The sequence below is a fragment of the Chaetodon trifascialis genome, chromosome 4 (assembly GCF_039877785.1).
Source record: "Chaetodon trifascialis isolate fChaTrf1 chromosome 4, fChaTrf1.hap1, whole genome shotgun sequence".
Taxonomy (NCBI): domain Eukaryota; kingdom Metazoa; phylum Chordata; class Actinopteri; order Chaetodontiformes; family Chaetodontidae; genus Chaetodon; species Chaetodon trifascialis.
The window spans coordinates 14,013,912-14,302,269 of NC_092059.1; the positions used below are offsets into that span (position 1 = coordinate 14,013,912).

Below are 288,358 nucleotides of genomic sequence, written 5' to 3' on the forward strand. Positions count from 1 at the left end.
TTAAAAGCACATTAATCTGGGGACAGGATCACTGTGAATGATCTGCAGCTACACTGTATATTCAAAGTCAATAGAAAATGTATGTTATTTTTATGAGCCAATGTCTCCACATAACATGTGAAATCCATCATGAAAACCAGAGACTGAACTAGAGAATGCTCTCACACCTCCACAAAGGAGGCAATCAGTGCTCAATACAAAACCCACAGTTCGACAATCAATGACTGAGTCCTTATCTCAATGAAAATTCCTCTCCAGGATCCCAGGAAGCAAACAAAAATACTGAGATTGAGACACAACAACAAAAGCAAACCCAAGTGACGCCTCTTGCGTCTAAGAGACGAGCTTAATGATTCTCCCACCTCTCCAGAGTCATCTCCTGCAGCCCGGCCAGTGCGGCGCTGTCGGCTCCAGGGAATGGTCAGCCTGGGAGCCGAGTGGTTTGATGGTGGGTTAATGGAGTAGAGTGGATAGAGTTGGAGAATAATCAGATTCTATAGAATGGATAAACTATGAATTATGGACTTTGTGGCTCATTGCCAGGGGTTGGAAAGCTAATCGATGATCAGCCAGTGTTTTGTTTGTCCTTTCTGGGCTACTGTAGAAATATGCTGATGCAACATGTCGACCTCTGTGGAAGAGGACCAGCTCCCTCTGTAGATATGAAGAGGAGAGAAGAGAAGTAAACAAAATCCCAACCAGTCTTATTTTCAAGTGGTTATGCACTAATGAAAACATATATTCCATTCACTGTCAATAGATCCCCCTAATTGCTATCATATGAAAATACTCCACTACAAGTAAAAGTCGCGCATTCAAAACCTTGATTAAGTAAAAGTATGTACGTATTATCAGCAAAATGAACATCAAAAGTGAAAGGACTCATTGTGCAGTAAAATGTACCCTGATAGTGTTTTACTATCACGTGATGTTTTTGGATTAATATTACTGCTGCATTAAAATGTTATTAGCATTTTACTGCCGTCAATGTTTAAGGTTGAGCTAATATTAACTGTTTTATAGCTTTGTTATGATGCATTTTCCAGCCAATCCAAAAATTTTAAATAGTTTATTTATTTTAAGAAGTAGGAGAACTTTCTCAATGCATAAAGGAACACTCAGTCCTTCAATTTATCAGAAACATTCAAATTCAAAATCACCAGATCTGGAGGTACATGCTCTTCATTGGACAGGACGGGAAGGAAAAAGTGTAATCTTAAAAGCAACTACGAACTAAAGCTGTCAGACAAATGTAGTGGAGTAAAACATGCAAGATTAGCCTTGAGAAATATCTCAAATATGGACTACAGCACAGTATTTGAATAAATGCTACATCACACCACTGGAGGTGAGAGTCATTCATGGGTTAACAGTTTAATAATTATTACCTTCGATAAACACTTCAAAATGCAAATTGGTAGAGTAGACATAATACAATGTGTTTGCCATTCATCCATAATGACAAGCCAGACTCAGTATTGTGATGCGATGATGCTACAAATGTGCTCTACCAGTCAACTTCATTTGACACACTGTTGATGAGAAGTAGCATAATAAATTATTGTGTCACCATGTAAAATAAATGAGACAATTTCAATTTTGCAACTACCAAACATTTTTAGACACCCTGAACGATGTGCCTAATTTGCACTGTGCTGGCACTTTAGTATAGGTCTGCTGCCATGTCTTTACTGAAGCAGAATGATTATAGAGCAACGTAACACTTAGCAACTTGACAAGTTGTTCGTGGCTGCACTGCCTCAGACATAAATAGGTATAATCTGAAAAGCATACACTGGGATATCTGCCGAAACACAGGATGCGCACACACAAGCACTCCATCACAGATATAAATACCATAATCTGCCACAATTACCTTGACAAACTTTACAAGATGCAGGTAAAATGTGCCAATATCAGGTGCCAGAGACAATTTAGCACGGTACAGCGGGCACTTGTTCACTGGTTCCTGCTGACAGGCTACTTTTCTCACTTTACACATATTACACTCAGGCTGTCCATTCCTCGAGTGACAAAGCCCAGCAGACTGCATCAGTGTGTTGAATAACTGTTTTAGATGACTGATTCAGAGAGTACCAATCATGTAACAGCAACACCTGTTATTGAAAAGACAGAATTTAGAGAATAATCTGTGTATTGCTGCATTAATTACTGGAAATCTGGCCAGTTGAAGCATTTTTAAGCATGCTAGTGGGTTTATGGATGGTAATGTCACCACTTTGGTCCAGACTGAAATATTGAATGGATCGCAATCAATCTTTATTTTACAGACATTCATGGTGCCCAGAGGACAAATCCTGCTGGTGATCCGCTGATGTTTCCTCTCGTATCACTATCAGAGCTTTCATTTATGTGGCGATCTCAAAAACAGGTTGATATATTAACACAATTTGTTTACAAACATTCATGGTTACCAGATGACGTATCCCTGTGACATTGGTGACTCAGCAACTACTGGATGGATTGTTTCCCCCCACAGGATTAACTGTATTAACTTAACCAACAAAACCAATACATTCCCACCAGTCTCAGCTGTAGTTCCTTTTGTGCTAACATATGTTAGCATAATGGCTAACCTAAGAGGATGATTAAGGTAAGCATTATACCTGCTACACATCAGCATTTTACCAATGTGATTTTTAGCGTGATTGCAGTCTCACATTAACATTTAGCTCAACGCTGTGCAGCCTCAGAGAGACGGTAGCATGGCTGCATTTAAAACAGGCCTCTTTGTTTTGTTTTGTTTTTTCATCGCTGTGCAAAAGTTGTCACAAATTCAGAGAAAGTGACTGCTGAAAGTAGCATTGGAAATGCAAAATGTCGAGTCACAGGTTTCAGAAAACACTTTGCCAGACAAGCAAACATACAAACAAAGACATTTGGTTGGATTTCAGTGGATTCATTTGTTGGCAGGGGACAGAGAGAGACCAACAGTGAACAAACCAAACAGCAGTAATGGGACTAACTCGCTGAACCCCTTTCAAAAGTCTCACCTGACTGGTCTTAAGCCTCCAGACACCAAAAGCAGTTGAACCCTACAGTATGGCATGTCATATAAAAAGTACCCTGGAAAAAGATATAAAAGTCACAAAATGGCTGTAATTATGTTGTGCATTCATGTTCAGAATTATGGACTCGTTACTAATAAACTTGCCAGACAAGCCCCTTCTCTCCTGTCTTCATTCTTAATGCCTTACGGCAAGCATAGTGTAGCACTGAAAGCGTGCATACTGTATGCACGCACTGAATCCTGTAAGATCTTACAAGTAATGTTTTTTTATGAATAATTGAATCTTTACTGTTACAGGTATGTTTAGGACCCAAACGCATGTCTGAGAGCAGCTTAAGTACTGCACTAATTGCAGTGAGTCTCAGGTGGTCGCTCAGGTGAGTGGGCAGGTGGGCGTGGCTGAGTATAGGAAAAGTGCTGGCTGGACAGGTGAGGAGATGACAGAGAAAATGGCAGCAGGCAAGGAGCTGGCAGACTGTGACAGTTTATCTTGTAATCCCTTTTTCTAATCCAAACATTTCATGAACTACATCTATCGTGTGTTCGGTTTCAAGCTTTTAGCAGCTGTGTCACTACATGTACCAAAATAATTTAAGACAAATGCTCTTGAGGTGGAATGTAGATGGATTTGTTGCATTTTTTTCAGTTACAAGATGAAAAAATGTACTTGTGCAAAATGAAATGAGAGCTACAAAACATCCTGTTTTCAGTTGCTGTGCTTTAGTGTTTGGTTCAGCAGCTTTTGGCCTGCTGGCTGTACGGGTCTAGGGATGGCAATGCTAATCAGCTGATCAATGAGTTCACCATTTGGTCCAAGCAAAACATCTCACTTATTATGCATACGCAAAGGGGAGGAGGAGGATGCTCAGGAGGGGCAGCAATTGTATCAGGGTGGCCTTGGACCCCCACTGGTAACAGCCCTGGCCATATTGGGCACATACATCACACAAACTTCTTCAATGACTTGAGCTGCTTCTCTTTGGCGATGATGTCAGATGGTAGTGATGAAGATGATGCCACTCACTGCTGTTTGCAAGAGTTTTGAAAAGAGCTGCTCACAGTAGCACGTTGTTGCTTTGCAGCTCAATGATTTCATGTTGTTGGTTGTCAGCTGGTTCTACGTTTAACAGCAAATATGTTCAGTTCCTTCAGTTCACTTTTCATGTTAGCCTCTCACCAAATGCCTGAGGCAGTTTTCCCTCAGCAGCATAGTCAGATGTCAGCAGGGTTTTGTTCTTGCAGTGTGCACAGTGTTACCACTGTTACTTTCCAGTTGCACTTGCCAGAGCTTTAATTTCACTTCAAATGATTTCACACACCTGATTCCACTGATCTCCTTTTCCTCGAGTGGCATCAAAAGGTTCATCTTTGATGTTTTGAGCGAAATGTCTCAAAAATTGCTATTGAATTGAAAAACTGCCATAACTTCCTTGACCCTCTGAGGAAACAGCTTCGCCAATTTTAGGATGAATTCACTGCTACATTCAGTACAGCAGTTTCTGTTGAATCGAATCAAAAGGTGAAATCAGACGATCTATGAATCCCTGCAGATGCAAAGGACTGGGAATGATCTTATTACCCATTAGCAGCAAAATACACATAATACAGGGTATAAAAATTTTCTTCATGTAAAGTCCGTATGAATTTGCAACAATTTGTCAAAAGCATACATACATACATACATACATACATACATACATACATACATACATACATACATACATACATACAGAAAGCAGCATCTGCACTCACAATATTATAAGAACCAAGTCTTTCTCAAATACTTTTCCAAAAATTTCCTCAGTTTCTTTTTTTAAGTTGTCTCAGGTCTCCAGCACTTTTCCTTTGAAGAAAATATAAGTATATTCTTCATAACCAAATTTTGGTTGCTGTCAGACATTTTGCAATTTGGTCTAATGTTAAATAACATTCATAATTGAACTGCATCTGGCTCGACATACAGAGAAACACTAACATGCAATATAAGACCCACGCATGTGCAAGTTCTACGAATATGTTGCATCTGTATGTTGTTATAATCTAGGGCAGCACCTACGCCATCATGTCAGGAGTCAGGTAGACTGGCATTCACTGAATTCAGAGGTAATTTCTGCTGCCTTTTTATAGATCTTTCAGGGCTTTTAATTCTGTTGATCACACTGTTCTCTGTCAGAGATTACTTGGCACTGAGTTCTCAGCCCAGGCTGTGGTTTGTAAAAGATGACAGAATCAGTTTGATGCTTTTGCTTCACAGATTTCTATCTGTCATCAAAGAAGGCTCTTGGATCTCTTCCTCTAACCACTTATATCGTTGATCTGTGTCAAAATGTGTCAAATGTTAGACTGTGACAATAAAATGATAATGTAGTTATTTGGTCTTATTAATTATGTTGATGCCTTTAGAACTGTCTAACCAGCTTTTAATACTCTATATGATGCCGTAATTTAGTTCAAACTTGTTTTTGGGGATGAGAAAATCTCTTTTCAAATACATATTATCATATATATATAAATCTATATACACACACACACATATAGACATATACAGTCGCTAGTCAATAAAATCAATCAACTTTTCAAGATGATTGATTAACATAACATGTTCAATCGGTCAAAGAGGACAAGAATTTTGACCTTATTATCCTCTGAATTTCGTCTGAGGTCTGTGATTATTTCAGTAAGAGCAGTTTCTGTGCTGTGCTGTGTTCAGAAGTCTGACTGATTTTCCTCCAGGATGTCATTTTCTTTAAGAATTTTAATTGTATTTTTTTTTTAATTTTGCACTGAAACTATATTTTCCAATATCTTAGTGAGGAATAGGTTGGCTAGCGCATCAAGGTTGGTTTTCTTTAGTAAAGGTTTTATAACAGCTGTTTTGAAGGTTGAATATGTCTGTTTGAAGAGATGAATTTACATTTTTCAGGACATGACTTGAAACACAAACAGATAGATAGATAGATAGATAGATAGATAGATAGATAGATAGATAGATAGATAGATAGATAGATAGATAGATAGATAGATAGATAGATAGATAGATAGATAGATAGATAGATTTCTCATTTCTTAAGAAGAAGAAGAAGACGAAGAAGAAATCCTTTATTAGTCACAATTACATACACAATGTGCGGAGTTGGGGGGGGGGGGGGGGACTGTACACGCCATGCATTTGTGAAATTATTTCTCCGCTTTTAACCCATCCTGGTCGTCCTTCCTCCGCGGCAGACCAGGAGTGGTGGGCTGCCAGCCGGCCGGCGCCAGAGGACCAGTTCTTTCGTTGTCACCTTAACTGTCCTTTATAAAATATATGCAGTATTAAGGTACTCTCTATAAATGCTCTCATACAATATGTTTTTCACAAAGCTTATCTCTAATCTCAGAGGAACATGATAAGAACTGATCCTTGATAAAAAAAAAAAGACAATTCAATATGTTTTCATATTCAGGTAAACTTCTTCATGAGGCAATAAAAAGATAAACCTTGAGTTGAAAGAGAAATTCCATTAAGTCAAGTTGTCTGTTTAGTAAAATATTCACCCCCATGGGCATTTCTTGTTTACTGCCTTAGCCTTTGCACTCTTGGCCTCTATCGGCCAGAGGTCACTTTCCTTCAAGGGATGATAACACTGATCAAGGCTAAGTGCTGAATCACATTTGATTCTTTCCTAACAGTTGCTGAAAAACAAAATAATTTCAATTTATTTTCCCTCTGTATGTTCCTGGGTTACTTTGCGGCACGCCTTTCCTTCTGCAAGCTTAATTCTGTGTCTTGTATATGCTCGTACTGCACACCCCCTTTTGTTCTAATTAATGCTCACTGTTACAACGCTAATCGATAGAGACAGATTTTAAAGGGTTCCTTCCTTTGATCTAATGTTTTCATTATGATGCAACATGGAAATTTCAGCGCAACCTCTGAGATCTGAACAGATTTTGTAAGGGGAATTGCCCGGAGGGGGAAAAAAAATGTGATTATTTCGACCAATTTCTGGGTCTCTCTGTGATGGCATGTAGAACTGCTCATGGGTACAAAAAATGAGCATGGTGTGCTCTAACTGTGGGCAGCAAACTTGATTTCCACATTTCAACCGCATGACAGTTAATGCAACAAAAGGTTGAAGCCTTGTCGAAGACTGATGCATAAGACTACATCCATCAAATACACCCAATATTCAAATACTCTCTAAGAAGATTATCCGTTCCAGTCTTTTGGAATCTTTTATGCATTACAGTGCTACTTGATTGATACATGAAGAACATTTGCATAAAATTGAGGCATGCATTAAAATGTTTGGATGTCTCTCAGTTTATTCAACTAGAACGTTACTACCATGACCTCCATTTAACATGGCTCTATGCAGTTACCACACTTTACCTTCCAGCCCTTACACAACCTCACTCCCCCGCCACCATCACCACTTCAGGAGAGTTAAAAAAGAAGAGAGAGAGACTGAAATGAAATTTGGTGTACTTGTGTCCTTCAGTGAACACTCTTCCCGTGAGGCTCAATATTTGGAGGAAAAAAAGGGGGTGAAAATGGATTAATTACCGCGGTCACTTTCCACTTTCAGCCCAGGGGACTCACTGTAGGACTGAAAGATTCACCTAGTCTCCCACTGCTCCTTCCATCTGCCATGTCACACCTACGGTTCACAGCCAGCACACTGCAGCTCCTCCTGCCCACAGGGCACAGGGGCAAATTAGTAATACCTGGCTTAGCACAGGATGCTCAGGAACTCTGAGAGCAAAACAAAGGTGAGGGTTAAGGGTTACGTGCGGAGAAGGTGAGGTTAAAGTGGCTTGACAAGAGCTTTGCAGCCCCACCAATGTGTGTGTGTTTGCTGCTGCCTGTGAAAGCACCACAGGGTTTGCCATATCTTTGGCAGTAAGCTCCCTACCAGAGAGTGAATGTCAGCGTGGCAATGCAATGTCCTCGTGCGTCTCTGAGACTTGTCATTCACACAGTGGGCTGCTTTTCTCTCTGCTATAACACACTTCGTTCTCCCTTTTTCTCTGCTTCTACAGTGGTTTTCAACACGTTTCTCAAGTGAGTGAAGCATATTGATGGACATTCAAGAGTTCTCGCACCAATGCCTCCACAGCGTCCCACATTGGCACTGACCCGAATTGAGAGAAGAGCACCTGGCAATGTGACCAATGCTGTCACAATGCAGCACATCATAGCCTTGTCATGCTCTACAGCCACATGAAATCCTCAAAGGAACCCAATCACTATTTTGTGAATGATTACATTTTACAGCACGGCGGTTGAAGGGTCATTATGTAACCTGTGACTTGACCAACTCTGTCTCTTGCACTTCATGGTTTTGCCTGAAGTGTTTTGGTGGAAAAGTAATTGATGGATGGATTATGTTCACTAATGTTTTTTCTAGGCCAGACAGTGTTACTCTCTTGTCCTCCATCCTGCATGTGCATGACTGGACTATTTATGCCTGGGGCCAATGGGGCAAAAAACAACAACTGCTGGGTCCCTCTTGATTATGTGCAGCGTGCATAATGTTTTAATGCTGGAATATTAGATGGCTCCAGATTTTCTGTGTGTTGATTCGATCACATTACTTGAGGAATAAGCAACAAATCATGATGGACCCATGGAGCCCCTGGATTTACAGGGCCCTGAGACACTTAAACACCATGCCTAGTTGGTGATCCAGCCTTGTATGTGTGCTTAAGTTCAGGCTAAAAACACTTTGGTTAAGGTTAGTGAAAGGTCATGTTTTTGGTTTAATATTGAAAATGTACTTTCAGTTTTTGCAGATACAATCAGTATGAACATTTCGTCACTTTCCAGATTTGTCAAAAGTTGTTAAATGGCCATATAAACATCGATTCTTAGAGGCAAAGCTAGCAGGCCTCTGGAATAGATTGTGCTGGCCTGTAAATAATACAATTATTAAAGTCAGATATTCTAAATAGAGAAGAATTGGCTGGGAACAAGGTAACTAATTTAAAAAAAAAAAAACAATGGTAATTATTATAAGTTAAAATATGATGATACTATTGCCATTCGTTCAGTTGCAGTGCTGCGTTGTTCCTTGTAGTCCTTGTACTGCCTGCTTTCATCCAGGAAAAGTGCACAAGGTCAAAAAGTTTTGAAAAGCAAGCCGTGCCTGTGATGAATCACAACACGATTAAACCCCTACAGATATACTGCTTATTATGGCCATTTTCTGTCGTAGGATGGTAAAAATTGTACTTAATGTACTTTTAACAGCTACATATGCGCAGCAATTTATATATATGTAAGCCTGTGTGGGTGGGAAAATGGAGGAAGCAGATTTCTTTGTTTCTGAGTCCAAGGGCGAGAAAAGAATGACTTGTGAAGTAGATCAATATTAACTCAGAAGTGAGTTTCATGGTGTTTTACCCACTGCAAAGGTAAAATTCTCCATCATGTCCTCACTGTGAGATGAAGTCCTCCCCTTTTGGGGAAGTCTCACAATGGAGCCTCCAGGCAGACTTTGTCAATCGAGCGGTTTAAGTGTTTCCTTCACTGCAGGCAGAAATCAACTCTGACACACTCTGGATCCAGCACTGGCTCTGCTCCACACGAATGTTTGTGGCACTGCAGACAGAAAAGCTTTTGGATCGCTGGGCCATCACAGTATAGAAAAAGACCCTGCAGGTTGGTTTGTAGCAACAAGGCAGTGGTTTCACTGTAATGCTGCAGTGTGTAGTGTTACAAACCAGCCATGGGAGCAGCAGCTGATTGATCAATATTTATTTGTAAATGCAACAATAGTGATGATTTATATTATTGTTTTTGTCCTTGAAAAAAACAGTGCGTGCTTATCTTGAAGAACATTTCTTTAACATGAATTCACTGATGATTTACAGAGCTCATAAAAAACTTCTAAAAATGAAATGAAACCGCTAGGTTTGAAATGACAAGCACACAAGCAGATTTATAAGCTATAGTTAATAATGTAAATTAACTTGAAGACAAAATGAAACATAGCTCTAAATTTAAACTTGTTGCCACTATGTTATGCTATGCTGTAGCTGTCATAGCAGTTAGCTTGTTAACTGCATGAAAACTGAGATATTATTGTCGCTTTGTAGAAGGAGTCGATATCTCCCAATTGAACTTTTAGCCAAGGACATCACAATATGATTCATATCTTCAGATTATTACCTCTAAAAGTGTGGCTCTCCAGAGCTTGCAGGGCAGGGCTTTTTGAGAATAACATCTAATGTTAAGCACACCGTTAATACAAAGCAGTATCTAACTTTAATGTGGAGCGGTTGTAACTGGTGGCACAATTGCAGACTTCAAAATATATCAGTTGAACGCACAGAATTAATCCCACTCCAACCTGCTCCTGCTAGAATATGTAAACGTAGAAACAATAATAATAATTTATGAATGGGTGACTAAAGAAGGAGAAATGGATGACTAGCTGCTGAGCACTATGTCTCAAAATGCAAATATATACTCCATGCATGTGAAGTGGGAGGAATACATTTTCTCGCCATGAAAGGATTACCTGTAGGAGACATGATTAGAAACAACCACAGTTTGTCATTTAGATACAGTAAAGAAGGAAATTAAGACATTGTTTTTCAGGTGGTGGACGGTCAGACATTTTCAATCATAAATAAATTGTTTGAGTGGCCTAAAAGTTCTAAAAGATCCCTGCAAAATCAGCCAATGTTGTAGAAAATATCAACTGTGCTTTTGTAATGTACTCAAATAATGTAAGAATTATGTTAAACTGTCACACAACCCAGCCATATAGACTAATATGTGACTCACTATTGAATATTATTTGACAGTGAAAATGTGGTTAAGTATCTCATGAGGGAACTTGCTTTTGTGAAGGGATTTTGTAAATGCTGTTTTGGAACAGTAAACATAAACAACATCAATATCCTCGAAAAAATGGATATTGATATGTTAATGCGGGGATGTACCTTCTCAGCTTCGAAATGTTGTTCTAAATAAGCCTCTGAAGACCCGAAAATAGTTTCAGTGATCATGGGGTGATACAGATAATGCTGCCTCAGCTATCATAAAAACGAGTTGGGCTTGTTGTTTGGGGAAATATGTGTGTTGGAGTGCACCATAACATTCATAACAGAGCTCTATCCTGCAAGCACAATAATGTGAAATATTATGCAGCCCAATGTAAGTCAAAAGATGTACACATATCGTATATTCATCGCAATGAAGTGTGAAACCATCGCCCCAAGGAACACTCCACACCAGATTACAGTTTACATATTTCATCTCAGTTGGCAAAGATTGCTTACATTTAAGTAGTTCCACGATAGTGTGCAGGGGTGATATGTTGAAAAAAAATCCTCCATCTGACAACAAATGCAAACACTCAAGCTAAAAATACCACAACTGCTGAAAGTGACATATGAAGAGAGCTATGAGGGAGCGAGAAAGAGAGCCGGACAGACACAGACGACAGGGAGATAAAGAACTGTCTCTGCCATAATAACTGTACATACCCTGTAAAGATCCATATCCTCCTTACAGTGAACCCAAAGAGATAAAATGCCATTACAGTAGAAATCTGTTCTGCATGCATATATGGATGTCAAAATATGCTGCTGTGGCTGTTCTCAGCAGAAACAGTGGGTTGAGCAGGTACGCGCTCCTCAAAAGCCTCTGTATCTGTTGATTTCAGGGAGCAGTCACCTCTTTATGCTGCAGCGGCAAGAAGGAACTGAACCTGTATTTTCCCATCTATGCAGCCCGTGGCAGTGTTAAATTCGATGTTTCCAGTCTTATACCCTGTCTGGCAGGAGCTGGGGTTTGTTTTGAAAGATTGGGTCAAGACAGGAGCGGCTTAAGATCCCCTCTGCTTAAACAAGGGGCCTGGGCGTTCTTCAGACAGATCCCAAACCCTGGGTAAACGATCTGTACCAGCAGCACTGTGCTTTCTGCATAAACATTGGCTCCTGTCAGCCATTTTTACAGTCCCAATCTTGCACTTGTCAAGCTTGACACAGTTTGATTAAACTTGTCAACACTCCTCCTCTCCTCGGCTTCCAACTGGTGCCGAATGCAATCACCCCAGGATGCACCGACGGCTGCCGATCCCTGCCACTCACCTCGGGTCATTCTCATAGCAGCGTGCTTTGTTCCTCCCCTGCCATACAGCTAACCTCAGCAGCACTGGAAATACAGTATTATCATATTATTTATGAGGTCTGGCCTTCTGGGATGCAACTCAAGCAGGAATACCAGTTGAGCTCTGCTGCCGTCCTGCTCCCAGGCCTGCCTCCCGGGCGAAGCACTTGCACTTCTGGTCCCAGTGTTATCTTCAAGTTGAGGTTCAGCGGGTGTTATTTATTCGCCTTTTAAGCAGACACTGTGCATACACTGTAGGTTATTTTGTCACATATTTGCAACTCAGAGGGGAACAACCCATAAACCTGATTCTTGTGTTTGAGGTTGTCTTGGGCCTGACGACTCTTGGTTAGTTTGCGTTAATATGAGTTTTTGATGAATACGCCTGAGCTCCACTGTAGCTGCCTGGTGGCAACACAAGGATATGATCTACTGTCTGTCTTGGCTGCAGACAATCCGCCAATCTGTTCACTGGGATGTGAAACGCAGAGCTTTTCCCAGTGTTTGGACTGACAGATTAGATTGTTAGCAGAAAGTCATTATTTCCAGAAAGCACACTAATCTGCGGTAGCTGTCCAGAACCGAGACCTTTACTCACCCTCCAGCCACGAGATACTGTTTCAGAATTCACATTATGAATGGACCTAACGAATGTGAATGAAATGACATCAGTATCTGAATCGCATCTTGAAATGTGCATGACGCAAGTAAGTCTATTAGTCATGAATATTTCCTGGCTTTTTGTTAGAGAGGACTGTACCGTGTCAGAATTTCTCTTTTTCAAAATACTGTGCATTCATTACAATCTAGCACTAATTAAAAATACAGCTGTTTTTTTACCTTGGATGTGAAGACATTATAAATGCATTCACTGTGAAATTTCCTCAGTCTCGGCAAGATAAGCTGTCTGAAACTTAATGACCGACAGTATTGTACAGCAAATCAGAAAAATAACCTGAGTTTGAAAATATCCAGTGTTTCTTCTCCCTTTTTTTTCCTCTTTTGTAAGAAGTCATTTTGGCTCAGCGTGTTTCCTTAAATAACTCGTCTGAATTGAATTTCACCTAATAAATCTGCTTGGCATACTCTCTCATGCTATCTCTCAGAGTGATTGCACATGCTCCTCGAGAATAAGGCTTTGAGTGTGTTCCTTTGCATGACAAAGAACTGGCCAAATCTGAAACATTTACATGGCTGAACAGTCAAAGTGAAAGGGAATCTTTTGTTTCTTGGCATTACTCGACGAGTTCATTGTAGGAACTTGTACTGAGTTAAGTCGGATGAACAATGCTCTTTTTTTGGGAAGACGGTAAAGCACAGACGTAGCGATTCAACTCAAACAGGCTTAACGACCACAATGAGGGAAGTATTGGACGGAGGTAAAGATTTCACAAATCTTTACTCCCTAACGATCCTCCCTCTTGCCCCACAGCCCAATTGTAGCAAGTATAGGCTGTATGCAGAATGCATGCTTACCTCACAGGACTGATAAATATGTTGCAGACACATTGCAGAAATTGCCTCATCCTCCTGTGAGCTTTTTCGCCTACTGTCCTCAACCGCAAAAATACGGAGAAGCAAAAGGTTGCGGGTTGGGGAGTGGCATCTTGGGAACACACAGGCCTCAGCAGCATGTCTCCTTTCATGCCTCATTCCTTCACTTTATCACCTCATTAGACGAATGTGAAGGTGTGGAGGAGAAGCCTTGTCACCCTGAGACAGAGAGGGAGGAGCCATACTCCATCTTCTCCTCCCCTGGCCCAGCTCTCCCCTCCACTTGCACACTGCATGCCTGGATGACATTGTTCCGGGGGGGGATGCAAGCTGCCATATGAGCACACTTCACCATGTGACTTGCAGAACACATGGTTTACCATGAGGAAAATGAGGCAGCAGGGTGAAAATGCAGAATCCTGTTAGTTTGTTGTGTGCAAATGGCAAATGTCATTTAGTCACTAGTTTTATCTATTTCTGTCTACTCTGTACACATCTGACCTCTGCTGCATCCTGTTTGTCTTTTACTGGCTTTTGTTTTTAAATTTCCTTTAAATGTATTTTATTTTATTTTTATTTTGCTATTCTCTTCTTTCTTTCTTTCTTTCTTTCTTTCTTTCTTTCTTTCTTTCTTTCTTTCTTTCTTTGAAATGTATGATTTGAATGTATTTTTATGCCTCTGTAAAGCACTTTGAATTGCCTGGTGTATGAATTGTGCTACACAAATAAATTTGCCTTGCCTTGCATCTTGGAAGAGTTCCTCTGTTGCTCTTTGAGGTAAATTTGTCATTTGTGATTTTGGGCTATATACATACGCAATTAGGTTTTGTTTCCTCTGTATGCATCATTTATTCATTTCAATTTTATTAAGGCATTTGTTTAATGGGCTTACATTTTGCATCATTTTATGTCCTTTGCACATGTGTATTGATTTTATCAAACTAATTCATTCATTAATTCAAAGGCACAGTATAATAAATCCTATTCCCTTGTTGCTGAGTACTGTTTGAAGGCTTTTTCTATTCAGTGGAAGTGATGTTTTGGTATGAGCCAAATGAATGATGAATGAGTACCGCTTACATAACATCAACTATAAGCTAATCACAGTCAAGTCAATCAAGTATTCACATAAATACGCTGCAATGTAGTGTGTGTGTGTGTGTGTGTGTGTGTGTGTGTGTGTGTGTGTGTGTGTGTGTGTGTGTGTGTGTGTGTGTGTCTATCTGTCTGAAAACTGCGAGATCCCCCTGCTGCCAAATCACCTCAGAGCGACAAAACAGCAGTTGCGAGGTTCATACAGGGGGATGAATTGCAGCTGGTCCCTGGCTTACAAGAGAACATCGGTCAGAGCTGCCCTGGATACATAACCCAGATGAAACCATGCATACACCCACCCACACACACACACACACACAAAAAGAAAAACCTGCAATTTGTCATTTTGGGGGGGTAGAACTAAAATAAGTATGTCGTGACCAGATATGACATTAATCATGAGTCGAGTCCACACTGATGTGGAAAAGGTGAGAGGACAAACCATTGTCTCCACTGTATCACCGGCTGGCAGTGCAGAATACAAATGGAGCTTTTCATTTCATGTGTCAGGGTCTCACACAGTCAGGAGAGACAGCGGTGTAATGTAAGAGTTTTTAGGAGCTCTATCATTATGCTCTGCCTTTTTATTGATTTCTCCTGGCCTCGCGTTGTCTTGAATCCCTCTCCTACAAATTGCCTTCATATTATTGGGATATAGCCCCAGCACAGGCCACTCCACAATTATTTATTAGATGTGTACTTGCTTCAAATTGCTTTTTGCTGAGAATAAACAATAAGTAGCTCTGATCCCCTTTGATGTTTGAGCTGTAGCCTTTATGCACCTCGGGCTTTATTCACAAATAAATACATTTAAATTAAATGCTCCAAGGTAAGCTATCCTGTATGAATAAATGATGTTTCTTAGCTATCTCTTGAATAAGATAAATATATATATCAAGAGCAGGGGCCAATATTTTTCAAGCTATCATACAAATTTTTAAAGCCTTTACAATTGATTTGAGCCTCATCAGATCACCGTATCACAATCCCTTTTCTCCAAATACTTTAACCCTGACTTTATTAGAATCCAAAATCTCAGCATGCACTTGAAATTTCCTCTGTCACAGCAAGATAAGCTGTCTGAAACTTGAAGGTTTCTTGATGTGAATACATTTTTGGGTTTCCTTTTGGGGTTTTGCAAGGATGTATTTCAAGGAGTCTGTCGATCTGTCTGTCAAGGTGTACTGTACAGATTTGTGGTGTTTATTGATGTGACACTCATTAAAAACTTAACCTCATGACCTGCCAAATAGAAATAGAGATGTGGAAATATGATGACAGACTACTTTGAATTCATAAACTGTCAAGGCCCAAGCATGGCTCAGTGAAGACTTTTCCTTTCGAAGCAATTACACTGAAGCATAACTTGATCTTGAGGAAGAAATCTTTGAATAATTCATCATGAGCAACCATGTTCAGCTTGTATAGAGAGGATAAATATCTAGTTTTTACACAGTTTGTAGATTTTCTGCTTGGATCATAAATACAACACGCTGTCGTTTGACCAGGCCGCACTGACACGTATGGACACTGTTATTCTGCTGCTGCAGTGTGCAGTCAGTGGTGCCTGTGATAATCTGATTTCAGTTATTATTTCATTTTCTTTTCTTTTTACCTCTATTTAATCTCTTTCATTTAATGCTTATTGATTTTTACTGAGTTTTTCTTTTGCTTGAAACAAAGCTGCAACTGCTTTGTTTTGCTTTGATCATAGAAGTAAATTAATTAAAAATGATTGCGATAACAACATTGCTGTAGCTAATAAAAAGAAAATGTTTTACTTGTGTGCACACTCAGGTCTTATGCTCTCAAAGTTTTTACTATTATTCTAATAACATCCAGCTCATGAATCCTGCTGAAGTTCAGACATAAACCTGCGGACATGTTTTGCTTTTTGCTAAATGAAAGATTCTGTTTACGTCATTTATAGACGAGACGCAGACAGAGGACATAAAGAAAGGGGATACTTGACAAAGGTCAAGGTGATTTACACTCATAATTTCAGTAATGTATGGCACATATCTTAAGGCAGCAGGGTGTAGGTGGTGAATGAGGCGACAAAAGCTCCAGGTTAAAGACTTAAATCCCTACCAGCTCCATACAACAGGAGCTACTCTGCAGCTGAGCTGACCTCCCACCTCTCTTTGAACTATAACAAGTGACAAGACTGTTTCAGTATGGAGAATCAATAATCGCTACAGTGTGTGTCTATTGGTTGTTCCTTCTTATTGCTGCATGTTATGTGACACTGGCTGATTCTGAATGGAGCAGTCTTTTGGTGTAAAGTCACCTGGATGGATTTCTAGTTTCTACACCTTCCAGCCAAACTCTTTAAAACTTACTATAAGTGCTTTTTTAGCAGAAGAACTTGTTCCGATTGATGGCCATGAAATGTCAGAACCATAGAATCTGTCCTCATTAAAACCAGCAATAATAGGTACTTCCATAAAACTATTCTTCATTATTATTTGAAACGCACCAAAACAATATGATTATACTCCTGCCACATTCTGAGGCCAGGTAATTTTGAGGGTGTCTTTATGTGCCTGAAAGAGTCCAAAAATATTTATTAATTGCGAATAATGTGTATGTGATGAGGAAAAGGTGTCCAATTAAACACTGAACAGGTTCAATTAAAGATATAATTGCCTTAGGCAACAAAAAAGGCTGACAGTAAGGAGAGAATGACTTGAAATAATGGTACAAAGAAGCAGCGTGAGCATTCAGATAAGGGTCCTCATTTTAGCAGTAATGTATGTGGTTAGACTGCAAAACTAACTGTCCAGTTGAGGAAGGAAATTGGGGTTCTCGACTGTTCTCAGAATACAGAGTAACTTCAGTGTGGAACATTTAACACAGCAAGCGAAGAGTTACTGTATGTCCTAAAATGTGGAAACAGTTATTACTGATAGCATCAATTGGAGGCATTTTTTAATTTAACATAATTAGTAACTAAGTTGGAGAAATTAGTACTCATGGAAGTCTTTCAGATGAACTAAAAAGGTTAATTTCAGGTAATGGTTGAAAAAATGTGTGAAGTCACGACTCTGGAAATGGTCTCTTTGAAAGGCATGTGTGAAATGGCAAAATGTGTTCCTCCACTATGAAAGTTGTGCATGTGAATACTGATGCCCTCTAAGCTGAGTGCATTTATACTGTAATTAGTATGGCATTCACAAAATATCATAATCACCACTTGGAAGGTCTTTATATAATTACAAATTAGGGAATGACTCAGACTTTGGTCATTTGGTTGATGCATTTATCCAAAACAAGAGAAAGCACATTAAAATTGGGTGGTCCCGGAGAGGATAACTGTTCATTAAACCCCCCCAAACAGCGACTGTCAGTCATTGTGTAGCAATCAGAACGCGGCATGGCAGCTTTGGATTTGGCCACATGCTGCATGACTGGGCTTTACTTAGAGTGATAGCATTTGTAGAGTTTGAAGAGTGCTGACATTTTTTAGCCTTAACAAAAGATCCCAAGTGTTACAACTGAATCAAATGGTGTCTTTATTTGCTCTGAAGTACTGTAATAACTGAGTGTGACTTTCCCAGGGATTCACTGATTCCATTAGTTTGTTGGGTTACAGCTTATGTAAAAAATAAAAAAGAGACTTTCTTCAAGATGAGCACATCCATCAAACAGCATTCCTGAATGCTATTAAAGATTAAGATAATGCAAGCAGCTCTGTTTGGAAATGCAAACTAGTTTGTAGAAGCAGACCAACGCGCTTACATTATCACAAAATACAACTCTGATCTGATGGTTGTCTTTATTACACATTCCCAGAATAACTCACTGTATCTACCAATATGAGAACATTGGCGTTTCTTTATTTCCATGTCTTCTAAACCTGCATGGATCATTGACTTGTGCCTTGCGTAGCCTTAGCCTCAGTCTTTTGGCTCGATAACATGTATGTAGCCATCAAGTACATACTTAATACCCCTTTGGTGCACTTGTTTTTAAACACAAGCCATCTGGAAACATCCACAAGTCAGATGGAGACGGTGTTTTCAACCAACCCATGGACCAAATGTTCGCTTAATTAGCTAGCTAACTCCAGCTAATGAACTCTGTCAGTGAAATCAGTCTGCAAAATTGGCTGGAAATGAGAGGCTTACTTTTGTCTGCCTTTGTCTGAAATCAAGGAGTCATTGTTTACTGGGTAACTTATTATGCATTTTGAGTGGTAAATTAGCCACCGTAATCATTATCGTCTAAGTGCTGTGCAAGAATTGAAAGCTAGATGGGCGTAGCAACAGTAACTCTGTAACAATGGTAACTCTTCCCCTGATGGTGTTCATGTCATGTTAAAGCCCACTGAGCTACAGGACCATATGTCAAGTCAATTTCTGAAGCATCTGTGACTCAGTGAATCTGAAGTTAAATATTCCAGGTATAAAAAAGCCTATATGTGATAAAAAAGAATCCCATTAAAGTTTGTTTCACCAGGAGCACTGATTTCAATCATTTGACAGCCACATTAAATCTCCCCGTCTCCTCTCACGGAGCCTGATATTCATTTCAGGAGCCTGTCGAGCATTGTATCCAGCAAATATGTTCGCACAGGATGCCTCAATCACATTCTTCATGGATTAGGCCTCATCTCGGCTACTACCAGTGATCAGGGATTAGTGGATCTAATCTGGTGTTCAATCACACACAAAGACAGATGGGACGATTAGTTAACTACACTTGAGCAGGTTTTCACCAATCTTTTCCCAGCGCGCTGACACGATTTCACTTCACAGTCAAATCTCCATGTTTTCACACAGGTTGCTTCACAAATCCATGTACACCGGAATGTTATTTCTCCTTGAGTGGCGGGCCACATAGTGCAGGGACCTCCCTCAGGAGATAGAGAGCATTTCATTTCACACTGACACGTTCACCTCTATCCTCACCATCCCGCTGAGGGTTGCTGGGGTTGTCAACCGTGGGGAAATGAAAAAGGAACTCAAGCTTTCGCCAGAGTCAAAACAACGTGAAAACTACATTTGTGACCACAGAGCAAAGCTGGTAACAAAATCGCTTGGATCTCTCCAGTTGGGAAAGTTATTCATGTTGTTGTATTTCAATGTCCCTGTTCTGTCTCTCTTTCAGGTTTGCTGCAAAATAGCCTGAGGAATTATATCACCCTCAAGTAAAGGGTAAACACAGGGGGTATAAAAAGACGAGTTTTGCTATATAGGAGGAATAAAACAGTAATGGCTTGTTTCAGCCCCCTCTGTATTTAGATGCAAGGGGTGAGCAGCACACTGTATCTTTGTTTGTCTTTGGTCACATCAGGGTTAGCCTCCCAATAAAGCACACAGGGGGGCTGGTAGAAGTCAAATAAATTGGATTTTGTATGCTTGCTATGAATATAAGCCTCATCCAATCTGGAGACTAGCCTGCACTTTTTAGCTCAGTCATGATACCCTCAGGCTTTTCATCTCTGGCAAAGCTTTGGCATATCACTTCTCATTATTTCTTGCTGAATCTTTCAATCTAGGCAATTCAAGGTACAATACAACACATCCCTCATTCTCCTGAGGTTGAATTTGTGAGGTGCGTTGGGCAGGAAAAGTCAAAGCATTAGGTTTTGTTTCCTGAGCTATTTATTCACAACATTTGTTCTTTCCTCATTCCTTTCAACGCTTGGCCTTCTGTTAATGAGCAGAAAGCTGAGCAGTCCTTTGGCAGTCTGGGTAGACAAGGTGACAACTTTTTTATTCAATTATAGTCTTTTTTTCATCGCATTAGACGGCACAATTGGCTGTTTATTTACTCCTGTTTTGGATGCTGTTCGTTATACAGTAATCCACTGGAATATTATGTGTTGTCTGTATAGATCTTAGTTTAAAGTTTTATTTATAGTTTTTATGAATAAATGTCAATTGAAGTTTTGAGAGTAACGTTCAATTTTCTGCTTCTGTGTGTGTTCTTTTTTCAAAAGAACACACACAGAAGTTCCTCTGCATATTTTCATATGATTAGCAATTGTTCAGATGCACACAAGATCACCCAATAATCAGACAAACTTGTTTTTGAAGAACACAGGTGGACCTCATAAAATACAAAATACTTCTAATGATGTACACAAAGCTACGAATGAGCAGCCAGCCTGATGTCCTTTTTGGTATGCATGAGGCGACGCAGGTAGTTAGAGCAGAGGCTCTGGAGGTGTGGTAGGTAATCTATTTCTCTGTGCCAGAAGGTCAGACAGATTAAAGCCTGCTATGAAGATCCCAGTTTTCTATGACAGCTGTCTGCAGGGGAGCCGCACAGCTCTAAAACTGAACTCTCAGTGAGATGTAAAATTAACTTCCCGTCTTCTGGTGTGAAGGTCATGCTTTTGTACCACAAAGGACAGGCGTTCAGCGGTCCCTCATTGTAACCAACGCACTTTTTGTCCACATCCATACGAGAGGAACTGAAGCCAAAAAGCTGGCAGAAATGGTGAAACCAAGTCAACAGGCAATGTACATTTGCATGTCACAATCATCAAGGATGAGGTGGAGTTCAAGCTAAAGCGAAGTGTGGAGTTTTGGTCATCATTTCAATCTAACATCAAATGACATCTCTTTCAAACATATGAATTTCAGTACTGTGCATTCTACATTACTGGATTCACCCTGAGCCCTGTTATGAAAGAGATATCTTTTGCTGCCTGGTACTGAATGAGAAAAATCACTCTGTGGTGATAATATTTTCTCTCCCTCATTTTATTCGGTGCACATGCTGTATTTAAACTTAGCTCCTCTTATCACAGTCATTTTTCATTGGAATAATCACAGATAAAACAGAGTTCCACTGACATTATTACGACTATTAATATTATTTTATTCTGATGGATTTGAAAGCAACATTATCTATGTCAAGAGCTTCAGACAACTGTTTCGACCTTAAGCGGTCAGTGATTCCACCTTAAACTTGACACCCCCTTTTCAAAAAGGAATGAATGTTAAGTGATTATTTTTAATGACCTTGGTTGTTATTTGGAATACCTTAAAAGGTCACACCTATCTGGGCATTTCGATTAATTCCCAACAAATGAAATTTGCTGGTGACATTTAAGATGATGATTGCACAGGAGGTTACTGACAACACATCAGCTCAAGACATGTTTTTGCAATGTTTAGATAACTGCATTGTTTTCATTTATGGCATTTACAGCTCAAGGTGGATGCTGGAAAAGGCATCCAGCATTTACTTCATGGCTGTGATTTGCATGCCAGTTTCTTCACAGCCAGTAGTTTTGATAACACCTGCATTTTTTTTTTTAAAGAAACATTCAGAAGAAATTATCTTTTTTCTATATTATGCACATTTATTATTTTTAAATAAGTTTACTTTGAGAGACGCCCTCCCTTCACTCTCTTGCATCAGTGGCATATTAAACATCTGATATTCTATTTCACTTAAGGCTATACTCTTCATGACTGCACCAAGAACTTTGAGCAAAGTCAAACAATTAAAGCAGAGCTATCAGGGCAGCAATGAAGAGACGAAAACTACTTTGATAAAAACTTTTTCAACGTTTGCTATGTTTGCTACATGCAATATTAACACTGCCTCAAGGCTCAGCAGACTGTAGTCAAAGGAGCTTCTCCCGGAGCCGAAAGCATCAGTGAAAGGTGATTGTGATGTTCTGTGTTATGCTCACAGCCCTGCAGGAAGGTATCAGAAATAGAGACGATTGTGAAGAATGAAGATTAAACCCTGGTGATCAGGTCACCTCCAGTGTACAGATCACTCTTGCATGCATTTGTTAGCTGCAACTTAAAGGACTGATGGCACAAAAGATTGGTATTGAATGGGGACACTCAAGATCTAACAGCTTGCAGAGTGGTGGCACCATCATGCATCAGCAAAATTTCTTGCAAAGAGCTTGTCTAGTTTATTATCTGCTTCAAAGTGATACAGTGAAAGCTTATATTTCTTTAAAAAAAAACAACCCTGATTATTCATAAGATGAACCATGCTTCCAATCTAGATGCTTATTATAGTGATAATACCTGAAACAACCTTCTTTCTTGTGATTATGACTAAGATGACATTACAAAAGCTCCGATACAAGGGAAGGCTGAGTACGCTAGCAGCACTAGCAACATAATAGCAGTAATGAAAGGTTATTTTACCTTTTATATAACAGACTTCAACACATGTTTTGTCTAAAAAGGGCTCTCCAAAGTTTGTCAGCATCCACTCAGATGCTGCAGAACAGCAACCAATAAAGCACAACCAACTGAAGAGTACTTTAAAGGTGAGTGCTCAGCTAAAACTTCCTTGTGTATGATTGCCTTTTCTATCTGCTCATTATGCTCAAAACAGCTTGATAAAACAACTCAAAGATTTGTTTTTGCTTTTTTTTTCCACAAAGAAATGAATCAAACACAGCAGAGTGGGTATTCTACATTGTAACGCCTTCACTTTAAGTTGTGACTGTGAATCACGCTTCCATCAACCTTGCGTTTAACAGCTCATATTCAACACAAGAAATATTGCAACAGATTTTGTTATATCCGCTGGGTGTAAGCCTGGAGGGGCTCACGTGTGTGTGTGTGTGTGTGTGTGTGTGTGTGTGTGTGTGTGTGTGTGTGTGTGTGTGTGTGTGTGTGTGTGTGTGCAGCTCATCTTGCATACTACTGGACCCATCAATACTTTTTGTGAACATTTATGGCTGAATGCTCAAGGACCTCTCGTGGTTCTGGTGATTCAGAACTTTTTTACTGACTGCTTTCATACCACCACTGACTACTGATCTCCTCTCTGGTCTTAAGTGGCCAGTAGGGGCCACAAGTAATCACCTGCTTCATCCATGTGGCCCCAGACACATCTGGTTGAGATCTGCGCTCCATTGAGTGCACTCTTCTCGTTGTGACTTGTACTTAAGAAGGTTTCTTCAAAGAGAGAGCAATTCAGAATGTTTAATGTTGGCAAAGGCGCAAAACATTTACCCGGTGTAACAAAAACATTTTGGTACATACAGAGGGGGGCTTTGCCATGCTAGCTCACACAATCAAAGAAAACAAACAGGAACTGCTGCTTTGCCTGTGGCTGGTGTTTGAGCGGAACACAAAAAAGAAAACCTGGGGAGCAGGAAGGCAGCATTACACTTTCTTTCCCACACAGTCAGGCTCTTAGATGGTTTACACCAATATGCAAACAAAGCACTTGTTCATCACATACAGAAAGACAGAATGAATTAAACAGAAAAATGTGTACTGAAGAGCCATGGTCACAAAATTAGTGTATATTGAAAAATAGTGTGTTATTAAAAGTAATTATTTAGGGAGGCCTTCACCCGTCAGTCATTATGTCAGAGGCATATGCCCAATTTTAAAGCTGCACTAAGAAATATTTTAACAATGGATAAAATTACCACAGTATATGTAACATGAAAGTAGTCGCCTGTAGTGACTAACCTTTGCAGACTAACTTCCCAATTTTGCAGCTCCCGTTAGCTCTATGGAGGCTTTCAGTCTATTTTTGATCTAGTCCACTTTTCGTTTCCAGCTGCAGCAGGCAGCTGTTTGCAGCAAAGAAACTCTGACAAGCGCACTGTATACTACTTGCCCAGCACCAAAGGGCAGATGGACGAAGTTAGAGACAAACTGATGAACATAAATGAGCTTTTAGAAGCAAAAAAGTTAGTTTTTTCAGTAAATGTTGGACTTTGGACATATCGGACATTCGTCAGGTGGCTAAAAACAAGACTCCACATTAGTGCTACCGTAATTTTACCCCATGTTCACTGGATGTGTACATAGGCAAGTGTTTGCTAACATGTTTGCCATAACTACCTCACAAGGTGACAGAAAAAAAAAAAAAAAAAAAAACTCTGTTGTGTTTTCAGCTTGTTCTGCTGCCCACCCAAGTGGCCAGAAAATAAAGCCTTAAACAAAGCTTCTGACAAAACCAATGGTGAGTGATGACTTTACATTCAGCCAACCTGAATCCCGTCTCTGGAACAATCAGTCAGCATGGTTGACCCTGCCTCTTAATGATGCTTGACAAGTACATGTAAGTGTCAGCTTGAAATGAATACATGTTGGAGCCCTCTGGCAAAGCTTCATACATGGGGGCACATTTGATACATTTATTGTACTGCATATTAAAATGCTCTACAGTATTTGTCCGCCTTGCAGTTGTCTCTCACAGATTGATTCTTGTTTATTTCAGATTAATGAAATGACGAGTGTAAGTACATGTTGCATTACTGTATTCTTAGAAATAACACATTTGGGTGCTTATGATCAGTAAATTATCACTTTAGTGTAATGATGGTTTCATCTGTGGCTTCATCCACTGTTGGTTCCCATAGTCTCGTTATAATGTAGCCTAAAGCACACTTGATACACCATGGACCACTCTGCATCCAGCCAACTGGGCACTCAACTGTTTCAGACAGCTGCTCCATATTTAAGCATTGAGAATTAACAAGAAACTACAGCATGTCCTATAAAGATGTCAGTAATGTCTCAGTACTGTCTATTGTCAACATATTTTGTGACAAGATGAACTTTTCACTCTCTCCCTCTTTTAATTGTCTGGCTGCACTGCTCATCCTGGAGAAAGATCATAGCAATCGCCACTCCTGGGATCAGTTTCTTGCTATATATAATGACTCAGAGGAGCTTTTTGAACCATCCGCCGTGTATGAAATGTGGTAGGTGCCGTCTGAAAGTAGAAATCAGTTATGACTCATGAGTGTTATAGGTTTTGTCCCACATGGGCAGTGCAGGAAAAGCAAAGAAAAGAAAGGCTCAAAATAAATCACAGCTGGAGGGCTTCATAGATCAAACTCCATAGTTCATTCAAAATGCGTTTTGTCCACTCTGTCTATGTTGTGCATTTGGACTTTGACAGTAAGGCACAGTTTGAGAAATGTAATACATTAAGTTGTTCTCAAACAAGTGGCAGCTGTTGAACTACGCCATAATGGAATTTCTTATGTGACGCACTCAGGACAAAAGCAAAGGCATTAAAGTTTCCTTGTTTTGTATTTCCTAGAAAGTCAGATCAACATTTTTTAAGCTGAATGTCGATGGTTTTGCTTCTGCATTTGCAGGTGAAAACATTCAGCCTACTTTTTTGCTGCAATTCTCTGCCATCACATGAGTATAAAGGCTTTCAGACAGCTTAAAATTCATCACACACACACTATGTTACAAACTGTCAAAGGTTTATCAAACTGCCATCGCGTTGCTGGTAAATTCTTACACTTTGACATCTTTTATTCTCTTTAATTGAAATGTCAGTAAAATATAATTAATTTCACTTCTGTGCATGACATTGCATAGTGGTCTTAATTTTTCTTCTAAATGAATGTGGCCCCACTGGAATCTTATCTTATACCAGGGGTAGTTGCCGATAAGAAGTTTTAGAAGAGTTTCAATGCCCTCTGTTTCACTTCTGTAAAGAAATGTTGACATTAATCACTATATATGTTTGGTCTTGAAAAACTGTCCACTTGAAAGTGCTGATTTGTTGTCTTGAATCTGTCAAAGAAAATCTGAATGAATAATTCATATGGTTTGTGAATTTATTACATATATTAATGCATTACATCGTCAGTCTGTAATGCCAATTTGCTATGTAAAAATAAATAAGAGTTTAAAAATGGACACGGAGGGGCTGTTCTACATCGAGCTTTGTAATTATTTTATGAATTCAAATACGGTCTTCAAATATGTGCGACTAAAACATGGATCTTTAAATGGGAGATCAATTTTCCGTTCATTTTTCCTCATAGATCTTTCTTATGTCCCATGAATCCAGGCTGTAGGGATTCATTTGATACAACTGCTCAGCATTTGTGTTTTGGTGTGTGTTGTGATCGATTGGCACACTTCCCTGCGGGATCTCATCCATTATCATAATAGCCAGCCAAATCACTATTATAGAAAAATGGCCGTGTACTTACCTACTTCATGAAACAATAGCTTTCAATACGCTGCATTACTCATGTTAAATAAATCCAATAAACAGAGGCTGGAATTGTGTGTTGAGTCAAATATACCTGAACAAAAATCCTGTGACAACATGAAGATAGCAAAAAAAGCAATAAGGTTCTTTTCGAAGGCTTTTTGATTCAAGCTCATCACTCACTCAGAACAGTCAAGATAAGGCAGCATATGCTTCAGTGGTTTTTGCCACATCGTTAGCATACTATTAAGAAAATAACAGCAGTTTTAATGCGGCAGATAGTCTCCATAACCACCAACAGAGACACACAAACAAGGCCACTCTTCAGGAGTTCATGCTTCACTTTTAAAGCTGCTGACAACTCTGCCAAGTGCTATATATTTAAACTGTCCAGGGAAACATGCCGTCCTGAGAAAGATTGTCAATTTTTTTATGTGTCACTTCATTCACTCCCTATTAAAGCAAACTGCATGCATTGATTTCATTCTGGCTTTGAAAAGACGGCTGGTTATGAAAACTCAGAAGAAATGTCTGAGGTATCCATTACTCAAGAAAAAAAAAACAGCTCCGACGTTATGATAGTCCAGTGCCTGATCTCTTTCATCTTGTTCATAATTCCTGAGGTTATTATGAGCTGAATATTAGGGGCTGCCACTCTTCTTCCCCCTCTGCACAGTGCACTAACACTAAATGGAGTCACTGTAATTATAGCTTTCATGCATGGGAAGGTTCATTTTCTGAGGTATCTTGAAGGGCTTGGGGAAGGAAAAAAATCAACGTGACTGACAAGAGAAGGATGGAAAATATCTCACTGTTTCAGCCCAAAACACCTCTGCCACAAAACCTGAGTATAAGTACTGGTCTTAATGCTATTATCACAGCTATTAACAGTAGAGGGAGCTTCAGTTATGCAAATTAGAACTGTGTTTGTGACAAGATGAACTTTTCACTCCCCCTCTTTTAATACTGCCTGTCATGGTACATTGGTTGTTGACTCATTTCCAGCACAGTAGAATGTCCATTGTAACCTCTGGAAAGCAGTTTCCTGGCTCTCTGTCACAGCTAGGCCTGTAAATACAAATGCGTCCCAACTCCGACTCCCTCATACCATTGCAATAAACTATTTATCTCCTGAGATAAATAATAACCAAAGATGGAAAGGCAACTCTCATCGCACACAGAATACACTTACGAAAGATCAAGGCTCCATTTGCGGTTTTATACCAAAGGCAAGGCAATAGGCTAAAGCTTGTTTTGGTGTAAAAACTGAAGCAAACAGTTCAGGAGTTCACAGCCACTCACCCCATTTAATTCCAATGGAGTGGCTGCATCTTGATAACATCACAGACTGCAATCTTGGCTCTGTGGTTGTCAGTGAGATAAGATTTTAAGATAAGATATCATGATATATTGATCCTCCTGGGGAAATTAATAATGATAAAAAAGCATAGGGGAAAGTATAGAGAATTTAGAGGAACAGGATACTTTATATATAAGATATAAACGGAAAACTGGAAAATAAAATCAGCAATAAAGCAACAAATAAAAACACTGAAACAACCCCATGCCATGAAAAAGAACAATAGGGATGTCTTACATAACCAAATTACAGCACCAAATTAGAATATCCCTCCAGTCAAATGTTAAACTGAGTCAATTTTAAGCACATGCTCTCTGAAATACCGACACAAGGTTGATTTAGTGCCTTCTGTTGCAAATCTACGAAGATTTCCTATTGTTGCGTTCATAAGGCATCATGTGACACGTGCAATAATTTATTGGCACCATGCCTACATGTCACCTCGTTGTAATGTATGTCATTTCCATGGTTACGGCTGTACAGTCTGTTAAGTATTATGTAGGCTAAGTCAAAAGGCTTAGAGCAGCATAATGCAGAGGGACACTGGTCTAAAACAAACTTTCTAAGTCCCCTGTGTGTGTGTGTGTGTGTGTGTGTGTGTGTGTGTGTGTGTGTGTGTGTGTGTGTGTGTGTGTGTGTGTGTGTGTGGACGTGCATTACTCATGTTGTGGGGACAAAAATCTGTTGAAACAGGCACACTGTGGGGACTCGCCTTCCTTTTGGGGACAAAATGCAAGTGGCCATAATTCAAATCATTAAATTTCAGGGTGAAGGCTTGGGTTCAGGCTTTGGTGAGGTTAGGTTTTGGCACGCAGTGGTTATATGAGTTGGGGAAGTCAAAGTAATGTCCTCTGAAGTGATGGTGTATGTATGTCCATGCTTAATGAAACAATATTCCCAAGATTTCCCAAAAGGGATTTTTAATAAGATCTTAATTGTATTTTGTGGATTTTCTTTTTAGCATTTCATATAAAATTATGGTATAAATGATGGATTAAGCTCCTTTAAATATTAGTTTTATTATTTTATTATCAGTGTGAACCTTCACCAGATGTTTTCCTATGGGATGCACCTGCGTCACTATCAGTAAGTTCCATTTCCACATGCTCACATTGTTCATTTCCTCGTGGGGAATAAATAGGGGGTGGTTGTCCAGTCGATATCTTTAATCGCTCGCGGGCTGTATCAATACCTACCGGTTTTACTGCTCCATCACGAGCCACTGGGAACGGGTTGCCCGGGAAACGGCCGCATGGCAACAGGATCAGAGCCTGGGGGTTGTCTGCTTCTAGGTCTGCTCCCATTTTACATCGCATTTCCTCACTAGATGGTGTGCAAGCCACTGGAGAGTACACTTCCCCGCACAGTGGGCTCCACAGCCAGCAAAACAAACCTGGGAAACTATACGGCGGACCATTTCTTTACGGGGCTCCAAGGAGGAAAAGTGTGGAGATAAAGCGTCGCTCGCGTCGAGGTTTTCTCTTTTTTTTCGCTAACCACACGCTTTTTGCAAGAAGAAGACTTGGGAAAAGCGGCAACAAAACACAGCTGTGATGGACATAATGATTGCGGTGCAGGATGCTTGTGTCTCCGGTCAGTGGCTTACTGCGATAATTCTCAGCCTGTGCTGCTTTCTGCCGTCCTGTTTGCCCGCTGGACAAACTGTGGACTATTCCTCGGTGGAAAGTGTGGTCAGCAGACAAGGCGACACGGCTCTACTGAGGTAAAACAAGCTAACACAACTTCACTTTCTCCCGCTCTCACGCGCTCTCTGTCGGACTTCCTCAAAGCTAAAACCTCGACACACTCTCCTCACACCAGTTCATCGTTGTAAAGATGTTTGTGAAGTACTTTTAAAGACGGGGTTATTATTCAGCGCCTGCCATGAATACACAATAGGCCATTTTCCCTCCATCCCGTCCTTGTTTTCGCCTGACAGGAGGGCGGTTGGAGAGGACTCCTGCGACAAGTGTAGCTCGGCTGTAACGAACGGCAAAGTTTTCTCCACATACTTTCCCTTTGTGGACATCCGTTAACAGACATGGTGTGTTGTTTTGTGCTGTGTTTGATTTTACAGCTGCTCCTAGGGGGGACGATATAGCCCGAATTACCCAAATTAGCCTACCGCTGCTTATCGCTTATGTTATTTGATTACATTATGCTCGCTGTTGCCCACAGTTTCAAACGCTGTGAGCGTTAGAAGACGAGGTTCAGACACTAAATAGAGGCTAAGGTGCTGTTTTGAGTGCTGTTCTGACAGTTTTGCTGAATGTACAGTGTGATGTCGCAGTTTCAAAACGAGGCTGAAGTGTGTATTTGTGGTCGCTGTCTTCCCCATCCTCCCTCCATCCTGCCTCATCCTCCCTCCATCACGTACGCTGCGATGCCAGCTGCACAGGTAGCAGCCCATTAAGGACTAAATTAGCTGGCATGGGCGTGGTGCTCAAGGAGTTTGTAATAGCAACATAATCTTAATTTCTGCATACAATCATAAAATAATATAATAATAGAGCTTTACCAGAAGATAATTTAATGCACAAGTTTCAATATACAGCTCTTGCTGTTTTCCTGAGGCTGTAATTACAAAAATCTCAAATTCCATTTCTTCAGGAAATTCAAAACTCTTCGGTTTACAGAAAAGACAGACAAGAAGACGCAAAATCTTTGGAAGGCTGTGATAATATCTTGTTGTACCAATATCAAATATCCGCTTTGATGGCTCTGAGGAAAGGCTGGGGGGGCAGGTCGGCTCCATTTCAATAAAAGTGTGGACCAGCATACAGAGCAGCTAACTGTCTAAAGTTCCACTCAGGTTGGCTTTTAGTCATTGTTGTCTCACACTCGGCTGCTGAAGAGTTGAATCGTTTCTGTGGCATAAGGTCAACATCCATGGAGATGAGTGTCTTACAATGAGGGTGGTCAAAATGTTGTTGGTGCTCATCACTGAATTACCTTGGCAACAGCTGAGGGGTGCTTACTATTTTTGTGATATTCCCTCTATGCCCAAGGGCCGTCCCATCAAAGAGACTTACACCTCTGACTGTCTCTTTAGAGAGGGCGTCTAATTCCCTGGTGTCAGTCTGGGTTGGCTGCGATCAGTGGCAGAAGCTTTGCCTGAGTCCTGATGGTTTATTGGACCAGAGATTATCCCCGTGCTATGAATCAGCTCAATAAACAAGTTGCCTGCCACCCACTGAATAAGGCAACACACTCCACAAGCGGGTCACCGCCTCAGTAAATGCCATCTAGAAATCTAGGAAATGGATAGGGAAAACGTTTTCAAGATGCTTTTATTGCCAGGTTCTTACAGTTAATTAATGGGCTATTCAACACTCACTGCAACCATTCAGTTGCATTTTTCATGCTACTGCTCCCTGTTAGAATTATTGCTTTGCTGATGCTCACACCTTTTGACCTAATAGAGATTGTAAACCTCTTCACCCATTGAACTCTGCTATAGAAATGGTCTGCTAGTGCCAGTATTGGTATTTTTGTCATGTATTTTAAAATACATCATATCCCTAACACGTGAACAACCTAAGCTAAAAGGTTATCGAAGCCAATAAATCATAATAATTGATAAAAGCATTGAAATTGTGTCCTAATTTAAAAAAAATGAGTGGGACATATTTCTCATAAAATTTTACTTAAACAAAACATATTGATTCAAAACATTTCTAAACCTAGAAAGACAAAATATATCTTAACACTCACAGTTTGAGCTATGTGGAATTTTTAGTGTTTGAGTTTTGAGATTTTTACGTTTCATGTTTGCACCACACATAACAAAACGTAATGACATTAAAAAAGTGTACATTGTGATGATGCAAAAGACCACTTTCTACAACAAAAAGAATGAATGCTCTGTGTTTTTTAATTTTTGATTGATTTAAACAGGATCATGCGAACAACAATCTCTTGCGTTCAGTTTGGAGCTGCCCACGGGAGGTCCGTTTTCATAGGCTTACGACTAGCCTCTCTGGATTGCATCTCATTGCGTAACATTGTCACCAAAGCAATGATAAAGGCCTCTTCTGTCTTGGCACAGTCATTTTCTCAAACCACAAGGAACCATTGCAGTGTCTTTTTTCCTGTTTTCTTGGTATTCACTGGTCTTGGCCAGGCATCAAAGTGAGAACCATTTCTTTTAAGAATGCAGAAAGCAGCGCCCATTTGTTGAGTTTCTCTATTGCCAAGACCCCTGACTATTAGAGGGCAATTCTGCTGTGCCCCAAAGCTGATTGCTGGCTAAAAAATGTGAGCATTCCCAAATACTGACAAACCCAGAAGCACGCAATTAGTCACTGCCTCTGGATTATGGAGTAGCTCCCGAGAGGTGGGTCCACTGTCACATGTTCATTTCCCCTACCTCTTCAATTCTTAGTGCTGCATTATAGCTGCTGTGATTCATGTTGGACAGTGGGTCCACATCAATTAAATGATTTGAGCCTCTTGAAAATGAGGAATGGTCCACATGTGTATCATCGCCCTTTTTAATCTTTTTTTGAGTACCTAAAAACTCGGACATTTTCAGCCTCTGACAATGGCCCTTGTATTTGAAAAGTGTCGGGCTCCTGCTGCTGCACTGTCTTACATGAGTGCATTCAAGTTATGCACATATGCTGCATTTTTTAAAGTCTATGAGCTTCCATAGGGAGCACATTGTTTAGAAGAGCTACCCATTCCTTTCTTCCCCGTCTTTTTACAGGTTGCATGTCGTTTGGATTCAGTTGAATAAACCTTGACTCTTCCCAGTGAATGACTCATCTGGCTGTGAATTTGAGGGGGACAGCCAGATGAAAAGACAGTTCCCTGTGCTGTCAGGAAACACACAGTATCAGTGGCAGCCTCTTCCACACGTATAAGCAGCTGTAATCAACAGCAAAGAGCAAATGTCTGTAAATTTAGTCCAAGCAGACTGAAATCTTAAGCATAGGTTGCTATCATACTCTTACAATTTGCAGTGCTATTCTTAAGATATATCTGTCTTTCTATGTTCGTGCCTAGTGCTTCGTCCATCAGCTGTATTTCAATTTTCCCAATGAAATATGCATGATGGTGTGAGAGCGAGACAAAAGGTACACTGATTGTGCTTTACAAGCTACGTTTTACATTCTACAAAGGCAGAAAATAGGAAGCAGCTAAATAAATTGGAGCGAGGCTGTACACACCAAAAATAAGATGCTGATCCTCGCTTGTTTTTGTTATTTAGTTTGACAGTTGGCCCTCAGCCACAAAATAAGGCCTGTGGTGCAGGCCTTAGTCTATAATGGTGCAAAATTGACCTGTCACTTGTTTGAAAGTCTGGTATTCGTATAAATCTAAAATCATTGCCTCATGTCAACTGACCAGTTGATGAAAATCTTTTCTGGCTGTACACGGTTGTACTGGAGCTGTTTTTTTTTCTAGTGTTATCCAGGACAAAAAACTACGCCATGTATCATTTTCCTCAACTGTGTCATTATTATGGCTCTGAAAGGTCTTGACATTTACTATAAGCACTTGTGCCAGAGACAACATCTAGTTTAAATGGCTTGGTGTCTCCACCCCAGTGCAGATGCTGGTAAGACGGAATAGAGGAATATTAAGTGACTGTTCAAACTCCACAGGACACAATTTAAAGGAGGAATTGTTGACTATCTCCTTAACACACACCCTAACCATGGCTAAGAAGAACTCTCTCCACTTTCTGAATTTCATCACTTTTTTTAATTAGGCCATAGCCAGTTCTGTTAAAAAGTATAAGCAAGGATACTTCATCTCAGCAGCTTGGTTGGAGATATAGCATATCTAGCACCGAACACATCAGTTAGCTGCCAAGTATTGGCAGTTTCATGCACTCATTTGGGGGAAAACCTGGTTTACCTCTTATGACACATCTGTGGGCACACCTGAGTCTGTCGCTATTAATTAAACGCCAAAATCCTCTCGCCTGTTTTCTGCACCACATGTTTAATGTGATCAGTGTTGCTGTCAGCAAAATGTTGCTCTCTTTCACAGTCCTTATGCTCACCACAGTCTCCACATCTCAAGGATCAAGTGTTAAGCAAGTCACTTGACCTCATTTTTGGCACAACTGAATAGATGCTATCATGATGCAAAACAGTAGACGTGGGGGAGGGTCTTTTGTTAAGGAGGGGCTCCCAGATGGAGCCATCCAGGCACAGATATTACAAAAGGCCCTTTAATGTATGCAGTCTCTCCCAGAGATCTTCAGGAACATTTCCTGCATGGGGTCATGTGTGAATAGGAGCACAAATTGATATTCAGGGTGTATCTGTATCGCCAATTTCCCACCTTACGACTTAATAACATTTCAGGGAAAATGCTGGCATGGCTGTGTTGTGAATGAAAGCCGTAACATTATAGTGACAAGCAAAGCCTTATGTCCATCTGATGAAACTCGCTTTCATGTGAAGCCAGTGAACCAATCGCAAGACTTCCCTGATGAGGTATTTGAATCCACAGCGCTCCAATCCTCTTTTAATGTTCCTTGTGATGTGTCAAATGGGTGCTTCCCGTTCTTATTCACAAAAATACATTTCTTGTCTCACAGACTTGTTGAATATGGAATACATTTCAAATTAAGAGCCATCCCTTGCCCCATCTATTCTGGCATTGCCATGGCATGTGTGAAAAGGCACAAGACAGAAATGTTAGTGGGTGTTCCTGTGTGCCACATCATGGGAATTTCTAGATTAGTATTTTGTTGATTTCTTAAGACTTTACAAGTGTGTGATTGTCATAATACTAATAGAGATAGACTAATTGTCCTGTTGCGTTTCAATCATGGTTTATTGGTAGTGGTGTTTTTGTGCTGTTTCAGAAACTGTCTGATCAGTCACTATACACACAGTATATTAAATGTATGTTTTTTAAGGTGATTCACTTTATTTCACCAATGTAGTCAAAAACATGATATAGCTATTTTAAAGCTAACAGTTGATAAAGCTAATGCCCCTGCTAAAGGTCGATCCATTACAAAGCCGGTATTTATGTCCATTATGTTTTTAAATTAACTAATCTAGTTGTGAATTTGTCTGTCAAAACAGACACAAATCCACAGGAGACGGCAGATTTAGGTGAAGTTCATAAACTGAAATTACATCAGAGTGGCACTGGAATGTAATGTAACCATATGAAATTTTTGGAATATTTCATGCTATTAATCTGAGGCAGTCATGTTGGAACGGATGCAAACCAAACAAAACGAGGAACTGGTACATTTTTAATAATAATAATAATAAAAAAAATCAAGCCTAACAAAGCAGGTGAGGTGAAATCCAAAGTAAAAGTCCATAAAACAAACAAAATCCAGCAGAGTTCAAAAATCCAAACACAAGCGAGGTCCAGGGGAAAATGAGTCCAAAGTCCAAACACACAGGTGAAACAGGGAAACACTCACAAAGCAACTGGAAAGCTTGACAAACATGTACATGGGATGAACCGACAAAGACAAAGGGGAACACACCGTTTACACTTAGGGAAAACGCATATGTTTTCATGCGGTTTGGCCTCTCGTTTACACGCAGAGTTTTTTTTTCACGGAAAATGATCATTTTTAAAAACTCCGGCCAAAGTGAAGATTTCTGAAAACGCCGGCTATTTGTCAGTGTGTAAACTGGGTTAAATGTTGTTTTAGGTTCCGAAACGTCACAACATGCAACTGGCTTGGCATAGTTTTGATGTGCTTGACAGTGTTTTTATCCGGGCTCATGTAAACGACAACATTTTTGAAAACGATGTTGTATGCACAATGTTATTTTTGAAAACGGAGGGGCCATATCTATACTTGCCTTGTCAAGTTTTTTGATTGGACACTGTACAAGAACGATGAATACAATACTGGAAATAATCAAGATAAGCCTTTTTCTTTTTATCCGACGAATAACCAGTTAAAGTAATAATCACCAGATTAATCAAAGTAATTTATTGAGATTTAGGTGTGATAAAGGTTTAACTGTGAGAAACTCAAACTAAAATCTGACCTTTCCATTTAAACAGCACAAAGCAGGCATACTAGCCTAACCGGGGTGTGTCTCCTGTTGCCAAGGGAAGCTGGTTATAGTAATAGTATAGTATAGTAATCAGCCGATTTATTACTCTGGCATCCATTTGCAATATATGTGCTTTAGTGCAATGGAAATCAGCCAACAAGGTGACATGCTAGAATAGTGGCTAAGGAGGCTTTCAACACAGCTGCCTCCATGAAGACCTCCAGTTAACCTCCTCCACAGCATCCACTTGAAACTCAGAGCCTGTCATGGCTTGCTTTAAAGTCAGCTTGTTGCTGAAAGCAGCCTAATCTCTTTCAGATGAGAACGTATAAAGTTACAGTTCTATCTGTGAAACAACCCAGTCTGTAATTGTAATATCAAGGCTTTTTATAGTAAACCTTTCTCTGAAAGTGATACTCATGCATAACCCATTGACGATAAACGATCTCAAATATGTGAACCTTTGACACCTTTTGTGCCAAGTGATCCATATTTAATCAATCTAGGACACTTTTGTAGAAGGACGACCCACTTAATCTAGTGGGGTCGTTTGATTTTGATGCTAATTTTCTTACAGGTGTTCCAATGTGCTTTGTGAGGGAGTGGTTTTACTATTTTTTGTCTTGTCTTTTTTTCATCTTGTCAGATGCTCTTTACAGATTTATAGTTAAGCCAAGGCTCAGATGCAGTTGTTGAAATGAAACAGACATACAGAAAATCGAAAAAACTAATGTTTTATGGTGAGGCAACTTGTTTTTTGTGGCTTCCTACACAACTTACCTTCTAGGATGCTGCCAGAGCTTTTTTAGCTACATACCATGATTTATGGCCACATGTTGTAACTATGTGGTGGGGCCAACATACATTAAAAGCCAGATTTGCACACTGTAAACCATTTCCAAATGGATTACATTTATAGTCATCATTTGTCAGGCAAATCAATCCATTGTGCTTTCTAAAAATTAAGCGTTTCTATTTCTAATATATTTCAATTAGCACTAAAGTGATTGAGTGCCCCGGTGAATTAAAGCCTAAATGGAAATGCTTTCTCAAGGTAAATCCTACGAGGGAAATAGATGCTATGCGTGGTTTTAAAGCATCTTTCTAATATTCTTATAATCACTACAATTATAGGGGATAGGGAAAATGATTTGGGGTGGAAAATGGAGCTTTTACCCATTCCCAGCTGTGAGCATCCACATAATTGCCATAATTCTACAGGAAAATCTCAGAGGATGGTGTTTGTGTTGTGAGAAAGCTATAAGCCTCAAAATTAAACTTGACAGAGAGTGACTGGAGAGGCAATAACAGGTTATCTGTCGGCCAATTTTGAAGTCCGCTGTGTTTGGAGACTTCTCTTTCTTTCTTTCTTTCTTTTTTTTTAACATCACTGACAGATCGTTTGGAAACGGTTTAAAATTTAAATTGAACATTGGGCTGTGATTTGTCCACTTGCTATTTACAAGTGTTATAAGTGTTGTCATTATGTGTGTGTGAATACTTTTAATCAAGTGTTGCAAGGTTTTACACACTGCCTGAGCAGATCAACATGTGCATTGATTTCAATAGGCTGTATCAGAAATAACACTGTTTCTGTGCATGTTCTTGTGGATATATATAGACTTTTTGTGCAGAAGATTAAGCTATTCTCTCTGACAGCTATTCCAGAGTAAAATTCTTTTTACCAGCTCTTTTGTTGATCAGTGTGCAGTCTTTTCTGCTCCAAATCATATGCCAGCACTTCCAGTCTTTCATCACAGAGCTGAAACGATTCCTCAGAGCCCCTTCAATTAAAATCCTTAATCAATTAGTTAGCATCTCCTTGTGTTTCATGATAATTAGTTGTGCTACTCTGACAACATTGCGTAATCTCATCTGTGCCTCCTCAGTTGAGCCTAGTTATGTACCAGCAAGCCTTGGTATGCCTCTCATGTCAGCAGGTTATAGACAAAACTCGCTGACATCAGAGTTTGGAGCCTGAGTGATGGAGGGTTTCGAAACAAAGAGTGCAGGCATAGGGGTGGTACACTTTGCTTGGTATGCTGAGCATGAAAAACACCTCAACCTTTAGTAAGCTTCTGGGAAGCGAGAAATTTCCTGCTCAGAAATCTCTGCAGTAGGTATAATCGTATGTCCCTGAATTCAGCTCTGTTCAGCCCAGGTCAGAAGGTGAAGCTCTTATGCAATAACATGTTTGACTGACCAAATCTACATATATATCCCACCAAGCCAATCTGTTTCTGGATGTTTTAAGCCCATTTCCAATGAGTGTTAGTTGCAGAAGTGAGCCTGAGTCATCATCATGGGAGATAGTCCCTTAGGATGGAGTGGTTGATGTCATTATCTTCAATGCACAATATTTGTGTGTGAGCATGGTTTGAGGCTGCTAGGGCTACAGGTAAACATTAGTTTGATCTCATGGGAATAATAAAACAGAAGTGTTGACAAATGGTTATCTTAGCGATGCCCTTCAGCGAATTAAAAGAATCCAGAGGGATTTCAGCTCTGTAGAGCATCATTTCTTGTCCTTCAATGAAATTCAACATTAGTCATGTGTCTTGGGTTTCCAGTAGAAGCATATCTTTTGTTCTGAGGATTCATAATTCCAGAGTTAGGAACAGTAAAGCTGGCTTTCATCCTGTTCTCACATCACCTTCAAACTCATGCCTTTACGGTATAATCAATCAAGCTAATTCTGGAGATGCAGTCTGAAATTGCATTCTTAAAGACTAGAAGAATTTCCATGACTTTTCTGGATGCCATAGTTTCTCTGATTCAAATAAATATATATATGTATATAGATATATATGTCAGTGTCTCTTATGAGTCATTCATTTTTACTACTCCAATTTTTGAAGAAGTCTTTGTAACAACCATGTAAGTTTTTTCAACTGTCAATCAAGCAAATTTTCCCAAATGAAGAAAGACGTCTTGACTGTAATCTCTACTTTAGCACTTCACTTAGCTCACTCATATGTTCACGATGGCTGGTCTCTCACAATTTATTAGAAACTCCAGCAGCTAAAGGAGGTGCGTACTGTATTGTCATAATTCATTTGGTTCTATGTTGGCATGGCTAAAGAATTTTAATTGGAGTCGCTCTGAGCAGGTTTTGGGTTTTATTTTTTTTCTCTCTCTCTGTCATCTGCATAATGAGTGTGTGGATTTCAGACTGCTGTAAATGTTTGTTGGAGCCGAGTAATTGGAGAGTCTGCATTGGTAATTATTAGTAAATGGAGAAAGAAGCAGTGGAGCAAATCAATATCAGTCAGAAAAGTGCTACCTTTTGTTTCCAGGTGGGTCAGGAGTTAAGGTAGCAGATGTGTTATGCTGCACAGAGATAAATAAAAGCCTCATATGTGAGACTGATGCATTAATATTATCCAGACTTGCACAGTACGTACGACTCTTTGGTGTCATTTCATTGCTGTTCCAATGACATACTGAAGCATATATTACTGAAAGGCTTTTCATTTAATTTTGTGGTTGATGATGAAAGGCAGCCATGACAAATGCCCCTATTGGATACTTACTGCATGGTTTCAGATACATGACAGTGTATTAACTCTTTACTATTTTGCACAGATGGCACAAATGCCTTGTTACTGTAGTGATCCAATTAAAACAGAACAAAATCTGGTGTTGCTCAAGTGTAATTTAAAACGGTCCCCCCAGCACTTGACTTATTATGGAAAACACAGAACACTATCATTGGTAGTGGAAGCCGGTGCTGAAAATTCCCCCCGACCTCCATCGTTTAATAGCATGTTTTATAATGTGACAATTTATAAATAATATTAAGATTTTTCTATGAATAAAAAAGCTTTTCTGTAAACTTTGACATTAACAGGCTGTCAAGCTTTGATTTCTCCATGCTTCTCTGTCTTCACCTTATCTCTACCTATCTCTCTCTCTGCAACTGTGTTCCTTAATTGCATCTGAAGGTAAGCAGCCAAGGTAAATGTAGTCGTGATCAGTCACTACCTTTTAATGGACGAGCCTTCTAATATTCACTGGAATATTGTTCTGTTCTGTGTGATATTCAGCAGTCAAATCATTGTTCCTAATCAAAGCCATCACAAGAAATCTGAGACTGGGGAAAAAAAACAATCAACAGAGGCCTGGGTCTATATCAGTTATCAAATTATCAATTATTTCATTTGAAGCAGAGGCTGGAGGCTTTTAGACAACCTCATTACATATAGTATCACCATTACAATAGAGATGCACAAATAAAACTACCATCTTTTTTTACTTGGCACAAGCTGTTTAACTGTCGAAAAGTTAACCCCTACCCATGGACAACTGTACAGTATCTCATTATCTTTTACAGTCTAAAATCAGACCTTGCCTTGTCCAAAACCAGTGATGTGTGTGCCATGGTTTGTGTTGTGGAGTGCTGTATTTTGTAGCATTGTCCTCTGTGGTGAACACTGATACCTCTGTTCCTCAATAAAAGTACAACAGTAACTATACACTTATGTGTAAACATGCAAAAAGAACATCACCTCATGTAAACCAAGGAGTGGCACACACTCAGTGGTGACAAGCCAAAAATTCAATTTTTGACGTCAATGCTGCAAATGGTGTTTCTGAATATCTCCACCCTGGAGTGGGTTTTTAAAAGGTCAGTTTTCCATGACCTAAAATTGCATTTGCGTATCAATGAAAGGCCAAAATGCATAGAAAAAGCTGCATTTTGAAAAATACCTATGTACATGTGGCCCAAGCGTAAGGCTAGGAGGCTGTAGCTCCCTCGCAACGAAATACTTTCAGTGAGAGCTGGGCAGTATGATTGTTATGATGTTATTTATTAGTTAAACTTTAAAATGTAGTTTAAGATAAAAAATAGAATAATGTAATATAAACACTGAACTGCACAAACATGGCTTAGTTTACAATATATTTTGTGACATAAGAATAAAATCTAAACGTAAGCATATGACTTTGCAAAATATGCTTCACCTGTCTTCACAAAACAATACAAGTTATACAATACAAGAAAATAATGGTGTGGTCACTAGGAGGGTACATTTTCAGGTGATAGTAAAGATTTGTTGTGTTACCTGTCTTGGTCTGCCTCAAGCGACAGTGGGGGTTTTTTGTTTGCAGGCGGTTTTAATCTGTGATTTGTCACTTTTGAGATATCAACAATTTCCTCTGCACATTTCTTCAAGTTTGTGTTCAAGTTCAACAGGAGTTGTGATATATTGATCATACTCTCTCTCTTTTGTTGCACTTACGGATAATGAGCATTGCCGTCATTAACTCCAGTAAAATACATCCTGTTTCATTCCCTCTCTGCTGTCGGCTCTGCTCTGGGGTTACGCTGCTGTCCACTCTGTGTGTGGAGGAGCTCAGCCCTGCCCTTGTTCACACAGGCAACGACACAGAGAGCAGAAGCAGAGAGGCAACAGACTGACTGGCTGTTGTCCTGTTTATTTCTGCAGTGTGATAGCTTGTCAGATCTATCCACATTAAGTAAAAATATCCAAAGTTTATCATTATTGACATTTTTATCACGATCCTGTATATTGAGATAATTTTCTTGGCCTGACCCACATGTTTGACCAGTGAAAAGCTTTCATTGTGAAGCAGTGACAGAAGGTTTGCATTGACAAAAACTTAAATGATGACAATTTTATGTACTTAAGATGGCATTGCTTTTTGTTACAATTCTAGTCTAAATGACTATTTGTATAAACAGTATTATGGTAACCCAATTAGTGATGCATTTTTCCTTTTTAGTGAGTTTTTGTATCACCTTCACCATTTGTTTGTTTCCACTCCATCCAATGGTAATGCAATATTTATACTCCAATATGACTATAACTTTTCATGAAGTGTTTTACTTACTATGTCATTCATAGTTCTCTTGCTGAGGAATTTTTGTTGACTGTGGGCTCTATTTTTGATTCTGCCGCAAGCGCGGCAGAAGTGCACCGCAAAGTCAGGTCCACTTTGCCAATGGGGCGTGGTGGCGCACTGTTGAGGCGCATGGCAAGCTTTGAGGATGACTGAGCCCCCACAGGAAAGTGTCCGACGCCCAAACTTCTCCCAGGAGGAGACTGACGTTCTGATCCGGGAGGTCCAGGCTTGCAGTGGCCATATCTATGGCCTCACGAAAATTATTTCAATACTGTCTATCTGTTTAGAGTGGAAAGTACTACAAATACTCACTTAATGACAAGGGGCGGCGAGGCACTCCCTCCTCTCCCGTGCACTCTGCTGCTCTCCCAGTTGACACGGCACATGCAGTTCAGCCTCTCTCCGTCTTAAGTCCCTTAATGTGTCCTCCGTGAGTTCATAGTGACATCCACGTCGTACAGGCATGCCACGAAGCATGTACCAACACTCTAAGGGCTGTATGTTAATGAACCACCTGTCCGGTCCAGACATCTAAAACGCATTTTGAGAATCCCAAATGTGTATTCGATGACTGCCCGAGCACTGCTGAAAACACTGTTAAAACCACGCTGCCGTCTTGTTGAAGGTGTGATATATGGCGTCATCAACCACGTTTTCAGTGGATAGCCGTTATCACCTAGCAACCACCCATCCAGAGGGGTGTCCCCCTGAAAGACTGTAGGGATGCTAGAATTCGCTAGGATGAACGAGTCAGATCAGATCAGATCAGATCACCAGACATCTCTGTTTCACCTGTGTACATTCGGTCAGGTTGAGTGACCATTACGTGTGCCAAACACGCTTGCAATGTGGTCAGATGAGATACGGATCAAAATATATAAATTTAGGTCTGACTGTATTACAGTTGGGTGATAAAACGATAGCGATGTGTCTCGCGATAGACACGTAATCAATATCAATAAAAAATGCATTGATAAAACATTCAATTTTTTTTTTTTCTTCGTCGGAAGAAACCTGAAATTGCAAAGCGAGGTTGGTTGCATGAACAAAGGCACTCGCTCTCAGGTAACCGAGCAACGCAGGGAGTAATCACTGATCAGTGAGAAAGACACCCTAACACGCCAGTCATGTAACAGTATCAAGTTCGGTTGCGCCATCTCGTTGTCTTGTGTTTGATGCTTCGCGAGGAGTGAGATGAGGAATAAAAAGTGAGCGTTGCAGCTAGGGATGCACATGGTTAACTGTTTAACCGTTAATCGATAACAGGAAAGTTAACCGATTAATACTAACGGTCAATTTTGTTTTTTAGCTACGTAAGTCAATCAACTCATGGGGGCGTGTCGAGTTCGTAAGTTCGTGGCTATTACAACGGACTGCTGGACCGCGCTCACAACAGAGAGCTATGTGACAATTACATGTCACTATATCGATGAGTACTGGAAAGTTAATTCTGCCGTCCTGTTAACGCAGAGCATGCCAGGTAGACACACAGCTGATAACCTCACAGCTAAACTGGTTGATGCAGTGGAGACTTAGTGGGAAAGTGTCCGCATGCGTCCACGACAACGCGCGCAACATCCTGGCAGCCAACTCTCCCGGACGGGTCAGCTGGGACTCGATCCCCTGTTTTGCACATACACTGCAGCTGGCGGTAAATGACGGATTTAATGTGTTTGTGCATCGTGTTATTGTTGCAGCGGGGCGGCTTCAACCACAGCACACCTGCATGCAAGGCACTGGAGGCCAAACACGACCAAATGCAACTTCCGAAGCATCAGCTTATTGTGCGCAATTACGCACAAAACACACGTTACATTGAATATTATTTTTTTTTTATCTCCAGACACGCCGCGGGTCGTCCAGGTTTACAGCAAAATGGTTCGGAATGAAGCCGCATCATCCAGATAAACATTGAGCTCCATCAGAACTGTTTAAAAATCTGATTTCAGAAGCGTGAATCAGAACACACAATTAAAGAAATCACCAGCGCGCTCGCTCTCGACATAATTTAAAAAGCAATAGGAGACGATTGAAGCCTACAATACTGTTAATTATCTAAATCTTGTAGCTTTTTTTTTTTTTTTTTTTTTTTTTTTTTTAACATTTTAGATGAGTAATCTAACTATTTTCCGTCATTGTAAATCTGCAGTTCGGACCGAACAGCGCCGAGTCAGTGACTCTCTCTGTCGGAATGGTGGGACGTTTGTGTGTCGGAATAGCGGTATTTCGGGATGGTGATATGTCTAAATGGTGGTATGTCGGAATGACGGAATGTCGGAATGGCAGCATGTAAGGGCATTTAAATCTTATCGGTTAACGGTTATCAATCGTTAAAGGGCGTCGGTTAACGGTCATAAAAAAAAATTAAAAATGTGCATCCCTAGTTTCAGCGAGTGGAGAAAGTGTCGATAAAACAGGGAAAGTCAGCTCGCCAGTATGGCAGTTTTTTGGATTTTATAAGTCGGACCGTAGTCAGACCAATGTGGTCTGTAACTTATGCAAGACTGTCGTCCCCACCAAGACCGGTAATACCACAAACTTGTTTAACCACCTTAGCTGCGCTCACCCTTTGGAGCGTAGCCGTATTCGCCAACGTCCAACAACATCTGCAACCGCAGCACCACCGCACAAGCAACTGACCACCATGCAGAGGTACTCTGCTTCAGTGCCTGATGACAAATCATCTAAAAGGCACAAAGACATAATGGAGGCAGCGGCATATCATATAGCTAAAGACATGCTTCACTAAGCACTGTGGAGAAGCCAGGTTACAAACATTTCTTACGCATGCTTTTTTTTTTTTTTAAACACACTTACAATAAAAATATAATTGAATAGTTCATGTATGTTTAGAGTAAGTAGAGTGATTAAAGTTGTTCATAAGTCTAGGCTGGTTTTGTAGTTCAGTTAATCTTACTGTACTGTCTATCATGTTTGTTTTTTGCATGGTACAGATGTCAAGTCCACCTCAGTTTCTGCTATGTTTACAAAACACTGCACATATCTGAAAACATTTTATTCACCAGAAGGTGAATCAGCTTGTGAACTTCCTGGCACTAAACCTGCAGAAAAAAAAGTTCTCAGGTTTCTCTCTGTTTACATTTTTACACTTTTTTTTTAAACATTTATTATTTTGAGTGTTTTCCATGGTTGTGTTGACATTTCCTTTCCTTTCTGCCTTGATAGCTGAGGGGATTATAATCAGTGGAAGATCAAATTTAAAATCAAAATGTTTAAATTGAATGTATTTTTCCCTGGTCCATATTTTAAATAGGTCATAAAAAATATCATTAATTATCGATATCAACCGATATAAAACACTTATATCGTGATAGAGTTTTCAGCCATATCGCCCAGCCCTAGACTGTATGTGCTGACTCAGATAGTTGCATTGAATCATGGCTGTTGATAATTATTGATCGCAGTGAAATGCCAGACACTGTGGAAACCTGCCTGTGAGGTATTGGTGACGTGGGCGCCCGACTCCGCCGGTTTACGAAAATCCACTTGCCCAGTGGTGCGCCGCTGGTGCACAGAGTTCAATCCAAATCCACCGGCTGATTATGCCGACCCCTCCCCCTACTGCGCTGCAACACCCATCCTGGCGTACCTCTGTGCACCTCGGTTTACCAAAATACCAAGTGCGCTGCACGCCTGCCTGCGCTGCACGAAAATACCACTGCGCGGGGTGTGCACCCTGTGCCCAGCCAGTGGCGGGGACGAAAATAGAGCCCTGTGTCCTCATTCATGGTCAGATTATGTTTGGTAAACATTTTGTTTTCTTAGCTAAAATGTCTAGACCTGAAATGCATCAACAGATGAATTAATTAAATTAATGAATTGATTAAATTAATGCAACAATTTTGCGAATCTATTAATCCTTTCAGTCATTCTTGAAGCAAAAATGACAAACATTCACTTATTTTCACTCTTCTATTGTAATCATTTGCTTCTTTTCTCCGTTAAATGAATATTTGAACAGTTTGTCATTTGAAGAAATTGTTATGGGCATTTAACAGTTTTTTTTTACATTTTGTACATTCAGTCAATTCATAGGAAAATAATCTGCAGATTAATTGATAACAAAAATAATCGTTACTTGCAGCCCTAAAAATAACGATGTGTATAGACACCCAGCCAGCAATTGAAGGCTGTAGCCCAGTTTCTTAGCAGCAGAATGAACTACATTACTCTTCTACTGGTGTTTCAAACCCAGCGAGTATGTGCTTGGCAGCATTAACAGCTGTGCTACTAATTCAGATGCTTCTGGATCAGGATAAAGGATAGTATTTTTCTCAGGAGGTATTTTAACTATCCTCTTTAACTCCATCAAACTTACATGCAAGCTTTACAGAACAACATGGAATTAACCTCAGCGAGGTTCTCTGTAGTGCCGTGCAGTCAGGGTCTCTTTCTCTTTATTATATGCAGCTATGAAAAGGGGGATTACAGCTCCAAGCTAATTAGCATCCAGCCCTTGGAGCTACAAATGCAATGCATTTGTAGATAATACAGTGTATGCAGCTACCATACCTCTGTCATGTGCAAATGTGCATGCCAGTTGCTGGATTTAACACACACTTTTTCATCTTACTGTATTTTGAGAGACACAGTCAGGTGCCACAATAGAACTTCCCTGCGGCATTCAATCAGTTTCCAGCTTCTTCAGTACATTCTGCAATCTCTAAAACAGCCAGTTGTCTTCAGTGGAAGTGTGTGGGCCACGTCTTTCTTCCGCACACCTCTTTCCAGGCGCTGTCTTTGATTCCAACACAATGCCCCCGCTGCCTTCCTCTCTGCACTGTGTGAGTGTCACTTTCATTTCAGAATATTCACCCTCGTTTTTGCCAGAGCAGTTGCTAATGGGTAGTCTTTTCAAAGCCTGGGAAGCATAATCCTGTCATCTTTGTTTTCATGACCACCTCAGGGCCATTGAACAAGCTCAAAAGAAAAAAATCTGCAGCACATCGTCTGTGAGTTTGTTCTTGTTTTCGTGTTCCATATCTGCCATCACATGGAGAGCTACATGTGGAAACAGGTACTGTGCTGAATGACTTCAGTGGCATGTATTGGCTCACTTAAGGGAATGTCTTAGCCTGCCGCTTTATTATGTTGTATTAATGCTGATGCTGACTACCACATCACAAAAGAGCAGAGGTGGGAGCGGGGCTGGGTATCGTTTAAAAATGTGTCATACCGGTACCTGTAACGATACCCTGACTTTGATACTCATTCTTGATTCTTAAATTTTTATTTAGCAATTTTCTATGGAACAACTATTCAATGGCCTGGGGTGGCTAGGGAAATTGTTTTTTTTTCTGTGCACTGCAGCCTAGATAACAAGTTTGAACAGTATTAAACTATATATATATATATATATATATATATATATATATTAAAAAAAACGTTAAAAGGAACATTAATAACATACATTAGAGGGCAGAAATATGGCATTGTAACATCTAGTCTGCCTAGTCGAACATGACGTTTTTGGTATAAGGAAATAATGCCATAGTGAGGCCTCTTACTAGCCTGGGTCTAACAGCCATCCACTATATCAACTTCAGGTGTATTCCTCTGATTTACCTGTCTGTGAGCACCATGTTTGCCATCAGAAAGCCTCTCAGCAAGGTTTTCTGTGCCCATGGTGGCGAGGAGAGGATGCACCAGTGGACGATGTGGTGAGCAGACTTGCTGAGGAGCAGATACAGGTTAGCTGTACTGGCGAGCTAACAAGGAGTAATGTATGTGTAATTTTCTTTGATAGTCAAATTTTATCATCTTCTCTGCACTCTGGGACAATCCAAGGACCTCATTTAATCATACAATCGGTAGTAGCAATACACAACACGAACCATATTATATTAGCCAGATTATGTTTACGTTTGGCATTGTGCACCGGAACACTTGAAGGTTCAAAGTTGGAACTTTCAACTGAAGCAGTCTGACCTCTGAGTTTGACTTAGAATGCAGCATAAGAACAAACACGCAGCTGCCATGTCCAAAGAGGGCTCACAGTCAAAGATCATGTCACTGCTCGCTGGGGGGAGAAAGTGTGATGCATTGCCAGTTCAAGACCATCACCTACTTGGTGTGCTGAATGATTGAGGCCAATATGCTGCCAATCGTTGTGGTAGAGGGCAAGGGATTCAAAGAGCTAGTTTGGTGTCACAAGTACGCTATGACACCAAGAGCTACTGCAACTAAACACACTGAAAAACAGTGTTTTAACAGGTTCGCTGCTGGTTAATGGGTGTCAGGCTATCAAAAGCAAAATTAACCGTAAAGTGACCGTAGTTCAGGGCAGTGGTATCTTGGTTCAACCTAAGGATGCCACTAATGTTACAGAGGTCATACAACAGCTCGTACAAGACATACACTATAGGTTTGCTCAGATTCCTTTAGATACAGTATGACCACTTATGTGCTGTGTGTTTAGCCTTGTCCTGTACAACAGTTTCCATGGGTAAAATTGTAAATAGTTGGGGAATAAAAGGTCTTACTACTCATTTTGGCCAGTAGACAAAACAAAAATTGCCCTGTACTTGCAAACTGGTTTGAGATTATATTATGTATATTATGTATTGTTTTGTTTATTATAACATGTCATTCTTTAAGAAGAAACACCAACTGAATTAGTACACCTGTATTTGCCTCATTGATTGTTTCAGCACAGTGCTAGTGTAGTCCTTCAAAGGAATTTGATTGTGTAATAGTCTAAAATATGACAGTTACATAAGTGGTCATGATGTTACACTCAGCTTGTAAGGAAGCAATTTCCCCCACTCAAGTGAAGTGGTTGGACCTAATCCAGGTGATATGTATCAACGAACCCCCGCCCTCCCCCTTTTTTAGGAGTCTCATATGCTCTGATACAGAGCTCTGTAGAAGTGAAGAATTGCTTATGTAGGAATCCATGGAGTGCAACAGATACTTTAAAAAGATCTATAAGAATACATTTCTTCTTCTATCTAAGGGGTGCAGAAGCACAGTAACTGATACAAGTGTCTTGCGATCAATAAGGTTTAATTTTGCCCCATACCCTGACACTTGAAACAAAATTCAGGTTGACAGGAGGCTTGTTGGCTGCAAGCACTATTTATTTACATGCTGTGTCAGATTTGGTTTCCCAGCTGCCATGATAATGAAGGCTTTTACAAAAATATCAAATGTATTGGACAACAGCTGTAAGACAGCTTTGAGTGACAGACAAACACTGTATATTAGTCTTGAATACTGTAACTGATTTTTATGACATACTGGCATGTTTTTTGTTGTTACAGTAAAGTTGTATGGTTTACAGTGTAGTACTCTTCACTAGAGTCATATAGTGACATGCTGCAGGCATAGCTGAAGTAGACCATGCTACATCTGACTGGGAATATTCAGGGCACTTCATATGGACCCATGCCAGTTCCTCCAAATTGATTTTATTTTCCCGTGATCACCTCGAACGTGTGCTTCTTGCGTGTCGACTCAGCTGCTGCTTTGCTGACTTAATTATTCCACAGATAGCTATATTTTTTATCTCACAGTTAATAATGGGGGATACTGTATACAGTTTCATGAATAATTCATGCAGGCATTCCTTTGTAGAGATTAAAAACGGAATAAGAATAATTCATGCTGTAAGCTTACATAAATGGTTTTAGAAACAGCTAATCAACTAGCAAGCCTGTCTAAAGCAAGGCGGCCACCTAAAGTTCTGAGTTTTTCTTCAGAAGTGTGTGCTTAGAAGCCAGCCAGGGAATAAATTCAAAAGCTTCTGTCCATATCATCTCCACCTCCTCCTCGATCTAAATTCGTCTGATTTTCTCCTGGACGTGACACGCTGAAGCCTCTCCTGGTTTACTCTGCCACTGAGGAAGTGACAGGTCCTAATTATACAGTCTGGGGGCCCAGAGACACTTAAACATGAACAATTATGTAGGGATAAAAGCAGCAGATAAAAAAGAAGAGTAACAAGAAGAAAAAATAGGGCAACCAAGTAAATGAAACCGAAAAGGAATATAAAAAAAATATTTTGTAGGGTTTGCAGATAAAGGACACAAGAGATTGAGTTTGTGGCGAGCAAAATGACAGTAATGGGTCTTTCGACTTGTTTCGACATCGTAATCAGATTTAGAGGCACATCATGTATATTTATTCAGGAAGGTTTTTTACATAATGGTCTTTGTGCTCACCAATTGCTCAGATCAGTCATGCCTCAGTGCACACCAACAATTTCTCAACCCATAAGCTGAACCTTTGTCCTTCATTGAAAACCAGAGAACATACACTGTTATTAGATGTCTTCCCAGCCATATGGTTTGCAAGCTTAGTAATTGCCTGCGCCTGCGTTACAGAACATTGTAGATGAATTCATGATCTGAACATGCTGTGCTGTTTAGCAAACCTTTCTAAAGGACACTACCCTTCTGTTTACTGTGCTGTAACCCTCTGAGGCCTAACTGGATTAATGATTCTGAAGTTGTCAGTTCATACTCAGGCACAGAGGATACTGCTGATGTGTCCTTGAGCGAGGCACTTAATCTAAATTGTGTCAGTTAATATCCATCTTCATAAATGCATTACATACATATCATAGGTTATGTAAGTCACCCTCAATGAAGTCAGAAGAAACAAACAAAGCGAGCCCCAGATAGCACCCTGGCCCACAACACAGTCCTGGGGAATATCAAGTGGCTCTGGATTGCATTGCTTTGTCATTGTTTGGAGTCCCTATCATAATGTATTCTGTACGTGCACAGAAGCCCCTTTTTGCACTTAGATATAAATTGTTTCACTGTTCCAAAGAGATACTTGTAGGGTCTCATCATCTGTCAATATTTTTGGCTTGTGGTACCCACCTTAGTGTCTAGCAAATATGCACTACGCAGTAAACAGGGCCACAGCATGTTACTGACATGCTAGGGGGGCTTGTGGGCAGTGCCTAATCAGAACAGTATAGCTCCCACACTTCTCTGAGTGGGTGGTTTGCTTAGGCCTGGACCCCACATACACTGGAAGGGGAGTTTGCAGGGTTGCCCAATTAGTGCTGAAAAGTGTAGCAGTGCGTCAGCAGGGAAGTGTGCACCAGAGGAGGTGTGTCATCAATCATCACTCCAGCTCCAGGCTTGTTCCAACTCTTTCCCTATCTGGCCAAAGGAGAAAGAAGGAGAGGAGAAAATGACAGTGGCCAGCCAATTCCAGGAATGACAAGAGACTGGACTGAAACTGACTGCATTAAATCCTAGCTTTGGGCATTAAGAAAGGGCAATTATTTCTTTTCAGAATGTTTTTATGTCTGTACATTTAGTTAAAAGATAAGTATGTTGATGTGATTTATATTTTAATTATTCATGACAAAGTATTGCCTGTATGGTCAAAGCCTGATATAGCTTATCCACCTGTGCCATAAACTCCCACTGAGAAACATATCAGTGAGTAACATGACTGCACTGGATGATATGTCCAATCCCACATACACTGTCACACTATTGTACATACTCACTTCCTCAACAAATCCATTACTGAAAATAGACCCCAAACAAATGTCTTACTCACTTCTGCTAATGCATTTTTGCTCAAAACTCCAGTGCCCAGTTGTTTTAGGAAGTTATTTTGCCATTATGGGGGCAGATGTAGACAGCAGGTAGAGTCAGTTTTCCACTGAACGCATCGCTGGCAGTTTGATCCCTGGCTCCTGCTGTCCATGTTGAAGTGTGGTTTATCAAGACACTGAACTCCAAATTTCTCCCAGTGGTTATGGGATGCCTTTCATGGAAGCTGCCATCAGTGTGTATGTGAAATAAATGAGATTCAAATTGAAAAGCGCTTTTGATTAAAGTGGTATATGAATGCAGTCCATATTAGTTTAGTTTTTGACACAAAAATGAAAGTGTATTTTTGTGACCCATTTTTAAAGATTAATTCTTGAGTGGGAATCAAGGAGCTTGGGGCTAAGATCCACACACAGGCTGAGGAAGCTGGAAATTATTCAGCGGCAGACCAACACATTGTATTGATTTTTTTTAACAGAATTTATTGATAGTACCAAACAATATATATATTTGGTTGCTATATTTTGAAGTTCTACATAAACATACCTGCACATATAAAATAAGTAGGTTTAAAAATGTTTAGGACTACCAAAGCTGTTTAACTGGGTTTGAATGGGAATTATATATTGTCAGATAATTGAACATCTCAGATTATGTAATGTGTGTGTGTGTGTGTGTGTGTGTGTGTGTGTGTGTGTGTGTGTGTGTGTGTGTGTGTGTGTGTGTGTGTGTGTGTGTGTGTGTGTGGTCATTGATTGCCACCAGCAAACACTGGCAGTATGCAGCATCATGCATCATGACCTCAGACAAATATTGTATGTTCAACCTGTCAAATGTTTACACTGCCTCTCTTCCCTCTGGTGTCAGCCATGTACAAACCAACTATTCCTCCTCAGCTTTAACATGGACACGTCATCTGACACTGGCTCAAAGATTTATAACGTTTCCAAAAATGGGTCCTTTGTATGGAAGGTCTAATGATGATGACAGTTCAGCATCATGTGAAATGCCTCTCATTTATTGAGTCTTCTCACAACTTTATCACAGTCTTGACAGTGTCAGCACCAGCTAATGAAACCTTAAAAAAATCTCTGAATATTATCTTTGAGGTAGTTTATCATGTATGAAACTCCTGAAAGCCCCATACTTTCAAATTAAAATTATGGTTATGTTTCCTGGCACAAGTCCCTTTGTTCATTTTATGCCCTCCACTCTATAACAGAAAATGTCCATGTGGAAAATGCTTTAAGATAATCTCTCCTTAGGGAGGTGTATAGTGATATAATACAGGATATAACAGAAGCTGCCCTCACATGGAGCTGTGAGACAAGGGCTGTGATAGAGAGAATTTGGCTGGATGATAGTGCTTTTGCAGTTATGACTTAATTCAACCTTTCACAATATCTGCATGCTGAAATTGGTCATTTTGGACTGTAATATCAGGATCAGGTTTGCAAACATGATATGGCCTGTGGCTTACTGTCCAACTGTCTGACATCCACCCTTCATAAAACAGTCATCAACATTAGCTGAAATGTGTAATTAAGTTTTTGTCCCTCCATTAGAGCAATATTTCATCACTCACAAATTATCCTCAACAACATTATCTTGATGTTAATGTCCATATGGCATTTGGTGATGACTGTACCATTCCCACTGGCCGGGGGATAAAATGTTATTGCGCCAATGGAGATTTCTCTTGATTAGCGAAAAGCAAATATGACACCATGATATCTCTGAGTCTAGCCAGGTTTTTTTATGCCTTTGAGGTCAGAGTTCAGTTTCTTTGGCTGTGTTCAGACAGCATGACTTCATGGCAGCATGTGCTCTTCATAAACCGTCATACTCAGGAGGGAGAAGCATGCTGTTTTAGACAAAAAGCGTCTGTGGGAGAGCAGAGCTTGAATCTACTGGTAATAACCTCTTCTTTTAACCGACAGTCATGAAAGGCAGGGCTGACCTACAAGCTGTAAGGAAGATTCTCGCTCTCTTGTTAGTGTGTACTGGTGGGGAATTGAGGTCTTTTCTGTCAGGAGGTGATACATTGAACCTGAAGACTATCTCAGCAAAGCCCAAGGAAAAAAAAAAAAAAAATTAAGAGAGCGAGACAGAGAGAGCAAGCTCTGCGAGAAGAGGCCCAAACACTATCTAGCTCATGTGTGTGTCTGTGCACATGTGTGATTGTATAATATATATTATGTGTTTGTGGGTAAGTGTGTACATGTTCAGTTTATCCGTGTTTATGTGTGTATCTGTGTGTGTGTGTGTGTGTGTGTGTGTGTGTGTGTGTGTGTGTGTGTGTGTGTGTGTACATGTGGGAGACTGCAGGAGGGTTGACTGACAGCCCTATCTCCTGCAACACTATAGAGCTCCATACATCATTAATTGCTGACAAAAATGAACGTTCTGCTGTGTCCTTTGAGGGCTAAAAGACCATGCTGCCAGCTTTTCCTGCTGCAAGTCTGTGTGTGTGTGCGCGTCCACAATATACTACGTTTAGGTGAGGATTCACTACCAACTTGAGGTTTCTGACCTGTGTGTTTGGTTCAGTGCCACTATGATGGATGACGTGGTTATCAGAATCTCGCCTTCAGGATGGGGCCTGTCCTATCTTGCTGTCAAGGTCAATGGTTACTAGGCCTATAACAGAGCGGCAACCTAGTGAGCGCACTGAAACACACCCTATATTCCATCGAAACATCCATCATATCAAATGTCAGATTCAGATTCAGTCTGCTGACTGAGAGCAGAGGACATATAAAAGTATGGCAGTATTTTTGACCAGCACTCGCTGAATGTTATGATGATGAATAGATTTGTTTATTTATTCAGAAATAGTGCATCATTCCAAAAGACAGGGGCATGTTTGTGCCAGCTTGGTTATGGCTTGATTGGGACTAATGTTGAGCCTGGGAATTAGCCTCTCCCATTAGTACACGGGGAGTTGACAACAGATTGCAGGCTTTCAAACAAAAATAGCGTGGCCAGGAATGAGTATATACGTTACCATACCTTAGCTTCGACTGTTAAACTTACTTATTCCATTGCCTAATTGGGAGCAGAGTAATCATTTGGTTGTGAGATCAAAAGCAGCATCACTAATAATAATAATAATAATAATAATAATAATAATAATAATAATAATTATTATTATTATTATTATTATTATGTTTTTTAGTCTATCAAAACATCACCATGCATTTAGCTGGACATTGCTAAATATAAAATGATTCTGCAGGTTTTATAGGGCAGAATGTGTTCTTGTGTATTGTGAATGTGTATTTGTAGTTACAGGAAAATAAACACTTCTGTTGGTCGGTAGCAAAAGGGTCTGGACTTGTGAAAAGTGCATCAGAAATAAAATAGAAGTATTTTTGCCTTACTTTGCTTTTTTAATTTCTCTGTGGGCTTGTTCTCAAAGACAAAGCTCGTTCTTTTTTTTCTCTTTTCTTTTCTTTTCTTTTTTTTTACACAATTCTGCAAAGTTAGAATTTTTACAGCTAACCTGCTGATTGCAATTTTGGTTGATTGCCTTCTGGAGGAGCTGCTACAGCTACTTTGAATCTCATGGGCCAGTAAGATTACTGTCCATAATTCAGCAGTTTTTATTGTTTTCACTTTCAGGCTGTCCTATAAATGATGTCCCTCCTATGTCAGAGCAGGTGTGTCCACAACAGTCTTACACAGGTGCATTTTTTAAAGCCCTGGCTTTCCTTTGCATTGCTAAAAAATAAAAAAAAATATATACATAAACGACAAATCTTTAGGTCACCTTTCCTACACCTGTTTGTAGGAAGGGATGTCACGAAGCACCTAGTAACACTGACTATGACTTAAAATTTTCTAAGGCGTACATCAGGAACAGAGGATATCGCGGTATTGTTTTTCCATGGTGGCAGTACAGTGCACCCATGGATATACAGTATTATGAGTACATAAGCCAACAAAGTTTTCTTGCGTCCTGGTCTGCATCCGCGTGGTGCAGCCCACTGCTGGGGATGGACACTATGTTAAAATTTTCCAGGCCAACAATTAGCCATCACCAGTGTATTTGTGCAGGTGAGTGTGAACCTCCCCCTCCGCCATCAGGTTTTTTCAGCTAGGTGATGTGTGTGAGCAATGAGTTTGCTATGTTTATTTATTAGTCTATTAAATAAGCAAAATATACTCACAAAATGTTAAGAAAGGAAACATTCTTAGACCTCTTTTCCTTCTTAAACAGAAATATACAACCATTCTGAAAGTTTCTCTGTTTCACTGAACTAAGACTAGCTTAATTGCCTTATTAACTCATTGTAAAACATGCTTCTTTTAAACTCAACAGAATCAAACTGCAATTCACCAAAACCATCTTGGTTAGTCTTCCCACTGTTTCAACAATCACCAACTCAGGTCTGGTGGAAATAAACCCTTAATTCCCACCGCAGTTAGATGTAAAAATATTTATGCTCTCCCAGCTGTTTTCGTTGCTGCCTCTATTTTCCATTGCAGGCCTCTGTGCTACTGGGTTAGCTCTGTGCTTGCTGTGTCGCTGAACAGCAATTCTCTATCCATGGCAGACCATTAATAACAACCCGCAATGAATCGCCCAACCCTACCCACTGCACAACATTTTTGTCCCTGGCTGCACCCATTCATGAGTAATAATAATAAGCTTCTGGATTTAAAATTCTTTGGTGTTTGATGTGTCCTGTCAACAGTTTCACTGATTTCTCTTTTAAAAAGACTATGACTTATTGTGTTTTGGGCTGCAGAGGATTTTTGTTGCAGTGCCGCGGTCGGCCACTGGGGCAAAGTAGCAGCAAAGCTGACTCACAGCATCATATCCACGTCTCTTAATGCATCCATGAGTGCACCAGTTTAAACCTTGTTTGTTTTCCCCCCACCCTGTTGTATTTCTACAATCCTTCAAACTTATTCTCTGACAGAAGAAACAACAACAAAAACACACAAAAATAAGTCAGTGGAAGCAGTGGCAGGAAGTGTAATGTTTGCAGCAACAACTTATTGTAACTGCAGCTCCAAATGGAGCAGATAAAAAGCTGAGTTTGCTACCACTAATGTTGTCTGATTGTTCCAGAAAATTTTGGGCACTTGCTGGAGATGAGAGGAAAAAGCAGTAATGAGCTCAGCCACACTGTAAGTGTGTATTATGCTGTAGCACTGCAGTAGTGTGGTAACCTTCTCAACTCATCTATTTATTGTTTTTGCAGAGCGAGCTGGGCCAGAAATCAGGGGTTCCTTCAGAGCTCTAATGCAGTCAATGAGTGTATCTTTCTAGATGAGCGTGCCATTTTTGTAATATATGCATGGGGGTGGGATGCATAGCCTTGTTAAACTGGGAAGTGGAGGATTAAAATACCTTGTAGAGACAAGACATCATACAGAATTATTATCATATATATGTCCTGCACCCTATCAACAGTGTTAACAGGCAGTGCATCTCTAAAAACAGTCACCGGAAAGACATCCGTGCTGTGAAGGACTTGGTTCGTTCACAACGTAACCATACCCCTGAATGATGGAAGCAAAAAGCAACCAGAGCTGTGTTCAGCCATGCTATGCTAAGCTGTGTGTAAAAATAGATTCCATTAAGCCTTGATTTTCACAGTGTTGATATGAGTCGCTTCCCAATGTATAGGGTGAGTGCTTACAATAACTCTCGCTAAATATTTTCTTTAATTATATCCTAAAAAGGAGGCGACCAAGATTGCCTTGAGGCTCTGAAGATACACTTGCTGCCAAATTTTTATAGTTAAATGAATAATGCGCAGCAGTTGGGTTGTGTTTTAGCATTTATGCTGGGAGTATCATATTCATAAATTATGGAATAAATGCCTCCCATCCATCTCAAGGTGTCCAAGGCTCGAATTAAGAGCATGGAAAGCATTCTCTCCCATCAAATAGAAAGCATGTCAATGGAAAAACCCATTACGTTTGCCTTCGGGCACTTTCCTATTTAACACTGTTCTCTTTAATGGGGTTACTCAGTAAGCCTTGCGGCCATCTTCAACTAATTGCATGTTTCATAAACTGATAAGGAAAAATCACACAGGTTACAGGCTGCAGCCCATACATCTTATTTAGATTCCTGCACTCCTGTAACCATCCAATTTAGGAGCTTAGCTGACTTTACTTCTTATCAGCCATTTTACCTTCAGCTGAAATTACATACTTTATAAACTGGGTTTGGGTGGGCTAGTTTCAGTGTGTACAAGAGACTCTGTGGTCCCAGTCATATTCATGATGAAAAGCAATGAGTTTGAATCACAGAATGCGTTTAGGGTTATGTTTCTTGTCAGTGTTTGATGAGGTGAGTTTGTTGTGCAGAATCATCAGCCCATCCTCTCAAACCTCACAGAGTACAGTATTGTGTGTTTGTGCATGCTCATTTGCAATTGCCTCATCTGAATGTGTGCGATGTCGGTAATGAGCAGCCAGAGCTGGTGAGGCATAATAATAATGCCCAAGGAAGGGATGAGATGGATTCTCTGCTGGGTGTTTCTCTTTTACCATTATTATCTTGGTTGCCAAGATGCTAAAGTCCCGGATGCTGCCGCAATTTACATAGGTTTAATGAACCTGTTCACTTAGACATGCAGTCTGCTGTTCCGCTTCACTACTGGCACATGGATGGAGAAAAATCAGACCCAAATCCATCATTTAATAGTCTTTAGATAACAACGTCATGATAGGTAGTATGTTTTTGTGCCAATCAGGTGCTGCTTTTGGAGCTTTGCCGTAGCCTCTGCACAGGTTTCAATGACTTAATGCAATTGAATGGATGTGCTACGGAAGAGGAATGATTTTCTCCAGGATTTTTGATTGGTTTTGTCATTAAGGAGATTAAGGGGAAGAATAACAATTGATTGGGGCTCTGGTAGGTTATTGAATTAAACAAAATTGTGATGTGTGCTGCACTTGGATAATTTTTTTTATGTTTTAATAAGTTGGAAGATTATTGTCACTAATGCAAAGTGTATTTTATAATTCAGTTTCCCTCTCACTGCCAATAAATAGTTTCTTTCTCAATCCAGACACTGGGCCTTGTCTGGAGACCAGACAATAAGAGCAATTCTTGTTCAACACAACAGCGCTCTCATTTAGCTCCAACTAATTCTTTTTAACAAGGTCATATGGTAACAGGCAAGTCACAGAAATGACAATGGAGGTTGGATTTGGAGCAGCTATCAGTATGTGTATATATATATATATATATATATATATATATATATATATATATATATATATATATATATATATACACATATTTTTCTACAAGTTTGTTAGTCCAAAAAAAGGAAAAAAGGAAAAAAGACATGTTTCACAAGAACTAACAACATGGTACAATGCTCCATTTCAAAAACAGTTTTTCTTTAATTTCTTTAGAAAGGGAACAATGTTTTGAGCCCAGGGAGCATTTTACAGTTTTGAGTTCTTCTGAAACAGATAGCATCTTTTTTTCCACCATGAATGTATTAAGTTACTTTGGTTACGTAACCCAGATAAAAGTGAACACTTTCAGAGGTTGAGCAGTAGGAATGCTGTACTTAAAATGAACAAAAAAACACAACTTTTTCCACATTTAACAGAAGAATAGACTGACAGTATAAAATACTGTGTATGTTTATACGGTATAGGTTAATGCAATATTCTGTGTAAATATGGTATGTGTAAATGTAAAGATTGTTGTAATTGTAAAATTAGACTATTCTGATGATTATTCCTGCCATTATCCTTCAATGGGCATTTCCTATTATACACATACTAATATTGTGAGTTTGCAAATGACCACCCAAATTCAAATTCACACATGGTAAATACTGTAGAACTGGGTCACATAAAAGTTGATTTGATGAGGATTGACCAAACAGAACATGTAGGAAAGCCAAAGGTACGCTTGGTAATCCTCTAATCTTTGTTCAGAGGCCCCAGTGAATTCATTGTTAAGTTAAGTGCAGGAACTTACCAGAATAATTGGCAGGTTCTCACGTAAACCTGCAGATTGTTGGTCTACATGGCACATGGTTGCCCACCACTGCTCCTTGATAGTTGATTTAGTTGGCAGGTAAACAAGAAGAAAAACCTGAGAAGGAAGCAGGGAACTTCAGAACTGTCCTCTGTTTATCATTTAAGTCAAATTGTTTGGTTCAGCTTACCTTGCACGCACTGGTCAGAGCTTTGGATTGTTTGACTGCCTCTTTAAAACTGTATACCAGTCTTGACACTCCTGGAGGAATTGGATTGTTTTTCACCCTGCTGACCACCACTTCAGTGAGTTAAGTGCATCAGGCTCTGAGCCCAGGTGGAGTGAGGTAAATAAGTGCCTCTCCAACCCATGTTGTGCCCCCTGTTGGCTGTCATCAGGAAGTAATGTTTCAACTCTTGGTTTGCTGACTTCTTTCTCTCTTATTCCTTTCACCATGTCCTTAAATCAACCCCACTAGAAGCCACACACAATCTAGTGGCATATTGATATCTTTAATTGCAGAAATATTCTTATGGAGACCTTACAGTGATTAAAGTAATCTCAGAATAGAGTATTTGCTCTATCAATAAAATTACTTACCCAAATCACTGTTATGAATCAGAGACCCTGTTCATGGGACGAAGCCTAAGCTGAGCATAATCCTTGCCAAATGGACCGGCGATTAGCTTAACTAAGGACTTTTTGGTCGCTGCCAACACACAGGCTCTGCATTTTAAGCAGAGGAGCATTCATTGAATTTCTGTTTTCATCCAACCTTCTGCCTCGTCCCTCCGTACAAACAGGCTAACATGCATGCATAGACGAACACAAAGAAAATATGAATGCTGAAAATTTCTTAACATTTTTCAGTATTCATAACCCTGCTTTTTGAATAACCTATAGGAATGTTCAACACAATGCAGTAATCTTGCCTGGTATTACAAAATCTGCTCAATTCTATCATGACAATTACAGACTTATGCTATAGGCTTCAGGCATTCCCTCAATCACCTCACATTTATGCCCCATAGCTGTGATAATAGTCAGGGTTTTGGAGAAAGTGTTTCCTAATGCTTCATGGTGAAGGCAGATGTTGAAACTGAAACTGCTGTACAACCTAGTTCTTACACCCACACTCCAAACTCGGAGAGGGACTGCGCTTGTACTGCATGTATGCGTATAACACCATGAGACAGATAGAAAAAGGAAGTCGCTAAAGGAAGCAAGTAAGCACAAATAGGGCATGTAAAATATTTCTATGCCCACAGGGGCCTCTCCTTTGCTCAGTGTATTTATTCCAATATTTGTAGATGACTGAAAGCAGTTAAGTGCTGTGGCAATTGCTTATTTCCCTTTGTCAGGATGATGAATGTGGTCGCACCTATCGCAATGTGCAGGGGTTCCAATGTCCTCTGACAATGAAGGATTGTCCATTTGTGCCATGGACAGAGCACATCAAAAAGGGGTGGATAAAGCCCTGCAGGAAAGCAATAACAAACACTCCCTTGTTACTGTCATTGTTTATGACAGAGGAATTTTAAAGCATGACATTTTCCATGTCATGTGCATACATTGAAGACCTTACATCACCTGACATTTTTCCCAACTAACATACATATATCTCTTATCTATCAGTGTTAAGGTAATATGGACCATGTTCCAAATCATTTCCAAAGCTATAGTGTGTTTATGGTTTTATGTTCTTTGAATACAGATTTTGGTTCCAACAAGGCGGAACTTGTTCATGAGTCTAAATTACATCACTTACATAGTCTACAAATGGTAAAAAGAGATGGCACTCAAAAGCAGTGACAGTTGTTTAATGCCCATAATGGAGTACTTTCACTAATATCAAAGTATATATGTGCATATTACAGCTGTTACCTCATGAACCTAACATCAGGTTTTTCTCTTGTCAACCAGTCAATATGTTATGGACATGGCATTGCCATACTTTGTTCTCCCTTACTGTAAAAATGGTATTTTTTTGTTTTCCTGTGGACATTTGAACTCTGAAATCAGTTCAGCCTTTGCTAGTGGTAGGCTGTTTGTCATTCCAATTATGGCAAATGTTGATGTTTGCCTGTGTATTAAAAAGGCTTAGACACTGTTTCACCTCAGCTGTTATTGTCTGTAAATATGCCAGTGCTGGCTTGTTGACTGCACCAGCGTCTGTATGCAGTGCCATTGATTTGCTTTCTAGAAAACTGCACACCCACTATGATCCACTGTGATGTAAATACTGCCAAATGGACGCATCAGCATTCCTGTCAACTTCACTGTGACAGTGTCTTTGTTGGAAATGACTCCTTATTTACTATAAAGTGCATGATATTTACAATTTTATTTGAGTGTCTGATTCATATGTAAATGTGCACATATCTATACACCTATGTGTGTAACTATATACAGTACTCACACACGCACACACACACACATACACACACACATACACACACACACACACACACACACACACACACACACACACACACACATAAATCTGAAATTACTTCTCACTACTGAGTAAACTATTGAGTGTTTATTGTATAGGATACCATATTCAAATTTAGAACAAATCCTGCTGACCATTCAGTAATATAAATGTTTCCTGTCTAAATTTGTGGTCGTTGTCATCCAAAATGTTTCTGCACTTTTTGGACTTGTGGCAGTGATTTGTTGAGTGAAAACTGTAGATTTAACAAGTTGTTGAAAACATGAAAGGACAATTAGAACCATTAACCATTAACAAATCAAGCACGTACAGATTTCTAGACAGCAAGTCAAGATCACCCCAGAACTTCTTGGATTTTGTTGTCCTTAGTTGATGATTACAAAGATATTTTCAGAAGAAGGTAGAAAAGTCCAGCTCTCAAATTTACTTTAGATATGGGATGAGAAACAGATGTCTTAGTAAGGAAGGAATAATAAAACTGAAGGAGCTGTTGGTACCAGGAATCAATAAACATGCAAATACTGTAGAATTTCACTCAGCTAACAAACAAATTCTTATCAAGAGTTAAAATCAGAAATGTGGGGTGAAGACTGAGGGAACGTGGGACAGTACCCATATCTGCCCTGGCCTGTCACATTCCTCCAGTCTTTTTTCTAAATTGCATGTTTCTTCCATTGTGATCAGTGCAGTTCAGCACTGAACAGGCACAATGGAGGAAGTAGGAATATCAGAATGTGGAGAGAAGTTGTGATGCAGTTCCACCTCTGTCCATTTTCATACCTTTGTGCTCCAGCCCATCACTTTGGGAACAGAGTTACAAAAATGAGTCAGTGCTACATTACTACTTACTTGGAACTTGACATCTGTTTACAAAGTATATGCCCAGTATGTTTTCTTTTGTGTTCTTTTCAGGAACTGCATAAGTGTTAACATTTTAAACTACTTCTTTTTTTTATTCCATCCTGTCATGAAAAAATATTACTTCACCATCATGATGAAAAAGAACAACCTTTACTTTAGATACTTGAGTATCTATTTCTGATACTGTTGCACATGCAGTGAAGTTGCCCATCGGATTTACGGTCATTAAAGTTTTGAGGTAAAATAATTGTCAGCGATGAAGACCGCCTTTCATTGCAGTCATTTGCGGTGACATTTTAGACCTCAGCAAGCTTAGCCTTCTTTGTCATCTCAAGAGTCCTAACAGTCTAGACAGTACACAAACACATTTGTTTGGGGTTTGTCTGATTTCACTTGGAGTTTAAACTCTGCTATTGAGCACTGTAAACTCATCTGTAAACCCGAGCAGTCCCAGGCAAACAGGCGGTGAGTGACTCTACCCCACATCCAGCCTTGACCTATCCCTCTGACTCCACTTCCCTTGCTCTCCCTGGCGCACTGCCAAGCCTGACCTGTCACTTGTGCGGTGAGTGGTGTGGGTAAACTGTTTGGCAGCAGAATACCCTACTAGGCACACACTGATGAAAGGAATCACCTCACACACACACACACTTGAAAGCACAACAAATGAGGTAGAGGAGTGGACCTGAATAAGGATCAGTAAATTTAGAAAAAAATGTCTTTACAGACAGTAATTAGAGATATTCAGACATTTTTTCATTTACTTTTTCCTCTTTTGTCACATACTATGTTAATTTTCTTACAGTTAACTTCCAGTCCACTTCAACAAAACATCACACTCTTAAAAAGCCCCACATGTTGACCCACTTATTGTGCTTTGCAGTTCAGCTGTCATTTATAACTGATGTGAAACTCTTTTGCCGTTGTCATAGATTGAGGACTTCAACAACCCTGTGTGTGTGTGTATGAGTGCCACTGTATATACTATGCATGTGCATGTATGCATGTGTTTGAGGTAGTAAATGCACAAGCTAGGGAGAGAAGACTGAGGAAGGAGAGAGAGAAAGGTTGACAGAGAGGGGGATTAGGAGGACTTGGGCACAGATGGCTGTGGGAGGCAGATGTCCCTGCTGAGCTGTTCAGTGTAGTCCCTGCCAGCTCAGAAACGGTAACAGAAGTACGCAGAGCAAATAGGCTACCTTAGAACGGGTGGCTAGATTTGGGAAAGCAGATGCTAAAAAATGCGTTCCATCCTCGGAAATGTCACTAGAACTACGGCAATGCAGGGAAACAGCAACCCTCTCCAGAATTCTGTGAAAGTTTTTAATCCACCAGAACATTCGCAGAAAATTGGGTAAAAAAAAACTTTGGATGTAGTCGTCTTTATTGAATTTTTGTGTTGTCTTTTCAACTGTTCAAACTTTCACTAATAAAAACCCAGCACACAGGTCTTTGGAAATTATTTCAGAAGCACAAAACTGTGGCCGTTTTTGTATTATGGACTGCAAATAAGAAAGCAGCAGAGAATTAGGTTTTCCCAGTGGTCTGGGTTTACAAGACAGCTATTACTGGTTGTAATGACACAGTCGCACAATAATGAAACATTGTGTTACTTGTGGCAGATCACTGAAGATATGCTTTTGGCCAGCTCTCTCAGCTCTCTTTTATAATCACCAATCAATCAGTCACGTTCAGTCAACACAATGAGGTGGCTTTCATAATCCAACAAGCTTTTGCTTTCATTTCTGATTGGTGGTTATGTAGTCTACTCCATCTGCCTGTATCTTACTGCTCATTGTGATTGATTATTTTTTCCTTCAGATAGTCCACTTTTTTACTACACTTAGTGATGGCATCTCTTGCCTTGTCTGAATAACAAATAAAGGTTTCTGACTGATATATCATCTTTTGTCTTGTGTTAGTGGAGTCATATCTTTATCATATGATGGGACTGTGAATCACAAGTCTGTCGCGGATTTTGGTTTACTTTTGTATCAGTATAGTCCCCCTGGGATTACTTGTCACTTTCCCATGTTGTGATGTCAGTTCGATAAATTTGAGATACATAATAAAAATTGTAGATGAAATTCCTCCTGAGTGGAAAGATATCTTCCTGGATGCTCTCTCTCTGTAAAGAATAAACGGAAATGCACAGGTGTGCGAAACGTGGCATGTGGTTAACATGCCATGGTGCCAGTGATGGCTATCAGTGCGCTCTTCTCTGCATTTTGATGGATGTACAATACTGTAATGTACTGTAATGCTAAAATGAACATATAAGTCACTTTACTAGTTCAAGCCTCTTGAACAACATTTCTGCCTTTCTTTATTTTATGTGATATTAAACAGTTGGTCAGGCAAAGATTTTTCCAGATATTTTATAGACCAAATCATTGAGAAAATGATAATCAGATTAATTGATGATGGAAAATATCATTGGAGTCGTAGATGAATGGCTCCAGTTGTGGAGGCAAGAAAAGTGTGGTTATGTGGTGTGCTGTACTGTACTGTATACATATTATGTAGAAATTATATGAAGCATAATTAAAAGGCTCCCAGGACCCAGACAAGCACCCTGAATTCCATGTGTGCTCATCTGGGGTTTGTCAACCACCCACTGCTTGCCTCAGTTTGATCTCTGGGTCCTTTAATACTCAGCAGAAATGCAGTTATCTGGCTTATTTATATTCCTCTCTCCTTCCCAGCTATTAGATATTATTTCCCCTTCCCTCTTTCCATAGGGGAGGAATTAAACAGACATGTATTCATGGTGAATGTCAAATGCCAGTCAGTCATTACAAGCTAACAATTGCTGCGTTAATAGGAAATTGTGAAAAACTTGAATCCGTGAATGCCTGTCACTGTTTTTTTGTTGGACAGCAGTTGAGTTTCAAGGATGAACCAAATGTGCCTCTTTGTGAGACATTTTTTTATAACTTTCTTGGAAAGTATTTGCTAAATTGTCAGTCCCTCTTCATGCTGGAACCACAGGGAGGTGGTGGTGTGCAGTGTCAAACCATCAGTTTTGAAGGGCAGGGTAATTTGATTTGGGTTGTTGGTGGTCTCTGCCTCCACATGTAATTACAGCCATTTGACATTTGGTTCGAAAAGGACAAGCGGTGTCTTTTTAGTTACCTTTAGCCCTCTTTCACAGTAGTGATATATATAAGCCATAGCAATGAAGCTCTACACTGAGAAAGTAAAACACAATGTTAATTTGTTAATTATGAGGGTAAATGCCTGCTTATAACAGCTCTCCTTTGCATTTTACACTTTCTAGTGCCATCGTAGTAAGTGATGGAGGTCTAATATTATTATTCAAAGAAGGATGACCTGAAAAGACTCTGTTGAAGGCCATTGATACTCCCTTCTACCTCTACTTGGACATTGAGTGCTTAGTGGATGACATTGCTTAGTTCACTTACGCCTGAGAACAGAGATACTGTAGGTCAGATTACATTTGAAACATTTTTGCCTTTCTCAATAAAAATGCTTGGTACAGTGAAATGTATTGTCCAAGATGGCAAATTGTGCATTCTTTGCAGGAGGCCCGGAGCAAACTAAAATAAGTGAAATGATTTGAAATGCGTCTTAAGCCTGCAGCATGCTTCAGTTTCATGACAGAAATACTGACGCATTCATCTCTAATGTGTTTAGCACTGTGAATCATTGCTGGAAGTTCGAATGACAACAGTTTACTAGTAAATCTGCACAGGCGTTGTGCTCCTGGCCTGTGTTTGGATCTTTTTTTAGATGGCTGTATGTTAGAAAAATAAATGCTGTGTAAACATAGGTGCTGGAGCATACTGTGTATAGTAATCCCGATCACTCTATGGTTATCTTTAGCAGCTGTGGTTGTGATTCAATGGTACTGACTTTGTGGTCCAATAGTGTGTTCACAGAAGTCCTATCTGACAGTGATATTGAATAAGTCTAGAGTTTGCCTTAGGTAATAGATTCCTGGACAGTATACTATTTGTTTAACAGATAATGACGCAGTAGACTGCTTAAATGTTTGAGCATGTTTCGTCTAGCTGGGTTTTGATTGTGACATATAACAGTATCTGCGTGTGCAGTGGACTCAGTTTTGATGTGAATGTATTAGGCAGAGCTCATTCACATATTTATAAGGAGGAATTGTCTGGGGTGGAAAAAATGCTTGCCTATTATGCCTCAGCAAAGGTTACTCTTTATCCTCTCAGAATATCAGCTCTCAACTGTTATTCAGCCACTAATTCTGTAAGGCCCATTCATTTCTATTCACTTGAAGCTGAAATCATTCAGTCAGTGTCACTTCTTGAAAAAAGAATCAATAATGTGAATTAATCCAGAGATTACTCATGTAGAGCTTTGAACAATTTTCTGTACATGAATTAATTCTAATGGAAATACCAGAGTTGACTTATGCTCAATTTGAAATAAACAGCTTGTGAAATCATGCTCATGTGAAGGGTGGAAACGAGCAAAAAGGAGCTACAGTACAAACACAGCCTTTCACTATGTTCAGACATGGGAGATGACTTTTTGCTAGTTACATATTGGGCTCTATTTTCGACTCTGCTGCCAGCGCCGCAGTCAGGTCCACTTCGCCGATGGGGCGTGGAGGTGCAGACTTTGGTATTTTCGTGCACTGCGCTACCGGCGCAACTACTCCCCCTTCTCATCTCAGTCCCACCCTGCGGCACAACTTGGAAGGAGGGAGGGGAGAAGGCGTGGAGTGGGTTTGACACAGCTGAGTCCAATCTGCACCAATCACACCAGCTCCTCGCCTCACCTTTAGCAACGCTGCTGGCGAGGTGCATGGCAAGTTTTGAGGATGACTGAGCCTGCGCAGGAAACTGTCTGACGCCCAAACTTCTCCCAGGAGGAGACTGACGTCACTCATGTCTAAATATGAGGTCCTTAGATGGTAAATCCTCGGCCTCCTCCACCTCCTCCTCCTCCTCCTCCTCCTCCTCCTCCTCCTCCTCCTCCTCCTCCTCCTCCTCATCCTCCTCAAAGCAATGATGTACTCCATCTTTGTAGATAACGTTAAGCATTACTATGATAACATTTGTATTTGGAATGAAATGACATGGGTAATAGTGGACAACGATCATCACTTACGTTTTTCCCATGTGTCTGTCTCTCTCTGTCTCTTGAGTGCTCTGATAGATGCAGTATATATGCTCTGTAGGATGTCACGGCTGTTTCTGGTTGGCACAGCGACGTTACTTGATTAGTTTGTATCCCTGTTTCATCTATGTGCATTCGTTCAGGGTGAGTGACCATTACGCGTGCCGAACACGCTTTCGATGTGGTCAGATGAGATACTGATCAAAATATATAAATTTAGGTCTGACTGTATGTGCTGACTCAGATAGTTGCATTTAATCATGGCTGTAGCTAATTATTGATTGCAGTGTGCTTTCGATGACTGACTGAGCACAGCTGAAAACACTGTTAAAACCACGCTGCCGTCTTGTTGAAGGTGTGATATATGGCGTCATCAACCACGTTTTCAGTGGATAGCCGTTATCAGCTAGCAGCCACCCATCCAGAGGGGTGTCCCCCTGAAAGACTGTAGGGATGCTAGAATTCGCCAGGATGAACGAGTCGTGCCGACCTGGGGAAATTGGTATACACGTTTGTCACCAGGCAATCTGAGTCACAGATCACCAGACATCCCTGTTTCACCTGTGTACATTCGGTCAAGTTGAGTGACCATTACGCATGCCGAACGCGCTTGCAATGTGGTCAGATGAGATACGGATCAAAATATATAAATTTAGGTCTGACTGTATGTGCTGACTCAGATAGTTGCATTGAATTGTGGCTGTTGCTAATTATTGATCGCAGTGAAATGACAGACACTGTGGAAACCTGCCTGTGAGGTATTGGTGACGTGAGCGCACGACTCCGCCGGTTTATGAAAATCCACTTGCCCGGCAGTGCGCCGCTGGTGCACAGAGTTGACCAGGTCTGGGGTGGCGAGGTTTCAGCGCACTTTTGCGTCGCCGGTGCAGACTGAAATGGGAGAAAATCCAAATGTGCCGGCTGATTATGCCGACACCTCCCCCTACTGCGCCGCAACGCCCATCCTGGTGCACCTCTGTATGCCTTGGTTTACCAAAATACCACTGCGCAGGGTGCGCACCCTGCGTCACGCCGGCAGCGGAGTATATAAAAATAGAGCCCGGTGTGTCTTTCATCTGCTTCCATGTATGTGAAACAAAAAACCCATTCAACCAAAGCCATTTAAGCACGGGCCACTTCATTTGTATGCCCTGGCAGGGAGGGGGGCAGGTGCTCCTTAAGAAGAAGAAGAAGAAGAAGAAGAAGAAGAAGAAGAAGAAGAAATGTACTTTTATTTATCACACATGTTAGTTGCACACACGCCATGCTTCCGTGAAATTATTTTCTCCGCATTTGTCACATTTGCGCCAGGGGACCCATCCTCCTTCGTCACCGTGATCTTCTTGCATGTTTTTAGTGGGGGTTATTTAAGGAGGAAACCCCGGGTAAACACGGGGAGAACATGCAAACTCCACACAGAAAGGCCCCCTTTTTCCTCGAGCAGCAGGCAGGCATGGTGGAGGATAGCCACCAGCGGGATCCCACAGCGGGATTCGAACCGGGGACCTTCTAGCTGTGAGGCGATAGTGTTACCACGTGTGCCACCGTGCTACCAAGACTCAAAGCTGGAGGGGACAAGGTGATGCTGTACAGGGTTTGTTGTAATAACTGCTTTGGTAACAAGAGAGGCCATTGATTTTGTAGGTGTACAGGGGTCTGAAAATTTCTTGTTGCTCCCTCAGTCAAAGGCTCCATCTCAGCATCAGTAAAATGATACTGAAATGAAAAACAAATAGTTCAACTTCAAAGGCTCCTCACTTGAAGTGTGCTTTTGGAGTTTCTATGGGCTATGGGACAGTTTTTATAGTGTTCTCTGTGTCTGTGATGTTAGGTGTTGGTTTCAGCATTTGGTCTGTGTGGATTATAGCTGGAAGGCTTCAGATCTGTCCCACCGGCCACAGTCGACAGGATTATTTTAGGGATTAAGAGCCTGGTGCTCTGTACCTTGGTTGCACAGCACCACGGTGTCCTCATCCTCCCTTATTCTCTACAACTCAACACCCCACCCCTGATATACCCAACCTCCAGCATTCACACACAAACCTACACCTATGCTCACGGTACAAGGGGCCACCACCACTAAACGCACACACTGTAAAAACAATGGATGGATGGATTGGACATTCATAAATATCTGATATATGCTTTTTTTGTACATAAATTTAAATCCTCGACCTTGTTTGGCCTATTTGATTGAAGAAGTTTGTTAAGTGATTAATTTTGTAAAAAGATTGTTAAGGATTTAGTTGGAGGTTAATTTTCTGTCAGTCAAATAATTGAATAAGAAGAGAATAAGTAAGAAGCTCCAAGATGTATTTTACTGCTCTCTGAATTTTACCAGCAACACTGAGTAATCAGGTTTGATCTCTATCCACACAGTGATTATACACAGGGACAGTAAGAAAGATTTTTACTTTCCCTTAGTACAAAATGCACTGAGGGCCCTCTCTTAATTGTGCAAGCGTAACAACAAACACAAAGCAGTAGGTCTTGTGTGCAAGGACTGTGTGGGTGCCTCTGAGCACAGCTGCTATTTTGGTTCATGTAGGTGCAGCAGCAGCAAAGTGCAAAGGGGCTGGCTGAATGTGCATATAGATTGGAAGGTGTGGTAATTAATGAAAATGCTCTCAGCCAGTCATGTCACTGTTTTCATCACTCTGAAACAGCTGAGCCACAGTGACGCATGACTACAGTAGCTCAACAAATTAAGGATCAGCTTCTCCAGGATGTCATGTTGTCTGGATGGTGCAGAGCTACACAGTGTGAATACACAGCACCACAAACCTGCAGCCAGGCAGATGGTGTATGTTTTTTTTAAGCAATTAATTAGTACAGCGACGATAAAAATACATAATAGTTTGATGAAGCAGTTTGTATAGTCAAATAAATCGAATGCTATTTCAGTCATAAATTACTTTTCAGGTTGCAAAAAAACATATTTTAAAAAGTGCCAGTAAATAAAACCACTGAATTCTTTTTAAGGTTTGAGATAATATGATACAGAAATACGATGTCCCCTACATACGTGTTTCGCAATGAAAACACAGTGGGTAATGTGCATGTGCAATGCCTTATGACTGGATCAAAGGCGAACATAATAATGGACACAATACCAGCAGAGTTTACTGTGTGTAAATTAATTGGAATAGATGAATGAATAACTGAAAATCAGATAAGTAATGCATTAGCCTCTGGTTGCTGTTGTACATGCGATGTAGGATCACCAAAGCAGACTGTAACGAAGAACTAACGTATATTTAGAAGTGCTGTAAAGCCCACAGCAAAGCAAGATCTTCTTCACTGGGTGGTCAGTCCCTACTGAGTCTTCCTGGATCAGGACAGCTCCAGCACCTGTACCCCTACCATCGAACTTAAGCTTGAATGGAACAGCACAGTTGAGGGCAGCAAGAACTGGTGAGCTGCACAGGACAGCTTTCACAGCCTAGAAGGCCTGCTCACAACTGGAGTCCTCCACCAACTCCCAAGCAGGATTGTCTGACAACCTTATCATACTTCAACAGTTACCCAGTGTTTCTGTGGTGGTGACAAACATTAAAAAATGTACATGCAGTATTTGACTGAATTGGAAGCTCCTGCACTCCCTGGGGAAAATATGGTAAACTCTGTTTAAGAAACATGACATGTTAACAGTTCCTGACGCGTCTGCCAAAACACATCACTCCAGAAACACAGATAAAAGGCATCATATGCTGACAGTCTTTTTTGCCAATTGACCATCAATATAATCCATAGAGATAAAGTATATTTCTGCACACGGGACAGATTTTGTATTTTGTCACTTCAGCTCGCTACAGGCCTTTGCCGGTTAGCTGCACTGTTTTGGTGATAGAAGATGGTGGGAATGAGAGGCAAATCATTTCCAAAAATTAAGAAACAAGACACACAACACAAAGAGGAAGCCAAGCCACAACAAAGCTCACACCAGGAACAAAGAAGAAGCAAGAACTGTATGATTTGGACTAAAACGTATGGCACAAATCCAAGATGTTTTCCCTTTGGTGGAAATGTCCACATTCTGTTGAAATGATGTCAGAACATTGACGAGGCTGCAACTGTTATAATCCCCCAAGATAAAGACCAGCGCTTTGGAATAAAGCACTGTTAGTATCTTCTTGTTCTACCAGCTAGGGACACAGAGACACACCAGTATCTCCAGGACAGAGGTGCTGTTTTATGTTTATGTTCGCAAAATGCAAATATTACTTCTTGGCTGTGTTTTAATGTGTCTGTATATAGTTCTAGTTTTAGTCATTAATAAGGTGTCTTTTACATTTCTTGACTCCAGCTGTATTTTAGCCATCTACTACTGAATAGTTGCAGATGCATGACGTAGTAGGTGCATGGAGATGTAAGCATGAATCCGCCTGAATAAATCAGTCCATAAATAGGCCTCATTGGCTCTGATACTTAATGTTGCTATGTCTATGTCTATATTGGACCAATACCCGATATCAGGATAGATTACAACAGATACTGGAAGAATCATTCATATTGATTTATAGATAAATGCACTCTGCTTACCAGTGCTCCTGCTAAAGAATCAATAACCATTGATTTTTATATGCTGATTTAGTACTGACTGTTAATACTTTATTAAAATATATATCATTTTAGACATTACTCTATTATTACTGCACATTTGTCTCAGTATTTTGTTTGCTTTTGTTGTAAATATGGTTCTGAGACATCTGAAGTGCTTTGCACTCCTTGCACCTGTGAACTGCGCTCTATGCTGGCCACCAAAATACCATACCGTCTGAAACTACCGAACTGTCAGAACACTGCTGGCACTAGTTGTTTTGAAGCCATGAAAATAGGGCAATAATGTATTTGTTTGTGTGACAGCATTGCACAGACAGTGAGATTGTGGGTTTTCAAACATACATTAAGTAGTTTATGTTCCAGTATTTTCCATGATGGTATCTGGTAATATCTTAAACTATTAGTTGATTAGTATATTGATTGACCAAAATGAATTTGCAACAATTTTTTAGCCTCTTATATGTGAAGGCATGCTGGTTTTGCTCATCGTCTATCACATCCTTGAATTCTGCACTGTACATTAAAAGCGATTTTAAGGTCAACTTTGGTTTTGGGAAATTGTGATGGGAGTTTTTTGCTATTTTATAGACTTAATAATTAATCACTTCATCAATGAAGTAACTGGCAGATTAACAGATGAAAATGTGAAATGTGAAAATGAAAATGTGTTAATTGCAGTCCTACATATTACCTTTGTGAAATGTAACACCCTTATTTCCATCATTTCTGCTGTTCTTTAATGTGGCTAATAAAGCGAAAGTGCCTCAACAATCTAAAAAAAGACAGCAGAAAAGACCTTGGATTTTCACACCGATCTCACCAAGCCTCCTTTCAGTAGCACTTCAACATCCAGTCAGTCAGTGTGAAATGCATTTTCTCATTTGAGGATTCATTGGACAGTTGAGCTCTGTTGAGGGCAGTGAGTCGTTGTAAAGGTTGTAGAGCGTACAGTGCAGGTATAGTCATCACAGCATCTCTCTTTATGTGTGAAACAGCTAAAATGGAATGAAACATCTGCCCCTGACTTCACGATTAAAGGATTTTCCTCATACAATTTTATGGCTGTCACACTCTCTCATTATACTCTTCAAAACACTTATTTCATTCAAGTCGGTTAAGTGGGCGCTGCTATTAACAGAAACACAAAAGCATTGTCTTTAAGCAGATGTTCCACTGCAATGATATTGTGCACCACTAATTGTCTGACTTGCTGCAGTTTAACACAGACTGGAAAATAAGATATTCCAGGTGGTCTTCTCAAATGATACGAAGCTGATTGTTTTGAAGATTTGAGTGTTCCTTTTTTTGAATGATCGCTGATGTGACCATATGTGTCAGACGAGCTGTGTCAGATTTTTCCTCTGTTAAAGTAAGAAAGCACACCAACCATCTTCTTGTCCTCTTCTGAAATTATGCAAGGTTTCAGTTTATTGTAAGCCACTATTTCTTTTGCAGAAAAATTAGCTGGGCTTGGCCTTTGGTTGCTATTGTAACAATGCACATACACAAATTGAAGCCTCTCTGATCATTATTTTTATATTAACAATGGGGCAAATGATGCGTAGTGTGAAAGTGGTTGCTTGTAGTGACAAACTCTCAGCTCTATGCAGCATTTTAGAAACATTTTACTTCTGAAATGATAATGTTGCTCTGTGTCTGTTGGATGTGCAAAGAGGCAACTGATTGCTTGCATGGTCATCCCAACAACTTTATAAGATAATAATATGTCAACGTTGGCCCAGAAAAGCCAACAGTTATTGCTGCTTTAACCTAAATACAGTGTGGTTGCAGGTTTTCCTTAAAAGTCTAATGGTAGAGGGGGGAAAATAAGAAACTGCAAGATTTCACTTGGAACAAAATGGAAATCAGTGTTTCCCCTAGAATTTTTTTCAGGCCTGGTGGCACCCACTGAAAAAACCCTAAACAGACGAGGCATGTGGGATGGTGTATTGGCGCAGTTGGATTAAGTCAGGTAGCACAGCAAGCAGTCTGTAGAGTTGCCTCGGTTACTCCCCCTTCATCTATTTTCCATGGCTCCGGAGTCTGGCAGAAAAACTTCTTATATTAAGACCCAGTTTACACTTAGGGAAAACGCATATGTTTTCATGCGGAAAACGATCATTTTTAAAAACTCCGCTCCAAAGTGGAGATTTCTGAAAATGCTGGTTATTTGTCGGCATGTAAACTGGGTTAAACAGCGTTTTAGGTTCCGAAACGTCACAACATGCGACTAAATACTTAACGTCATGTGAGCGACCTATGTTTACACTCGCGCCCATAGGTTTGGCATAGTTATGATGCGCTCGACGGCGTGTTTATCCTGTTCATGTAAACGACAACATTTTTGAAAACGATGTGTGCACGATGTTATTTTTGAAAACGGAAGGGCCAATATATCCGTTTTCCAAAATACCCTGCTACGTGTAAACGTGGGGTAAGTTGTCTGTCGCCTGCAATGTTTTTTCTTTTCTTCGGCGGCGCCATAGTTGGCTAGCTACAAACCTTAAACATCCCATAAAATATGCCCACGCTCTCAGCAGCGGTACTCGCATCATTACTAGGCAAGAAGCAGGTTGACTTGTGCACTGCACAGAGGCACTCCTAAATGTGAATGATTATTGATTTATGAATGAATGGATAGGTGGCTTATTTATTTATTTATTTATTTTTTTTGGCCTGGCGGGGGGTCTCCTTGGCCTGGCAGCCTACCAGGCCTGTACAATGGTAGGGGAAACACTGGAAAGCTCATGTACTGTGTTTATTGGAGAAAGTAGGCAGAGGTGTCAGGCCAACACTGTGCAGTTTCCCATTGAATATGAGTCAGGGAAAATGTAGAGAATAGTGATCTTACATGGGGTCTGCATAGCTTAAAGTTTAAATATCCTTTGTGTTTATTATATAACTGTTACATAACAACAAATCTCAGACTACAGAGGGACCCATCCAGAAGTGTATTCATTTCTTCTGCCAAATGTAGAGGAAAAAAATGCTGAATGTGAACTACTAGACTGTGAAACATTGAAATATGTTAGCAAGAAGAAATCTGTGGAGTAGGTGCCAGGAAGAATATTTACAGTTGAGGAACCTAGAAAACAATTTCATAAAGCAAATAAGAATCTGGGTCAGAATGATGCCCCAGTGCTAATTATGGCATCCGATCAAAGAGCTTGAATGAGTTTGGCTAAACGGATTACAATATGCTTCTCCTACCAGCTGCCATACTGTAATTGATGGTTTGTCATCATTCTCCATTCATGAGGTGTGCAGACACCAGTTTATCACTTTTATTTTTTTATTTTTATGCATGTTGTGCATAATCCGTGGGGTTTGAATTGAATTTGTGAGCCAAAATACAAAAAAAGGGCTTGTAATGAGCGTGGTTTCACTGCAGTCACAAGTCAGAAGCAGGGACACATAAAAGTATCAATTAATGCATGTCTCAGGTGTCAAAGCTGCTTCAGAGTGGATGCTCTGAGGTCTTTGGAATAATTATGTGAGTTTTGTGTAAACCATGGGACGTCTATGTCCTGGTGGGCCCCAAACAAAGGGGCTTGATGAAAGCAAAGCCCACCCTAGGGGTTATGAGTTTTGTGCAACTATGCCTGATTGAGGCTAAACAAGGGGAATGTGGCAGAAGAAAGACCTAACTGATAATATGACTTTGATGTGGTTTCTAGTCAGTACTATGGGTTTTGGTACATGATGCAGCATGTTGTTTTTAATGTGTTCCAAATCTTGGAATGAAAGAAAACACAAAAATATCATTCCTCTCACAGAAATAACAAAAAAATGTCTGCTGCTATGGTTTACGTTCATCTATAAAGATGACAAGCAGTAAAACCGACCAGCTAAATTTTCAAGGTGATGAACGACCTCTCTATCTACAGTAATTAAAACAGCAGAGTGAGAAAGTAGTTAAATAGAAATAAAAATCACTTTGTAATAATCTTCAGGGAACATATTCAAGAAAACTAGTATTGAATCTCTGGTGTCTGGTGATTGCAGACATATCAAGTTGATAGAAGTGATTGTAGGAAGTTTGCTGATGTTTCAGGCAGATTTAGGCCACTGACAATTACCACAATTATTTTGTCACAATAGTATATGTGTCCATTGGTTTTTTTTATAACTGTTTTGCACTGAGTCTGTGCTCCATCAAATTGGTTGATATCACAGACAGCCAAAATGGCTTGTCCGAACAGCAGTCTACGCTGACAAATACACAGACAAACTCATGCCAGACTTGTGATGACTTCCAGTGTAGTTCCTATTCAAGATGGCAGCAGCTAAAGAAGGAATCAGCTGCAGTAAGCTACAACACATGAGAGAAATTGCTAATGTAAAAGTGGCCCATTCTGACACACAGCTTTGTGAGGAGGTGTATAGATACAGGCATCTGTATGACTCCTTGGTGTGAGATTACAAAGGCAGTGAGATAACAATAATAATTTCTGGAGGAACAGTGATAAGCAAACTGCAAAAACAGTGAAAGAACATCAAGGACCGGTTCATCAAGATGAAGAAAAATGTCAAGACTTCAAGTAGAGATCCTGCCCGATTGAATGGTCCTCCAACCATACTCCTGGCAGTACATTTAAGTGCTACTTTGTCCCTCATCTATCCTTGAAATGTGGCTGTTAGAAGTTTATTTCCTTCTGCACAGAGAGCAGCAGCAATGGTCAGCAGTTTATGTAACCGTATTACATCAGCTATAAGTGTGTTGAACAAGGCGATCATACAAATTGACAGCAGAGAACCTTTTGATTTTTCAAGCCATACAAATCTGTCACCACTGAGGTGTATTGTAACTGACGTGTTCAAGCTGGCCACAGCTTCTGATCTCTTTTGAAGGAGTGCACTTTTTATAGCAGCCACCTTTCAAGCCCACATTGAGTGAATATTTGATTCCGAAAAGACAATTTTGGCTGAGAAAACAGAGAAATCAATAGCACCTACACCAGAGAAAACACTTTTTATGGTTACCCTGTTTTACAAGGATATAATGATGAAAGCCCAGCAAGTTGTTGACAAGTTGTTCACATCAGTGGTTGGGTTGGAAACAGGTGCCTTGTGCATTAATGTTCAAACCTTTAGCCTGCACTCTCAGCGGTCCCACAAAAGTGTGCCTGTGATCATTGAGGTAGGTTGCAAGCGTTGCTATACTTTAAAGCTGTTTCCTTCAATGGTACAAATTTAAAATAAGCTTTATTTATGTAATTTTAATATGTTTTTACATGAGTCATAGCCATGAAGTTTCAAAATCCTGAGACCTAAATGTGCACTTGAAGCCAATAGATCTTAAAAATAAAAGAAGAAAGAAACAGAAAAGTAGTGAAACTTGCCTTGAGGCTCCTTCGCTAAATCTTGCCTTGGGGCCAGGAGCACTACAGTTCAGGTGGTCAATGGGCTAACTAACCGGCAGGTCCATGTGGACCTGGACTTCTCTTTAGTGTTATTTTTATTACTATCCATTCTCCATTGTTTGCTACTTATTTGGCACAATACCTCCAGGGCAGCACCTTCTCTAAGGGGAGAGCAGCCTGGACTAGACCATTGTCCTCTAACCGCTTTCCTGACAGACACTTTCTTGGCATAGAGGGTAAAGAGCTTTGTGGTTAGTGCCAAAACGAATTTCTTGCTGGCTTTACTAGTGGTGCTGGCAGACTGCATGGCGTGTTCACGACAGCTGAAGAGCCAAACTTGATTGCCTCTTTTCCTACTCATTATTACAGTATTTGTCACAGAATATGATGAGATTTCGTCAGTCCAAACAGCACCAGAATGATGAATAAAACTGTCTTCTAACAGTGGCGACCCCAGCCTCATGTTGTGAGATTTACTGACCCTTTGTCCCTGTACAGTTAGCTTTCAAAGATTTCATTGGCCTTGATAATCAGAGTAGTCTGTGAGAATACAGCATGCCTTGCAAATATGACCACTGAAGGCCGATGCTTTTGTTCCATTTTTCTGCCCACCCTATACACTGCATAAAATTGTTGAGTGGCTGCTGTTTGTGTTCCACACCTTTGAACAGACATGCGTATTATAGATCTGCAATGATTATTTTCATGATAAATCATTTAATCTTTTAGTTTTCAAAATGTCAAGAAATTGTGAAAAATGGCCATCACAATTTCCCAGGGCCCAACGTGACATCTTCAGATTGCTTCTTTTATTCCAACAACAGTCCAAAACCCAAAGTCTCTTCATGTGGCTATCATAAATGACAATGAAAAGCAGAAAATCCTTACTTTTAAGCAGCTGGAGCCAGCAAATGTTTGTCATTTCTGCTTGAAAAATGGCTGAAACAATTGATTGATTGATCAAAGGTCAAAGGTCTTCAAAAGAACATATCTTTAATTTAAGAAAAAAAAAAAACAGTTGTGTTTATTGTCTCGAAATAGGAATGACAATGAGGTTTAAGCCCACATGTGTTTTGGAAAGAGTCAACTGCCACGTAATGTAGGTTAATTAGTAAATGTAATGTGATTCATTCTCAGAGGGGACGAGGGGTAGGATTAGGCATCTCAGCAACATTTACTTGGCAGAAAACCCAAAGTATATTATACAAGTACAACAGTCAGTGTACCATGGGGCATGTCATGAAGTATATTTACATACAGCTGCAACTCTGGTAATTTAACTGACTTCAATGAGACTTAACATTCACACAGTTTCTCTAGACCGTCCCTCAATATGAAACACGTTCAACACTGTCCAGCGTGTGGGTCTGCAATAGATGCTACTAGCCACATTAGCCTCGGAACATGCTAACGCCAAATTCAACAGACTGACTAGCAAAATAAACAGTAAAGCAACAGAAAAATGGCAAAAAGAACTGGAAGTTGGCATCAATCGATCCTCGAGCCTCAGTCATGAAGTGAATTCTGCTTTGCATTGGCTCTTAATAAATAAAATGATTAGCGCATGTATGTGATGCCTGAAAGTTTTCAGGTCGTTGGTGTTGTGTGGACATTTTTATCAAAGTAGTCCGCTGGGTCTTCACTTCCTCAGATGGTTAGAGTACTTTTTGTACTTTTTGTGCTGGTTATTGTCATGTGTTGTTCATAATGCTACCTTTCACAAATTTGGCTTTATAGCCAGTTGGCTTCATAGCCAGGAAAATAGCAGTTATTTGGTGTAATGTAATTCTATTACTCTGTGCGTAGATCAGCCCATACCTGCGAACATTTATCACAGTGATGACAGTATTGCAAAATCCATGTCATGGCAGAACGTGGCAGTTGTGACGGTGACAAAACCAATATACTGCCCACCCCTGTTCTGTGTTTTATAAAGTGTGTCAAAGGATTACCGAAATGTGACACTCGCACCCTTTTGTCTACTCAAGCACCATCCTAATGCACCACTATTATTCATGGCCCTGGCTATTTTAGTCTTAAGTCCAATCAAGTCTTAAAGCAGCTGTAATAGGTTGAGTCACACTCAGGTTCTGAGATTTCTGTTTTTTGTTGTGCCGATAACTAAAATGTCCTTATGCTCTCTGGTCTTGCATTTAAAAAAAAATCATCATCAGGCAAATATTTTCCCGGTGTTTATTTATGTACATTCAACCTCAGAACTTGTTTTTTGTGAGAACTTACAAACACAATCCTGCACTCACAGCATAAGTTGCCTTCTAGAGAGGGAGAGCAATGTGTGGAAGAAATAGTTTTAAGTCATCAAACAAGATGACTGCAAAAACATCAACCGTATTCAGTTGTTTTCAGAGTCAGACAACTAGCATTTCTCTAGATCTAACCGCGGTGTCTCTTGTCACTGTAGGTGCTACCTGTTGGATGGGATCTCTAAAGGAGCCTGGCTGAACCGCTCCAGCATCATATTTGCAGGGAACGACAAGTGGTCTGTGGACCCACGCGTGTCCATCGTGTCCAGCGTTGGAGACAAACATGAGTACAGCCTTCAGATACAGAAAGTGGATGTAACTGATGACGGCCAGTACACATGCTCCATTCAGAGTGAGCGCAACCCACGGCCAAAGCTCCTCAACCTTATTGTAAAAGGTGCGTACAGGTGGTCCTTGTTATTGTGTACATGACCTAGTATTAAATAATAATTGTATGATATATCCTATTTTCACTGGTACTTACTGATGGATTTCAGTTGCCTGGATACCTGCTTTACTTTTATTTCTGATATCTGTGTAGCATCCTGTTTGTTACTTATCATAGGGATCATTTAGCATCTCTGATTCTATTCTGGTGTTGTCCATGTACCTATTGGTCACAGGTGGATCTGGCACCATCTGTGCTTTAAAAATGCCATTATACTCTCATGTTACTCATATATTACTCATACTCTGAGAGTAAGAGCAAAAGCTTGAGTCATTCTGCTTGGTGTTAAGTAATGAAACAAAAATCTTTTCAGCAGAGAAATTTCCTCTGTGGAGGTAAACTGACATTGTAGGATACATTTTGTGCCTGTAGGCTATGCAACAAGAAGTAGAAACTTGTTGGTTTAAATGACTGGAGGCAGACTATCTACGTAGCTTTAATCAAGCCTCCCTGGGTTTTGTCACCGCAGGTAACAAAATAAGATGTGATTCCTTGCACTCTGAAATGAGCTTTGTCTAGTTAGTTGTTATGCGATGAATTTCATAGCATGGTGTAAAAGGTGTGAATTTCAGCCTTTAACATAAAGAAATGGCCATTGAGCTCTTGCGAGGCTCTCCAAATTGGGCTTCATCTTGAGGATCTCTATGTCCAACAAGGTCAATAGGTGTAGTTGTGTTTTATGGGACATTAAGTGTGATGTTGTGGGCACAGAGAGCTAATTGATGACAGTATCCTAATTGTTACTTGTTGAGGTAATAGGGTGGTGTCTGAGTTTGTATGCTGATACCTCAGACTGAGGATTAGCAACAAGAAAACAACCCCACTGAAAAATCCATCTTCCAAATGCCATGTTCTATTTTTTTAATAGGGTGATGCAGAGACTCATGTACGGTCCACTTGGCTCAGCATATGTTTAGGTTGGAATATTAATGAGGATGTGATGTTATTAGACAACCTGTCAAATGAAACCCCACTGATTTATCTTCTGTTTCACAACATAGTGTGATGGCCTGCATTCATTGCCCACTGTTAACACCCTTGTTGTATCCCTGAGCAGGAGTCAGAAGTATTACAAGTGCATACCAAATTATTCTTACTCTGTTTTCAAGCCATGTTTAGGATTCATTTCAAAGGAACATAATGTTGAAATATGCAGGCTTACACAGACGGCATAGTATTAATAGAAGAGTTAAGGGTCACACACACTGTTTGTAGAGGTGTGAGCTGTGATATGTGAAATGTGAAAGTAGAAACAATTCTCCAGCTGGCATTGCTGTTATGACATATGGAGTGAGCTTACGGAATTTATTTTAGGGATGTAATCATACCTGCAGTGTGTTTAGTTTGGTCTAAACCATTAGTCAAAGTATTTGTTTTGTCGTTAACCACACTGCCCTGGTACAAGAACAGTGGAGTTTGTCAAGGGGATGAACAGATTAGTCAAAACAAATCAGCACTTACCTTCTCAGTAGGGATGTTCATCATGACTAATTTCCATGACATTTAAATGGAAGCTTAAACTTAGACCAGTAGACTAGTCTAAAAGTAAGAAAACGCTCTTGCAAACACTTTTGCACAATGTAATCTATAAGATTATCAAAATCCTTTTATATTTCTTTATGAATTTTTTATGTATATAAGACCCATGACCCTGTGATTTGTCATGCTGTGATGCACGGTAAATGTGTACTTTAGTAAAATAATGATAAGTTTAACTGATTACTGTTTCCGGTGCCAACTAGCGAGGGTAGCAGCATTTAATCTACCAGTCAACTGATCATCCCAATTTTTCAGAAGTTCATGCCCATTAATTAAGGAAATATGAACAAATAGTTCACCATGAGCAATAACCCAGCAGGCAGCGTGCCCTCAGCTCATTTTGTTATTCCAGATTTTCTGTGCTGTTGGCTATCAAATGTCAGCATCCATCTTTTTTCCCTATACTTATAAAACTGAGTGGGTGTAGGGCGGTGTGGTTGGTTTGAACATACCCTGAGTGCCTTTTGAATTATTGTGGTTTATAAGGTTGTCTGTTAAACTGGCAAGCAAGTGGCTGATGATAAGAGAGCAGCTCACCTCACGTCACCTTTGAAATGGTTGGCAAGCCTGTCACAGAATTAAACCCCTCTTTAATTTGGAAGTATCCTTGACTAAGACACTGAACATCTTCTGGCTCACTTATTGTTTAATTATGTAGATACACATTAGCTCAGTGCCTAAAATATAAATGTAATGCTCTGTCAGCACTGTCAACTTGTCAGAGCACGACAGTGCTGTGCAGTTACAGCAACTGTCCCAAAGTGAAAGGTCACAGGGGCAAACTCTGACACTGCCAATGTGTCCATCAGCAGCCTCATGTCTTGTTACAGTTCACCCAAGAAAGCAATCCTTCCTTTTGTACCTTCCTTTTTCTTTTGTCCTTGGTTCCTCCTTGTGAGTGGTGACTCTCAGAACCCACCTACCCAACTGAAACAGATTCATGCAATCAGTAGTAGCCTCCATCCTAACTTTATGCAGTGGATTGGGTATCGGCCAGATGTGACAAATCCTCAGTGAATACTTAAACATTTCATTTGCTGCAGAGAACCAATTTTGATGTTTTAAGATCCTGCTGTTACTCATCGCATCCTCCATGTGCTTCACAATAAATGCATTTTAATGTGAAGGCAGTAGTACACATTTTCTGTGAAGCTAAGTAAGTAAGTAAATGTTGAAAATGCTGTTCAAGGTTTTTCTAATACAAAATTTTCTGGACTTTCTGCAAAAACAGAGTACCTAGCACTCGGGAACAACAGATAGTTTTATCTCCACAAGTTAGGTTGAGTTAAAATAAGGTTAAAACAGTTCCAATGGTTATGACTAGGGGTGGACGAAGTGGCCTTTAAATAATATGACAGTATTTCAGGTTATTTTTGTGATAATGATATTCTTGACAATATGACAAAATAATGAAACTAATGTTTGCTTTTGAGCTCTATCTATATGGTGTTTGGCTCTTTGGTGAAATATGTTTGTTGTATTACCCCCTTTTGTTGTTCCAGTCTTTGTCCATTCCGTTTCCGTGGTTTGTTGTATTAACTCCAGCATGGAGCAGTGTTGTTTTCACTTACAGCTATGCCTGTTGTAGCAGTGCATAACGATATGATGTCATTACATTAGCAGGTTGCAATATTTCCATTATCACAATAAACATTTTTATCATATACTATTGTTAACAATATGATATGACACACCTTGAGTTATGAAAGAAACTCATAGGATAGGACAGTATTGGCTTCATAAAAGTCCCATCCATGTCCATTTGTTTATGTACTCTAACTTATTGTGCTGCAGCTGTCAAATTGTCCCGTTGTTCCTCATGTACGGTCCTGAGAGTGAGTGACCTGTGGAGTGGCTGAGTTTCGCTTAATGACATTCACACTGACTGCGAGCAGAGCTGCTTTGGCTTAAACAAGTACTCACTTTGCCTCTGCTTCAGCTACATTTTACAGATACACCATGCCTGTAAATATACATGTGATAAACCGTAGTCAGCTGCTTGGCAGGCAGTAATGGTCACTACAGGACCATCATGTTTTCGTGGATGCTGGCTTTCTGAGAAACATTCTGTAATGGGAATCTTACCAGGGGTGTTTCGGGTCATGGCAGCTACTCACCACTGGCCATATGGTCACAATCAAACCGAAGCTAATGTGCCAGCTGTCAGCTGTATAATATGTTTTGCAATGCCCAGAATTCCTGATGGATGTGACCTAGTGGCTAAAATTTGGCAACAGTTTGACATACAGATACCAATACCAATTGGTGATTTCAGTCAGAGTTGTCTATATTCTGAGACAGGGGTTTTTCTTCCACAGAAAACAACTTCATTTGGTTGAAATAACACTTACTGTTTTGTAACACCTGACCAGTGGTGTACTTCCAGATTCATAGCACATTTACAACCAGGAGTCTTGAAGCCAGAGGGGCAACTGCACAATGATACAGAAAGAAAACAGAAATATTATCTAGTGACAACAACAGAAAGAGATGTAGTCAGTATCTCTTTGGCTGAGATGATGATGGACAGCGTAACAGTTTAAAAAAAAGTGGAACATATAGTTCCATAAATATGCTGTTACTTTTACTTTTATCAGCTATTACTAAAGCTTGATGGTGTTATGATTGTGTTATGTAAATCTGATACTGTTGAGTCATCAGGCAAATGGGTCGCCAGCCGTTGAGACAGAGCTGTGTATCTGAGTGTGAGAGCTGCAGGCAGGAAGTATGTTAAAATACAGATGACTCACTCGAGCTGATAAATGCCTGCGGTCACGTCTCAGAAGGGGTACTCAAGGTAGTTAAAAATTTGGTTCATTACATTGCCAGCCACTCTGTCATTTCTTTATGTACGGCTACAACATATGTGTGCCGTGATGGCCCCTCCTTAATTCCTCACCATATTGTACTTTTGTTTATTTGCTCTGTCAAAACTCTGTGTGTTGTGAATCATTACCTGTCACCGTGCGATACTTGTGTACACATGCGTAAGCCCACTCATGGAGAACAGAGGGATTTCGTTACAGATGAGATGCAGCAGGGGAGCAGCTCTGTCATGTTGCAGAGGCTTCTGAGAGCATGCTGTTTTTTTCATCGGCTGAAAGGAAAGGGAAGACTTGCTAAGAAAGAAAACCCTAGACACTTTAATCTGGGCTTTTCAGTCCAAGCATACAACATTTATTAATGCTGCAACACGAATGTTACAGTTGAAGTAAAAGGATTTCATGGCGTTGGATTTTTTGGCACTTTTGCTTTGCTAGACAGTGTACCATGAGGAGTAACACAGAAAATGGGAGCAAGAAGGGATTACTGTATATGTATGGAAATATGCAGCGGTCTCAAACCATTTCAGGTGCATGTAAGGGTCCTTGACCAGCTGATCCTCCAAGCAATTATGCTTATCTGAAATGTATATCTATGTTAGCAGTGCTGGCTGGCTTTCTTCTATTTAGTCATATCATTGCAATTCTGTCAACAGATTTATTTCAGTATGTCTTACCATTGGCCAGAATGGGACTGTGCTTCCATGGGACTGTAGCTGGAATGAAACTGAGTGTATTTTAGGGAAAGACATCATTTCTTGAACTGATGGAGACACTTTGCACTTTGACTCATAAATCCCTAAATTCATAAATTCCTGATCAGTGATGAATTAGTGATTTGGGAACCCAGCGAAAGTTCTTAATATGGAGAAATGTGTAGCTTTGTAAAAGTCTCTTTCCATGTGTTGTTTCTTTCCTATTCCCTCCCATATATCAGCAAAAACTATTAGTGGCAATGACAAATTCATTCTGCTGAAGCCAAGCTACTTCTTTCTTTTTAATCACAACCCATGGGGTCTCGCCTTACCTGAACATTGCAACAGTTTTACAGCAACAAGAATCTCTTGTTACTGACAGACTTCTTATCACACAAATCACATGTCGCAGCATCGGGGGTAGAAGGTTAGATATGACTGTGACTACTCACTCATTTCGACAGAATCATTTTATCTCTGCCATTGCCATCTGACATTTACTGCCCTCAGAGATCTTGTGTCACTTCAACAAATTAGATGTTTGCATCTGTGCCTCTCCCCCCATAGCTCCATTTCCATTAAACAGCGCTCATGAGAGATTGGAAAATCGTGGAATTTAAACACACCACTGCATGGACATTGCAACTCGATGTCACGTGAGGTGAAGAGCACAGCCTGAAACCCATATTTCTGCTCTTTGTTCTTGTTGCAAATGAAAACAAAAATCTGATGCTCCATATGCTGACAGGGAAGAATGACTCAATGTTATACTGTTGGTGAGAGTTTGACAGTTTGGTACACCAGCAGATGCAAAGAAACCTATGAGAGTGGTCATGTTCCATATAGGGATGTCAGATTCGATTAATTTTATTAGCCCCAGTTTAAGGGAGCTATTAGCCCCAGGCTAAGCAAAGCCGTAAGCAGAGTGTGCGCGTGTGTATGGAGATTAACTTATAGACTGATAACTGGTGAAAAATATTCTTGGTGGCTAACTGATTAACGATTAACTATTGACACCCCTAAATCTGTGCAGTGATCCAAAGATGCAAGTGCCTACATGGATTTCTCACAGAATGTCAGCCAAAAGCAATAATCATCAAAGCCATCAGGGTCTCCTGAATTATGAAAAGGGTCCATGTTTTCTGCCAGGTACATCTGGCACAGGTAACTACCGATCAGTTAAACCCTTCCTTTAAGTACTTGACTTAACAAGATTAGACTGAATGGGTTCTGCCTTGTGGCTGTGCACTGATTATTGAGCAAAAATGTGATATCAGTGACATCACTAACACCCCATCAGATGACCTGACCATTACGGACTCCTGGTCCACAGCAGCCTAGCCCTTCGACTGCTCTACTTTAGCTCTGGACTTCATCTGCATACATGTATCTCCATCACGCCTGCATGACCTATTTACAGTCTACCCTGACCATTATCTCATGTAGGATACAGAGGAGTGAGAGATTGTTATCAGACCCAACCCACCCTTCTATAAATCACATGACTACTTTCCTCCTCAGACACTGTTCGTTTTCCTCCCTCTCTGTTAATTAAGATTGTAGATGTGATAATGTATTAAATATGCACAGCACCTCTCATCTAAGAATATCTTGTCACTGCGAGGAGGGGGAAAAAAGGCATATTTCCCTTCACCATTCACTGCCTACATGGGCATTGGGAATGTGTTTCTAGCTTTAATCGGAGAAGACACAAAACTGAAGGCCGAGGTGTTGAGCTTACAGAGTTATTCGGAGCAATCTTGCTGACATGTTGTCACGTGAATAAGTTTCTGTAAATAGAAAGTGCCTGTTCCCCTCATGCATCTAATACCACACTGCCAGGCATCGTAGAAACGAAGCAGCATACAGTAGATGTGATGCAGTATCTTTAAAGGATTTTATGGACTTTGTATGATGCCTCAGTGTGATGTAGTACTTCATAGGGTTAACATTTTCAAATATGCGAGGCTTAATCCTGTATGTGATGAAAATGCTTTGGACATTAATATGGATCAGAGAGGATCTACAAGTGAAAACTCGTTGCCTGTGCCTGTGGAGTGAGTCAGTCTGGCAAGAGTGTTTCTCAGCAAGAGGAGGAATGGAGGGTTAAATCTCCAGGTCGTCGCTTCTCTCTTTGATGTCAGGACAGAGATAGAGTATAATCACAGAGTACCGCATGAAAGGGCCGGCAAATAGCAGTTTATTCTTGATATGCTATGCTTCTGTCACTCTCATTAATTGCTGGGCACATTTAAAATAGATTTCATTTTCTCTGAGTCCAAAAATACAGTCCTGTCAACTGCACTTTAATGCAACTCTCTGAAATAATCCAGAGGATGAACACCTTCTCAATGACATTTCTCCCTCATTTACAGGCGTGGATTCTTCTTGATGGCTCACCTATATCAAGACTCTATATCTGAAGCATAATTACAACCTCGCTCTACCTTGGTCTTTGTTCAAGTACAAATAGATTGTGGTGTGTGAACATATTGGTTACACAATTCCCCATTCAAACTTGATGTTGAGTGGCTTAAATAGTTGAATATTAAATTCTCCACATTTCATTGAAACTGGAGTAGCAGGGTATTTTTTCAGCAGTGTCTGTGACTCACCCAAAGATGACATTGAATGCTGCTTTTACATTGGCAGTTTGCTAAAACAGTCTGTAAGTGTTACACAAAATTAACTGAGCAAATCGCCTACCTCAGTCGTTTTAGTAAATTAGGGTGCCACCCACAGGTGTGCAGACTTTATTTTGTAAATCAGCTATAAAGTGGTTATTTTAGATCACTCTGAGTTTTTGGCTTGATACCCTTAACTGGAAATTTACCCTACACTTTATCCTTAAGTAACGTCACTACAGTTCATGCATTCGAAATGTTAATGACTGCTGAGTGCAGTTAAAGACTGACCCCCCTGATGGATCCCCTCTTGCAAATGGCTTACATGTACAGCATTGCATGTGGTCTCTCAGAGAAGTATGTTAATTACGGCATAAATTTTACTGTCCTTTGATACCACTTTGTATAAAAATTTGGTGTTCATCAATATTTGATTCCAATTGTATACCAAAATCTGAAATTTCTGCATCCCTTCATACTATCCCCATCAGGTTGGTGGTACATGGCATCATTCCAATTATCCAATTATATTTACTGAATTATTTGAAAAATTAAATAAACATTTAAGATAATTTGTTAGTTTTCAGTGTAAGTATGAAAATTGGTGAATAGAAATAATGATGTTAGAGCTTTCCCTGTTTTTGGATGAAAAAAAGATATGCTGTAATTTTTGTGTCGGATCAAAGTGAAAACGAAAACCAGACACTGCGACAACCCTAATGCAATAGTTCCTCATGACTGTTTGTGTGATAAGATGTTTGAGTGCAGTGAGAGGAGGATAGTGAATCTGTGTTTCTGTCCCCAGCTGGAAGGGCTGTGTATCAAGAGTCTCAGTGGAATAATAATGCATTAAAACAACACGGCCTGCCATTGATATTGCAGGCAAATTGTAGAGAGAATATGAGTGTGTCTAAAGGAACAGATTTGCCATTATGGCCCCTGACATTTACTTAGCCACTAATCATTGTCGTGTGTGTGTGTGTGTGTGTGTGTGTGTGTGTGTGTGTGTGTGTGTGTGTGTGTGTGTGTGTGTGTGTGTGTGTGTGTGTGTGTGTGTGATGTTGTGAATCCCTGTCTCAGCTCCTGTAAATTTCTGTCCCCTATTATGTGTTTGCATGTATATGAAGCATTATATGTGTGTGCCATCATGCACGTGTGTGTAGGTGATTGTGTGTTTGTGCACTAATGTGAATCCTCATCATGGAAATAGCTGATATTAGCCATGGTTAATTAAAATGAGTAAGGACAAAGGTCAGCCACTCAGCTCTCACATCTCTCTTCTCTAGAGAGGGAATAGAAGCAACATGAGAGAGAGGAGGTATTTTTTATTTGGGCACTTCACTTGGAATGGGGTTTGCAGGTAAAACAGCTTAACATAAAGGTGGATTGCACAGTGTCACTAATGCACATTTATTCTGCTACATTTGCTTTAGCCAGCTCAAAATATCACAGTTTTCTTAATCTCAGATTCAGAGTCATCTATTATGGAAACCTTGATTCTCTCTGCATGGTTCTGGACCCACATTACTCACAGTGGCTAGCAGAGTGATGCTTTTGTACTCTTTGTACTTTGAAATGCATGTTTACAATGGTACATCAAAACGAGCCTCCGATTTTTGGTAATGGGGTTGTTCCAAAGCAGAAAACATAGATTTACTCCCTGAGAATTTTCTTGGACGCTGTCCCACTTCAATTATCTTTCTTTTTCCAACGTACTCTCTACATGCCTGTCCTTGTGGATGACATTGGATTAATTGGCAGGACAAATTCATGTCTGTTACCTCTCGCTGTCGCTGATAGGAATAAATATTTAGTGAAACACTGCAACAGTTGATATAGTACACAGGAATGCATGCACAGATGTCTAATAACATAATAGAAATTTGAACAAAACCTGCTGTAAAACCTTACCAATGGAATAAAGAAAGAATTAATCAATTATCAAGTCTGTAATTTATCATTCAAGGGTCATAGGTTATTGTTCACAAATAATGACTTGATTTAAATCAAGTGTGAGGGCGCTGGCCTTTATTTGAAACAGACTGCTATTAGGCCTTTAATTCCAGTTTTCCCTGTTATTTTATCTCATTTGTTAACTGATCTGGTTGGTTTGCTGTTGTTCCTGTTTTGCAAACATTTCCATTATGTTTACCTCTTGTCATGGTGAATTCAGTGTGATGCACATTCCCACAGCATCACTTCCATTATTACGACAGCATAATCATACATACTAACCCGATCATTAGACTGAACTGCCAGTATGCCAATTTTAGATTTGTGTCTGGAAGTCACCACGTCACACTCATCCACACTTACCACCATTTTTGTGGCCATTTTTCTGCGACTATTTTCTGGTTCTGGCACATTCTAATTCCCACATGCGAGGCTCTGATTGGCCTGGTTGTTTTTTCAACAGAGGAAACAGCAGTCAATGAGTCCAACACCAGCATGTTTGAATGGCTCAAAAAATAGAAGATGTGGGCAGCAATTCAGAGGTCTGGAACCAGGCTAATGCCATTACTCACCACGCTTGCTCTCTTTTTCAACAGGAATAATAGTTCTCAATTAGTAATTAATTCAGATCAGTTCTAGGCTGCTTTTCTTTTTGTCCTTGTTAATATATCTCAACATTCCTTTCAGATTTTTCACATCACACACTTCCCAAGTTTAGCATAATCCATAGTCCAGACCACTGACATGCACAAACTTTCTTTTCCTACTTGTGAGGCGCTGTTTCTTTGCACTATCCAACTTTGCCATCAACCATCTCTTTGCGGTCATCGCGCCCTCCTCTACTTCGCCATGTGTTATGCTGTAACTGAGCAGCCTTTCCACACAGACACGCTGGCTGTTGGAAGTTGATCATGGAGGTTTAGGAGGTGCTTCAGAAATTCTTCTTATTGTTTGATAACTGACAATGTGAAGGGGACTTATATAGATAGAGATATATAGAGCTTAAATGGTTGGTCAATTAGTCAATTAGTTGATTGTCAAGTATGTTGATAATCAGTCATAAATTCATTTTTTAAGCAAAAATGGCTAGAATTCACCGTCTCCAGACTGCCAATAGTTCCTAGTTTTCTTAGTCTTCTACAACATACAATAATAAAGCAAATATACTTGGACAGTTGGTCGGACAAAACTGGAAATTTACTCTACTTTCTAGCTTCTTTTTTTTTGCCTGAACAATTAATCAATTAGGGCGGCACGGTGGCGCAGCAAGTAGTGTGTGTGCCTCACAGCAAGAAGGTTGCCGGTTTGATCCCCGATGGGCCTGTCTATGTGAAGTTTGCATGTTCTTCCCGTGCATGTGTGAGTTCTCTCCGGGTACTCCGGCTTCCTCCCACAGACCAAAAACATGCTCATTAAGTTAATTGGTGACTCTAAAATTGCCCCTAGGTGTGAGTGTGAGTGTGAATGGTTGTTTGTCTTGTGTGTTGCCCAGCGATCGACTGGCGACCGGTTCAGGGTGTACCCCGCCTCTCGCCCGTTGACAGCTGGGATAGGCTCCAGCCCCCCGCCCCCGCAACCCCAAAAGGGATAGGCGGTATAGGCAATGGATGGATGGATGGATTAATCAATTAAGGACATAATCTTTAAATAAATCAATAAAGAAAATAATCATTAGTTGCAGCCTTAGTCTTGCTTTTATTCAGATCTATTTCAGTGTCAGTGTCATGTTTTAAAAATACTTCCTTTTACTACATCATCTACAAGTATTTACCTCCCACATGCAAGTCTTAATCGTTTTTCCCTCCGTCTTGTTTTTAACGTATATGAGTGAAGTGTGTGGGTGTTAGTTTTGATGATGGTCAGGCCTGTGAAAGTGTCAGTGAAATTCATACATGCTTGAGAAAACAAGTGGACATGTACAAAAGCTTTCTGTCGCCCTTCTTCTTTTGTAAATGGTGGTATGTTCTGTTTAGAATCAACTCTGTTTGCTTTCTAACATGATTTTTCATGAATTCTGGACATGCAGACCACTCCAGAGACACTGTGGTAGATGAGGCATTCAAATTTAGTGTGACAACAATCTAAATTCAGAATTTGACTCCACCAGTGGTGTCAGGCCATGGCTTTTCTGGTGCTAAACAGTTGGTTCACCGAGGTGTAAATCACAACAGAGACATGGGTTCTCTCACTTCTCCTCTCGGCAGTGTTTATCATACAATACATCCTTCATCAACAGTGGGATAGCTGTGAAACAGATTTGCTGGGGCTGAAGCATTGGCAGGCATCTGAGAGATACACTGGCCTTAATTGGGCAGATAAATATCACAGGCTGCGCTCCCTGGCCCTACAGCACTGTTGCATACATCACCCTGAATGCGGACTGACCACCAGCAGTGGGGTGCCGCCCGTCTGACTCATCTGGTGCACAAGGTGCAATTAAAGAGCAGTGAGAGATTTCCTCCTCTAGTCTGCTTCCTTGACTTGTAGCTATATAAAGGTCCAGTTACAGAAGCCCTCCTGCTTTTTTAGAGAATCCAGTTGTCATCTTTATATCACATCACATCTTTTATACAACCTCGATTCCCAAAATGTACACTTCATAAAACCGTTGTCGGTCAACACAGTTCATTGGCAAATGATTGTGTTGTGTTTTTATCTATGTTTTACGCAGGATCCTAACTTTTTAAGAATCAGGGTTATAGACCGGCATGGTAAACAACGTATTATTATCAAAGACATAAAAACCAGGCAAACCAAAGATGGGATGCATTCTTATTTAAAAGATCAGTCATTGATGTTCTGTACAGACATCATTATTTTAACTATCAGCACTCCAGAGTAACGCCATAAACAAACAGCAAGAACAGACATCTGTATTCTGCAAGTACAAACTCTGAGTTTTTATTAATGAGCAACTTATTGAATAGTCATGACTTTGGCCTTTCCAAAGCCCTCAGTGGGTACAAATTGCCCTGTGTTACCTACGTGTTGTTTAGTCCAAATCTTCTGCTACCAGTCCGCAGGGGGATCGTGAAGAAGAAGCAGTCGATACTGGGCACTATCAGAGGATATGGCAGCTGACACACAAAAGCAATACACATTGCTGTGTGCACACACCTTCAGTTTTTGTGAATGTGCACACATGCACATACACACACATGCATGCTCTGAGAATAATCACTAACCCTCTTCAGTACTTGAACCTTGAATTGTTTGGCAGCCAGTGTTATTTATCATGGACTTATATGACTCACCAATGAGAGAAATAAATCAGGATACAGAGGAAGACCGAGCTTGTTCAGACCATCATTCCACAAAACTTCTTTACTCTCGGGCAGTCCACTCTTCATCCTGAAAAGGCTTCTTTTCTACCAGATGACCCAATCACAGATACATATTAATATTTCAAGGTAATAGCTTAATATAATTACAAATGAACAATGATGATGAGTTCTTGAGAAGCCCAAACTGGGATATTTTAAAAGACACTTGTCATGGCTATCAAGGGCACTTTGAGAAGTATGACAGTTGACAGTTTCTGTGCCCCAAAAAGCCTTCCACATCTCTGAGAATTCATTTCCCAGCAGAAACTGGGGACTGTCAGTAAAACGAACTTTACGAAAACGCAGATGCAAGTTCGTATTTTATACAGATGTATGAGAGTAATCAGGCTATAGATAAAAAGGACACTGCCTTGTTCCGACTGGGCTAGAGTTTGATTTAGTGACAGTATTTTGGATGTTGACCCTGGATTTTAATAGATAATGATAACATGTGAAAGTAGCTACAATAACAGTAGCACCAGAAGCCTTATGTTTGTCTTGATTACATCTTCGGGGTATGACAAAGTGATGCGCAAAGGGCCAGTAAAAACAGATCCAACCACCCGCTGAGCCAAGCATCTTCTCTTTGACTGGGGCTAGCATATCTGCTAGCTGCCAACTACTCTCTCTTCACATTAATCACGACCTGGGTTCTAAAGTTTGAACTATGACCTTTAGTGCTGCATCAAGGCCCAGTGACAGATGGAGACAGAGCTTTGTGTTCTCTCATCAGATCATCCATTTCACACACACAAAAATGGTCTTTTCACACATGGGCTGAGAGCTGAGATCCACGGAGGATCACCCATAGCAACGGTCGTTTGGTCACCGGATGATACTTCATTGCTGGAAAGCAGCGTGCCCTCTGACAGTCTCAGTGTCTCATTTTGACAATTGAAGTAAGCCTTGTGGCTGGCCAACGACACTTATCAAAGATGCTTTGTTGACACTAATTGAAAAACCAGTGATCATCCTGGAGAGTGAAAATAGAGTGGCCCATGCTCAGGAACTTTGTTTATCATAAGCAAGATGCTGAGGCTGAAAGACACTGATTAGTATGAATAAATTAGAAACTATTTCAATAAGTGGGTGATAGCTTATCTTTGAATTACATGCCCAGTGCAGCTCTCCCATTGAAGATTAATTGCCTCTCACAAGGTATTTCGAAAAGTTCATTTTCATCAATTGATTTCCCTTAATTCATGAATTCCCCAGAAGTGCATGAAATTGGTAACAAGTTCTCCATAATCATGCTTTCTGCATCGTTAACCTCATTGGCAATTACTCATCATATGTATCGGTTGTGACATTTGCGGAAGCATGTTATTTTTGCACCATTAGGTCATGACAAGAATATTATCGTAAACTGATGGTTAATTATAAGTTGAACAAAAATGGTATTCATAGTTCCTGCAGATTTCTGCAAGGAGCAAACCTGTTTCCAGCATTTTCAATAGTGAAAATTGTGTTCTTTTTTTTTATCCTTTATCAGCCTGATCAACTCACTATCCTCCAATGTAATTGACAAATATATGCATATACAACACTAAAAAACACACGTTAAATGTTGGTGCCCCTATTTGGAAATTTACACCAAATAACCAAGAACGCCAGCATGGTGAAAACTGTTTCAATATAGACTCCAACCTTTGTACATTACAGGGACATTTTGGAGACTGGGGGTATAATTGTCCAATGTTTGTCTTTCTCCATGGCGGCTATTATCACCTCACCAGTACATTATTGTTCCTACACTATTGGGGTCACTTCTGTTTCAGTCAGAGGTAGGAATGCTGCCTTGAAGCAAAAAAGTGGGTCATTGAAATAAATTGAGAGAAGAATATAACTTCAGGGTTACAACTAAAGTAATGGGCATAGGTTATACTGTAAGAATGTATGCCAGGTGCATTTACAGTGATACAATGAGGTGTTGGAGCTTATTAAGACATGGTAACGGAAATAACAACTAGGTCTGACCTACATAACTAAAAGCTACTACAGAGGAATGCAATGTCAAAGACAACTGATTTTAGGACATTAAACAAATTTTTAGATCAAAAGCACAGATCTCAGATCTGCAGTTGAAGCTTACAGTACTCATCATACTGTACTGTTCCCACATTATTGCAAACTATCATTGGACCCTGAGGCTAATTCCTGCAGTACATTAATAGGGTAAATCATTGGATTCATCATACATAATGATACCAGTATGGAATGATGTTCATCAGCTAATGTGTACTCACTGGGAATCTAGTTGTGTCTTTAGCCATTTGCTAACTGCTACAACTCCTCACATCTCAATTGTTTATTAACCTACCCAATATCTAAGCCACAAAGAGATCTTAGAATATGAAGAGATGCTAAAAACAGACAAGCAATAAGGGCTGATGAGGTTTTATGTCTTGGCCCTGCCATTCCAGCACTTGGTCCACCACCTCTATAGCTGCTGGGCTCAAATAAATGGAAAGAAAAAGAAAACATCCTTTTTTCTGAACATTTTTATTGCTTTTTATTATTATTGTTGTGTGTGTTTTTCTGTTGAAAATGATCAAGATTGATATGTTTAATAACGCTATAAGAGAGCAGCAGGTGATATTGGAGGTAAAGCTGGAGCGGTTTTTGAAGTTTCTTGGCTAGAGTCAAGTATGCTATGTTAATACTTTGAAAGCACACAGTGCAGGCACATTAGCATGCACCCATGCACATACATAGACACGAGCACACACCATGCTGTCCCTGGAGCACATTTATATTGCAAAAGTCGACCTTTTTTACTTCATAATTACACGTATTTTTAAAGATACGGTATATTTAAGTTTAAAAGCCTGGGGGCTATGAAGGGGTGACAGACAAAGTCAGCCATTTTAACACTAAATCTACAAATTACTAAATTGGAGGGCCAAGGACTTTCCAGCCATTACAGTTATATGTTTTTGTTATGAGCAGTGGAAAAAACCTTGCCAATAATGACAGATTTCTCTTCTACTTGAATGAACTTTTCCCAAAGTTAAGTACTACAAATTGTCTGTGCCTGCTTTATGACACTGCAAATGGAGGTAATCCCTTTGAGTAATACAATCTGTCACTGTTTATGTTTAGTTTCCGTGTCTGACACCTAATTAACGGACTGGAAGTTGGTTCGTTTTTGCTGCCTGCAGTGAGGAAAGGGAATTGAAAACCTTTAGGAATAGCTGTGTGGGAACTGACTCATTACTGAGGTGTATATTACACCCTTCAAACACAGGTATACCATATTTTATAGGTTTATTATAATCCATTGGTATTGATGTCATCTCTAACAACCTACAGTTTGGGAAAGCTTTGCAGTAGGTAATTCAATAATTGCAAGGAGCTGTTCAAAGATCTCCTCAAATCAGAAAAGTAAAACTCAAATCTGCCCCCAATCCAGTTTCAAAGGACGGCATATTGTTGATTATGAACTGTCTGTCCTCAGATCAGTAAGCATCTATGTTTTAGACCATTACATTGTATTGTGTTTGGACAGTCAATGTTCACGGGACAGTTACAGGACCTTTGTTGATTTCTGTGTTGTGTGTAGGATGAAGTTGGACAGATGAAGGAGTTGAATTACAGAAAATGAAGCTGGACTTTTTTCTTTTCCACTCCCCTACCTTCCTCCCTCTCTCTCAGTTCTCCCTCACTTGTCTACCTCCGCCCATACTGACATTACAACAAGTGGCCAGATTTCCCTCTGTGCTCTAATTGGAAAGCTGGATGGCAGTAGGTTTAGCCAGTAATGGGGTCCCGCAATTTGGTAGCAGTAGTCATCCTGGAGAGGGCCTGTCAGAATTCGTAGAAGAGCCCAGTTGTGTGCATTCCACTTTGCAGCTCCAGAAGAAAACCCCTGCATTTTAATAGTGCAGCTGTAAGCATTTCCGTAATTCAAGGTGGCGTCATTAGAGGCTTATTTATTCACCCGAGGCGTCTGCCAGGAGGGAGATGATGCCGCCCAGATCAGCTGTGGCAGCTCACTCTCAGCACCTCCTGCAGGGCTGGAGAAGGGGAAATTAGAGAGGAATGGGCAAACATGACAATCAAAGCATCGTTACTGAATTAGCACATAAAGAAAACAACAAGCTGTGTGTAGGTATTGAGGGATGAGTTAGAATGTTCTGTTGTTGAACTGGTTGCACAGTCACAACTGTCTCTGATGTTTGCAGAGGTGGAGGACGTGTAAAAGGGATAATATAGGGCACTCAGAGAGAAGCAGCCTAGAAAGAAATAATGGTAAAGGACTTTGTAGGCTTTCAAGGTAATGTGTCAACAAAGACATTCGCAAGTGATTTCCACAACAATGTTTAAAGGGCTTTTCATGGCAGGGGCGAACATCCATGAGAATAATTTGCCCAGCAGATGTGACTATAATCTTTTTCTAACCTACTCAAACTGCAATTGTTTTCAGTCTCCTCAAGGTGAGTGTTCCTTGACTATAATGTATTGGCCATGACCACGGTCTCACTCTTGGGTCCTCTTAACATTGCTTATACAGGTGTCAGTGTAACAGCATTGCAGTATTTTTATTGCAAAGATCATTGTATGTTGTGGTGAAAGCTGCTTGCCTAAAACACCTACTTAGCCTTTAGAACTTATTACACAGAGCTGTCGCGATAACCGCAATAATGAAAGACCGCGCTATTGACAAGCCAACCGCAGGGGAAGGCATGCAACTGTCAAAACCGCATGTGATGGCATATACTTCCTGCTCAGTCTTCGTTTTTTAAGACAGAAACAATGGCAACTGCTCTCGTCACAAAACCAAATGGAATTTCGCCAGGTTAGGAACATTTTGGATTTCAACCTACTGAAAAAGAGAGCCATCATATTTAGGTGAGGCAAATTCTGCAACACAGCAGAAATGCTGTATAAAATGCAGGAGGGTTCTCTATAGTCAGAAAATCACCAGCACAATTGTGTCCACGATCAGATCCAAATTACAATACCTCACAGGAGGAGGTCACATAGCCTCCTCCTCGCTCGCTCTGGGACTTCTGACTGGAAACACAGGCAGTCTTGTAGTAGAAAATGCGGCTGATTGACCAGCTATCTCAAATTGTCACCTGTCACATTTGCGTCCCAATTCTTGTGGGTAAACCCAAGAACAAGGGTGCAGGTTATTCGGATAAGCAAGCACAGAGATGCGTACAAAGATGAAACATTGTCCCACTGTACCCCTTACAAAGTCATTTGCAAAAACAGCGAGAAAAAACAAATGATGCTAATACCACATACCACACCGTTGAGCCACCCTCAATCACTGTAGGAGAAATTCCTTCACCTTGACAGCCCTAATTCCACTTCAACTGTGTCATACTATAATCTGCCACTAACTCAAATAAAAAAAGATGGAAATATACAGCTGAACCACACTGCAAAACCATGATTGGGTCAAGGTATTTACTGTGTTTACATTTCCATAAATGGCTTTACAAACTAACACTGACAGTAAGATATACTGCTTAAAGAATCCATGCTATCATTTTAGCTCAAAGAGGCACACTGTCATTGCTGATACTACCTGTAGAGTCCGTTCCTTTCATCTAATCCAAGTGCATTTTTTTTCCTGTCTGTGAAATGCAACGCAAAAATGCAGAAAATGATCAGAGCCGTTGTGACAAAAGGTTGAATGCTGTAATTCTGTGTGCATATTTTTCACATATTTACACTGAGTTTCTGCATCAGACTGGTATGAAACACCTTTAATGCTGTCAAGTAAGGTGATGGTAGAGCTACCGTAAATACCGTCATTATCCTCATTACTAGGGTAAGCATGCGTTTAACATTGCCATTGTTCATAGTATGAAAACTGAACCCAACAATGCTATCCACACGACCACTAATACACACATCCATACGAATAATTGATATCTGACATCAACAATTATAATTCAGTCTGAAATTACCCAGTTTCACCAGCACTTCTCAGAGCCAGCACTGAGAAGTAGACACAAAGTGAACACTTTAACTTTTGCAGCACCTTGGTAACTTGATTTTCTCATTAGTGAATATGGAATTTCAAATAGATTTGTATTTCTGTTTGCCAAATGGAAACCCCCTTCAGCCCTCAATATCAAGTGTCCATCCTATAGCCCTTCAGCAACAAAGCTTGCAATGTCTCAGTGCTGTAACCTAGCAACGAGACCCCCACTTATATAACATCTTGTTTAGGATGCTTTTTTTCAAATAAGGAACAGCAGATGGCAGAGTCATATTTTGTTTATGCATTGGCTGTGTCCGAAGTCCCTGAAGTATAACTCATTCACTGTTCCTCAGATGATAATAGATGCTTCATGGTTAACAGTGAGCAGTAAATTCAGATTATTAACCATCATCATTTTGCACCATAACTGATAGTTGTCATGTAGCATAACCGCAAGAACTTTTTTCCTTCTTTTATTGATAGAATTTCCTAAACTGGACATAATGTAAGCTTAAAAATATGTTTGTGACGACTTAAACAAAGTAAATATTTGGACACAGCTATTGCCTTTTGTGTTCACAAAGTTGTGCCACAAGTCTGAATTGTTTGATGGTGTCTAGGACTGACACCTTCTGATCAGCTGGTCAGTTCCAACCAAATTCTCACTGGTCAGAAAATTGCTGATGTTACTTTAACAAGGAGAAAAGCACTTCTTAATCTGTTGGATTAAGACACAGCTCTGCTCAGTCACCAGAGCAGCTCCGTTTGCACATGCCTTCCTGTTTGCTTGTCTGTGGCATAGTAGCCGTCAGTGTTGATTTTACAAATACTCACGACGTGTAACCAATCAGATGCTGATGTGGGCCGGACATTGAGCGGGACTATAGAGTGGTGACTACAGTGGTGGTGAAACCAGCTGCATCAGAGCGAAAGTACCACATTCTTAAATAAATGTATTTTTCCCCATTGACGAATTGATTGGTTGAAGAGTAGCTAGAAATTTAGTTGACCTAGATTTTCTTTGGTTGACTGCAGCCCTAATGGTTTCTAACTACAATCGTTTTTAAAGACATGGAATAAAAACATGGACTATTGTCTGGTGAATAAATTACTGTTCAGTTCTTCACTGACATCCACATTCCATAGATGATAAAAGTTTGTCACATCTTATTGTTTAAAGTTTGACTGTTGTCTGTTGATCTTTTATTCTGTTTCCCGGACTTAGCTGTTATTCTCTGCTGGAGCAAACAGTGTTATACAGTAAAGCAACTCAGCTATAGTGGCTCTGGGCTGAAAAACTGAGGGCTCTTCATGTGAACCTTTGAAAACCTCTCAGTCCCTGCCAAAGAGAGATAGGATCAGTAGACAACCCCAACATTTTCAATTTTGTGCTATCAGACACTGAGGAGATGTGTCAACACTGGGGTCCTACAGCAAGTAAACACAGGAGTCTGACAAGCAATAACCTAGATTCAACATCACCTCTGGTCCTCTCCCGCTGAAGGTCCGCCACTTTCATCTCATTTTGATCCAGATCTGTTGATCAAAAATGACGCCTTTCCCCCCACAAAACAAGAAACACCAGTGATGAGAGTGTTTTGTTGGGCAGTCCTTCATATCATTGAGGGTTGTGTGGGTATAAGGCTGGGTCAGTACATGCTGATTAGGCACTATTTGAGAATCCTGTTTTTTTTTCTTCAGTCATAGAGGCTCCAGTTATTATGACTATTGATGGTTTTAATGACGCTCCATCCTGTATTTGACTGTAGGCTGCTCTTATTGTACAATTCGTGGACATGGTTATGGACTGTTTATGGACTTAATGTTGATGATACGTGATCAGTTTTTTATAGTGGTGGATTTTTTATGCATTCTGTGACTTGATTGTACAGTATTTTAAGAGGGAGGATGAGAGCAGTATGTTCTTAGCAGCATCCTCTGTATTATTGCTCATAATCGAGTGAAGAGGAGCAAGTGAAGGTGGCTGCAGCTTAAGTGAACTGAGCTGACTGACAAAAGAAACCATGTGACTCCAAAAAAGTGTTGGTGGGTCGAAAGTAGAACTCGGGAAATTGTTGAATCAACTTTTCTTTTGTTAGTTTTTTAGCAGGCATCAGGAGGGATCAGAGGGTAGCACAGTTTGAAGCCTCAGACGACTGAGACGCCATTACTGTGTGGTACAGTCCACTACTGAAAAGCTCCCTCAGAGATTTAAATCTTGCCGATTAAAATAGTGTCTCATAAGCCTGCATGTGTGTGTGTGCACCCATGTGCCTGCATGTGTGCTTAGTTGAATATGTTTAACTGCCTTTGTGGGTGGCTGCATGTGTGTCTGTGTTTTTTGAGCAGCCTAAATACCGAAGCTTTTAACATCAAAGCTCCAAGAGGATCTAAGTGCCCAGAAACTTGTAAATTATGATGGTAAGTGATGTCCAGCAGGGACTGTTGATGAGATGCCCTCAATAGAAAAGAACTTTTTCCACTTTTTCCAGAATATGCTTCTTAGGGACTTACATGGATTGATGATACACAGCTTCCAAACCACCTAAAGTGTAGCCTAGTTCCAGACCTGTCAATCACTGCCCACATCTCAATTTTTGTCAAGTGATTCAAAAAGGTCTGGTTTTGTTCTTGTCAATAGCTGTTCGAGAAGCAACTCAACCAATCGAAGCCTTTGTAGGTGGGACTAACTGACTGCCAAATCTGTCCTGAAATATTAAACGCAGTCACAAACTGCTTAATCACTGCTCATGATATATTTAACTGTGTCTAACTCTAAAATAAACACAAATTAATCATGCCCATGATGATTTCATTGTTTTAAAAGAGAGGTTAGTTTATCATGCACTGTACTTAGACACAGACGACTGAACATATGTCAAGTTTATTTATATTGCAAAAAAACAAAAGGTCACAAATAGCACAAATAACAGAGACACAATAACAACAAAGGCAATGATAGAATATATCCACATATTATGTGGACGAATGTAAAACAAAATGTAAAATATTAAAATACTGAAATACTAAAAGCCCCCCCGCGACCCCGAAAGGGATAAGCGGCATAGAAAATGGATGGATGGATGGAAATACTAAAAGCACTAAGAGCAGCCAAAGGGCAATGTAAACGTGTACGCCTTGAGTTTTGTCTTAAAGTGTCCATGGAAAGCTATATAAAGCTTTGAATCTGCCACCACAAATGCACAATCTCACTTACCCACTTGCCTCAATCATGAAACTGTTCAAAGAGGATCTAAGAGGCCTAGGTTTGTAGTAGGGGCAGAGAAGATCTGAAATGTATAAAGGTGCAGCCCATATATGGTTTCAAAAATAAGTTAAAGAACCTTAAAATCAACCCTGTTTTTGACATGTAGCCAGTGCAGGGATGCTACTACCGGTGTAATGATGTCCACTTCTCTGGCACCAGAGTCTGTGCTGTGATGGGCCTTGAGCCTGGAATCTCTCCATGATGTTATTGTTGTCTTAATAACATGCTGTGTGAAGACATGCCTGGCTTTACTTGCTAGCAATCTATGTTAGCTAACATGTTAGAACCCAATCGGGTCCTGCCTCTGTCCAAATCAGTCTGTTTTTTTCACTTTCAAGTTAAGTGTTTGTTACTAATGAGAAAACTTAAGTAGCATGAGAAAATATTTGACTCAGGGTGGTAGCAGGACTATTTGCTGAGATGTTTGCTGAAATGTTTTTAGTATGCATGCCATAACATTGTGACTTCTACAAAAACCAAGGCCGTGCCTAGTGTTTTCCTTCTTTGTAAACTTGCTTAACATAGACTGACTGTACATTGCAGCAGTTTGAGTGTGACTGAAAGTGACACCAGGCAGCCTGTAAATTAGTGATGGGAAAAGGGAACATTTAAGAAGATGGCGATGCCATTCTGAATAAGCTACCGAGTTTTTCTAAAGTGAAGGGTCATTTAAGTATACATTAGTTTGTAATTTATCTCCTTGCTAAAACTGAAACACTGCTCAGTTCACACTGTTAAGATATCCACCATACTTTCCTTTCCTTTACTCTGTAGTGTGATATTACATATAGATGATATTTGTGAATGAGCTAGAGGTAGCAGAATTTGAAATTCTAATCTTGTTTCTATATTTTTTTAACTTCTTTTTTTCTAGTTCCACCCAAGATATATGACATTTCCTCTGATATCACGGTAAACGAGGGCAGCAATGTGTCGCTCATCTGTACAGCCAGTGGGAAACCTGAGCCAACCATTTCCTGGAGACACATAACCCCATTAGGTGAGTTCACTTCACCTCTCACATACCTATGCTAATGACTGTGCAGATGGATAAATGGACGGAGGGATGGATGAGTAGAGAAAGGAAATGAGGAAGCATGGACAGGATCAATAGGTGACAGACCGAGGACGAGAGAGGACTGGTAGTTATGTTTTGGATGAAGAGATGGAAGGGGGAAGGGATGGAACAAGAGATAGATGAGGTGGGATAGATTCATGACAGAAGGAGGGAGGGGGATGGGTAGATGTTACAATATATTCGAGTGAACATACAGTGTCATAGAGAGGGTGAGACCTGAGTGCATATTGAGCTTCTAGAATGATGTTGCCATGTAGCATCATGTATTTCAGGGCAGAAGCAATGGCTATGGCCACTGTGTCACCTTAACTCCGAACAGCTTGAGAGGTACAATGGTAAGATAAGGGAATTGTGTACATGCATGTAAAAAGCATGTATCCCCACTCAACCTCAGCTTTACAAATGAATAATGATAAAAATAAACAAATTAATCACACTTATATAACAAGCGACTACTGATGCGTCATTACCTCTCAATCATATTGATATTTCAGATTCATCCATAGACTGGTCCATCTCACATAACGAGGCCTGTCTTGCTCATGCAACCACATTCTACTGCAGGCTGACCAAAAGAAAAGGAAAAAAAAACATACTGGTCAACATACTGGAGTTTGCATAAGGATGAAATAGACCACCTTAAATCGATTTCATTTAGAGCATGTTATGTATGTATGAGTCATTGCACCACAGATTATTTTACAAATCCATGTGCACTTATAGAGTATCTTTTGAAAAATGTTTCTAATAAAAAAAAATGAATGTCATCATTTAAATGTAATCAAAGAGTTCTTAAGTTCTGCTGATTTCACAGACCGTGTGAACTGTGTGAAAACGATATCCCCTTTTGAAATAGAATCTATCTATCCCGGAAAAATCATCTGTATGCTGTAGGTTATAAGTATCAATATTCAACAATTCAACATATCTCATAAAATGTTTCTACTTCGACACTTCCATTTTAAAATGACGAGAAAAGATACCCTTCCTCAAGGCAGTAGTTAATGTGTTAGCAGAGCACACCCTGCCTTAAAATCAAACGTGTTGATGAGTATTGAGGACGTCTCATCTCTGTAGGGAGACCTCCAGTTTGCTTTGGCAGTTTGTATGCTGTCATTTAAGGTGCATTAACAAAGAATATCTTTATCATCACTATAATTTATTTAGGTGGCTGCTAGTCAGAACACTCATACATCATTAAGTGCTTTGAATACTGAATCCTTCCTTTGAAAACTCATCGCAAAGCATTTAACTGTTGCAGCAGAACCCCCACCCAGCTACTTCTAGTCCTCCCTCATTTTCATATTAATGGATTAGAGCCTGCTGTGCTTATCTGATAGCTGTGAGGATGACAGCATTTATCTTATGGCTGTCAAATCCCTGTCTCTGGTGCTTGCCCTGATTGCATTAGGGGAGTTTTCGGAAGATGATCAAAAGAGCCATCCTCAGAGTCCGAGTGGCAGTCACTCATTCTTCTTTGAAGTGCCCACACTTTGAAGTATGCCAGGGAAGAAATGATATGCTGGTCAAATGAAAGGACCCGGGACTAAATGTAATCACAGACTGTCTCCTAGCACATCAGAAAAGAAGCCATTTGCCATGGGATCTTTGAGTTGGTCATTGTAGTGAGGGCGATTTGTCCAAAGGACGTGGTACAACAGAGAGGTTGTAATAGGCTAATTACCTATCGATGGAATTCCATTAAATCTGTTGGATATGCAGAACAGTCTACTCCAACCAGTGCACAGATGACCTGAGTATGCAATCATAGCATATGGAATATCTCTTTTATGAATGAAAGCAGGCTTGCAACCAGACAAACATAAATTAAAACAGAAAAAAAAATTCAAGATTTTAAAAAAAATGACAACTTGTTATTTACTGCAGAGAGTAAGTTTAATTATACCCTTCCCAAGTTATAAAATCAGAAAAAAAAAACAACCTGTTATGTCATTCACCATATTTGCTTTGGAAATAGGGGATTTCGTGGCCAACTAATGTTCAGAGACTGTTGACACAAGGTCACACCTTGAGGGAATTCTTCAACTTCCACTGGGAATCAAGGATGAACTGATTAGATTTTGGTGGTCAAAGGTCACCATTGCCGCACTAAAGGATTCATACGTTAATTATGACAAAACTTCACACAAATGGCTCAGAGGATAAAATGATGAAGTGATGACATTTTATATCCAAAAGATCAAAGGTCGACTTCACTGTGACATTATAATGTTCTGCAGCAACACTTTTCAGGCCATTATTCAACACTATAACTCAGGAACTGAAGGGGAGATTGAGATCATATTTCACATTCGGTCAGATACTGAATTGGTGACACTAATCTTGGGTGTCCACCTTGAAACTGTGCTGATTGTGTCTATCTTCTGTGTTGCCGGGTTGAAGATGTGTGTGAAGCATCCATGTTTTATCATTGGTGGCTTCGTTGCTGCCACATTCATATTTCAAGCATTGTAGTTCACCACCAAGTCATTAGTTTTGCTGATATTGAGCTTCAGGTGATTGTCGTTCCACCATGTGATGAAGCTCTCTATCAGTCCACTGTACTCCTCTGTAGAAATAGTCTCTAAGTGAAGATAGCATGTTTCTCACTGGAAATTATGCACTGGAATCATACATGTCAATATAGTGATATTTCCAATTCGCTAATAAATGAACTTAATACTTTTACTTTACTACATATATTGTATAAGTCTGGACAGACATGGATATAAACGCAGTTTGACTGGTTGGCAGAGGCATACAGCTGTAAATCTAGCCTTCAGAGATTAACCTAAACTGAAGCTTTGCCACTTTCTGCTAATACAGAAAACACAAGCAAATACACACATTTTCGGGGGAATCTAAAAACGGACCACTTGTCAATGATTAAGTGTTGTCAGTAGGCCAGTGTGTTTCTTAATCTGCTTGTGTTCTATCAATTTGTAGAGTTTTTATTTTAAATGCTGCCTATGTGTTGTCATAGTTGCGTTGCTTGTGTTTTGTGTATTTCGCTGAGGCACCGTGTAAAACAAAATGATTTAGGCATCAATTTAAAAGAGTATTATTAGCATTTGCAACAGAATCTATCTATAGTATTGAGAATAGGATAACACATTTCTGTTTATTTTCAGTCAGGCTTAATTGTTTTGTGAGTGTATCAAACCCTGAGTTTTGTGTCATGAATCCTACTAAAGCTTATCATTATTATTATTGCATCACCTCCGGCACAACATTTTGGCTATTTATATTTGGTCGGAGTAACGACTCTCATTGACATGAGGCCAGGCAGGTGAAATAGCCGTAACGTGATAAACATTTCTACATGGCAAGTTATATTTTCTGGCCTTACTCTCCTCAACAATCAGCCATTTTGGGGTGGGGGTGGATATTTTTTGCACTGTGGGTAGTTTTGCTGCAGCAGTCAGTGAAGTTTGACAGAATGATAAATTGCCCTGACTGACTGTCAAGTTTCTATTCCCACACTGACTGTTTTGTGTTTGCATTTTTTCCTTCTCTCCCCTTCCTGCCAACCAGCAAACTGCCAGCTAATAATAAACTTTGTGCATCCAATGAAGTGTGGCCATAAACTGTTTATTGAGATGATAATTTGGCTCAGTATATGTGCACATAAAGTAAATGCATATTCTTCAGTTAGAGAGATGCAAACTAAAGCAAGCACTTCCAACACACAGATCATCTTTGTTGACATGTTACTAGGAGTGGGAATGAGCCAACATATGTCTGGAGCTTAATGTGCTTAAAAAATCATTGGTGTTTCGTGCTTAATTACCCTTGTAAAAATTTGCTTGACAGTGAAGTCCTCAGGAGTTTGGGTTGATTGTTGCATGATAAGGGCGCTTAGGACTGGAAAGCCCGCTCAGGTCCCCTTATCATCTGGTGAAATCTGGATGTGCAAAGTGAGTGTTTAATGCTCTCCCTACCCTTGAGCAAGGATTCTACCCCCGACCGTTCTAGTGCTGCAGCTCAGACACCAGTTGAACAGAATTAATGGGAAACTGCCTAGTTAGTATGTTTCAATGTGATGATTTCCAACCCCGCAGCTCCAGCCCCAGGCTTTTGATGCCATTAAAACATGTTCTCAATCAACTTGTATGGTAAAATAAAAGCTGAGTTTAAACAAGAATGGCCATTAGCAAAGTATATTGGTAATGCTCCCAGATGCCACTCTGTAGTTATCAGTTTAGCTTTTGACATCACTACTTACTTTACTCCTAAAGCTTACAATAGCTCGGGTGTCAGCCTTTCAGTGTATGTGGGGAGTACTGCGCTGTGGTTCCTCAGTACTCTTTCATAGGTCATAGGGAGGGGGGTAAAGTAGCCTTTAACGTAGTCTGTTTCATTCCGGTTTGGTTGGGTGGATGGCTGGGTGGCTGGGCAAAATTGCTTTGATAAGCTTTTTCCATTGAGATTTGAATCCATGGAATAGAAGTGTGACCTTTGAAAAAGCTGACTAGAATACGAGAATACATATTTGATTGTTTCCTCTGATAGGACTCAGCTGGGACACATTTTTGTCTCTCTTTCCAAGCATCTACTGTACATGTATCAGCTACATTCTGAATATGTTTTGTTTTTACTTTTAATTTAAGTGCATGAGGCATACAGTATCCACCCCAAGGAAACAGAGAGCAGCATCCTCAACACTGACAACTCACTACAGTATGTGTATTGTTACTTAGTCCGGAACTAAGTGGCAACAGCAAGTGCATAAGTACAGTAGCTCAGTCGGTTTCTATGTGAGCAGTGCAATGAATTATTCAAGTTTTACTTTATATCACTGCTACATACCTTGAAGTTGTGCCTGCTATGTTGCACTAGAATTTGGCAGCTCTTTAAGAGATTCTAAGCAAGTTTTTTGTGGTCTGTTCACTAGGGATCTCTCATTCACCACCGCATTCCTTTTCACATAGTTTGCAATGAGCTGTTGCAAAGTTCAAGGGCTGACACTTGAGCATGCTTTAAACACTATGGGAGGTGAAAGATAAAGAGTTAGGCAGTGCATTTCAAATTTCAGATATCAACAGCGGGAGATGTGTCTAACACTTCCCCATTCAGCTGGTGAGCTGAGTATTGCGAACTAAAGAGGTGCTCAATGGGCACATGCTTTATTGGAGTGTCTGTAACGTGATGAATAGTAGATCTTTTTTAACTCAAATGTGATATTGAGTTACAAACAAACTACACATATTTAATGGCAGTTGGCAGCCACAGATGATTTCTTTCCAGGCAGAGACTTTTTTTAACTCTTTAACACTCACCTTACATTTGAAGGAGGTTCCTCTAAATTCAAATAAAAAATAATTTTGATTTGACTGTTAGATCTTTGGGCTGCACGGTGGTGCAGCAGGTAGTGCGCGTGCCTCACAGCAAGAAGGTTGCCGGTTCGATCCCCGGGTCAGGCGGGGCCTTTCTGTGTGAAGTTTGCATGTTCTTCCCGTGCATGCGTGGGTTCTCTCCGGGTACTCCGGCTTCCTCCCACAGACCAAAAACATGCTCATTAGGTTAATTGATGACTCTAAAATTGTCCGTAGGTGTGAGTGTGAGTGTGAATGTTTGTTTGTCCTTGCATGTGGCCCTGCAATTGGCTGGCGACCGGTTCAGGGTGTACCCCGCCTCTCGCCCATTGTAGCTGGGATAGGCTCCAGCCCCCCGCAACCCCGAAAGGGATAGGCGGTATAGATAATGGATGGATGGATGTTAGATCTTTGTGATGAATTTGCACATCACAGTTTTTATGGATTTTAGGACTACAACTAATTATTTCTATTATTGATTAAACTGGACAGTTGTGGCTCAGCAGGTAGAGCAGGTTGTCCACTAACCACAGCTCCATACTATCCACTTGCATGGTAGCTCCCTGCCAGTGGTGTGTGAGGATGTGTGTGAATGGGCGTGAAAGGTAAATTGTAAAGCACTTTCAATAAAAGCATAGCTGTTCAATCTCTTATTTATGGAGAGATAATTTTCTCATTTAAAAATTAGTCCTTAGTCTGAGAAACGTCTGTCAGAAATCACAAAAACCCATCACAAGTACCCAGAGGCCAAGGTGACGCTTTCAAATTGCATCCGAACACCAATGTAAAACCCAAAGAGTGGGTTGTCATCTAAAAACCAGAGAATTTTGGTATTCTTTCTGTAAATAAATAAATAAATAAATAAATAAACTCACCAAGTTTTCATAGTAGTCAAAGTTCTACATAGAAATCCTTCCCATGGGTGCAAAGGTGGGTGGTTGAAGGTTAGTGGTAGCACTTGTTTTGACTCTACGATGAAATAGATCACTGTATCATTATAATACTAAACTTGCCGCTATGTACAGACACATACTGTGCAGTATGTACATTTGTTTGGGATCCTTGTTGTCGGCAGTCATTCTGAATACATAAATGAAATATGGCTAAATATGATCTCTGTTTTCTGTTCTTATATTCATACACTTATTGCAGTGTTTTAAGTATTAATGCTCTGACCACGCTCAACAGATTGATTCAATTCCACGCACTGTGGCAGCCAAGATAGTTAATTAAACAATAAGAATCGTTGAGCTCGAGCTTGGAGAGAATTTAATGTTCAGTTGTTGCCTACTACAGTATTTTTCATTTCAATGCAAAGTAAGAAGTATTTCATATTTTTTACTCAAGTCCTCTGAGACAGAGGGATTCATCTACCAGCACCTGCTTTATTTAGTTCTTATTAACTACATCCTACTAATTGCTTTGTTTTTCTCTTGAACTTGTTACTCAGTGTGTTTTTTGCCTTAAGAAGTTTGCTACTCTCATAACTGTTTTTGTAATCACACTGTCACATAGATCTCACAGCCCAGTGAGGTCTAGCACCTGGAATTAGGTTTCCTGCCTACAGTGCATTTGGCTAAATATGTCCACCTAGAAGGTAACTGTAAGGTAATTCTACGGGTCACTGAGGTGGTAGCTCATGCAATCAGACATGACTTCAGGCTCCTTTGGCCCAGTTCCACTCTGGATTTTAGCAGCCTCAGATTGACAGCCAGGGAGCAGGGTAAAGGTTATGTATCAAGGCAGACTAACAGCCTGTTTTTCAGGCAGGCTCTGCACATGCTGTGATTCTACCCCTAGTTCTGGCCCACACCTTGAGTTGGGGCCAGAAGGTAGCAGCACACAATGTAGCAGCGTGGGCTGTTCTCCATTTTCGGGAGTTAAAAGGATAAATTGATGTAGAAAATGCTGCTCTATGCTATAATGGATTCTTCAGCGATGCCTGCCCTATCTGTGTATTGCAGCCCTGAAGGAAGCGTACTCACAGCTCCCCTACACAATGTGGGAAATTGCTTACTGCAACGGGATTTAGCCAGCTTTGGCACTGAATGTGAAATTAACCTTGCTATGATTTCTTTAATTTGCTTGGAGTGACATCTCCCTCAGGTGCAAGGGGCCTTTGTCAGTCTCTCAAATATCTCTCAGCATGCACTTCCACACAATTCATGTTAGGTCCCCTGGTGGTTTTACGTCACTAACACCAACAGGTTATTTTCTTCCATCTCTTATTTTTCAGGATACATAATGTTAAGTCTGTTTGTATTTACTGTAATGTCAAGGTTGAGCACTCAACATATAATGTTCTTCAAAGTATATATAAAGGATGCGATTCTTGTTTAATGGCTTCTATGACCTTTGCAAAGCCCCCTTTCTGCTGTAATCGATAGGAATATCATTTGCAGCCAGGGAAGGATGATGCAACTAGATCCTGCGCGAAAAAATGTACTGACTTTCATTTATCATGAAAGACTGCCTCCTAATTAGATTTTTTTCAAATGGACATTTGTCCATTTGTTTCAGAAGTATCTGTAATCGTGTATTTGTTCAAATGTGAGATCACATCTGCTTAGGAACAAACTCTCATCATCAGATACATGTGATAGTATAAAACTTTCAAACAACTTGTCTTGCGTTATTTGTCATAATTAAGCCACTTTTTCACCTCAGTGTAGATGCGGACAATTTTCCATGGGTTTACATAATTTTTACAATGCCATGCCAGTATTTCAAAAGTTCAAGATTCACATTTTTCAATGTATTGCCAGACAGTATTTCAATTACAGTACTGTCATAGTCACTAGCCACAATTAATATTTTTCTTCTTGCAATAAATGTCTATGGCAGCATCTATGTGCTGAAATCAGTCAACTAAATTTCTACATACATATTTTGGGCTCAACAATCCATCTACAACCACACCAATCTAAATTTAAAACTCACATTTAGTCCTGTAACTCTACCAGCAAACTTGTTTTTCCCCTCACTTTCATGAGTCTAAGCACTGTAATATTGCCAGTTTATTTGGCCTCCTTTTGGGGCTTTGTGAAAACTTTCTGCGCTTCTTATCTTACCAAATTAATCCAGTCATAACTTCATGCAATGTAGACCGTCTTTTGGAAGTCTTTATTACAGCCTAGCTGTAATAGAATTTGTCTGTGGTGTGAAAATTAATTTGGCAGCAAAGACAGAAAGAGGGAGTGAACCATATCTCTCTATTTTCACTCCAACCATGATCAGAATTGCTTAGCCGGAAGATAAGTCCTCAGTGTACCTGCCTGCAACGTACTCTGTGTGATTTGCTTATTTACTTATGATTTTTGCTAGAAATTCATGCTTAAGTTATTTTTCTGAGTTGCTTCTACAGGTGTGTATGAACTATCATTAGGGAAAAATGTACAGTGCGATATCAGCTGTATAATTATTATTATCAGCAGTTCTAGAAGGCTTTTTCTGGCATGTTGCATGCAGGAATGTGTTGATTTAGTGGTTAAGAGCAAACCTGTTGTTTGTTTAAAGATTCTTTTTTTTTTTTTTTGGACAGCCAGACACATTCAGAGAAAGGAATACTTTTGTACAGCTCAGAAAAAGCAGAGAAAAGCACAATGACTCAAAAACAATGTAAGATTGATAGTCAGAACAAGAGATGTTGGATGTAAGAGCACAATAAGAAAAGGTCTGATAATGCTCAGTGGCAGTTTGTGGGCTCGGCAAAATTGATATAATCATGGTGATTATGTTGTATCTCCCACCCTACTTCATTTGGTTTAATCTTAGAGGCTCAACAAATGTTTGACCATCTGAAAGATGTCATTAGAAGCTATTTTCACATCACAAGAGTCCACAGTTCTCTTCACATTTGTGAACACTTTCTGTAATGTTCAGCTCCATCACTTTAATTGGAACCCTGCATGTCACCTGTGGATATCACTACAGGGTACTGTTGAATGTGGGAGTCATTATTACTCGCACCTGTTTCTCATGATTGTTCCAGTTACATGGAGCCTTGTACTCTACATTGTATAAAATGTGCTAGAAACTGCACAGGCCTTTTTCACAGCAGACATTTTAACATGTACAAGCAGGAAAACCACAGAAAGGACTGATAACATTAATAATGGCTGCAATCTACTCAGAAATACATTCTAAGGCAATGGTATTGTGTTGGCAGGCTTACTGGCTTGGCTTACTGGGACACCACAAAAGAATTATCAGTTCATGAAGTACAACTGTGTTTCACCTTTTCCATTTTAGAAGTGATCGAAAGAAAGCTATATCTTAATTTGTATGGTTTTAATCCTAGTTGTCAGTCATAATTAAGCACAGTTAAATTTTCCTGCTGTTTCAATTGGAGTTTTTACTAAAATGTACAGTAGACTGACATTGTGCATCATTCCTACTGTGACTATCTCCATTCATTCTCACTGCCCAAGTTCTTAGTGTATCTTTCATTTGTTCTGCATCCATAATGTTAAGTGATGTAGAACTCATTTTGTCAATTATATTTATATACAATCAAATGCAAGGTTCTAAAGTCAGTTAGCTGGAAGCACCAAAAAGTTGCTCAGAGATGCTATGTCATATCATATGGTCAGCTAACCACAGGTGACCCATTTAGCACCTGTTCTCTTATCATGAAAGCTCCACTTGTTAGTAGTATTGGAGAAGTCACTTTAATTTTCCTTTATTGATTCTTGAGCCTGAGTTGTGATTCTAATATGTTCTCACTTTGTAGTGTCAGTAGTGTGCATGTTCTGCCCCTGTCTTTAAATTCAATTCAATTAATAATTTTGGTAATTAGGTTTCAAACTCAAAGATGTGTGATTCCTTGGACTAAAAGGTTTACAGCCAAAGGGAAGAGAAGCGTTGCCTGGTGTATGGTGCCAGGCAGACTTCTGACAGGGCGGCATCAGACCAGCTGCCTTGAAGAAAACCACTTCAGACCAAATGGTCAGGCATGTCCGGTAGAGTACAGTTGTGTTCTGCCAACAATAAAAACATTTCTGGTTGGATTTTTGGCTATTTAAAATAAGAGTTCAGACTTGTGTCTGAAAAGATCTTGGTGCTGTGTCAGATGATTTTATTTAAAACATAATCACTCTCGTCTAATTGCTAGAGATTTTCAATGAACTGAAATGAAACAGTAAACAGTACAGACTCCTTCTCACCTGTATCAAAAGTTCTACTCTGATGTTTATTTAAATGGGTACTATATGAAAAATGTATATCAAAGTGAAGTGCAAAACTCAACTCAGCACCAAATAAACTGCTGTCAACATGAGAGGAGTTTGTATGTCCACATTTGACAGAAGATCGTCCTTTGCACTTGCATCTTTCTTAAGCACCCCGATTTCATATTTCAATAGAGCACAGAAATAAAGGCTTAGAAACAATATTGGTCCCTTTCAAAGTCGTAGTCATTGGCATCCAAGCCTCTGTGGCCCATGACAACATCTGTAGAGAGCTTTGTAACACTCTTAAGCAGTTGAGAAGAAAGCTGTTTTTTGTTCTCATTGTACATGCATTGTACCATGCCCACGCCACCATCTCACACAACATGACTTATATTTTTAATACAAGATTCAGTTAATTTTATGTTTAGGACATTGATTGCTTTAATAGGCCCAATGCAACCAACTTCCCCCAGGATGTTGTGACAAAGTTGCTGTGCTTTCCAGTGACAAAGTTGCTGTGCTTTCCAGAAACCACTGTACTTGATTCAGCCATTTGGTAAATGGTAATGGAAGCATCAAGCATACTTGGCCTCATGGGTCAGTGCATTTGATTTCATTGCCCCAGTAAAAAACACAAGTGCACACAGAGGATTTCCACCTCCTGCGTATCATAATTCCACATTACAGTGAAATACAATTAAGCCGTGTATTAAGGGCAGTGTATAGGTCAACCATGTTAGGTAGTTACTTGGTATGTTGGCAGAGAAATCTACATAGGGCGCTGAGACATAAAGTCCTCTGAAAGTCTGTATATTCTTCTAGAATTCATAAGTCCATTTACAGTCTATAGCAGACGTCACAAAGACAATAAACAAACCCTGCTGCGTCGGTTCTTTGACTTGTACGATTGATCAAAATGTGTAGTAAACAAGCTAGAGACAGTGGAACCACTAATGGTTCACAAAAATACATAAAAGCTGTGTTTACCACAAGCAAAGTGGAGAATGAATTTTGGTAACTTTGTGGCTACAGGTGCAAAGCACAGCTATGCTATGCACAGCTGGATATGAAGGGGAATTGGTATGTGTAGCGTGACTGGCATCAGTTGACAAAAGGCAAGCCAACATCATTTGCCCTGGCCTAATGTAATCTTAACTTTACTCCCATTCACGTACATCAAACAGTCAAGTATGTTCTATATGTCTACTATAGATATGTTAATGTAAGGCCATAATGAATGTTATACTAATTCTGAATAACATGGAAAGCAAAGCAATGCTGTGCCTCACTCATTCTCAAGAATTAATGATCAATAAAATGTTTTTTCTTTTAAACACACTTTCAAAGTGGAAGCCCCAAAGATTTCAGTAATTGATTTGGCAACATCTGTACTCACTGGTGGTATGAGCAAACGTGGTTTACTAGTACTACTTTTCCTTCATTCTGTGTGCACATGGCATGAGGCTGTGGACAGCAGGGCACAGTGAAACTGAAAGTAGTTTGTTACCTTGCTGAGAAGTTGGAGGTTTGTAGCCTGTCGCCAGCAGCTCTTCATCTAACAGCTCACTGTGGCTCCCTCTTGTTCTATCACTCCCTGCAATATGTCAACAATATCAGTTAAGTGCAAAGCTCGCTGACACACACATTGCGTTTCTTGTGACTCCTTCATAATAAAGTTCTACTCGAGTTTCATAGTTAAATGCTTTTAATGTGAAGGTGGACCAGTTGGAACAGTTCAGTTTGCATAAGCAGTAACTTAATACAACATTTTCTACTGGAAATGTTGCGGCAGACCCAGTTTGGAAAACTGTAGATATAAAGACATTGCACAGCTTTTATCAATGGAACCTAGGCTCAATCACCATTGTGTTGCCTCATTTGACGGTAGTGACCTCACAGACATTTTTTCAAATGAAAATCTATGGGATTCTAACTTTAACTCCACAGTTTTACTCAGCCAAAAGAAATTGCCTTCTCACAAACACAGATAAAATAGACTATATTATTTTCTAACAGTGTTATTATTATAAGTATTATTGTTGCAAGAAAGACAGATTGACGGTGCTGGCTGTGGAAAGAATGGAGGAAAATAATAGAGGATTTAAGCATATGGTCAAAGTGCTTGAGCTCTGCCACAGTATGCCTTCACATGTGCAGTCAGTCCATTGTGCTTCCCTGTTAAATGAGCATGAGTTGTTCAGGAATTATCAACCATCTTACAGTGGCAAATTACTGACATTTGTGATATTTCTTATCAGCAATATGACAGTATTTTAGTGCCTTAACTGTTACACTAAGAATTATGGACAATGAACCATTGTTGAATGTTGACGTTTTTCACAATGTTATTTTATTCCTTTTTTTGGATTTCCCTGCTTTACTGAAAATGTACTGAACCCTGACCTTAACACCAAGGTATATACAGAACCGTGATTTTTGTGTACCGTTACACCCCTAGTAAACTCACAAGGTAGAGAATGAGAGAATGTTAACTTAGTCTGAACAAATCTCTCTTACTTTGGACATCAAACTTGCACTGCACCATTTGATCACTACACTGACAAACACTGTGCTGCACATCCCCTCCCACATCAGTGGGATTAAGTTTAAAAAAACTGTGTGCACCCAACAGAAAAAAATTTCTTCTTCACTGGTGCAAAGCCCGGCCATGAACCGTGCACCACCAAAAAAATAGAGCCCTTTGTGTTATGTCTCCGTCCCTGTGCTCTCTTAGAATATTAACAGATCTGTTTTTCAGACACATCCAGTGCTTGTTTATGAATCAGTTTTTCAAACATTTTTCTTTCCTTTGCTGTTGTTTGTGTAGCCACCAGTATCTTTGCCAAGACTCCATTGTTTCCACCACAACAGTGTGAGAAGAGACAAGAAAGCTCATTATTGACAATGCCTTCAGTTTCAAGTTTTTTGACATAGCAGCGAGCAGATAAAAAGCCACCAGGGTGGAAGTGGCATTATATAAGTATTCAGCTCACTTGCAGGGGAGATTGGCAGCGCAGAATGGCAGTATTTACACACTTGAAGCATGGATTGTCTTGATTCTGGCTCCTCTTTTATAAGATATTGCTGAGTCAGCGTCGGGTCTCTGTGGTTTTCTGAACAGTATGTTGAGCTCAGTTTTGCTTGATTGCGCACTCTGTTTGATCCTCATGCCTCCCAGACACATCCACACATCTTCCATCCCAAGCCACCATTACCACCCTGAAAAGTTATATATAAATAGATTTCACACTGAACACAAGGGGTTGGTAAAAACAGTGTTGCCTGGTCGATCTATCAATTGAGACGAAAAAGTATAAATTTAGCATAATAACGTAGCAATGATGAATACCTAATATTTGTGATTTGTGACAATGACTTGATTATTAAGATTAATTTTTGTCAGTCAACTAATCAATTCATTGCAGCTGTAATGTTAAATATAATGAGTGGCGTATCCATGCTAACATCGCTGGTTGAGTCAGACAAACTTGATGTGTTATTTTGTTCTGGATAAAATTGTGTGTTTTGTATTCTCACTTAATTATACTGGACAGCATTCTGTATCTCATTATTGCTTTTTTCCAGTAAACAGTACTTTCAGTTATTCCTAGCAACACATTAACAAAAAATTGTATCATCTGTCACCTCTAACAGTGCTAACATACTGTATTTGAATGTCTCTTTTATTGATTGGAGTGGACGTGTTTGTGTGGACTGGTGCTTTTTTTTAGGTGCACCCTGCCCCTGCTAATATGTCAGTCATGGTACTTTGCTGCTACTGCCTTTGGCACCGTTAGCTAACTATAAAGCACTGACATGTGCATTGAGCCATTGGATTTGTCTGTCTTCCAGGAAGTAGCTCTAACTGCAAAGTGTAGAGTTGAGCAAATGATGAGTGGATGACTGGGAATACACCATTATTTCATTTCCTGCCACCATATCAATATAAATGGATCAATGCAGTGCTAATCCGCTGCTACTTTAGGATGCAAGGAAGGTAATCAGGAGTTCAATACAATACCTAATCACATCGCGTCTTCTACTGAGGCGTAAACGTAAAGCTATTAATCACAGATGAGGGTTTTTTCCTACATGCTAACTATAGGTTACAGAAATCCTACAGATACACACAGAATGTTTGTGTGCTGTGTTTGTATTCTTTGTAGACACATTGTAAGTTCTTTGCCTTCATTTTTCTATTTCCAGCCAGGAAGTATGACAGCGGCGAACATCTTAACATCACCGGCATCACAAGAGACCAGGCTGGAGACTACGAATGCAGTGCTTTAAATGACATCGCCTCTCCTGACACCAAAACAGTAAAAGTCACAGTCAACTGTAAGTATATCTCTTTCTTCTTCCTTGCTTCCCATTTTTATCCACACTAGCCTTGCAGACGCATGAAAGACACTGGGGCAGTCTTCAATAACACTAGTGTCATGTCTCTGTGCACCTCAAGAAAGTACACCTTCTAGAAGTTTGAAAAAGCAGAAAGCCAGAGATTGAAGTTTCTTAATATTTAATGTGAGAATTCCCTTTTTGTCTGTGCATGTAGGTGATTAATTCACGCTAAGGAAAGGTCTGACTGTTCTAAGCACTATGCCATTATGCAGGTAATGAGTCTTTCAAAAGTGTGAGGAGACAGTAATGAGGAGCCGGGGCATTAATGAATGATACAGGGCTTTAGCTGTGGTGGTCACATGGAAATCACCACTCGTACGTATGAGCAGGAATGGATGCTTGACAATTATTGCCGTTCCTCTCTTTTTAAAAGTGCTCCTTTGCTTCACTGTTATTCATGGAGGTTTCTGCGTTGATGCCCCGTTTTAAATCTCACTTTTGGCAAAGCTTATCAGGCAGGCGGCCACAGAGACGGACGGGGGGGAGTGAAGTAAAAAAGCCTCCTCCTGGCCCAATTATTGAGTCAAATCCTGAAAGTTAATCAGGATACTTTTCTCATTCAAGTTTTAAGAAATAGAGTAATTTTATTTCCTACATAGATGTATTAACTATGTATGTATTTATCTTTTTAGAAAACTTTGAGTCCAATAATGCTTGTACTGTATTTCCACCTGTCTGTATTAAGACAGCTTGCTTTCTGGCTTCGTTATAAAACAAGGTCTCGTAGCCATTTATTTTTCTGTAATGCCTGGCTCTAATGAGCTGGGTCGGAGTTGAGTGTTGAAGGCCAGTTATTTATAGCTCTACTGAGACATGGGTTCAAGAATGAAAAGTGCTTTGACAACTGGCACTGTCTTTATGTTACAGAACAAAGAAGATATTCACAATGACTGATAAGGCATGTCATAGTCGGACGCCGGATTTTAAAGTGAAACAGCAGGGGTATGTGGGTTTAGTGTCCCAACAGAGTGAATTGATTGGGAACACTTTCTTTTGCTGTCAGACAAAGTCGCCACAGCTTGAGCACCGGAGCGATACTTTGGGTGGGAGTATGCTGTAGTTCGTCAAGTGTTAAGGCAGTATTTGCCCAGAGTTATCTGAAGCTGACAGAGCTGTTCCTGTCATTGACCGGTTACTCATTCTTTATTATTGACCATGGTGTACCACAGAAGAGAATTGTCCATATATCTTTTGTAGACTCCTTTAATACATTTTAATGATTTAGAAATTGGTTTATGAAAACTATTTCTGATTTCTGTTTAATGTAATATTTTACATAATCCTTTAGGTATAGCAGAGATTAAGATTCTTCACTTCAGACATAGAAAATTGTCTCTAATACCAAAGAGGTTACTGTATAGGCTATAAACTCACTCACACATTACTTCTGCCTTCTGGACTGAATAATTGAGGTTCTGTATCGCACCCAGCCTAATTGCAACACATCACAGTTCTTTCTTGGATTATTATATATAAAATATAGACAATTTGTTGGATGCTTTTATCCAAAGCAGCAGCAGGATCCTGAGTGAATACTCTGTAGGAGTCAGTGTCCATTGAAAACGACTATCTCCAAAGTGTTTCTTTTCAGAAAGTAAAACAGGGCAGTAAAATAAAATAATCCAATAGGTTTTAAATGTATTTCATGAACCTGATGCGTAGGAGAAATATTAGAACCCATAAAGTAGCATGTAGCTATCATTAAAGAACATGTTGTATCAGAGAATGGACCAGTGGACATTAAAAGCGCTCTTGTAGCAGTTCTGTGGTACATTTGCCATGTCTCCCTTTATTCAAAAATTGTCTGCAGTAATTAGTTTAGCCGAGGTGATGGGGCAGCCGGCGTCTCTACAAAGTGTAAATCTCAGAGCTCCCTCCCACTTAATTCATAAATATTTCATAATGTCTGACACCCTGTTTGAGCTATGGCCAACGTGTAGCTCCATAGAGCCAGACTTTTCTGGCCTCACTAGCACCTTACACATGAAAGGTCCCGTGGTTTATTGCCGCTGTTCAGCATTCAAACTGCCATGCAACTATGAGACCTGCATAAACAATACATGTTGCTGACATTAAAGCAGGACAAACCCACTTTGGTTGTAGACATGTTCAGATGACAGTGAGAGGTAGCTGTTAAAAGAAATCTTAACTTCACTGCCTTATTTTGTGAAGCTTTAAATAGTCAGCCTTTCAGCTCTCAAAACATTTTGTAAATATTTTTATTTATGCATGTATTTTTCATGACAGTTGCCTCGTCCCTCTTCTCCCTACATGGAGACTTGTGTCAGATGTGCTCATTTACAAAGATAAGGGGCAGAATAAATGAATTAAAGGTGTCCTTTGGAGCGGCTGATGTGGCCATAGCAGGCAGAATGTGAGCCAGCTGGTAGACACTCCTCACTGCTTCCTCTCCAACCTACTGCAGTACTCCCTCTGTGAAAGAAAAAGAGAAGCATTTGCACTATATTCCAATGTGCTGTATCATCCATGCTCCACTGTCACACATCAAGCTTCATTCACTGAGCCCCCAGGAGCACAGGGTATTGATGAGGCTGTGCTAAACTGTTAAGATTCAGATGTTAGCTAACACTAAAACTCAAACACAAGAGAGGGTGATTTCATAGGGAGAAATAAGAAATTAGCTTTATTTACTCTGTATAGGCACATGTTCACACATCTTTTTTACTCAGCCGATAAAATCAGCCTCTCAGCTTCATAAAGGCTCTCCTGGGAGATTCTGAAGGGGGCAGTCAGTCAACAACATGATATGTGCCATTTAAAACATTTTTAAGTCACCACACAGTATGATGGCAGAAAATAGTCAATTATTCTCATTTTTCACACAAATATTCGGATTTCATTGGCTGTTGTTAAATTATGTAAGAGGCTATAATGGTGTGTTGACCCCAGCAAAGTATCGGCGCTGATCCTGTCAGACTATCCCACTTGTTAGAAGCAGTTAAATTAAATTAAGTCATAAACATCAATCAGTCATGACTGCACTATTTCTCTTTTATCATTCTAATAAGACAGCCTAGGAGTGAGTGACACTGACATTTCGTGGGTTAACAGTCTAATTAAATGCATGTCCAAACAATTTCACTTTGCTTTCAAAACAATTCCCCTTTTTTTTGGAAGCTAAGAGTATAGTTGACCCCTCGGCTAATTGCAGATTAAGGCCACTAATTAAAATAAGCAAACCAAAGTAATGAAAACAAAATTAAGCTCTAGCATAATAACACCAGGCCTTCCATAACACTAAGCCTGCCATTTGGCTTACTATGATATGATGAGGTGTAAGCAGGAGGGTTGATGTATTGTCATTTTGCCACAGTTCCCAAGTGTTAACTCCAATACACGAAACCTCTGCTTGATTTTCGGCAACACTCAAAAAACACCTTGATCAGATAGCATTAATTAGATTACTGGCCTGTCTGTGTCTCTTGTCCTTATACCTCCAGTGATGAATGATTGGCGACTGAATACTTTTATGAGCTAAACCGGAATGATGGCAGCCATCCAGAGGGTCATGCTGGAATCAGATTGGCTGAAAAGCCCTACTCGGCGAAAGGATATTTCAGCAGAGATTTTCACCTGATGAAATTTGATCTCTGACCCACTTTTCAAATTTACATATTCATCTTCACTGCAGGTGGGTGCCGTTATTGGCTGAAATTCTCACTGCACAGTGTGACTCAAAGACATAAATATCACATCTAGCTGGCTGAGTCGGAGGGATGAATGAGAAGGAAACGACCACGGAAAACCTCCACCTGAGATAAAAAGCCAATGTTTGATTAATTAATGAAGCCACCATGTTGTAGAACAATTACTGACAACATACAGATAAAACAATAACAAAAACCTTTTTCTTTTTCAAGCTGAGAAATCAAAGGTGTCTGACCTTCCTCTGTAGTTTCGAAAGCTTTCCCACTCCAGAGAGAGCTGTCTGCTCTCACTCCTTATTGAATGAGTGACACTTCAGAGTTTGAACGCCATCATGTTGCAAGATGGGATTTGACATTTTGAACAAACTTTAGTCAAACGTGGAAGGTACAGACAGCCAACTGTCTTGTGCTACATTTTGTTTGTTCATCACTGTTTCAGGTGCTTCAGCTAAAGCAGTTTGCAGCCACACCAGATGTTCCGCGTAATAATCTCATCTTCCACAAGTCAATTTGTGGGATATAAATGTGTAAAAGAGACGGATCAGTTGATGCTATGTTAGCACCACAGATGTGTTAATTATTAACGTGGAGGAGGAAAACCCTGGCCTATTTGGGATATCTGTCACTTTTTCTTTTATGGGGTTTTTTTTTTTTTTTTTTGTCTTTTTTTTGCCACTGGTTACAGCCATTTCTGAAAAACTTGGAGCAGAATATTCAAACTCTTAACACCTCACCTTAAAATGCTTCAAGAGCATGGTATTCAGCACACATCTGGAAACTTAATTGGCTACCACTGACACAATAGACTGACCTTTGTTTTTACTGTTACTTTCTCCAAGCTGTTTCCTTGAGGAATCTGCCTGATCTCCTTCCTTTCTATCTTGATGTTGGATCCAGGTTTAAACCAGCGCAGGCATCTCTCTCTTCAACATCACTTGTTTTTCTTCATGGCGAGGATTTACTTGCCTTGCAGAATGAAGCTGTGCCCTGTGTGCTTCCGAGTTTGCCAGCCGTTTGTACGCCTCCTTCCTCCTCCAGTGCCCTGCAGCTGTGAATTCTGCTCACAGATTCACCATGGCCGTATTTATAAAAAGAAGAGCACCTCACTTTCTCTCCTGCTTACATTAATTGGCCAACAAAACTGTGATCGTTTTTAATTAATTATGAGCATGCACATTAGGACTGCTGTAAGCAATTACAGCCATAGTATATTGACAGATTTCTGGGAGTAATTGAAATGCAGGGCCACACTGGGCATACTTCAGATTCTTTACATCACCTTGTCTTTTTTTTTTTTTTTTTTTCCTTGCTCCAACCCTGCCTTTCCCTCTAAAGCCCCCGTCATCAGGGCCTGTTTTGGATTCAAGGCCTGTCCAGCTAGATACACCCACAACATGCTCCTCTCACTGCCCTAACAGAGTTGTTTGGGGGAGTCATGACCATCTCCGATAAATAAGAGGTTAAACTTGTTTACTTGTGGTCAGGAGAAACACCGTTATGACCACCCAACATTACAATGTCAAGTCACAACAAGAAAGTAAACAACTATTAGTGAAGTGTGAGGATGTTTGCACAGTATTCACATTTTTTAAATTAATTATACACTACAACATTTGCTGTACGCAATATTTACATTTGATAAAATGCATATTCTACATATGGTGTGTGTGTGTGTGTGTGTGTGTGTGTGTGTGTGTGTGTGTGTGTGTGTGTGTGTGTGTGTGTGTGTGTGTGTGTCCAGATCTGCCTGAGTGCACTCACTGGTGGATCAAAGGTACAATGAATGTTCATTCCACAGTTCAATGAAATCTATTATTGGGAGTATTTTAACATCAGAGTCTCATTTAAGCATTTGTCGACAGTTTTCAGTCTCCATTGAAATACTGTGACTTACAATTCAAAAGAGAAGGCTTCCTAGAATTGGATTCTGATCCAATCCTAAGTAGAGTTAAAGCCAGTACCCTCGAGCTGTTTGGATATAAATCCATCTCTCTACATCTCTCCAAAGCTCTCGTCTTGATTGCTATTTGGATTCCTTGCTGCATGTGGGGCATGAATAAGTGAGCAGAATCTTGATCTTCTGTAGAATAAATGTTCTTGGTGGTACCACTTCAAAACAGGTTGACATGACTTCATCTTTTGGCTTGGTGTGCAATTTTTTTGTGACTACTTAAAATAACTTTATAATGTTGACAATGCCTTTCACATGGCGGCCTTACATCAAATATCGTCCATAAAAATTTATGTTTTGTTTGTTTTCACAGCTGAACTCACTTGTAGCTTTAATGATATTTCCATGTGTCCTGGGTGTGGGGTGGTCCTCACCAGAGCAAACCCACTGACTCATAGTTTAAGAGTTTAGTTTAAGATATGTGGGGATTTGTGCACCTTGAACCATTTAGTGTAAAACTCAGACAATAGATTGAATCCCTGGTGCTGTTGAGCTACACAGTCCTGCACACTAAGCCGGTTATTTATATGCCTTGCATTGTATAAAAAGAAGGAACACAATGTTCCCTCGCTGTTCTGAATAGAAATCTTAATTAATTAATAAATCTTGGCAGCAGAACCATTCCTGACTGACAAAAAACAGGACAATGAAGCCCACAGATGGCAGTGGGGAACAGTGTCTGTGTGTGTAAGCTGATAAGTCATGCACTGATGAGTCCATTTCTTAATTGCAATGAAAACTCATTTTCAAATCTGGCTGAAGAGGTAGTGTTATTAATTGATCTTTTAATTAAAAAGCTTACGTTCTCTGGGTTCTCTTGGCAAACAATAGTTTGTTGCTAAATAAATCATATTCAGTCTTGAAGCACACCAATTAATCATTAATAGTCACATGAGGGTTGCTTAAGGCACGCGACTCAGTGAAGCCCGGTACATTAAGATCCGATGATTTCTGAACACACCCTGTCCATTAATATTAGATGGAGAGACGGTCAGACATTTTATTTGTCATTAACATGCTTGTATTCATGCACTTTGTTGAGATATACAATTGGAGGCATCATCTTTGTTTTGACGATGAGCTCTGCATAATGCAGATGTAATGGAAGTCGGTTTGTAATCGACCCACAACTGGCCATTTGTCAGCCGGCGGGGCCTCACAGCACCCATTTTTCTGCCGTGCCTGTGCTATTCCTGGACCCAACCCCTCACCCCCATCTGGTGGAGTCACCATGACTCCAAGCATGATTTACAGCACCACCACAGCATTCACTAGACACTAAATTACCTGGATTATTGGGCCTTCATGATTTTTAGTGCACTACTTTGCATTACTCTCCAGACCCTGTTGGTGTATTGCACAATATATGATGATATAGGACATGCCAGCAAGTTGAAATTGGAATTATTGGATTGGACTGGATTTTATGGGTGTGATCTGTCTTAACAGATCTCAGTGCCAGAATCTAAATTGGAAAAGCTTGATATTATCGATATGCATATAAAATCAGGGCATTTTAGACCACCTACAAAATTATGTGGGTTATTTTTTTCCATTCCAAAATGCCACAACAGTTGTATGATTTGAGTGGTGAGAGAGACAATTACTTGGACTCAAATTACTTTTGAATTAAGCTCATTTGATGAAAACTGTAGTTTGGTAAACTGTTATGAGAGGTGATAGATGATGATAGATGGTCCATATGCTGGGTCCAACACTGGAAATGATGGCGTGTAGTGTTAATACATTATGTTGATCAGGAAGATGATTTTATATATATGTAGATGGATCATTTATTGTTTTTTTATGTAATTTTGCTCGCCAGGATTTTAACCAACTTCTAATAGAAGACAGTAATCCAAGTTGACCATAAATACAAAATCCTTTGAGTCTTATGAACAAAGCACAGTGTTCTCTTTGGCAAATATCTGATCCAGTTGGTAATAAATAAAAGGGAACACATCAAAATGCTTCCTCCTCTTAAAAGAAAATACAACAGCTACATGAAAGGAGCAAATTTAGACTGTTTGGCAGTGGCTTTATGTTCTAAATTTTAACAGAAAAGACACTGACTCTATGTGTGAGGTTTCAAGTATTGACACACCTGCCTGGACCACCATGTCCACTGTCCTAGCATCTGTACAGTACGACAGCCAGGTCACCCTGGCGCTTTCAGAGGCTTCAGATAATCAATGGCCCTGCACAATGACACCAATGGAGGATTACAAGGATTCAGCCTCTGTCGGTGGGCATACTGCATTGATTTTGTCATACTTGCTATTGGCTGATATTTCTGTGCTGTAGAGCGCTGTTACAATTTTCCTCATTCTGTTCCGTTTTGTTTTGTTTAGTACTGTACAGCTCTTCTCTGGTGCACGTTGTCAAATGCAAAACACTCTGATACATTATCACAGCCTTTTGTAATCCTCATTCTTTGCTGCATGTTGTTTGGAAGCTCTGCTGCAAATATGCTGATGGGGCGTATAACTTTTTTGCAGTCTGTCTTCGTGGTGTGGTTACCATTAATGCTGGATGTGATTAAAATAGATACACTTCTGAAGTAGTCAGTGAAGTTTGAACAGATTTGTGATGTTTCTGAAGCGTGATTGAGTCAGAAAAGTGCTCATAGTTTGGTTTGGATGCTCTGTAAACACAAGGGTATACACATCAAAAGCATACACGCACACATGCACATACACACACATACATCCACAGCCACCACACACATACAGTCAAGGTCTACTTATACCCCCCAGCATGGCATCCAACGTTTCGTTCAGTGATATATGAACAGGAAAAGTCCCAGCACAACCCATCGCTTGATTCACTGCCTCAAGTCCTTCGGATTATTCAGCTCAGCCATGGAAGAGGGAGGATAACAGTATAATTGGCACACATATGCAAGGACAGAAAATCTACATACACTAGTCATAAGAATGTACTCATTAGGATGTGGAAGAAGGTTGGTAGAAGGCCATCCATCATCACAGAGCGCAGTGTCACCTTAGTGTGCCTCTCCTACATGATCATACGCCACGTGTATGAATGCTCACATGTATCTTTTTCACCTTGCACAGATCTGTTGCATCCCACCTCATCTATCTATGTGGCTTCTCGCAGGTTGGCAGAGACAACATGCACACACTGGGCCAATACTGCATTCTCTTCATTTAAATGAAGCCCAGACATTGCCAATATATCTGTCTCACAAAAATGCATATATTGGCTTTAATGAAGCATGTTGCTACTTCTTTGTACCTAGAATACACATCAGAACTTGTTGTTCAGGAGGAATAGAATATTCAGACATGTCCATAGGATTAGTAATTTGTCATTGTTTGCTGTTTGGGAGTCTGATGCCAGTTAGTACCTTGGGGTTATGTTGTCCAAAGCTGCGTCAGTCCATACTGAGGTCATCCGTTAGGAACAACTCCAAATGCAATTTGAAGTAAAGGTTTGGAGGCGCTTGGCCAAGCCCTTCCACTGGATACAGGCTACAGCTCTGACTGACAGCTCACTCTTAAAGGCTCATTGTCAGGGATATAAATAGTCCACATCTCACTCTCAGACATGGCTGGGCAATATATGCGCTCACTGCAGGACTGACCCTGAGAGTGTGGGCTGCTTCCATGTTTCATAGGCTTTTAATCAGAATCTGTATGAATGACATAAAGTAATTTACCTGGGATTGTATGTCAGATGGCTGTGCATCTGATTGTGTGTTTAGAACAGTCACATTATTTGTCAGGCTTTGGGGAGTCAAGCCAAGTTTAAACAATACACAACATCAGTTTGAGCCCTGTGCCTTATTATGATTGTTTATCCTGCTTCCTTGTGACTTTTGATTAATGGAGAAACAGCAAACTAGTCATGATACAAGTGGGTATGAATCCATGTATGTGTTCAGTTCTTTCAGGTACTTAAAGAGGGTTGTTTTATTTTGTTTACCCTCCACAGTGAATTATGAATTCAGCATTACTCTCATAATGGCCAATAATTACACAAGTGAAACACTTTTATTCAATTATGTGACTAAGGAAATTTTAAGAGCACTGGATTTTCTTTTCTTTTTTTGGTCTGGACAGTTTTGTCCAAGCACATACTGTACACACAGTACACACAGCATATACTATTCAACAAAATGCCATTGTTGTAAGACTATATAGCTTCAATTCATTAATTCCATTCCTTTCAAGGCAATGTGTTGCTGTAAGCAGGGTAAGTATTTGAAGTACAAAAGGACTGGGCTGCTTCAGAAACCGCCTATATGTAAAGCTGCCTTCATGACACTGGCAAAGAGATTTACTCCACATTTCAGCACATGAAAAGAGCCTCATTTTCCATTCACAGAACCTGCCTGTGCCATTGAGTCTTTGAACTTCCATTAAGCCATTTATCACAATGCAGTGCAATTCATTTCATTTTCCTAACACTGGGGATGGATGCCCTCTCCCCTCCCCATCTCCGCCTCTGTATGCTCTGAGTGTTGCGTTTACACTATGTAATGTGTGCACTGACCAGGATGTCGGAGGTTGTCATTTTCAAGTTCAACAACCCTCCTTCATCAGCGCTCTGTGTCTTTTTATCATTAAACAATCCTTTATATTGTCTTCATGCTGGTGATAACGCAGACATTTCTTTTGACTAGCATGTGTGACCTGTCAAAACCAGGTATCTCTTTGTGTTTTCCAGTTGCCCCAGCTATCCATGAGATGAAAAGCCATGGAGTTGGTTTGGGACGCACAGCTCTGCTAAGGTGCGAGGCAGCTGCTGTCCCTTCTCCAACATTCGAATGGTACAAGGGCGAGAAAAGGTGAGCTCATTGTGATTGTATGAGTTGTCTATAATAAAGTGTATTGGCAGCATCAACCAGTTTGTTTTAGTTCATGTAATTGTGAAGTGGATATTTCTTGCCACTCTGGACAATCTAATCTATGTGCAGTCATGCAGTTTAAACAGTCCTTGGAAAGCAAAATATTTTTACTTTGAAGCTGACCAAATCTGAATTGTCCTGATGCAGTTTAACCCACCAAACTTGTATTGGAAGCATATCTACAACAAACAAATGCTAAATATTATAAATGATGGACCCTTCTGTAAGGCCTGCTCTCATTTGGTACCTTTGCTATCCCTGTCAAGCTTTCCATTCTCACACTGCACATTTGGAATTTACAGTGACAACGGGGGCAGATTTATCACAGAATTTTTTGAAACACTTGATCTTTGATTCCTTACAGAAGTAAACAAGAGCAGACTTCTCATTTCTAGTGGAAGACTGTGAATTTTGTCAGCTAAAATTATGAAATTTTATTATTGTAGCTAGGTATTCTAAGATAATGCTCATGCTTAAACTCTGAGTGAACTGAGAAGTCTGTCCCCAGCTGACATTTTCATGTGACACATTTTAAAACAACAACCCTGTAAGAGGGTCTTAAATATATAATTGATGGCAGTGAGCATAATGCTAAAAGAATGATGGTAAAGTTATTTGTCCCAGGCATAACTCACATCAAGACTGCACAAGCAGGACTAAGCTGCTATTGTTACTCTAAATTCTGATATGGTCGCATGCTGGGTGACAGATTGACAGATCCACCAACAGTGATATACCCCCACAAAATAATATGGAGAGGTATTGACATGCGTATTGCCTTTGGACCTAACGCTTGGGTACAACTGTACCTAGTAAGTTAGCCAGATATGCTAACATTTGCAGCTAACGTTACAGCTGATAAACACAAAGTTTAATCCACTCCTCCAATGCTTGCTCTTGTGTTTTTCGTGGTTTTGAAAGACTACAAAAAAGATGCCACTTTCCAAACTCTAGAGGTCCAGAGTATTGCTCTTCTCAGTGTTTCATGCAGACCACATCAGCATGTAGAGAAATGCAAGCTTTGCAGACCTTCAGGTGCATGGTTACAGTTGTTGGTGAAGGGTCAAATAGTGTTTTTGTATGGAGGTTCACAGAGTGGTGTGAAGATTGACTGTTGGATTTTGAAAGTTGGATTCTGAACCAGAATCTTCCTTTCTGACATTGGACGATTAGTGTGATAAGTGTGAATGTGTGGTGTGGTTTTTGCTTGTTTGCTTTTTCCCAGAGACAATGCATTTGTTTGTTCTCCCATTCATCTGGCCTCTGAGGAGAGCCCACATAAATACTCCAGAGTCTTTTGTGCATCATCCTCACCTTGCATCCTAATAAAATGTTTGCTGGCTACTGGCTTAAATCATCAGTGGCACATACATCAATCAGTCTAGATTCAAGTGTCAGTTCTTGAATTTAAAAACCAAATTACCCCCATTACCCACTCCTGGTGAGCACAATTTCAATCATCAGCTCACACTGTGCTAATTGTAATTATGGGGTGGATTCAATTTATTCAAATTGCTAAGGAGGCAAGTTGGCATGATTCTAGTCTTTACTTAATTCAAGGACTTGTTCTCTCTGTGACTTCTTACATGGCTAAATGGTGATTTCTTCATTTCCTCCTCATTATGAGAAGGACATTAGTATAAAGACTTAAGCACAGAACATGTGTAGCATCTGTGAGACATTAACTCTGGCTGTGACTTGTCCGTTGCCCATTTACTATATTTTGGAAATTAAGGCTGCTTCTTAGTTTGGCCTGTGGTGATGCAACCATACCATCAGTGCAGTGCTGCTGCCAGTTTGCCTCTATCAGAGGAAGTCTGACAGTTTTGACAAGCAAATCATTCTCTTGATGTGTCACTGCTTTCATTTTTGAATGGAAGTGGGTGAGTGTTTATGTGTGTCTATGCTAGGATGGGGGGTTTCTTTCACTATGACAAAGGGGAGCATTGACTGGTTTGAAGAGGAGGCGAGACACAAGCCGTGGGAGAGGGAACAACAGATTTGCGGATATTTGCAGGACATAAGGTCACACATAGTGTTTCAACTCAGAGTGCCTCTCAGAGTAACTCGAGCCAAGCTAGAGATTAGGGGGGCCCAAAGCAAGGCCAAGATAGAAACGGGTCCTCTCTGGAGGTTTTTATGGTTTATAATGCCAAAAAAACGAAACCACACTGATTAAAACAAACTCAGCTGTAATATCTACGATAATCTCACAAACAGGATGCACAGCATATGCCGTTACAGAGTGAATTTCAATCTCTACAGGCTGCTAAAGATCATCACAACCACCAGAGTAAACAATTAAACATTTGTCAATTTCACTGCACAGATGCCAGACACAACTGGAATAGGATTTATTATAATCCCCAGCCTACACCTGCAAAATGTGTCAAGTGGCACCCAGCTGGTTCACCTCTGGGTCATTTCTCTCTCCTCTCAGTCCTTCACAGCGTCTCTCCAAGGCAGACCAAGGGATAAATAGATCTTTTGAAGAGTGTGATGAAGTACTGTACAATCTGATGATCCACTAAAGGATGACAAACATTTGTACCGTACTTGACGCACCTGACCCCCCCCCCCCCCCCCCCCCCCCCCCCCGCCCAAAACGCTTAGTTTGTGGGTGACAAATACAACTTCATGGGCTGCATTTCTGTTCTTTTTTTAGGATTATCAAGGGTCAAGGCATCGACATCAAGAGCCTCAGCTCCAGATCAGTCCTCACAGTGACCAACATGACAGAGGATCGTTACGGGAACTACACATGTGTCGCCTCCAACAAGCTAGGGACAGCCAATGCCAGTGTGCCTCTCATTCGTAAGTTGTCATTCTACCTGCTTGTGGCTAACTGGAGTGGTGGGGAGTCAGAGGGCTGAGTGATGTGGATGTCAGTGGGGGTTTGTACCCTCACAGTGTTTTCATTTTGGCTTCAGCACTCTTGATACACCATAAAAGCTGAAGTTAAACCCAGAGTTACAACTGGGTACCCACATATCACCAGTTGAGGTGGTTTCTTATTTCCTACTCGTCAGTTTTGTGAATGTCAATTGTCCAATATGGTTTTAGAGTCTGTGTGTGTGTGTGTGTGTGTGTGTGTGTGTGTGTGTGTGTGTGTGTGTGTGTGTGTGTGTGTGTGTGTGTGTGTGTGCTTTTAAAGTCTACATCTGCATGTGTACTGGACAAAAATACCACCTGAAAAAGAAATTTAGCTTGGAGGTGGTAACAGCATCACAATTACAAAGGCAGCTACACAGGTCAGCCGTGCTAAGTTGAATGCCAAGTAGCAGTATGACTCAGATTTTAAGGAGGTCTGAGAGTCAGCCTTTTCATGGTTTTCAAAGCGCCATGAGGCCTCTAGCAGAGATCCAAAGAGGCCAAATAATCAGAGGCCAAACTGCTAGTGCATCAGTGAAAGACTGCAGAATTATTTAGAGGGGTTTGGTAAGCATTCTGCATAAATTAAGGTCCTGAAGAAAACAAATCAGAATATTTGCTGAACCCCACAAAACTAAGACAGCAAAAGTTTCTACTAAACAGGTGCAGACCCAAAATACTGGCAAATCATGGCAGGAAACCAGGTTCAGGTTGTGGGTAGTAGAACTTTGTGCGTTCAACAAGCACAAGTAGCCGTATTCATGGGTAGGAAACCAGTCAGGGATCGTGCTCATGTCATTGCATAGTTGGACCAGGTGTCTGCACAGAAGGGGTGAGATCTTGGTGAGAATCTCTGGCCAGAGTATACCCTCCTGATGAGGTCTTGTGGACTTCCTGTCTATTTGAGGAGGCACGTGGCCTCCTACCTATCTACCCAGGCCAGCAGTACAGTAAGCAGCCATAACGAGCATAGTAAAATGGGAACTGGCCATTGTGAAGACACAAAACTGGATCAAAGCTTCTGTGACACAGCGCAAGCAGAAACTGCATTATGAGCTTAACAAAGATAATATTTATGGGATCATTCATTCAACTCATTCAGAAGAAGGTTGGCAAGAAAGCCATCACACAAAGGCACTGAGAAAGGCTGCGTGGTGTAATGAAATCATCCTTCAATCTTTTCACATGGGTTCGAGTTTAAAAAGTCTACAAATAATACTACAGGTTGCCAACCATTGAAAACACTGCCGTGGTAGATTTGCACTGTATACTGTAGGCAGCCATTTTATCACAGTGATAAAGTCCGCTGACTGGAGAAAATCATGATCATGAGAAATAATCATGATCAAAGTTTGGAAATTCTTGGTTTAGGTGCCTTGAAAGTGCTTGAATCTTATTTTTAAATAGCTGTACAAACACCTTGCTGGATGAGACTGCAGTCCATAGACTATGGACTTGTGCATTCAAAAATGCACATCTTTGAATCCCTATGAGAAGCGACTTTCAGCCACATTTACTCATGAAAGAACAAGACACTCTTTGTTCCTCAAGAATGTTCCCATATCCATCTGCATGCATTCACAAACTTGTTCAAGAGTATTCTACTTTTTCTAAGGCCTAGACTGAACTTCTTGGTAGGTTTTTATATTCCTACACTGTTTCATTTATTTTGTCCACCTGCTGTACCTGGCAAGCAGCCAAAAAAGCAAAGACAGCAAGTGGTAGGTGAACGTATTTCCCTCAATGTTTTGGAACAAGTATGGATGGAATAAATCCATTTAATGTATTCAGTGATGAAATATGAACAGGTGAATTAAATTATTCACCATTTTGCGCTGCACCCTCTGATGATAACATTGTCCCTAGCAGGCCAGAGACTCAGAATACAAAAAGATATTTCTGTAGAGTTGGCAATTGTCAAAGGAGCACTCCACTCTCCTGTTTATGTATGCACAAAGAACATCAAAGGCTTGTCTCAGATCTTCAAATGGATGATCTTAATGTGACACTAGCGAGGCCTCAAAGGCAGAGCGGCAAAGAAACCCTCAGAATAGTCAGAGGAGGCAGCTTCCTGTGCTGCCACCCCCAACTTCTCTCTCTTCCATTCCTTTGCTTTATCTCCTTGTCTGTCTTTCTATCAGGGCTTTGTCTCTCTGTTTCTCTTATCTCATTCTCTTATTCACTTGCTCTTTTGTCCTCTATCCCTCCCTTGTCTCTCATTCTTCCTCTCTATCACTCTCTTTCTCTCACACAGAGCATCTCTGTCCCCCTCCCTCTCTTTCTCATGATCTCCACTAATGGAAGAGAGGCCAATTCTGCTGTCGCTCTTAATGAGAAATGGCAAGCAATCGCCGCAGCACACTCTCACCGGTACATTGACGCAAATAACCAAACCCAGAGGTTAGATTTCACCACGGGTGACTTTGGATTGCTATTTTAGAACCAGTCGATAGCTATTGATGAGCAAGATGGGAAGGGGGGAAAGGGGCATGCATATTTGATAGAGCATCATACACTGAGGTGAATTTTAAGTGGCAACAGTGTGGGTGGCTTGCAGCATATACAGTAGGTTTTTGCTGTTGTTTCCATCACACTGAGAGATTTAGTAACTGTGCATAAATTGAAGAGGTCAAGAAAGGGTCATAACCCTTCAGAAAGCCACTGGGGAAAAAGATTAAGTCTAAACTGAAATACTAAGCATTCAGGGCTCAGTTTAATTAGTCTCTTGTCATGATTCTGAAGATGAAAGGTTCTTATGCTACAGCAGTGAGAATCCTTTTTGTCTTAACCTAACAGAGTCACTTTAAATCAGTCCAGGAAAAGGATTGCCTTTATTGCTGACGAGATGAACTGTGACTTCTCCCAGGGAAAGTAAACACATTTGCCTTCCATGCAAAGCCGCCACCGTAGTCAAATAGTTTGGTGTCTGTTTCAAATGAAACTGGGACGAAAAACTGAGCTAACATTCTGGCTTTGTGCACATGTTGACATGATTGGTTCTGACTAATTTTGGCATTTTTGAAATGAGTTGGATGGCGGTGTCCTCACTGTATGTTCTTGTGGTGTTTGGGATTCAGTTCTGCCAGTTGTGTTAGACCATGTGGGTCTTTTGTGCTGTTAAAGCATTCATCAGGGGATTTTGATCTCTTTCAGCTAAGCACCACTTTAAGCTTTGTGGTTAAAGCATGAACTGGGTTCTTTGGAGCACAGAGAAAGCATGCAGCCTCCTTGTCACTACTTGTTGGAGTATCCTGTGTATGTGTGTGTGTGTGTTTATGTGTGCATGTGCATTTGTGTGTGCTTTTAAAGCTTTTTTTACCTGATTGAAGACAATACCCAGTCGATACCCAGTGTCATCAGTGAGTGAACGAATAATAAAGTTGAAAACTACTTATTACTATTGTCTGTACTTCTAAACAATTGCTATGTTACACCTCTTGTTACAGAGGTGTAATGAATTCAATTTGATAACAGGTTTGAATGACGGGAATGATAGAAATACTCTATGTATGTTTGCAGATGGAATATTTGTATTCAGTTGATTCTAAGCACAACTGAACCAGAGCTTACACAAGTATAGTTTGTGCCATGACTTATTGTGAGGCAGTTAGATTTAATCACAAGACAGGCTTTCTCTCAATAGCTTAACAGCGACAAGTAATCATAGTTAATAAGGTATCAGCTTTGAGAGAAAATTAGTACAAGTAACATTTGTATAAAATCAAAGCAGTAAGACTGGAACAAACTGTTACAAGATGCCACTTTTCATTCAGTAATCAACTGTTGTTGGTTATGTGCTGGTTTGTTTGTTGATTTACAGTGCACATTACAACCCCAATTTCAAAAAAAGCTGTCCAGTTAGAGAAGCCCTCCTACTTAATTAGAGAATCCAGTTGCCATTTTTATGTCACATCACATCTTATACAAACCCTGATGCCAAAAAGCATCCCACCTTTTTTGGAATCGAGGTTTTATAATCATAGCCATAAATTTCCATAGACATAGCACAGAAGATAAAATTTGTGACCAGATGTCACAGTCAGCATGTGTGTTATTATGTACTATATAGTTTTGTTTATATTGTGCACCAGTTTATGTGCTATTAGTGCTGGCTTTGCAAATGTTTGGGTGGGAATTACTACAGCAGCTTCAACAGTATGAAAATTTCAGTTGGATTTGCTTGTAAAAATAGCAGTATTGCGAAGCCTGGCACTAAAGAAAAGTAAAGGAGGACCAAATGGAAGCTGAAATTTAAGAATCAGAGGACGAAGGACAGATTGTAGTTGTAAAATGCTTAGATTCAACACAAAAATAGTGACAAAATTGACCAGTTTGGCTGCAAAGTCTCTATGTGTGTGGGTGGGTGTGTGTCGGTGTGTGACAAAATGTAGTCATAATGTTTGATAATTTTGTCAGAAATGAAAATAGCCTTCCATTGGACAAAGACATAAACACACAGAGAATTACAAAAGTGAGAGTTTTAGTCTGCGTTAGCTGTTTGTCAGTCTAATCTTGAGTTAATCGTTCATGTTTTTTAAAAAATCTACCCATTGAAAGGAGTAGTGCTCAACCCAGTTTGTTTCTGTCACTGTCATCAAACAATGCTCACTGTTGCTCTGCAGGAATCTCCACAATCCTCAAAGACTCTTCAAACCATCTGGAAAACATATTCCATCCACTGCACAATAGAAGATTTTCAACTACTTAACTACTTAGCTTAACTTAACTTAACTTAACTTAACTTAACTTAACTACTTAAATTAATTATTAAATGCATCTTTTCCATAAATATAGACAAAGATGGCAACAGAAAAGGCACATTGTTTCTACCTGCTCAATTTGTACAACGTTGTTTAACTGATAATGTATACAATATATTATCAGTTATCCATCCATCCAGTAACGATACCTGCTTATCATCTTTTTGTTTTTTCAAAGATTACTGGCTATTCTTTGTCATTAAACTGAATATATGAAATCAAGTGAATGAAACTGTTGTCAGGCCAGAGATTCTGCATGTAACCATTGATCTTTAATGAGTAATTATAGAGTACTCTTGGAGAATAAGAGAACACAGAACAAAAACAAAGAATTGAAACCATTAATTATTTTATGATGCCAAAGCATCATTGCAGCTTGTCTTTCTGATGGTCCCTGCTTGCACGTACACTTATATACTATACTATATGTACACCACACGCACACTCACACACATCTTGTGATTTTAGCTGAGGTATAACAATCACCAAACTGGCAATCCCTATTTCAACTTCCCATTTCATGTGCTAGATGGAAGTGAACTTCGATGAAAAGACTGAGGCTGTTCACTCCAATTTTCTGAGGAGTCCTCCAGCTTAATTGGTCAAGCTCTTATCCCCCAGCCCACCTCGGCTTAGCCCTGGAGGAGATTTTCTCCGCCTATACCTCTGCCTTCATTTCCTCCTTTCTCCTCTCCCCTCCTCCCCCCACCCCCAAGCAGTAATCGGAAGAGACTGATGGGGAAGAAAAAGAGTTACTCTCTCTCGCTCTCTCTCCATCACTGCTCAGCCTCCCTCAGGCAAGAGAGACAATGCTGGCTAGTTGGTTAATGAACGTCGTGTTTGTTTGTCACGCTTATCAATCACCGCATGTGTAGGTGTCATTTCGACATGTCTCCTCATCTGCCATTGTTGTTGATGATGATGTTTGTTCCCACACCGTGTGATTGTACCTGAGTCATGGAGCAGAGATGCAGGAAAATGGGAGCTAAAGGTGAAACCTGAAATGTGGGTGTGTGTGATAACAGCTTAAAATGCAGGGAAAATAACATTGAAGCCATGTGGGCATCCGAAGGCAATGTATCACATTTTAGTAAGTTGTATTCATCTTTGTGTGAAATTACTACCTCTTCTATTTATTTGTCTACACTGGTCATAAAACCAGGTGCATCCTGGCAGTATTCAGCTGTTTTCTGAATGTTTTTCAGTGTTACAACCTTTAAGGTGAACACATTTTTAAAAAAAGCATTTGACTTTTTTTTTTTTCAGCTGTTTAAATTTTCAAACGCTGACATATCACAATATGCTAAATAAATTGAACATGGTGAGGTTACAGTGTCCCTTATTTTTCCCAAAAGCACCCTTACGGTGTTTCGCCATTTACTATCATCTGAATGCCTGCATTTCCATATTTAGGCAATCAAAAAAGCCATTAACATTTTCTAGTCGCACTGCAATGAGGAAATGTTTGGTGCTGTGGCAGAGTGTTCATCCTGCAGCCCAGCGGGCAATAGACTTTCTTCCTACCCACACCCCGCCCATCCTCGCTGACTCCTGTAGGAGGCCAGATGCACTGCTAGGAATGTTCATCCCTGGATGACTGAGCCCGGCAGATGCCCACAGGATGATACACTCTCTAGGCAGCATTAAAAATGCCATAGGATGAATAACTAATTAGCTGGCACACAAATTAACACAGTCTTTAACACTGGATACTCCAGGATCATGGAGGGATCAGTGATGAAATGTTTTAGAATAGCTGAACAGTTCATATAAGGAATGTGTCCCTGCATGAACAATATCTTGATAATGCACTCAAATGGAGCAGTGAAGATGAATTGGACACCTACGATGGCCCAGACCACAAAGTTTCTTTGGAAAATCCCCTTCCTACCTTTCTACTGCAGAATAGCACTAAAATGTCCATATTCTGTCTATGGGGGGTTGATAGGATTGATTATCAATTGAAAAAATCGATTTAAAAACCTGCATTTTGAAATAAATAAAACATTTATTTCACAAATAAATAAAACATTTTCAATACATTTTGCCTCTTTCCTGCATTTTGGATCACTCGTTTTATTAGCTTGCCAACTCATCTTATATAATACAATACAATAGAAATGTAACTCCAAACGCACCTCATGTTGAGTACTACTCGAACAGGTCCATCCATATACTGTACAGTAGCTGTCAGAGTTCAGAGTCCTAATATGGGCTGTAATATCAACTCCTCATTATGCTTGTGATGAGCTAACATCTAAGTAGGGCCTCACATGAACACTGGTTCCTAAAAATCATGTCCTATAAATCTCTTGCATTATTCTGTCCACAGAGAACAAAGAGAATAGCAATGCATGAAATGAAATAGCTGTGAAAACTAATGTGTTTTATCTTGCAAGTGAGCTGGCTTTGCAAGAGGTTGACTGCCATATACAGTGCGTGAAATGATGCCCTGCTCTGCTGAATGAGAGAAAGAGCCCAAGTCAGTGTGGAACTCGGAGGGAGAGATTGCATGTCAAAAGATATGTTCCACAGTAACGGACGAGTGTCTGAGAGCTCATGAAGTGATTCACTGGTGAATTCATGCTCAAGTATTAATCAGATAGCACCCGCCTGCCTGTTTGAAGAAAGAAGTAAAAAGAAACTGTCTTCACATATTGGCTCCCTCGGGAGTACTTAAAGTGGAAACATTTGTGGAAGAAAAGATGAATTCGACCATTTCCCCACCAATATACCGAGGGTAAAAAAAGTGTATCGCTTCACGTATGAATACTGATTCTTACACAATTTCCCCATCAAAAAGAATGATGAAATCAAATGAAAGCAAATGTTTTATTGTTGTTGACATAACACTCACCAGCAACACAGTCATTACACAGTTGGTAGAGTGCTTCAGGAAAGTAACACAGAAATCACAGATTGAGACCGTGCTGTGGACAGCAGTGCACCCTTTGGCCCCACAATTGAAACGGCCATATTGAGTTCCCATGAAAATGGATTAAAATGGAGAATCTAAGTAGGTTTCTCCACTATAACATGGCCTAGATTCAGCAGCTCACTGCAACAACATTAAGACGTGTTCTTTTGTGTGTGAATGTGTGAGGTGTAATCATGGCTGCCATGGTTTCCCTTGTGATAGATAAGCTCCTCCTCCACCATGAAGCCTTGTCGAAGAAGGTGGTTTATACCTTTGTGTGGAGTATAAATAGTTTTTTAGCTGCAAGTGTAAGTCACACTGTTCGTGTGCCAAAAACGCTACCCTGGGAAAACCCTACGAGTCCAAACAGTGCATCGCTTTGAGTTGAGCTCTGATGGTAAAGCACAGCTTTGCTTTGCCACACACCCCAGATTCTGCTCCCCGAGTGAGTCACTGCACAAAGCTGGTCACAGCTTATCTCGAATTAAGTGCTTGTTTACCAAACAGAAAGCCATGTTATTAATTTATTGGTCTCCAACTTCAGATCAAATGTGCAGTAATGTTTACATTACACTGGTATCTTTATACCAAAGTATCATTAAATAATTTATGCTGCACAGCAGAGTGTGGGTTTAGCTGTGACTTTTGGAAGTCAGAAATCAAAGAACTTGCCAAAGTGATCTGGTATCAATGACCTTAAACCCACCTACAGCGTGTTATGGTTATATTTTGGCTGTCGGTTTGCATCTCTCATCAGTCTATTACAGATTGAATTCTAACATCCTTCTGCAACAAAATCTATAGAAACATCTTCACCACACGTGACTGTGCATAAGATCTACTTTGTGTGACATTTGAAACATACACTTCAAAGGTAAAGAAGACGTGTTTGCTGCTGTACATCCATGCGCACACTCAGCTCTCGTAGTTTGACACACTGGACTGAACATTTCTGGATGTCACATTATTCCATCTCCCAAATGTCACCAGTGGCTCAGCCTGAAATGAGTTCATAAGGTAATCAGATTGGAACTCTGAGTTCCCTCCTCAGAGGGATCAAAGGCAGACTAAAAGCTCCCCATTTTCTTTCCCCCCGGTCATTTTTCGATTGGTTCATATAAAATAAAAGGAGGACACGCAATGGAGAAACAGCCAGTTGTTTAGCAGTGTGATGAGAGTTTGTCACCCAATTACAAAAGCCCCTTCAGGGCTCCCGGGCTCCCTTCATTTTTTTTCTTAGCAGTAACCCTTGCAAATCCGAGGCAACTGGGGGGATAAAACATGTTGTTTATGAGCATGTGGAGGTTGCATCTTGCCACAGAGTCCTGTCCAGTCCTTAGTGCATGGAGAGGATTTGTCTCCATCCCCTGTCCTTTTGTCCTTGCATGCATTTTTCTTTTTATTTTACGTCTCCATTCTGTTAATAATACATGAATGTCCTCTTTCCCTCCCCCTCCCTCTCCCCCCTCTCCTCCCCTGTAGCAATTATTGAACCCACCACCACTAGTGCTGTCTCAAGCCCAGGTCAGTATATGTCACCATGCTGTACACCAAATCAGCAAAGAGGTCCGCTGCCTCATACTAACCTGAGCCGAAACCCTCTTCTCCATCTTGATTTATTGCAATTGGCTGGCTGGAGTGCCTGCTGGGTGTACAGCTTCATTGTATGTCCATATATTTGATTTGCATTCCTTTTTTTTATTCTTGTTTCTTTAATTTTGGGTTGGCTTCTACAGCCTGGCTACATATACTTCCTGCAGCCTGTGTCATCAAGCCCACCCCCCTTTCCTTTCATTACCACCCCGCCTCCGCCACCACCACCCCCATGTGGAGCAAACAGAAGTGTCATCAAAGTGGCTCTTCCATAGGCCTCTGGGTCTGATGCTTTTCATAATGCTGATGGCTTTTTCTTTCTTTCTCACCACCAGCACCACCTCTCTAATGCTCCTCAATGCTACCTAAATGCAGTATGCATCAAAGGCAGGAAGCTGTTGGTGGCAAAGGCCCTTGGTTTGTTGTTGCAAGATGGAATCTCTGCTGTCTTTGAACTTTTATCACTCCTTTTCTGTTCCCCCTTCTCCTTCTGTGTCTTAATCTTCCTATATCCCTCTCTCTGCATTCTCTCTCTGTTCTTTCCCCTTTCTAGAACAATCAGTTGGCGCTCTGCCACCCTCTTTAACCTGATCTCCTGCTAGAGCTGTTGCCGGTGCTACACTGTCAATGTCGCCCTTGTACACCCCCCTCCCTCCCCGCCCCAAGCCCCACCACACTGTATTCTGCTGCTTCCACATTCCAGCCCAGAATAATCCCCTCTGCCTGGTTGTCTTTTCTCCCTCTCTAATGGTTTTAAGCAAGTCACAGAATGTAATCTCTCATGCTGGTTACATTATTTTTTGCTTAATACTGTTCACATGCAGAAAAGCACTCACACTAAAAAGCTTTCCCTGGCATGGGCGTTCACAACAGACACTGAAATGAAAACATGCTGAAATATTCAAACATTCTCAAATGCACCTGCACTTACAGCGCACACATAATCACATGTGAGGATTCTTATTGCACGATGAATCTGCTAAGCGTTTTTGTGACTCTTCATCCAGCTCTGTGGATAGATGCCATGGTTTTCCTCTGGCACTTTATGGTGACACAACCCTGGATTAGCACGTGCTGGCCTGCATTCTCTACCTGTCTATCTTAGCTAGATATAATTATCCATGGAGATTCTGTCAGATAACAAGTTAAAATAAGCTCACCAGCAAAGAACAGTCCTGGCACGGCCGTGAACTCATTTGATGTAACGCTTGCAGAACAAATGACAATTTCATGGTCCAAAGGAACACTAGTGATTTCAATCGTGGCGATAAACTCACTCAGCGACCCACTGTTCTTGTTTTGTTCCAAGTTGTATTTGAAGTTAATTTTTTGATGCCGCCCTCACTAAGTGCGTTAGCAAAGGGAATTATCTTAGATCCCTGCAAATGGCTCTTTGTCCCAACCATTATTTAATGAAGTTTAATAATTAATTTTAACAGGTTATTATCTGCTTTTATTTCCCCTGTGATTGAGTTTGGGAAGTTGTGCTCCCAAAACAAGGAGTCTGTAAGGTAAGCGAATCAGGAGATATGAAGTGGAAAAATTGTTCATCTCCCACAGCACTTGCAGTGCATGTTTCAGCCCATTCATCAAGGGCAAGTGACAAACACATTCAAATTACAAGAGAAAACAATGTTAATAGGCAACATCAGTCATTGTACTTTTATATCTAACCTTGCTGTGCCAGTACTACTCTAGTATGAACGGGTTCAGATGGGACAAAATGTTAATGTGTTGGTTAATTAGATCATATTTGCATGCCAGATACTAGATTGCTTTGACTCAGAGCTTGTATACTTTGATCTGAGGACATCTTTGTGCCTCAAGGATAGTTTTCACAATGATGTCAACTTGCAACTGTACTACCGCCCAGTAGTAACACTTAAATAACTAGACGGGCATTGGGAGAGCACAGACTGCATGGGCCAACAGTTCACCCTTCGATGAGATGCAGTTCTTCAAGAACAACAACATATGTCTGGATATATTTCCAAAACTATTACAATTATGTCATAGTATGGTTGTGTCTATCTGAAGCCTCATCATCTCAGCTGTGTGTTGATCATGTACTTCTAAAATAGAAATATAAACTTAACATACATTTGTAAAAAACAGAAATTAGGTTTCCGTAGCCACCAACCTTACAATACTCTGTTTAACTTCATTACAATCTACTGGATTTTAAGATGTACAGCATTGACAGTATTCCACCAAGGCCATATAAAACTATTTGTGTATCCACCCCATGATTCATACTCATGCTGCACCCTTCTACCAAGTTTCATCAAAATCGGGCCAATAGCTTTTCTGTAATCCTGCTGTGAGGCGACAGTGTTGCCACCGTCAGAAAATAGGTTAAAAAAAGGCAAAATTCATTTTAAAAATGTGTAAAATGGCAGCAGTAGAATATGTATGCAATATACAGTTGGTTTATATGGCCTGTAAGTAACCTGATATTTGGATTATGGAAGATGTATGTAGAACTAGAACAAAACAAACTATATCACTGAATACAGTATGGATTTCTTGGATAATCAAAACATGAATAGTGTACATGTATTGTCATGATAATGCTCTTCAGGCTTTTAGGCTAACTTGATGACAGTGAAGCACTTGCAGCTCTATGGTTGATGCCCACAGAAGCAGGAAGCCCCCATTTATCATTCAGGGAGAAGAAGTACAGGTGGAGGACTCAGACAGGCACCTTGGTGTCCAATTTCACAAAAAACCTGGACTAGGCAGCCCATACCACTGAGATCCGTCAGTGTGTGCAACAGGCTGCTGAGAGTCAGCGGTGGCCAGTGCACTGTTCTTGGCTGTAGTACGTTGGGGAGGCGGCATAGAGGCTGGTGGTGCCAGTAAATGTGGTAAGGAAGTCCAGCTCTGTGGTCGGGCAGGAACTGCACAGTCTGGAGGCAGTGGCAGAGAGGAGGATGATGGACATGATGAACAGCGTCCTGAATAAACCCTCCCACCCGCATGATGATGAACTGTGGCAGATGGACAGCGCATTCAGCCACCAGCTCATCCCACCAAAGACCAAGACAGTACGCTTCAGGCGTTCACTTGTGCCTACTGCCATCAGATGCCACAACAGCAACTGTGACCACAGCCTAAGCCAGCTGTGACCCCCCCACACCCACACCCAACTCACTCCTACTCAGCCAGACCTGTCACACTCAACTGCTCTCATCTCTAACTGCTGCAACATCCAGACTCAGTGGTGGCTGATAAAGATGTACCTTTTCTACTTCTGCTGAACAAAGATCTGTCCATTGCCAAGCCTGTTATTGTCAGAATTATTATTTTAGTAGTTGTAGCATTAAGGGAATAGTTTGACATTTTAGGAAATGCACATATTTGCTTTCCTCCCCAAAATTAGATGAGAATAGTGATAACATTCTCATGACTGTACTTTAAATACAAAGCAGAGCCAGTTAGCTTAGCTTATCAAAGAGACTGGAAACAGGGGAAACCACTAGCCTGGCTCTGTCTGAAGGTTAAAAAAAAAATAAAATAAAATAAATAAATCCATCTACCAGGACCTCTAAAGTGCGCTATTTTCTCATTTGTTTAATCCGTACAAAAGCCAAAGTGTAAAAAGTTGTACAATCACCACATGTGGTGGTGGTGGTGGTGGGCAGATTTTGTTACTTTTGGACACAACCAGGTTTCCAGTCTTTATGCTAAGCTAACCATGTCCTGGCTGTAGCTTTATATTAACTGTACTGTTGTGAGACTGATATTGATCTTCTCATCTAGCTCTGAAATTCTTGAGCTGCTCCTTTAAGGAAGGATTTATTAAGTTTTTATTGTATTATATATTTTATATATTTTCTTAATCTTTTATACTTTGGAATGTAACATTTTTGCATTTTTATACATACATACATTTTAATCATGCTTATTAAATTAAGCCTACAGCTGTATCTATTATACATCATAAGGATGTTTCTGCTTCAGCGCTAAATAAACTTACTGGTAGAAACTGATTTTTGCATAATTACCTTCAAACATTCAGCTGGTCATGGATACTGTTATGCGTATGGCTTTTAATCTTAATTCTGCTTTGTATTGTTTTTCTATAGAATATTTTCTGTATTTTTGAGCTCTGGCAAATGAATCTCACCCATGAGGGTCAATAAAATATTATCTTGTCCTTTCTTAACTGATCCTATCTCCTACATGTTGTACAGGTATGTCCATACTTGTCAGGGAATCACAGACAGAAGTAGAAACCATCTGTCGTAGCTACAGAATTTCTTATCTGCTGCACCGTGAAAGTTTACAGTACCTATGTTTAAAATGGTAATATACCATATTTTGTTGACAATGAAGGTCTTAAGCCCATTTTATCCTTAGCGTATAGATTTGTGTGCATTTACGTAAACATAAAACACTGCTCCAGCACTCCAAAGCAGCTGGCTCGATGCCACCTTGTCATCCCAATGAAACGTAGATCTGTGATAATAGCACATGCTCCCACAGGCTTTCTCTTATGTTTATTCCCACAAATCACTTGACAGTAGAAAAACAATGTTCTTAACACTGTTCTGAGCCCCATTTCTTGTCTTGCTGTGCTACTGGTTTAAGAAATATTACATGCATTATACATAATGTGTGTGACTCTCTGATTCCCATGTGTCATGTTAACTCCCAAATAAACAAAATTCAGGCAGCCTGAGTGTAGCTAAGTGAAGATGATCACTCCCCCATTAATCCTGTTCTTAGGCCTCATTTTACATAGTGTTTGTTTATTTATTTATTTATTTATTTATTTATTTATTTATTTATTTATTTATTTATTTTTCATATCTGGTATAATCAGAGCTAATTACAGAGGAGGTAACTCTGATGCTGTCATCCTGGAAACCTGGCATGTGAAGCATTTATTTGAACCGCCAGGTGATAGGAAGAAGACATTAATGAGTCCATGAAAGTTTATGTGTCTTGTTAATAGAGTAGATTATAAGGTCTACAATGGAGCAACCTTTCAGAAATGTTCATGTTTAATCCAGAATGATTCTCTGCATTTTTTCTTGCATGCATTTAAGTAGACAAAAGAGTCAAATTCGTTTCTGTATATAGATGTTTTGAAATTGAGTCTCACATCTTAATGAAGGCAATGTTCTGATTGATTTAGAACCAGGGTAGGTCATATATCTTTCTTTATTCAAGGTCCAGAGAACAACATCAAAGAGATAATCTACCTTATTAAGTATTCTTCCGAAGTCCTCCAAAATTCAAAAGTCACTCACTCAGCTCCCCAAGGCTCAGGGAGCTGTGTTAATCAAATTATTTTAGTGAGCATGTAAAGCTTCTTTAATCAAAGGGTAGCTAGCTGATTTATGTCTGAAAGTGGGGTAATGTCTTCTTTGGAAGATGACTTTAAACAAGGTTAGGTTATGCTTTTCCTCTTTCAATTCTTTATCTGATGTTGGTACAAGTTGGACCCTAAGGCACATTTTGTTGATATTACACTGCACCAGGCCTTCTCAATAAATAAACAACTTGGCATTTTTCTCTTAAGTTCTAAATTAATATTCTCTCTTGGCTATCACTTTGTAAATATTAGACTAACTATTACTGGAAAAAGCTCATAAGCACATTTAGTCTGTCTTTGAAACCATGTAATGTGTTACTTTGGTGATCATCTGCAGCTGACTGTTTTTCAAAATACTGTTGCAACATATTCTAACTTTAGCCCTAATACATAATGCATCTTTAGCTGCCTTCATTAAACATTAATAACTTTTGGACTTTTTATCATGGTTTTTTTCATGTTTGCCTCAGTGGGAATTAATAGTGATAAAAGAGTAACAGTTTGAAGTAACATTTTGAATTAAAAGTTTTCAGATGTTCACCCAGTTCAGCTGAGGCACTCCATTGTGGATGAGGAGCTGCCTCTTTGCTGAGCCCGAACATTGCTTGCTATCAGCTGTTGGCTTCAAATGAAGACAATGTGACTTTGAGATTCACTGCATTTCTTTTTTGTTTGAAACTGCCTTGTTACTTTGTGGGGCTATTGTCAATATGGTGTCACATCAAACAAACATTCTATTTCTAGTCATATTGCAACATGAAAGCCACAACATCAGAGCTGGTGAAATGGAGAAACTGCCATTCATATCCACTAATTCACTACAAATTATTTTACATGTTGAATTCAGAACTCATTGCTCTGAAAAAGCAAAAGCATGTATATATTCCATTGTTTTTACTGAAAACACTAACAGTTAACGGGCAGAGTGTTCTGCTCTTGGGCCCTGCAGCAGTGCATACTAAGTTCTTGCAATAAATTCTGAAACATATGCTCCAGCATATGCTACATGTCCATGTGGAGTACTGGAATACTGATTATTATTGATAACCTAAATACTGGGTCATCTTGAATTAATGTGCCCAGGAAAAAGTAAAATATTCAGAAAAGTAGTTAAAGAAAAACTAAAAGAGTATTAAAGGTATTTTTGGCTTTAAGAGACAGTAATAAGTTTTTGCTGCAGCAGCATGTCCTTAATTTCCATCAGGATTATTTCTGACATTGTGCAGGTGAACACTGATACTTAGAGATTGATATTGGATTCCTTGGCTGTCATTGACTGAGCTGAATAGATCTAGCTGTCCTTTGTTTCACCCCAGGCACAATCAATAACACAAATCAGTATACAGTACATCAACAATTACATAACACTGTCTGTTCCACCGTCCTTTTCAAACCGAACTTTGGTTCACATCCCATAGGCTGTCTTTTCAGACATTTCCAGCTACGCAGATAGGCAGTCTGACAGTCTAGAAGAGTCAAATGAATGTGAATATTATTATATTTGGATATTCGTTTGTTAGGTACGTGTTCGTTTTCACTTTTAGGATTCAGATGTTCTTTTTCTAAATGTATGCTATCAATAAAGGTGAACTGCAAAATACATTTTGTCAGCACTTTCTTGTACTATATAAATCTTCTAAATATACATTAAATCTTAAATTTTAGAACAGCTGGCATGCTGTTTCTGTGCTTCTGTTTCACAGTACAGTACTTGCCAGGCATTGTCTCAGGTTTGGAGCCAGTTATTGGTCTATAATTATCCATGATTAGAAAAAAAATCACACAAATGTGCATAGATCAGACTTTGCTCAACCAAACCCCTCAGGATTACAAACATGCATAACCGTTTTATGGTGAATACCATGTTACAGGGAAAATCTGCTGAAGATCTCCATTATATTTAAATGTCTCCGGTCATCATGTCTAGTGAAAATAACTCCAAAGTTACATGTGCTGTTTTAACACACTGTGGTCCCTCCCACTTCTCTGATGTCCATTCTCTCTCTCACCCCCTCCTGATTCTGTGAATCAAGGGCTTTTTTTAACCAAACCAGAGTTGGTGAATTGCTAAAATAGAGCTTTATTTTGTTTCTGTCGAGTTTGAATAAAGTGTGTTTTGATAAGTTTACTGTTTCTGTAAATGGAGTCTGGTGGCTTTGCCGAGAACGATATAGCTGCTTTTTTTAGTTGAACAAAAAGGATCTTACTCATTAATAAAAAGGGTGTCTTTCCATAATGTTGTCAGACACTTAATAACAATTTGAGTTTTTCAGTGGCAAAAAAAAACAAAACACTTCTATTGGACATTCATGACGGTACATACACATCTGGAGGAATTACATTGCAGTCCGTTTCATGGCTGCTGGCTGCAGCGCTCTCGCTCAATACTGAACCAATTTCAAAAATTGCTGTCCCCATTAGTCACTTAGACACAAAAAACATTGGAAAATAGTGTCCATAAACACAAATAATATTTGACCAGAAATTCTCCCGACATTGAAATCTTCCAGAACTCATGGACTGGCACCAGTCTTCTTCTGACGGAGACCCTGGTGCATAAAACACACCAAACCTACCAAAGCCCATAAAATGGTACACAAAGTACACCACACCACCTTAACCTCCTGCAACCCTCAAAACCCTATAAATCAGCCTTGGCCACATTCCCGAACTTGCAGTGAACTAAAAACATACTAAGCCATTGTGTGTGTGTTTTTACTGTAGCTCATGTCTCACCATGTCTTCATCATGAGGTGAACCAGACAGGACTCCTGAGCGTGGCAAACTGTTATAAGCTCAGTTTCACAAACAACGACTAAAAACAACCTCAGTGTTAACAATGCAAGCGTGTACTGTCACCTAAAGCACGAGCCAGAAGTGCTGCAGTTGAGTTGAGCCAAGTGGCCATTACAATATAGTTACCAACATGACTACTGACTACAGATTTGTGAGTCACCCTCAGCTAATGGCAGTATAAATACTGTACTTATGAAATATTCAAGAGCACAGAACATCTCCCACTGATAAGCTTACATTGGGGTCTTGTCTGTGAGTAGCCTGGTACTGTAAATCCTAGAGGACCAGACTACAGTATTAAACTGCTTAAAGAACCTGTACAGCAAACAGCATTGCCTCTTTTTACCCAGCATGCCTGGTGTCAGACACACTGAGCTACCCACAGATAATCCTTTTTGACAGTGCATTTTCTACCAGCCTTATCACTTATATGGTGGCAAGATCAAGAGCCATGTGAACCCCTTCTGCACCCTCCTCTCGCTACAGCACTGCCACCCCGACTCCTGTCCAGCACAGTTTGTTTCGAGGTGATATGCTGACCTTCATTTTTACCGAATGCTAACTTCCCCAGTCATCTGTGGAGGGGCCTGATAAGCAGATGGCATGGCATCTATCATACTTGACCCCTACATCCCTGGACAATGTAAATGGACAAGTTTTGTCCTGTGGAACTGGAAGTATGTGAGATTCCCCAGGTGAAAACCTGTTGTTATGATAACATGGTTCAAAGACACATAAAACTGACATTTCCTCCTTTGCTGAAATGTTTGTTGTATGTTAAATGAAAAGTAAACAGGACAGCAAAAGCCTCCAGTGACTACATCTGCAAAATTCCTGATAATGCATTGCATTATACAGGATACATCCAGCACTTTGTAAAACCATTTATCTCATTTTATAGACCTCCCAAGCTCCACAGCATGATCCTCTGAAATACCAACGTGTGCCAGTGTTTCCAGAGTTCATTTGATTGATCGACAGTTCCCATGCCTGATGGTAACATTTACATTACCCTACTGTAGCAGCACATGTTTTCTGGAAATGGAAGCCATTACTTCTGATATTATAATAGCACACAATATTATTGCCTTATGATCTTCTGTTTTCTCCCTGTAATTCCTTTTAATGAGTATGAATCAAGGCAAGTGTTATTTTTGCTATTTGGCTGATTGGTACTCAGTTGTTTGTGTGATATTAGTCATTATGGGTTAGGTTCTGTTTTGCTGTGGCTGCCTGGGCTTTTTATTACAGTGCCCTAAAACACATTCTGAGTGCTTATACTGATTAGTTCAATGTGGGAGATACTGACAATGAAATTGATTTTGTGTTTCACTGTGCTGGGAAGGATGCTGTAAACCAACATGATGTCTCTGTCTCTGTATTTGCTTTAGTTGATTAGTTGTGAAACACTTAAGATATGCTTCAAACAAGCAAACTTTTTAAAAGCCAAGGAAATAGAAATTAATATTGATTGTGCAATTGTTGCAACACACAAAACAAAAGAAAATGCACTGATGGACAGACCAGTACCCCTAGGAACTATATCCATAATAGATGATTTACACCTCACAATTTACATCTAATGGCAATGTTCATTGCCAGTGCAGCAAGTAGGGTCATATATGTAGCAAAGCAAAATGTAAGCGAGTGGAGGTTGAATCATGTGAAAAAGAAAGATTAAGAATAAACTGTAAATGCACCTATTTAGAGGAGATGCTTGTCGTGACACCAAACACTTAATACTGCAAGTATTTAAATATTGCAATGATTTCATCAGTGGGCCAAAGGCTCAATCACCATTGTGTTACCTCATTCAGCGATAGTGACTTAACAGACATTAATTTGAATATAGCTTTAAATCATGTCATGTGTATTAGTATTAAGCACTTTGAAGTATTGGGAAAATGCTTATGCACTATTAGTACCAGCAGTATATCCCAACATTTCTCTGATTCCAGACTCTCATTTGGCATTCACAACACATTTTGGACTCCCACAAAGGCCCATTTACCACTCCTCTTTCCAATCCAAACTATATAAACAGATTATTATCCATATTTCATGGGCCTTAGCCTTCACTGTTGCTCTCTGCCCCCTGTAATGCTCATTTTCAGGGCTGCCTTTCACCTGTTTTTGTCAGATGTAAATGACTGCCCTTCCCCCTCCATCAGCAGATCATTCTACTTACCCCACATCATCTCTCTCTCACAGAGTCTCTCCGACTTTCTGTTTCCAGCTCCATCGTTCCCTTGCTCCCAAATGTACCACTCTCCTCTCTACCTCTGATTATTTCTCCCACTTCGCATCTCCTCAGGAGGAGGCCATTAAATGCAAACCTGGTCGTGCTGTCAGTCCCACACACACACACACACACAGAGAAGAAACACAGTGGCGCATACCGCAGCCGTAATAACTGCCTTCAGAAGAACAAGAAAACTATTTCACAGACTTCACTTTTTTACTCTGTTCATCTTCCATGGATATTTCTTAGTATTTGAGAGAATAATATTGGCGGAGGGTATTAAAACTGAGACCTGTCAGAGCCTTTCCAGTTAAATTGTGCCAAAGAATCGTCTTTCTTTTATGTGTTTATTCCCACCTCTTATTTGAGCTCTTGTTGCAGGCGGTGCTTTTATCCCTGTCACTGTCACTTACATTTTTTTTTTTTTCAACACAACTTTTCCAAGTTTACAGATCACCAAATCACACACATCTGCTGTACCCACAAGATCAAAGCACATTATGCATTGTAGCGCTTCCAGGCTGTGACATCCTTCCCCATTTTTGATGTTGTATTTACAACTGTTTCTAAAAACCTGCATTCTCACTCTTGAAAGTTTTGTCAAATGCGAAGAAAAGGCACACAAAAGGGAAGTCACTGGCAAAGGGACAAGAAAAGTGCTTTTTGTCAATTCAAATCTTTTTCCAACTTTAATTGGCCCTCTCGCCACAGCAGGCAGGGTGATTAATACGACGATTCAGTTGGAAAGATGAGTTTTGGTGCTCCCAACAACAGACAGGACTATGCATTTAGTGTGTGAGAGCTGGAGCAGAAAATGGATAGTCATTTCCTTTTATGGCCACGAAAGGCTGCTGTAGAGATTCAGTCTTGGACTATAATTGAGACACCAGGGTATATTCTCTTTCTGGACAGACTCTAATGGTTAGTGCATTAAGGAGGATGATTGAAGAAAGCCACACACTTACAGTAGAGGCCGCGGTAAATCAGAAAAGATGGCTTTTTGGCCAACTTGTAGATTGCAGTGGGTTCACACTGTGCAGTGCTTTAGGTCTTCCCTCTCTCTCATCTCCAGTGAGAGCACTCTTCAGCAGAGTTAAATGGGTGTAATTTTGAGGTAAAAGAGAGAACACTTTTAGCAGTAATGGAGAGAAGGCTTTGGACATGTTGTCATTGCCCTTGGAAATACAGTAAATGCACTCTTCAGGCCTTGCTCAGTTGTTAGCAGCCTCTTCTCTGCATCACTCTCAGGTTTTGTATTCAAGTCATGAGGGATGAGGAGCTGAGGCTGTAGCTTTCATTAAGACATCAGCTGGACTCTGCATATTCATAGACCTGCAGGATCAAGGTTCTTAGTCCTGTATCTAACAAAGCCTCGCAATAGTACTCATGTTTTTGGTTTTTTTGTTTTTTTTCCAGTTTTTATCCAAAACATGCATTTAGTCATGTAATTATTGTTAGCTTTAGTATCAATTTAGTCAACAAAAACTACGTTTTAGTTTTTCTTGACTAAATCGATTTGTCTCATTTTCATTGTGCATTTTATATTTATATTTCTGAGGCCAAACCCGTCACAATCTTTGATGTGTACCGTGTGTACCAGTTACCATGGTTGCCTGTGTGGTATCCATAGGTTAGGAGAGAAGGCAATTATTAGTTGTTTATACCAGAATATTAATGGACACAGTGCCTGTGTCACTCTGCAGTAAAACAGTAGTCAGTCTCCTTCGTAAATAACAGTTATCATTCCCACTGCTGGCTGTTTGAACACTGGTCTTTTTCCTACAGTCCACCCTTTACTGTTACACAGTCTTACGGATCACAGATTCCACTCAGTGCTTCTACCTGATCTCTCCACTGCACGCATTCCACTGAATTCACTCACATATTCACTGAAATGCTATTCACAGTCTGGGTTTAGCTGAAGATGAGCAAAAGTGTCCAATAAAATGAATGCAATGACATTTTTCTAACAAACATCATAACAACATCATAAATTAACAAACAGAATAAATGCTAAATAACTAAATGCTTTTTACTAATGATAGCTTAAATACATGCAAGACAGGGGCTGCACGGTGGCGCAGCAGGTAGTGCACGTGCCTCACAGCAACAAGGTTGCCAGTTCAATTCCCGGGTCAGGCCCTTCTGTGTGAAGTTTGCATGTTCTTCCCGTGCATGTGTGGGTTCTCTCCGGGCACCCCGGCTTCCTCATTAGGTTAATTGGTGACTGTAAAATTGCCCCTAGGTGTGAGTGTGAATGGTTGTGTGTTTGTGCCCTGTGATCCAGCCCCCGTTTAGTTTTTGTTTGTAAATTAAATATGAAAAACATTTAGTCATAGTTTCTATCATGGGTTATTTCTTATTTAGTTTTAGTCTTGTTTTCATGTGATGAAAATGCTGTCAGTGAATATTTTGTGTCAATCATAGACTTTCAGGTCTGGCCAGCTTGTTGTGGGGTTTAATATGTATTCATTCATTCATGACTGCCAGCAGAATACTATTCTTTCATGTGATTGTGCCAGGGGTGTTGGGTCTTCTGTTGCCAACTATCCTCATAATACTCGAACAGCAGGGATTCTACCCACCCATGACATGTCTTCATATGTCTCTGACTTTAAGAGGGACGGAGTGCCTATATGTCACTGCACGATAAGTGTTGGGAATTACACAGTAATTGGTTTGCCCATTCTAAACAAACCCTGACTGACACCATCAGCTGAAGACACCTGAAGAGCAAAGATACTGTGCCCACTGCCTCCAAAAGCAACCTCTGCTAAACCCTTGCCTCCCAAAGTTGGGCAGAAATGATTATTTTAGGATTTGTTTCACTCATATAATTCAAGCATACAGACATAATGATATGGAGACGTATTTAAGCTCCTTTTTCATTGTTTAAGTCTGTTGCTCATTTCCTTCCTTTTTAATTCTGCAACCAGATTAGTGACACTTCAGAGGTGGAATATGTTTGTGCATTTTGGTCATTTGTACCGTAAGTACTCACAGTGTAGAAAAACATGCAGTAAGTGAACCAGATTTACTAATTTATCTATTTTCATGCAAGGTGAACACAAAAACTGCAACAACCTAATCTGTGCTCCACATCATTGATTATTTGCTAATTGAGCTGTTTTAATGGAGGGTGATATGATACCTTCAGATATTTCATTATGCCATTCCATATCTGTAGGTGTATTTGACCATTCTATGTAATTTTGTTAATATTGAATATGCAAGATTTTTGCATACCTAGAAATTTCAACTATGTAACTTGCTAACCAAAATCCAACATTCACATCTGGTTATTTTCGGTCTGTTACATCAATTAAGCTTTAACTCCTACTTACAACACTCGAATGAAAATGTGAGTTATCAGAGACATGACTGTATCGGCTACTGAGTTGCATGTAATCCAGCTTCGGTTGAAACAGTCTGCTCTTACTCACAACAGTCCGGACACAAACAGCACAACTCTAACTGGAGGAGATTTGATTAGAAGGCCTCACCAGTGCTCCTCTTAAGTAGGGTTTTCCACACTTCCCTATCTTTGCCCACAGAGAGAGATTTCTAAATGAATCCTGTTGACTTCCTGGACTTGTTTCACCTTCAGAAACATTGTGTTATCGATTATGTGGATCCATACTCGCTGTCCTTATGGTACAGCAAAAGATTTTTGTCTGCTGTCTTCTCAAATCACACCCCAGACACCTCCCCTTCGTCTTTTCTTTAATTCCTTCTTTGCTGCTTTTGTCAAGTTTGATGTCTTCAGTGTCGCCCCTCTGCCCTCTCAGGATGAACCCTGTGCTCTGTGCAGCAGTGCTGCTCCACAGTGTTGTTTTACTCTGGCAGACAATTATCTCTGAGATGCCCGAACAGAGAGAGCTGCTCTTCACGACAATTTGCCCCTACCCTTAAATCAGTCCACGCTGCCCATCACCCACGAAATGGCACACACACTTGTCTAAGCGCAAACACACACACTAAATCATGTTGGCACACACAGACATCCCTAAAGCGTTTTCTATCTTTTCATTTCTCTTGTATTTATTCTATTAAAACTGTGTGCACTAAAGTTCATTACGCTTCCCTCTGCGCGCACGCACGCACACACACACACACACACACACACACACCACTTCAATCACTGTCACAAGCCTGAGGAAAAACCTCTCAATCAGCCCAACAGCAGATGACAGTATCTACAATAAACCACCCATTAAAAGCTGAGCATATGCACCGCCTTTCTCTCTGTTTACCACTCCTCACCAGTCTTCAGAATCTTTGTATTGACAAACCACACCTTGAAGACCTTGGAGGTTTTTAAACGCGGTTAGAAAAGGTCATGACATTCAGAAATGGCATTCTCTTTGGGGAAATGGCTTGGATGTCTGGCCGTTAAATAAGGTTAGTTCTATCGGCTCGATTTCCGAGCTGTTTGCCGTCTTCGGTATTGACGGTCCTGTGTTACAACTAAAGGCTCACAGTGCAAGTCGTAGTGGTATCAGCATGTGTGATACACGGCTAATAAAGAGTGCAGCACACACTTACTGTTTATAAGCACTCACATGCTATGTTCCCATTTGGTGGTAGTGGTGGTGGTGGTTTGTGTGCACGTGTATGTGTGCATTAGTGGTGGATGGCTGGGGGCAGAGACGGTTGTTGCTGACAGTAAATGATACACTCCTCGTGCACACACCCATGCACACACACAAGCACTTTTATGCATCCTGCACAGCTCACCGCTATCTCAGTTCCCCACTCTCCTCCTCATGCAACAGAGGAATTGAAATGAAAGCGCTTAAGTGTAAAGCCTCGAAGGCCCCAAACAGAAACCATTAACCCTTTAGTGGTCCCCTGGCCTTGCAGCTGATGAGTTATTCAAGGATTTTGACGAGGATCCACCCTCTTTACATTCACTAATGATGAAGAAAAGGTCAGTGAACATGCTGAGAGATGCCTTTGGCAAAATAATCTCCAGGCTCAATACACCAAGGCTGTATCGGCCTGTGAAGTGATAAACGCCCCTTTTTTATCCAAGTCCCCCCTTCCTGATGAATTACTGTATCGTGTTTGAAACAATCAATGGGCTGAGCTACTCACCAGCCAGAGTCCTGTCACCATTGACACTGTTAATTAGCACTGAAGAATCCCAGGCGCTTTTGTCTGAGCATTTGAAAGGAGACGAGTGGATTAGACCATTTTGCTTTACATTTGTTATTCCTAATGCCATCTTGCATGGGGAGATCTCAGTGATGGTGGGTGGCTCCCAGTGGGCCTCCAGCCACAGATCTGCATCCCAACATCAAACAGCAAAAAATGACTGGAAAGGAGCTCATTGCCATTCACCAGACTGATATTCCCTGCTTCCATGACTGTTCAATTCTGTTACTTTTGTTTGTCTGCCACTAAATTAGGTTTTGATAGTGTGTAATTTGCTTTGTTTGTTGATATTTGACTTATTGATATGGGTTTTGAGATGACTACCAACCCCCTTCTCTGTTCCAGATCAGTCCAAACCTTGATTTAGTCTGAACCAGACAAAAGGGGATTGATAAACAACCCAAGAAAAACGTAACCATCTCAGTATATATATCTCTACAAAGAAATAATTGGATTCTTCTATTGAATAAGTCTTGTTCCAGATGTTAAGTGTGTGTCTAAACAGTAAGTCTGGTTATATTCTATATTTTATCTCAACAAATGCCAACAGTAAATTGACCACTAACATATATTGTTCAGATGCAACCTATTCCTCTGTACTATAGAACTCTATTGTTGTCGAAAAACTATGAAAGATACATAAATGAGCCAAGTCATTGCACTGCATGAGTGTTCCTTCATTACAAAGAACATGTTGAGTCAATCAAACATACACTGCTGCTGTAAACATTCATTAGAGCACCAAATGTGTTCCCTCCTTTTTAAGTACCATTTGCTATAACTACAGTGCCCAGCTGTTTGGAGAAACAACATAGCCTTTTTTCGAAAATGAAATTGTATATTTGTGTTTTTAGAGATTTACGTCTTCAATAGAGACCAATGAGCTTGGGGCAGAGTGCCAGAGACAGGCTTGGGAAATCAAAAAGGATTGAGAGAAGGACCAACACATTGTTGGTTTTCGTCTATGGATGGGATTTGTTGACAGCAACAATAATATTGGATATCGCCGGCCATCTCCTTTATTTCTGGACATTTTATACCGGAGAGAATTAACATCTGAAGACTTGTGGAGATGCTGTGGGATATGTGTTGTAGGCTCCAGACTGACTAATTATGTTTTCAAGGTGAAGAATTATACATTTTCTGTAATTGCAGTACATGTAGCTGAACACTGTTGGACTGAAGCAAGGCAGTTATCATGAATCACACGTGCAGAGCAGGTTGAAACTGATGGTTATTTGTTACCTTTCACAATGTGTGGTCGAACTCTTGCTGTGGGTTTTAGCAAGTCTGCAATTAATTCTATGAAGATTTTTAAAGAGTGTGATTGTTTTGACATCTTACTTTTAGCTTATGTAGAAATTATTGCTCTTACGATGCTGTATATGTTGCTCAGGTAGGGTAACAGCCTCATTTGGGAATAGTATTTTAACAAAGCAAGTAGTTTGTTAAGAAAGTGAAGATTCAATTAATCTCGGTTCACTTCTTTCCTCACATATTATACAGGACAAATGAACATAGATAAAGGAGCTCAGTAATAGGATTCTTGGCCTTGTTAGCCAATAAAACAGCATTTGGATTAAAATTGCTGGTGGAACTTTCATCATTATTTTCCAGACAGATGGTATTAGTCCCTTTTATATGGCTACTTTGCGAATCTTTACATTCTGCCATAATTGCCTTTAACGGTATGAATGCAGTATAATTGAACTGACATTTCCCGTGCTCACATCCACTGTCACGAGAACAGTGAGTCAACTTGATGATGAATACTGTATGTAAATGCAAATCCATCTGCTCTGTTTTCAGCTACAAAGAGAGATGTGTGTGTTTTACCAAATGTACTGTATTGATATTTGCTGCTCCTGGTACCCAGCTGAGTTGAACCAGGGGTCAATCCACCGGTCCAATTTGTCAGTAAACGCAGACTTATTCCCCTCAGTGATTCCAGTCAATAATGTTTGACCTCATGTGAAAAACAGGAACACAAAGGCTGAGAGAGTGGTACTCACATACTTGGGAGCTGCAGTCACCCACTGCAGTCCCACATCAAAGGGAAAGAGCATGTGTCACCATCGTCGGTTCTGGTATTTATGCAGCCATGGAAGTTGCATATTGATAGTGCCAGTGCGGCAGAGAGGATAAGCCTACAGAGGGAAGGCTAAAGTGGATTTAGAGTGGGGAGGGGGAGATATGTGGAGGAGCAGATAAGGGCTTTTTTTTTTAAGATATGACATGTTTCAGCATAAGGTGATATTGTCTGCCTTTTATTCATACAACTATAACGTCCAATCATTCCACAGTTATTGTCATCGAGCAGAGTGCACACAAGTCAGCACTTGAAAATAGTTGTCTAAAGCCTGGAATGCTCTCAAGTTGGATGTGCATCACACTTAACTTTCAAATGCACCCATTGTTTTTATTTGGCAGCATTTTGTAGTGCATCAAACCACCTTGACTCGTCTACTCTTAAAGTGTCTTGATTTCCTGAAGTTTTTAAAAAAGCAGCCAGGCCTGCGCAGCTAAGCTTAGCCACGTCGAGAAGGTTACTGCCCAAGCACTGTGGTTAAAAGGAAGTACAATTTTGAGGTATTTGTGCTCTGAGTATTTCCATTTTATGATACTGGAAAATATTGTGCTTTGTACATGTACTTGACAGCTGTAATTCTTAGTTATTTTTATAAAGAGCATAAGGTTTCTAAAATATAACTCCCAACATTTTTGTCTTAACCCTTTCAAAAAAAAGACAGTGTCTGTTTCTGGAGGTGTCTCAAAGCTATTGTCACTAGTTATACCATGGAATGATATTTTAACTGTAAAACCTATGATCATCTTCTTCTGTGTTGTTTGTAGAATAGTATAAACAGGGCTTACCCATTGTGATGGGAATCAGTGTTTCAGGAAGCTGGACCCTTTGTGTTTCTGCAGTGAGTCCACATAAATGTCATGCAAAGAGCATTAATGTGACACACGTCAGATTCACTTTTAATTTCTGCCTTAAAAACTGTCTCCTGATTAACTGCATCTGACATCAGTGACTTACTTTTTAGCCTTTTTAGTGCAGCCCATCTCCACGACAGCAGACGGAGGCTATTAAGAATTAATTAACAGCAGCACAATTAATTTTCTAGTTTCAGTACAAAAAGGGATTCATTCACATTCCAGACTGCAATCTCCCAAAGCTACATGTGTCAAGAGGGTCATTTATGTAGCAGGAGCGCATCATTTCGTGTTTTGTTTTTTCAATGTCCATGAAGCTGCAGCAGACATTGTGACAGAAGATGCTGGAAGGTTGTGAATGTTTATATTCACTTCTGAAACCTTGAACTGTTAACTACTTAACATATCCCTTAGTGTGTGAATTAGTAAGGAACATTTTCACGGTCAAAGACCAGACTGAGTTTGGTTGTGTGTGTGTGTGTGTGTGTGTGTGTGTGTGTGTGTGTGTGTGTGTGTGTGTGTGTGTGTGTGTGTGTGAGAGAGAGAGAGGCTGCTCTGTCTCAAGCTGTTGTATAAAGTACCCCTCATCAATGGTGCTCACTTCAGGACACTATAGCTTTTATCTGAACCTCCCGCAGGCAGTCAGCAACAAGGTGGGGAGTAGAGACTGGAGTGCATTCACTGCCTCGGGTTCTGTCTTGGCGTAATAAAGGAATATTTCATGTGTGACACTCACACAGCCTATGGGCGTACACTATCTAAAGCAGACTTTGAGCTAGCAATAATTAACGTAAACATATGGTGTGTGCCTCCATTGAATTGTGCCTCTCCTCCACTCAGCCTCAAGTCTTATGCAGCGCCTCAGCTAGAAATAATCCACTGCACATGCTAATCACTTGGCAATTGATTTGGCCCTTTTTGGTCCAACAATTTCTGTAAACCACCAAATTGATCTGAGAGAAATCAATTAACAGCTCAGGGAAGGTAAATATGAACAAAAAATATGGATTGCTCTGCATACAGTATGAACATCTGAGCAAATTCTGGCTGCTGCTCATGTGCTTTTGCAGAGATGCTCAGCATGAGCAAATTCCAGTCAGGTTCAGCTAGCCCCAGGTGAACTGTGATAACCAGGCAGTCTGCAGTGATAAAGTTATCTTATATCCATCAAGAAGAAAATGCACTTAACCCTGCACATTCAGGCCTGCTGTGTTATCAGCACCATAATGGAAATTGATAAAAGAGAGCTGTCTTATCATAATCCTACATACATAACAGCAGGGAATTGCTATTTTAGGAGGCTACAGGGGAAGGAGATGGGCGGAACGGAGAGGGCAGAAAGAGAGGGTTGCCTCCTGGTTTGAGATCAGATGTTATCAGGCTGTATTGATGGAGCAGCTCATGGGGATGGAAGTAGCGTCGGTTTGTCGTCAACATTCCTCATAACCGGCCAGATTGTCGCTGTCATCACAGGGGTGCAGTAGCCAAGCAGCAGCTGACTCAGCGAAATCCTTGGGCCTGCAGCAGAAATAAAACCCTGATAAGCATTAAAGAGTGAGGGAGGGCCAGGGGGCCATGGGGAATTATTAGAGATAGTGGGAGTGAGAGACCCAAATATGAGTGCGAGATTATTATAGAGACAGTGAGAGGAAGAGAGGGAGAGAAAGGAAAAGTGGGGCTGCATGAACTTGCTACATGCTGACACCATTTGTTTGTGTCCCTGTGCATTTTATTAAGCCTCTAACATTAAACAGATTTAGCAGGAGCAGCCAAAGTCATGGAGTAATTATGCTTTTGGAAATGCCGTGATTAAAAACGCTCGCTGAAAGTATCAATCCACACTGCACTGCATTTTTTTGTTGTTTATTCCCTGAATGTCCTGATGTGGATTTACCCTCTAGATTTAAAAAGGGGAGAAAAACCCCTACAAGGGAAAATTCATAAAACATTTTAAAAATGGAGATTTATCCATCAGGCGTGCATATAAAGTACATCATTTGCAAGCTCACTGATTTCCTGCATAAAGCATGTCCTTGAATTGATAGGTGCAATAAACATACGTGCAGGTCACTCTGAATTTTGGATCCTTTCAAATGCCAGACTCATAACTTCCATATCCAATTCTAATAAAAGGAACACACATAAGAAGGAGGAGGAGTGCGAAAGTGAGACGTTGATCAATAATGAAAAGGAACAGTATCTGTGTAGAGAATGCCGGAAATGTCTCCTCTGTCGGGATTCCTTCCTCCAGCTCTCACTGTGCTGAGGGCTCCCTTATGTGTCCAGATACCCCACAGAGGCGTTGATTAAGTCAAGCTGAAGGCCAAAGCCTGCCTGCAATCGAGAGCCCCTAGCTCACTCAGTAAGCTATCAGGTGACCCGTCTCTCGCTCTCATTCACTCTCCAGCTAGATACTGATGCTGAGAGGAGCTATTAGAGCCTGGGCTCCAACCCCAAAAAGCATTCTGCTGGGTGTTGATAACCGACAGGTACCAGGATGTAGAAGGAGGGGGGATGGGGTGAGGATATGGCAGTATTGGGAGGCGGAGGAGGGTAAATGATCTCTGAAGGCCATCTTATTAATGGAGGCTTTTCATTACTAGCACTAATGCAAACGATTGGTGGGGCTAATGAGCTCGAAGGTCCGTGTGAATGAGGGCTCTGAGGAGCCGAAGTGTGTGATGATCGTAGTGGGAGACGAAGGTGATGAGTTTTGAGCATCGTATCTGGTCATGATGAACATTTTGCTTGTGCAAGAACAAGAGGAATGGAGGGGGAAATGGATGAATGAGCTGATGGGTCGGCAAGTCAATTGTGCGCCGACTCAATATGGCAGGCTGCTACAGTCAAGAGGGGACAAGATGAATGATGGAGGGGACGAGTGTATTTCACTGTCAGTGGACTGAAGTGAGGCAAAGCATGGAGAATGTCTTCATCGCCTTCTATAAAGTGTGTGCACACTCTCGGTGCACAGGCGCTTAAAAGATGATGAAGCCCAGCGCATTCTTTGAAGGCACATCTTCCCCTCATTCAAACTCATTCAAGTCTTGAGCATTGCATGATATTCCATTAGACTCTTAAACGAACACCAGCGCAGCACCCCAAAAAAAACCCTGCTTTAAGTGTGTGCTGTACTGTGTTAAAGAGACCCTTGGTGGTCGCTATGAACCTTGCATGTAGAGGGATTTAGCCCGATTTACAGCATGGTGTGTACAGGATCAGTTCTGGCTCAGGAGTGTCTCATGTGGGCTCCCTCAGGGGAGCGGCGGGGGGAGGACCAGAGGCCACTGATTGATGGTCAAGGACACTGAACCCCTCCCCCACACCCCTGCTCAGAAGAGCCCATCTCTGAAGCTGTGTCCTCGGGGGGATTGGGATGCTGCCTGGCTGACTGCTGTCTGTGTGCCGCTCATGACAGCCTGCTTGGAGGATACAACAAACTCAAGGGATGAATCATTCGCTAAACGACGAATGAATTGGAGACTCAATCCAACACAGAAACATGGGAGATTTTCTTCTGTTCCTCTTGCCGTCTTGCATTTTAAGGCAAACATGGATTGAGGATTTCTGAATGGATTTGCACACACCTGACAAAGCCAGTGTGTGTGTGACAGTTAGAGGGCTGAGAAGAGGAAGGGAAAGGAGCTCACACCATTATTTAATGAATGATGTTCATGTTCAATGATGATGTTCCAGTGAATTACAGTGCAGTGCATAATACTTGAGATGGTACTCAACTCAAACCCCACATTGAGTGTCACTGTTACATATTTCAGTATGATTCATTATCTGTGTCAACAGTGAGTGAGGTTCAGGGCCTTAGCATTTGTTGTGCATATGATATGTGGGTGACAAAACTGCTGTCGATGGAGATTTGGGAGGAAAGGGGGAGGGTAGTAGGACGAGAGAGAGAGAGAGCGAGTGAGGCTCACACTCCCAGCACACTATTTAAAGCTGATGGCTTCAGTCCAGAATCAGAGGAGAGAACCAGGGATTGTTATTTTCATATGACTCTTGCTAGAGCTGGGGAGGCTCTACTTTTTCATTTCAATTTGGTTGCAAAACAGTAATTGAAGCGTATCGCTTTCATCTCCACTTATCTCCTCCGCTCCTCTCCCTTTGGAGCGCTGCTTGTCTTCCCAGCGTTTGCGCATCTTGACACTGTTGGTTTCTCTATGATATATTGTCTGGGATTCTGGTACTTCATTGTAGCTCTGTGCTGATGTACATGGCAATTAAATTTAAACCCCAAAGAGGTAGAGCTCAGTCATCCACCCCCCTCCTCTTCCTCTCTCTCCTGTCCGCTGCTGCTGCAGCTTTGCTCTCGCACCCCTTTCAATCACTGTCTTTTTCTCCCAGCTCGCTCTTCCTTTGATTCCCCCTTCTTCTCCCCCGTATCTGTCTTTCTTTTGCACTCGCTTTCTGTCCGTGTCTGTCTCTTTCCCCTTCTATTCCCTTCATGTTAATAAGCAGAGTAATGGTGTTGCAGGCAGTTCCTGGTTGGGGAGTTAATTAAAATGGCAAGTTACAACCCACACAGTCAAAACAATGGAGGCCCCTGCTTTTCGCAATGACACAGGGAGATATTAAACAAGCCCAAAATCAAACACTGTGAGGAGGCAGGAGCCCAGTAACACTGACTATCCCCCACCCTCACTTAACACCTCCCCTCCTGAAGCACTGAGGGGTTTATTGTTACGCTCTCCAGCCCAGTCAACATTAGTCATAGCAGAGATCCAGTAATTACCTCATGAGCTCCCTGAACTGCTGCATGAAAAGCAGTTGTGTACAAGATATTAATGTGATTACTGCAGTATTTACTGAGCCAGAAACTACACTGACACTGATCAGATGAGGAACTGAAGAAGGGAAATAGTGACATCTGCCTATTCCCCACCCACCGCTACAAACACACACACACATACACACATATGCACGCACTCACACAGCCAAATGATTTTGCTAGCGTGGCTAGCACAATGCAGCGCACTCAGGCTCCAGCAGCAGTGGGCCGGCTGAGCAGGACAGGAGCTGTTGCTATGGTTACCATTTCTCGGCTCGCTCTCACAGCCCAGGAAAACTGTGTCATTATCCTGTACTTTGGATAGGAGGAGAGAGAGGGAGAGAGGGGAGGGATACAAAGAGAGAGGATGAGGTAGAAGGGGGAAACAAAGATAGAAAGGCAGAGGCAAGAAGAAAGAAGAGGGGGGGCTGCAGTTCACACAGGTCAGCCATGCATCTGACACACACATCATCAAAATTTGCACCCATTTGTGCTCCGCTATTCACTGCTTTCCCTTTTTCTCCCCGTTTCCGTCTGTAAGCGGGGCTATAGTTTTCACTCTAATAGGTAAACAACTTCAGTGGCCACAAATAATGCTTGTAAATATCAGGTAAAAGCAGTGCTGTGCCAGGTGATAATGGGGAGTGTCTTTTTTCTCTCTGCCTGGCATCTCCTCTTAAAATTGCCACCAGCGAGCTATTATGTTGGTAAAAAAGATCAATCTCTGCACCATTGTACTTATTTTAACACACAAACACCCATATGCCACTCTAATGACAACCAGCTCGGGTTCTTATTGAATAAATACACAGTCCACGATAACAACAGCGCAGTGGGACCACAATCCTCTTCTCTAACAATCCTCAACTGTGAAACAAGCAATGAAGAGTTGTTTCGAACCTCAGAAATACATGAAGAAATTGACTTTATAGGTGCATGAATGCATGTGTGTGTATAGTATGTGTAGTGATGTAGCTGCTCACTTTGCGCGGCGTGTGCAACGTGAGGTCCACATCATAGGAGTTACACTGTGAACTAATTACATTGCCGTGTAAATAGAGGCACCCTGCTGATATGGGCTGTGCACCACATGATTTCCCCTGACAGAGCAGAGCCTGTTTGCACTGCCTTGCTGCACTGTGTGGGTGTGTGTGTGCAGGCATGCATGTGACCTGTACATGCAAGTATATGTGTGTGTGTGTGTGTGTGTGTGTGTGTGTGTGTGTGTGTGTGTGTGTGTGTGTGTGTGTGTGTGTGTGTGTGTGTGTGTGTGTGTGTGTGTGTGTGTGTGCTGAGGGAGAACATGTTTTGTAACTTGCTAGGTGTACTTTATTGAGCTACAAGCTAAAAGAGTGTGTCTGTTGAGGAGGCAGAGAAGCCCCTTCAAATGAAAGGCTGCCCTCTCCCTCTCTGCCCGCCTGACGCAGCTCTCCAGGGAGACCTGTTCATATTACTGTGGCTGTCTGCTGGTCAGAGAAACACAAACAGCACAAAACAAAGGCGCCTTCGAGAGGAGGGAAAAAAAGATCTGATGTAGCCCTCATCTATTCTCCTCTTCTTCACTGATGACTTTTTTTTGTAATACCAATATAAAACAGGGAGCAAGTGCTTTGACACCCAACTTGAACCGTCCATTTAACGCTGCTTTATATTTCTACTCCGTAACGGAGGGAAATCCGCTGCATTTTTCACTTACTGTTCTACTTACTTTTCAGATTTAAGGCTGCACACCTATACAGGTGTTTTCAATTACTCAGGCTGATTAGGCCTGTCACAGCACAGGGCAGTGAGAGAGCTGTCAATCAAGCCTCAGAGTCTGTTCTGAGAAGGAGTCTAATCAGGCACCACCTGCGAATGTGTGTAGGAGCTTGATCATTTTAAGATTATAGAATTCAATGCATTGTTGAAGGTTAAACCAGTGCATCACAATCTTCTTGTGATTCATTACAAGAAAAGTTGTGTCTATCTGGAGCTCCTCATCACATTTTAGATGTTCATGAGTTGATAGCAGCTCAGCCTCCAAACTTCCCTGACGGTTTTAGGTTAGAGAATATTTCAAATATTCATACACGTGTGTAGCTGACTTTAGTTTTTTTCCTCTTCTTTCCTACCTGATTACCACCTGCTCTGTTTTTATAATTTAATCCAAAATTGTATCCATATTTAATGATTCTCTCTCATGTATTCATTTATTTTCTGACTGTAGTAGTTTCTCTGTCTCAGGGACCATCTTTTGCCGAATGAGTACTTGAAGTACATTTTGCTGGTAACATGTCTGTGCATGTACTGTCAGGGTTTTAAATGCAGCACTTTATGTAATGGAGTATTTTTACATAGATGTTACTTTTATTAGTTCAGGATCTCAGACCTTCAGATCTCAGAAGTTTGAGCTTCGCTTACAAATGGATAAACCACCTCTAAACAGCAGCAGTGGCACAGTAATTGCAGTTTTTACAGTCTCATTTGGAAGCACCATACCACGCTGACTGCGGGTTTTCAAATGGTGGGTGCTGCTGAGTGAAAGTGCAATCACAACTAATCACAGCCTCTCTTGTTTCCTTGCCCACAGCACCCAACACTGCGCCCTATGGGAGCACAGGGAGCGCGTACGTCCCGCTGGCCTGCCGATACCTGGTCCTGGCTCTCTCCTCCTTCATCAGCGTGTACTAGCAGAGGCCAGCCCAGACACAATGACTGTCGAGAGCATTTATGAGTCCTTTTTGACATTGCTGATGGCTGGAATCCAATCTGGTACAGTTTGTTGAAAAGCCGTGAGGGAAAATAATCAGCGTTACTTTGTGTGGGGATTTTTTTTCTTTTTCTTTGCTTTTTGGTGAAATTTCCTGTCATGTAAATACTATGATGTTTTTTTATTATTATTATTATTTTCTCTCTTCTTTTCTGATTGATCGACCACCTTGTGAATCAGTGCTCATCCCCAGCCCCACTCCTCCTCCACCTCATATCAAACCCCCCAAAGTTCCCAAATGAGCTACTTTCATGTGTTTCTCTGGGAGGCGATGGTGCAAAATTGACATTTTCATCCGTTTTTGTACATGGCTAAAAAGACGCAATTGTGCCAAGTCTCTCAGTACACAGAATTACCATACCAATGTTTTATTGAATGTATTATGGGTTGTTGAACAAAGGAAAGACATTTAGATTCCTAACAATACAAATTCAGATTATGGAGTGTGAATAAAAAATTCAGAAAAAAAAACAGAAAAAAAACAAAAGAACAAAAAAGGCAGGGCTTTTTCAGGACCTGTATTGTCATGATTACTCAATAGATGGATGAACAGTGTTGAAGGTGTGCTTTGTTGTATTCTGAAATGGGTCCTTCAGTTACTATGCCTGCCTAACAGATTTGATCAGGCAGCCGTCAAAGTAGCAAAGTATACTGTATTGTATCTTTATATTTTAATATAGTGTAGGCTTTTGTTTTAAAGTGGGACCAGCTTTTATCATTCGACCAAGAACATTAACATAGTTCATGACTTTGTACAGTGTGAAGGGAGGAACATCGCTGCCCTATGTTTACATTTTTCTTGAAAATATCAATGCGACAGTATATACTCCATACCTTTTCTTTCAGTGAGTCCGCATACGTGAATGTTGATACAAACTGTTGCATTCGGGAAGAAAAAGCAGAGTTCAACTGTCTTAAGCTTTTCTCTTGAAGATGCAGTTCTTTGAAACATGCCACTTCTAGTGGGCGTCTGAGTAGAGCGTTTTGTCTCTGAATTTGCTGTGTACCTACTGATCATCTACTGGTTGAAAACCCACAGCTGCACAGTGTAGGTTGCTTGAAGTTTTTGGCTTCAACTTTTGGCATGAAACTTAAATAATGGATTCTGGGAAAGCAGCATTCTGCAGCACGGTATTTTATTCCTTTGTTTTCGTTACAGATAATTCAATGCTTAAATATATGACAGTCTCTTTTACATAAAATATGTGTCTATTCGTTGTACAAAGGAAGTCCAGCCAACGGCCGTGTAACATAAGACTTCTGGCAAATAGAAAACAAGTACAATACTGCTTTGGTTCCAATCTGAGTCCTTCTCATGTTAATTATGAGCAACAGAACACAAAATGAAGCGTATGAACATGCTCATCACTACGAACATGGCCTAAAGCACTAACAGCTCCTCCAAGATGTGTCCATTTTATTAAAAAACCCGAACAGTGTCCACGGGGCCAGTGAACGTCCAGCAGAGCTGAGAATAAATTAAACCATGAGGTCGTTTAATTGGAGGAAATGTGGCTTTTCGTTCTCTGAAATCAATCATATCAAGGCTATAAAACTTATTGTAAGGGTTTACTTTTCAACAAGACTGTCATGGCATATCCATCCTCAAGTATCTTCAATCCAGAGACACTGTACTGTAATGCCTTAATAGTACCATAGACATTAAATGAACCTCCTTTAAAAGGACACTTCCAGAAGCTCTCGATGAGATACATCTCATTTCTTTGACATATAACTGCTTATTGAACGTTCATAATCCTATAGCTCACTTTGTAATTAGGCATTATATTCAGTAAAAACAAACAATTCTCAACTTATGGCTCTCACAGGTATTTTCAAGAAAGCCAGTTGCATCTGATAAAAATGCAGTATCTGTCATGCAGGTTAACATGTTTGCGGGCCTTGTTTTGGATTTGGATTGTGTTATATTTTGCCCGTAACCGAGGCACTAACAGTACCCGACTCCACACAGTCTTTTCACATGAACTTGTAACTGCAAACCTATAGAGAAATAGCCATCGCAGTTAAAAGACTTAAAGCACAAACACTGTTATTACTTTTACGTTGTGTGATTTGTTTTGAGGTCTGCTAAACATTATTTTTCTTTTATTGTTTGTACTGAAATTGTTCTCAGCTTGTTTTACAAATTCTGAAAATACTGCACCATATGATCTTGTTTAAATGTTAAGGTATAATGAAAATGCGTCAGAAGTATATTTATTCTCTTCCTTTATGAAAACAATGTATAAAAATAGATTTGAAACATGTAAAACTGGATATGTGACATTTATTTGAATGAGGCACAGTATGGCATAGTTTATAATGTTGTCGGGTTCATTTAGATGCCATAACTGTTGTTGATTTTTTGTCAGACGAGTACATTAAAAATAACAATGTTTGCAATCAGATTACCTACTTTTTGAAAGCGAGAGGGTGTGAACCAATATAACAGTATTATAGAACAGAATCAATGTGTGTATATTTGGAGAAAATAGGATACCTTTGATCTTTAGAGCCAGTGTGTAGTCCTAGTTTTCACACACTTGCGTGTTTGACGATGTGCAGAGAGTATGGTTGTGCTGCATGTCAAAGTTAACCTGTGTTTTGAGGTGGCCATTTTACAGATATTCATACTTTTTATGAATGCAACCAGTTTTTTTTCCAAACCTTTGGTTCTTGAATCTGGTCTAAAAATACATACCTCCTACAGACCACCAGGCTATGTTTGTTTGTGATTTATTTCAATCAACTTTGCTGATAAACTAAAACAACTGCTATTCAGAGTCATGATGATTATTGTGGCACATTGGTGACAGTCTGGAGTTATGTTGGTTGCTTGTCCAAGCAGTTAAGACCATACTAGTATTCCATATGAAATGTACTGGATGTTGATTATTTTGAATAATGGTATTAACAAGTCCCTTTTATCCAATCACTATTATTTGCAATAAAAGTCTTCATGTTACAATATGAACCCATATCTGAGTTAATGAGCACTCAAAGGGGTTTTCAGTATCTCTGCACCAGGATTGGAGAACCATTACCTTTCCCAGTAAACGTCCATTGCATGTTGGTGACTGTACGCTCAGCCAAAGATGGTTTGTTAGAGAGGGAAAAAAAAAACCTCTGTGTACCGTTTGCATTTCTAAAAATTTAGCAAGGATTATGTGATTTTGCCTTATGCTGTCTGCTTATCATAGAACAGTCTTACATTAACCTTTGAGGACAATTTCAGGGCTTCAGGTGTAGTCAGTGGATGCCTGGGTAACGGCCAGCATCATTGTTTACTGTCTGATTAGCAACGTGACTTTCAATCTCGACAACAAATCAGTGTTTTCTGTCCACATGGGCTGTTTACGTGCATGCAACCAAAGCCCGCTCAAATGTGATTGGTCAAAATACTCGGACTACAAACTGAAACCAGAAAGCCTCTAATACGAAAATCTGGTCCCTTGCCTACAGATTCTGCATTCATGTTAAGATATCTGTTTAAAGCGATTAGCAACTAAGAGTCAGAATCCCTCAGTTATACTCAGACTTTGATCACCTCAATCAAAACGTTTGATGAGTGAAAAGTTCAACCATTTCAAGGCTCAAAACTGCTGCGACATCCAAGAAATTCTAACGTTACAACAGCTAACATTAGCTTCCAGTTGGATCAGTTTAGACAACTACAGTCAACAAAATTTAATTCCACTTTTGATGTAGTGATTATAATTATGAAAAGTCATTTTAGGTATTACCTCTAAATGCGAGCCACAGATCGTTAATCTGTTTTTTTAGATACAGAGGAATTATCAAGTTCTTTGAAGTTGACTTCAACCAAAACACTGATTGAAATATAATAATCTAAACCCTGGTGCATCAAAGGGGTGGACATGATCACCCTATTGATTTAGAGGAGTTTATGAAGAGGATCTTTTGTTTTGAGCCTTTGAAAACAAAACAAAGGCATATGTCTGAAATACTATCTAATATCAACTAGAGAATGGTAATATGATCTTTGAGTACTCAGGGGGTGTGAAGCTGTCACTTTTTGTTTACTGCCCCTCTACAAGTGCTGCTGGGCCCTTTTGAACCCCACACTGGACAATCCTGGCTCAGCTCGGATATTTTCTGTTCATACAGTGCAGCTTGAGTTATTGAGTCATCTTAATTTTTCCCTATATCATGCATATTTGATCCCATCCACTCTGCCCTCAAACTCAGTCTAAATCCTCCTGAGCCCAGATGGCCAGATGCCACAGTACATAGGATTAACCACAGTTTGCAGTGTACCATCATCATTGACTGGAGTGTGTCGCTCAGCATATACAATCAGGAGATATTTACAAACAGAAATCGCTGCTCACTCCGTCCCCTAATGCATCTGGGGTCTGTCATACCCTTTTTTACCCGACAGCACAAGGCTTTCGAGTATCCTATGACCTGAATACGCTCTCGACTAAAACATCCAGTTGTGTGACCTACCTCTTAAAAGTTCAGTTGAAAAAGTCATGTTGATGTACGAGCCGAAAAGAGGCCACGCCACCCACCTGCAGAGATCACTGCTTCACCTCATGCTCCCAGCTGACAGCGGAGCGGGAAAAAAAATCTCTCCACTTTTAAATTTAAGATAAGAGGATTTTAAATATTCATGCTGGCGCGTATTATTACGGCCTCTCAATCCCCACCCTGAATTTTTAAATTGTCCATTTCAAAGCATCCTCCTCCTCTCAACCCATTGTACCAGATTCACACTCTTCTGTTTGAATGCATCTATCACAGAGTTGTTACATTGATTACAAACAGCTGTTTAAACTCTTCTGATGTGCCTTCAAAGTATTTGATCAATCATAACCCTTATTTGGAGCATTCCAGCCACAATAAGGTAAACTGTTAAAAATATATAACGTCTAAAATGATTTCTCCCTGAGCAGTTTTTTCTTCATTGGCCATTACATCAACTAAACATTAGATATATCACCACAAGAAACTACTGCACTCCATGCAGGTCACAGATATCATATTTATCCAGAATATACTCTGTATCTGCACTTGCTTGAAGACAAGAGGTTTCATGACACATAATTAAGAGTTACTCAGAGACATGTAACACCCACGTAGCCACGCACAGCATAAGAATAAAAATATAGCTGAATGTCATCATAATTAAAGTAATTATGATTAATGCATAGTTAAAGTTCAATGTAATTGTGTGTATTTATCTTCCAGGGAAACAGAAGCAGGGTTTAAATCATCTCCATCCTGGATATTATCAGGTCAAACTGTACAAACTGTCCTTGTTTGTTTTCACTTTTGAAGTCTAGGCAGGGACGTTTATTCATTTTCTCTGTGATTGACGTACTGTACATGACTCTAAAGTGTTCCTGCTGCAGGAAAAAATTAAAAATTAAAATAAACACAGCTTGGAAAAATTTAAACAGCAAGACATGTTTTGCAGATGATGTGTGACTGTCAGCGCAGGAAACGTCGTGATGTAGGGAGGCGAGGCAACATATTGCAAGTGGCATATGCAGACTTAAAAGACAAACATGAATTCATTCTGACAGGGAGGCATTTTGTATTGCAGCCAAAACAAAAATCCAACCTGTCAGCATATGTCTTCAGCACATAATGCTTTACAGTGTATTGTGATTTAACCGCTCAACACTGGATCTTTGAGGCTCTTATTCTGCAGATTAATTTATGTAATACTGCGTTATCCTGCAGCCAAATGAAGGCAGCGTATCCTGCAGGTTATGGAAATGAATAGCGTGATGTCACAGCGTTGTTTGGCTCTTCACAAAGGCGTCTGTGGCCAGCATGAACAGAGAGGAGAGTGGAGGACTTGTGAGAGAGGGATTCCTCCTGACCCTGCGGTTAATGAAACCTTTCCTGTGCCTTTGTCAGTTTTAACTGGGAGATTGTGTCATACTGCACACTGGAGCTTCTGCCTGGCTCCTGCAGTCGCCATCCTACTTCCCTGAGCAGCATACTGAGTTGTCAGTATCAAAAAAACCTCTGTTTCTTGAGTGCTAGCATTCAGTATGGTAGATATTTTTGTTGCACAGCAGGCAAAAACTACCCCTCTTGTCAAATGCAGGCAGAAAGGGAAAAAAAAACTTGAATTTTCTCTCCATAACCAGTCTCGGGGCAAGTTTCATTCAGTTCTAAATGGAAAAAGAAAAAAAATGTTCAGGATTTTTGAAATAGGCCTCTTTCTTTTCTCTCAAACATTTCAATTGGTACAAAAAACAGTGAGTAATTTCTGACTGGTGCGACTCTCCATTTTCTTTGAAATGCCTCTGATAGTGTGGCAGCTGCCAATGTAGGCAGGGACGTGCTATTTTAAAAAGAGGTTGCATCAAGTATTTGTCAACCTGTCCCTCATTATTTCCACTGAACTGGAAAATAAGTTGCCAGGCAATGATGCAGAGCCTGAGATAATGCCTGGGTTTTAAAGCAAGCTATCTAAGCCAGGTCTCTCCATGGCGCCGATGACTGAATCACACACTGCGAAGTGTTTTCACGTGAAGCTCCCGGGCAATTGTCAGTTTTCATGAAGGACTGAACGGGGTTGCCATAGAGAAGATGTCATCGTTTGACTGACAGTAAATGTAATCCGATTTTATTTGTTTTCATGCCTCAAAAGCAGATTATGCATTGTTTTATATACACTGAATGACACAGAAAATCAGTTCTTTGTAGCACCGGCTCATCATATGCGTCTTCAGTGTTGTGTTTGTTTAAATGGAGTGGCCTCCAGTAGAGCTCAAGGTATGAGGTGCAGCATTTCTTTTGTTTGTGTAAACTGAACATATTTACGTATGCTATTTTTGTTCTTTTTACAAAAAAATGGGAATGGACATTATGAGGTTGACGGGAACGTCCTAGAATTTTTCTAAATGGCCTTTTATTTGTTTTCTGTTTTTCTTTGCTTGTTTTATTTAAATCGACATGCTGAAAAATAATGTGCTGAGAAGTCTGGAATGAAGATGTTTACTCAAATGTGTATGATGGTCCTTTAGCCACCAGGGATGTAGTTGTACATTTATAGGCTCTAGATCACTGGAATGATATATATGGCTTTAAGTGGCATTGATATATCTACATATAATATATATAAATATATATTGATATTTGTCCAGAAATAAGAAAATTCATGTACTTTAATTACTTTAAAGCTTACATTGTGTATAGCACGTATGCAAGTCCATTTTCATCATGTTTGATGTAATTTTGTAGCAGTGGTTTGATACTAATAAATGGCAGTTGATGATGGAATTGTAAACTGTTTTTCTCTAGAACTGATGTGACCTTTACAACAGCGATGCTCTCAACAACACTGCCGTGCTTTCATATGTGTTGAAGAGAAAATGGTCTGACTGAACATACTCACTCTGTAGTCACTCTGGAATAGGATAATTTATTCATAACAACATGTTACAGACTAAAAATACCCAAGTCATCCATTTAATGAGCAGATATTTTGTTATTTCCTTTGTGTGGCTGGAGACAGAAAATAGCTTACTGTGTATAAAACCACTTTTGATTTATTACTTTTTCAAATGCATTTGATGGAAATTTGTCCTTTTTTTATACAGAGTTGTTTCCTTTGCACAAATACTTAAATCTACTAGTGATCAAAAAATATTTATGGACTTTCCTCTTCAGAAAGATAGCAATATGACAAAAGCATAAGCTGTCCTCACAATCAGTGCTATGAGCTAAATGCTACGGACACAATGCCAACACACTGATGATAAGCAGGTATACTGTTCACCATATTATTTTAGCATGTTGGCATGCTGACATTTCCTATTTAGCACCTATTTAGAAGCTGAATGGTTTTGCAATTTACTATTTGGTCAGAAACCAGAGTAAATTGTTGACCTGATGATGGCACAATTTCATGGCAATCAATTCAGTTCAAACTGGATCAAACAGTTGTTGAGACATTTCACAGAAATCCACAAATGTCGACCCCATGGTGGTGCAGGAGAAGAGTCATGGAATCACCAAAGTCATTAGGATTCATCCTCTGGTGACACCGAATGTCTACGCAAAGTTTTTGGCTGTTCATCCAATAGTTGAGATATTTCAGTCTGGCCCAAACTTGTGGACTGACCAACCAGCAGAATGACATTGTCAACCCTGTAGCTGTGTCTTTAGCATGGCTAAAAATGACTTCATGCAGCGATAAGCTGGACTGAACAATTAGGAATAGATATATGTCCGATATGTCCGATGCATTTCATGGGACATAAAGAGTAAAATTCATAGGCTAACAGCCCAACAGCAATGCAACAATTACTTGGCTAGATTGTTGTATTAGCAACACACTAGCTTCAGACAGCTATTACACTGGCTAGCTTGGTTAGCAGTAAACTAACTCACACTAACAATCACAAGTTAGCTGTAGCCTACACAAAATATGCATATAGCCAAAGCTTCAACAAAAGCATTTACAAACAGATGAAAGATATCTGTCAATATTTGCTTCGTTACATATCAGACAAAATGCTGAACATAAATAATGTCAGTTAACACAGCAACTGCTATAGAACTGTGTCAGTAACTATTGGTGCTAGCAAAAGAAGCACTTTTAGCATCCATAGCATCTCTAAACATCAAGTTCAAAAACTATTATTTCAAAAGTCAAGAATTAATTTGTTATCTTTAACTTATTCGAGTCGTTTTTTAGTCCCAACCACAATCTTTCCCAAACCACGACCAGGTCGTTTTTGTGCCCAAACAACAAACATCAAACCAGAGCATTCCCGCATCCTAACTGTAGTATGAATCATCTTTGTAATATGTGGGAGGCACTGACACACAATGTGTCAATAGAGGCTTCAGATCATAAAATATTCATGTGTTTGGACAAAGCAGCACTTGATCAGTTGGTCAATAAAATTCTAGCTTTGACGTTCTGTGGTTTCTTTAGTTATGAGCCGACCTGAACGCACCGTTCCACCCTGACAGCTCCCTTTTTTTCAAGTCCCTCTAAAAGCTGGTCACAGTGGCAATGGGCAGTTTGATATGATGACAAATGGTTAAATCCAGAGTCTGAGTTATTGACTGGAACCACAATGTGGGGACAGAATTCCTGCGGGACGAGAGTTGAGTGGAAGCTGCTCTACACTCTAATTGCCCCTCGCCCACCTACTCGTTTCTTTCTTGGCAGTCCTGTGTTGAGTGTTACAGAGCACTGATGAACTCTACAACACACTTCTAAGTGTTTCAATAATTAAAGCCCACAGATTGTCAAGATAATGCACCGCACAACAATCAGCTGCATAAATTCAAGAGACTTAAACAACAGGTGTGGTCACATTGCTTAATTGCAGTCTCCTTGCAATTGGCATATCCTGAAACATTTCTTCTTACGTGACGCTCTACCCTCTCACCTGAGGAGACAGCTCAGACAACTGTAGACTTTGTGGCTCTGGAGAGAATATGCAAATGCGAGGAGATGGAGTTTATGATCCAGAACTACTCAGCTCAGATAGAACAATAAGTGATGGTAGTTGAAGTCGGGAAGGAAGAATTTGTGCAATGAAAAGTCAGAATAATGAGACCCATGTCTCAGGCGTGTCCCCGCTCTAACACAGCAATTAGGATGACTGCGACAGGCTGAACGGCCGCTCGGCTGACGTTATGCCCTCAGATTTTGTCACTTGAGGAGGCAGCATGTAGGAACAAATTTGTGTTGTTTCATTTATTTTAAATATCTCCACTGATGACATCCAAGTAGGTACTTTAACAACCTTGTCTCCTGGAAATTAGACGTATACTGTATGCTACTAATTTGCAGCAGAAAATAACATTTGATAGAAATGTGATGCTGTCTGGATTAGATTTTTATCACATAATGAGGAAACATTCCTAATTAACGTATCTGCCAAGTCCCAAAATGTTAATAATCTGTTCTCCTGTGTGGCCCCTCTGTGGTGGAATGAGTTACCAAACTCAACCCCTCTCTGTCGACAGCAATGGCTCCAAAAACAAGATACTTTCTAACTCCAGTGACCAGTGTTGTCCGGATTTGACAGAGGGTCATGACCATTGTGCTGTAGAGGCTATGAGCACATTGGCGGCCACGCCCATGTCTTTTAGTGGTGCGAGGAGGCCATACATGCTGAGATCAAGAGCAAATTGAAAACACTGATGTACTGCTTGTGCTAACATAGAATGCATGTTAACGTGATTGCAAGGACTCTTCACTGGTAACAAAACCTACCAATAAACAATCAGACAATGGAAGCAAAGAACAGAAAGAAGTATACTGTACATGATGGAAAATATGACGGTAAGCTTAATGAAAATGGACCTTTTCTTGAACAGATGGACTCCAATCATCTGTCCCACTAACACCCAAAGAGATTATTACATTATCTTGATGTGTTTAACCAGCGGACCCACTCGTTTTGTGTTCGATTTTCAAATATGTGTGTATATGTACATGCAAGTATAATATGCATGAATTTGCTAACATCTACAGTGTACAGTCATTTAAGTATTTTAATGTATTTTTATATTCATTTATTCAGGACAAGTTGTTTTTTTTTTGTTTTTTTACATGCGATTGAAACTGTGATCTTTCACTGACCTTAACCAAAGTGCTTTTGTTGTCTAAACCTGTCTCCAGTGTCAAAGTCCTGCACTTTGTGTGTGGTGCTTACATGTAGTGCTTTCTAAAAAGCTTTGCCCATGAATACAATATAGGCAGCAATTACATTTCCCATCAAAACATAATTGGCAAAACAAATTAGTCGTACAGTATATGAGCATAATTACTAGCAGACAGGGTTGGCATTAACAGTTAGATAGTCTCCACCCACCCTGCTCTTAGTCACCTCCTATTTCCCGATGACAGCGTGTGAACATGAGAATATTTTGCATTCGTCTGCGTTTCAATGCAGGAGTGCATTATTTTTATGTTCATTATGTGGCGACCACAGCAATTCTGCCGCCATGCTCCTGCAAAGTAAACATACCAAAGCATAGACATATTGTGCTGTTATAATCCTACAATAAACACACAATCAGTGCACACATTCACAGTTTCATCAAGATGTAGTAAAATTCAAATACACAGAGCCAGGGTGCCTTACATAACCATAAAGTAAGCCTGGCGGGTGCTGTCATCAAAAGTGTGCCTGCAGCCGCCTTCCTGAGATGAAAAACAAATGAAACACTTTGAGGCTGAACTGATTCCCCTCCCGTTCTGCAACTCCATCTGTCACTCCCAGCGACTTATTCTGAGCAAGAGTGCTCTCCTGCATGACCTCCATCACAGTGTGCAAGATGAACGAGGTGGGTCTGGTCTCTGTCCTCTGTCTTCTCTGTGCCAAGGCAGCAGGGGCACCGAAGCATCGAGAACACCTGCAAACTGAGAGTAATGAGGCAGCAGGCTGCACGGCCGCCCATCCTCCCTGCACTAATCAATCCAGCTAGCCATTAAGGGAACCAAGAGGACTGCAGCTAGTTAGAGAAACTTCTTACTTCATACCTCCATAAACTTTGTCTAAGATGGTCACTAGTTTAGGTTTTCACACTGCAGAGACCACATCTGCAGCTCTGTGATTTCCTGTTGATTAAATTTGAGTTTCTGCCAAAATTGGTGCAGATATCAGCAAAAATTAACTTTCTTATTCTTCTTCAGTCCAAACAAAGTATTGTTGGAGCCAAAGTATAAAACTTTTTACACCAAAGCTGAATTATATGTCATATAACTATCATGCATCAGGGTCTAAGCGAAAGACAAATGCTTGATTTTGGGTTTCATAAATGAATAAACTGAACTGAATTGAATCAGCATCTACACTATTTAGATGAAAATGTTTTAATTAAAACATGACCTTAAACCGAGACTCTTTGGGTAGGTTCAGTGTTCATGGTTAAAAGCAGATGGAGGGATTAGCGTTAGTTCTTACACACAACCTGAGAGATTATTTTTTCCCAAATGCCCTCAAGCAGTGGTTGTCATCTTAATACAAGAATGGTATACGCAAAAAGATGTTTCCTTTCAATTGAAACGTCCATCTTCCCTCTATTCCACCCCTTCAATCTCATCAAGTCTCCCTCTTTGCGTTTCCATTTTCTTCCTGCCAGCCTCCTAGACAGAAGCCAGAAATTCACTGGAAAAAGACACACTGTCACACGGTGCATATCCAAAATTTTTTTACAAAAAATAAAAAACATGCCACTATGTCATTACCCAACCTCGACTCTCTCAGAGCAATCGCATTCAAAGAGCATTTTTCAGGAGCTCCCTCCCCAGCACAACTAGTAAGCATGGCTAATGGAAATTTAATCAGCAACGAGAGAGGACAGCAGGCATAATGCAACAGATGATAAATAGAAGAAAGATGCAAATGGTATTTATTTTAGACGGGCCGTGCTGACAAGCCTGATAATACCTCCTCATGCAGTTTCTCCCTGAAGCTTCCTTTTGATGGTTCCAAAGTGGTATGTCTCTTGTCAGTGATGCCTGAGCACCATGGCAGTGGGCATAAATTAATAAAAAGCAATGTAAATTCCCGCAGTAATTACAAACCAGCAGTACTTTATAACTGGAAACATGCAAAACAGGTTTCTTCAAAGTTGCCCATGGAATCATTCCTTTTGTGCTCTCCTGTTATATTAACACATTTTATGGACTTTGTAAAGCCAGCAGTAGAGATCTGAAATGCCTGTAACCTGTGCCTCAAACAAAGGGATTTACATGATATTGCATCAAAAGATATCAATTTAGCGGCATTTCTTGCAATGAATTATACATGTGAATTATACCAATACAGCCGACACATGGTGCACATTCTGTTACATCCGTAAACATGATCAAACTCTGCATTATAGCAACAGCACAGAAGCGTTTCCTGAATCTATCCAAGGCAGAAAGCCTGTGTTTGGTCCCAGAGTCGACCGTTATGCCATTTCCTTGGTTGGTGACCTTTAGAGTTTAATTAAATACATTTACAGGTGATATCTAGAAACCAAAAGTATTAATGTCACTTTTTATTCAAGTATCAAATGTTCATCACAGCTGCAGCACCTAAAATGAAGCTTTACTGAGAACTGAAACACTGCTGACAGTACTGGGAACACAGCGGCACTTAAGTAGCTGTTCTGGGGACTATTGATCACATTGCATGAACTTCATCAGCAGGTAGAGATCTCACTTGTGCATGATCAAATTGCTCTTCTAGTTCTTAAACTGAACTCTTGATTTTGCAACACCAGTGGTTACCGTGGTTACAGTAGGTGCAGTTTAACACTACAGCAAACACTCCTTGAGCAGCCACTTGATGAACGATCTTACCTTTTTATTTCCTGCTTCACCCTCTGATGCGCAAGTTTAATTCTTTTCATGCACAGCAGCTGCAGTGAGACGGTGGGGTTGCAGTTGTTGCTGTTGTTCCTGTCAGTATTTTAAGTCCAGAATCATGTTAATGATTTTGTATGTTGACTTGGAAGCAGTCTTCTTCGTCCCTGTTTTTGGTGGTATGACACCATTGGTAGGACTGTGCATCGCATCACCCGTGTGCACATGCATGTACAATAAGCAAATGCTCATTAAAATTGTCTCCTTTCAGTGGTAATCGGGTGACAAGATGTGAAATGGCTGGAGAGAAAACTGCTCATTTTTTACCCAAGCCAAGTTTTATTCTGAATTAGACATATTTTTGCCGTATAATTTGGCAATGAAAGGGCTTCATTGTTCCCTCCTGAATCGACATGTTTTCACACTGGTCCAGCAGTTATTCTGTCCTGCAGCCCAGGTGCACCTGTGCCACAGAGGAACACAGCCTGTCATTAGCACTAATACAGCTGTCAAGGGAGCTGCAGGACTGTTGCCTGCACAAGAGTGCAGCTGAGCTGGTTCACTTGTTATGCCTGCCTCTCTTAAATTTCCTCTTCAGGCATTGATAAAAATCCTAAACACTCATCTCTGTTCATCAAAATGACATAATACATAGTTTTTTCCATGAACATCTTAAATGGCTTAGATGTAACGTTGCACCTTTGCCTTCATTTAATATGTACGGATCTTTGAACTTGCAAATAGTCTCCACCTCCATTCAAATCTCCACCCACCCCTCCACCGCTCGCCTGCAGCTTCAGCAACTGCTCACCTTCGGTTTGACACGTAAATCTGCTTGTTTTCTGTTTTGTTAGCTATTGCATGCTACACAATGGCAAGTGAAGACACAGGAGTAATTTAGCCATACAAACCAGAAAGCAGTTATGAAGAGGAGTGAATTGTACAGGGTCGCATACAAGTCGATGTATCAGAATGGTAATGTGTTTTACGCCTTGCTCACTACAACATAAAAACATTAGCGGTAATAGAAAACACAAGCCTTCTGCTTGACCATATTATCATGATATGGAACGTGCGACCCTGCGAGCTGATGGGATTGGATCTTTAAGTATGTGATGTGTGAAACGCTGCCAGTCTCAATCTGTGTTTTTCAGACTGTCACTGGTCTCTCTGCAGTTTCAAAGCAGAAAAGCCGTGGCGTTGACAGCTTATTTTGCTCTTGATATGTCTGGTAGCATGTAAAAAAACATCCCGCGGACGCATGGACATGATCACAAGGTTAAAAGCTAGATTTCCATTGGAGTGGGTTTTTAAGTTCCTTGTTTTTCCTCGGTGGGTTGAATCTAGCTGATACCTTGCTGTCAGTACAACAGTACAGCTGTACAGAGCAACATCCCCGCAGAGGCATTGCTAATCGAGTCTTGTTTTGGTCCTCAGCAGCTAGCGGTTGGACTCCAGTGAATAGCCTCAGAACTGTCGACACTGTCACACATCTCCATGAACTGGCAGCCCATGAGAGGGAGTAATTAGACGAATCCTGGCACTGCATGCACACATATAATAATGATGTAAATTGTGAAAGCGCTGCTCGAGCTTCATGTAATCTCAAACATGTTGAATATATAATACTGTGAAGTCTGCCTTCATAGGACCCCCCACATCGAGTAGCACACAGTCAGAAAATGGAGGCAGTCACTGAGTAACAGCATCCAGCTATATGTAGCTGCAGGTCAACATGGATGTTTAATTCCTCATAAACACACAAGAATTAAAAATAATGAAACACCAGCCTCACCCTGGCTCAGAGACACACTACGTCTTCAGCAAGCTTTCAGATTTCCAAATGAAGACGGACTAAGTGGAAACTACAGAGCATATTGGTCACATACGACAGAGAGGGAGCTCGCTGCACGACGTCCTGCTGAGATAACACAAGTCTCTCTGTCACGAATTTTTTTCTGCTTTCATAACAGCAAAGTGGCAAAAACAAAACCACCACAGGACTGTATTTCAGAGAGGCAAATGCAAGTAAACATATGAGACAATCCTATCATTGATCAAACTGAGCTGTTCCACGGCTTCAAGCTTTTTGTTTAGATTTATCTCCCCCTGTGTCCTACTTTAAATGAACCCATGAAAGTTGGTAAAAAAAAACAGAAAAAAACAAAACATGACTTCAGATGTCATATGTGCTCGGCTCACAGGGAAATGATGGCGATAATTGTGTTCGTTGGATGATTAAGATGGTTTCAGAGAACAACTTGTGCCTCTGTGCCTCGATAGCTCTCTGTTGATTAGACAGACATCCATTTTAATGGCTTTTCTTCTCTTTTTGTTAACTAGACACCTCTCCATACAAGGAAATGACACCCAAATGAATGGCATGCTATTAAGGGGGAAATAATAGCTCAAAATAGCAAAACAAATGAAGGGGAAAAAAACATTGAATCATACAAAGGTTTAAGATACGGAGATTTCAGTCTTCTGTGCTGTTGCTCACAGTGAGTATATTTTTCAAAACTAGTGATTTCAAAAGCTTAAACAACACAAAATGTGATCATTTGTTATTCATTTTTGATGCAAATTCAATTGAAAACAGTACAAAGACAATATATTTAATGTGTTACTTCATCACCTTCATTGATTTTTGTAAATATATTATGCTTATTCTGAATGCATCAGACAAGATGGGACAGGAGCAACTAAAGACGGGAAAAGTTGTGGAATGCTCCGAAAACACCTGTTTGGAACATTCCACAGGTAAACAGGTTCACTGGTAACAGGTGAGTCTTTGTTTCTTGTTTCCTCTCCTGTATTTATTTTAACATCAAGTATTCTGGGCGACTCGTCAGTGTTTCATCAATCAGTTTTCGTGTGTGTGTGTGTGTGTGTGTGTGTGTGTGTGTGTGTGTGTGTGTGTGGGTGTGGGTGTGGCATTCCTTTTGCTCCTGCTGCCAATCCCCTGCCTCCTCTTGCTGCCAATCCCCTGCCTCCTGCCAATTAACCTGCACACCTGCAACACATCCACTCATCACGTTCCTGCAGTATATATACGTATCCCGCCGCTGCTCTCCAGCCTTCACCAGGTTGTTCAGTTTGCCAATGTGATACTGATGCTTTGGCCAAGTTTTGTTCATATTTTCCCCATGTTTTTCCTGAACTTTGCCTAATTTCGTGTTTGCCTGTGCCTGTTATCCCTCTGTGATCCCTGCCTGCCTCCCCCAGTGTCCTGCAAGTCTGTCCACCAGTCGACAGCTTTCAACTCTCCAAATATTTCTTGTCATCTTTTCAGTAAAATTACATTAAATTGTTGCAAGCTCTACCTGTCTGAGTCCTGCTTTTGGGCCCAAAACCTAGTTCCATATAACAGTATGATGATTGGGTATGAAAGAGGCATTCTCAAAAGGCTCACAAGCAAGGATGGAGCAAGGTTCACCACTTTGTGAACACATGATTGTATGAAGGAGATTACTACATGGGCTCAGGAACACAGCATCAAGCCACTGCCTGTAAACATAGTTCATTTTCAGATGATTGCATCCTGTTTTTATTGATGTTTGACAAAGTAAACTTTTTTGAAATTGTGGTTGTAGAAGTTTTAGACTTCCATTACACTGCTCCAGTATAACAGGATTGATTTGGGATTTAATTCTTATTGCATTTTGTTATCCATCCCTAAGTGCATCAGATGTCATTCGATGCATATCAAATGACATCCAACACTCAACAAACAGACAGAAGAAGTGGTCAAAGTGCAGCAGACAGGATGTAATGATCCGGGGAGTGAATGTGATGAAATTGCTGCTTTTCTGGAGAGTCGATGCTGGGAAGTACCACTGGTTCATCCTGAATGAGTCAGCCAGTGATGGCGCATGGCCAGACGCCACTGATGTGCTGCACTTCTTAGAAAAACAAATGATTTCAAACAGGTTTTCCACATGCCTGCCACCATCAAGCTTCCAATGGCATGTGTTTGTGATAGTAATCTGTAGTTGATAATTGGTATCAATAATATTTTACTTGTTTTAGTTGTGCTAACGGTTTTCTTAATAGTTCAAAACAGAGGAGATTATATCAAATCCATCTGTGAGTGGACTGGCCTTCAAAACTTTGGTGTTTGGCTCATTTTGGTGACCAGCACTCTCTGAACAAATCCATTACCTGCTTTTATCAGATAAAGAGCACAAATGGCTCCCTCAACATAAGCTTTATCCTTGTGACATTCCCTAACATTCATCAAAACTATCTGACAAAAAGGATTTATGAGGCGTCCGAATGCACCGAATCTGAAACTGCTCCCCGCCAAGATATAGGCGGACACATAACCTCCCCTGTGGAGAAATGGTGAATCGTTGTTTTTAGACACTGTGTTTTGTACAGATTAACAAACAACACAAAACGTGTTCATAAGTGATCCTCAGTGGTGAGTATAATCAGATTTTGTTACCGTTGGTCAAGCCCATGCTAACTGTTTCCCCCTGTTTCCAGTCTTTATGCTAAGCTAAGCTAAGCTAAGCAGCTGCTGACTGTAGCCTATGTTTTCTCTACAGATATGATGGTGGTATCAGTCGTCTGGGTGGTTGATTGGCTCAACACAGAATATTGGTTTCTTTTAGCCATGACAACAATGTTTTCCAAGTAGTTCTAGCTCCCTTAATTAGACCTTGACCATAGAGGTGGCAGATCAGAAGGTCATTGGGATGATTTTCAAAGCCACTGACAAGCGTCTAATTCTGCTCCTGTGGTATGAGAAGTAGGTCACAGACAACTCAAAGTAGAGCCGAAAGTTTGAAGACAGGATGGACAGTTGTTTGTTAAAAGTGTTGCCCTAAAATCCCCTTTCATTATGAAGCTCAGTGTTTTTCAAACACACAGACCCCACAAGATCCCTGTTGTGTTTCTCTTTGTTGAAACAGAATGCTCTCCTCAGAATGCTAACTGGCATTTTGTGGGCAGTATTTGATCCAGTGGAAATGTGAGGAGCTGGTGGGCTGAAAGGTTCCCTGCTACCGTTACAGAGACAGAACAATCCCACGTGGGAATAGTGTGTCCTCCCCCTCTGTCGTTTCCATCTCAGAACTCGGCCAGCTCTCCCTCAGGAGAAACTTCTACAGAAAAACAAGGCGATTAGAGAAGCAAACCCGCAACACAAAATGACTCACCATGCAGTTTACCTCCAGACATGAGCTTTTATACCAGCTGTAATTCTCCGCCATCTCCAGCACATTCTCTCACTCGCTTTGTCACAGAACTTGACATTTCCAAGTAATTACAGGTGTTTCTCATTACTGGCTGTCTGAATTGAGGCTATTTTCTCTTGACACTGGCATATGTTTAAAGATAAAGCATCATTTAATTACTTTGTGACTTTCATGTGAGGCCTGCGTGGGTATGCTTGTGTTTTAACTTTCCACCTGGACATATGGGTAGCTGTGCTGCCTGTGCGTAGTGTTAACAGCACTCATGTCTCACAACACCACAAGCTGTTTTCACCAAACACATCTTGCCTGCTGCAGATTAGGCACGGTGAATTACAGATCAGCCTATCCTAACTCTGATCTCTGTTCAGGCAACATACTGCCACTGTTTGCATGTTTTGATCTTCTTAAGATAGACTGATAACGGCGAGAAACGCCTGAAATGGAAGACGCTGGCGTGAGGTCTACGGATGCTAAACTCCCCCCACCCAAAATTTATATCTCCGGCATCACCACATCAAGTGTCTTTGCTGAAATGTCACAGATATGACAGGTGATAATTTACAATGGCAGCTGTGGGGCGGAGGGCCGGAACAATCTCCATCCGTTGCATCTGTGTGTGTGCATCACTTTATGGCACAGATAAGCAAGAGGATGTTGGGTTTAGTGCTGTCTTGGTACATGGCGTACATCTCATCTCTGCTTGACAGCCTGTTATGAGCTCTCTCCAAACATGTCATTGACAAGTGTCTTAAGCTGCCCGTGTCTCCTTGAACCGAGGATAAATGACTGTGTCCTCTTGAAAGCTTAACAATATAAATGATTTATACCACCCAAATGTCCTCTGGGTGATTCATGGCTTGCTGCATGTATAGCTGTAGCTGGTGTTAAATGCACAAACAGCTGAGGTAATGCACTTAGACCAGGGTACAGCTCAGTGTGAGACCATTTGTGCACACTTTCCCTCTTCATATGAAGGAATCTCTCCCTGGCATCAAGAGGGCGGGACGCTGCTGCGCCCAGTGGTGATAAAGCAACTCCTCAAGCTGGCTGTGCATTTGTGAACCTGCTGTCAACTTTTATCACGCATGCACTGCTTGAAATCTGTGTTGTACAAATGGGCATTTGCATACAGAAATTGTTCAGGTTGATATTTTCCAGTATTAGGGCAGCACCAGAAGACGCAAACAAAAACTGACAGAGAAACAAATATTATGTCAGTTGTGGTCTACTCGTGTGCTTTATTTGTCTTGAAATGAACAGACTACTGTAGGTTCAAAGAGCCCAGCCTCACCAGAAAAAACAGCCATACAGGTCGACTGTGCAAGCTGGTTACTACCATTGTTTATGTTTACTGTTAGATGGTGACCTGTCGTGGCTGTAATAATTATGACTGGAGCAAACAAGGAAGTCAGATGACACATGAAGAAAGTCAGTATTGACCTATTTTAGCTTTTTAACGCCATGAGGATGAGGGTCAGGTACTGGCCTGTCGCTGGGCTCTCGAACAGTGAAATGTCATTTTGGGAGTCATTGGCAATCTACCTGTTCAGTCTTTCAGGTGTCAGGATGTGGTGTTACAAAAACAGTCACTGCTTCACATTCTGGTGTTAATTTCAAATAAAAGAAAATTTAAAGGTCAACTCAGTTAGCCTACGTCCCTTTTCCAAATTGAAAAATCCATTTGCATTCACTTGTCAATACTGTGAAATCAGTCAGCTGTGGAGGATTTGTAATGTGTTTGTAGGTGCCAAAAGCTTAGATATTTCTTAATTACAACATAATTAATGGCTAATGTTTCATAGCAGGCAGGAGAGTTGTTGTTAGTGTTGCGGGAGCATGAAAAGGAGAAGTAAAACTTGACTATGCTTGAGCAGCCAAAGTTATTATTTCATTAGACCTAGGGATACACATGTGGCGCTCTGATTTGGGCACACAACTATCAGCCTGGAAAATCACACAGAGATTGTGTTTACATGGTAATCGACATTCAAAGTGCACGGGTCATGATCAGGAGAATTAATGTAATTACCATTATCATTATTTTATTATCTGATAAATTGGCTGTCTTGACAAATGCTCCCTGAGGATATACACGTGAGAAATGGCAAAGTGCAAAATGCCAAAGTCTGGGAGTGAAAGCGGTTCTGCCGGCATGATCAAATTAAAACTGCTTTGTCAGTCATGCCCAGATGTACACATGGGGCAAAGACAGTGTGAAATTAAGGTTACAGAATAAGTTCATAAGACCATGAAGAAACTATTTAATCAGGTGATGATATGATGTTCCTCATTTGGCTTTCAAAGCGATGTTATGTAAATAAAAATGCAATGAAACACCTCGTGAGTATGAGAAAAGGATTTTTGAATTGAAGGGTGTACTTCCTGTTAGCGGTTGAAATTAATGGAAGATAAGATGGAAAATAAAACCCATTTAACAGTAATAAAATAAAGTTAAAAATAGATGCAGAAATAAATGCATAACATCAAGTAAAACATACTGTGAGCACGAGCCAAAGCACAAAGGTTTCAAGCCTGTATAAGGAAAGTCACAACTATTTAAAGGCTAAAGATACATTTTTAGCTTTCTTTTAAAAGTGTTTAGCCTCCCTGATATCTGTAGGTTCTGTGTTCCAGAGCTCTGGAGCCTAATTGACAAAGGCTGCATCCCCGATTTTCTTTTTGCTATTTCTGGGAACCTTTAATGAACTAGCAGCAGATGAGCACAGTTTTATTCAAAGCAAATGGTGAACAACTCAGCAAGGCAGCTTGGTCCTGGCCCATTAAGGACTTTGTATACAGGGAGGAGGACCTTAAATTCAATTCTAAATGTTACAGGAAGCCAGAGCAGAGCAGCTGAAAATGGACTAATGTGCTCTCTCCTCTCACTAGCATTTAAGAGTTCTGTCTGGAAACACAAAGCAGATCTAGGTTTCAGGTTTCAGGGATTGTCTACTAGAAGTGTCTTCAGGTACCTCAGTCTGGGTATGCCCAAAGCTCAGAGAAAGAAGAGGGGTTATTTACAAGGAATCATTTACAAACATCACAAATAATCTGATAATATTTTGTTCATATAACTGTATCTTCATTTATATTTGTGTGTATATGAATGTTTTATTAATGATTAATATATTTACTCTCCACCTACACCCACCCATCCCCTGGGATCTCCTCTGGAGGTTCCTACCTTCATAACCACAAAACTGATACAGTGTCATGAAATATTTTCTGATGTAGCACTAAAATTGTGAGGGGTTTGGGTGTGTGTGTGTCTGTGTGTGTGTGGGCGCGCACGCAGCAGTAAGGCCATCAAGCTACAGCTGGTTTTCCTTTCATTCAGAGTCCTCATTGACTCCTAACAGAGAACGTTTGAATGGTAAGGCCTTGGCTCTCACTTCTGACAAAACTTTAAATAAACCAAAACCCACTGTGTCTCAAGAAGGTCTTTGTCCCTCAGATCAATGTCTCCATTCAAAGTTTTGAGGACTGAATGGCTCTCCAAATATTGGTAATAGTAAGTCTCTCTGGCGCATGGACTGTACTTTGCCAGTCTACAATTTGTAGGCACCATGGATGCCATAGCAATAATCAAATCAAATCAAATTATACTATCATCAAAATTGTAATTAATCAAATCTTTCCGGAACATATTCAGTATACACAGTATTTGGCTGGCATGCAATCAATACAACTATTTACAATTCAACATTTGGAGAGTACAACATAACAAAACTCACCATTCAATAACACACTCATTCATCACTCAACCGTAATTCCCTTAATGAAATGATAGAGTTGCAGTTGCTAGCCATGTCCATCTTGCAGTCTCTGGAGTCCCGACACATGCGCGCTGTGAATGTCTTTTTTTTTTTTTGTGCGCTGTGCGTATGAGTAGTCTGCTGCCAAATGTTTAAATCCAGACAGTCAGGTCCCAAATCCTTTACACTTTTCTTGTCACACACGCGAGCGACGAAAAAATGGAGTTTCACGTAGAGAAATAATCAAGATTTCCTTCACCACAGTCACCATCCTTCCTTCACAGTCTCCGCTAGCCATCTTTTCTCTTCTCTGAAAGTAGTTACAGCTGTGGCGGGAATGCTTGCTGATGATTCGATGAACCGTCCAATCACGCTAAGATTGAAAAAATGGAAAACAATGCCATTGGTCTGCGTGCACAGAGGCGCGAACTAGAAGCGACTTTTCATGCTGCAATGAAAAGCTATCTCTGCTGGTAAACAACAAAAAAGTTTGATAGCTCTCATAGACTCCAGTATTACCAGCACCTTTGACCTGGAGGAGGGTTTATATCGAATGGCAAATCGCAAGTCTAGCCTAAAGTGGGACGCATTGAATGGTTGCTAGCAGTGTGGTGGGTACCACTAAACCATTGCACAAGTAAAAACGTGATGTATTTTTGTTTATTCATTTCGTATTTGTTAGGTTTGATTGATTCATGGTTGATCTTGGTAGATATATGAGTCAATATTTCATATGGTATGTTTACCGCTGAAAGACTATATAATCTACCACTGGTGTACAGATAACTTACTCAAACTCACCGTTACACTGTCAGGTGTTATTGTATTCATGTGGCTGATATAAAACAGCTGGAAACAGACAAAATGTTCTTTCCTTTCATAAAGGAAGGCGCCGTGTCAGACCAAAGGAAGCGGTGAATCACCGTTCCTTCACGATGAATCAGCTTGTATCATGGCAACCACTTACCCTATCTGATTACAGGCCATTTCACTCTGATAGGAGCATTTATAGGAAACAAAGTTCCTATAAATGGAAAATTTGCATGTGGAACCAGAACCTTAGTGCAGAGACAGGGGTCCATTTTTATAGTCGTAATGAATCATCTGATAGCAGGATAATTAAATGCACTGTTACCACCAGGCTTGCTGTTGCTCTCCACATTTTATGCTTTGAGTCATTATTATCATTTTTTATTTTTTGTTGTTGTTTTTGTTTGTTATTTCACAGCCTGTGGTGTCCAGGGCTCCTTAATGATTTCAGGGCAAATGTGTAAAATAAATGATGACCTCTTGGCCTCACCGTGGCTCCTGCACTGCGCCTTGACATAATGAGCAGTTAATCGCACTTCACCACACTTTCATTCGTTCTCCTCTACTGTATTTTAACCCCAGGATGAGCTGACCTGTAGAACCTGGCAGAAAGCTGCTGACTGACAGCATAATTCTTAGTTGCCCATAATAATTGGTTTAACTCTGTCCAGTGAAAAGAGGACAGTGGGTAATGTTTGTAGGTGTGACTGAAAACAATAACAGCGCACACACAAATGGATGAGGTGGTCTGGCATTTTGCCCCCATCATCCCGCACAACTGTCGAGACAAGTTTCCCAGATGTTTCATGAGAGGCGTCAAGGCAGGCTGCCGCTAACAAGCCAAATACGTCACGGTCGCAGTGTTTCAAAGGGCTGCACAGTCACGCAGATCTCTGTATTTGGCTGCTTTTTAAGCTTTTACACTCAGGCACTTGTTTGGTACGTCAATGAATGAGAGCTCCCACATGAATTCAACTTGCTCACACTACAATAAACAGAACAAATAGTGTGTTCAATCTTAATTTAGGTTGACTCTTGTAGGAGCGTCATCCTTCTTACTTATCTCCTATGCTGCTTTCAAAATATTCTCAACTCCTCTCCATCTTCAGTTACAGAATGCGAACTATATTTAAAATTGTTAATGTGAAATGCTGCAAAGTGAATTTATTCCAGGAGGCACCTGGGTGTCCTGGGTGCATATCGCTCATGCTTTTCATTGCTTTTCAATCAGAGGGGAAGGAACGGCACACAACACACAAATGATCAGCTTGGCCCGTGGCACTTCTTAAGCCTCTGCTTCTTTGTTCACCGTGGGGCCGCAGACAGTAAATAATCAGAATGAGGTGTACATGACGGTTCGCTCTGTGGATGCGGAAACCCAAAACAATGCAGCCTAATGAATGAGGCATACAGTACAATAGATGTTTGACAGAAATAGGAATGTATCAGTGCACACACTGCTGTCCATCTTTCCATTCTATGCATGAATACATAACACTATATTTGTTTTGTATGTGTCAAGCATTGAAATGACTGAAATGATATATTGTGCAGAGAGTATGTTCATTTCAAGACAGAGACACTGCGTCTGCTTCATTACTAATGATGTCCCCAGTCCTTCTGTGAGCATGGGAAACTGGATTAAAAGATATAGCCTTCCTGCACGTACTTTTATGTGTATTTATATCCTACAGTAAGTAGTTTGGTGATGGAACATTATGGTCTCCCCTGGGAGTTAATGAATACTCTGCTCAGCTATGAGCAGCAAGCTTTACATATCTGTCAGTCCATTGTACTTGCCCAGTCTGACCTGTATAAATGAGCACAAGCTGCTTTTTGTTTGTTTGTTTTTTCGTTTAACTTAAGATTTGTGAATATGCAGGTTGCAGCATTCCGGGCATATTGACATTGTGGTGCAGTGAAGAGTTACAGCCAACAGGCTCTTTTTCCAAAATAAATGACAAAAAGTTTCCTTCAGCTTTTTTTTTTTTTGTTTTCCCAAAAATGTACCAAACAACACCATGAATTTTGTTTACTGTTAAATTCCTGACCTTAAAGTTCACCTCCACTCCAATGTGTTTTGCTTGTGATTTCTTCACTTGGGCGTTTGAGCCTCATATTGCAGGATGATGCATGTGCAGAGTTTGACACTAGAAGGCTGTTTCAAATTTATCTGCCAAAGTGCTCACCTTAAATCTCGCCGTGTATGTGCGAGCATAAGTTTGGGACATCACAACTAGTTTGAAGACAAGAGTGAAGAAGAATATTTGCATGTTCATAGGCTCTGGATTTCTGAATGAGAGAGGAGGGGAGATCCAATTATAAGGTAATTGAACAGTTGTTTGTTGCCCTGATGGAGATGTAGTCATTGAAACATGTTTCCATTTTATGTTTTGCCTTTTTAAATGATTTAGCCACCATAATAAAGGCTTTATATTTGGACTGCTTGGATTTAGGGCAATTGAATTTTGTTTTGTGATGAGCTATATTTGGCTGCAGCAGCCTTCTCACCAAACAAAAACGATACTATTGGATGATTTATGCAAAACCTTGGATTACATTCAGGGTCAGCATTAATACCTTTGTTTTTATCATCAATAAAGTTAGACAACTAAAACATTGACCTGCCTAAATTACAGTTAAGGAGAGTTTTTAAAAGGTGGATGGTAATTACAGGACTGCGATAGGATGTAAACTCTGGTCTCCAGAAGGAGAATCTCCGTTACCTCCACACCCTCATTTTCCACCTTGCTACATAAAGGACACACTATTTGCTTTGGCACTGAAAGTTGGCACCGGACATAAATCATGAGGTGGGATGAACATAATTCATCGGGAGACTGGAATAATTTCTCCTTTAACAAATCAAATGTTGAGATAATTGTCTTTTTGCACAGGATGATGTCACTCCCATTCTGCTCTAACCATGCCTACTGTGTTAGAAGAAGAAAAACGAAGCTGAGCTGAAAGTGCAGTCACACTATAATAAAAGTCCCATATGGATACGCAAAGGGCAGATACCTCTGCTGGCAAGATTGGTGTCATCAAGGTATTCAGAAAATCACAATTGAGCAACAATAGAATCAGCCACGTGTAGCAGCAGATGTGAGAGAAGTTCAGCTCCTCAATTTTCGAGGACAAAGCAGTCATTTTTGCTTTGTTCCACAGAGGGTGAATCTGATTTAAGCAATGAGATGTTCCCTGAATAGAATTATGGGTATTGTAGTTCAAATTATGTTATGCTGAAGTGAGCTAATGTAAGGAGACTGCTGTGCCGTCCTTCTCTCAGTTATAGACAATATGTATACATTATTTTGTCTTTGGTTTAACCTTAATATGTAGAGCAGAAGATCTGAGGAGAAATTCAATTATTAAAGTATTATTAGTATTATTGGAAGGAAGTGATGGGGGTGGGTGTGTTGTTCACGAGGCACAATGGGAGGGGGGAACAGGACTGTCAGGTTATGCTGACAGCTCGGGCTTTTAATCAGCACATCTCAGTGTGGCATGTTGTGGCCAATGGATGATGTGTGACTGGAGTGACAGGAAGAGATCCATGCATACAGGAGTTGAGAGGAAATGCTTTGTCACATCTGTTATTCGCAGCCCTCCTGTCAGGATGTACACTGGCTGTACACTGGTGCATGAATACATTGAAACCATCACATTGTGTTTATTGATATTTTTTTATAAAAACAGCAGAAATGTGCCGACGTTTACAATAATAAATGATGGTAATGTCAGACTAGCCAAGTGTGGAGCTCCAATTGTTTAATATATTCATGCAGAGTGTTCATGTGGCAGGCTGTGAAAGAGTCTGTCCGAACTGGTAGCCCTGCCACACAACCAAACATCTCCACAAACTTCCCTCCGAACACCGTCACTGTCACAAACATGTTCTTCAGGAAAAGCTGGACACATTTCAACAAGACAAGCCCACTCCCTCTAACCTGATGATGGTGTGTCGTGGCAATAATGTCACACTTTGCTCCTTTCTCTGGGGAAATTCTACCATACAATCAAGAACCCAAGAGAAAAAAAAATCAATTGAAGATTAAAACTGAATTAGCTGCACTCTAAGGAGTTTTTGATCAGTAGTGATCAAATGGAGTCATGGAGGCAAATGAGGATGTTTACGCTGTGTGATTTCAAGCTGTCCCACACAAAACTGATGAGGGAAACATGGTGAAATCTTATCGACAAGCACAAACAGTGGTCGTACTGTGGGTTGCATTGCGCAGCAGATTCACTGCCTGTTTAGAGCTTCGGCGACCAAACACGGCCTGCATCAGCTTTACTGGCCAAGTATGTGTACACATACAAGGAATTCGACTTGAGATTAATGCTGTTTGTTGATTTCAGCCTAGCATTCAACACAGTCTCCCCCATTACACTGAGGGGAAGCGTAGCACTCTACAACTGGATATTGAGCCCCCCAGTGGCTGCATACTCTGCCCCCTCCTGATCATGATGCACACTCACAACTGCTGACCCAGACACAGAGAGAACTCTGTTATCAAGTTTGTGGACAACACCACCATCATTGGCCAGATTTTTGAACAGCGATGAGAATTCATCTTGGAAACAAAGAATGTTACAAGGTGGTGCACAGAGAGCAACCTACTGCTCAGCATCAGCAAAACCAAGCAGCTGATCATCGATTTTAGATCAAAGGAGGCAAAGACACACACCGCTGTCTACATCAGTGGAGCTGAGGTGGAGCAGATGAACAGCTTTAGCTTCCTGGAAATCGGCATCGAGGACATTACACATCTCCACTCTGGTAAAGAAAGCTCAGAAATGAGTACATTTCATAAGGAAACATGAGGTGAAACTCCAACTGCCAAAGTTGTTGTTAACTTTTGCTTAGTTGCAATAGAAAGCATCCTGACTGAAACATCATAAATTGGCATGGGATGTGCACAGCCCAGGAAAGCAGGGTTCTGCAGCTGGTGATAAAAATCACCCAGAACATCATTGGTACCAATCCATGTAACATAATATCAGTGAGGTGAGGTGCCCGCACAGAGCCCAAAGGATGCTTAAAGACAATACTCATCCCAGCCACAGCCTGTTCACCCTGCTGCCAAAAAAAAGTATACAGTAAAAGTATACAAAAGTATCCACCGCTGCATCACCGGACTACTGAACAGCTTCTTTTCTCTGGATCAATTCCTCCTCCACGATCGAACATAAATAGTTTTTTTGCTTTGTTTTATTTTAAAGGGCCACCAGCGTGCCTTTCGTTGTACAACCTTGTTGTGTTGTAGAATGATAAATAAATTAACCTTGAAGCTTGAAGCTGCTCTCAATGTACTTATAAACAGTTCCAAATAAAAATACACTCTCTATATATGAATCAAGTGTTTCTGCAAGATATAATCAGATGCATACATGAAGTAGGTGGTTTTGTACAGTACATGCTTGAATACATGATATAAAGTACATACAGCACACAGGATTTAGATGTGTATGTTTAAAACTGTTTATTTTAAACTCTAAACATATCATAATGTATCCTGTGGAAAGAAACTGTGTCTTTAGGACCAAATTCATTCAATATCACAGCGACAAGACCCATGTTTCCCATGTCACCATATGACATGCCCCAGCCATGGGGACAGTCTGACACACTGTGACCAAGTCTTTGTCAAATCTACTTTACACAGCATGACATGCAGTGAACTTGAGTGCTGAAAGAAACAAAGCTGTGCCCCAGCAAAAGGCAAGGAAGAAGGAGAATGCTAGCAAGTACACATTGGACGTAAATAATGCACATTTCAAAATATTTCAGAAATTAATTCTATTAATTGAAATGCTAAAATCTAATGTGTCAAATAGGGTGGATGACAGTCAATGACATAATGTTTGCAAGTCTGCAAAGAAATTTATAAAACCTGACCGACTGTTATGTAGTTTCATTCAATTTCTGACAGCCAAAGGCGTCTAATTGTTGTAGATGTCAAAACTGATGTTAGTTTCTTCCTCTCCTGAAAGAGCTGTGATGTATTTGTCAATGAAAGAAGGTATAAAAGAGACACACCAGCTTTGAATGGACAGTCACTTTTGGCTTTGTTGTTTTGTGTTGATGGTCAAAGACACCAGAGATAAGAAAAACAAGCACTGACACAATGTGACTGTGTAGTGGAGCTTTGTCAAATCCTCGCATTGTTTGGGACGTTTTCCCTGACTGGGAAGTAAATCACTCCAATGAATAATTAATAACTCCCAAGACGACAAAAAGTAGAGATGTAAACTATAAGACAGCTCCTATTTCATATTTGTTTCTCTGTGTGCGAGCGGCACATCAGATTGTGTCACATCTGCAAATATTTTGTCACTCAACTCTTGTGGTTTTCTGATGTTCCTTTTCCTGTGTGCCCCCCTATGCACCCAACAACATGGAGGAAAAACATCAGCAAGTTCAGTGCATGAGAAAAACACTAAACCAACAGCAGACCTAATAGCATTTTCTTTTTCCAAGGACAGCTGCAGCAGTTGTATGAAGCAAATGGTGGCTGCAATAACTCAATAAAATGTGGTATAATGGCCTTTTTTGTCTGATTCAGATTCAGTTTTGCACAAGGGTGAAATCGTCAGAGAGGAAAATGGACAGTAAAGCAAGAAAATGGTGATGACAATAAGAAATCTCTATGCTCCAAATGCAAAGAGCCATGCACACAAGTTGAATTGCTTTAGAATTTTGACCATAAAAGACCTGATATTTCTGCTGCGTTTCTGCTAAAACACGCTGTAAAGTTAAAGGCAGCAGGGGATCAAAGTGTAACCTTAACATGCCGTCAGGTGAAACGCTCATGAGTATACAACCCTAACAAAAAAAAAAAGGGGACGAGTGTGCATCCTGAATGAAAGAAACGTGATAGAAACAGAATTGTTTGGTGTGACAGGATAAAAAATTATCCTCTCCCACTGGCCTGGTAATCCTCAGGCGGATAATTAAAAAGTGTGTGCCACAGTCGAAAAGGGAAAAAAAAGATTAAAATAAATAAATAAGTGAGGAGAAGGGAAGAGGCTCTGCGCAGATCCCGGGGGGATCCATTAAAGAATGTTTTCTTGAATTGAGGTTAGGTGCATTGATCTCTGTCGAAGCTGGCACAGCTGAGAGTTAACACTCCCTGCTTGCGACTCTGACTCATTTCATACATTATTCCAATTAAATCACTGTGGCTGCCTGGCTGCTTGCCTTTCTGTTTTCTAGGAAAGCTGGAAATGGCACCTGCCACATTAACTCCACTGTCATCAAATATGACTAAAAGAGACGCTACTGTCAAAGCTGGAAGACAAGAAAGACAGAAAAAATGGCCTGCGAAGGTGATGTTTTGTCTTCAGCTGCAGAGGAAACGATTGAATGTCCACCATGATAGATTAGACACATTAGGTACACGCTAATAGGTGCACTGTCCTGTACAGTAGGCCTACGTGTCACTGTATGATATATTGACTGGTGTGAGCGCAGCCATTGTTTTAGTTGCCGTTTGTACAGAATGTGGAAGGAAAGCCCATTACTTTGAGTTACTCTGAGGACATTCTTTGCCATTTAGAGGGGCTTGATAGGGACATTCACTTCCAGCCATGAAAGGTTGTGTGCTGAAAACTTTGACATGTACTGTTACATGGTGGCACGCCATAGATAGCAAAACATCTCACAGCATTCAGTAGTTGTTCTGGAGCTTTTGATTGTCTCACAATGATGGAGTTTGGCCAGCTGTTATGAACTAGACCCCGGGTGGGATTCTTTTGTTCACAATTGTTTCCAAGGTCAACTCTTGAAGCCAACATGAACAGGAAGTCTTTTAATTATCCAGAAAATTTTAAATTAAATTTCACATTTTTTAATTACATTTCCCTGGCAACTGGCAACTTAATTACTGTATCCAAGGACAACAACTTTCAATCTCAAGATGTTTGTATTTCTTTCACTCATGCCTTTTGAATCAGTTAAATTATGCATTATTCCCAAAACCCAATAGTCTGAAAATGTCCGAAATGACCCATCCAATGATCCTCCTTTGAGCGTTCATGATGCTGTCAGCTGTTACCAATCAACCTGTTTACCTGTGGAATGTTCCAAACAGGTGTTTTTGGAGCATTCCACAACTTTCCCAGTCTTTTCCCAACTTTCCAATTGCTCTTGTCCCAACTCATTTAAAACATGCTTACAATAAGCATATAGTTCCAAGAATTGATGAAGTTGATGAGATAAAACATAAAATATATTACTGTACTGTACTGTTTTAGATTGAGTATATATATAAAAAAAAGTTTTGCAAATTATTGTATTCTGTTTTATTTATGTTTTAACTTTTTGAAAATCAGGGTTGTAGTTTAGCATATTAATATGCTAACATCTGCTAATGCCACAGTCACAGGTTGTCATTTGTTGTTTTCACTTGAGGGACCGAATGTGTGCACAACAGGGCAAAAATATTGCTGCAGGCACAAAGGAGAAAGGTCTGCACACTGTTAGGCTCCAAATAAATAGTTTCTCTTTTAGAGACAGGCGAGAAATAAATTGCTTCTTTGGAGCCCAACAGTGTGCAGACCTTTCCCCTTTGTGCATCTTTTCAATTGATTGCCATTCTCAAGAGGACGGGTTTTATGTAACATGAGCTTGCCTTAAGGCATTCGCCAACGAAGGCGGTGAGAGTGGAGATATAGATGCAGATGAATGCAGACAGCAACTTTTCATTGAGACCATGATGGACAATGTATGATGATCCTCACCCCAGAAGTATTGTTGTTAGTGTCTGTCTGCGTCAAGCTCCATGCTGCTGACAAGGAGAAGAGGTCTGGAGCAGGTCTGAATGGGCTAACCAGACAACTCAGTCAAGGGTTTGACCTGCGTGGAATAAATAGAACAATGACTGAAAGACACACTCACCTGAGTGGCAGGTAAGTCGTGCATCCTTTCTTGTGTTGTCAACCAAGGCTTTCAGTGTTGGCCTGTGGTACAGAACCTTATGGTAGAGCCACAAGGTTCAGTGGTACTTAAGTCAACAAGACCTAAAACAAATAATTGTTCTTCTTGTGCTGTGACACTAATTGGTACTTAACAGAAAATGTAGCAGATTTTTATGTAGTTGATGCAGTTCTTCAAGTATTTGGCCATAAACCAAATCCATTACACTTCATCCTCTGGACACTATGATTGTCTGTACAAAATCTCACAGCAGTCCATCCGAGAATTGTTGAGACCAAAGTGGTGGACCAACTGAGCAGCACTGCCATCCCTAGAGCCAAAAGTACATGAATCACATACCAATATATGAGTCTTGGAAATCTCCCAGGTCCCTACCTGCACATCAATCAACCCCATGTGAGGTCATAACCCCAAGGTTGAGACACTCTCGGTTAGGGTCAACATTGGTACAAAACTGTGCTGATTATGAAATCCTTTTGAGTCCTGTATTTTGCTTTATGGATGAAAACAACTTGGATCAGCAATCTGCTGTTCAACCGCCGCACACAACTTTGAGTGTCAAACCAGCAGAGAAATGGAGGCATTACAGCAGCTGCTCAATAACACAAAAACAAATTGTTCCAGTTTTTCCCACAGGAGCAATATGCATGAAGCTAACTGACAGTGGGATCAAATTGCTTCTTTCAGCTTGTTTCTTCCACCTTAGCACACCCATCCACAATGGCAAAAACACAGCGTAACACAGTGCAATCAGACCAAGCTATGTGATTACAGGCAGAAAATGTTTTTCAGTGTTTCCTGTCAGACTGGAGAATAATACGAGGAGCAGCGTGTGCAGGGAGTCTGATAAACACTCGGGTCACTCAACCAGGCTGTTTTAAAGGCTGGCAGACAGACTTTGCGTAAACGTTATTCATCAAGCAGCTTTTACAAATACGACTTCGTGGTGCAATAAGGACTGACAGGACACAACACCCACAAACATCATCTCTGCTCAGTGAGGGACAGACATGCCTTCCCATGAAGAGCAGAGAATCATTTAGAGTGATTACTTGATTTCAGTAACAAATATCAGTCAATATCGGTTACATCTCCACTGAGAGTAGTGAAATCAAGATATCCCTTTGTGGATCTTTGATGTTCAGCCACACACTTATCTGATGTATTAGAGAGACCCCCACCCACCCCCCCACCCCCCAAATAAAAAAAACATTGATTCGGCATGCTGAAATTAATGCAAGACAAAAGAGAAAGACAGAGAGAGAGACACGAAAACAAGACTGAATCAGCTGGAAAAGGCAGCGAAATGGAACATTTGGCTAACAAGCAGTTTTTGAATGCACTTTGCTGTTGTCTCGGTGGAAACGCGTTGCCTTCTGGTCCCATACATCTATTGATCCCATGTGGCTGATGGAGATGTCAAGGAAAAGAGGGGGTAGACCTAGAGGACAAGTCGAAGAGATTGTAATAGAATGAGAGGGCAGAGGAGAGTAATACATGGACAGAGTAGAAGGAGACACATTGATGCTTGATCCATTCACAGTAAACTATAGATTGAGGGCATATGCTAAAGCCTGTCTGTAATGAGCGCACACACACACACACACACACACACACACACACACACACACACACACACACACACACACACACAAGGTTAACTGCAGCATTCGCTGGAGGAGAAATCAGCTCAGCACATCATTGTCTCCTAATGGGAGCAGGTTGCATTGCCTCCCCAGCGCTCCACGAGGACTTGCTTTACACTGTGTGAGAGAGAGAGGAAACAAATAAACAATGCACTTGGCAGTGGAAGGGGAGTAAACACTCATTAATGTAAGGGTGGAACATGTTTAGATGCTGCATGTAATTTGCGTGTTCTATTTATGGCCAAGTAAGCTCAGCCCCAATTACTGTGTGAACAATGTTCTTATGGCTCTTTGTATCATAAATATGCAAATGGTGAGTCTTTTGATACTGTTTGTTTTTACAGTGCATCTCTTAAATTGGCTTTCACAGCACACATAACGACGACTCACTGCGTCTGTGACATGCATTTGATAGCATAATTCTTCTTTCATGGATTCTTATCCTCCTTTGACTCAACTGTAATCATATTACAGGGGGTCTGGTGAGTCATTTGACCCTCTCTGTATTTGTAATAGGGACCAAGCTGTAATCTAATGTTTTGTAATCTAATGTTTGATATAATTGCATCAATTTCTTGCTCTAGACAACACCAAGCCTAAAATGATCATATCTCTTAATAGAGGCCTATTACAATATTAAATATATGTGAATAATCACAGAGGGTTTTGACAGCCATTTTTTTGCCTAAGCAGACAACCGCACTATATCCTCTGCATGGTAAACAGTTTATAGGAGCATGTACTGCTTTATTTACACTCCCTGACAAGTATTCTGAATATTCATAAAGATGAAAAAAAAAGCAAAAACTAATCCAAGATTTTCCTTGCGTCCCTACTTTTAGTCTGCATCTGCAAACTTCCTGCTTGCGAAAACTAATGGAAAATGCATGCAGGATTTCAGCAGAGGCTCCAATCCATTTTAATCCTGAAGGCAATTACGGCGTGGGGTTTTAGGGTCAGTAGTGCTGCTGATTGATGGGAAGAAAAAGTCACTTTAACAAAGTGCCGTGAACTTCAACCACCTGGCTGCAGCACAATGGGTGTTGCTTGATGCGCCGAGACAAAGCTTTAATGCTTTTTTAATGCATTCAATGAAAGAACACAAAATGGGGAATTAATGATTGTGCCTCTGATAGGCCCTATGTGTCAATATCACTGATGCCTTTTGAATTAAAAATGAATTCCTTAATTTCTATATGGATCATTTGCTCCTCCTGCCTAAGATTAACCTAGTAATGCTGTTGCCACCAGCAACACTGATGAAACACATTTTTAAAGGGGATGGTGTCATTGATCAGTGACATATTTAAGCCGGGTTTGTTTGTGGGAGAATCGTTCGCTTCACTGTTTTCCTTCTTGCTCCCTTTTAAGATCCATGCTCCGTATCCTAGCAACAGGACTCACTCCCCCCCCCGGTCCGATCCCTTCGGTCGGTGGCAGAGAGCAAGACGAGAGCATAGGACCCCTACTGTCTCCTGTCAGTGTCACACATAATGGTCAGATTCAACTTTGGTCCAGTTCCATGTAGATTACTTTGTGTAACATCAAGAGCCACATTCAGGAGTCTTAAATTTACTGACGCATTTAGGACATCATATGCTGTGATCAGTGGTAGAAGGCAACTGAGTATGTTTATTCAAATGCTGTACTCAAGTAGAATATTTAATTGATTTTATTTCAGTATTTGCCATTTTATACTACATTATAACTCAATGGTAGGTGAAGAGGGTATGCCACCTTGTTAGCAAAATAATCAAAATGTATCTATCTTGTTAACCTCCCACCCCCCTCTCCATCCCCTGGTAGCAGACAGCGTGCAGGGGCAGAGGGGTTGTTTAGCTGAATATGTTAGTCTAGTCTGCCTGGCTCATTGATCTTTTATCAGACTGAGGTTTGCACAAGTTAGACTCCATGACACTGACCACGGCTCTGAAATATCAGTAGCCTAACTGTGCTGTATTGATAAATCCATGGTGCTGTCCGTGGTGCTTAAGGAGGGTTTGTTACTGCGCCTTTTTCTCCCAGTCCAGTTCTGTCAGATTTGTCTTGGATCTATAATATTCTCTGAACTATATATTACATTTAATTGTATACTGTATTGTAGCCTATACACACCATATAGTGTCACCTTCATGATAAAAGCGAGAAGTAGCAGCGTGCAGAGGAGTGAGATGCTCTTACAGATTGTAGTGCCTGTAGGGTTCCCAGAATACTTCTATGATCATTCAGTCGCATCTGTGCTGCTGAAAATACACCCTAAAACCAAACCACCCCTATAACAAGATATTTTAGGGCAGACGTGACTACAGACAGGGGCGGGGCTTGTGGACAGGCAAGCCAGGCAGTTGTTTGGAGCCCCCGGGCACTAGGGAGGCCCGGCAACACAAAGATTATTGATAGGTCTGGACTTTCAGGGACCTCTGTTGGTCCCTGGACCTCACTTTGAGAACCACTAAACTGTTTTTTCAGTATTCATCTCAAATGTCCCAGAAATTGTGCATTTATGTGTGCAAAAACCAAATTTTTGCGGTGTGCATGGGTGGTGTGGGGGCTCCAGGGATTTCTTGCTTGGAGCCCCAAGAGACCCTAGCAATGCCACTGACTACAGATATGGTTTTTACTACAGGATTAGTGTTAGTACGAAGGTGGGTTAAAAACTAACAAATCACAGACTGTACATCACTAAACTTTAGAGGAAAATGTTTTACTATTTACTTTACAGTTAATATTTACTTTGTAGATTCAGATTTGACAAACAAAACAAGCTATTTTTTGCAGATTAAACCATTCAAAATTATGTAACTTAGTCAAACTAAGCTTTACCTCAACCACCACATTAAAATGCTGCTCACACAGCCGTTCATTAATAATTATGATTTAATAATTTAATATGTTGAAAGCAGCAGTTCTGCATTATGACTACTTCTAACAACTTTTGGGAACATTTTGCTGTTAATACTTAAATACACTTTTAAATGCAGGTCTTTTTTTTTTTTTTTTTTTTTTTACAATGTGGTATTTCTACCTTTACTTAAATCTGTTCAAATCAATGTTTTATATTTCATCCACTTTACGGAGCAGTTCGGCATCTTTGTACTTGTTGTTGTGGTTTTACAGCCCTCATCATTACTGTTTAGTTTCATTCTCACTGCATCGTTACACTAGCTGCTTAGCACCAAACAACAAAGCTAGTGATTTGCTGGTGAACACAGTGGAGCATTTAGCAGCATCAGATAATTCCTTCAGAAGTTGGTACAGACCAAAAATGAGCTGAAAGGAGAGTGCTTTTGGAAAGTAGACAAACACCCAACTCCAGATGAATGAAATTAATTACAATTACCAAAAGCAAAAATAGGCTGTTTGTTAATACGTGCCAGCTTCATGAAGTTAATATGACAGTGTCGTCTTTCTAGTTTTCTGTGATGCCCCCATGTATCCCACTTTTCTTCTGGTGCCTACAGTTGAGATCAAAAACTTTGAATAAACACCCAAAATCACCAGATGCCCATTATGGTACCAAAAATTCCCAGTGGCATAAAAGAGTGTGTAATTTTGGTATCCCCGGCGGAAGTCATCATGTTCACCCTTGCGGTATTTGTGCCTCGCTCCACTCATTGAACCCAACAGGAAATGATACATGTCTGGAAATAAAACTGGGAAGATATGGGGAGCTTATCAGTGGCTGAAGCACAGCGTAACCCACTGTTTGAACCATGCCCTCATGTTGTTCTGAAAGACCTCCACGCATATGAAGTAAGTCCTTCCAGCAGATCATTCCTGTAGTCTATTTCTATTCCCAGTAGCCATGCATATTATCAAACAAAAAAGATCAATGGGACACCAATCTGCCAAAGCTCGAGCACAAAGCCGCTGTGATTTCCTACGATGATTCACAACACACTCCTGGCGTGTTCTCTATACAAAATCTGTGTGGCCTCAAAGCTCTGCCCCTTCCTTTCAAGTCTGCAATCTACCAACCACCAAATGTGTTGCAGAACAGGCACACAAAAAGTGCACAACAAAAAGGGAAAATAAGAAGAAAAGGATGCAGAAAGTTTTTTTGGCATAATGTGGAGGAAGTATTGGCGGGTACAAGGTCTCCGTGATGATGCAGTCAATGAATGGTTCTTCCGGGGAGCAGCTCTCATCAGGCCATGAGCCCCCCTCCTGTTGAGTCATCAGCTGAGGTGCTGATTTGCCCTTGTTTCCTGACTCCTCCAGACTGGGCATGTAGTGACCAGACTGCAGCAAACAGTGTGAAAGCAACTGTAGTGCTCCCCCAAAGTGATAGTAATTGCGGGTCTTGCCAAGACAATCAAATGTACTGTATAGAAAATCATTTTGATTTGTGTTTATTTCTGCAGGTCAGATGATCACGAGAGCCCTGTAGTACTTGAAACTGGTCTCTGCTTCAACTGCAGCCTCAGGGCAGGTTTGTCTCAGTTTGGCTTTTATTGGTGTGTTAACATGAACTTGCCTCTGCCTGACCACTCACTTCAGCTGAAAGGAGGAGAAAATCAAGGCGACGGCACTCAATATTTCAACTCTCAAAGACTTCCGTGTGGTATCATTAACTATGAAAATGCATTGATTTTATGAGGTTGTTCTGAATACAGTTTCCTTGTTCTCGAGAGCTCATACTAAATGCAATTGTAGACATCCTGTTAGGTCGTCTGCTCTTCCACAGAGCTCCTGAACTCTCAGGTCATGATGGTTAACCCTAAACCAAGCATAATTTACCCTTCATGCTGAGGCAACTCTACCGTATGAATAAGTGTTTCGTGTTGTGAGTACTGTATATTAGCAATACACTGCAGGCAAAACTCAGCACCTCAAACAAAACAGATTTTGTAGTGATGGTGTTTACATGGAATTAAGTTTCTAATGCTTCTATTGAAATCCCTGCTCTTGTGTTTGTGGCCAAATTTCTGTGCAGGCTCTGGGAAAAGAGCATATGTAAATTATTTCTTTAAAAAAATAGCCTTTCCCTTTGGCGCTTGAATTAAAGCAGTGTATTTAGCCACAACGTTTTGAAATTGAGAATATGTATGGACAGCAGTGAAGGGGAGTGTGCTGAATGAGTCATATGGTGATTATAGTTGCCTTTCTAAGACTACTTTTTGACATTTTACTTTATTAGATAGGTCACAGCAGACAGGAAACAGTGACAGATAGAAAGAGAGAGAGAAGTATGACATGCAACAAATGTACCCAGCGGGAATTGAATCGGAAACATTTATAATTAATACGCCTTAACCACTAGACAACCACCACGCTCTAAAATTACATTTTTTGCCATACACACTTGTCACAATTGGAATACATCTGGAATTCCAGGTGAACAAAGCCTGCTGTTGTCTGTGAAGGAGGAAACTACAAACATTAAACAGCCACCTATCAAGCGTGCAGAGGGGGAGGATGTGATCAGATAGACTGAGGGTAGCACACATTTAATGCGAGTCACAGATTGTCTCTTTCTTTATGGAAAATGAATATGTCTCATATTAATGTTGTGATCATCATGTGATGTTGTATAAAGTCTGAGAGGGCGCATTTTTAGGCCTTTCTGTTAGCCGATTAGCCTCTTGTGTTGACTCTGTGCTCCTGTCCCACATTTTTCAAATTATGCTGTTTTCATATTACCGTCCATGCGTGACATAGGCTGCCAATAAACTCTGCCTAGACTTATATCCGTGTGTCGTTTATAGTTGGTGCAGGCTTTGCATTATATCTTCCTTTTTCTTTTCATCCCTCCTCCACAACTCACAACCCTTATTATTTTTCTACCAGGAGATAGCTGTTATCAGTTCAATGAGAGAGGAAATCATCAACATAAACAGCGTTGGCAATTAGCCATAAAACTTTCATCTCATTTGCATGTGGTAATGCTGCAGCATATATTCTGCCGGGATGCCGGATGTACTGCGGCCACACGATTGCACACAGCCACAAGCAAAGTTAGTATACAAATATTTTATGTTCTAGTCTGACATGACACAGAAATTACGCAAAAACATCACAAAAAATCCAAAAACATCTCACATACTACTTGGGTACTTTAATTCTAATCAGCACTCTCCTACGATTGAAGTAATTAAACTTTTTCTAACACTACTGTATAGATAAGCACATCCTGAATACTAATGCTGCATATGCAACGTGTGAAATAAGAAATATCTGCCCACAAACCAAAGTTGTCACATATATCAAAATATGTAATTTTGGTTAAATCATTTTAGCAGCAATTGAGAATTAAATTAATTTCATGAATTAAAATGCAATACTAATACAATGAAATGGTCATTAAGTCCCAGACTCTTTTATCCACAATGCTTTTAATCACATCACCAGCAGAAATGTTGAAATGCTACCAGCCAATGACCAATCAATATTGTAATTACAAGCTTTAGTGCTAATTATAAGCTTTACATGTATGCAATAGATGGGATATGTAGCAGTACTAGTTTGTAATTGGATGTTGTCCAAAACATTGCTCTACAGTTTATGTACTGCGAAACAAGCAAACAAGTGCGGTGGCGGCAGCTGATAAGACACAGGTGTGAACAACTTTATCGCAGAAAAAGAAACTTAGGCAGAGATTTTGTTACTTGTTGGCCCACTAATTACGTTATTCATCGTGACTTGGACTGGCTTTTACACATTTCAGACTTGCAGATTTAGCTGATTCTAGAGGTTGAAGTCAAGTCTTATGATTGACACATTGGTCTGTGCAGTTTTTAAACGATGCTTTCACAGGGCCAAACACTGAATGATAAATGACATATTGATCATGCATTCAATTATACCTTTACTTTTTGACAAATAGCATATTAATTGTCCAATTATGCTACATGCTATATGTTTGGGAGTTTTACCCTCTGCAGAGATTTCCATGGTGAAAGGAAGCCATACATCCGGTTTTTGGATATTTTTTTCGGAGACCTAAAAGCAAACCAATTAATTGTCCCATATTCATGACCCAGATTTTATGTTAATAATGTCGTGGAACTAAATTAGGCTCATACAGTACACAATGCTCTGAAAGCATGTTTGAGTTTGTTTGTTTTAACGCCATTTCATTACATTTGTTAAAATTACTGTTCAGTGGGGTTGTCTCTTTGAGTGCCTGTTTAATAAATGCATTTGTCTAACCATAATGTTTGCATGTGTGTGCATTGCTGGGACATTTCTATGCATTTATTTTTGCCCTTGGTCAATTCAAATGCCTCTGTGCACAGCCCTCGTTCCCCATTAAATGTCTGGTCAGACCTTGTGCCCGGCTGAGCTCCGGTTAGCTTCATGGTTGCTCTCATATGACCTTAAGGCAAAAATCATTGAGCCCTAACCCTACACCTGCAGAAAAGATACCCATTTTTTGTTTTAGGTACCATCCCCAGAGAATCTATGTGCTGTACATCACTGTTGCCATTAGATCAAATTAAATCAGGTTTGTCTGGCTCCTTGTAATGATGTATCTGTGCCAGCATGTAAACCGCTGATTGCTGCTAACGGGCTTCTGCATTGTACAGGCCACCCAACCCCTCCCCAGCCAAGTGCTTCTGTCTGGAATCGTGTCTCACAGGAGTGAGTTACTGTATAATGGCCAAGACAGACGCCAGTATGGTGAAGCAAGAGAAGATCAAACAGGAAATGTACACATGTTGAGTAAACATTAGTCAGCATAATGTTTGCTGGACACGCCTTAACTTGGTTTTCATTTACTGTGTGTTTCTGAAATATTCTTCTAAATGTGGTGTCAATCTCAGATTATGTTAATTAGAGGTGTCACAGTGTTACTTTAGGCATTCTGTCCACTTTATGGTCCTCAATGCTATGGCTAACATGAGGAATGTTGCTGATATGCAGACACAAATGTGCTACAAAAATCAGAAATGTCTGATGTCAGTTGTTTCAAAATGCACTTTTGCGTACCAGGCAGCAAATGTCATTGGTCATCAATGCACATTTCTTGTCTACAAGCAGTCTTGCCAACACATTTGATCTAATGAAGTAATGTAATATGAAAGATGTCCTTAAAACGACAGACATTACGCAGCTACTTTGGCCCCCAAGGAAAAAAATCCTCAAACCAAAAGAAAAAAGAAAAGACTTTTCTCTGACGTCAACAAGTGGCTCTAAGATGTACCATGGCTTGAAGCTAACAATGACTGCATTGAAATGTGGCACAAGATGTGCAAGATTCACCTGTCGAAGATGACCACAGAGACAGTCGGCCCAAAGTTAGCTATTGACCTGTGGATGGAGACAGCTGATGGGAGGTTCAACCAGCAAGTGGAATGTGCATCTTCATCATCTACAATGCAGGAAGTTGAGGCAGAGAACAATGAGGGAGACACTGAGCACTGCATTCATTAAGAACATGCTATGTATGGGTAGAGTACCAAACATCCCCTGTTGCACCATACTAAAACAGGTCTGTGCACCCCTGACTTTAGAAATGGCTTTACAAGAATAATCTAGTGTGTCCCATTCTACGGGAGCTGAATGGGTTTCTCTGACCAAGGATTTGATGAAAGCTGTTTGGCTGTAGCATCGTGCCTTCTTTGACGCATTTAAAAAAGGGACTGTTTTTAAAGTTTATAAATGGGACAAGTGTCACACAGTCCGAAGAACTGCAGCCTTTATGGTCAAAGATGGAAAGCTGCGGTGTGGGAGGAAGCCAAAGAGAAAGCCCTTTGGTTGCCCTCAAACAGTTTTGGCAAACATGAAGATGACTCAGGGTAAAGCAGTGCTTTGCCCAGACTGTATGCAGCAAAGATGGGAAATAGCTGACCTTGACTGGAAATACAAAAACATTTTTGAAGAACCTAAATCTATGAGGCAGGAGTTATGCTGCTTCTGTGGCAGACACACTTACAGCGGCCATTAGACATGTAGAGAAATGGAAGCCAATCATGTAAATATTATTATGATTATAAGATGAAGAATATGAATTATAATAATAATAAATTCATGATAATAATACAGTATTTAAACAGCACAAACTGAGACACTTGCAATAATACAAAATAAAAAGGAATAAAATACCCAAAATTAAGATAAGAACAACACTGATAATAATAACACTGATAAGACATAGTGAGAATAAAACAGAGAGGTGGTAGCTTTGATAAAAAAAAGCTTTTTTAAAAAGATATCTTTTGAGAAGGGATTTAAAAGGTGTCGCTGATTCTGCAAACCTCACATCGTCAAGCAGAGTTCCCAAACTGAGAGGCTCTGACTGCAAAGCTCGGTCATTTTTACTTTTGAGCCAGGACTCAGGAACATCCAGCAGAGCCCTGCCTGCCCATCTGAGGCTGCATTCAGAAATACACCTGGGAGCTAAACTATGAACTTTCAAGGTGCTCAGCAAAATCTTTAAGTTGATTCTAAAACTCACTCGTGACCAATGAAGAGAGGCTGAAACAGGGCTGATATGGCTTGTGGTTACATATGGCTGATTATATTGAACAACAGGGTAAGCCATCCACCACTCAAGCAAAAACTGGCATCTTCATTCAGTAGAAAAGCATCCAGCCTCTAACATGTACAAAACAAGAAATTATTCCGCTCACAAAAATGCAGTAATCTGGATCTATGTTTTATTAAAGAATAATAACAATAATAACAGAGCTCAAATGAAGGACCTAACAGTTATTGTAACTGTAGTCTATTAACACATATTGTAAACAAAACACAAGCTGTGTAAAATCTTAAGGCTATAATTGTAGCTGCAGCAGTTTACATTTATTATAAACTGAATGTATGCATTATAGGCCATTGTATTTCAATTTCCAGCCTTTGTGCGTGTGCGCACACATGTTTGTATGTGCCACAATGTCAGTAATACTCATGCATTACTGACATTGTGGGGTTATAGATCTGTTTACACATTGTGGGGACTCAACGTACTTGTGGGGACAAAATGCAAAACATTAGTGAAGACTGGGGTCAGGGTTAGGGTTAGGGTTACAAATCCTCCCCTACACCACACTTCCCTAGATCAGTGTCAAAATGAGAGTTGTTTTGGTATTCTGACCAACAGTATTTGTTCTTTGTGCAGCACATGCCATACCGACAACACACTCAAACTGCAGAAGTGCCTGTAAAAATGAGAATAAATATATTCTTGACATTGTCAATATTTGTTTTCACTGACATCAAAAACCTCAGCTTATTGCCAAGAGACAAACAATACAAAATTAATACAGCAAACATACTGAAAATTTAACAAATAGGTGTGCGTTAACGCCAGTTTGTTGTAACCTACACTGCTCCACACTTGGAGGTGCTGAGATGTGTGGATGCAAAGGGTATTGACTGAAAAAAATAAATATATATATAAATATAAATATATATATATATATATATATATATATATATATATATATATATATTTTTTTTTTTTTTTTTTTTTTTTTTTTTTTCAATTGTTGCAGTCTTAAGTTTTTGGCCTAAGGGAAGTGTCTTGAAGAAATAGTAGACACGATGTGATCCTCAAAGGATGTTATCTGCCAGCCCACTAACTGCCTCCAGGAGAAGGCTGCCAGGGAGCTGAGTTGGCAGTCATCCTGTGATTTTGGTTTCTGAATTATTTTTGACTGTAAGGTGAGTGAATCAAAAGACCAATTCAATTCAAAAGGGATTGCAAGACTTGGATCAGTGTGTCCCTAAAGCAAATGAAGTTTCATGGGATGTTTTTTATTTTTATTTTTTGATAATTATTTCAGGATTTTTGCCTTCACTAGACAGTGAACAGTGAGGGGGCAGACAGGAAGCATGGAGTGAGAAAGGGGACCTGACATGCAACACAAAGTCCTGGAAAGAACTGAACCAGTTATGTGAAATGTGCTGCAACCACTCAACTGCCGGGCGCTCCCACGGGATGTTTTTCACAAAATTCATTGTTACACAAGACAATTAAGTGCTTTTTCATGTTGGCTTTGATGGTTGCTATGATCTGTCAGCCTATTACTCTCTGGAACTATTTGTGTTAACAATATCACAAGAGATAGCTGACTGAGATAGCTAGCTCCATGCTAAAGTCCGTCTTACATCCGTCAGGCCAAGGCAGTCTCGTGGGATAAACCTATAGAGGAGTGTAGGTTGTAGCATTGAGCTTCCATAAATGTCACCAGATAAACATATCTAATGAAATTATCTGCCTTCTTGTTAAGTGTAATCTTAAGTGTGATCTCACTGTGTTTTGTCTGGTGTGCATGAGTCCTGAATGTGGGTAGAAGAACACACACATTGCCACATCAGCTGTTCGGTCATATCACAAATTGATGTGCGAAATGTTAGTCTCCAATGTCTTGGTTAGGTGGGGTCAGTGCTAAAAGTTCTGGTTCGCATTTGGCCTTAGGCTAGATGCAACATGAGAAGTGTTTTTAGTCAGCAAATTGAGAGATGCTTGAGGAAATTCTCCTGGTCTTGTTGGGAAGAACTCACTCAAAACAGTATGCTTTTATGCCGACGCTAAAAATGTTTTTAAGTCAGTGCAGTGAACAGGCTCAGTGCTCAGAGCTGTCAGCAATGCATCCCATTCTTCTCCTTAGTAAACATCAAGTAAGAGAATCTAGCTCTGTAACGAGTGGTCCCAGCCGGCATGCAGCCTTACAGCTCAGTGAGTTAGCCAGCAGTTGAGCTGACTCAATCTGTTTGACTTTCTCTGTGGGGCACATGGAGCCCTGGGCAGGCAACAGGGTCCTTGGGCTTGGCCCACATGGATCTGAAAATTCAGCGTCCAACTGCTGGCCAACTCTTAAATATTTGGTTTTAATTACTGCCACAACCTTTACTCTGGCAGGTTACTGTTGAAACATAATCCCCAAAGGGCTGCACAGCAAGGGCATCACACTATTATTCAACCATGGACGGGATGGCAGCCATTCCCTTACCCAGGCATTTTTTATCTAGGAAATGGGACACAGCCACAGAAGACTATGTAGGCTGCCTCTGACAAAGAGCAATAGAAAGTAGTGAGATGAGAGACACTCCATAACCCTTAATTATACAGCAGCTAAGTTTGACTGAGGAGCACAGCTTATCTCTCTGGTGGGGTTGGTGGATTTTTGAACTTCTTATTTGATTACTTGCCCTGTTCACCTGTCTGCCTCAACAGCCCACAGCTGCGCTAATGAATGTGCACACTGTTCCTCTCACAGATCCAGAGATGATTTTATAATTTTGCCTCCTATTGTCCACGGTAAGATGGGGGAGGAGAGAGAAATCCTATTGAAGATCAGTCGCCTGAGGGTAACATCTGCCTGTGTGTGAGTCTTCTCCTCAGCAGGGTCCTGAAAATGACTATATGGGACGTTTCTCCTGTTCATTCTTGCATTAATTATCCATTACCATTGCTGAGGTAAAAAAAAGAAGTATTTTCCATTTGGGATTTATTTAGAATACCTTGCTCAAGAGATTCTTTGTTATTTTTCCCGAGGCTGCAGCATCCCATGAAACAGAAGAAATGTTTTTATTGAGGGCCAGGGAAATTTGCCTTTAGCACATAGTTTTCAAACCTGCCAGTGGGATGTAACAAACTTTTTGGCTCAGATAGATACACTATGTTAGTTGTGAGCAAAGCATTTCTCATCAGACTTCATAAGGCACTCTCTGGTACTTGCATGAACAATATTGGAGCCTGATTAAGCATAAAATCTACTATCTTTATTAAATGTACTAATATGCTGTGTTTGTTGTGCTGCTCTCACAGCATTACCCACAAACAGCCTCTCTTTGCTGTGGAGAAATCATTATCCCCCTTGGTGTGAGACTAAGAAAGCATGAAAGGATGGGAAAGTGCAAAGTGTGTTTTACATATTGGCTTTTAATCCCAACACTCCAATAATTGGACTCCATCACATGTGTCCTTTGATGTGTTTCTGTCTCGGTAACCACAAAGCTGCGTCTCACCCACCGACCGTGCAGAGACAAAAAGCCTTCAGATGGAAACACAGCTCCTGTTTTTGTTACCTCTCTCCAAAACCAGTGTGTACCACTCTCACAACAATGATCCCCACAAATCACACTCCTAGGTAAGCCTTGAGTATGGGAGTGTGTTTGCTAAGGGGGTAAATATCGTCTATAACAGTGATCCTATCACTTTCTGATTAAAAATGTCAGTGAGGCCCTGGAGGTGACAGATTGCAAGGGTTGCTAGCATCCCAGGGTATTTTTGGTGCAGGGACAGGTGCAGCATGCCTAGGAGACTTGGAGGGAGGAGCGCACAGGAGAGAGAGGGAGGAAAAAATGGAGAGCATGGAAGGAGGGAACTGGGAGCAAGAGCTGCTCATCGATGGCCTGTGGCTAGCCTACATCATCCTCTACCTGGGCTGGGCTCCAGAGTTCATCTGTGTCAGGCGGAGAGGCCTGATACTCTCAGCATGATTGTAAGAGGCCCATTGCAAACAGGTTTGTGAGAGGTAGCAGACGACACCAATCACTCTGACACATCCAATACAGGTCAGACATTTAGTACTGTAGCGAAATCAGATGGGACAATCCTTTACTCCACACAGAACCACTGACGCACATTGAACAAACCCCACGCGACTGCCAGGACAAGGTAAGACTGTGAGAGATGGAGACACTGACAGAGTTCATCAGGGCCCCCTCTAAACCCGATCCATCTGTTCCCACTGGTCACTTGACTCTCAATTGTCATTTACGGGGCAGTGCAGTCTGCCACTTAGAAAGGTTGAGACTTTCTATTTGATATTTTTAGAGATGAATTAAATACACTGATAGTTGAACACATTTGCTTTCATATTTCCAGGCATTGTAAAGACTTAAATCTATCTTGAGAATGTATCTGCCTGATTCTCTTACCATTGTGGTTGGCGACCAATGGTTTTGTTCTCCTCTCTCAAGAGTTGCCCAATAGAAAATTGCAAACATTTCCAAGCCTTATTTAAACCACTCAAGTCTCTCTGGAGTGTGACTAGTATTGAATGTGATTTTCCACACACTTCAGAGTGTTAAGGTTTTTTTTTTTAATATAGATCGGTGTGAGGTACAGGATCCCTTAAGCAGTGGCAGCTTCACACTTAACACACCACTTCACTATGCTTTTTTCACTGAATCTAGATTTCAGTCTGTGTTTGATAGCACTAAATCTCAATAAATCAATTTTTCATTGATGACAGATTGAGATTTAATGAAAATACACAGGTCATTGTTGAAAATGGCTCAGCAGCATCGATACAGTCAACGTAAACTGAACTCCTTTGCCGTCACATCCTCCTACCTGAACGACAGGACAGGTCATTTGCCAGTGACTCCTAAAGTGACGAACATACAGACAGTACCAGCGACAGACTTTCCGACCAAACACCAGGTTAATGTGAAATGGTTGCAGTTTGGTTACTTTGGTTACTGCTATGTTTTTTACACCCTGAGTGCTGTTATTGGCTGGAGGCTACACACCCACTACCCAAAAGTTGATGGCCAGAAGCATTCTGGAAATTGTATATTAGGAAATTACAGACTGTTAAGCATACAAACACATACTGTATTGTGCAGACATACACATGCGGGTTCAGGTACAAGTTTCAGTCCATTAACTTAATGTTCTGTTTGGGGTTCTTGGGACCCTGTCCCTCCTTTTGATAGATGGCACGTTTCAGAGGTCCACTACAGAAAAGTACGCATTACATCTGTCCGGGCTCTCAGAACTCTGTCTGCTCTACCACATGGTTAAATATAATAGATATGCTTCATATCTATCATACCTCCCAAACTCCCAAATCAGTCTTTTTCTGTTATTGAAGTTTTCTAAAAGTTTGTGAGAGAGAGAGCAGAGAGTGAGACCTCTCTGGAGTGTAACTGAACCCAAGCATAAGATGAGTCACTATGTGGGACAACACACGGTGTTTAAATACTTTTCTACATGTTGGGTTTTAATAAGATCAGGAGAAAAGAAAAAAAATATCTGAAGGAAATAAACTGGTTGATTTTGCAATTACCGCTTTTTGTTTCTACACACAGCAGTGGGGTCTGCAGAACCTCACACAATGAGGACATAGGGCCACTTTCAGCAAAACACAACAGTTAAGTGTTGCACTCCTTGAGCCCTGCCCAGCAACAGAGGCACACACTGCCAATATCTGGCATGGTCCAGTGTCTGAGGGAAGCTGGCAGAAGCTGGATTTGTGTTAAGGCTTTGTGATTAAGATACCCACTACGCACAGTATGTGCCCTTTGGCAGACAACCCTCAGAGGTCTCACACATGCACATAATGATATGCCATGGTGACTGGAATAGCACAACTGTCCATTGCCTCTGGTCATGAAAGACAGGGTAAGGCATCAGGGGAAATACTGGCATAAATTAATCCTCTCTGGTCTCACTCTCACATATGGACAAAAATGGCATCAGAGATGACAGGCAGTGCAGTCCATGCAGCCCATGTGCTTGTTGATGTCTTGGGGAAATCCATTTCAGAGATGTGGGGGATAAGTATTGCAACAGGATAATCCTAGATTATTTCCATGGGGATTGCTTGGTATGCTGCAATCAAGTGCCCCAGATTGAAATGTGTCAAAGTGACGTCACCACCTCTCTGGACCACCAAACTCCTTTTCAAGATTAATGTCCTGAACACATTTCAGATTTACAGCGAGGACCACCCGTCTCTAGTCAAATGAAAATGTAGTCTGAATGGTTAATATGATATATGGCAAGTTTTATGGATAATATTTGATAACCAGTAATGCAGGATGTGGAGATCATTTTGCATGTAGAAGCATCTCATCATGGAAAAGCAAGCAGAAAGACAAAGAAACACATGGGCATAGAATACAGGTACAAAGGGGAGACGGCAGAAATGAAGAGGCAGCTATAAGTGTTTTATCCAGCCAAACACAGGGAAAAAGGAGGGTTAAAAAGAGCCATCAGACCAGCTCAAATGAACTAATTATTGATCAGTTTCAGATTGATTAGCTCATAACAAAGAGTGTATTCAGCGTGGCTTTTCAATCGTGTGGAGCTGTCAACCCCTGACAAGGCCACTCGACATCTAAAGCATCACCGCAGAGGGCTCACAGGCTTTTATTGCTGTCAGCAAGCCCTGAGCAAAGCAGACACTCGCCTTTCAAACTCATTAGCCAACCCTGACATGATGAACTCATCAAAGGCATTGTAATGAGACGGAGATGTGAGTAACCAACACCCTCTAACGTTTCACCGTTTCCTGCTCTTCCCCCATATAACCAACAGGATATGGAGTTAGCTCATAATGAAATCTGAATTAATTGTGAGTGTGTATTTCAGAGTGAAAGTGTGTCAGGATTGCCACAGAGGACAGTTGCAACAGCTGTGAATGTTTGGATGTGGCTTCCTGGGCCCAGGCCAAGTTGACAGCCATGACAGTTGCTCTGCGCTGCGCGCACACACACACACACACACACACACACACACACACACACACACACACACACACACACACACAAACATGTCAGTACTCAAAATCACACACAAAATGAAAAGCCAGGGAGAAACACACACATACTAACACTCACTCAGACATGCTACACAAACCACAAACACATGCACACACACACACACACACACACACACACACACACACACACACACACACACACACACACACACACACACACACACACACACACACACACACATTGTACTTCCCTTGTGAGGACTTTCACTGACGTAATGTACTCCTCAGCCCCTTACCCTAACCATAACTATCACAAGTAAATGTCTAACTCTAACCATACTCACACTTTCAAGTGTGCTTAAGTGACTCAAGTAGTCCTGGAGTACCCCTTGAGTAATGTTTGAGCAGGCTTGAAGTGTAAATAGTATGCTAAACTAGCACAATGTTTTACAAACTTTAAGTGAACTATACCAGTGAAAATTGTGATTCATGAGTATTCAAAACACGCTTGCAGTATAATTGTATTATAGCATCAGTGTTTGGGAAATACTGTATACTTAGATATACTTAAAATGAAGTGAAGTTAAAGTTCACTTTAATTAAGCATGCTAATAGTGTATTACAAGGGACATGAGAATAAGTAGACTTTTCACAAGTACACTTAATTACTATTACTGTAAGTCTAAAAAGTAAAACTGTACATGTAATGCCTTTTCTATACTTAAATTATAGTCCTAATTCACTGAAATATACTATTATTTTTGCTCACTTCAAACCAGTGAGAAGACACAAAGAGAAAAACACAAATAGACAAATCTTTCATCTGATTATATAAAAACAGTTTGTATGTGATCTTACAGGAAGCCCATTCCTCAGATTAACAAGCTGAATAAAAAAGTATGTGAAAGAAATTATGAGGATTTACAGTGTCCAAATTTCTATTTACTGCTCACTATACAGTAAACTGTTGAGTGTCTGTAATATTGGTTCTCAATCCCTTTTTCTTGTACCACCACATTACAGGTTATTACATTAGTGTGGACATAAGTTGTGAGTAGCTCAACCAAAAAGTAAATATTTCCTCTCAGGCTGTTTCATTTGAAGAGTTTTAGAGGGCAGAAGAGGTTAAAGTATTCAGTTTTTCGTTTCTTTTCTTTTCTTTTCTTTTCTTTTCTTTTCTTTTCTTTTCTTTTCTTTTCTTTTCTTTTCTTTTGCATCGCTTGTGACCCCTCAGGTTTATCTTGGGACCCCTTGAGAGAGTCCTGACCCAAAGGTTGTGAACCACTGATATATGGTGCAGTGAATGAGTGAACAAGGGGCTAATGTGGGGCATAGCTCTTGTGTCCTATCATGGTCTAGTGTCAGTGCTGCCTCAGATAGTATAAGACTGAAGGAAGCACTGACAAATTTTAATCTTTAATTGTTGTATTCTCTCAGGGAAAAACAACTAGGGACATGAGTTACACTCGACGCAGAACAAAGAACATCAGTGCTTCATTATGTTTGCAACCACTTCAAGTGACACTGTGTTAATTTCAATTTTTCTTGCAAATGAACTAATAAAAGAAAATAAACAATAAAATAGCTCATTTAGATGTGCATAACACAAGCACAAATATCAGCTATCAGCAGCTGAAAAATGTCACTGTCATGAATCAGCTTTCAGAAAGTCTTTAACAAACCAACACCCAAGTAGACATGCAACACATTCTCTCCTTTTACACACACACACACACACACACACACACACACACACACACACACACACACACACACACACACACACACACCTCCTGCATACTGAGGAGGCTTGCAGGGTCAGCATGCACTCATGGGAACCTGTTCTGTGATGAAGAGGAAAGACGCGAGGAGCACTACTGGAAAGTGGATTGGAGGCATATGGAGTATTATACAGAGGTTAAAGAGCAACAGTGTAACACATTCCACTATTTTCCCTCAGTGGAGATGACAACAGATATCTGGTGAATCCTGACATTTAATTTCAGGACTGACATTAATGTCAGTGGAAGCTGATCGGAATGAAGGGAGGCAGTAATTAATAGCTTTGTCCCAGTTCCATCCTAAATCCTATTTCTAAACATGTGGAGGGTTAACACTGGAAAAATAAGAAAATTATGTGGGCAACACTTAATAATGAGTGTCTGCATGCACACTAGAAATGCAAAATTTTTAAGTGTGCTGTTAATGTAAACTGTTCTTCCACAGTACAGTGCAAAAGCTGAACGGGGGAGTTTCTCGCAGCTGCAAAAAGAGATAAAATAATTGGGGATGGTGGTAAAAAAGCTCAAAGAACATCTTAGGAAACAACAACAAGAAATAAGCATTGGATATTTGCGGTAATGCTTTGCTTTTTAGACCTGAATTCTAAAGAAACAGTTTACGTTTGGGCTGCCATCCGACCAGCGCCCAGGGACCCAATCTCTTTCGTCACCACTGGTCAGGTGGTGATCTTCTTGCATGTTTTTAGTGGGGGTATTTTAAGGAGGATACCCCAGGTGAACACGGGGAGAACATGCAAACTCCACACAGAAAGGCCCCTTTCCTCGAGCAGCAGGCACCAGAGGACACGCCCCCAGTGCCCACAGCGGGATTCGAACCGGGACCTTCTAACTGTGAGGCGACAGTGTTACCACCTGTGTCACCGTGCCACAAAAATTTATATTATATTTTTTATATGCTAGACTACATTTATTTTAGAGACATCAGTGACAAGTACATATACTTATGCCATTCCAATGTGAAAAAATTGTACTGTGAGACTACTGTAAGTATAACAGTACTGTTCTATATATAGGCATGTAGTACATACAGAATTAATATGCATGGAAGTGGGATCTTTATTTAGTTATAGTTATTGTCATACCCCCACATATAATTCACCTTACTTTTCAATTCAATTAAATTTTATTTGTATAGTGCCAAATCACAACAAAAGTTGTCTCAGGACACTTTCCATATAGAGCTGGTACAGGCCGAGCTCTTTTATCTACAGAGACCCAACAATTCCCTCATGAGCAAGCACTTGGCACCTTAACACTACTTGTGTTGGCTCACCTGTGCTGTTCACTCTTTACACAGATAAATGTAGCAGCCATACTGAAAACCATTATATCATTGAAGTTTCTGACAACACTGCCATCCTTGGCTTTTGCAAACTAACTCTGATGTCCAGGTCTATAAGTCGACCATCCAGAACTTACTTCAGTGGTGTGACAAATAGCATCTCTTCCTGAACACACAAACACAAAAAAGAAAAAAAAAACAGAGGAGATGGTGTTTGATCCCAAGTTTCTTGGTGATCACTCACCAGTGGTCATCCATGAACGTACCACACAGGCATTGTTATCCAAACATGGATAACCACATGGCGTGGAATGTCCATATGGAGGATGTTTAGAAGCTGTACTTCCTGAGACAGCTCAGATCCTTTGGTGTGAACAGGGAAGCGCAGCTTTGGTTTTGTCATGCAGTAGTGGAGCGCCTCCTGCACTATGGTATCTCTGCATGGTTTGGTAACCTGGCACTAGAGTCAAAGGCACAAATCATCCGACTTATCATGGGAGTCTGTCAACATCCCAGTCCTCTGACTATTTTTCAACAAATTATAATCAGACAGGTCCAAAAAAATCCTCTCAGACCCAAATTATACCCACAACCCTGATTATCATCCCTTTTCCTCAGACAGACAGTGGTGGTTCTTTCATGTCCCCTGTCCATTAAAGCCTTAACAACACATTGACTGCAATACGTGTGTGCTGTAGCTGTCCTTTTTATCATAGTATTGGACTATGTGTGCACTTTTTCTGATGTAGCCGACATGTGGAATTGATCGATGAAAATATTTGTTGCTTTGCTGTGATTTTATTGTAATCTTATAGTTGTCTTATCTTATCTTACCCACAAGTGTCCAATAAACCTGTGTCTGCATTAACATAGACATAAGATAACAGACTGTTGGGAGAAGACACATTATTTTTCGTCTACACTAATAACTCATCATAATCACAGATGTCAGCTAAGCCTCATTTTGTATCAGTATGATTGGATATTTGTGGAAATATAGGAATGAAGTGCTATTGCTCATTATTTTCAGTTGTCACATGCCTATAATGACGCCAGTAAAATACTTTATACGCATGTTTGTACCTGTTTGGCTGGAACACAAGGAGACAAGGTGTCAGCGCATATAGCAAAGTTTTAATACTGAAACCTTGTCTTTCTTTTTTTCCAGTTGACCAGGTGTCCTTGCTGATAATTATAAACCCTCATAGATGTATGAATATGACTGGATGTTTATGGGAATGAGAGAATAATGCATTGTAGCCTAATAGTGTTTTCTCAGTGATTAGGCATCCATATTTATGATTCACCACACCCCTGGACTTCAACTAAACCTGTATCTGTATCAACATGACAGGAAGTCATTTGGGAATCAGCAGAGGATATCTATTGTGTCAGGCTGTTACAGTCTGAAAAGAATAGGGCTTGACTCAATGAATAGGTTTTCATATTCATAATTGGCTATGCCCTGTGTCTCTGTGTAGTTTTCTGTGCATGCTTATCACAATAACACAGAGTGATAATCGGCTGTTATCTCAATCCCCAAAACTCTCATTTCAACAGAGGTTATTAGAGAGTGAAATAACTGGCCATATAGCCCCTCACTATATTCCACGCACACACCAGCTCTGAGATAGAGTATGAAATAAGAGGCCTCTCAGCTATTTAATAACCCAATTTACCGATGATGATGAAAACATATTCCCACTTACCTTTTCATCTAAAACGTGTTATGTTAAACTCAAGTAGTTTGAAATTATAAAAAAGGTGGGGACATCAATATTAATAAACAAGCCTCTGGGCCGATACATCAACACTGTCCTCTTGTGGTGGCATGGATTTAGAAGATGTCCCGTCTGGTTGTTGCCTGAGTCCAACTGTCCCAGATTTGTGTTGCTTTGCCAGGATGCCTTGACATCTGCCAGACACAATTGTGTCCAGCTGTCTTGAAAGGTGTCAGCAATGTGGCATGATTTGAAAGGAATTTGGGGCTTGGAAATGTGCAAGAAGAGCATGCAGTTTCCAACAATTGGATGGTACACCATTAGGTCACATTAATTCTCATGTCTGTCAAGAAAACAAGCACGCCATCTTCATTTTGTGCAACCTCAACTGGTTGAATTATGGAAGAAGAGAATACTGTATTACCAACAATGTTTCCCTCTTGCAGTGTTTTTCATTCAGCTGCAACCAACACATTCCCACAGTTACTCAGCAACCTTGGTCATTCTTTTGAATCCAGCCTTTCAGTTAAGAGTGATAAGCAGTTCCTAAGCAGTCAGAACACCATGTTTCCACAAATTTCAAGCATTTGGCCCTGCAATTGTGTCTGTGTCAAATACCAGTCATAAAACAGCACATTTTATTTGACTTTGCCTGCTCTCTGCATCTATCTCTGTATAATATCTAACTTACTATCTTTCTCTCTATCCCTACAACATATACACACTTCTCTGTGTGACTTCCCCGACTTTCTTCTCATCCTTCTTCTAACTATTTCTCTAGATCTTCAGTGGTGATAACAGAGGTGTTTCTCTCTTGCGCTATATGTGTGTGTGCGCGTGTGTCTGTGTGTGTGTGTGTGGGCTGATACCCAAGTCATCCCAAATGACCTTGCATCCTCATTATTCTTTGCAGCCAGGCCCTTCAAAGCAAGCTGTGGGACGGCAGAGTAGAAATGACGAAGTAGTGTCTGATCTCACACTGATTCCTGCTCTGATTGATACATACATGCATGCTGCTCGCTCCCGCTAATACAGTCAACATTATTACAGGGGTAGGAAGAGGAGAGCCTTTAAAGTCGTCCTCCAAAGAGGGTGCTGTGTTTCCAGCAATGTAAATAATTCATAACATCTTGCAACGCATCTGCTTATATCACTCAGTCGTAATTCAGTGGGCCACCCCATGTTTTTCCCACGATGACTCCAGCAGGCTGGGGTCTCTTAAAGTCAAGGCAAAAAGTATGATTCTGCTTTAAATGGTTGGTGGTCTGATAGGAAGGACTGATTCATGCACAGAGGGATGGGACTGCAGGCTGACTTTAGCAAAAGGGTTAATGGCTCAGAGGGTGCTTCAGGTCCTAATCGGTATGAAAGATGTGGGCACAATTCTCATATAGCCATTTGTGGCTCTTTAATATTACCTCTGTGACATTTCCCCTGGCATCCAGCAGAGATGATTTTATGAGCTGGGTTTTTTTTTTTTATTCAGCAGCTACACCAGAGATATACCTTGTATCTTCCCCCCTCCCTCCCCCATTCTCTTTCACACATATCGCCCTTGCTCGCTCTATCTGCCTCTCTGTTACCCCCCTCTCTCATTCTGACAGGCATGACATGGCAGTGGCAAGCCCCACTTCTGTGCTCTAGCTGGTTGTGGGCTGTGCTTCTGAGTAGCTGGCACATCACAGCACCTCTGCCTCAGGAGATAGAGCCATTTAAATTGTATTCCTCAGCCCACGGAGCGCTACACTGGATATTATCATCAAATGGGCAGCAGTACGAAGAGTCTGACACACTGGCTGAATGTGACAGCTAATGTAAAATGAAGAGTCAACATTTTTTCTATGAATGCGTATGATGACTGTGCCTTGTTTGTGCCTTGTGAGAGGGCATGTGAGTGGATAGTTGGGGTATGGCAGTTTGTCCATGTTGCAGTGCAAGTGCTCCATGTTCAAAGAGATGTGCAAAAGGGGCCAATCTGTTTCCCCACTTTTCCAGCAGTTCTTATCAGGTAATTACCAGCTCACCCTTGAAATACCAACATGGTGCTGGTACACTGGTGATGGTGGAAAAGCGACATAGGTCATCTTGTAATTATGACTCTTTCCCTCTGCCTTTATTGTCTCTGCATAATCAGCTCCATCAGGGCTGAAATAATTGATTCTCCATTTATGCTAATGGTATGGATCTGGAGCGTAGACGAGCAAATACTCAGCCATGTTGTCTTTCGGGCGTGACATTTAAAATGGAATGAAGAGAGTTAGATTCCAGTCAGATAGCAGGATGTTTTTGCTCTGGCCTCCGTGACAGCCTTGAGTAGAGGCTCCAGGTTGCACTTGTACTAACCAGACCAGACACTGAACAGGAATGAGACCTTCATGTGTATTTCACCATTGCCTGTTTAGGGACCTTTACTTTTGTGTATCAACTGAAGGAGGTAAATTAGATCGCACTCATGCATACAGAGCCTTACCAATTAATCGCCCCACCAACCAGGCTGTATGAGGCTCCAAACACAGACTCACAAAGACAGACCCAAACAGACGTGCTTGCTTGCAGTGTCACAAAAATATCTGACAAAAGCTTCATAAAAACGTATCAGACTGTTGCCTCACAACTACCTTCAGATCCCTTAGTTCTTTAATGTCAATCATCTGTCAGGCTGCAGCTGATCAGCTGCCAGCAGCTCAGCAGGCTGCATGTGGCGGGAACAGGTAGAGCCCACTTATGGGAATTAAAGTTTTACTATTCATGACATGAGCAAATCAATTGTATGCGCAGTGCCCTCTCCATTGAGACTGATTGTAGTAAAATGTAGCAAATGCAGTTAAAAAAAATTTTCACATCAAATTGACGTGAAAATGATATGAACTGTGTATGAGGCTGTACAACCATCTGAGTCCATCTTAGTGATGCACTCAGTTTCATGAAGTCTGCTTTAGCTGCCAACCACCAGTTCTCACTATGCCAAATGGGCACTTACAAATGGCCAGCTAACAAAACCTGCACACGAAGGAGCTTCTGCCATATTGTTCACTGGACAGCACTATCCCCTGAGAAAACCCCTCAAACAAAGGCAACATGGTGGAGAAGATGGCCATGACGGCTCTATCTCATTCCTCCCTGCCACTCACGGGCGCACACATCAATCACAGCCCGCCGGCCTTAGATTCTAGCAGCTCCTAGGATGCGATTTGTCACAGGTCCTTAGGCATTGACATGTTTCTCAAAAGCTCAACTAATCTGCCTAAGATAACGGCCTTACTTTCCCTTGGTGGGTGTTAATCAAAATGATCTGCTCTGTGTCCAAGAAATGACCACTGGTCGCCATGTAGATGGACGTTGCAATTAAGTACATCATTAAGCTAATGGGAATGGATGAGCACAGAGGATGAAAGGATTTCTGACACTTTGAAGAGAATATCCTTCTTTAAAAAAGTCCTATTATGCTGTTTTGTTGAATTCTACTGAAACTTTTTAACTGAATTTCTTTCTCATTCTTTGATTCAGGTATTCCTTTAGCATGAACTTTACAATCTGGCAACAGATTACTCATCAGTGAGAGCCTACATTATTCAGCAACTGGAGCTATATTCACCAGCCAAATGCATCAGCCTGCATGGTGAAAGAATACTCCAGCAAGGAGGATACATGTCAACCCTTCAAGAGCAATTGCCACTCTCAGCGAGCCCTCCATGGCAGCAAGCTGCTGAGAGGTGGGTGTGATGGGCCCAATTTAATGCTCCATTATGCAAATTGATCATCTCAATTGACCATCACTCTGGTAATAGGACACACTGACTGGATGTGGAGGTTGGGTTGGGGGGTGTCTTTTAAAATCTTTAGGAAAAACATCAGACCAAAGTCCCAGGTGCTAAAAATAAGCAAGGTGAGTAAAAACACGAAGAAATGCATCTCAGCTTTCACCAATGAGGCGTGACGGAGATGAGTGACGGGAAGTTAATGGCTGTCTTGGTGACCTCTCTAACGACCAGTCACATTTAAAAGTCACCTGTCTTGTCTTTTCTCTGAGCGATATTGGGGTATAAGAATAAAATACATTTGCATGATGAGTTTCAGTTTGATAACATTTTCACTCTTATATTCACTGGGGGTTCGGTTTTCTCCTTCGTTTTTTTCCATTCTGAGCCGACTCCCTTGTTGGTAATTCCATAATTCCAAAAAGATTAGAGGACCAAAGCGGGGATATTTGTTTTCATTTCAGTCTAACTTGGAGTTGATAGTCCACAAATTATGCATTGTCGTGAACACAAATGGAGTTAGATATTCTTTATTTAAGGAGATTTTCAGCGTGCTTATCCCCTTGCGACCCTGTGAAGAATCACTCGGCACACTTGAGTTTTGCTCAGAATGGACAGGGCGCAGGAAAGTCAGAGTATGCACGAATTAATTTTGTCAGTGCCTAATTGCATTTATTGGCCATGCCTGGCACCTCCTAATCCTGGATTATGATGATGCATTAACAGCTGTGACTGGCTGTTTACAAGGCATTTATTAGCCGGTGTCAACATAACGAGACAAATTCCACCTATCACATTAATCACCCCACTGCCAGGACTATGTCACTGCCAACAGAAGAGCCAGATGACGCATAGGCCAAGGCTGCGCTGAAGCTGCTTCCCATTTTCCCGCATTAGCCATTGTTACAAGGCAATCAGATTACCTCCTCAGTAACTGTCAGCCTGGCAGTGAGGTGCTGACGGGAAACTTGAAGTGAATAAAGAGCAATGAACTGAGGTGGTTAAAGATAACAGGAGAAGAACTGTGGGATCAAATGCAACGGTTGACTGCACCAAACACCAAACAATTTTCCACACATAATGCTTCTAATTGAAGTCAGGTCACTTAATTACAGTCTGAGTATTGTTTACGGTGAACCCATCTCCTCTTCCCTTTTCTCTGTCCGACTGTCAATTTCCCTTCACTCTACCTATCTCATTTTCATTTTCTCTCTGCGGCCACCAGGATACACAACATCCAACCAAACATGACATTATCAAATATAAACATTGTTTCATGAATTTGGTTTTGTACTTAATTAAAGACTGATTCAGCTTTATCATCAAATGGATATAAACAGCTTTGGCACACAAAGAATGTGCATGTCACAACATCTCTAATTACTCTCCATTAAGCCTTAATAAAGGGATTAAAAGATATTTCATGATTGAAGTAATATTCTGCTACAGTCAGTATTTTTCAGATTTCCCAGTTCTTATTTTAGTCACACAGAGACACAAAGGGCTGCAGGGTGAGAGATACTCACTTTATTCTGCCTGGAGTTTGAGTAGAAGGGACATTGATTTCTCTCCTCTTCAAGAGGTCCCCAAAAGTGATGTGCAGCAATTAAACGAGAGTCTCCACGACAAACCTGACAAAACCATTTGAGAAATGGCATTGAGAACGTCCCGCTGGCCTTGCTGTAGTGGAAGCAGGGGTTTTATATATTGCATTTTGTACAGACACACGGGACTCATCAAGTGAGATCACCTCTCGCCCTATGGACACTTTATCTGTGGGATTCTCTGATTCTGCTTGAAGAACAATGTCTAGTCTCCGAGTTTGTGCCAACATCACTCCTCCAAGTCTGACCTCCTAACTTGACACATTGATATTGTCACTGAGGAATGCTCAAGATCACCTGCAGGACTCCAAGAGTTATGGTTCTCTCTGCTCAAAGCTTATCTCTGAATAGTTCTTCAGACCATGAGCATCACCTATAGTGACTAATAAACTTATAAAAATATAGTTGGAATTAACATTAAAAAGTATATTAATACAAATGGATTCAAACTATCAGCACAAGTACATGAACACTTGACATAAAGTGCTTTAACGCACTTACACAATCAAAACTGATGATCCAGTGGAACTCGCTTGTTCTTGCATTTTATTACTGCTAAACAGTAGATTTATTACCTTCAAATTTTACACATCGTATCATGCTTTGTAGATTGCTTTTACAAGAAGTGGTGAGACTGGATTGTAAAATGCATGCTCTCTGGCTCCCGAACTGAATGTGCTTTAGTGATAAGGACCGGATGAGAGGACAGGAGATACGACACAATGCAGCAGCACATCTCCCAACACGAGCTGTTTCACTGTGCAGCAGTCTGCGTTATATAATTCTGATGGGGTTCACTGGCCCCTTACAGTTCACCTACCACTAGCTACCCAAGCTAAAGTGTGAACACACACAGGGACCACCTCTCTGGCTGTGTTAGACTGTCATCTGGCAAATGTGTAGAAACACATAGACACACAGACATGCCTCCTAAGGGCAGAGGACCCAGTTGCATCCAGTTAACAAACAGCCCCAAAGCTGACTTTTGTTTGGTGTGTGGGAAATGCACGTCACCCCTCTGATTAATGCTGAATCATGATACTGATATAAGAGAGGTGGGTGGAGTGCGCCAACATTCACCAGCCTCCAACTCTTCACCCTCACCCTTTTCTTGGGAACAGCTCCCTGCCATCTGTCAGAATTGGAAAGCCCTGGTGGCTTGCAGCAGGTTTTTCCAAACCTACATACATGGCTGCCTTTCCTTGTCAGAGATACTGCTGCGCATGAACCTTCAGCCATAACTAGCCGCTGGGCTAGAAAACGGAGTCAGCCTCGCCAAAGCCTCATTGACACCCATGAAAGATCTCTCTTATTATTGACTCAGGACATAATCAGATGGTGGGCTATACATTGGCCAGAAGAGGACACAGTAAAATTAAGAAAACATTACTGCCAATGAGGCCACTTTAATGTAATTGGACAATGTTTACCTAAGTGCTATTTAATTGCCTCGACTCCTCTCTGAATCTTTCATGCAACTCTGTGCTGCAAACATACCACAGCACTGGCAATGTCTCCTTATTAGTTATTCATGCCTTCATTTGCTTCATATCTCTCCTCATTCTTTTTCATGCAAACGCTGAAAGCAAGCAGAAAGTACATCCTCAGCTGCAAAGCTGTGAGTATAGATGGCTCCTGCACTATCAGTGGGAAGAAAAAAGGCTTCCTTTATGAAAAATGACTTCGATGAAGTAAAGAAGACTCAGAATAGAACAGAGAGGATGCCTCATCCTGAACAAATATCAGTCTGTGCGTATACACTGTTGTTTTTATGCAATATCAAACTTCTGGCCTCTGTGTATGATATTATGAATTATAGTGAAGAAGGCCAAACAGTCATTTCCTTTAACAGAAAGAAGCTGAATCATAAAATGCATCTCTCCTGACTCTGATACCCTTTTCTTGCTGGGTCCCTATTCTCTTAATAAACCTTGTGTGTGGCTCATAAATCAAGTAGATGTCTCCTTAACAGATACATGATGATTAAAACAATGTATGATTAAAAAATCTTGTTCATTTAATCTCGAGTGTACTCAATTATATAAACCCATCTTGTCCAAGACATAAGGGACATGCCTCAACAATGTCATTTCACCCGTGTCAAAAGTAGGCAAAGTGAACAGAGGGCAAAGAAAAGAAAGTAATAGACTCCAGTTAAAACATTGAAATGGCTACTGGTGTGGCCTCAGGGTCATGGACCAGCTGCGACAGTGACCTCAAAGGGTCTTTGACTTTGACCGACAGCAGATTGGGTGGACAAGGACGATTCTAGAGCAGCCCAAGCTCTGGCATGTACTTAAACTGTAGCAGTTGTTATGTGTTTTCATGTTAAGTGTGAGAAATAACGGCAACTTAAAGCCTCCCCCTCATTAATAGCATTTACATCTCAACAGCATATGGTGAGCTGCTTCCTGCATCTTAACTACGCTCATATTAACAGCAGTACAATTATCTCCTATTCCTAGTACAACCACATATTAAATGTTTTATGCCAGTCATTGGACTGACCCTGTCAGCTGACTGAAGGAAAAAAAATGTTATCTCATAATGTTCTAATTTGTAACTAAAGAATTAAAGGTAATAAGCTTCAGTTGATTAGTGCTTTTGTTCCTACAGTGCAGATGGTTTGTAAATTAACTGTGCTCATATGGGTATGGGATTACATAACACAAATGCCAGTAGTTCATATGTGAATATCACAACCATGAACATAAAGATTTTCATCCCGAAAAAGAGAAATAGATTAATTTCTTACTGTGCATAAATTGCTAATCTTTCTCCATCTACTCATTTAGTTTCAGCACAGACCACTGGAAAATCATGAGGACTTTCCTCATGTTGTCCATTTTAAGATATTCTGAGAGATATTCTATGAATATCTCTGCTACTAAAACGCACCTCCAACAAGTGGACACTTCACCAACCCTTCAATTTCGCCACAACAATGTCACTATAATCAAGTGTTGCAGGACTTTGATATCTGTAAAAATTATTGTCAAGTGTCACAACACATGTCATTTTACTATCACCTGCCACATACTATCAAAGATCTCTTGATGCACCTGCAAATGAAAAAAATCAGCATTTTTATTCTGAAACAGTTTGATCATGTTTATGTGCAAGTTTTGGTTTATGCAACACCCAGCCACAATGGTTCTCTCACAACATAACTCAGCAATGGCGTACTGAAACAATAGTCCTAAATTCTTGTCCATATGTGTTGAGTACATTTGATTAATCTATATGTTTTACAAAAACTAGAGAGCAATGATCTCTGAAGTGTTTCTTTAAAACAGTGACAGAATACAAAGAGCATATTCTGCAAAACTCAAAAATCTGAGTTTCATCATATTTACTCCTGCTTTAGGTAGGTATTATTCTAAAGAGCTATTAAATGTGTATGTAGAATTCAGAGAAGTACACGTAAGCACACACAGAGCTGCCTTCTTGGAGTTCCTGTTTATCCACAGCAGAACCTTACACAGCCCTTATGCAAATGAACAAGCGCAATCATCGCCAAACTGTGAGCAGACCACATAGACCATAACAAAGCAGAGGGATCTATGAACATGTGCAGTGGTAAATGTTGGCATTAACTGCCATCTAGTGGGTAGAACTGGCTTTGCAAGTGAACAGAACTCACAAGATCTGGATGTCAAACTCCTGTATTTGGATTCTGGACCTCTAAAGGAAGGATAATGTGGAGTGAACAACAGTGGTCATCTGTGTAAAGGAGGGATAATGTGTAGTTGATTGATCATTTTTCTGAAGGAGGAAAAATGTGGAGTGAAAACAATGATCATTTAAAATGGATCTTGAATCAGTCTTGAGCTAAATTATTGTCATCTGGACATCCATTGCCTCAGTCTTTTCCTTCTCTCATCTGTTTTCATAGGTATAGGCTGAATATTGGGAATCACAAAATGAATGCTAACTTTCAGATTTTAAGCCCATTGTTAGCAGCATATCCCTCTGTCTATAAACCCTAATTGCTTCTTTGTAAATGAATCTCTGCTTTTCAAGTATGCGATGAAGGCGGTTTAACCCAAAGAAAATATTTAAGACTGTCTGGCATTCAATAGCAGTCTTATAGCCACAATGAACTGTGTATTATCTTAGTATTCCCTAGAACGTGTGCCCTATGTTTACTCTGATCTTTACATGAGATGTAAATTATTTCTATAATCTTTTCTTGACTGAGTAGAAAAACTGACAGTCCTGTAAGTCTTAATACCACTAGATAATACGATACTATTATTTCTGATGATAATATCTCATTTGCATGTTACAACGTTTCTTCGGAAAATCTGGTTTGTCCTTTGTCAATGTTGCATTCACGTGTCTTCTGAATTAGCCCACGGTAGTGTCAAACAGCATATTATTGTGTCAGTAGCTTGGTAAACATAGAAGCACTATATTATTAGGCTACATGTATTCTTACACTGCTGCACGAAGAAGCTTTAGTGTCCAAAGCCTACTGGTTTCAAAACATAACATAATGCGTGTTTCCAAATTACGAACAGGGAAAGATGAGTTTAAAGAGCCACAGAACAGTAAGTGAAGGCGGCGGAAGAGGGAGGGGAGGTGCCGAATGAACTACTGCTGCATGAACACACTGAGCACACCCTGCTAGTGCTAGCGAGCTCGTCTGTGTCAACGGGCACAAAAATGTCGGGGAAGAGTTTTCGAGTCAGTGACGGGGACTGGATTTGTCCTGATAAAAAGTACGTGCTCCTCACACTTGCAATATATTCCCATTTTGTTGACTAGATGGTTAAATGTGGTAGCAGATGTTTGCTGAATTAGCTGGTAGTGCTAACAGGCAGACGTTAACTAGCTTTGGCCTTCTAGGATGCGGTTCCCGCTAACGTTAGCTAAGTAAACTGGCTAACTTTTACCTTATTTCTTCTCTATTACCTACACAGTAAGTAGAATAAGCACGCCAAAACAAGAATGCATTTAAGGGTGGGTACATGTTTTGGAGATATGTGCCAGGGAGTGTTAATGTAAGTTGATAGTGTGCGCACTAGCTAGCTAAAGTTAGCTTCTGTGGGTTGGGTGAGAGTCCGCACTCACTATTGTGGGTGGTGTTTACTGTGTTGTAGAGGCCAAGTTGTCATGAGTGTGGAGTCTAAGTTGGGTAGTCAGCAGTCTCATGTTGCAGATGAACTGCATCGACAACGTCTGAAGTAATAGACAAGTCAGCTGCAGTGTTCGGTGCTCAGGCCTTCCACACATAGTGTCCAATGAAAGACTAGCGTTAGAAGCTAATGGTGTGGCACGTTAAAAATAAATAGACCTACAGCTGTACACCTCGCCCCTCTGCACCCGATTCATGCCTGAATGAGTAACAACCTCAAGCCTCATTTGTATTTATAATGTATTCATTTTCAATGCTTTTGCAGGTGTGGAAACGTGAACTTTGCAAGAAGAACAAGTTGTAACAGATGTGGCAGGGGTGAGTGTTTCTCTGGGCAAATTATTCTGTCTGACTGAAGTTTAACACCGTTTCAGAAGCTGCTGAACTTAAAGCCACCGTTTTGTTTCCACAGAGAAGACCACAGAGGCAAAGATGATGAAAGCAGGAGGAACAGAGATTGGGAAAACTCTGGCTGAGAAGAGTAGAGGCCTATTCAGTGCTAATGATTGGCAATGCAAAACGTACGTGTTGACTGAAAATCATTTGGGACAACTAACATGTTTGATTAAGCAGAAACTGGAGCAAGTAGACAAAAATATTTTTATCATAAGAGAAGCATAAAAGTAAACTATATGTCTTAGTTAACACAAACATAAACTCTTTGTTTTTTAATAAATTGAGAATTTACAGATGCCTTTTTCCCCCTCTCCTTTTCATACAGGTGTGGCAATGTGAATTGGGCTAGAAGGTCAGAGTGCAATATGTGTAACACACCGAAATATGCCAAGCTTGAAGAGAGAACAGGTATCTCAACAAACATGACGTTTGTCGGGTCTTGGTTTGCTTTTGAACACCAGTTATTCATGTTTCTTTTTTAATTTCTTTGCCTTTCAGGTTATGGTGGAGGTTTCAATGAAAGGGAGAATGTGGAATATATTGAACGGGAGGAATCTGATGGCGAATACGATGAAGTGAGTCCCAGCTGAAAGTGTAATGTGTGAGGAGTGAAACATTTCATTTGACATACTTGTGCCATGCAAGTGTTTAGCAGGTTGTCCTGAAAGTGTATGAATGTGTTTTGTTGTTAATGTTACAGTTTGGTAGGAAAAAGAAAAAGTATCGTGGAAAGACCAACAGCACATCGTCCTCAAAAGAAAGTGAAAAGAAAGAGGTACCAAAAGCTGACGCTGAAGATGAGGAGGAGGAGGAAGATGAGGAGGATGATGAAGATGGTGACCTTTCCAAATACAAATTGGATGTAAGATGGGTGGCTGGAGGTGAAAATTCAAAAGAACAGATGTAATACTAGTCAAGTAAGTGTAATGTAAAAAAAAAAAAAAACTGGCACACTTCCTCTCCAGGATGACGATGACGAGGATGAAGCTGGAGACCTTTCAAAGTACGACCTGGACGCCAGTGATGATGATGATGACAAGCCAGCTAAGAAAAAGGGCAGCCGCTCGGGTTCCTCTCGTTCCCGCTCATCCTCGCGCTCCTCCAGCTCCAGTTCACGGTCGAGGTCCAGGTAAAAGGGTACAGGTCAAGGGTAACTCCGGGCAAAATGTCAGTATCAGCTCAATCTTCCTTCTGATTTACTGATCAACATCACTTATATGTCCTGTTATGCTGATTTGTTGCTTTCTTTTTTTTTCTCAACTCCTCCCCTTCTGTGGTGTCAGACAATCCATGTGCAGATTTAATGATCTTTCTTAATAATTTGTGTTTTCTGTTGTGAGACGCCAATGACCTCAGGTGGAAGGAATGCATTATTGATATTGTAGTCTTGAAATGCACTCCGGTTCTCCTTTTGCACTTACGTTAATTCACCTGCTCCACTCTGATGGAGTTGTTGCACAGTTAAGTTTTAGTCTTTCTCTTTTGATGGCTGTTTCTCCAAACTCCCACATACATATGTTGTGTTCCGAATATTTACTCATCAGTTATGATATGCAGCAAGAAAAGAATAGTTTTCTTTAAGTATTTCTCAAGATTTACGTGTCTGCACCTTGCCCTGTGATCCATCTAGCTATTGTTCTTGCGCAGAAAATATTGGAAAGTTTCTGTTTTTGTCTTTCAGGTCCCGCTCTAGAAGCTCATCCAGTTCCAGATCTGGATCTCGCTCGAGGTCCTACTCCAGGTGAATGAGGTGACATGCACTCTCTCCCTAGAGAGTGTATGTGTGGGGCTGAAAGCTCCAAAACAGTCATGTTAACTAGCTCAAGTTTTAACAAAGACTGGATAGTGCTTACTCAACTACAGTCCACAGTCCAAACTCATAAACTGATATTATGGTTTTCAGTCACTTGATTGTAGGGTTATTCCAATTTTAGTCAGGCCTGAGAGTATAACAAATAAACCATGTGATTACCCCCATCAAGTTTTAGTGTTACCAAGGTCCAAAAGTCTGACTAGACATGTGGAGTCTTCATCAAGCGTCTCAGGAGTTGGTGCAGGCTTTGCCCACTCAGTTAATGTCAGTGTATTCAAAAGAAGCCAAACATTTCCGAGGTCTTAAACTATTTTGAGGACACCTTATTCAGTGAGCCTTTCAGCGTCTTGGTCATTATCATTAATCCATAGTTACATGCTCTTAATCAGAGAAGCTTGATAAATACCCACGCTGGTGAGACTCTGTCTTGACCTTACTGACCTCAGTGCTTGGTTTATTCCTCCAAAAGATCCAGCTCCAGGTCTGGAAAGGGCTCCTCTCCGCAGAAGAGGTCCCGCTCACCCTCCTCCTCACCTGAGAGGAGACAGAAGCGCAGTCGCTCCAAGTCTTCATCTGGAGGGAGAAAGAGGAGGCGTTCTAGATCACGTTCGTCCGAAAGGTTTGGGTTTCTGTGGAATACCACACTGGCACTGATTTTTATTAGACAGCTGTCGCCTCGCTTATGGGATTTCAGATGTACTGGAATATGCTCACATTTTGCCCTGTTTTATTGTTTTGTTTATATGTTGTGCCCATAGACTGTATATACATTAGTGGACGTGGCTTCTTGGTCTGAAAAGTGAACCTTCATTCTTTCTAATGGCCACCAGGGGGCGAATCCACTGGTTGCAAAAAGAAGTTCAATTGTATGTAAGCTTATTAGAAAAAGACCCCACTTCTCCCTTGACTTATTACCTCAGTAAAAATTATCTTAAGAAGTTTATGGTCTCAGTTGCTAGTTTCAAGTCTTCTTCAGTACAGCATGATGTTCATTTTCTGCCCGCTTCTCCAAATATGGTCACAACTCTCAAAAAAACCAAGATGGCAACCCCAGTAATGCAAAATGTTGTTCTATATACAGTCTATGGTTGTGCACTTGTACTTGTTTCATGTATGCAGAACTTAATGTTATTAGCTGAACCTGCTGATCTTGTTCTTCTTCCCATGGTGTTTGTGTGCTTGCAGGTGCCGTGGCCAGTCCTCTGGATCCTCCCATTCTGGCTCCAGTTCAAAAAAGAAATAATTTAATTACAGCCTTTAAAACAAGAAAAGAAACCTTAGTACAAGTGCATGTTGTGTTGCAAGGAAAACAACCACATCCTTTCAGTATGCTGTTCATTTTCATAGAAAAGTCTTACTTCCCTCAGAAAAGAACCACGGCAACGTGACCTCTCTCTGCCATTATCATTACATGCTCCCTTTTTAAAACCACTTACGCCCCGATCTGTGACAAGTGTCTGTAACTACAGGTGTCCAATAAACATAAATGTTTGGTCCTGTGAAGAGGCTGTATCCCATTTTAAACCCATCTTTGTGGCAGTACATTTTATTCTATTCATCTGTGGAGAAATTCAAGTAAACCTTTTTGATTACTTTTTTTTGGCCCTAGGAAACATAGGAGATTTTCCTTAATAAACACTTTTTCTTTTTTTTTAAACAAGAAGTGAAGTACTTAAGCACCAATTTAAAAATCAGAGATGTAGCAATGAATTTTGGCCCGTTTGTTTTATTTTCTTGATAAATATATATTTTGTGTTTTCAAGGTAAGTATTTTACTTTTTGATATTGCTTGTTTTAAGTAAATGGCAGTAAGTTCAGCATTCTTTGGTGTAGGTTTAAATGTGTTTTGTTTTTTTTCTCTTTACACAATTGACGCCTAGTTTACCACTCAAAGTTATCCCTATTCATTTGTCTCTTGGGTAACTAAACAATGAAAGCAATGACAGATTTCTCTGCTCCAGATTAGTGCATCCAGAATGAACATACAGTATTTCCTGATTTATGGTAGAATGTGGCAGTACAGTCTTTTTATGGGTAAAACAACTCAAATGTACACGTGTAAATAAAATCCTTTTGACATGGTTCTTTGTTGCTTTGTTGTGTGTTTGATTTGACAAAGCAGGCCACTCAGAGTTAATGAAGTTGTTAGCTAACAGCTGCTGACGTTCACTCATCAGCACCTGCACAGGAAATTAAAGTGAGGCACACATTACTGTTAGGCTGCAGAGATGGGAGCTGTCTATTGGTTGTGTGTGGTTAGTGGAAAGTTTGCTAGTAGTCTAGGAGTGTGTTTCTGCCCCTGAAACCTTACAGAGGCCCTTCACAGCTAAGAAGTGACCGGCGTGATGAGCAGCGCTCCTGACGTCGTTGCTAGGTAACGTAAGCCCGTGCCAGCGTTGTTTCCATTATGGCGGCCGCTTACTATCAAGTTTGCCAATTAAATGCAATGTTTTGGCGCCGTAGATTTCAACGCAATTTAATATATTTGTTTTCAGCACATACTTCATATAGAAACTCGCTCGCTTTTACCAAAAATCATAACAGACTGTAGGATGAACTCTGGTTCATCTCCGCTTCGAGATAAATGTGAAACTCGTATGCATGCGGCTCACTCGTGTTGTTCTCATTCAGGTCAACAGGTGGCACTTGTTGCTGAGTTTAACAGAAGGAGGGCTGATTATATTGATGTGTTTAATATAGTAGAAAATTAAGGCCAGAAGGTTAATAGTACTGTCGCCAACACCTGTTACTTTCAGGGCCTGATACAAAATGGCACGGGTTGCAGTCACTGGGTCAAATACTTTTACTACCAAGTGTTTAAATTAAGATTAATTTGCTTTCCTAATGAAATTAAGGTTAGACTAAACTGAGAGTGATACTGTTCTAGCAGAACACCTAAACGTGCCGTCTGTGGTTTGGTAATTAATAGAAGGCAATTAAATACTTATGTAATGTGATCTTTGATCATATGTATGTAATATGACCCTAATTGTAGAATTAACTAAATAGAATAATACAAAATGCTTTTGTAAAAGATATGCCTACAGCCCTAAAGCTCATCAAATGTACGCCTCATGTTAATTGGCTTATCTGAGAGATGATGCACAATTTGTTTCCTTGAATGTGAATTTCCTCATAATAATCACCGACCGACCGGAGGTAGCCTAATGATTTGATACATTACACTGTTAACCATATCAGTATACTCTAGCTCCGCTTCCAGAGGCTTCAGGACAGTGCCGCTTCACCAAGATGTGAGTCCGAAGCAGGTGCGTCTCAAGTGCCGTAGCCACTTGTAAACAGACAGTTAATGAACTAAGATCACCATAACAAAGACATTCTACAAGGTCTACTAAAATCGGGTTTATGATTTAGTGAGTGTATGTAAAACCATATGCAGCCTCAGCTGCTTCCTCTGGGCGCCTTTCTAGGTAATCCCGCCTCCAGCGCGTAAAGGACCCGACGCGCTTTTACGCACGGCATTCAGTTTGAGCAATTTGGAGCGCGAGAGGATGCCGGCCACACACCCATGGGTTTTCACCTGCATATTGACTTTACCTTTCCGAAAGGATGACTAAGGACGCTTGTGATTATCTAGAGGTCGTGCAAACCACCATTGGAGAGATGCTGGGAGCCAACGTCTCCAAGTCATTGCGCGAAGGCAATGTCACCAAGAACTCCAGTTGTGGATCTGTATCAGTTGGTTTCCCTATAACCATGATGATCACTGGCATGGTGGGCAACACATTAGCTCTTATCCTCGTGTATGTCTCTTACAGAAAGAAGGAGAATAAAAGGAAAAAGTCGTTCTTGCTTTGCATTGGATCGCTGGCGCTGACTGACCTGTTTGGGCAGCTTTTGACGAGTCCAATAGTCATATCAGTCTACCGAGCGGATCTGAAATGGGACCGTATTGACTCATCTGGCAATTTGTGCCCTTTTTTCGGTGTGTGCATGACAACTTTTGGCCTGTGCGCTCTCTTCTTGGCCAGTGCCATGGCAATTGAAAGGGCTATGGCGATAACAAATCCCCATTGGTACTCCAATAACATGAAGACAAGTGTGACAAAGCAGACTTTGGCTGTCATATGGTGTCTTGTGTTGCTCTTCGCGCTGCTGCCCATCGCAGGGGTCGGGAAATACACACGCCAGTGGCCGGGCACTTGGTGCTTTATCAGCACGGGGGACAGAGAAGTCCCGGGCAATATGTTTTTCGCCATCACTTTCGCGGTACTTGGGATTTTCTCTCTGCTTGTTACTCTTTCCTGCAATGTGGTGACGATCCGGGGCTTAATTATCCGATGTAAAACGAAGTCTGGCACGTCTCAGTCTTCAAAACAGTGGGAACGGCTCACCACGGAGACCGTCATTCAGCTGTTAGGGATTATGTGCGTCCTTCTTATATGCTGGTCTCCTCTGCTGGTATGTTTTCTGTTTTTTGTTTGTTTTTGTTTTTTTGTTTACAACATATAGTCCTTATGAGCGGATGTAAGTAAGGATGTGATGCAATGATGCAAGATAGTTTTTTCTCACAATGAAAGCCCTTGTACTAATGTGATTATGTGGCCTGTGTCATAATTGAGACCCTTAAAAGCGTTTTACTGTCAGCTGCCTGTCACAAACAGCTGCAGATCCTTGTGTCTCTGCTTCATCTCTTGTTGCCAGGACAGCAAAAGCAAGCAAGAGTACACACTTGGTTTTCCCAATCACTCATTCAGTCACTCACCCCACCCCCCAAACACACACACACACACACACACACACACACACACACACACACACACACACACACACACACACACACACACACACACACACACACACACACACACAAATCCATACTTGCAAGTCACATAAATGCTGTCATGTATGATTCCTTTGAAATGCTGCTGCCAGTTTCCATTAAGGAGCAATCTACTTAGCCAGGTCCTGTTTGGGGGGTCTGCTCAGTGTGCTATGAGGTCATGCATTGTCAGTCACATATATAATAGTCCCAGTGGGGATATTAATAGAAGCCACAGCACTGATGGCAGAGAGTGAGAAGCTAGAGTGTGAACATTATGTTTTTCTCCTAGTAGTTTGATACTGTTGCATCTCAGGACTGTCTTGGCATTAGTGTTATATTAGATATTAAATACAAAACTATGGTCTCCCACCCAAAAGTGTTTATATAATATAAAATAGATCTCATTGTCCTCATTCTTTCAGTAAATGTATTATACCTTGTTTCATAATGCAGACCTCTGACATGTCTCTATTGGGCCTGCGGCTGACTTCCTCCTCAGGTCCTGATGCTGAGGATGATCTCCTCCCAGGTTTCCTCCCATGAGTGCAATTCAACAGCAGTGATCTCCAGTCACACCGCTGGCCGGGACGTCCATTTAGACTGTAACTTTTTTCTGACGGCTATCCGCTTGGCATCCCTCAACCAGATCCTGGACCCGTGGGTCTATCTGCTCCTCAGAGAGATCCTCCTGCGCAAGGTCTGCATCGTGGCTAACGCAGTGTCCAACTGCTCCACAGAGGATCGCATGCAGACCCAGACGGCATTGGATGCTCTTAACAAGCAGAACCAAGAAAGAAACAGCCTCCATAAACCACAAAGCGGCTAGGTCGAGCTTTGACAGGAATTGCAGTCTTGTGACTCTGAAGCCGGGACAGATTGGATGGATGTGAAAATGGACACGCTATTGTTGTGAGAAACATGGGGATGAAATTTTTCTCAATGTCCTCCTCAAGGGGATATTGTGCAAAGAGAGACAAGAGTAGTCTCTGTTGCACTGTTAATGAGAACCAGCCGAGTGTGCTCTGGGTGCATTTGTTTGGCTGAAAACACATTCACCGAAGCAGCATGTGGATGCATGACCATGTCATCTCCTGCATTTGGCTGCCAGGAACTCTCTCATTGCTAGTTTTCAGTTTAAAAAGAACATCTCTAGGCCCAGGAGTATGGGTGACTCGAACCTGACTTGAACTGAGTCATTGCTTTCAACAACTTGAAGCCATAATCCAACTAAAAGGCAAATGGTTTTGCTGAATGTCTGTAAGTGAAGTGAGAAGCTGTAAATTGCTTATACTGAGCTGTAAATATCTCCGTCACATCTTACATGAAATGTAATAACTTTGTTTAACGATGGGTCGTCATTCAGAAGAAAAATGCGAATCCTAAACTGGAGCCAGTTGTTGATTGTAACGTTATTTATTAGTGTTTATTGGATATCAGTTGTTGTAAATTTTAGAATATGCTGTATGTGGTCTTCCTTGGCTGGCAGCCAGGACCATGAAATGTGAAGTTAGTTTGCTGACACTTTTGTGCAGTAATTTTCTCTCTAGTTTCCTTCACAGCCACTCTTATGAACGTGAAAGCATGTTCGAGGAGGACCGTAGATTTGTGGTGGCGGGGTGGTCTGATACTATAGTTACAGGGCCGCATCCATCACTGTAAAAGTGCCCTTGAGCGATCCCTGCCTATTTCACTGGATTAAAACTGTTCTTCTTCTTTAAGTACACAGTGAGTAATGATACGTGTACCTAATTTCAACAGCCAGATCTTTTGGGAGGAAAAAAAAAGGTAATTGCTTTTGATCACTTACATCAATGCAAGCAGAGAGAGGGGTGGTCTTTGGATGTAAGGCTGATGAAACAGTAATGAAAAAAGTTACATCCACACTGTCTCAAACACAGACTCCATAGAATTTAAAAGATTAAAAAGCTTTTTTGGCATACTTGAAGCTTCTTGTGCAACTGTCACTGTGTACGTCAGCAGTGTCAGGTGGTCACATTCATGCATTTCTACAGGGTGGTTTCAAGATGTTTTTAGCTACATGAATTCATGCTTTTTGTTCTGCGGTGATTGCCTTGATCATGTTGAATGTGTCCTTCAACATTCCATTATTATTCTTCCTATTAGCCAAATTGCGACGCTACCTCTAAACTCAAGTGAATGTCAATGTACGGTGCAATGTCACAGGGGTCTCAGATGAAGAGTGAGAGTGCTTTCCAGTGAGATGGTTTGATGCTGTCTACGTCGTCATGTATGGCACCATCTCATTGAATGTACACACTGTAAATGTATTTGAAGAGGTCCTGCATTGTGGTCAAGCACATCTCAAGGATGGACACATTTGCTGTCATGGTAACCTTCAGGGTGTGGGACAATTTGTCACACCAACAACACAAATCTGCCTTCTCAGCACATCAGCCAACAAGATTAGATTTACACTCTGCCTTGTCTGGTCTCGCCTTTGCCTTTCAAGTGTGAGAATACATACAAGCTCAGTGATAATGATTTAGGAAATTGTTATCTGAAAAACCCGTGTGAAAGATGGACATTTATGTTTCCACGTAACATGATTGTGAAGCCAGTCTGCCCTTCTGTCCCACTAAATGACTAACCTTGTTTAGTGAGTGAAAACAATGTACAAGGATCCAAAGCATGTTCAGGAGTGTGTTGCACAGAAAGCAGCACCTTTGCATTATTCCAGATCCTTCTGGGCCTCATTGCCAGCTAGGAATGTGCAGCAAAGTTTACATACAGTACCTCACTTGTGAACATGTGTTCCTCAACAAGAAATCAATTTCAATAATGTCTAAGTGCTATAACACTGACATGAGGAGCGTTCATCTTAATGAATGCTGCAGTAATTGAGCTTGTGGCTCTGCATTATGAGCTCTTATTCAAAGCATATGTTCACCTTGTGCAGCAGTTAATATATACCTCAGAAGCAGCATCTGGGGTTTTATCCATGCATTTAAAGCAATGATTGCATTTATGCTCAAGCTGCAGCAGGATATGGGTTTTTTTAAGATTGACTCAATAAGCTTCCACTTGAATCTGACTCATGTAATTAACTCAGTTTTCTATCCAGGAGACTTGGAAGCTTCCTGCTCTTCAGTTAAGTGAAGTAATTACACAGTGGAGTATCACCTTAAAGCTAACTGGCCCTATATGTGGTTGTGAATGTTCCAGGATCTTACATCCCACCCAGCCCAAACAGTAGATATGAAAGTGTCAGAATAATAATCCATTCTTTGTAAACAGAAAACACAATATTACACACACATTTCAATGTGTCCGGACTTAGTAAAAGGCTCCAAAATGATTACAGGAAATGCTGTCGGTGAAACATGAATGTTCATCAGAACCAGGGGAGCTATGAAAACATCTGCACGTACTAGTTTATTGATCAATATAATCTTTAAAGGCAATGAGAGTTCATGGTTGGTTTCATTAGGAGGGAGGTGTCAGAATCCATTTTGCTCTCTGCTGTTGCATGTTAATCTCAACATTACCCATGAGCCTCTTTCAGAAATGACACCATGAATTCAAGCTCCGACTGTCGAGACTCTCGCGTTCGGTTTGCCCACGTGTTGGAGAGGTGTTCATGCCTGTAAGAAACAAGCCATTTCAGCAGGCAGTAACAAACGAGAGTCCAGCAGTGGCATCGAAGGAAGTGTACAGTTACATAATGATTGAAACAGGCTTTATGAGGTCCGGAGAATCCGGCGTTGCCAGCTGGCTCCATTTCTTTCACTCAAGTCACTAATGCATGGAAGTGATTTACTGATTGCCTCATGAGCTGAGGAGTGACTTGATCTTTGAGATTTCAAGACAAAAAGGGATTGTTTCTGAAGAATGTTTGATCGTTTTGATATTTTGCGCAGTTTTTAAATGTGCATATATCATCCACTGGTTCTCCACACTGTAAAAACAAGTGTTTATTCCACATAGCTGTTGAAAAAGTCTGAATTTTTTCCAACGCCCTTGGAAATCCTACAGTCCAATGCTTTTGTATTCAAACCTTTAATTTAAGATGCGTTCGAAAAAATGTTGTGGCATTATAATCATTATGAGTGTCTCTATCAACCGAAAGCTGGACAGAAACACATTGAATTTCTGGAAACTTCTGCTGTTGGATTTGCTCACTCACAGAGAGCAGAAAACATGGGCAGTTTTTTGCAGAGAGCAGTGTCCTTTCTAGAGAGAACTGGAAGCAATCTTTTCTGATCTTGTATGCCTGTGGTATCAAGAAATCACAGAGTGGCCCACATGTTGTGTGCCATGCGCAGTTCACTGATAAAGGTGCGGGTCGATCCTTTGCTGTCATTTTTGCAGCAAAGTCCAGCTTCAATATTGTGAAACTCTAGTCATAAGTTTTGTTTGTAAAAACCATTTTCAAAATTGAAATCAATTAAAAGACAAACTAATCATTCAGGGAAGAACCACCCTGGCAGGTGCAACGAGAAAACGTCTCTCCATTCTATTTTAAGAGCGCAAGATGGGGTCATGTGCAGACGGTACAATGGAAACAGGTTTTACCCACCAGCCAAGGCTCCACTGATGAATGTAAATAAATACCACATGTCTATCAGATGTCCATTTCCTTATCATTTGTTCACATTATGCCTGTTAAACAAGAACTCTGTACAACTCTGAGACACGATTCTCAGATGAGGGCTATCTGCATTGTTCCACACGGCTGCAGTTTCTTTGTCAGAGCTCTTGTTCCTGTCACACTGTGTTCAGGTGAGGAATGCTGTAAATTTTGCAGCCTTTTGTTATTTTTCCTTTTGACATGTCTGTCATAGATAAGCTTACGTAACCTGAGGTGAAAAGCAAAATATCTACCTACCCATGAAAGTGTCCTTTTGGTACTTTATGTCTTTGTCTCTTACTTGGCTTCTATCAGTTCAACATGCAATGCACTTTTGATTCATTTTGTTGCAGTGTTCTCGGTGTACGTAGTGGTGTAACGTTGTGATTCTATTAAAGGACACGAACATATTTTTTTAATATGTGTTGTGCTTTTGTGGCTGCCGAAGCATGTTTTCTAATTGAATATTTATACATCTTCGCTATCATGCTAATTAATCACTGATGCAGTCTGTGTACACTGATTTACAAGTAGTGTGCCTCCTGAATGAACTCTGGTGAGGCTGAGTCAAGCCTTTGAAAAACTGTGAAACGCTGAAACACTCCTCAGTGAATTGTGAAATAAATGCTTTAATTTCTATTTTCATAATCCCTCTTATGTAACAAATCCTCAAAACTGAAGAAGAATCACAGGCATCCTTCAACAAAAGCCATTTTATGTCCTGAATGTAGAGTTCTAAATATTATTTTTCACCCTGGAAAGTCTTGTTTTCTGTGCTGGAACTGGCTGACATATGAGATTGGCAGTTAAACTGAGAATGATGTGGGGGTTTTTTCCAGTGGTAAATGTTTTAAACATTGTGATTGTACTTAAATGCAGCAGGCCATTTCAAAGCATGTGTGGGTGTCTACTGTTTGTTGACCTTGTGCAATGTGTTTCCTGTGGGCCAATAAAAGGACATATGTGCTACTAATCCTGAACACGTCCTTGCATACAAAGATCTTGTTAAGCGATGTGATGCATTTACTCTACTAGTAAGGTCATTTGCTTAGCTGTAACTGACTTTTTTGCAGATACACATGAGTAAGGCTGAAATTTATAGCTACTGCCTACCTCAGAAGAACATCTCTCTGCATCAATACAACAGTCTATTGTTAAAGCAATAGACGCCTAAAGGGGCATCAGCATCCAAGAGGCATCAGCATCTGTAGTTTTGCATAAGAGCAAAAACAAAACTTTAAATGATTGCATCATACTTTCCAAAAACACAACAAAAGAATCATACTTTTATGGGTGTTAAGATATACAAACTGTTCTAATATGTAGGGACTGAAGTGTTGAAGATTTACCAAACATTAGGTCTACTTTCCCACACTGCATTAATGTAATTAAAATCAATATCCCATTTATTTGAATTTGTTCATAACCCCAAAAGAGGTCTTTTGATAATCAGACAGAGCCCAGCAAGTTTCCAAAGTTCTCAATAAAATCAGCACTAAATAGGATTTTAAAAAAGAAGTTCTAACTGTATTTTGCTGTCAGTAACCTTGGCAGCCAGCTGTGGAGGAGTCAGCGATGAGAGAGTTTTAATGGTACCTGGTCATGAGAGGATATTTTCCAAGCCAAACACTAACTACAACTACAGTCAGGTAACCCTTAAGCAAGGCATATGAAGCCCCAACTGCTCAAATGTTTAATCTGCTCTGTAGCACACAGCACTTTTAGGTGTGGATGTATCAAAAAGAGCCTAAAGTGCTCACTGGATATACTCTCAATAAATAAAAGTTAAAATATCTTTCTATTACCTTGTAGATGACAGCTGTGAGCAATTTTGGGGCTTTAATTCAATTAGTCATAAATTGTGTAAATCACCTGGCTCAGTCTTTGGGCGCTGCCCACTATGTAGTCATTTTATTGCTGAGTAAGGACACTGTCTGCGCCTGATAAATTCTAGTGGGCCCAATATAGGCTTTATCGTCCCATTATTCATCTCTGCTAAGCTCAACAGACTGAGGATGTATATTTTCGATGAGGAGAGCACAGAGAGAAGCACTTGTGGGTCATGACATTGGGCTAGGTCGGTGCGTTTCTACTTGTGGATACTGTGTGTGTTCAAAGGTTTAAGACCAGCTGTTCTCAGCAAGAGGGCCATCTTGTGAATGGACTGCATTTATATAGTAATAGTCATATGCTCAGTAATTTACATAAACGTGCGGAGTGTCAATGACCAGCTATGTCTGAACATAACCATGGCAACAACAACACATTAGCAGGTCGAAACAAACGTGCTTTGCCACTTTCAGAGACACAGTGACTCAAAATGCATTGGTTTTTCAAATAAAAAAGGCGATGTGGGAACTACACGCTCCAAAGCACGAGGTGAGGAAATATGACCCTGAAAACATCACATTCTGATTTATAATGGCAGGCATGAGATGAGCTGAAAGGACAGTGTGTTTGTGGTGAAATCCTGTCACATTCCAGATTATGTCCCCTTTTGTTTCCGTGTTATGTTATTTCTCCTTTATTTGGGAAGGTGGTCCTCTGAAACAATCAGAAGTGGGGTCTTCAGCTACAACAGAACCACTGTTCTAGACATAAAAGCAAGTATCCACATTTACACATGACACCACCACATGGATCTTATTTAGTTTGAGAGGGTGAACTGGATGCAGTTTTAAATGTAAATTTTAAATTTACCACCTATTGTTCTAAAAGAAGGTTATTTCACTAAATTCAGAGCCAAAACATCTCGACTTGAGGTTCTAGAAGTTTCACCTCTCATCCAAGACAATACCAGCAGCTACATTCAGGCCAATGAGGATGAAGACATAGTTCATGTTTTGTTGGTTCACTGGAGTTGAGTCTGTAAACTCTCACTCTTAAGCACTCACACAACCGCATCATCAGTGTTATTCTCACCAAGAGGGTCACTGATTTAACATCATATCATTGAAAAGATGACTCACATGTCCCTCTTACTTTTTCTATTGTTTGGACTGTGATCTTGAAGGATGTTTTGTGACCACTGCTGCTATTCTTTCTTTAGTGCTCTTCCTCCACAGACCATTATGCTAAGAGAGATAAATGTCTGTTTACTCTAATGACATAATTGCTTCACCAGGGCCTCTCACAGGGGAACAGAGGCACGACTTTAACTGAATTAATCAGGTTGGTGATGGATGCTTCTACTTTAGCTCACGTTTGTTTTTAAGCTATACTTTGAATGCTTACTCAAGGTCTTTGTTCACAGACCACGTGCTGAGGGAATAAGACAAGACAATGCTGCTGTGCTTTGTGAGAGGACTAAGTGTCCGCAGGCTAGCTAAACAACCAGGATGAGTCAAAAGGTCACCTGCTGGCTTCAAAGAGGATCAGAGCGCTGTGGAAAAGGTTTGGCTGTACATCTTCAGGCAATTCATCCGTTATGGCTCCAAACGTAGTATATGGTGTTAGTACATGCATGGAGATGCTCTCATTGAATGACAATGAGGATGAAATGGAAAAAATATGCAAAGCTTGCTCACTCATCATATGTGAATGGAGATGTGATTTTCAGTGGGACGCAGATACACAAAAGTGTCCAAATATGACATGTCAACAGGTGCTGGCGATTTTTAACAAATTCAAATTACCTCAACACTGTCATGATTTGACATATAGGCTGCTTCATTAATATTCAGATTGTTTTTCTCTCAATCCTTCACCTGATTTATGTTTGCTGTTAACTTGGGGAGAATTGTTGTGGTCAGACCCCCATCAGTTTCTGCCCTGCAGTCTGTCACTGTCGCTCTCTGCTGCTCAAACACAAACTCATGAAGCCATAACTCCATTCCACACCTGCTCAGCAATTCCAGTCCAATCAATGTTCGATATTCATTTGGATCTTGTGTTTTGCAGTCAAGCCTGTATCCTAAAAAAGATGTAAGTAATCTCACTCTTGATACATATAGCTTTAAAGATATTGAATGGTAATCAATATTGATAACACACACTCCTTTTCAGGAAGTAGACTGATGAGGAGAATGAGTTTAGCAACTGTTGTGAAGCTTTTAGTAACTCTATAGTATTAGAGAGGAGAATTATATCGTTTTCAATACAAGGATTTCTCTGTGTTGTACTCAGAGTACATGGCAAGAATCAGCTGTGGTGATTGAACTCGCTGCTGCAGCATCTGAGATTGTTGCCTCAGGCTGATATTGATTATACAATAGCACATTATATATGACTTTATCCTTTATTTATCCTTTTCTTACACTGTTGTGGAGGTTTTGTCTGATGCAGACTCACAGAGATACTGCTTATTTACTGCACAGCTATCGATTTTGTCTCTGACATAATCAGAAACAAAACCCTGCACATAAGGAACAAAAGGTGAAAATACTATAAAAACAAAATGTGGTTGGCAGCAGAACTAGCAGATTGTTTTGCCAGGCTACTAAAAAATGTGATGCATTTTCAAAATCTGAGTGGAAAAACAGGCGGCATGAGTCTTTTCATCTAAATCATCTCTTTTAATATTTTGTCAGTTGAACAGTTTGACTGATTGAATTTCATATTGTATATCTTTTTGTATTTGTACTCATGGCCGCAATATAAACTCTGTTCTCTGAAATGAACACCATACAAAGTAATTAGAGTTTCAGTAGAGTAATGTGCCTGAGTGCCAGCAATACAAAGAAGATGCTGTTGTTATCACAGTTTATTTTGAATGGAAAGCCATGGAACGGAAACGCATTTTTGATCAGATGGATAAAAAAGAAGTCGATTTTCAAGACGGGAAACATTAAATGATAACTAGGGATACACTTCCTCTGTGGAAAGAGTAAGGCGTGTGTGTGTGTGTGTGTGTGTGTGTGTGTGTGTGTGTGTGTGTGTGTGTGTGTGTGTGTGTGTGTGGTAACAGGGCACCTTGCAAGGTTATGCTCCAAAGGCTCTGTTTGTCTTTTTTATTAGATTGTCTATAAAGCTTTTTTTATGACCTTGTGTCATTTAACATGATAACAGCAACACCAAACAAAGCTGGAATGAAGATACGACTGAGAAGGGATTGTGTTAACCCTCTCAATGTTATTTGGTATCTGATATAATTAACGTAAAATAAACATTCTCGCTCTGCTCCTCTCAGGAAACACAACAGATGGACATTGAATGCTCGGCACTGATTCATTTCCATTGTAACGCTGACACTCGTTGATGTTGATAACTCCACCTGGCAAAGTGAAATTGTCGGTGAAGTTAAATGAAATCTGAAAGTATGTCTGTATGACGGTCTCAGCAGATATGAGAGTTAATAATGTAAGGTAATCTGGTACAGAATGGCTGCGTTATGTTTTAGCTTTTATTCATCTTGGTTTTTCTCAGCAACCTTCTGCTTCACATTTATTCAGTTGCATGCATTCCTCCTTTCATTCTGCAAGCTGCCCAGTAAAAACAGGCTTTATTGCTGAGAGCTGAGCCACTGTATAATGAAACAGCAGGGGATTTAGCAGAGGCAAGATTTTTGTTCCCTCTTCAAAAGCTCTCCGTCATATTTTTTTAATTACTTTTTGAATTATTTTGGTAAAAACAAATGTAGGGAAGAAGAGAATTGTAAAATAAATCAATTCAAAATAAAATAATACTTATGTTGGCATTCTCGGTAGCTCAGGACTGTTGACTGATGGGGTCTGATGGTGATGAGGAGGTGGAGCAGTTTGCATACCAGCAGCATGAGAGAACTAAGACAGAGAGAGAGAGTCATATTTGAAAGGACAGCAGCGAGATGATAGGCTAACGGTAAAGGTGTGCCGCTGTACCATTGGAAAGACCAGCTGATGAGAACAGCTGATATCTCAATTGACAGCCACTGACAATGACAGCAAAGAAATTAGGAGTGAGCATGCGTGAGAAGTGTGAATGCAGGATGGTTTGAGAAATATGATGCAGACCTAAGCATGCAGAAGAATAGTCTAAAGCTAGAGCTTTGCAACAATAATTCATCCTCTGGGAGACATAAATGTTCGTATCAAATTGTGATCTACCTGCCAGTCGATGTGGAGACATAACACAGATTAAACAGAAACTTTGACCCACTGGTGGCGCTAGAGGCCAAACCAGGGGATTACCAAATCCAGTATGATTCATCCTCCAGGGATCACAAATGTCTCTACAAAATTTCAAGGCAATCCATCCAGTTGTTGAAATCTTTCAGTGTGGACCGGCTGACATGCTGCAAATGTAATCGATATGCCAATGCATAATTCTGACAAGGGAAATTAATGTTCCTGTGCACGCAAGTACTGAAGAAGAAGTGGTGTTTTGTGTTGCTGACTCCACAACCACTGTATATTAATGACCAAGCCTTCAATAATCCATCACTTCTACTTGACTGATGCTCGGACTTAACACTGTTTGTGGTCAATAGCCCTTCCTGAACTACATTTGCATGTTCATGATGGAGCATTTCCTGAATGAGTATAAAAACAAATGAATGCAATATGTTCAAGGACGTAACCTGTAAAAGTTGAAGTTGGTCTCAGCCCAGTGAATGCTGCCTTTTACACATGGGGAAACCTTATTTAGTAGCAGAAAGAATGGAAACATCGTAAAACATTGTGGTAATAGCTCCCTGTTGACCATTACACAAAAATGCAGTAAAAGAAAGCAACATAATAGACTAATAATGAATTTTACTACTACCATATTCTTTATATTCTCCAGGGCAGCACCGCAATAAAGACAGTAATGCAACTGTAAGACAAACATCAGTCAGTGCTACATTGCAGCTTCAACTATTTTCTTTGGATGAGATTATTTTGCAGTCTTTCGCCTCCAGCTCTGCTCTTACAACAAAAATACTCAACATTTCCTCTTTTTTCAATCTGCTGGATGTTTAAATTGGCTGCCCAAAAGTCATAAGAATTTGATGTTTTTCCCTGCAGTTGGGTGCCCTGATGTGCCTCGTGAATGGCTTTGGAAACGATGAGCTTCACATCCTCCACTCGGCTTGGCGCTGCCAGAGCACTAACGGGCCAAATATAGCCACATACATCTTTATAACAGCACAGTGCCCTGCTCTCTGCTTGTCTGCTGCCCTGCCCCGACCATACTGGAGCTTCAGTTTGTTTATTTCTGACTGCGGGACAAGCATGTAGATGAAATTATCCTTTGAAGGTGGTGGCTGCCGCAGCAGCTCGGTGGGATGTACTGACATTTTGTCTCTAATTAAGCACGTTCTGACAAACAGGAAATTATGATGAAATGAAATGAACACTGAGTATTTCCATTTTATGCAACTTCATACCTCGACACCTCAGAACCAAATATTGCACTTTTTACTCCATTCTATTTGTCTGACAGCTTTTGTTACTTGTTACTTTTCAGATCAGATTTCACACCCTTCCTGTCCAATGAAAACCATGTGTATCCAGTCTGGTGATTTTGAATTTGAAACTGAACTGAAATGTGGAAATGTGGCTCTCACTGGACAGTGAGGCTACAAGCATGTGACGATTTTATAGAATATGATGCATTGCTGCAGATTAAACTACCCAACAGTACATGAAGTTGTTGAAATTAGCACAACTTTGAACAACACGCAGTAAAACACAATATACAGTATACGTTATGCTCTAGTGATATTAATCCAGAAGCACCATTTATAATAGTAACTTTACTGACTCCCTTACTTTCGATCCTTTGAGTTAATTTTGCTGATGATTCTGAGACACTTTTCTCAAATATGCATTTGAATGCTGGGTTTTTACTTGTACAGGGGCATTTTCAGTGTGGGGTATTTTTTTAGAACAATAGAGATGCATAAAAAGTAGGAACCAAATGTACCTCGCTACACCAGTTGCTGACAGTAGACTAACCTGCTTCTGGAAGTCAGTTCTGACCGTAATGAATTTAGCAATGTTTTATTGAGTGAAACAGCGCCCCCTGGATTCCAAAGTCAGAGAGCCTAAAATATCAGTTAGTCAGCAGACGCCAGGTCAACGTTAGCATCCCTTAATTAGTAACTTCATATGAAACTGGGGAATGGTCAGGACTCTGGAAAAAACTGTGAAAGAAAGCCAACATACTGTGGTTTCGCACAAATGGATGGGCAGCCTCAACATAAAGGTTAGCAGCCATGTTATACAAAGAAACAACCAGCAGAATTAGCAAGATTTCCAGGGTTGCTAATGATGTCAGATCTCGTGCTTTTGTTCGCCAGTTAGCTAGTTGTTAACCGGTAAGCCAGCAGCGATGGAGGGAGGACTCCTGGACTTTTGGTGGAAAACAACTTCACAGAATAGTTGACTGTACCCTGGCAGAAACAGAGGGGATTGGACGCTTGGACAAACTTTCGTCGCCCTCTGTGGTGGAAGACCTCGGGTCCACTGGGGAACTGTGACATGATAATTGACCTGTCGCCTCCATGACAGGTGATGATCTTCCTCAGATGTGCTAGGTGAGTGTAACACACCTCCTCCTGCCTCTCTGCTCTCAGTGGCTTTTCTGGCGACAAATGGTCCGCTGTGGTTGTCTGTAGACTGCATATGCTGTGCAGTTGTGGTAATTTTGCTGGTTGAGACTAAAATGTAATATATCCTCATTGGCCTGAATGTAGCTGCTGGTATTACATTATGGTCACAGCTGCTAAGATTTGCTGCATGCTCTCTGGTCACCTACTCCACTGCGTGTGGTTGCTTTGTTTTTCCTCTTAACTTGTATTGCAAAACAGTTAATTGCTTTAATAGGAAGCTTAATAATGCATGGGATATTGTAGTGCCCCATAGTGTGAAGTGGTGTGTAACTCATGTGTTTGATACATGCATTTAATGTCCCCTTTTAGATGTAATCTGCAAATGAGTGTTGTGCAGTTTGTCATACTGTACTACTGGTCTGTACCTCTAACTGGGTAAGGTTTTAAAACTAGAGTGAAGTGTAAGTTATGTGTCTTAATGATACATGCATAATACACAAAATGCCTAAATATCACGCTGCAGCTGGGAAGAATGAAATGCATACTTAAAATCTGAAAGTGTCGATACATGTCTCACTTTACGGTTTTATAGCTGGCCTTTCTCCCTTAGCCTCCTCTCATCAACTTCCACTCTAACTACATTACAACAACCACAATTACTACAACAGAGTGACATGAAACTACTTAGTACACAGTGCAAAAGACAAAAAAAGCAATGCACCGGCAGTTTCACATTGCTTAGACCCTGACAAATAGTGGAGATCAATTTTCTGTGATGGCAGTGCTCTTGAAAAGCAATTCATTAAAATCACGTCTTTATTTCGCTGAATGCGTCTCTGCGCTCACATAATTTTATAGCGATCTCCCTATGAAGTTAGGAGATTTCTTGAGAGCAGTGGTAATTCTGTTGCCTGAGGGTGGCACTTTAGCAAGAAGCCCTTAGTTTCTGAAGCTGAAAGGCTTCATCTTCTGTGGAGCATTAATATAAAAGAATACAGCAAATTTGCCCTTTATTGTTCTCTTTTATTTCACTGTGTAACAGTGGATATTTTAGCTTGATGGTGGCACTGTAGAGAATTTCACTTCAAAATCATTAGTATTTATATATAATTTCAGGGCCATGTCAAAATTTGTGGAAATCTGGGCAGTAGTTTTTGCTGGGGACCTAAGTGTTGGGCAAACACTGACACGCTGACATCACCACAAATCAGCAGACGACTGAGGTTGTGGTTAAGTATTCTTCAAATATCAATCTTCAAGGACGTGGCATTGAAGAAGTATTAATACAGCAGAGACAGTCGATTGAGGCTAACAGATGAACTGGTCTGTGTGTTTTCATTTTGAAATGGCCTATTGACTTTCTTTTTCCCCAGTTGTGATAGTTCACTTTGCTTTACATAATGTATTGACCACCCTGTATCTATAATTAAGATTTCTTCAAGATGTAATAGGTTCACCAATATTACTAATAAGGTTTTACCAGAGGAAAACATAATTTCTGAAACCACTCAAAGTTAATGAGTTTAGTAGTAAATCACATTTTCTCAGCACCAAATGCATTTCTGTTCTTTGTATATGTGTCTGAAGATGAAAATGTGACAGCAGGAGGTTTGTTGTTCTCCTGAAAGCAAAACTAACTGCCAGAAAAATGAAGCTAATATCCTTGAAACCCTGCAGCAGTATTTCAGGTCAGGCAATAAAGTGGGAAGTAGAAGAAACTAAACTAGAGGAGTTTAATCAAGTTGAAGCAGATTTTTTCCACAGTGATCATTACCTGTTTATATTGTACAGCAATTAGGTGAAATTGTTTGTAACATGGTGACAATTTTCTTTATCACCAGGCTGATGATTACACAAAGGACTCGCTTGTAAGAGGGAAGATGGTTGTGTCAAAGCACTAACCAGCCACTCACATTCAATCATAAGATTCATCAACCTCAAAACCTCATAAGATCTGTCCCAGACAACCTCTGAGGAAGCTACGCTATATTGTCTTATAGATCATGCTTCTATTCAATTATTCTCCCTTTGAAAAAATGACACAGGGAAAGCAGGGAGCTTTGTGGCTCTCCGTGGCACAGATGTAGTCGTCGTTAGAGGTTTTTTATCCACATCTAGTGATGCGACTGATCAGATCTGACTCTGGGCATGGTGTGTGTATCTGTCAGGAGAGGGAGCAGATACATAGCTGTGTTTTGTTTAGTCCGATTTGTGTCCACATGAGTGTCATGTCACATGCGCCGTAAGGTTTTATTTATGAGCTACTGAAGGCCAAAACCACTCTTCTTGTAATAAAAGATAAGTAAGTCATATTTTATATTTTTCTTATTGTCAATAAATCCCATCAAAAATCAATTGATCCTACTAGCAAGTATTGTCGAGCGTTTCCCATCCCTTGATTTATTTGTTGGGCCTGCCACAATATCAACATTGACCGCCACATATTGGTTTGCTTTTCTTTGTTCTTTTTTTTTTTTAGTCTTTGATTGTCTCAGCCCCTCCTTGTCCCCCCTCGCTCTCTCTCTTTCTCTGTCACACACATGTTGACAACAGACCCGTCCGTGAAAAGCCCTGATCATGACGCTCGTATGTCATGATCATGATCATGTATGGGAAGAAACATTGCTTTACCCTTCCCCAACAATCAACTGGCCGAATGCTTGAACAGAGTGAATCCGGAGCTCATGAATGGTCAGTATCATGAACACCTCAGCACAAATTTGTCCAAAACTGATGCATTCAAGTCAACTCTGATTGATTGCTTGTCTGCCTTTGTTCTTAATACCATGCTGTCAATCATGGAGACCTAACTCTTCAAGTAAGTTATTAAGAAGCATGTAAGGAGCCTAGCTAGTAAAATAGCTATTTGTCAAGGATAGAATACAGCTGGATGGTTGAGATGAACCCACTCTGCATAGCTATATACAGTACCTATATACCTTATATTCGGTTCACCTGTGTAGTGATGCTTTCAGTGGGAGAAATTCGATGCTGAACTATAAATCTAAGCCTACAACATAGGAACCTGAACATTTTTGTCAAAAATAAATCTATATATAAAAAAGCCCCTTATGAAAGAAATCAAATCAAGGAAGCGGATTGGCGTCACCGGGGCCCCGCCCAGGAGCCAGGCCTGGGGTTGGGGCTCGCAGGTGAGCGCCTGGTGGCCGGGTCTTTGCCCACGGGACCCGGCCGGGCACAGCCCGAAGGAGCGACGTGGATCCGCCTTCCCGTAGGCCCACCACCCGCAGGAAGGATCAGAAGGGGCCGGTGCTGTGTGATATGGGTAGCAGTCGTGGGTGGGGGCCCCGACGACCCAAACCCTAGACAACGACTCTGGCTATGGGGACATGGAATGTCACCTCACTGTGGGGGAAAGAGCCTGAGCTAGTGCGTGAGGTTGAGCGGTACCGGCTAGAGATAGTCGGGCTCACCTCCACGCACAGTCTGGGCTCTGGAACCCAACTCCTTGAGAGAGGCTGGACTCTCTTCTACTCTGGAGTTGTCTGCGGAGAGAGGCAGCGAGCTGGTGTGGGCTTGCTTATAGCCCCCCCAGCTCAGCCGCCATGTGTTGGAGTTCTCCCCGCTGAGCGAGAGGGTCACTTCCCTGCGCCTTCGGGTTGGGGATAGGTCTCTCACTGTTGTTTCGGCCTACGGGCTGAACAGTAGCGTAGAGTACCCGGCCTTCTTGGAGTCCCTGGGAGGGGTACTGGAAAGTGCTCCAACCGGGGACTCCATTGTTCTGCTGGGGGACTTCAATGCTCACGTGGGCAGCGACAGTGACACCTGGAGGGGTGTGATTGGGAGGAACGGCCTCCCCGATCTGAACCCGAGTGGTGTTCTGTTATTGGATTTCTGTGCTAGTCACAGTTTGTCCATAACGAACACCATGTTCAAGCATAAGGGTGTCCATCAGTGCACGTGGCACCAGGACACCCTAGGCCGGAGGTCAATGATCGACTTTGTAGTCGTATCATCTGACCTTCGGCGGTATGTCTTGGACACTCGGGTAAAGAGAGGGGCTGAGCTGTCAACTGATCACCACCTGGTGGCGAGTTGGATTCGCTGGCAGGGGAAGAAGCGGGACAGACTTGGCAGACCCAAACGTACCGTGAGGGTCTGTTGGGAACGTCTGGCGGAACCCGCTGTCAGGGAAGTTTTCAACTCCCACCTCCGGGAGAGCTTCAACCAGATCCCGAGGGAGGTTGAAGACATTGAGTCCGAATGGACCATGTTCTCCACTTCCATTGTTGATGCAGCCGTCCGTAGCTGTGGCCGTAAAGTCAGCGGTGCCTGTCGTGGCGGCAACCCCCGAACCCGGTGGTGGACATCGGAAGTAAGGGATGCCGTCAAGCTGAAGAAGGAGTCCTATCGGGCCTGGTTGGCTCATAGGACTCCTGAGGCAGCTGATGGATACCGGCAGGCCAAGCGTGCGGCAGCTCGGGCGGTTGTAGAAGCAAAAACTCGGGTCTGGGAGGAGTTCGGGGAGGCCATGGAGGAGGACTACCGGTTGGCCTCGAGGAAATTCTGGCAAACCGTTCGGCGCCTCAGGAGGGGGAAGCAGCTTTCTGTCAACACTGTTTACAGTGGAGGTGGGGAGCTGTTGACCTCGACTGGGGATATTGTCAGGCGATGGAAGGAATACTTCGAGGATCTCCTCAATCCCTCTGTCATGTCTTCCTTAGAGGAAGCAGAGACTGGGGACTTGGAGGTCGATTCATTCATCACCGGGGCTGAAGTCACTGAGGCAGTTCGCAAGCTCCTCGGTGGCAAAGCGCCGGGGGTGGATGAGATCCGCCCTGAGTACCTCAAGTCTCTGGATGTTGTAGGACTGTCTTGGTTGACACGCCTCTGCAGCATCGCGTGGCAGACGGGGACAGTGCCTCTGGACTGGCAGACTGGGGTGGTGGTCCCTCTTTTTAAATGGGGGGACCGGAGGGTGTGTTCCAACTATCGGGGGATCACACTCCTCAGCCTCCCTGGGAAAGTCTATTCCAGGGTACTGGAGAGGAGAATCCGGCCGATAGTCGAACCTCGGATTCAGGAGGAACAATGCGGTTTTCGTCCTGGCCGTGGAACACTGGACCAGCTCTATACCCTCCACTGGGTGCTTGAGGGTTCATGGGAGTTTGCCCAACCAGTCCACATGTGCTTCGTGGACTTGGAGAAGGCATTCGACCGTGTCCCTCGCGTCATTCTGTGGGAGGTGCTCCGGGAGTATGGGGTTGGAGGCCCTCTGTTGAGGGCTGTACAGTCCCTGTACAACCGGAGCAGGAGCCTGGTCCGCATTGCCGGCAGTAAGTCGGACCTGTTCCCGGTGCATGTTGGACTCCGGCAGGGCTGCCCTTTGTCACTGGTTCTGTTCATCATTTTTATGGACAGAATTTCTAGGCGCAGCCAGGGGCTGGAGGGGGTTCGGTTCGGGGGCCGGCAGATTTCGTCTCTGCTTTTCGCGGATGATGTTGTCTTGTTGGCTACCTCGACAGGACCTTCAGCATGCGCTGGGGTGGTTCGCAGCCGAGTGTGAAGCAGCTGGGATGAGAGTCAGCACCTCCAAGTCCGAGGCCATGGTTCTCGACCGGAAAAAGGTGGCTTGCTCCCTTCAGGTTGGGGGAGAGTTCCTGCCTCAAGTGGAGGAGTTTAAGTATCTTGGGATCCTGTTCACGAGTGAGGGAAGGATGGAACATGAGATTGACAGGCGGATCGGTGCAGCGGTTGCAGTAATGCGGTCGCTGTACCGGTCTGTCGTGGTGAAGGCGAAGCTCTCGATTTACCGGTCAATCTACGTTCCTACCCTCACCTATGGTCATGAACTTTGGGTCATGACCAAAAGAACGAGGTCCCGGATACAAGCGGCTGAAATGAGTTTCCTCCGCAGGGTGGCGGGGCGCTCCCTTAGAGATAGGGTGAGGAGCTCTGTCACTCGGGAGGAGCTCAGAGTAGAGTCGCTGCTCCTCCGCATCGAGAGGAGTCAGCTGAGGTGGCTCGGGCATCTCTATCGGATGCCTCCTGGACGCCTCCCTAGGGAGGTGTTCCAGGCATGTCCCACCGGGAGGAGGCCCCAGGGAAGACCCAGGACACGCTGGGGTGACTATGTCACTCGGCTGGCCTGGGAACGCCTCGGGATCCCCCCGGAAGAGCTGGAGGAAGTGTCCAGGGAGAGGGAAGTCTGGGCGTCCCTGCTCAGACTGCTCCCCCCTGCAACCCGGCCCCGGATAAGCGGAAGAGAATGGATGGATGGATGGATAAATCTAGCTGAATAGCCGCAGACAGGCTGGGGAAGGCAGACTCTGAGATGGACTAATGCACTGTTGGATTTCATCTCTTGATCATGAAATTTGTTGACAATAACAAAAACCATAGACTAGTGTTACCTTATCATTTTTTCCCTGCTAGGTTATGTTTTTAAGTAAGTAAATATTTTTACCTTTGCATTTTTTATAGGTTTGCAGTTATTTAAGACAGAATAACCCACCATGGGTATTTAGTTGTAGGGCAAACTGTGTGAGAGATTAAACTTTAAACGTTTTAATTAAGAGAGTAATTTACTGTGACTGCCTGTTTGAATCCAAGTGCAAGTGCAATGAACTTCACTGCAGGCTTTGCAGAGTGTTTAATGTAGCTTTTAACAGAGAGAAACCTCATTAAAGGCCAGTGTCAACAAATGAATGTGATCATCAACTAACTATCAGTTACCCAAGTGCTAGCTGTGGTGACCACATATCTGTCTATCTCAATGCACCTTTGCTAGTGTGTGTGTGTGTGTGTGTGTGTGTGTGTGTGTGTGTGTGTGTGTGTGTGTGTGTGTGTGTGTGTGTGTGTGTGTGTGTGTGTGCGTGTGCGTGTGCGCAAGCACCGGTCCATATAAATACCAGTCTTCTTTTTAGTCTTTTTGCCTGTTGTTGAGCTCATTCATTTTGCTTTATCCATATTGTTAACTAAGGCACCCCGCAACAACGTGCAATTTGGCTAAAGCCTGTAATTTCCCACCCTAATTCACTCCTAACTGAGAGGCAGTGCTAATGAAGTGAGAGTGAATTGCAGTGTGGACAACTTACGACAGGAAATCAAGAGCTGGTAGCACAAGTGTGCAGCACTGAAGCTGAGCTGCAATGTAGCTTTAGAGCTTCAGACACTGGATGAGGCTGAGAAGGTAGTTTTTGCTGTATTTTGAGCATTCATGCTATTTTTACACTGCTCTACTTCCAAAGTGACAAAGATACAGCATGTCTTATTCATGACTGCTTAGTGCAAACACTGTTGGCCACTAAGATGCTTGTTTAGGGGATTGTAAATTAAGCCGCAGCTGTAAATTAAAACAGTTGATGCTAATGTATTTCTCTCCAGACGCTTAGTAGAGGTGAAATGAGCCATCTTGCAACAATACATAATTTGTGTCGTGAGACCTAAAATATAGGGAGAGCCATTGATTTCACTAAAGCTGTGATGGTTTGTGGCTTATGGATTAATGGCTTTTGTGTATTTTTAGCCATTAGTTCAACAGTAAATTTTATTATAAACTAGTAAAAACCTCAGTTCATAAGGTTAGCTGCAAACGAGCATGAAGACCTGTTTGTGTTTCTTACATTTTTGTGCTGACATAATACCAAAACAAAACCTTTTACCATACCACCATTGTGGTTCACAACAGTGAACTGAATATCTTTGGGGTTAGACAAAAGAAGTTATTCTCCGAGAAATTTTGATCACTCTTCTTATACATTCTGCTGAAAAAATGGTTAATTGATTAAATGAGAAAATGAATATCAGATCAGTCACAAAGGAAAATAATCATTAGTTGCAGCCCTAATTTATTCAAAGAATTAGTTGCTGCCAACTGTAAGTACTTGACAGATTTTAATACACAAAAGAACTCCAAACATACTTCGGTCAGTGGTTTAACTTGCTCCACTGATGCAGTATACTGTAGATTCTACAAAAATATATATTGATATGTTAGAAAGAATATTACAGTAAGGGTTTGAATATGCACAAAGAATAAATGTAAACTCTTAAATCCAAAATTCAGCTGCTTAGTGACAAACCAAAGACGATATTCTGGTGATTGTGTCTTGTCTCATTTATTGTTTTGTTCAATTACAAATACTCTGAAGGCGGCAAACAATCCTTGCGTACTTCAACCAGCACTTGTGAGTGATGTTGATGAGAGCAGTGGGGTGAGTGATGAAGATCTTTGTACATACTGGAGTGTTAACAGAACAGTTCAAAATTCAATTTTATGGTAATATTCACAAGAAGATGGCCAGAAGGACACCATGGCAGACAGAGTTTGAAGCTGAATACTGGAGTGATGGAAATTACAAAGTATGGTAGAGTGCTTCAGTTATTACAAACAAACATCAGTGTCAGTGTCAAAGCAGTGTCTAGCAAGAGCTAGAGGCTGGTAAATGTTTTAGCATATTAAAATAAAGTGCTTCAATGTAACTGTAATGACATGCAGGTTGAAGACTACACAGCATACAACTGGAGTTACAGCCAGTAACTACTATATCCTTGCTATACTGCCGACTCCAGTAACATGAAAATGTTGAAGATAGCAATACGAGCAATGCCAATTTCTGTGTTGTCGGCTGCAGGGACCAACACAAAAGTCTTTATGTACCCTCATCATCCAAGGAAGTGAAGACCCAGTGGATTAACTTGATGGCATTGTTCTTGTTCTCTTGTTTCTGGAAAACTTTATATGCATATGCTAATCATTTTACTACTACTGGCCAATACAAAGCAGGATTTGCTTCAAAGCTGAAGCTCACAGGAGGATTGATACAGACTTTTGATTCTGCGGCTAATAAGGGTAGTAGCATCTATTGTTAGACCCACACGCATGATCAGTGTTGCTATATTTAATACTGTCAACACAAAATGTGTCCACAAGTATCCCTTTTATTTTTGTAATGCCTTGATATAATACAATCATCATAAAAAACAAAACAAAAAAAATGCTGTGATGTATACATTTTAGGTCATATCATCCACCCATGCATACATAATCCTACAGCCAGCAAATGATTAAATGGAAGTTCTAGGACAAAATACATAAAATGTGCAGAGCTCTCGAGCATCCTGTGGAATTATGGGAAACGTGAGTCAAAGAGTGGCAAGACAGGAAGAGTGTCTGCTTGAAGAGCTGCTCTCTCTGTCTGGCAAGAACAACATCCTGGCGCACAAATGAACCAGAAGTGAGAAAATAAGCAAGTGGAAAGCGGAAAGTGAAGGAGACTAAAAGGTGGGAAATGCTCGCCCCCGCACACACACCCACACAGACATAAGAGACCAAACACGTCCCCACACAGCAATATCACACTGATAGCAGCCGCCTGGCTTCAACTTCGGATTTTATACAGAAAGTAGAAGGCGACCAACATTAACTTGTTTTTAATTGCTTATCGTATCAACCCTTAGCTGAAAGGCAGATAATTAAACCAATATCAAGAATCACAAGATCATCTTATGTATTATTGAGTGTATGCTGTTAAGAGCTGCACAATGCAAGACTTCACAATAACATATAGTAATTCAGTAACTTGCTTTGTGTCCTCAAGCTTTAATTTTCAAACAGCTTAGCTCATGAATGCGGTGTTGCTTAGTCATGGTTCTCAGAAGTCAGCACCACAAAAGTCTACATTCTCGACTTTGTCACATAACCTTGACAAAGCTCACGCTTGTTTGTGTCATTCGCTAAATTGCACTCTTTTATAGTGAAACAATGTTCAGCTTAAAGAGTATTGTGCAGTCTCCTCTAAAACCATGAATGAATGCTTTCTGCTGAAGGCCATTGATTTCTCATCAACGTTCACACTCATGTATATACGGTACATAAATGTAGTAGAAATTTAAAGGATTGATTGCCGTTTCTTAATATTCTGAGATTGCCTCACCATGAATACCAATGAGTGTCACTTCTTTATCTTCCACTGTGTGTTTATGTCTGTGATGCTGCTGAGTGTGAGACAGTAAGGACAGGAGAGGGTTTGTACAGCAAGATTAGGAGAAAGGACGCTGTTTTAGTTTTGCTGCAATGCTCTTACTATAGGCTATACAGGATCCATGTCCATGTGGCCTACTTTAGGGTCAGCATACATAAAAAAAAGTTAGGATGTATGTGTGTTGTCAAACCATGTTTAAAGGAAAAAAGGTTTACCTATTCCAAACAGCCACACTCGAAGGAATGTGGGACAGCCTGCTGTAATAGAGGCAGGTGAGACACAATGAATTGCACAAATGGGAGATTACAATGCCCTCTTTGGTCTCTCCTCATAGGCATTCATGGTGTCGCACTCAGTTACAGGCACTAGCAGTGACAGAAGTAGTTGTGAAAAAAATGCAGTCCAGCAAGGTCTTTGTTTGATTCCTGCTGAGGCCTTTATGCTGAGCAGAAAACAGGTAAATACTCTGGACAGATCATAACGCACATGGACTTTCTTGTTGTGAAGTGGCAGCACCACTGAACCACTGTGCTTTCATTCATACAAACAATTCTTGAGAAAAACATTCCTGAAAGCAAAAGAATCCATGTGCAAATAAGGTGAAATTTCATGCAGCTCATGCAAACGTATGAGATCCAAAGTCCAATGTTTGTGTATGAGCATGTGCGTGTGGGAGAGGTTTGCTTTGACCTCAAGCACAGTGACCATGTACTGAAACGGCCGGATGTACAAAGGCATAGCGAGCCTCATGATCTGCATTTTTAGCCGCATGTGAATTCCAAGTGCTCAAGGTTTTTCGAGTGGTCGGAGGCTGCTGCCAATTTGTGCCGTCCTACAAGGTCTCTCATTGAGTTCCCGTCCAATTCCCGTGCAGTTTTGGTCAGCCTAAAATTGTCTGTTGTCATTCCCTGGTCACTGAGGGGATTGGAAGTTTTAAGGAGGATTTCCTGAGAAGTCAGGCTCAAGGTTTGTTACGCTGTGAAAAGAATGTGACTGGTTGTAAAAATGATGCAGTAGTTGGTTATACTGCAAAGACCTGAGAAAAGAGGAATTGTAACCTGATGGATTTTATTCAAAATCCAGTTTTAAAGCAAAGTCTAAATGCAATTTCAAAACCGATTATTCACAAATTTACCATACAGTGGGTTTCTTCTAAGACGCTTGTACAGACAGATTCATTCTTAAGTGTCAGTTTTATTTGTGTAGTCCAGAATCACAAATTACACTTTGCCTCAAGGTGTTTTGCAGCCTGTACAACATAAGACACCTCTGTCCTTAGATCCTCACATTCAGTCTTATATGGCACATATGAGTGATTTAGGAAAACTAAAATTTTCTGTCAAAGACAATAAAGTTCATCCTGAGCTGTTGCACAAGCAACTTGAAAGTGTGGAGTGAATGACATTTGTGATTGAAACCTGAATGACATCTCAGAAACAAGCTCATGAACAAAATTCAGATTAAAAGGAACTGTTTACTATCCTGTTTCCAAAAAAAAAAAAAGTCTGGATGCTGGGTCAAATATAAATATAACAGAAGAACAGAATGTGATAATTTTTAATGCTTTGTGACAAAAACAGGACAAAGACAGTATATTTGTTTTACCTCTTTAACTTCATTGATTTCTGTAGATATATTCTTATTCTGAATTTGATGCAGCAACACGTTTCAAACAAGTTTGGACAGGAGCAACTGAAGACGGGGAAAGTTGTGGAATGCTCCAAAAACACCTGTTTGGAACATTCCACAGGTAAACAGGTTCATTGGTAACAGGTGATAGTAGGATAGAAGGATGGAAGGATGGATGGAATGAGGTTCACCGCTTTGTGAACACATGACTGTATAAAGGATGTTAATACATGAGCTCAGGAACATTTTGTAAAACCGCTGAACACAGTTTGCAAATGATGGCATTCTGTTTTTATTTATATTTTACACAGCATCCAAACTTCTTTGGAATCAGTGTTTCATGACAAGTTTGAGTGAGACTTTGGTGAACGTGACTTGAAACACTGGTACAATCAAATCTTTCAGAGAAGAGTAAGAAAAGTTTTGGGATAAAAATACGGAAATGTTCCTGTGTGAGGCCTGTTATGGTTAAATTACAGACTGTGAAAGACTCCTCCCAATAAATATTTGTGGTTTTGTCCTTCAAAAAGAACTGGCAGCTTTCAGCACAAATTATGTTGTTTACAATGGATTGCAATAATTCTCTCTGTCTGTTTCTGTGGCTTTTGATGCTATTTTTATGTTACTGTCCTCCTTCTTTGGTATGAGAAGATACAATTAAAATAATACAGCTCTAATTACAAGGTGAAATCAAAAACTACCGTTTGTTTTACAGTGAGACCATTTGCATGCACATATTATCATGATGGAGGCTGTTTGACAGGAAAATGCAGGGATTGATAACAGCTTTCCAAGACACACAGGCAGGAGCTGAACAAGTAAGGTCAAGTTAAGGGTTTCCAAAGAAACAGCGACAAGAGATCACTGTGTGGGAGGTTGGGTTTCTATTCACAGTAATTTGACTTTGGAATCTGGCCTCCCTAATGACTTAAATCATGTTAGCCTGTTGTTTTCTCAGACATCATCAAACCTGTATGTAGAGCAGTCTGTTATTGTTCTTCAGAGGAAAGATGTCTGTGGGTGGGGTCACAAAAACATTAATGAGCTGTTTTTGTAGATTTTGATAATGAGGGCTTTGCATGCATCATTCTAGAACAGGAACAGTTCTAATTTGTCGTTGCTGCTCCAAACTACGCTCATTTGATAATTGCCATTTTACAGCAATGGAAGAATCTAATATAATATTTTGAAACACAAGGTATGAATAGAAATGAGTCATTCACTAATCAGCTCAGAAACCTCATTTCCGTTTGGCAGTGCGTGTCGTTGCTGAGAAGTGGAAGTAGTGAAACAACTAGGCTATGTGAGTACACACGCTGCTTAATTAACAGCTAATGCAGAGGTTGTCTGTCTGTCTGTCTCTCTATTAGCAATAGCCGATTCAGTGGAAGCAGTTCAGATCTTTTTTGGAAATGGGGTTGTATTTATTGGGAGGTGGGGCAAAACGTGTTTATAGATGATAGAAAAATTGTTGGTTTCTTTGTAGATAAAAGAGCTTGGTCTGTACCAGCTCTATATGGAAAGTGTCCTGAGACAACTTCTGTTGTGATTTGGCACTATACAAATAAAATTGAATTGAATTGAATTGAATTGAAAAAATCCTAATGCGCCTGCAGTATTAATCCACAAGGATATAATATAGTCACCTGTACTGTAAAATAAAACAGGCTCTGCTCTGCTGTCTCAGTGTATTTTCAGTGCGTCGTAGCATTGAATACGCTCTTTCAAACTGTTGTCAAGTCACATTTTGGGAAGCAAACCAAGAAACTCTTCGCTTTGGAAACCACACGGATTCTGATGCATTTCATATTGTGATCAGTTTAGTTTAATTAATCTAGTAGAAGACACCCTACACTATACTATTATGTGGTTACACTTAGATATATAGCATTTGCTGTGTGAACTGGCACCAATCCTTTTCCCTGAAGCTTGTTGTTGTACGTCATCAAAGCGTACTCATATTTTATGATGTCCTAACTTCAGGTGGAACGTCAAACGCTATAAAACTGGGACACCTGTCTACTGTACTACAAAACCCTTTGTACTCAATTTAAATTGTGTTCACCCATACAGTTTTGTATAAAAGTTTGATGTGCCAACTTGTTAAAAGATGCGCAGATGGAAGACAGCTGTCCTGTTGTTGCAGGGCAACAGAAAGCCAAGCAGCTGTAGCATAGCAAGACATCGAGTTTCTGTCAGGTTTTCCCGGTTTCACCAGTGTGTTATGTTGTTTATTGTGTCCCACGTTTTCTGCTGTTGTTGAAATTGAATTTTCCTCTTGGATAAATAAATTACTCGTCTATTATTTCATGGAGGGGAAAAGGAAAATTGATCTCCTTGATGAATGTTTTTGCCTCACAGACATATCAGAATAAAGGCATGGGATCAAAAACAGCAGCTGTGCTGTGACAGCAAACTGGCCTATTCATCTTGTCTATTTAGATTCCATTCTCCTTTAAACGGCATCATGCCAATTACTAATAACATCGCTGTCAGAGGATTTATTGATCAAATGATATTTTGACTGAAAGTCTTTCAAATTCATTTGTGCATTTCCACGGAAAAAGAAATACAGTCATGTAGCAATAGTAAATATACACAGTGACACCATAACATGTAAAAAATTAATATTAATAAAGACAAACAGGTGAACAGGAATTAATACAATAGAGCTTGGAGCTCATCATTTGTCACTCTGGCTTTTGTGGCTGTTGCTTTCATATGCTGACAAACAGTCAGCATCAGCATCAACTGAAAACAATACAACACATTTCCAGAGAAGGAAAAGAGACCATTGTCCCCTGATGGTTTCTGTTGTTATGTCCCACAGACTGCAAGACTTGCTGACCACACTCTGTTAGTGCTAACCTTGCATCTTTATTCTTTATTGTAAAAGATGTAATGATGTAACCTCCAGCCTCAAAGTTATATGTCTGTCTGGCAGTCTGCAGCAAAGTTGGAAGCCCACTTGTCTTATTGCATTTACCCCTGCCAAGTCGGTGTAATGACTCCCAGGAGCATTTATACGTGAAATTACCTCAGCTGTTATTAAAGCCAGGGGAGCAGAGTATACCCACTCATTTTAAAGGCAGATTCTGTGATTGAAGATTGGAGTTGGTCAAATCCTGTGTGATCACTTGGTATTATCTACAAGCTGCCAAACTGATTAACAGTGCAAGTACATTGACATTTGAAGGCTAATGTGTGACCAGTACCCAAATAAGATGACTCACTTCTCATTTACCAAAGCTTTCAATCAATTTTTGAGTCATGTGTACCTAGCATCATCAGAAAGGAAGCCTAAAAGAAGCACAAGATGAAATGCATGACGCAAGAAGCCTTTTTGACAATTGAGACAATAAGCAACACTTTTATTGCTACAGAGCAAAAATGACCTCATATATCTGTCAGTGGTTGACAGGAATATTGATCGAAACCAGTGACTCAGCAATTATTTCACAATGTGCTGAGGTTCCTGGCCTGCAGAACATATTTTTACAGTCTGTGGTCTCTGATTTGAAACTGCTCAGCTAGGACGGATATTAATACAGTCCAAGTGAGTGACCATGTTGCACCTTGTATTTATTATGTATTCAATATACAATATAATGTACTCCAGTTGAGTAACACCTTGTTTCAGTCTCAGAGATGACCAGAGGGTTGAATCAACATCTCCCCAACACAGTGTTAACAAAAAGATACGATTGTAATGGCATCAGTATGATTTCAACAAATTGATGGTTGGATTGACATTGACTGAAAGAAACTGTTTTTTTGAAACTTTCCATAATAGACAATTCATGCAGCAGTTGGTCAGGTGTGCAAAGGTTTATTCATTCACCTACTTCCTTTGCTTTGTTTGCAAAAATTAGTGCAATTCCATGGAGGAGACCCATTTGTACGATTCCAACAAGTTGTCCAAGTTCAGCAACAAAATACCAAGCCCTTGGTTAGGTTGAGGGAATGGTCCTGGTTTGCGTTAATGTGACTACTTTGTCAAAGTAAGGAAACATGGTTGTTTGGGCTCAAATGACTAATTTGTAAAGGTTAGGGAACTTTTGTCATCATTGTTCCAATAATGAATATGTGGTTCAGGTTAGGGACTGGTCAGGGTCATGCTTCAAGAACAATGCTCAGCATCGGTTTGAAATGGCCAATGAACAGTCGGATGTAAATCCATCTGTTCACCACAGCAGTCGAACATGCCATACAATGTATTTCGTTTCAAGCATAATGAGATCGTAACTTCACTTCATCATTTTCGTAGGTTTTACTGTGCTTAGGTTCATATTTTCCAGTTGTTTGTATGGCATCTTGATAAGTATTTCCAAGTTTTTAATGAAAGTAATGGTTTACAGCACCTGTCACTCATGCAGGAATCTGAATTATATACAGTTTAAATTCTGGCAAAACACAGCAGTGAAGTCATAATCGAGCTCTTCAGCCGGTTTGTGGCTGAAGAGCTCGATTATGTGAAGATTACTTTTTTATAGCAGAGAAATCAAGCAACACAGATAGACTAAATCATGGGCTGTCAGTACCAGCAGCAGAAAAATAAGATTTAAGAGAGTGTGAGAGAGATGATGTCCCATGTCTTCTACAGCACTGGAGTCTAAAAAAACTGATGAGCTGGAACCAATTTTTTGACTTCTTGTCATTTTACTCATCTTCTCCATGTTGAAATAATTACTTTGCAATTCAAACACATGTATGTTTTACTTCTGCACACATTTGTAGCTATCCACTTCTTGTAATAATGCAAAGTGATTGACAGATGATCTTTGGAAAGAGCAGTGCAGAAACCCAGCAATGAGGTCTTTGCATCAACAAAGACCCTCCTTGATTACATTACCGCTATTATGGACCAGTAGTCGCAGGGAGACAAAGCCCTATTCTGTTCTGTTCTATTTTGTACTTTACGCTATTATACATCCTTGTCCCTTTTTTTTCCTGGAAACAGAGTTTACAATTTATCATTGTCAGACTGCAGTTACAGAGTTCAATTGACATAAAAGAATCATATGACATGCTTAATTTCCTTTTAGTTTAAAGAGGTAATGCACTGCCCTGATACAACAGAAGGAATCCAGGAGCTTTTCACAGCTGAACAAAAATAGTTGTACACCTCCTAATTTTCAGCAGTGGAGTATTTTGTGTGCCTCTCAGGTGCATTATTGTTGGGGAAAAATAATTCACCAAGGACAGAATGAAATTTTACTGACTTGGCTCCTCTATTGTCTAGTGGCAGATGAAAGGCAACTTCTGGCAGAGGAGTATTAATTCATTGTTTTCACCTCTCCTCACACCTCAAAAGCTTCTTTCCTTTAGTGCACCACTGATTTTGTTTAATTCGTATTATTTATGAGTCAGTAAGTGACTTGTAAATCAGGATACAGTGTAATACCTTTACAGTTCCGGGCTGCAGGCATGTTCCCAGTTTAAAGGAATGCAAAATGTGCTCTAGATTTCCAGCCATTATTCTGTTTACAGTGATTGATGTAGTCAGACCATATGGACAAAATATAGCATTCAGGACATGCAGCTCAAGGTTATATGGGGCAGGCTTCTGAAAGGATGCAGCTGCTTCTTTGTATGGTACTGTGAAATAAAGAGAGCAAGCTGGCTGGGCTTGTGCACATTTTGTGTCCTCTCTGAAGGAATATTTTGTTAAGATGTCTGAACAATAAGATGTGCAGATTTCTAATTTCTCATCAGCAATATATTACAACATATGTTTAGGTGTTCATGGACAAAAAGTTAAAGAAAAAAATCTACCAGAGTGCCCCCATCTCAAGGTTGTTTTATTTTAATTAAACATAATACTTTTCTCAGCTAGTCCAAACCATGACTCAGTGAAAGAATCCTTCATTCAAATAGATAATACAGTTAATGCTTTTAAACACGTATTGACTAGTGTCTGGATGTGTCTGTGGGGCCCTGTGGTACATTTCTGGATGATCAAAAGGCTTGGAATCCATTAGCTCCGTGTTATAGTGAAGTACTCTAGATGAGAATGCATTTTCAGTTCGCAATAAGTCCTTGAGGATGATGGACCCAAATGGCATAGAGCCATATGAGCTGCCACAGTCTCCTCAAAGTCTCCCCTTCCTCAAAACCATCTGGATCTGCCATAATTACGTCTCAGGCCTCATACAAAATGCTTCATTTTAAGTTTTTTTCATTTTAACCCTGAAAACTGTAATTTTCAGGGTTAGAAATACACTTTAACTCAAACTCACTCAGTCATTAATCAGTCTCATTGCCATATTTGTTTGTTGTCTCCTGGTGTCGAAATAATCAAAACCAACGATCCAAGTTAATGTGAACAGCTGTTGAAACAGACAAAGTGACAATATGATATGAAGGAATTCTGTAAACTTTATTTTTCACAGTTGCATTTATTGTAACAATTAAGATATGATGATAAAGGCTTTGGGAGTCTGGGAATTCTTGGTTTGGGTGCCTTGAAAGTGTTTGAAATTTAGGGCACGAGCAGGATCTCTGTAGAAAGTACGGATTTGTCATGGCATGGGTGGATGTAATGGACTAATGTGTGACCCAGAAGAAATGACACAGATTCTGTCCTCTTATCCCTTTCTTCTCATGCTGGTGTGATTATTGTCACTTAAAGTTTTTTTAGACAGGCTTCTCGAACCCTTGGAAAAGGTGTTACTCCTGTTTTTTAGCCAGGCTTATGGCACACCTCTAGGGATGGCAATGTGCTCTGTCGGTCAATCCAGATTGAAATATTACTATTGAATGGACTGCCGTGACATTTACAACAGATATTCACGGTCCCCAAATGAATGTTTAAAACTTTGATCCCCTGCTCTTTTTCCAATACATTGCTTTATGGCCAAATACCTGCAAAAGTAATGACATTCTGACCATCCTCAGCTGTTCTTTGTGTTTAGCGCGCTGGCAAATGTTAAGGCTTTGAGCACCAATCAGGTGAAATCTTCCTGTATGCAAAGCTCTGAAGTCTTGGGCATGAGACAAACGCATTTCAACCCGTTCACATGCCACACCTTGTATTTCTCACGCAGAGAAATTACCAGGATGACGCCCACCAAGTTGCTTCGCTATTTTTATAACAGTGGAACAGGTAGAGGGATTAGTGATGTGTCGGTCGCGAACCAAACAACTCTTAGAGCCGGCTCTTTGGAGTGAATGATCGGAGCCGGCTCCTGCGTGGGAGCCTGAGCGGGAGCTGCTTTGTTTTTTTTTTTCCTCGACTTCAACCTCGACCTCGCCACACGTGATTGGTCAACTACATGATGTGTGTTGGATTCTGTGTGTACGCACTGAGCAGGAGGGGGAGGGGCGGGGGTTACAGACACAGCGCACGCACACACACACACACACACGCCTGCACTAAGAAATGCTGAATTGAATGAATATTTTTATTTGTACGAATTTATGTCATTTATGAGCTCATCTTCATTAGATTTCAATAAATACACTTTTTGTGACATTTTTGTTTGGTGGTGTGGTGTTTGGTGGTGATTTTTCTAATGTAAAATATGTGCCATGGCTCAAAAAAGGTTGGGAAACACTGTTTTAGAGGCTGCTGCTGCTGATGTTTGGAATTGTAGAGGGTTGGCAGAGGTTTGCACTCTACCAAGAGCCATTTATTTTCAATTTATTACTTTTTCATGTCTGACAGACTGTAAAATGAGAGGAAAATTCCCTTGCTTTGCTCGTCAGCAGAGACAGCTGGCTGCTTAAATCCCTTTAATCCTTTTCCAAAGCAGGTGAGATACTCAGAGAGAAATGGAGTAGAAAAGCCTCTGTCACAGTCCACCATGTTGTCAGGTCAGTGGCCCTTTGAGAAGTCCAGACTGAAGTGCCCTGCAGCTTGTTATCTCTTCATGCTCAGTCTGTGCTGGTGGTCAGTGAGTGAAACCAAAGAGCCAAGAAGCCGTCAGAGGTCAACAGTGACACAAACCAGACACATAAGCTTCAAGGCAGCTTTTTAAGTTAGCATTACACACTCAACACAGTATTTACAGTAGGCTTCTACTGCAACATTTGAGCAAATATCTCTCATAACTCTCACAACAGCTCTTGTCACTACAGGGGAGGGAGTGAGGAAAATACATCTATGTAACTTGGTTTTCTCTAGTTACAAAAAATATACAAACAGGACTTATCTAAACTAAAGCCGTGGTTTTATTTTACCCTTGTGTTTCTTTTAGTGTATAGACTTTCTTTTGCTCTGGTTATATACATACAGGAGTGATATAATGACATGCATAAACACAAGCAGAGGGGTAAAGAAGGATGCACATGCCAAATTTACAGTATTATACAGGCATACCACAGGCATAGACTCAATGTGCTTTGGAAAAAAAGGCAAGTAAAAGCTTGTGAAAAGATTATCTTTTGGGTCTGCTTTTAGAGGAAGCCACTGTTTTAGCAGACTTTTAGTTCATGTGGTTCATGTGAGAATTATATAGAGAGGTTATATTGTGTGTGTCCTAATCACTTGGCCACTGAACACTTCTTTTTCCAGACGTTGTGTAGATGTAACAAGTGAACAAGAAAATAATTGGCAGGTTCAGCACTATTCTAGGTACTTCAGTAGAAAGGTAAATGCTCAGTGAACTTTTGTGGATATATAAAAGTGACAAATGTAGCTAAATGTATAAAATAATTAATGCACAATATAAACAGAAAAGATCCCACGCGTAAAAACACTGCTCCATAGTATCACCCATGGTCAGAGTACTTTTAAGTAATCTGTGAAGCTATTATGGAATGATCTTGTGTTTACAGCTGATTCTAGATGGAAACGATGATAAGATCCACAGCCAAGTGGAGAAAAAAAGGCAAAAAATGAACAAAACTGCTAAGAGACAAGACCAGAAATCTGGCAAGGGTCACACGAACAAACAAACTTGAAAGAAGAAATCCCTCTTAGCTGTCACACTACAACTCGAGACTTTGACAGCAAAGAGAGTGCAGAGTATATACAGTATAACCACACAAACAGCTAACTTCAAAGAATAAACAGGCTCGTTTTTGGTCTAAAACTTCCCAATAATCCCTGCTTCAGTGTACCAGGGTCAGTACCTTGGACAGCTCCCTGTATGCTGAAAGCAGCAGGGTCAAGCACAAAGTTAACATGTAATATGACTGAAAAGATTTTAAGTGATCCTGATTAAAATGTATTCAATTACCGAAGTAGATCTAAGGTAGTTTTATTGACAGTGGATATTTAATAAATCTAATATAATCCTCATTGTACACATGTGAATCAATATTAATATTATATTTTGGTATATTAAACTTAAAAATAAAATCCAGTAATATTATGTGTCACTTCCTTGCCATAATTGCTTGTTCAGTTTGTGATGGTGCAGTTTTTTTTTAGTTCTTCTCAGCTGCTGGGATTGATCAGCTCAGATGCTTCACTTGACCTTCAGTAATTAGGTTTCAGAAATCATTCTTCTCCAAGCTCCTTTTTCATCAGTTCACCACATTGTCATTTCAACAGTTTTCTGTTGGTCCACCTCCACAGGTGACGTCCGTCGTTGCTACATAATTAATAACAACACAAATCCAATAAAGCAACAAAATGTGTTGTTGAGAAAATACTGCGATCGCTTTCTTTGCTTATTTTCTGGGGCCAGAAGGAGTTCAGTGTCTCGCTCTTGGAGCTCACTTCAAGAAGGCGGATATTTGCCAACATGGGGGCTTGAACCCTCCCCTCTTGTTGAAGGATTGTTGAACTACTTTCCTCCCCTCCCTGCTGTCATGGAAGAATGTTGGCAATTGTTCAAACAATGAATTACTACAGTGCACAGCGTGTGCTCTCCTGAAAACACACTGAAGCCGGCATGAAATGTGGAAAGAAAAATCAGAAATCTAATGTTCTCTGAACCTGCACTTAAGAACAACAGCCCTGAGGAAGAATAATGAAGGAGCGGGCTGTCTAAACCGAAATGTAACAGCATAGTCTGATGTTTGTGACAGCGCAGATGGACGGTGACAGTTCAGAGAAAACAGCTGTATAGACATGATAACTCATCACTCATGCAACAGATGCACTCTCAGTGGAGCAAATGGCTCGTCATCAAAATGTTTCATGTTTCTATTGTCAAACTAAAAAAGCAGTTGCTGTAATTTATCCTGTATTTCTGCCAAACCAAATGAGGGAGTTGATTATTCTTACATTAGATAAAGATATGAGGTTGGCCAGGTTAGAATGTAACAGCCGTGAGTTAAAATCTATTGAGATCGCACCAGATAATACCACTGTCACAGCTCCTCAATTCTTTTTCAGTCAGCTCTTCAGTCTCTTGCCAGTTTCCCCTTTCTAATGGCATTTGTAATGGAAAAACTAGAAATGGACAAAATTTAAACAGATCTACTAATTTAGATTAATTTCAAGATATTCCCCATTGGAAGCAATCATACAATTGCTTCTAAAGCATTATGTAAATATGGTGATTAAAATAGCAAATACTGAACAAGTGCAGGTTTGGCTATCCTTTAAAATAATGGTTTTGACTAAAAATTATAGTGATTATAGTGATTGTAATCTTAGTATTTTGGTAAATGATTTATGTTAATCATGTTTTTCAGGCACTCATTCTTCTATTAATTGCTTGGAATTCTATTGTCAATCACACCAGGGATTATTGAATAGTCACAAGAGTTGGCTTAAGATTCAAAAGCCCTTGCTGATCTTTCATTGGACAGGACATCTGCTTCATACAAGCTCACCCATGGTGTGATTAAGACAATATCTAATACAAAGTACTGGATGAAATAAAAGGTGTTCTTCCTCAAAATTGAGGGATGGTTGTACAACACCTTGCAGGTCTGGAACTCATATCTGTAACAGTGGAATCTCACTTCAGTGCACTTGATGGGTTTTTTTTGAAAGGAAAAAGACTCTCCCATGGCGTTGTCTGGTGTCATGGACTCATGCTGTGATGAGGGGCTCTAAAAGTGGTCTGGAGAAGAAGATGAGAGACTGCTGTGCCCTTCATTTCCTTGACATTGATGGCACATCATGTCAACAAAGAGTCAATTGACATGAAAGATGCCCTCAAAGAAATTTGGAATCAATTTGTCACAGGCAGAGTGCTAAATCCCACAGCCGTGGCTCTCAGTCTTGGACACATTGTGCATGTAGGATGCATTGGTCATGTTTTACTATGCTTCCTGAGCAATGAAAATAAGAGTACATACAAGGACATTGTCAAGGCCATTTTGCCACAGCAGGGCACACAGGATGCAGCCAGGACCCAGATCAAGGAGTTTGGAAACAGGTCCAGGAACTTGACAAATGAGGGGATGACGAGAAGGGTCAAGATTAGCAAGAAGGTAAGAAAAATGCCCCCAAAATGGCATCAATTGTAGTTGCATGGATTTAGCATAGCATGTAAAAGTGTAATTAAACAGTTTTCCAACATTGGTTCTGGATGTTACAGAAGACAGAATTACATAAAAACACCACAACAAGACACATTCCATGCATTAAAAAATGGATGCAATTCTTACATTAAAAGAAAATCTGTTTCTTAGGGACTAATCCTGGAGTGGGCTCCGCATATACAGCATGTCTTTAACAGTTGAGCCGAGGACCGCATCATGCCTGAACGTGCATGCGTGGGGAAGTCATCACATTCCAGCATATGTTTCCAGCTGTGGAGCTTAATGAACTGGAGAAAGCTGGGTTTCAGCATGAAATTCAATGGTGTTTACAATTGTTGGAAGATTCTGTTTACACAGATCATGCTGTTTTACACTAAATGTGATTTTAATAGCTACACCCTGAATAAGTAATGGTTTGCTTATTTTGCTACCATGTTGCCTGTTGTTTGGAAGGTTGTGTCAGTTATAATGAGTGTAACCTGTTGTTTCTTATGCTAGATGTACAAGTGGCTCGGTTCTGCCTCAGGTGACAGAACCAATGTCCGACATCCTGCAAGCCAAAGCTGTCAACCTATGTGTGTACGTGAGTCCTGTCAAGTTGCCAGATACATCCTGAAGGCCATGCAGGTGTCAGCCACTCAGAACTCCTACCAGAGGACACAGGAGAGTCCTGTTAATGTACGGCTCTGCAGAAATGTCAAACTATTGAACCGAAGCTCAGAGCATGCTGCAAATGCTAGAGCCATAAAAAATTGGGGCCCTCTTCAGACTTAGCTTGTAGCGATGTCCTAAATTGGACTGCTTCATTAAAAAAAGAGCTCTGTGCTCTGCACGTTTTCCTGTTTTTTTTTCCTGTCCTTTGCCAGTCACTTGGCTGCTAAGTACATACTAGCTCATACTGACTTGCAGCAATTTTCTAAACTGGATTGTGTCTTTAAAACATGAAAAATATCTTGGCTGTTGGCTTATTGGCATCAGCTGCTTCATATGTGCTTCACGTTCATTAGGTCACTCCTCGCATTGTGACTCATGACATCCAGTCTCATTCATGCATGTGCACAGGACATTATAACCTGACACTTCTTGCTATCACTCTGCTGATTAGCTCACCATTTGCTGCTGAAGCTCTCTCTCTCTTCCCAGTCTGCTGCTTACGTAGTGTTTTTGGTATTGTTGATTTAAGGTTTATGTTCATCTATGTTATTAAAAGTGATAAGCTCATGTGACATCTCCCTCATGTTATTTTGTAATATAACCTAGCGTTGATTATCATATCAATGAAAATTTGAGCGACATCTTGAGCAAATAAGCTAACATTAGCTTTGTCAGTAAGTTCAGTCAACTAAATAGTAGTTACACTTGCAGCACTTACTGGGTTGGTTAAATATTTTGTAACTGTTAATCACTATGTAACTAATTTGTGCGGCGCCACCTATTTTAATTAATGATGTGCATTTCTCCGCCTCGTAAAACATTATAACTAGGCTGAATTTGAACAGCTGGTGCAACCTGTTTGTGGTCGAGCACCCTTGACAAGAAACGCTGATATCAGTAGTGACTGATATCTTAAGGAAAGGATCAAAGAGAATATCTGTTCCAGGGATCAGCAAAGGATCATATAATCATTATTTTTCCATGAGGCAGCGTGTGCAGACCTTGTATGTTCTTTCTCAGAAAAGCAGTGTTCCATATTTAAACAGCTCCACACCAGTCAGAGCTGCCCAGAACAAGCTGGCTTCAGCCTGATGTAAATTCCTGACTGACGACAGAAAATGAGCAGAAGCTGTTTGCAGTAAGGAAGTGTTACTCATTCACTTTTCAAGCCTGCATGGGGATTGAAATCATTAATCATCTGGTCGTGACACACTTCTCTAACCTTTCAGATACGTGTGGGACTGTCAGAGAAAACAATACAACTAAACAACTGTCAGATCTATGTGCTTCATACTCAGTCACAGAAGAATTTTGATCTCTCTGGGCAGATGGTTCTATGAAGTAATCAAACTGTTTTACTGCCTTGCATCAGGTTTTATGAGTCCAAACCATTGGACACGAAAATGTCTGCATGCCACTTATGCCCTGGTGTCACAAAGTGGCGGGCTGCTTTCTAATTGCCTCACAGGGGGAGAAGTCATGGTCCACAGCCAGCAGGTCCCTGGCTTAAGCTCAATTCTTGTTAGCTAATCGGTTTGGGCAAAAGAGAAGCACTGTCGTGCTGTGGTTTCTATGGAAATCCTCCCAGAGAATTATCTTCTCTGCACACCCGGGGTGCTTTTGACAAAACAGCTGCGACCCTGAGTTAATGCTATTTCTACTCATTTGCAGTATGTTCTTTTTGCGATTGCACTGAATGGATCATTGTTTGTGAAAAGGGATTCCTCTTTCATTCTCCAGATATAGCTTCAGCCCCTGTGGTTCTTTCAGCAGCCTGGAAAAGTCTGTTACTGGGGAAAATTTGACATTTTCAAGATAACTGATATTCCCCAGCGCAGGAACATTTGACTGAATGTTCCTATTTATTACAGTAAGATACGCAGTGCCATTGCATCATTCATCTATTCATCTCACACACATTTGTCAGCAGATACCATCCTACAGTAAGCTTACCTGGTCTTGGCCTTAATGGGGAGGATGTTTATACTTGGTTAGACTTGAGCTCTGCATAGAAAATTGTTTGCCCTGGCAACAAAAGTTATGAGGGCACCGTTGAGATGCTAAACACTTCTCAGCTCGTCCAAGCACATGGGGATGTGTGCTGGCTTTTCAAGTTGAATGGAGATTTAATGAAGCAGCTACAGTGATAAATCAATAAAGGCTGATATAGAAACTATGCACCAAAGTTGTAATAAAATGACTGTCACACATCAAAGTTGACCGCCGTGCTTAACAGAGGGCAGGGTTTTCGATTACATGGCGTTAGGTATAAGGCTATTAGTGACTCGTGTTTCAGTAAATCATAAACCAATTACATTAAAACAGACGGCTGACTTGGAGCATGGAGGCCATTGCCTTTGGTTATTGTGTTACCATTAGTGGGGGGCCACTGCTGCTCCAGCCTCAGCAATCTCATCATGTCAAAGCCTGTCACTGTAGTTGCATGAAGGTTAAAATCAATACTAAGCGAATCTAAACTACATAAATAAATGAAGAGGAAAAATAAATAATGATTGTAGAGTAGATTTTATTTAATAGGGTTTTAGGGTTATTTGACAACAGAAGAAAGGATTTTAGCCTCAACATTTAGATTTACACACTTTACGCTTATCCATCACTAGTCTAAAACCACAACAGCCCAAATCAAGCTGTGAAAGAGGTTCTCTTTCCTAATTATCCATAGGGCTTAATATTTCCAGGCATCACATTTTCTATCAATTTACAGTGACTCAGTAAAAGGTCTTATGCTCCTGACCCAAGACTGAACTGAATTGCAATGAGCCTATACCAGACCAAATGGAAGCTAATTGCCTTAGCTTGCACATGCCAGCTAGATAATTGCACAATGTACTGTATGATAAAAGGCTGCTTTGATTGGGGAAAATGGATTGGATCACTTCCAACAGGGTGAAATGTCCATGATGGAGACAATGAGGGTTGTATTTGTGTACAGTTTTCTCTGATTTTCTCTGAGATGGTGATAAAGTCCTTCCTACTGAAATATTGGTGATATTTGGGATCAAGGGGGCATTTTGCAACTTACTTTGAATGCATTTGCAATATGAACTCCTTTTTTTATTCCTTGGATATCGTCCAAACAAAATAACCCATAATGGATTTGTGTCAATCATGTCAGTAGAAGAATCACAGACTGCTGGAATGTAGATTTTTTTCCCAATTACTTTTGGAAAAATAAAAGTAAAGTGATTAAATTTAGTTCAAATTGTCCTAGTATCTTATCACATGCAGAGCTGCGACGATAAGTTGATTGACAGAAAAATTCATAGTCTTGAAGTTCATCATCCTTTAAGTAGCATTCTCTAGTTCTAAGTTGTGTGATGTGAGGATTTCCCCACATTATTGTTAACTGAAAACCTTTGGATTTTGAACTATTAGTCTGACCAAACAAGACGTTCAAGTCACCTTGGAATTGATTGACACTTTTCTACATTTTTCAACATTTTATAGACCAAACAATTAACAAGTTATAGAGAAAAAATTCAGCACATTCGTTAATAATGAAAATCGTTATTAATCACAGACATAATCATGTATTTACATGTAAGTACTGGAGATATACATGGTCTGCGTGTACTGTGTATGAGTAGTGCTAGTAGCATGTATACATGGGTGTATGTATTCATTTTACTGTCCTTATGGCAGTGAAATGCTGGAAAGAGGCTTTTGTGCAGTAAATGTAAACCGCAAAGATTTTCCATGTAACTTTTTTGTGTTAGGATGTTTCTGCTTCATTTGAGACTCTTTGTTCGGAGTTGGTAGTGTTGGAGAAACCAGCAAAAGCACGCTAAATTTCGAAAGTATACAACCAAAAAAATCCCGTCCCTTCCCATCATGCCTCCCTCCAAAGCCACACCCCCAAAACACATGAGCATACAATGCCTGACTGTGACTAGCAATGTATCTACCAAGCCTAGTAGAAGACTCAGGCCATGTGCAATGAGTGCACAACAGAGTGCCTGTGGGTAGACAGACACTTAGGTAGACCGGTTTTTGTTAGAGCATTTGATTTATTGATCATTGTCGGCATGTAAATAGAATTTCAGCAAATACAACAGTGGCTTCTAATGCTTGTCAACAGTAAGGATTGAAGACTACAAGACATTCATGAGCTTGCCAAACCTCTGTAGTCTGCTCCTCATCTCCGCTTGAGGTTAGCTGGCTAGGCTACATTAGCCACTACTAGCGTAACACACCTAAATCTCTGACTGAAATGTTGTCAGTGGAGTTGCATTGTGGGTGTTGTGGGTGCCAGGTTTTTGACAGAGGAGGGATGTGTGGAATAAAAACAATTTTGTGGCACTTTTATGGGAGTGTAAAGCAATGGAGTACTCTCTCAACCTGAATAAAACTTACTGTCAGTACTGCGTTTGAAAAGTGTTTCCAAACAGCAGATTCGTCCATTGATCCATCCATTTTGACAGTTTCACAGTACTTGAAGTACTTGAACCAAACCTCCAGAAACCAGTACTCTACATGTTTGCATGGCTCTCAGTCTTTGTTAACTGTGTGCTGTGGTAACATTAAAACCCCATGTTGAGGTTTACTAATTGCTCTGTTACAGACCTGCTGAGCAGGAGTACTGTACATGCTGCAGATCCATAATCAATCTGGGCTCTAATGACTGTGGATGTTTTGGTGATTAGTGCCTTTTCCCGAGAAAAAACTGCTCTCGCAACATATGGAGTTACTGCAGCCTGGGGAAGCTCAAGCTCTTGTTTAAACAAATTAGCCAAAGGCAAAACCTTGAATATTTTACTGTTCACTGCACAGACGTGTTCATAAAATCATCCATATCAATGTTCCTGAGCCTGAGCTGGTCTCCACTTTCTACCAGATGGCTACAATCAGTCAGTGCAGGACCAGATGAATGCAGACAGTGGTTTATTGGCTTGACTGATGGGGATAATGGGTGTTTTTTGCCTAGTAAAAGGTCCCTGCTTATGTTGCAGTTATTTATAGAGGAAAGATTGCCATTACCTGCAAGTCAGTGAGCAAACATGTTTTTATACTTTCATTGATCTTAATCGTATGCATTACAGCTGTTTTAACAACCTGAGTAAGGAGCATAAAATATATAGTTTTCTTTAATGTATATAGTATACAAATGTAATTACGATGAAAGTATGATGTATTATTTATATACAGTAAACTAACTCACTGTGATAAACAAGTAGCTTTTAATAACTGGGTTGGTTCTACTTGTGATTACATCTGTCAACCTGTATCGGCCTTGCATGTCAAATCCACTGAGTGTATGATGAGTTGACACATAACACTCTGTGGACTGTATTGAATGTATCGGTATGATGACTGATCGTGGTGATGGTGACTACTGGCTTCTTGTGGCTTGGGAGTCATTCATTTAATGGTTCAGAGGTTTTAAGAGCCAGTGTCAATGTTAACTACAAGACAGACAGACAGTGATAAAGGTCATGGCTGACGAAAGTAATTACTCTTAAACACGCCCAGAGAAAAAAAAAAACAACTTGATGATCCGATTGTTGGCCTTCAGTTTGCCAAGGCTGAAATTCAGTAACAATTCAGACAGACAGACTGTGAATAATGGCACTCAAATGGAATTTTAAAAGATAACGATAATCAACACAAGTGAATGCTACATCGACTGTGGAGTCAAAACATTGCGTTGTTTTGTAGGAAATAATGACAGAAATGCTGATTGATTTTCTCGCTGAGACTTTACTTCAGCATAATATCATAATTGATTTGATGTCAGATAAGCGTCATTAACCCAGTCACTAAAAAAAGTGACTTTCATATTAAAGCTGCAGTAGGTAACTTGTATAAAAGTAATTTTTTGCCATATTTGCTAAAACTGTCCCTATGCCGACAGCAGTACATGAAACATGTAATCTGTGAAAAAAACTGGCTCCATTGGTCCCACCTACTGCTGCCGCTCAGTCAAACAGCTCTGTGAGCAGCATCAGGAGGCTAGTGAAAGCTATGGCGGAGCAACAGCCTCCCGCAAAGGAGAAACTGCCCATACCGCTGCTGCCAACAACAGCATATACGGCTAAGACAACAAATAACCATAAAGCTAATATGGTGATTGTTACAGTAACACTCCGCAGTGCGTACATTATGTTAGCAACTGTGATGTAGTGGCTGGGCAGAGTTAGCTTATTTCTGATGCTAAGGCTAATGTTACTGGTTGTCACGGCAACCACGCAGATGCCGCAGGGAGGAGGGGCTTGGAGGCAGGGCATGAGTGCAGCGGAGAGGGAGGCGGAGTGATGTGGAACTTGTGTTGTTTCAAATGACAAAAGTCTGCTCTCTTCTCGATCTTACCTACTGCAGCTTTAAGTGTTCGTCCTAAGTCCGACTACAGCTTTTGTGAAGCCATAAACTAGTTAAAGATAAATCTTGTTGATGGACTGAATACAAAGAACTGCAGTTTATACAATTCAGAGTTAATTTTCTACCAAGCCGACTTTTATGTATCAGACGCATTTGGCATGGAGCGTAAGTACATTTTTAATGATCTCAGATCTCTCTAATCTTTAGCTGACAAACACTTTCGCTCTCTGAAGCATGAGCTGAATAGCAGATCTTTATAAGTGGATAATCACAAACAGATTTTATGGTTTTTGGTGAGGATGTCTCTCTGGAGGATAACAGACTGGAGTTTTTGTTAGACAAACAATTCTCAGAGGCAGAGCTGCTTTGTCAGATATAATCACAGAGTTAAGCTTGAATTAACTGGGACAGACAACTGCGAAAAGTGAGGGAAATGTGAAAACTCTTCACAGTATGAAAATATAGATAATGTTGACTTTCCACCTGAATTCATGCATTAATTAGACACTCAGTTAACTTATTAACTGTCAGGATTATCACCCTTAAATCTGATCATCATGCTCTGATGCAATCCAGTTGTTGGTGGTAGTGAGTATGGTTGTCAAGAGTCTTCCTGAGGAGGTGGGATGGTGTTGCAGGTGCAGGTAATTGAGCTGAAAGCACACGTTGGTTAGCGATTGGCACCTAAGTAAAGAGAGAGGAGTGGTACCAATGGGAGGAGACTGTCTCTTAGAGTGATTTAAACAGAGGGAAGCAGGAAAATATGAGAGAATCTGACTCAAATGTAATAACTTAGAGGGAGCAATGGAAGGAGATGTAGAAAAAGCTCCATAATAATATCAAGAACTCAGCAAGATATCTTATTGTTGTTTGCTGTTTCCAGGGCTTCAGTCTGATATCATTAATTCGAGGACATTTGTTTTGTACTTTGTTCATTATGTCAGGAATCATTTCAGCATCTACTCTTGGGGATGTTCCTGCTCCAGTGATGCTGCATAACAGTACTTCAAACAATTGTCTTTAACAAGACGAAGAGTCTGCAGCCATGATTGCAGCTCTGCGATCTCTAGTCAAATGCTAATGCCAGCATACCGACATGCTGATGCTAAGCTGGTGTATTGTTTACCGTGTTCACCATCAATGTTTAGCATGCTAACATGCTAAATGAGTACAGCGGAGACTGATGGGAATGCCAGTGTTGCAGGTGTTTGGTCATTATCTTAAGTGTTGGACAAATTAAAATGTTGAAGTGATGAAGAAGCCTTGTTTTGTTCTTCACCAACTCTTGAGAAAAATAACTGTTTTTTTTTTCTTTTAAATTACAAAATGCTCCACTTTGTTCAAAGGTTAATCATTAGCTGTGGCTTTGTGCTGTGTGGTGCAGGGAGGGGAGTGCACAGGGTTTATCAGAACTTCAGCAGTCTGGAAGTGGTGCTGATGACAGCAGTGAGAGTGAAAGAAATTCAACCCGCAAGATGAAAAAACTAGTGGGGCAGATATAGAAAATAGACATGAGTGGCATTTTAATAGCAGCATGTAAGAAAACCTCACTCGTCATCAGCTCCTGGGTAAATTCAGCCGTGTAACTCGGGCCAAACTGTGAATAATTGGATATCATAGAGTTCTTCAAAGGGCAGAGAACTCAAAGGGACTGCTCTTTCTACTGATTTCTTTATATACTGCACGCTCCAGTTTGAATATTTTTCATCAGGCTCTTTATGAATTGAATTTGACGGCAACTCTTCAGCTCCTCTCAATCAGCAGCTGGTGGTTAGGAGAGCATCTCTGAAGTGCTGCTCTACCTCCTGCACATCAAATGCTTATCACAGAGCCGGGCAGCAGTAAGCAGTGAAACACCAGAGCAGGGTGTAAAATGGCAGCCTTTAAAATGTAGAAAATAGTTTAAAATGTCCATCAGACACTTAAAGGAGGCCTTTAAATGTCTTGTTTTGGGCCGCAAACAGTCCCAAACACAAAGATGTACAGTTTACTATCATGTAAGATGAAGGAAAGCAGTCAATCCTCACAAAAGCTGAAACCAATAAATGTTTTGCCATTTTTCCATAAACACTTAGTATTAGATAGATATATTGTGCAAGGAGAAGAAATATGGTTTCACAATCTGAACAATCTGCTCATGTTCATGTCAGGAAAAACGTACATGTAACAGCTGACATAATGTTCATATACACATTCTGTATACACATACTAATTTATAGCGCCTCATATACTTGCACAGTTACACATGTTCTCCTCACAAATATCTTATGTATCTTGAATGGAGCTATATGAAAATAAAATAAATAATTCAAGTAATATCAGATGTGTGATGCAAGGTTTACTCATTATCACTGAAATGTAGACTGACCATTTACAAACACACAGCATGTAGCATGGATCCAATGTAGTGCAGCAATTAGGTTATTAATCAAAGTAATTCCTGAATTGATTAATTGAGAAAACAATAATAATATTACTATGTTTCCAATATGCTGCCTCCTCATGTACAAAATGTTATAAACACCCAACACACTTTCATTATAATATGTTCCCAAACAACACTAATACATAATACTTATTTGTACAGACTGGTTGTAAAACATCTGCAATAAAGCCAATCTGAGTAGGTGGCTGGTTTGTTTTTGTCCTCATGCAACCTGCCTGCAAACAAGATTAACAGCTAATTTATTAGTTCAATTCATTCACCTTAAACATGTCTGGCCAGGCCGTTATTCTTGGAATAAATTATGCAAATTTCCAGCCCTGCAGTGTGTTATATCCACTCTTGGCTTATGAATCATTTTGAAAAAATTAAATAGCATCAGTGTCTCTGAAAGCATATGAAATTATTTTACCTGGAAAAGGTCTCAGAGTGAAAACTAAAGAGAACAAGTGGCTGGAGGGCTAAAGATAAATCAGATTTATTATATATTTGGACTCGAAGCTCCAGGCTGTGCTAAAGTGAGTCCTTAACCAGAATTTACAACACAATTTGACTTAATGCACCCTGTGTTTTGTGATCTATTACAATATAAGAGTATTATTTTGACCTATGATCGCAAGAAAAAGTAAAAGCAGGACGAGTCTGCAATTTATTACACTCTATACTGTTGTGGAAGAATTTTTGAAACAAATCATCTATTAATATGCTTCCTCTGGCCCATAGCAAACTCTCCTCTCTGCTCCACGCATGCATGGTCCGGGAGAATAAGCAGCGCTCTTAATGGCATTATAAATTGGTGTTGTCTAGAATGCAAATTCAGCATGCATGGGGTGTGTCTTCCATCTTTATAAAGTGGCTCTTTTTCATCATAATGCCCTCACAGTAAATAGCTCTTTGTATAACTGAAATCGATTAAGATCTTAAAGAGTCACCAGGTTAATGAGGAGACGGCACTCTGTAAAACATTTATCATTCTGTTGAGGAGAGGTCACTGAGGATTCCCACACGATAATATGAATATCAACCTGCACAATGTCTTTAATGTTCATGTCTCATGACACCAATTTCATGGCACAATGTTGAGTTACTTGCTTACTTCTGTGTCTGTAAACATCTTCATTATCATCTCAAGTACGAAACTGAAAGTACATCTATCCAATCATTAAATCAAAATAGTTTGTTTTGGATTAGCTCTTGGATCACAGACTCTTTTTATCTTCATCGGATTAGATTTCTGTCTTTACGGCTCCCAAGTGCTGCAGCATATTCATCTCTACTGGTTGTCATGATGCAAATCAGCCAGTCGTTGCCAATCGATTTTTTTAGTCCATTGATCTGAGGAGAAGGGGGCCAAATTGTAATCACATTAACATAATCAATTATGGCATGTTCATTCATTATCTTTGATTGGACTCCTTCCTTCAACATGACTATGAGAAAATGTGACTACATGAAACAATCACCTGTGTGATTAGAGTTTTTTTCAAATGTGTTTCAAGGAGTTCACCGACAGGAATATGTCAGTCACGTCAGAAAGTGTCTGCACGTGTACAAAATGAATAATTAATGTCTTCAGTAAACACATTCCAGTACAGTGCTGTGTTCCACTGAGGGGATATGAGACCACTTCATGTCCTTCTAGAAATGTCATGCAGCACACCCTCTCAAACAACAAGTTCCACACCATTGCAGATCTGTCTGTTTTACTAAAGGGCCTTATAACTCATATGTGTCCTATAGGTCCAAGTATTCAGGTTTGTTGCTGACTCAATCATTAGCAGAGTCTGGCACTTTCACATCTCTGTCACACTTTCCCTGACTTCAAATTTGAGTCCAAAGCTACACAAGGCAATTTTACACATCAGACCAACCATATAGTCAGACAGGAACATTGATATTGGACAAACCTTGGAATGAAAACATTGTATGGCATCCATCGCCAGTGTTTTTTTAATGTATTTCTCTGCGTTTCCTGCATACAGAAAAGTGAAGGCTGCAGGTGTGTCGGAGAATGTGAACTCACAGAACATCTCCTGCGTGGAAATCAGCCTCACTCCACACCTTGCTGTATAAAGTGCACAAAATGTCCTGCACTGGTACAGAGTGTGTGTATTGAATGTAAATCGTGCGGTGCAGAATTGTCCAATATGAACAGAATTTATAGGGATACTGGGCTTAATTGAAATAGGATATATTTAAATGTTCTGAGCTTCAATTCTCACAAACAGGGGCTACATTGATATGCACAAAATATTCCAATTTTAGCCCTTATTCTGAAGACAGTATTCCTACGAAGCCGTTTACACGGCTAATGAGAATGAATACTCCACTCATATCCCTGTTTACATGCAACTATGCATACTGAATGAACACAAACTGCAGTAAAACAAACAATACTCCTAAATCCCGAGTAATATCGATCAGACATGGACAAGTCTTGCGTCCTCTGAACAGAGCACCTGATTTAAGGCTTTGTGCCTGTTTCTCAGGCACAGATGTGACACACTCTGCCCCAAACACATGCTGTATTTATCATATAAACACACCATGTGGAGTCGCAGTTTGCACACCGTATTTGTAAGTCTATGACAGGAACACATCTCATCTTGTTGCATATGCATTTACATATAACCTTTATTTAATCCAGAAATCTCTCTGCAAGAGAGACCTCTGTACTGCAGGTTTCAGGGAAGGTCAGGCAAGTGACAGGAGGACACGTTAATTGAGGGCAGTGATGTGTTCTGCAGGATTTACTGAGTGTTGTGGAGAGAATTCTCTTCAGGTGCTGAATACATGCAGAGGCGGACTGCAAACACAATGGATACTGAGCGCAATCCAACATATCCACTATTGTCAGTTCATTCATTAGGATCAGCAGATACAGCCAGTCAGTGTTTGGGTGTTGCATTATTTGTCAGTCGTATTGCTGTGCTTTTTTGGATCCGTCCTCACATGTCCAACGTCTGGTTACTCTCTGACTAAGGGAAGGTGTCTCCACATTTGATTGATGCTTGTTTTTTTTCTTCTGGATTCAGTTTGAGTTGAGATTTAATTGTATTCTCTTTGATGTTTTCATGCCTGACTCTTCCTCACTCAAACATCCAGCATTTTGATTGGCCCGCCCTTAAATCATGATGTGTGTCTGTATGTGTCTAAATGTTGTGGAGTACTAACCCATCAAAGGACACTGTAGAGGACATCAGGCCTCAATAAATCTGCCGCATCCCTCACCAGCTGATGAAAATGTGACAGGCCTGAGACAATGACATCAGGTTTGTGTCTGATGTTAATGAGTAAATCAGGACCATCATGCAGATCCAATTTTAAATTGTGACAATTAAA

At 40.5% G+C, this 288,358-nt stretch overlaps 3 protein-coding genes across 6 annotated transcripts; all 3 read left to right on the forward strand.

Annotated features, from left to right (window-relative positions):
* Positions 1-29,122: 29,122 nt before the first annotated feature.
* On the forward strand, positions 29,123-170,180 carry negr1 (neuronal growth regulator 1). Of its 3 annotated transcripts, XM_070960373.1 has the most exons (8): positions 29,316-29,731; positions 80,164-80,402; positions 103,493-103,618; positions 118,389-118,520; positions 128,895-129,015; positions 131,741-131,889; positions 141,106-141,147; positions 142,224-144,712. In XM_070960373.1, the coding sequence occupies exons 1-8, from the start codon at positions 29,562-29,564 to the stop codon at positions 142,319-142,321; spliced, it is 1,077 nt and encodes a 358-aa protein (XP_070816474.1). In that variant the 5' UTR covers positions 29,316-29,561; the 3' UTR covers positions 142,322-144,712. The 3 variants fall into 3 exon arrangements, with proteins under 3 accessions (XP_070816476.1, XP_070816474.1, XP_070816473.1); XM_070960375.1 differs by lacking the exons at positions 141,106-141,147; positions 142,224-144,712 and adding an exon at positions 167,027-170,180 and having other exon boundaries at positions 29,123-29,731; XM_070960372.1 differs by lacking the exon at positions 142,224-144,712 and having other exon boundaries at positions 141,106-141,449.
* A 61,839-nt stretch (positions 170,181-232,019) lies between these two features.
* Positions 232,020-236,877, forward strand: zranb2 (zinc finger, RAN-binding domain containing 2). 2 transcript variants are annotated; one of them, XM_070960908.1, is made up of 10 exons: positions 232,020-232,168; positions 232,850-232,902; positions 232,997-233,105; positions 233,306-233,388; positions 233,479-233,555; positions 233,681-233,842; positions 233,946-234,109; positions 234,662-234,721; positions 235,263-235,412; positions 235,979-236,877. In XM_070960908.1, exons 1-10 carry the CDS (start codon positions 232,113-232,115, stop codon positions 236,034-236,036), a joined length of 972 nt encoding a protein of 323 aa, XP_070817009.1. In that variant the 5' UTR covers positions 232,020-232,112; the 3' UTR covers positions 236,037-236,877. The 2 variants fall into 2 exon arrangements, with proteins under 2 accessions (XP_070817009.1, XP_070817008.1); XM_070960907.1 differs by lacking the exon at positions 235,979-236,877 and having other exon boundaries at positions 235,263-235,591.
* Positions 236,878-238,292: 1,415 nt separating this feature from the next.
* On the forward strand, positions 238,293-241,522 carry ptger3 (prostaglandin E receptor 3 (subtype EP3)). The gene is made up of 2 exons (XM_070961170.1): positions 238,293-239,215; positions 240,079-241,522. Exons 1-2 carry the CDS (start codon positions 238,364-238,366, stop codon positions 240,403-240,405), a joined length of 1,179 nt encoding a protein of 392 aa, XP_070817271.1. The 5' UTR covers positions 238,293-238,363; the 3' UTR covers positions 240,406-241,522.
* Positions 241,523-288,358: the final 46,836 nt, after the last annotated feature.

Coding starts and splice junctions, on each gene's coding strand:
- negr1 (XM_070960372.1), top strand. CDS start 29,562: ATGGACATAATGATTGCGGTGCAGGATGCTTGTGTCTCCGGTCAGTGG. Junction 29,732..80,163: donor GGCGACACGGCTCTACTGAG/GTAAAACAAGCT, acceptor TTGTCACTGTAG/GTGCTACCTGTTGGATGGGA. Junction 103,619..118,388: donor GAGACACATAACCCCATTAG/GTGAGTTCACTT, acceptor TTCTATTTCCAG/CCAGGAAGTATGACAGCGGC.
- zranb2 (XM_070960907.1), top strand. CDS start 232,113: ATGTCGGGGAAGAGTTTTCGAGTCAGTGACGGGGACTGGATTTGTCCT. Junction 232,169..232,849: donor TGGATTTGTCCTGATAAAAA/GTACGTGCTCCT, acceptor ATGCTTTTGCAG/GTGTGGAAACGTGAACTTTG. Junction 234,722..235,262: donor CGCTCGAGGTCCTACTCCAG/GTGAATGAGGTG, acceptor TTCCTCCAAAAG/ATCCAGCTCCAGGTCTGGAA.
- ptger3 (XM_070961170.1), top strand. CDS start 238,364: ATGACTAAGGACGCTTGTGATTATCTAGAGGTCGTGCAAACCACCATT. Junction 239,216..240,078: donor TATGCTGGTCTCCTCTGCTG/GTATGTTTTCTG, acceptor CTTCCTCCTCAG/GTCCTGATGCTGAGGATGAT.